The sequence below is a fragment of the Cherax quadricarinatus genome, chromosome 4 (genome assembly GCF_038502225.1).
Source record: "Cherax quadricarinatus isolate ZL_2023a chromosome 4, ASM3850222v1, whole genome shotgun sequence".
In the NCBI taxonomy this organism is placed as follows: domain Eukaryota; kingdom Metazoa; phylum Arthropoda; class Malacostraca; order Decapoda; family Parastacidae; genus Cherax; species Cherax quadricarinatus.
This window is the reverse complement of record NC_091295.1, coordinates 19,591,483-19,868,982: the sequence shown is the minus strand read 5'-3', so window position 1 is coordinate 19,868,982 and position 277,500 is coordinate 19,591,483. Positions and strand designations below refer to the sequence as shown.

The window sequence follows — 277,500 nt, the reverse complement described above, 5'->3', positions numbered from 1 at the left end:
TACGTGTATGTTTGAGGGTCTGAAATGGACTAACCTACTTCACAATATTCCTTATGGGAACAAATTCGGTCAGTACTGGCACCTGAACATACTTCTGGAATGAAAAAATATCGTTAACCGGGGGTCCACTGTACTTATGTGTACCTGTACCTAAGTATGCCTTCACTTAGGGCATCATTTCTTCTAAAAATGCTGTTACATGAGAATGGGAGTGTTTCTCTTTATTTATTCTACTGTATCAACATGGAGACAACTTCTACACAATGTAAAGTGATGAAAACCAGACGCGTTCGTCTGATTTGTTTACAATACATGTGGGCGGGGTAGGGATGGCTTCCCTGGCTGGATTCCATACTTCCCAAACCTGACTTCCTATAAATAAAACTCACCTCTCACCCTATATTAAGACTGCAAATATTTTAAGGTAATTAATGAATGCACTACAGAGGACCCCCGCATACCGTTGGCCTTACATAACGTTAAATCCGCTTACCGATACATTTTATCGCTAAGATTTTGCCTCACATACCGCTAAAAAACCCGCTCAACGCTGTTCGTCCGAGACACGTCTATGTGAGGCCTGAGCCAGCCTCACATGTTCCGCCGGTGGCATTGTTTACAAGCCAGCCTCCGCGGTAACATCCAAGCATACAATCGTAACATTTCTTATTATTACAGTGTTTTTGGTGATTTTATCTGCAAAATAAGTGACCATGGGCCCCAAGAAAGCTTCTCTTGCCAACCCTGTGGTAAAAAGGGTGAGAAATATTATCGAAATACTGTGGTACCATGGTCAACTGCTGCTGCTGCTGCTGTAGCACTGTCAGCTGCTGCTGCTGCTGTAGCACCGTCAGCTGCTGCTGCTGCTGTACCACCGTCAGCTGCTGCTGCTGCTGTACCACCATCAGCTGCTGCTGCTGCTGTACCACCGTCAGCTGCTGCTGCTGCTGTACCACCGTCAGCTGCTGCTGCTGTAGTACCGTCTGCTGCTGCTGTAGCATCGTCTGCTGCTGCTGTAGCATCGTCTGCTGCTGCTGTAGCACTGTCAGCTGCTGCTGCTGCTGCTGCTGCTGCTGCACTGTCAGCTGCTGCTGCTGCTGTAGCACTGTCAGCTGCTGCTGCTGCTGTAGCACCGTCAGTTGCTGCTGCTGCTGTACCACCGTCAGCTGCTGCTGCTGCTGCTGTTGTAGTACCGTCTGCTGCTGCTGTAGCATTGTCTGCTGCTGCTGTAGCACTGTCAGCTGCTGCTGCTGCTGTACCACCGTCAGCTGCTGCTGCTGCTGCTGCTGTAGTACTGTCTGCTGCTGCTGCTGTAGTACCGTCTGCTGCTGCTGTAGCATCGTCTGCTGCTGCTGTAGCACTGTCAGCTGCTGCTGCTGCTGCTGTAGCACTGTCAGCTGCAGCTGCTGCTGCTGTAGCACCGTTGTTGGTGTGGCTTATTGAGAATACCAAGAAACAATTAACCCCAGAGGGTTAGCCACCCAGGATAACCCAAAAAAGTGTGTCATCGAAGACTAACTTATTTCCATTGGGGTCCTTAATCTTGTCTCCCAGGATGCAACCCACACCACTCGACTAACACCCAGGTGAACAGGGAAAAACGCCTGGAACTAGTGCTCATATTGGTGAATTTAAAGCCAGCAAATGTTGGTTTGAGAGATTTAAGAATCGCTGTTGCTGGATCAGTCAGCTGTTGCTGGACCAGTCAGCTGTTGCTGGACCAGTCAGCTGTTGCTGGACCAGTCAGCTGTTGCTGGACCAGTCAGCTGTTGCTGGACCAGTCAGCTGCTGCTGCACCACGGTCAGCTGCTGTTGCACCATCAGCTGTCTCTGAACATGACTCGTCCCGAACCTGTCCCGAACCTGTCCATCCAGCCTGAGCGCCTGCCTTGCCGTCATTGTTTACAAGCCAGGGTGGCCGGTTGCATGCATACATTCGATACATTTTGTATTATTCCATTATTTATAGTGCTTGTAACTGCTAAATAAAAGCTACAGTATAGAGTTTGATACAAAATTACAGATCAGCAATTTTTAAATCTTACTTGTCTTTTAATAACTTCTAATGATTCTTTAGCAATTTGTATTTCTCTTTGTCGATCTTCTTCATTTGTGATACTTTTTGCCGCCTTGAAGCCATCACGAATTCTTCGTAGAGCATACTCTCTGAAAGATCATGGCTTTTATTAATTAAAAGTTTAGAACAGAAATGCAGACAAATACCAGAGCAAGTCATTGTTGTTAAGAGATTTGACAGTTTGAGTTTTACAGATCCTAATACTGGGACTTTTGAGTACAGTGGTACCTCGGGATATGAACTTAATTCATTCCAGAAGGCTGTTCGAGTGCTGATACCAAACGAATTTGTTCCCATAAGGAATAATGTAAATTAGATTAATCCGTTTCAGAACCCCAAAAATACACTTACAAAAGCACTTACATAAATACACTTACATAATTGTTCGAGTTTTGAGCTGTTCATATCCTGAGGTACCACTGTATGTACTATAATCAGCTTGCTAGAACATCAAAGTTTTAACCCCCAAAAAGCCTATTTTTAATGATTATTACACCAAAAAAGTGAAAGCAAAATAGGCACAGAAAGTCTTACTCATTTACTCCATTTAAATTAAGAATGAGTGTAATTCTCACTCTTTGCCCAGCTCTAGTGGGACTGCAAGTGACATTTATTGGATTTAATTAAGAAAACCGTTCACAGTGGATGAATGATTTTTTTTTTTTTCAACAAGTCGGCCGTCTCCCAACGAGGCAGGGTGACCCAAAAAGAAAGAAAATCCCCAAAAAGAAAATACTTTCATCATCGTTCAACACTTTCACCACACTCACACATAATCACTGTTTTTGCAGAGGTGCTCAGAACACAACAGTTTAGAAGCATATATGTATAAAGATACACAACATATCCCTCCAAACTGCTAATATCCCAAAACCCCTCCTTTAGAGTGCAGGCATTGTACTTCCCATTTCCAGGACTCAAGTCCGGCTATATAAAAATAACTGGTTTCCCTGAATCCCTTCACTAAATATTACCCTGCTCACACTCCAACAGATCGTCAAGTCCCAAATACCATTCGTCTCCATTCACTCCAATCGAACACGCTCATGCATGCCTGCTGGAAGTCCAAGCCCCTCGCCCATAAAACCTCCCTTACCCCTTCCTTCCAACCTTTTCAAGGATGACCCCTACCCCGCCTTCCTTCTCCTACAGATTTAAATTCTCTCCATGTCATTCTACTTTGATCCATTCTCTCTAAATGACCAAACCACCTCAACAACCCCTCTTCAGCCCTCTGACTAATACTTTTATTAACTCCACACCTTCTCCTAATTTCTACACTCCGAATTTTCTGCATAATATTTACACCACACATTGCCCTTAGACAGGACATCTCCACTGCCTCCAACCGCCTCCTCGCTACTGCGTTTACAACCCAAGCTTCACACCCATATAAGAGTGTTAGTACTACTATACTTTCATACATTCCCTTCTTTTCCTCCATAGATAACGTTTTTTGACTCCACATATACCTCAATGCACCACCCCCCTTTTTTCCTTCATCAATTCTATGATTAACCTCATCCTTCATAAATCCATCCGCCGACACGTCAACTCCCAAGTATCTGAAAACATTTACTTCTTCCATACTCCTCCCCAATTTGATATCCAATTTTTCTTTATCTACATGAATGAAATATGAAATATGAGGGGCAAAATATTTTAAACAAATAAGTTGTGGGATGCTTTTAACAGCAACACTGACTGGAGTCAGTAAGGCATATCTGACAAGGGGTTAAATAAGAGACATACAGCAAAAGGAAACCTTCATTAGTATGATGTTTTACCTACACAAGGCTTTGTTATGTATGTAAGAGAAACATCAAGGAACTTGCATACCCAACTCCAAGAAGACAGATATGACAAAAGGATGGACAGAATATGGAATGAGTACAGGGCACACAAGTACACTTACAAATCCTTTTATGCACATTGAGTTTTTACACAGGATGAGTCAGACATGTGAAATGTCATAGATTTTTGTGTCTGGTATTATGGCTATGAGTTCTGTTGCAGCTTTCAAGAAAGAGCTTCAGAGAAGGAATGTTATTAGAATTTAGTGTCCTGTACATGCAGTATGCACAGTAGTACAAGTGAATTTTATGTACAGCCTCTCCTCACTTAGCAATGTACAGAGGTACCTTGACTTATGAGTTCCCCAACTTACAAGTTTTCCAAGTTATGAGCCGTTGCTCAGTCGATTTTTTGCTTTGTGTTGTGAGCCAAAACCCGAGTTACGAGTGAGCAGTTATTTTGCCAAAAAACAAATGAAAAAAATATTTACTGAAAATGACATTTGGCAAGAACCCAACCTAAATGGCACAATGAAAGGTGGTTTTGGGACTTGGTAATTATAAAACAATGCTAGTGCAATGTTCTTACTGGAGGTAATCGTGTAATTATCTTTAGTTATTCTACAAAAAAAAAAGTTGCTAAGTTTTGACATTTGCAAAATATCTTGCTCTTTACTCTCAAACAAATCCCAAAATATTTGGAATATTTACATTATTCCACAAGCCAACTGTAGAACAATCATTTTTTTATGATTCCTGTCAATATTATTGCATTTATTTCAATAATAAATGGTGGGCTTCGTGAAATAAGTCAATAACTTACTTCCGAGATATTCACCACGAATGCGGGCCGGCCTCCCGTGATCTAGTGCAGGTATCCACTCAAAAACTCTCATTTTCTCTTACCCAGGACCAAAGAACACGTTATAGGAAGGAGCAGTAATGATTTTATATGCTCAAACTGGTCCTGGACACTCGCCATATTATGGCCTTTATTCATTCATTCTAGAGTATATATGATGTTTCTATGTTACTTTTAGTGTTTATTATATCATATTAGATCAATTCTGATAGATAAATAAGCCGTAGAGTTGATAATAGCATTCTACTGAAGTATTTTCTCCTGCCCATCGAGACTCAGGAATTCCGCCGACGTAAGCAAATGTTTGATCTCCAAGGTAAATACACTTTATAAAACCAGTTTACTTTTTTACATTTTCTTTTATTATGTTTTATGTTTTATTACAATATTTCTTATTTATAAATACATTTTTCTTATATAAAAATCCATAATAAAAAAAAATTGGGGTGGTTTTTTCTGGGGGGGCTGGAATGGATTAATGGCATTTCAATTAATTTCAATGAGGGAAATTTATTTGATATACGAGCAAACTGAGTTACGAGCTCGGTCATGGAACGAATTAAACTCATAAGTCAAGGTACCACTGCACTCATTTTCCGATGACTCAGACTTATGACAGGCTCTCTGACCAGCATCCATTTATTTATTTATTTATTTATTTATTTATTTAATGTCTTTGCAAACAGTACATTGAGATTGTGTATATACAATAGTGGGATGCAATACAAAGAGAGCCTCTATTATGCCTAGGCATTATGGGCCAACTTAACATTATTGGCTTACATTCTACTTAATACTAAGGAGTAGTATTTCATAGTTGCACAGTAGGATATTAACCCTTTGACTGTCGCGGCCGTATATATACGTTTGTGAGGTACCGTGTTTGACGTATATATACTCATAAATTCTAGCGGCTTCAAATCAGGCAGGAGAAAGCTAGTAGGCCCACATGTGAGAGAATGGGTCTGTGTGGTCAGTGTGCACCACATAAAAAAAATCCTGGAGCACGCAGTGCATAATGAGAAAAAAAAAACTCCGACCGTTTTTTTTAATTAAAATGCCGACTTTGTGGTCTATTTTCGTATAGTATTTGTGGTTGTATTCTCGTTTTCATGGTCTCATTTGATAGAATGGAAACTATATTATAGAAATGGAGGTGATTTTGATTAATTTTACTATAAAAAGAACCTGGAAATGGAGCACAAAGTACAGGAAATGTTTGATTTTTGCCGATGTTCAAAAGTAAACAAATGATGTCATTGTCCAATAAATGTCCAAATAGCCATTCTAATACGCAGTCATGAATGGGTTGATGTAATTTTTACAATTATTACAGTATTGCAGTAGTCTGCATAACAGTAAATCTTCTATTTTTTGTTTGAATAAAATTTCAAAATAAAAAGCAAGAGTAATATCACAGGGACCTGGAGACATGACTGATGAACAAAGAAAATCTTATTTTAGAGCCAGGAATGTCTGCATTGTTCATTCTGGACCTTATTTTGAAATTGTCGTATTTTTTAATTTTTGTGAAATTGGCCAAATTGCAAACTTCTGACCATGTTATTGGGTAGTTGAAATCGGTAAATGGGCAGTTTCTTGTGCTCAATCGATAGAAAAAATAGAGTTCTGAAGAAATAGTTATGAGTTTGGTTGACTGGAATAACGGAATTAGCCGAAAATAGGGCTCAAAGTGGGCGAAATTGCCGATTTTTAAATATCGCCGAAGTCGCTAACTTCGCGAGAGCGTAATTCCGTCAGTTTTCCATCAAATTTCGTTTTTTTGGTGTCTTTACAATCGGGAAAAGATTCTCTATCATTTCATAAGAAAAAATAATTTTTTTTTTTTCGAATATTTTGCGACACCAGGAGCAACTTCAGGATTGGGCCCTTCGACAGTCAAAGGGTTAATTATGAATGAATCAAAATTTGTATAATACAAAGATATATTTATATTTTAAAATGCTTTTGTGAAAAACAATGATTCAATTATATTCCTGTCAACAATGGATAAAAGGTTCAATGTGATTGTTTCAGTTATGATGTGGGAGTACAGAGGTGAGTAAATGTGTACTGAGTATTTAGCATTTAGTCTAGGGTGATTAAGTGACTTTTGAGAAGTCTTAAACTGATTTTCAGACAGGGTTACTTTAATATCTTCTGGTAATGAATTCCATATTTTGGGGCCCTTTATGTGCATAGAGTTTTTACACAGTGTGATATGGACACGAGGTATATCAAAAAGAGGTCTGTGTCTTGTGTTGTGGTCATGTGTCCTGTTTAGGTTGGTGAGGAAAAGTTTGAGTGGGGGGGTTTATATTTGCATGTATTGTTCTGTGTATGTAGTAGGCACATGAATAAGTATGGATGTTCTTAATGGTAAGCAGATTCAGACTTTTGAAAATTGGTGGAGTATGCTGGCGGGAATGGGAATTTGTTATCATTCTTACTGCTGCCTTTTGCTGGGTTATTAGGGGTTTTAGGTGATTGGATATTGTTGATCCCCATGCACAAATTCCATATATAAGATAAGGGTATATGAGTGAATGGTACAGTGCCAGGAGAGCTGATTGTGGAACGTAGTACCTTATCTTTGATAGTATGCCTACAGTCTTGGAGATTTTCTTGGTGATTTGTTGTATGTGTGTCCGGAACTTAAGGCTACTGTCAAGGTGGATACCTAGGAATTTTCCCTCTGTGAGTCTTGTGACTGATGATCCATTTAGCGTAATGTTAATTGGATCATTTGCAGCTTTGTTTCCAAACTGAATGAAATAGGTATTATCAGTGTTCAGGGTAAGTTTGTTAGTCATCATCCAGGCAGATATTTTCTGTAATTCAGCATTGACTGTGTTTGCTAGTATGACTGCATTTGGGTGGGAAAATACATATGTAGTGTCATCTGCAAATAATATGGGTTTGAGTAGCTGTGATGCATTCAGTAGATCATTGATGTAGATGAGAAAGAGGAGCGTCCAAGGACGCTTCCTTGTGGGACTCCTACTGTGATTGGTTGGGTGGAGGAGTTTGCATCATTTGCATACACATATTGAGTTCTGTTACTAAGGTATGACTTTAGGTAGTTGAGGGAGTGGCCTCTGATACCATAGTGCATTAATTTGGAGTACAGTAGTTCATGGTCGGCTGTACCTAAAGCTTTACGTAAATCAATGAAAATGCCCAGCGGGACTTCTTTCTTTTCAAGTGAGGTATATATTAGTTCTAGCATGTGTATGATAGCATCATTTGTGCTTTTATTATTCCTGAATCCAAACTGACAAGGGTTTAATATGTTGTGTGAAACGAGGTAGGAATAGATCCGTCTATGAATTAATTTTTCAAAGATTTTAGAGAGCAGTGGTAAGTTAGATATTGGTCTATAGTTATTCAAGTCAGCTTGGTCACCTCCTTTATGGATCAGAGTGACCCTCGCTATTTTGAGGATTGTTGGGAAGGTAGATGATTCAATGGATTTGTTAAAGAGCGTTGCAATAATTGGTGACAATATGAGAATATGAGAAGTTTTTACAAAGTAGAAGTGATGCAAGGAGGGAAGAGTATATGGAGAAAGAGAGACAGGTTAAGAGAGTGGTGAAGCAATGTAAAAAGAGAGCAAATGAGAGAGTGGGTGAGATGTTATCAACAAATTTTGTTGAAAATAAGAAAAAGTTTTGGAGTGAGATTAACAACTTAAGGAAGCCTAGAGAACAAATGAATTTGTCAGTTAAAAATAGGAGACAAGAGTTATTAAATGGAGAGTTAGAGGTAGTGGGAAGATGGAGGGAATATTTTGAGGAATTGTTAAATGTTGATGAAGATAGGGAAGCTGTGATTTCGTGTATAGGGCAAGGAGGAATAACATCTTGTAGGAGTGAGGAAGAGCCAGTTGTGAGTGTGGGGGAAGTTCGTGAGGCAGTACGTAAAATGAAAGGAGGAAAGGCAGCCGGGATTGATGGGATAAAGATAGAAATGTTAAAAGCAGGTGGGGATATAGTTTTGGAGTGGTTGGTGCAATTATTTAATAAATGAATGGAAGAGGGTAAGGTACCTAGGGATTGGCAGAGAGCGTGCAGAGTTCCTTTGTATAAAGGCAAAGGGGACAAAAGAGAGTGCAAAAATTATAGAGGGATAAGTCTGTTGAGTATACCTGGTAAAGTGTATGGTAGAATTATTATTGAAAGAATTAAGAGTAAGACGGAGAATAGGATAGCAGATGAACAAGGAGGCTTTAGGAAAGGTAGGGGGGTGTGTGGACCAGGTGTTTACAGTGAAACATATAAGTGAACAGTATTTAGGTAAGGCTAAAGAGGTCTTTGTGGCATTTATGGATTTGGAAAAGGCATATGACAGGGTGAACAGGGGTGCAATGTGGCAGATGTTGCATGTTGCATGTGTATGGTGAAGGAGATAGGTTACTGAAAGCAGTGAAGAGTTTTTGCGAAGATAGTGAGGCTCAAGTTAGAGTATGTAGGAAAGAGGGAAATTATTTCCCAGTAAAACTAGGCCTTAGACAAGGATGTGTGATGTCACCGTGGTTGTTTAATATATTTATAGATGGGGTTGTAAGAGAAGTAAATGCGAGGGTCTTGGCAAGAGGCGTGGAGTTAAAAGATAAAGAATCACACAAAGTGGGAGTTGTCACAGTTGCTCTTTGCTGATGACACTGTGCTCTTGGGAGATTCTGAAGAGAAGTTGCAGAGATTGGTGGATGAATTTGGTAGGGTGTGCAAAAGAAGAAAATTAAAAGTGAATACAGGAAAGAGTAAGGTTATGAGGATAACAAAAAGATTAGGTGATGAAAGATTGGATATCAGATTGGAGGGAGAGAGTATGGAGGAGGTGAATGTATTCAGATATTTGGGAGTGGAGGTGTCAGCGGATGGGTCTATGAAAGATGAGGTGAATCATAGAATTGATGAGGGGAAAAGGGTGAGTGGTGCACTTAGGAGTCTGTGGAGACAAAGAACTTTGTCCTTGGAGGCAAAGAGAGGAATGTATGAGAGTATAGTTTTACCAACGCTCTTATATGGGTGTGAAGCATGGGCAATGAATGTTGCAGCGAGGAGAAGGCTAGAGGCAGTGGAGATGTCATGTCTGAGGGCAATGTGTGGTGTGAATATAATGCAGAGAATTCGTAGTTTGGAAGTTAGGAGGAGGTGCAGGAATACCAAAACTGTTGTCCAGAGGGCTGAGGAAGGGTTGTTGAGGTGGTTCTGACTTGTAGAGAGAATGGAGCGAAACAGAGTGACTTCAAGAGTGTATCAGTCTGTAGTGGAAGGAAGGCGGAGTAGGGGTCGGCCTAGGAAAGGTTGGAGGGAGGGGGTAAAGGAGGTTTTGTGTGCGAGGGGCTTGGACTTCCAGCAGGCATGCGTGAGCGTGTTTGATAGGAGTGAATGGAGACAAATGGTTTTTAATACTTGATGTGCTGTTGGAGTGTGAGCAAAGTAACATTTATGAAGGGGTTCAGGGAAACCGGCAGGCCGGACTTGAGTCCTGGAGATGTCAAGTACAGTGCCTGCACTCTGAAGGAGGGGTGTTAATGTTGCAGTTTAAAAACTGTAGTGTAAAGCACCCTTCTGGCAAGACAGTGATGGAGTGAATGATGGTGAAGGTTTTTCTTTTTCGGGCCACCCTGCCTTAAGGTGGGAATCGGCCAGTGTGATAATAAAAATAAAAAATAATAAAATTTTAGCTTTTCTTATCCCCTTTTTAACCCTTTGAGGGTCGACAGGCCCTCTCCGAAACTCGTTCTCAGGGTCGGCCAAATTTAAAAAAAAAAAAAATTATTTTCTCTTATGAAAAGATAGAGAATCTTTTCCCGATCATAAAGACACCAAAAGTTTGAAATTTGATAGAAAACTTATGGAATTATGCTCTCGCAAAGTTAGCGGTCTCGGCGATGTTTACGCATCGGCGATTTTGCCCACTTTGAGCCCCATTTTCGGCCAATTTCACTGTACTAGTCGACAAAAAACATGAATATTTCGCTAGAACTCCATTTTGTCTATCGAATGGGTGCAAGAAACCACCCATTTATAAATTCAACTATCCAGTACAGTGGTCAGAATTTAGCAATTTTGCCAATTTCACACAAATTTCAAAAGATGCCAATTTCCGAATAGGGTCCAGAATAAACAAGAAAGACATTCCTGGCACTAAAATGACATTTCCTCTAGTCATTAGTCACGTCTCAAGGGCCCTCTTATATTCTTTTGCTTTCCACTTTGAATTTTTATTCTCACAAAAAATATAAGATTTACTGTTATGCAGACTACTGCATTAGTGTAAAAAATGGTATAAATATTATTGGTGCACTTGTAAAAGAATATTAGACTCACCAGTTGACGTGTATTGCACGCTTGGCACGATTTGTTTACTTTTGAACTTCGGTAAAAATCGAACATTTCTGCTACTTTGAGCTCAATTTCAAGGCACCTTTCATTGTAAAACCAGTCAAAATCATCTCAATTTCTGTAATATGTCTTCCATTCTATAAAATGAGACCAAGAAAACTAGAATACAACAATAAATACCATACAAAAATACACTGCAAAGTCGCTGATTTATTAAAAAAAAATGGTCAAAGTTTTTTTTTTCTCATTATGCACTGTGTGCTGCAGGATTTTTTTTAGACTGTGCACACTGACCACATAGACCCATTCTTTCATATGAAGGCCTACCAGCTTTCTCCCACTAGATTTGAGGCCGCTAGAATTTATGAGTACTAGTACGTCAAAAACCCCTACGCGTAAAACGTACTAGTACGACGAAAACCCTCAAAGGGTTAATGTCCCTCTTAATGTCAATATACTGATTCATAAGGTGACCCTCACCTCTTTTGATACGCCTATAAATTCCTTTCTTATGCCCTAGTAGATATTTGAGCCTATTATTCATCCATTTTGGATCATTTCTATTTGATCTAATTTCTTTATATGGGATTTGGAACCAGGCCCTTGAGCACTTTCTAGGTACATACATGTATATATTATTATGTACAGTGGAACCTTTGTTTTTGTATGCCCTAGTTTGTATGCAAAACTATGGTTATTCTCTATAAAATGTATTTTTTGTTAATAGTTTTGGGTGTCTGGAATGGATTAATTGGATTTACATTATATTTTCATGGGAAATACTGCTTCAGTTTTCATACGATTCAGTTTATCATCAAACTTTTTCGAACGGATTAATCACGAAAACTGAGGTTCCACTGTATCTCATAAGAACATAAGAAAGGAGGATCACTGCAGCAGGCCTGTTGGCCCATACTAGGCAGGTCCTTTACAATCCATCCCACTAACAAAACATTTGCCCAACCCAATTTTCAATGCTACCCAAGAAATAATCTCTGATAACTCTATCCACTCATTTGCAAGTCCCAATCAAATCCAACCCCTCTCACTCATATATTTATCCAACCTAAATTTGAAACTACCCAAAGTCCTAGCCTCAATAACCCAACTAGGCAGACTGTTCCACTCATCAACTACCCTATTTCCAAACCAATACAGTGGACCCCCGGTTAACGAACTTTTTTCATTCCAGTAGTATGTTCAGGTGCCAGTACTGACCGAATTTTTTCCCATAAGGAATATTGTGAAGTAGATTAGTCATTTCAGACCCCCAAACATACATGTACAAACGCACTTACATAAATACACTTACATAATTGGTCGCATTTGGAGGTGTTCGTTAAGCGGGGGTCCACTGTACTTTCCTATGTCCTTTCTAAATCTAAACTTGTCTAATTTAAATCCATTATTGCGGGTTCTCTCTTGGATAGACATCCTCAAGACCTTATTAATATCCCCTTTATTAATACCCAACTTCCACTTATACACTTCGATCATGTCTCCCTTCATTCTTCGTCTAACAAGTGAATGTAATTTAAGACTCTTCAATCTTTCTTCATAGGGAAGATTTCTAATGCTATGTATTAATTTAGTCATTCTACGCTGAATGTTTTCTAACGAATTTATATAAATTCTGTAATATGGAGACCAGAACTGAGCTGCATAATCTAGGTGAGTACATGTTCAAGACTTTAAGGCATTTCCAGTAATTTAAATGTTTTACTGGCTCTATGTGGACCATAACAATCTCTGTATTTGTTCAAGCTCTGATATTTGTCCTGCCTTGACCGGGGCTGTTAACACTGAGCAATATTCCAAATGAGGGAGCACTAGTGATTTGCAAAGTGTCACCAATGGCATTATTTCTCTTATTATGTTCTTTGAAAGAAAGGTCAGCTGACATAATTACAGTGGACCCTCGACTAACGCTATTAATCCGTTCCTGAGAGCTCATCGTTAGTCAGAATAATCGTTAGTCAAGTTAATTTTCCCCATAAGAAATAATGGAAATCAAATTAATCCGTGCAAGACACCCAAAAGTATTGAAAAAAAAAAATTTAACACATGAAATATTAATTTTAATACACACAAACTGAAGAAGACATGTACAGTTACATGACACTTACCTTTATTGAAGATCTGGTGATGATTGATGGGATGGGAAGAGGGGAGTGTGTTGATGGTCTTAGTGTTTAGAAGGGGAATCCCCTTCCATTAGGACTTGAGGTGGCAAGTCCTTTTTCGGGGTTACTTCCCTTCTTCTTTTAATGCCACTAGGACCAGCTTGAGAGTCACTGGACCTCTGTCGCACAACATATTTGCTCATAGAGGCCTGTACCTCCCGTTCCTTTATGACATTCCTAAAGTGTTTCACAACATTGTCAGTGTCACCATTAAACACTTGTTCAGGTTTCAGTCCTTCACTGTCTATGTACTCCTTGAATTCCTGCACATATTTTTCAGCTGCTTTTTGGTCCAAACTGGCAGCCTCACCATGCCTTATCACACTATGTATGCCACTACGATTCTTAAATCTCTCAAACCAACCTTTGCTGGCCTTAAATTCACTCATATCACCACTAGTTGCTGGCATTTTTCTAATTAAATCGTCATGCAACTTCCTAGCCTTTTCACATATGATCGCTTGAGAGATGCTATCTCCTGCTATCTGTTTTTCATTTATCCATACCAATAACAGTCTCTCAACATCTTCTATCACTTGCGATCTCAGTTTCGAAAGCATAGTTGCACCTTTGGCAAGAACAGCTTCCTTGATTGCCGTTTTCTTGGCCACAATAGTAGCGATGGTTGATTGGGGTTTTGTGTACAGCCTGGCCAGCTCGGAGACATGCACTCCACTTTCATACTTAGCAATAATCTCTTTCTTCATATCCATAGTAATTCTCACCCTTTTTGCTGTAGGGTTGGCACTAGAAGCTTTCTTGGGGCCCATGGTGACTTATTTTGCAGGTGCAATCACTGAAAAGGCTGTGATAATATGAAATGTTCCGATTGTATGCTTGGAAGCGACCGCGGTGGCTGGCTGGCTTGTAAACACTGGCCAGAAGTGGACGCGTCTCAGACGGAACGAATAGTGTTGGTCGAGTTTTTTAGCGCTAATCGAGGCAAAATTTTTGCGATAAAATGTATCGCTAGTCAGATTTATCGTTAATCGATGCCATCGCTGGTCGAGGGTCCACTGTATTCCCAAGTCTTTCATGTGTTCCTTTCGTTCTATTTGGTGATCCTCTTGAGTTCTGTATACAGAGTTCCTTTTGAGTTCTTCATTCTTTCCATATCTAAGCAGCTGGAACTAATCACCACTGAACATCATGTTGTTCTTCACTGCCCACTGGAAAACACTACTTGTATCTTCCTGTAATTTTTCAGTGTCTTCTATTGTAGTGACTTTCATGCTTATTTTAGTGTCATCTGCAAGTGATGATACAAAACTGTGATGGGTATTTTTATCTATGTCTGCTATGAGTATAAGAAACAGCAGAGGTGCCAGGACAGTGCCTTGCGGAAGAGAGCTTTTTACCTCGCTGATGCTGGATTTTGCTCTCCTTACTACTACTTCTTGTATTCTGGTTAGGAACCCGAAAATCCATCTGCCTACCTTCCCTGCAATGCCTATGGCCCTCATTTTGTGCGCTATCACTCCATGATCGCATTTGTCAAATGCCTTTGCAAAATCTGTGTGTATCACATCTGTGTTTTGGTCACCTTCCAATGCCTTCATAATTCTGTCATAGTGATTCAGCAGCTGTGACAGGCATGATTGTCCTGCTCTAAAACCATGCTGGCTTGGGTTATGCCAGTTGTGCTGTTCCATGAAATTTGTAATCTGCCATCTCATCACTCTTTGAAAGACTTTTATGATGTGGGAAGTTAGGGCTACTGGTCTGTAATTTTTAGCTAGTGCTCTACTACCTCCCTTATGCAAAGGAGCTATGTCTGCACTCTTTAAGGTCTCCAGTATTTCACCTAGATCTAGGCTCTTTCTCCAAAGAATACGGAGGGCTTGTGCTAGTGATACTTTATAAATAGAGCATTCCATGAATCTGGTCTAGGTGCTGAGTGAGTGAGCACATTATCCATTTCTTTTTCAAAATCTATGGGACTAGTACTAATGTCAGTTAGTTGGTCTGCACAGCCTTCTGCTGGAATGAAAAATGTTTCTGCATTCTCTACCTTACTGTCATTTATTGGGCTGCTGAACAACAACTCATACTGTTCTTTTAGAATTTCACTCATTTCCTGTTCATCGTCAGTATATAAGTCTCCTCTCAATAATGGTTTAATATCCTGTATGGCCTTTTGTTCCCTTTGTACTTCTTCTGTCGGGTATGACAGCCTAAGTTTTTGCTCTAATTCAGTGATCTCTCAGCTAAGACTGTCTTTCCTCCATTGTGACATTTCATGTTTTTAAGCAATTCAGTAACCTGTTTTCTTCTTCTGTACCATCTCATATGCTTTCTTTCTATATCTGATCTGGGTTTCTTCAATGGTGCATGTTTTAATAAGACCTTGTATGCTTCTATATTCAGCTTCTCCAGGCACTGGTGATGATTTAGTGTTCTTATGTCTGATTTCCAGGATATGTCTGATAGTTTTTGGTTCATTTTTCCCAGTCAATTCTATGGTTGTTAAAATTAAACTTACTGAACATCCCTTCTCTTACATTAGTGCTACAGTTCCCTAACCCTGATTTTATACTTATTTGTATTTCTATGATGTTGTGGTCAGAGTATATTATTTTTGTAATTGTTATGTCTCCGATTAGTTCCTCATTGTTTGTGAATATCAAATCCAGTGTATTTTCATTTCTAGTAGGATCAGTTATCTATTGGTTCAATGACTGCTTTTCACAGACTCATTAGTACCCTGGTATGTAGCTGTTGAGCCAGAGTGCTTCCAGTAGATATTTCTGGTATAATGTTAGGTTGAGCCAACTTCCATTTTACATGCAGGACATTAAAATCTCCAAGAAGTATAATACTTGGCATGGGATTTTCTAGCCTAACCAGACTATTTATCTTCCTTAACTAATTTGTGAATTGCTCAACAGTTTCTGCTGATGATTTATATACTAGGATAATTATCAAATTCCTGTTTTCAACTTTAATACCTAGAATTTCTACTGTATCATTCATAGAATTCAGCAATTCTGTGCAACAGAATGTATCTTTCATATATAGTCCTACTCCTCCCTGTGACTTATTAATTCTATCTCATCAATACATGTTATACCTTTCTATCTTTATCCCTCCATCCATAACATTCCTTGTGTGTGTTTCTGTAAATGCTCCAAACATAGCAATTGCTATGTGTCATCTGCAAATAGAACAAGTCTAAGCTGTTGAGATGTATTTGGAAGATCACTGATGCATACAAGGAAAAGCAGAGGGTTGAGTATACTACCTTGGGGCACTCCTATGTCGATAGGTCGTGCTGACAAGATTATGCCTTTGATGGAGATGTATTGGTGTTTGTTGTTAAGGCAAGACTTTATGCAAGTGCATTAACTCTGATACCATAATGTTCAAGTTTAAAATGAAGGATGCTGTGGTCTACTGTATCACATGCTTTCCTAAGGTCTATAGAGGCCTAGTGGACATTCATTTTTCTCAGGCACTGTATAAATGAAATCTAGCACTTTTTATAACTGCATCATCTGTGCCTTATTCTGTCTGAAACCAAACTGGCATGGGGTTGAGTTATGTTGAGTGGCACTAAAAAGAATAATTTCTTAAGGATTAATTTTTCAAAGATTTTGGATAACTATGGCATATTAGATATAGGTCTGTAACTATTTATGTCAGTTAGGTCTCCCCCTTTGTGTATTGGTGTAGCCCTTACTATCTTAAGCATTGTTGGGAATGTGTTGATTTCTGATTTATTGAACAACAGTACACCTACCATCCGACTTACGACCGAGCTTGGTTCCGACCAACCGGTCGTAAGTCAAAATGAACGTAAGTCGAACTTTACTACTGAATATCAACATCACAGTTTTGAAATGACTTTATTTTATTGTTTTATTTTGGTATTCCATTTTTTACATTACTTTTAATGCTGTTAGTACTGTATTTTATACCGTAAGGTTTAGGATAAACACCGTGTACAACACAAACAGTTGTTTATTTCCCAGAAATTTGGCATAAACAACACGGTCGTAAGTCGAGTGGTCATATGTGGAGCAGGTCGTAAGTCGGATGGTAGGTGAATTTCAGTACTGAGTGAAAGCACACGAGCTTCTCTTTTGAACAATAGTTGTAGTACTTGTGTAAGTTTCCCAACTTATTTTTCAGTGAGTTTATCATCAAAGAGACTTCAGTAGGATTAGCTGGAGCCAGAGTTCAGGAAACTTTCAACAAGGTATGGTACTTGGAATTTTGCTAGTAGACAAGAAATCACTTAATGTATTGGGTGTTTCAGTAGGCTGGATATGTTTCACTGTACGTATTTGGTTAGGACATTGACTCTGGTTTTAGTCAATTTCCGAGAACCCAGGATTCGAGTATGCATGTTCCAAATCTTCATATTATATGTACTGCCTATTTCATTTAACCTCCTAGCAAAATACAGCTGTTTAGGCTTACTTATTAGTTTGGTAAGTGCCAAACTAATAAGGAAGTTTCTGGTTTGCTCTTTAGTTATTAAGCCCAATCTGTAATGGTTTTCATAGTTACATTGGAACCTCGGTTGTCGACTGTGTTACTTGTCGAACATATCGGTTTTCAAACGAGGAATTTGAAAAAAAAAAATGTCCTGGTTTTCGTACGTTCTCTTGGTTGTTGACCAATAACATAAATGACTTGGGTCACGTGCTCACAGAATGTGCACTGGACAATGAGTTGACTTGAAATTAAATTTCAAATTTCAAAGTATGCACCAGGGTCCAAGAATTTAAAAAAATATATATTTTTTTTTTCTTATGCAATGGTAGAGAATCTTTTCCTGCAGGTAATAAAACAAAAAGGACGAAATTTGATGGAAAATTGACAAAATTATGCTCTCACGAATTTTGATGTGTCAGCGATATTTACGCATCAGCGATTTTACTGACTTTGACTCCCATTTTAGGCCAATTACATTATTCCAGTCGACCAAATTCTTAGCTATTTCACTAGTATTACTTCTATTCTATTGGCTGAGCACAAGAAATCGCCAAGTCAACTGTTTCAACTACAAAATAGTGATCGGAAATTGGTAATTTGGCCAATTTAACACAAAGTTCAAAATAGTATTCCAATTTTAACCCGTAAACGGTCCAAGCAGATCTACGTTCACATGTGTAGTGCTACGAAAGTAGATCTACGTTTTTTTTACATATTTTCAAATATAACAAAAAAAAAGTAGATCAAAGTTTTTTTACACATTTTCAAATGTAAAAAAACAAAAAGATGATCTACTTTTTTTACATACTTTCAAATGTTGAAAAAATGTATATATACGTTTGGACCGTTTACGGGTTAAAATAGGGTCCAGAATAAACAATGCAGGCATTCCTGGCACTAAACTAACATTTCCTCTGTTCATTAGTTATGTTTTCAGGCTTTACAAATGAATTCCATTTTGATTTTTTATTCACATAATGAATTTCCATTCAAACCAAAAATAGATTTACTGTTATGCAATATTGTAATAACTGTATAAACAATATCACCACATTTGTGAATGTATATTAGACCGACCAGCTGGTGTGTATTAGGCGTGTGAGGTCATTTGTTTACTCTTGAACATAGGCAAAAATTTAATATTTCCACTACTTTGAGCTCAGTTTCAAGCCACTTTCAGTACGAAAAACCAATCAAACTCATCTCTGTTTCTGTAATGTATCTTCCATTCTATCAAAGGAGACCAAGAAATTGCAAACACAACTATAAAAAACACACAAAAAAACACTGTAAAGTTACTGTTTTAACCCTTTAAGAGTCCACAGGCCCTCTCAGAGACTTGTTCTCAGGGTCCCCCAAATTTAAAAAAAAAAAAAAAATTATTTTTTCTTATGAAAAGATAGAGAATCTTTTCCCGATCATAATGACACCAAAAGTATGAAATTTGATTGAAAACTTACTTTGCTCTAGCAAAGTTAGCGGTCTCGACGATGTTTATGCATCGGAGATTTTGCCCACTTTGAGCCCTACTTTTGGCTAATTCCAGTGTACTAGTCGACAAAAATCATACCTATTTAGCTAGAACTCCATTTTTTCTATCGAATGAGTACAAGAAACCACCCATTTACTGATTTCAACTATCCAATACAGTGGTCAGAATTTAGCAATTTTGCCAATTTCACACAAATTTCAAAAGATGTCAATTTCCAAATGGGGTCCAGAATAAACAAGAAAGACATTCCTGGCACTAAAATAACACTTCCTTTGTTCATTAGTCACGTCCCCATGCCCCTCTTACATACTTTTGCTTTCCATTTTGAATTTTTATTCTCACAAAAAATAGAAGATTTACCATTATGCAGACTACTGCATTAGTGTAGAAATGGTATAAATAATATCGGCGAACTTGTGAAAGAATATTAGACTCACCAGCTGACGAGTATTGGACGTTTAGCATGATTTGTTTACTTTTGAACTTTGGTAAAAACTGAACATTTCTGCTACTTTGAGCTCAATTTCAAGGTACTTTTCATTGTAAAACCAGTCAAAATCATCTTAATTTCTGTAATATGTCTCCCATTCTATCAAATGAGACCAGGAAAACTAAAATACAACAATAAATACCATACGAAAATACAGTGCAAAGTCACTGTTTTAATCCACAAACACGGTCAAAGTTTTTTTTTTCTCATTACACACTGTGTGCTACAGGATTTTTTTTATACCACACACACTGACCACACAGACCCATTCTTTCATATGTAGGCCTACCAGCTTTCTCTCGCTAGATTTGAAGGCGCTAAAATTTATGAGTACTAGTACGTCAAGGACCCTGGCATGTAAGCCGTACTAGTACAGCCGAAACCCTGAAAGGGTTAATTGAAAATTACAGTCTCAGTCACCTAGTAATACGTCAGTTGCCTGACATATTACTAGGTGACTCTTCTTCCAAGCAGTAACATACCCCCTCCTCTCCTCCAGTATGTCATTAACTCTCCTCTGACAGGTAAGAGGCAGCTAAATTTTTCACTTACTGTACAGTATTTCAGTTAAAAGTTTCTTTCAGTATTCATTTATAGTTTTATGTAGTAATAAGTACATTTTTAATAAATTATTATATTGTCATTTGGGGTCTGGGGCAGATTAATTCTATTTACATTATTATTTAAGGGTAAAACTGCTTTGGTTGTCATCCATTTTGGTTGTCGAATTGACATCTGGAATAAATTAAATTCGACAACAGAGGCTCCACTGTATATTTTAATCACTGGAGCTGAGGATGCTACTTCTTAGCCATAAGCTGCCTAGTCTCTTTGCTGTGATCTGGTCAGTTTTAACAAGACAATACAGTGGAACCTCGACTTACGAGTTTAATCCATTCCATGACCTAGCTCATAACTCAATTTACTTGTATATCAAATCAATTTTCCTCATTTAAATTAACTGAAATGTCATTAACCCTTTGACTGTTTCGGTTGTATATATACATCTAATGAGCCAGTGTTTCGGACGTATACGTATATACTCAATAATTCTAGCGGCTTCAAATCAAGCAAGAGAAAGCTGGTAGGCCCACATGTGAGAGAATGGGTCTGTGTGGTCAGTGTGCACTGTATAAAAAAAATCCTGCAGCACGCAGTGCATAATGAGAAAAAAAAAACTCCGACCGTGTTTTTGGATTAAAACGCCGACTTTGAGGTCTATTTTCGTAGAAGTATTTATGGTTGTACATATTCTCATTTTCTTGGTCTCATTTGATAGAATGGAAAACATATTACAGAAATAGAGATGATTTTGATTAGTTTAATGAAGAAAACGACCTTGAAATTGAGCTCAAAGTAGAGGAAATGTTCGATTTTTACCAGTGTTCAAGAGTGAGCAAATCACACCACACGTCCAATACACGTCAACTGGGGAGTCTAATATTCTTTCACTAGTGCACTGATATTATTTATACCATTTTTACAATAATGCAGTAGTCTGCATAACAGTAAATTTGGTATTTTTTGTGTGAATAAAAAATCAAAATAGAAAGCAAGAGTAATATAAGAGGGGACCTAGAGATGTGACTAATGAACAGAGGATATGTTATTTTAGTGCCAAGAATGTCTGCATTGTTTATTCTGGACCCTATTTTGAAACTAGCATCTTTTTTAATTTGCATGAAATTGGCCAAATTGCCAATTTCTGACCACTTTATTGGGTAGTTGAAATCAATAAATGGGCGGTTTCTTGTACTCAATTGATAGAAAAAATTGAGTTCTAAAGAAATAGCTATAAGTTTGGTCGACTGGAACAATGGAATTGGCTGAAAATAGGGCTCAAAGTCGGCGAAATCGCCGATGCATATACTACATGTTTATCGCCAAGATCGCTAACTTTGCGGAAGCGTAATTCCATAAGTTTTCGATCAAATTTCGTACTTTTGGTGTCATTACCATCGGGAAAAGATTCGCTCGTGTAATGCTCCGAATGTAGAAATACATTTGATTTTACATGCATTCTTATGTAAAAGGAAAAAAAAAACGTAGATCTACGTTCGGAGCACTATGCGAGCAAATATGTATAGATCTACGTTGGACAGTTCAAGGGTTAATCCGTTTCAGTTTAATTCCTGCTCTCAGGAGGCAGGACAAAATACTTCAATATAAGGCTAATATCAACTCGATGGCTTATTTATCTATCACAATTGATCTAACATGACATAATAAACAATATAAATAAATTAGAAATATGATACATACTCTAGAATGAATAAAATAGGCCAAAATATAGCGAGAGGTGGTGGCACCTCCCACTCCCGCACTGACCATATCTTCCCATTCTTCCCCCTTCTGAAAACAGAGCATTCATCTATGATTTCATGCTTTAATTCCATGGACATCATCCTCTTTTTCTTCTCAGCACTGTCCTTTGCACTTACTGTCTTAGGACCCATGGTTAGAAAAAAGAAATTTGGCAAAATAACTGCACAGAATGTAAGCAAAACACGAGAGAAATGCTCCCATGGTGAGGCAAACAGTGCACTACACCAACTAGTGGCGGCGTTCTGAAGCTCCTCATTATTATTATTATTATTATTATTATTATTGGATTATGCATTGGTAGATAAAAGACTGTTGAGTAGACTTCAGGATGTACATGTTTATAGAGGGGCCACAGATATATCAGATCACTTTCTAGTTGTAGCTACACTGAGAGTAAAAGGTAGATGGGATACAAGGAGAATAGAAGCATCAGGGAAGAGAGGGGTGAAGGTTTATAAACTAAAAGAGGAGGCAGTTAGGGTAAGATATAAACAGATATTGGAGGATAGATGGGCTAATGAGAGCATAGGCAACGGGGTCAAAGAGGTATGGGGTAGGTTTAAAAATGTAGTGTTAGTGTGTTCAGCAGAAGTTTGTGGTTACAGGAAAGTGGGTGCGGGAGGGAAGAGGAGCGATTGGTGGAATGATGATGTAAAGAGAGCAGTAAGGGAGAAAAAGTTAGCATACGAAAAGTTTTTACAAAGTAGAAGTGATGCAAGGAGGGAAGAGTATATGGAGAAAAAGAGAGAGGTTAAGAGAGTGGTGAAGCAATGTAAAAAGAGAGCAAATGAGAGAGTGGATGAAATGTTATCAACAAATTTTGTTGAAAATAAGAAAAAGTTTTGGAGTGAGATTAACAAGTTAAGGAAGCCTAGAGAACAAATGGATTTGTCAGTTAAAAATAGAAGAGGAGAGTTATTAAATGGAGAGTTAGAGGTATTGGGAAGATGGAGGGAATATTTTGAGGAATTGTTAAATGTTGATGAAGATAGGGAAGCTGTGATTTCGTGTATAGGGCAAGTAGGAATAACATCTTGTAGGAGTGAGGAAGAGCCAGTTGTGAGTGTGGGGGGAGTTCGTGAGGCAGTAGGTAAAATGAAAGGGGGTAAGGCAGCCAGGATTGATGGGATAAAGATAGAAATGTTAAAAGCAGGTGGGGATATAGTTTTGGAGTGGTTGGTGCAATTATTTAATAAATGTATGGAAGAGGGATTGGCAGAGAGCATGCATAGTTCCTTTGTATAAAGGCAAAGGGGACAAAAGAGAGTGCAAAAATTATAGGGGGAGAAGTCTGTTGAGTATACCTGGCAAAGTGTATGGAAGAGTTATTATTGAAAGAATTAAGAGTAAGACGGAGAATAGGATAGCAGATGAACAAGGAGGCTTTAGGAAAGGTAGGGGGTGTGTGGACCAGGTGTTTACAGTGAAACATATAAGTGAACAGTATTTAGATAAGGCTAAAGAGGTCTTTGTGGCATTTATGGATTTGGAAAAGGCGTATGACAGGGTGGATAGGGGGGCAATGTGGCAGATGTTGCAGGTGTATGGTGGAAATATAAACACACATGCAGTATAATGTGATCCTTTATTGACTACGTTTCGCCCACACAGTGGGCTTTTTCAAGTCACAAACAGAACTACCTGGGGTGGAAGGAACGCGAGTATTTATAGTCCGGTTCAGAATGCTGAGGTCAGGTGGAGAATGCTGCATCTGATGATGTACCGAGTGGGGTTATAGAGTCTAAAAACTTGGGTAGCTTGGGAAGGAGATTGGATAAGTTTGTGAGCAGACCTTCTACAGTGTTCTTATGTGGGATAGCGATGAAGAAGTTTCTTGGCAAGTGGTTCAGCTATGTTATAGAAGCCACTATTCTGGTTGAAGTTGTCGGATATAGAAATAAGTGATGATTCCAGGATTCTTCGGTATTGAGTGTTGTCTTCTGTGGCGATAAGTCTTGAGTTTCTGTAGTTTATCAAGTGGTTGTGTGAATTACGGTGTTGTACGCAGGCATTCCTTGTGTCGTCAGACCTGCTAGTGTATTGGTGTTCTGAAATACGTGTTTGGGGGTCCCTTGATGTTTCGCCCACGTATAACTTGTTGCAGTCATTACAAGGGATTATGTATACCCCTGCAGAGGGTGGAAGCTTGTCCTGTCTATCACTGGTAATGTCCTTGATGGTCGTGGTTGTGGAGGTAGATACTTGAAATGAGGTATTGGAAAAGATGTTGGAAACGTGTCTGGCAATGGAGTTGGTGGGGAGGACTATGTATCTCTTCTCGGCAGTGTCTTCTCTGGGTGTGTTGAAGATGTTTAATGCCCGTCGTCTGCAGTCTCTGATGAAGTGACGAGGATAGTGGAGTTTAGAAAATACTTGTTCAATCATCGTGCATTCTTCTTCAAGAAACTCATTGCTGCAGATTCTGAGTGCACGCAGGAAGAAGCCTATAACTACACCACGTTTGGTTTTGGTGTCGTGGTGAGAGTAAAAGTGGAGAAGATCATTTTGGTTGGTGGGTTTTCGATAGACTTTAAAACGAAGTTCGTGGTCAGCTTTGCAAAGCAGAACATCAAGGAAAGGAAGAGTGTTGTCGACTTCTTCTTCAAGTGTGAACTGGATTGAAGGCTCGACCTGGTTGAGCTTGTCTTGGAGAGCTTTAACATTGAAGGTGTATGGTGTAGGAGGTAGGTTACTGAAAGCAGTGAAGAGTTTTTACGAGGATAGTGAGGCTCAAGTTAGAGTATGTAGGAAAGAGGGAAATTATTTCCCAGTAAAAGTAGGCCTTAGACAAGGATGTGTGATGTCACCGTGGTTGTTTAATATATTTATAGATGGGGTTGTAAGAGAAGTAAATGCGAGGGTCTTGGCAAGAGGCGTGGAGTTAAAAGATAAAGAATCACACATAAAGTGGGAGTTGTCACAGTTGCTCTTTGCTGATGACACTGTGCTCTTGGGAGATTCTGAAGAGAAGTTGCAGAGATTGGTGGATGAATTTGGTAGGGTGCCCAAAAGAAGAAAATTAAAAGTGAATACAGGAAAGAGTAAGGTTATGAGGATAACAAAAAGATTAGGTGATGAAAGATTGGATATCAGATTGGAGGGAGAGAGTACGGAGGAGGAGAATGTATTCAGATAGTATTTGGGAGTGGACGTGTCAGTGGATGGGTCTATGAAAGATGAGGTGAATCATAGAATTGATGAGGAGAAAAGGGTGAGTGGTGCACTTAGAAGTCTGTGGAGACAAAGAACTTTGTCCTTGGAGGCAAAGAGGGGAATGTATGAGAGTATAGTTTTACCAACGCTCTTATATGGGTGTGAAGCATGGGTGATGAATGTTGCAGCGAGGAGAAGGCTGGAGGCAGTGGAGATGTCATGTCTGAGGGCAATGTGTGGTGTAAATATAATGCAGAGAATTCGTAGTTTGGGAGTTAGGAGGTGCGGGATTACCAAAACTGTTGTCCAGAGGGCTGAGGAAGGGTTGTTGAGGTGGTTCGGACATGTAGAGAGAATGGAGCGAAACAGAGTGACTTCAAGAGTGTATCAGTCTGTAGTGGAAGGAAGGCGGGGTAGGGGTCGGCCTAGGAAAGGTTGGAGGGAGGGGGTAAAGGAGGTTTTGTGTGCGAGGGGCTTGGACTTCCAGCAGGCATGTGTGAGCGTGTTTGATAGGAGTGAATGGAGACAAATGGTTTTTAATACTTGACGTGCTGTTGGAGTGTGAGCAAAGTAACATTTATGAAGGGGTTCAGGGAAACCGGCAGGCCGGACTTGAGTCCTGGAGATGGGAAGTACAGTGCCTGCACTCTGAAAGAGGGGTGTTAATGTTGCAGTTTATAAACTGTAGTGTAAAGCACCCTTCTGGCAAGGCAGTGATGGAGTGAATGATGGTGAAAGTTTTTCTTTTTCGGGCCACCCTGCCTTGGTGGGAATCGGCCAGTGTGATAATAAAAAAATAAATTATTATTATTATTATTATTATTATTATTATTATTAATTTAGGAAACTGAAGCTCACTCATTATTATTATTATTAACCCTTTCAGGGTCCAAGGCCCAAATCTGGAGTCACGCACCAGTGTCCAAGAATTTTCAAAAAAAAAATTTGTTATTTTTTCTTATGAAATCGTAGAGAATCTTTTTGTGAAGGTAATAAAACAAAAAGTACGAAATTTGGTGGAAAATTGACGAAATTATGCTCTTGCGAATTTTGACGTGTCAGTGATATTTACGAATCGGCGATTTTGCCGACTTTGACTCCCATTTTAGGCCAATTACGTTATTCCAATCAACCAAATTCTTAGCTATTTCACTAGTATTACTTCTATTCTATCGATTGAGCACAAGAAATCGCCAAGTCAACTGTTTCAACTACAAAATAAAGTGATCAGAAATTGTTAATTTGGGCAATTTAACACAAAGTTCAAAATATTCCAATTTCAAAATAGGGTCCAGAATGAACAATGTAGGCATTCCTGGCACTAAACTAACATTTCCTCTGTTCATTAGTTATGTTTTGAGGCTTTACAAATAAATTCCATTTTGATTTTTTATTCACATAATGAATTTTTATTCACACCAAAAAATAGAAGATTTACTGTTATGCAATACTGTAATAATTGTATAAATATCATCACCATATTTGTGAATGTATATTAGACCCACCAGCTGACGTGTATTAGACGTGTGAGGTCGTTTGTTTACTCTTGAATATCAGCAAAAATTTAACATTTCCGCTACTTTGAGCTCAGTTTCAAGCCATTTCCAATGCTAAAACCAATCAAAATCATCTCTATTTCTGTAATATGTCTTCCATTCTATCAAATGAGACCAAGAAATCGCAAATACAACTATAAAAAACATACGAAAAAACACTGCAAAGTTGCTGTTTTAATCGAAAAATCATGATTTCATTTTTTTTCTCTCATTATACACAATGTGCTGCAGGATCTGTTTTATGTGGTGCACACATACCACATTGATGTATTCTCTCATATCTAGGCCCAAATGTACCACTCACAGTTTATCAGAGTGAGCTGAGCTCATGGCGTAGATCTACGGTTTGGACCCTGAACATGAAGCCGTAGATCTACGGGACGGACCCTGAAAGGGTTAATTTAGAGAACTGGAGCACAGATCCAATTCCCTAGAGCAAGAGCCCCTCACCAGCATCAAGGAACCTTGATGCTGGTGAGAGGCTCTTGATCTAAGTAATTGAATTTGTGCTCCAGTTCCCTAAATTAATAATAATAATAATAATAATAATAATAATGAGAAGGTTCAGAAAGCCACCACTAGTTGGCACAGTGCACCGTTTACCTTGCCATGGAAGCATTTCTCTCGTGTTCTGCTTGCATTTTGTGCACTTACTTTGCCAAATTTCTTTTTTCTAACCATGGGTCCTAAGAAAGTAAGTGCAAAGGACAATGCTGAGAAGAAAAAGAGGATGATGTCCATGGAATTAAAGCATGAAATCATAGATAAACGCAAGCGAGGTGTGCGGGTTGTGAGTTGAGAGGGAATTTCGCTTGTAACATGGATTTTGGCTCATAACTCAGAGCAAAAAATCAACCAAGCGACAGCTTGTATCTCGAAAAACTCATGTGTTGGGGCACTCGTAAGTTGAGGTTCCACTGTATCTATTGTAAAGGCTTTGTAGTTTTTGCAGAAAAATATTGACCCATTTATCAATGCCCCTGTCATCAGCAGACTCACTGTGTAATGAAGCTATTTAATGTTGTCTCATTATGGAGATGAAATGAGATTATACTAGTTTCAAGTGGTAGCTTACATATGTTGGTTATGAGAAAGGTGCGGTAGTGATCAGTGGTACTGTCTGTGATTATCACTGCTGAGAGGAGCTAATATATCAGTCCAGAAATGGTCAATTGAAGTTGCATTCATCACAGAAATTCTTGTTGATTTAGTTATAGCTGGTATGAGCAAGAAATTACACATGCTGTTAATATAGTCAGTTATCTGAAAGTCCTTGGTTTGAACAAGGAAGTTACCAGCAAATATTAGATATTTATGTTTTTATTAGTTATGTTATTTTAGGCTGTCCCTAAAGATGGGAATATTAGTATGAGGTAGCTTGTAGATTGGTTCAATTGTAATAGGTTTCATTTTTGGTTGCAAAGTTAGCAAATATATATTCACCATAATCATCACTGATACATAGAGTTGCTGCATATTAGTTCATTATAGTAGATGGCAATCCCACCCCACATCTGATCAGGCCTGCAGTTATGAATGGCTGTGTAACCAAGTAAGGTAAAGATGCCTGTTGTGTCATATTTGAGCCAGGTTTCAGTAAGCAAAATAAAGGAGATGTTGATAAATTAGACACATGTGCAACTCTTGGGTGATGTCACATCACCTATGACTGCTGCACCTCTCCTGTCTACGGTTTAAAAGCTCCTTCTCCGCACGTATGCCGTATTCTATTCAAGATTGATGGACTGACCACATCGACTCAAGGTTGAGGGACTGATTACCTCATTCTCCTCCTGTTCTTCAAGATTCTCCTTTGTATGGACTGATGAAGCCACCGTGTGGCGAAACGTTTCCTCAATAAAGATACCCAAGAGTTGCACGTGTCTAATTTATCAACATGTCGGTTCTCTGAACCATTCATCTACAAACCTGTCAGGCACTGCAACTTCTTGGGATCTTAATACTTGGGAATTCTTCACTTGCCTAATTCTTGGGCACGACCTACTTCCACATTGAACAAATGTGACATCACCTATGACTGCTGCACCTCTCCTGTCTACGGTTTATAAGCTCCTTCTCCGCACGTTTGCCGTATTCTATTCAAGATTGATGGACTGACCACATCGACTCAAGGTTGAGGGACTGATTACCTCATTCTCTCCTCCTGTTCAAGATTCTCCTTTGTATGGACTGATGAAGCCACTGTGTGGCGAAACGTTTCCTCAATAAAGATACCCAAGAGTTGCACATGTGTCTAATTTATCAACATGTTGGTTCTCTGAACCATTCATCTACAAAGGAGATGTTACCATTTCAAGAATCTATTAGTGCTAGAGGTCATCGTAGTGCTTACTCAGGGATCGAACGTTGTAGCTGAATATTGATATATTCTTGGTGTTGCTGAGAACAGATTTTGCTTGACTTGCTGTGTAGTACAGACAGTTATTGTCAGAGAAGTACTGATTACCATTTTGATATGAAAGGAGATTTAAATGAGGGCCAGTATCAGCATTCATGAACTATGAAGTGGAATTAAGAAGGTAATGGACGAGGTAGAGGTATCAGTAGTTCAACACTAATGATACACGCAGTAGATTGAGGAAACAACAATGTATTTATTTGGTATGACTATTAATAACATAATAAAATCAGCCCCATTCCATTAAGATGGTATCAATCAATAGCAAAAAATTATAGACCAATAGCTCTAACATCCTACATCATAAAAATCTCTGAGAGTTCTAAGAAGCATGATCACCAACCACTTGAATTCCAAACAACAGCACAATCTAGGTCAACGTGGGTTGCAAGAGGCAGATCACTCCTGCCTCTCGCAACTACTGGACCACTATGAAATGGTCTTGGATGCACAGAGGACAAACAGAATACAAATGAAGTAAACACAGACTCTGCAAATGAAAATGAAAATGTTAATTTCCTTGCAAAGCTTACAATGAGTGGTTTACATATTATAAAATATTAATTACAAAGAAAGCCACTAGCACGCCTAGGCATTTTGGGAACACTAATCCTAATTCTCACGCTATATTGACAAAGGTTATGGAGCAGTACATTTTAATATACATTATTGCATACTGATATAAAAGTTAGGCAACTGAAGTGATATCATTAATTAGACTGATAATAATGAAGTAGTACAAAACATATAACAATATTACAAAAGAACATAAGAAAGGAGGAACACTGCAGCAGGCCTGTTGGCCCATACTAGGCAGGTCCTTCACAATCCATCCCACTAACAAAACATTTGCCCAACCCAATTTTCAATGCCACCCAAGAAATAGGCTCTGATAACTCTATCCACTCATATGCACGTCCCACTCAAATCCACCCCCTCTCACTCATGTATTTATCCAACCTAAATTTGAAACTACCCAAGGTTTTAGCCTCAATAACCCAACTAGGTAGACTGTTCCACTCATCCACTACCCTATTTCCAAACCAATACTTTCTTACATCCTTTCTAAATCTAAACTTTTCCAATTTGAATCCATTACTGTGGGTTCTCTCTTGAAGAGATATCTTCAAGACCTTATTTATATCCCTTTTATTAATACCCATCTTCCACTTATACACTTTGATCATGTCTCCCTTCATTCTTCGTCTAACAAGTGAATGTAACTTAAGGGTCCTCAATCTTTCTTCATAAGGAAGATTTCTAATGCTATGTATTAATTTAGTCATTCTACGCTGAATGTTTTCTAATGAATTTATGTCCATTCTGTAATATGGAGACCAGAACTGAGCTGCATAATCTAGGTGAGGCCTTACTAATGATGTATAAAGCTGTAATATAACTGCTGAACTTCTATTGCTTACACTTCTTGATATAAATCCCAGTAATCTGTTTGCCTTATTACGTACGCTAAGGCATTGCTGTCTTGGTTTAACCCTTTCAGGGTCCGTCCCGTAGATCTACGGCTTTACGTTCAGGGTCCAAACCATAGATCTACGTCATGAGCTCAGCTCACTCTGATAAACTGAGTGGTACATTTGGGCCTAGATATGAGAGAATACATATATGTGGTATGTGTGCACCACATAAAACAAATCCTGCAGCACACTGTGTATAATGAGAGAAAAAAAACTGAAATCATGATTTTTCGATTAAAACAGCAACTTTGCAGTGTTTTTTCGTATGTTTTTTATAGTTGTATTTGCGATTTCTTGGTCTCATTTGATAGAATGGAAGACATATTACAGAAATAGAGATGATTTTGATTGGTTTTAGCACTGGAAATGGCTTGAAACTGAGCTAAAAGTAGCGGAAATGTTAAATTTTTGCCGATATTCAAGAGTAAACAAACGACCTCACACGTCTAATACACGCCAGCTGGTGGGTCTAATATACATTCACAAATATGGTGATGATATTTATACAATTATTACAGTATTGCATAACAGTAAATCTTCTATTTTTTGGTGTGAATAAAAATTCATTATGTGAATAAAAAATCAAAATGGAATTTATTTGTAAAGCCTCAAAACGTAACTAATGAACAGAAAAAGTGTTAGTTTAGTTCCAGGAATACCTACATTGTTTATTCTGGACCCTATTTTGAAATTGGAATATTTTGAGCTTTGTGTTAAATTGGCAAAATTAACAATTTCCGATCACTTTATTTTGTAGTTGAAACAGTTGACTTGGCGATTTCTTGCACTCAATCGATAGAATAGAAGTAATACTAGTGAAATAGCTAAGAATTTGGTTGACTGGAATAATGTAATTGGCCTAAAATGGGAGTCAAAGTCGGCAAAATCGCCGATTCGTAAATATTGCTGACACATCAAAATTCGCGAGAGCATAATTTCGTCAATTTTCCATCAAATTTCGTACTTTTTGTTTTATTACCTTCACAAAAAGAATCTCTACCATTTCATAAGAAAAAATAACAAATTTTTTTTTTGAAAATTCTTGGACACTGGGGCACCACTTCAGATTTGGGCCTTGGACCCTGAAGGGGTTAAGGTTATTGCTTATCATAACCCCCAAGTCCTTTTCGCAATATGTATGGCTAAGTCCTACATTATTTAACTTATAAGTGCTAGTGTTATGGACACTTCCGAGCTTCAGAACCTTGCATTTATCTACACTGAACTGCATCTGCCACTTTTCTGACTAGGTACTGTGTTTGTCTAAATCCTCCTGAAGTTCCCTGATATCTACGTCTGAATCAATTATCCTACCTATCTTTGTGTCATCGGCGAATTTGCTCACTTCACTAGTAATTCATTGATATATATTATAAATAACAACGGGCCCAAGACTGATCCCTGTGGAACCAATTAGTAAATTTAGTAATGGGAATGGTTTTATCTCAGCATGATACACTGTTTCTATAAAAGCTCCTATACTGGCAGAGTATTTCAGGCAAACTTAGGACTAACTTAAGATTTATTAGGCAATAACTATATTAGGAATTTTATGTTTACAGACATCTGGGTGAGTGTAAATGTAAAATAGGGAAAATTACAGATAACGAGACTAAGTCTATTTTGTTTCGGACGTGTTCACGATACAAAAAAAAGAGAATAGGTGGCTTGCAATCATGGTGTAATAGCATGTATGCTAAGGAAGTAACTGGCAAAGTAGGCAGATGGATCTTCAACTTTCTAACCAATCGAACACAGAGTAATGACAAACTGAGTTAAGTCAGAGGTTGCCACAGTGAAAAGCTGTTCCACAAGGCACACTACTCGCCCCCATCCTGTTCCTCATCCTCATATCAGACATACACAGAGATGTAAACCACAGCACCGTGTCTTCCTTTGTAGACGATACTGGAATCTGCACGAGTGTCATCCACTGAGGACATAGTAAATCTCCAAAAAAATATAAACCAAGTTTGTCAATGATCAACAGAAAATAATATGTTTAATGAGGGCATATATCAGTTACTCTGTTATGGAAAACTGAAGGAAATAACAGATAGAATGGAGTATACTACAAACTCTAACCACACAACAGAGTGGAAAAGTAGTATGAAGGACTTGGGAATGTTAATGTCAGAGGACCCCACCTTCAAGGATCACAACAGTGTCACTATCAAATGTGTGAGGAAAATAAGGGGATACCTGGAGAGGGTCTCAGGGGTCAGAGCCCCTGCAGCCCAGTCTATGACAAGGCCTCAAGGTGGATCAGGGCCTGATCAACCAGGCTGTTACTGCTGGCTGCAAGCAAATCAGCGTACAAACCACAGCCCGGCTGGTTACCTGGAGTTTACCTGGAGAGAGTTCCGGAGGTCAACACCCCCGCAGCCCGATCTGTGACCAGGCCCCATGGTGGATCAGGGCCTGATCAACCAGGTGTAGACAGCCTGTACTGTCTGCACAGCCTATGCTGTCTGCCAGCTGAGTTCATATTTCGCGTCATGCTGGTGCTGCCACCTATAGGCTTACCACTTCAGTATGCCCACCCCTGCATCCGCCTCACTCACTCAGCGGCCTAGAAGCAGTCAACAGTCCTACCCCCCTCTCTCCCTCGTGGGCATGGCCCTCCCGGGCCATGGGCACTTAACACACAAGCCTGTGTACCCACCACGACTTTGCAAATAAAGTAAGAAGCCTCCGAAGACATTTATCATTGAACCCCGCTCTGCAAGAGCCACCAAACAAACGGGTTATACAGGCTGTTACTGCTGGCTGCACACAATCCAACGTACGAGCCACAGCCCGGCTGGTCAGGTACCGGCTTTAGGTACCTGTTCAGTGCCTGCTTGAAGACAGCCAGGGGTCTATTGGTAATCCCCCTTATGTATGCTGGGAGGCAGTTGAACAGTCTTGGGCCCCTGACACTTATTGTGTTGTCTCTTAACATGCTAGTGACACCCCTGCTTTTCATTGGGGGGATGTTGCATCATCTGCCGAGTCTTTTGCTTTCATAGCGAGTGATTTTCGTGTGCAAGTTCGGTACTAGTCCCTCTAGAATTTTTCAGGTGTATATAATCATGTATCTCTCCCGCCTGCATTCCAGGGAGTACAGGTTCAGGAACTTCAAGCACTCCCAGTAACTGAGGTGTTTTATCTCCGTTATGTGTGCCGTGAGGGTTCTCTGTACATTTTCTAGGTCAGCAATTTCACCTGCTTTGAAAGGTGCTGTTAGTGTGAAGCAATATTCCATGCCTCTCCAGCACCTTCTTGAAGATAGCCAGGGGACTACTGGTAATTCACCTTATGTATGCTGAGAGGCAGCTGAATAGTCTTGGACCCCTGACACTTATTGTGTGTTTCTTAGTGTACTCGTGGCACCCCTGCTTTTCATCGGGGGGATGTTACATCTCCTGCCAAGTCTTTTGCCTTCATAGGGAGTGATATTCATGTGCAAATTTGGAACTAGTCCCTCTAGGATTTTCCGAGTGTGTATTATCATGCATCTTTCTTGCCTGCATTCCAGGGAATACAAATGAAGGGACTTCAACCATTCCCAGTAATCTAGGTGCTTTATCATACTTATACACGCTGTGAAAGTTCTCTGTACATTCTCCAGGTCTGCAGTTTCACCTGCCTTGAAAAAGGGACATTAGTGTATGGCAATATTCCAGCCTAGAGAGACCATGTGATTTGAAGAGAATCATCATGGGCTTGACATCCCTAATTCTGAAGGTTCTCATTATCCATCCAATCATCTTCCTAGCATATACATAATAAGAACTTTCAAACATGAGATGCTATGTCAATGAAGATCCATTTTAAATCACCTGTTCTCTCTAGGCTGGAATTATTCTATACACTAACTGCTCCATTCAAGAAAGGTGAAATTGCAGATTTAGAAAATGTACAGAGAACCTTCACAGCATATTAAAGTTCAGTCAAGTACCTTAATTACTGGGAATGTTTCAAGTCACTTGACCTGTACTCCCTGGAATGCAGATAAGAGAGATGTATCATAATTTACACCTGGAAAATCCTAGAGGGACTGGTCCCAAATTTGCACACCGAAATCACTCCCTACAAAAACAAAAGACAGATGGTGCAATATACCCTCAATGAAAAGTAGGGTTGCCATGAGTACACTACAAGGAAAGACAGTAAGTATCCAGGTCCCAAGACTGTTCAACAGCCTCCCAGCATACATATGGGGAATTACCAGGCACTATAGGGAATTACCAGGTCCATGGCCTGGTAGGAAACGCTCTCGCTTCACACACTGAGTGTCCATGGCTCAATCCCCAGCACGGGTGGAAACATTGGGTGTGTTTCCTGACACCTGCTGTCCCATTCATCTAACAAGTAAGTAGGTACCTGGGTGTTAGTTGATTGGTGTTGGTCGCATCCTGGGGGACAAGACTGAGGACCCAAATGGAAATCAGACAGACAGTCCCTCGATGATGCACTGACTTTCTTGGATTATCCTGGGTGGCTAACACTCCGGGATTAATAATCCAAACAAAATCTTATTTTATCACTTGGCTGCCTTCAAGAGAGAGCTGGACAGATACCTGAAGTCAGTACCCTATCAGCTGGGCTGTGGTTCATACGTTGGACTACATGCAGCCAGCAGTAACAGCTTGGGTGATCAGGCCCTGATCCACCGCGAGGCCTGGTAATGGACTTGGCCAAGGGGGCGTTGACCCTGGGAACACCCTGCAGGCAGCAGGTAGATAGCTATGAAAATAAGGACAACGTACAGAGTACAAGTTTATCAAAATAAGGTAAAACAGTAAAACAAATTAGTTGAGTAAATATAAACAATCCAAGGTAACAATACATGGTAAATGAGGTAAAAAAAAAAATTACACAATGAACTAGCAAACGGGATATAAAAAGACAAAAGCATTATTTATGTAACTAAAAGCCTTCCTCTACATAATCAGCGATTAACACATTATGTACCGGCGAAACTCCAACTATTTACCTGTAATTATAAGAAGGAAACTTTTGACTCTCCCTCAAGAGAGTTTTATATAACGCGAGCACCTGACGTGCACCACCTTCCATGCTCTTGTTGTTGTTGAAGGTGTTAAGGGCCACTGACGGCTTACGCTCTGTCCCGCTCTATTACTTGATCTTCTTCTTCTTGTAAATTGTGAATTCATTACCTCTGTAACTTGCTCAGCTATCAAAACTTTGAGGCCCAGTCCCTGGACCCATTATGTACCTCTGTAATCTTTTGACTACCGCCCACAGGATGGGTATGGGGTGCATAATAAACATATTAAACTAACTTCTTCTTGGTGTTTTTAGGGCTACTGTGCAATGTGAACAGACTGACTGATGTTGTAGTGGCCAGGCTTAGGCTTGGTTACAAGTACTTCTGGCAGTTTGGGAGACACACAGATGATGATAAAACTAAATGTAAATTATGTGATCAGGCATATGGTCACTCTCTTGAACACTATGTGCTTAATTGTCCACTCATTGAGGAATACAGAGACAGACAGTATAATAACCTATGTGACATGTCAAGATATCTTATTAATGAAAATAAGATACCAGATATACTAAGCAAATATCCTAAATTTGCTTGTAACAGATAAGTGAACTATAGATATGTAGATATAAATCCATATGTATTCCTGTTAACCCTTTGGGGCCTAGTTCCTAGGCCTTTTGTGTATCCATATGCTCTCGCGCTACCGTCCACAGGATGGATATGGGGTGCACAATAAACTAGCCACTTCGGTGGCAAAATCTAAATCTAGGGCTACTGACAGCGTACGCCGTTATCTGTTTCTTGATCTCCAGGAATAATTGTTAAGTTATTGTTGTTGAGATAACACAGCTTTGAGAGCATTTAGCCGGGCTTTGCATTTCTTGTTTAGTTGTGGTATAGTGGATTTGTTAAAGGGTACATCTACACCAAGATATCTGTAAGTTTTAACGTAGCTAATGATTTCACCCTGCAAATAGATGGGTGGGGGACCCTTGGAGTTAATGCAAAATGAAGCTCTCAGGATTATTCTTGGCTGTCCCAGATCTACAAAAGTTCTTAACATGAGGAAGGAGCTTGGTATTTCTAGTATCAGTGATAGGATTGCTGAGATTAACACTGTACTCGGTATTAGAATGTTGAGAAACGAACCAGACACTGTCACAATGAATCTTACCAAGTGTCTAGAGGTAAATACACACAGATCTAAATGGATTGTGAAAACGTGCAATTGCATTAAGTTTTATAACCTGCATGAACTGTATCACTGTAGGCAACAAGAGCATTTCACCCCTCCGTGGAAGATGTGTTCATTGAAATACCAGACGTATACTGTGAATTTCATATAACCTGTAGTTAGTAAGTAAGTAAGTTTATTCAGGTATACACAAATACAGTTACATAGAATTATCATACATAGCAGCATATGTGTAGAGAACCTAGGATAACCCAAAAAAGTCAGACAGAGTGACTTATTTCCATTGGGGTCGAATATACACAACGAGAAGCAATTATTACTACAGAAAAAGCGTCCTTCCTCCAAAATTTCCACCAGTCAACTATAGTGATAATATAGCATTTATTGTGGTGGAGACGAAAAAAAACTAGAAAAGCTAGATACAGCGATTGATAAACAAGGGTACTAACAATGAGTACTAACAAACTTACACTAAACATTGACAAAACCTACTTCATTCAGTTTGGTAACAGAGCTACAGATGTCCCTCTTAACATAATGATAAACGGATCACCTATCACAAAGCTAACAGAGGGAAAATTCTTAGGAATCCACCTTGATAATAGACTCAAATTTCATACACATATACAACAAATTTCTAAGAAAATTTCCAAGACTGTAGGCATACTATCGAAGATACGGTACTATGCTCCACAGTCAGCCCTCCTGGCCCTATATCACTCTCTTATTTACCCCTATCTCACCTATGGAATTTGTGCATGGGGCTCAACAACAAGTAACCATCTCAGACCACTAATTACCCAACAAAAGGCTGCAGTTAGAATGATAACAAATTCTCACTACAGGCAGCACACTCCACCAATATTCAATACACTCAACCTACTCACCATACAAAACATCCATACTTATTACTGCACCTATTACATACATAGAACACTCAACTCTGATATTAACCCTCCCCTCAAACATCTCCTTGCCAACCTCAACAGAACACATGACCATAACACAAGGCACAGATCACTCTTTGATATTCCTCGTGTCCATCTCACGCTATGCAAAAACTCAATGCACATAAAAGGCCCTAAAATCTGGAATTCATTACCTGTTAATATAAAAGAAACACTACCTGTTTATAAATTCAAGTCTCTTCTCAAAGATCACTTACTCACCCAAAACCAAATAAATACTGAATAACTGAACCTTATAAATTGTATATCTTAAATGTTTCTCACAATTATATCACATAAATGTTAAACCTAAAACCCAATCTAACTTTATTATTTTTTAAATTCACTACCTAACAGAATACTCCATTCTACTGAATTTACAACAATGCATGCAACCATATGACCTGTCTTTGTAATACTCACTTGTGCTTTATAGTAATCAGTTTACATTAATGTTTTTCACTGATTTCATCATTGCTTAGTTAATCTTAAGTTAATTTTAAGCCAGCCCGTAATGCTATGCATAGTATAAGTGGCTTTGGCATGCTGCTCTTATCTGTATTTTTTTTTGTACCTCTGTAAGTGTGCTCAAATTATAAATTATAAAATTATAAATAAAAGGGTTGAGGCTCGACCGTTCGTCATTGTAGGAGCTGCCAGAAATCACCGGTTTCTTCAACACGCAAGTTATACTTTTGTATCAATCAAATCACATATTACTCGGGTAGATAATTTCAGGTAGATCCTTCATGTGTTAGCCCAAATCACCGACCAGTATGTTTTAAATAAGTGACCCACTGATCAGATCAGATCGACTGGTCCGAACCCTCAACTGGTCCGAACCCTTGACTGGTCCGATCCCTTGACTGGTCCGAACCCTTGACTGGTTTCAAACGGATTCGTTGGACAATAAAGCAGACTGTAAACGGATGGGGTTGTAGGCTCCCTTATCAAACACAAACAATAAATATAAATCAGGAACGTACACGGTAAGCTGTCCAATATACAAGTACAGTTAGAAATAGAAATACAAATAACTAGAGCTTCATTTAAAGAGGTTATTAATAGAATATTCAAGAGGTTGCTAGTAGAATTACAGTAAATCAACCATTCAAATCATTATGAAGCTCTGTGTAGTCTGCAGTCAATCAAACAAACGGGCTTCCACATGGATAAATTGTCATTTTTGTGGAAATTGGTGTCACGCCCCTTGTGCAGATATCCAAGAACTATCTACAAGCAGTATTAAAACAGGGAAGTGTTTTTGGGTATGCCCAATTGAGATAAATCTGTGGACTAAAATCACAAGGGTATTAAAAGAGGATAACATCAAAGCTGCTTTCATAGACAACCTGGAAGCTTTCTACAACAGATGGGAACATAAAAAGTCTGGGCTGAATGGTACTGCCCTTGATACTGGCCATGTAGTCAGAAACTGTAAGGCTGGAGGTGATGTCCTGGTAGTCAGTAAATGTGGGGCTGATAGTGCTGTCCTGGGAGACAGTAATGGTGAAGCTGGAGGTGCTGTCCTGGGAGACAGTAATGGTGAAGCTGGAGGTGCTGTCCTGGGAGACAGTAATGGTGAAGCTGGAGGTGCTGTCCTGGGAGACAGTAATGGTGAAGCTGGAGGTGCTGTCCTGGGAGACAGTAATGGTGAAGCTGGAGGTGCTGTCCTGGGAGACAGTAATGGTGAAGCTGGAGGTGCTGTCCTGGGAGACAGTAATGGTGAAGCTGGAGGTGCTGTCCTGAGAGACAGTAATGGTGAAGCTGGAGATTTTGTCCAGGTAGTCGGGAATTATACGCAGGAAGGAATACATATAAATGACCTCATAGGGGACAGGGGCCGTAGTAGGGAAACAAGTGTAGTCAAAGATAAGATAAAACCAATATTGCAAACTAGAAATACCACAGGAAATAGCAAACAAGAGGACTCCACTAGCAATAGTGAGGATATATTACCAAAAACAACTGGTGGGAGCTCCATTGTTGGTGCTAGGGAGGATAGGAATAAGACAGGGAAACATGCACCAACAGGGAATACAGTCACAGAAACCCAAGGCAAACGGAAACCAAGCCTGTGCACATACTATGCACTTGGACCATATCTGCAGGCATGGGAAATCTGGAAAAACAGACGGGACGTGCAACTATGACCACCCTAGAAAATGCCATGCCCACATGATAACAGGAAAATGCAAACTCCCTTCCTGTAAGCTTTTTCACCCTGAACTGTGTACCTCTTCAGTACAAGAAAGACTGTGCTATAACTTAAATTGCCAGGCACACCATCTAAAGGGGACAAAAAGATACAAAACATCCAGGCCATGGGAAAACCTGGGTAGCCACAGCCACTCAGGAGGGAGAGGTTTTTTAGTGCCAGGAAGGAAAAAAAACTGGCAGGAAATGGCAGAAATCATACACCAAATCCAGTCATTCCAGGAATGGAACCAGAGTCGATGGCCTCCACTCCAAACCAACAGATACAGATACTAATGCCGGAAAAAAATCCCCCCCAGTACCAACAACACCACCAGTCCGATGACATTCTTTTTTTTGCAAATATACAGGGTCTAAAGCCAGCAACAAACAACAAAATACCTTTCATCCGTGGACTGCTTGCAGAGGCAAAGGCAATGTTCGCGGCTTTCACTGAGACTCACATAAAGGATCACTTGGACAACGAAATATGGATCCCAGGTTACAACCTATACAGATGTGACAGAGTGAACAGGCAAAAGGGTGGGGGGGTTGGCCTGTACATTGCAGAGTCACTTGTTTGCACAGAACTGCTTAATGCCTCAAATGATGTAGTGGAAGTTTTAGCAGTAAAGGTCGAGAACCAAAACCTAGTCATTGTGGTAGTCTACAAGCTTCCGGATGCAACATCCCAGCAATTCCAGGAACAACTGTTAAAAATTGACCACTGTCTGGAAAATCTTCCAGCTCCTGCACCCAACATCTTGCTCCTGGGGGATTTCAACTTAAGGCACCTAAAATGGAGGAATATAGCAAATAATATTGTTGCAGTAATAACACCAGGAGGCAGCTCTGATGAAAACTCACACTCACACGAGCTTTTAAATCTCTGCACAAAATTCAATTTAAACCAGCAAATAATAGATCCTACTAGACTGGAGAATACACTAGACCTCATCTTCATCAACAATGATGATCTGATAAGAAATGTCACCATATCAAAAACAATATACTCAGATCACAACATAATTGAGGTTCAGACATGTATGCGTGGAGCCCCAGACCGACATAATGAGACTAGTCACTAGGGAGCATTCACCAAATTCAACTTCAATAACAAAAACATAAAGTGGGACCAAGTAAACCAAGTCCTAACCGATATAAGCTGGGAAGATCTACTAAGCAACACAGACCCCAACTTATGCCTAGAACAGATTAACTTGGTGGCACTCGATGTATGCACACGGCTTATTCCTCTAAGAAAAAGGAGGAGTAGATGTAAAATAGAAAGAGACAGGCGCTCCCTTTACAGGCGACGGAAAAGAATAACAGAGCGGCTAAAAGTGGTCAATATATCTGAAATGCGTAGGGAGACACTGGTCAGAGAAATAGCAAGCATCGAACTTAAGCTAAAGGAATCTTATAGGAGTCAGGAATCGCGGGAAGAACTAAAAGCCATAAATGAAATCGAAAGAAACCCAAAGTATTTCTTCTCCTATGCCAAATCAAAGTCAAATTCAAATTCAAATTCAAATTCAAAGTTTATTCTCTATAAGGATTACAATGCTGAGTTTACAGAAATTTGGTTATTGTGTGGTTTACATGTAGTAAAATTGTGATTACAGAGTGTACCACTAGAACGCTTAGCATGGCCAGGCATTTCGGGCATACTTAGTTTTATTCTTAATTGTAAAATATTACAAATTATGAGGTAAGTTAGTATTATGGTTAAGTGACTAAATACTAGTTTGTGAGTTTAGCAATGTGAATGCTTTTGTTTTGGCACAGTACATAGTTTCAGTATTGGAGTATCACAGGATTCATTATTTTAAGATTGAGATTAATATTTCTGTTTATGGTCAAATGAGTGAGTGAGTGTAAGTGTGAACCACCAGGTGGTATTCGTGTAGTTAGTTGACGGGGTGTATCAGGGAGATAAGATGTTTTCTAATGGTAGTTTTGAAGGTGATGAATGTGTCTGCAGTTCTAGAGTTCTCAGGTAGGGTATTCCAGATTTTAGGGCCTTTGACATACATTGAATTTTTGTAAAGGTTTAGTCGGACACGGGGAATGTCATAGAGATGTTTGTGTCTGGAGTTATGCCTGTGGGTTCTGTCACAACTATCAAGAAAACGTTTTAGGTCAAGGTTGATATTAGAGTTTAAGGCCCTGTAGATGTAGATTGCACAGTAGTAAGTGTGGATGTACTGAACTGGGAGTAAGTTTAGGATTTCAACTTAAGGCACCTAAAATGGAGGAATATAGCAAATAATATTGTTGCAGTAATAACACCAGGAGGCAGCTCTGATGAAAACTCACACTCACACGAGCTTTTAAATCTCTGCACAAAATTCAATTTAAACCAGCAAATAATAGAGCCTACTAGACTGGAGAATACACTAGACCTCATATTCACTAACAATGATGATCTGATAAGAAATGTCACCATATCAAAAACAATATACTCAGATCACAACATAATTGAGGTTCAGACATGTATGCGAGGAGCCCCAGACCGACAAAATGAGACTAGTCACGAGGGAGCATTCACCAAATTCAACTTCAATAACAAAAACATAAAGTGGGACCAAGTAAACCAAGTCCTAACCGATATAAGCTGGGAAGATATACTAAGCAACACAGACCCAAACTTATGCCTAGAACAGATTAACTCGGTGGCACTCGATGTATGCACAAGGCTTATTCCTCTAAGAAAAAGGAGGAGTAGATGTAAAATAGAAAGAGACAGGCGCTCCCTTTACAGGCGACGGAAAAGAATAACAGAGCGGCTAAAAGAGGTCAATATATCTGAAATGCGCAGGGAGACACTGGTCAGAGAAATAGCAAGCATCGAACTTAAGCTAAAAGAATCCTTTAGGAGTCAGGAATCGCGGGAAGAACTAAAAGCTATAAATGAAATCGAAAGAAACCCAAAGTATTTCTTCTCCTATGCCAAATCAAAATCGAGAACAACGCCCAGTATTGGGCCCCTACTTAAACAAGATGGGTCCTACACAGATGACAGCAAGGAAATGAGTGAGCTACTCAAGTCCCAATATGACTCAGTTTTTAGCAAGCCGCTAACCAGACCGAGAGTCGAAGATCAAAATGAATTTTTTATGAGAGAGCCACAAAATTTGATTAACACAAGCCTATCCGATGTTATCCTGACGCCAAATGACTTCGAACAGGCGATAAATGACATGCCCATGCACTCTGCCCCAGGGCCAGACTCATGGAACTCTGTGTTCATCAAGAACTGCAAGAAGCCCCTATCACGAGCCTTTTCCATCCTATGGAGAGGGAGCATGGACACGGGGGTCGTCCCTCAGTTACTAAAAACAACAGACATAGCCCCACTCCACAAAGGGGGCAGTAAAGCAACAGCAAAGAACTACAGACCAATAGCACTAACATCCCATATCATAAAAATCTTTGAAAGGGTCCTAAGAAGCAAGATCACCACCCATCTAGAAACCCATCAGTTACACAACCCAGGGCAACATGGGTTTAGAACAGGTCGCTCCTGTCTGTCTCAGCTACTGGATCACTACGACAAGGTCCTAAATGCACTAGAAGACAAAAAGAATGCAGATGTAATATATACAGACTTTGCAAAAGCCTTCGACAAGTGTGACCATGGCGTAATAGCGCACAAAATGCGCGCTAAAGGAATAACAGGAAAAGTCGGTCGATGGATCTATAATTTCCTCACTAACAGAACACAGAGAGTAGTCGTCAACAGAGTAAAGTCCGAGGCAGCTACGGTGAAAAGCTCTGTTCCACAAGGCACAGTACTAGCTCCCATCTTGTTCCTCATCCTCATATCCGACATAGACAAGGATGTCAGCCACAGCACCGTGTCTTCCTTTGCAGATGACACCCGAATCTGCATGACAGTGTCTTCCATTGCAGACACTGCAAGGCTCCAGGCGGACATCAACCAAATCTTTCAGTGGGCTGCAGAAAACAATATGAAGTTCAACGATGAGAAATTTCAATTACTCAGATATGGTAAACATGAGGAAATTAAATCTTCATCAGAGTACAAAACAAATTCTGGCCACGAAATAGAGCGAAACACCAACGTCAAAGACCTGGGAGTGATTATGTCGGAGGATCTCACCTTCAAGGACCATAACATTGTATCAATCGCATCTGCTAGAAAAATGACAGGATGGATAATGAGAACCTTCAAAACTAGGGAGGCCAAGCCCATGATGACACTCTTCAGGTCACTTGTTCTATCTAGGCTGGAATATTGCTGCACTCTAACAGCACCTTTCAAGGCAGGTGAAATTGCCGACCTAGAAAATGTACAGAGAACTTTCACGGCGCGCATAACGGAGATAAAACACCTCAATTACTGGGAGCGCTTGAGGTTTCTAAACCTGTATTCCCTGGAACGCAGGAGGGAGAGATACATGATTATATACACCTGGAAAATCCTAGAGGGACTAGTACCGAACTTGCACACGAAAATCACTCACTACGAAAGCAAAAGACTTGGCAGACGATGTACCATCCCCCCAATGAAAAGCAGGGGTGTCACTAGCACGTTAAGAGACCATACAATAAGTGTCAGGGGCCCGAGACTGTTCAACTGCCTCCCAGCACACATAAGGGGGATTACCAACAGACCCCTGGCAGTCTTCAAGCTGGCACTGGACAAGCACCTAAAGTCAGTTCCTGATCAGCCGGGCTGTGGCTCGTACGTTGGTTTGCGTGCAGCCAGCAGCAACAGCCTGGTTGATCAGGCGCTGATCCACCAGGAGGCCTGGTCACAGACCGGGCCGCGGGGGCGTTGACCCCCGAAACTCTCTCCAGGTAAACTCCAGGTATGAAGAGTGGGGGGGTGTGTTGCCAGGGATGGGATTTAGTGATTATTCTTACTGCAGCTTTTTGTTGGGTTATTATTGGCGTTAGGTGTGTTGCTGCAGTTGATCCCCAAGCACAAATAGCATAGGTGAGGTATGGATAAATAAGTGAGTGGTATAGTGTGAGAATGGCATTTTGCGGCACGTAGTATCGTATCTTGGAGAGGATCCCAACCGTTTTGGATACTTTTTTGGTTATATGCTGGATATGGGTGCTGAAATTCAGTTTGTTGTCAAGGTATAAGCCTAGGAATTTGCCCCCATTATTTCTGGTAATTAGAGTGTTGTCAATCTTAATGTTAATTTGTGCATCTCCTGCTCTGCTACCAAACATAATATAGTAGGTTTTGTCAGTGTTAAGCGTAAGTTTATTGGCTGTCATCCAAGTCGATATTTTAATCAGCTCCTCATTCACAATGGTGTTGAGGGTGGCAAGATTAGGGTGAGAGATGACATAAGTCGTGTCATCAGCAAAGAGAATGGGTTTCAGGTGTTGGGATACGTTTGGAAGGTCATTGATGTATATGAGGAAGAGCAGGGGACCAAGGACACTTCCCTGCGGAACTCCAGTATCAAGTGGCCGTGTTGCTGATGCTGTGTCTTTAATAGTAACGTACTGATACCTATTAGTAATGTAAGATTTGAAATAAGCAAGCGCATGGCCTCTTATACCGTAATGATCAAGTTTGTGGAGTAGGATGTCGTGGTCTACTGTGTCAAAAGCTTTTCTTAGGTCAATAAAAATTCCTAGTGGATATTCCTTATTTTCCAATGCTGTGTAAAGCAGATCTAGCATTTTTATGATTGCATCATTAGTGCTTTTATTTTTCCTGAATCCAAATTGGCAGGGGTTGAGTATGTTTTGCGCCGTTATAAATGAATACAGTCTCCTGTGCACGAGTTTCTCAAAGATTTTGGATAGCAATGGTAAGTTAGATATTGGCCTATAGTTGTTTAAGTCTGTAGGGTCACCACCTTTATGTATTGGTGTAACCCTTGCCATCTTGAGTAGTTTCGGGAAGGTGCTAGTCTCTAGTGACTTGTTGAAAAGTAATGAAATAGCATGCGAAAGGACATGGGCCATTCGCTTGTACAGTAATGGTGGGACATGAGACAGATTCCCCGAGTTATTTTTAAGTGACTTTATAATCTCAATGACTTCAGTGGGCTCAGTTGGTGCAAGATAGAAGGAATTAGGGAAATTCCTATCTAGGTAGTCCCCGGCATGGGCATTGGTATGTGGGATTTTACTGGCGAGATTAGAGCCTATGTTTGAGAAGAAGTCGTTTATCTTGTTAGCTGTGTCAGTGGGATGTAGTGGTGTTTCATTAGGTTTAGTTAGGACAATATTCTTGGTTTTTCTCAGTTTGTGGGTCCCTAGAATCTGAGAGAGTGTTTTCCAGGTCTTTTTTATATCTCCTCTAGTGTCTGTGAATCTACTGGAGTAGTATAGTTGTTTGGCTTTCTTTATTACTTTGGTGAGAGCTGATGAATAGTGTTTAAGAGTATCTCTGTGTATTAAGCCCTGTCTATATTGCTTTTCATATTGGTGTTTCTTGTCAATGGATTTCAGAATGGTGCTGGTTAGCCATGGGCAACCAAGCCGTTTGTTTGTGATCTGTTTTGTTTTTATAGGACAATGTTTGTTGTATAGTCTAAGTAATTTGTTAAGAAAAATGTCTGTCCAGTCATCAATACCATTGGCCTTGGAGAATTCTGTAGGCCAATCAACAGTCTCTAGGTCAGCTGTGAACTTCCCTACTGAGGCCTCGTCATGGAGTCTAAATGAGACTTTGTTGTATTCAAGTGGTGGTTTACTAATGTTTGTCAGGAGGAAGGTAGGGTAGTGGTCTGTAGTGCTATCTGTGATTATCCCTGATTTAAGGGGGGCTAGTATATTGGTCCATATGTGGTCTATTATGGTTGCACTTGTCTCAGCGAGCCTGGTTGGTTTAGTTATTGTTGGTATGAGAAGTGTGTTGTTCATATTGTTGATGAAATCAGTTACAGGCTGATCATCTAGTAAGCCAAGGTTGATGCTGAAGTCTCCAGCTAAGAGAAGGTGGTGCTTATTCATTTGTCTGTTTGTTATTAGTGACTTTAATTTCTCACTGAAATTTGGGATGTTTGTGTGAGGTATCCGGTAAATGGCACCGATTGTTATAGGCGTCTTAAGGTTTTTTACAGTAAAATTAGCAAAAATGTATTCCCCATATTCATCACTAAAGCAAGTGGTGCTAAGACAAGATAATTGGTTAGAGTAATAGATTGCAATACCACCCCCAACTTGGTTTGGTCTGCAGTTGTGAATTGCTGTGTATCCTGGTAGGGGGTAGATATCTATTGTGTCCTGCTTAAGCCAGGTCTCAGTAAGAATAATGCAGGAGAAGGGTGTCTTTAGTGATTCAAGGAGTGCTAGGAGGTAATCATAGTGTTTGCTTAAGGACCTGATGTTGTAGTTAAGTACTGATAGACTTTTAGCATTGTTTAGGATAGTGGTGGCTTGTGATGCTGTGTAATAAAGGCAGTTACTTTCCAATAGGTTTTGATTGTGTGTCAGATTATGGAGGTTTAGATCAGGGTCAACGTGATCAATCATCTTCTAGGTTTAAATTATGATTATTTATATCCTGAGTTGTGTGTTGAGTTCTAATACTGATATCTGTAGTGGTAGGAAGTTTGGACAAGTATATAGCTAGAGTATTTTGGTCATGTAGGGTATAGTCACTACTACACATAATGAAGTTGATGTTGTCTATGTGTTGTGCTGGAATGAACTAAAGTACAACTAGGTATAAACTAGTAATATAAAAATACAAATTAAAAATAGAACAAGACTCTCACTTGTAATTGCACTAAGGTCTAATAATGACTTTTGTGGAGTCTATGTTTTGAGCTAGAATGAGCTAAAGTACAATAGGTTTAATCTAATAATATAAAAATACAAATTAAAAATAGCACTAGTCTCTCACTAGTAATTGCACTATGGTCTAATATAGTGAATTTGGTATTGACTATATATTGAGTTAGAATGAGCTATGGTACAACTGAATTTAATCTAATAATATAAAAATACAAATTAAAAATAGCACCAGTCTCTCACTAGTAATTGCACTATGGTCTAATATAGTGAATTTGGTATTGACTATGTCGATAACAACGTCCAGTATTGGGCCCCTACTTAAACAAGATGGGTCCTACACAGATGACAGCAAGGAAATGAGTGAGCTACTCAAGTCCCAATATGACTCAGTTTTTAGCAAGCCGCTAACCAGACCGAGAGTCGAAGATCAAAATGAATTTTTTATGAGAGAGCCACAAAATTTGATTAACACAAGCCTATCCGATGTTATCCTGATGCCAAATGACTTCGAACAGGCGATAAATGACATGTCCATGCACTCTGCCCCAGGGCCAGACTCATGGAACTCCGTGTTCATCAAGAACTGCAAGAAGCCCCTATCACGAGCCTTTTCCATCCTATGGAGAGGAAGCATGGACACGGGGGTCGTCCCACAGTCACTAAAAACAACAGACATAGCCCCACTCCACAAAGGGGGCAGTAAAGCAACAGCAAAGAACTACAGACCAATAGCACTAACATCCAATATCATAAAAATCTTTGAAAGGGTCCTAAGAAGCAAGATCACCACCCATCTAGAAACCCATCAGTTACACAACCCAGGGCAACATGGGTTTAAAACAGGTCGCTCCTGTCTGTCTCAACTATTGGATCACTACGACAAGGTCCTAAATGCACTAGAAGACAAAAAGAATGCAGATGTAATATATACAGACTTTGCAAAAGCCTTCGACAAGTGTGACCATGGCGTAATAGCACACAAAATGTGTGCTAAAGGAATAACAGGAAAAGTCGGTCGATGGATCTATAATTTCCTCACTAACAGAACACAGAGAGTAGTCGTCAACAGAGTAAAGTCCGAGGCAGCTACGGTGAAAAGCTCTGTTCCACAAGGCACAGTACTCGCTCCCATCTTGTTCCTCATCCTCATATCTGACATAGACAAGGATGTCAGCCACAGCACCGTGTCTTCCTTTGCAGATGACACCCGAATCTGCATGACAGTGTCTTCCATTGCAGACACTGCAAGGCTCCAGGCGGACATCAACCAAATCTTTCAGTGGGCTGCAGAAAACAATATGAAGTTCAACGATGAGAAATTTCAATTACTCAGATATGGTAAACACGAGGAAATTAAATCTTCATCAGAGTACAAAACAAATTCTGGCCACAAAATAGAGCGAAACACCAACGTCAAAGACCTGGGAGTGATCATGTCGAAGGATCTCACCTTCAAGGACCATAACATTGTATCAATCGCATCTGCTAGAAAAATGACAGGATGGATAATGAGAACCTACAAAACTAGGGATGCCAAGCCCATGATGACACTCTTCAGGTCACTTGTTCTATCTAGGCTGGAATATTGCTGCACACTAACAGCACCTTTCAAGGCAGGTGAAACTGCTGACCTAGAAAATGTACAGAGAACCTTCACGGCGCACATAACGGAGATAAAACACCTCAATTACTGGGAGCGCTTGAGGTTCCTAAACCTGTATTCCCTGGAACGCAAGCGGGAGAGATACATGATTATATACACCTGGAAAATCCTAGAGGGACTAGTACTGAACTTGCACACGAAAATCACTCACTACGAAAGCAAAAGACTTGGCAGACGATGCAACATCCCCCCAATGAAAAGCAGGGGTGTCACTAGCACGTTGAGACCATACAATAAGTGTCAGGGGCCCGAGACTGTTCAACTGCCTCCCAGCATACATAAGGGGGATTACCAACAGACCCCTGGCAGTCTTCAAGCTGGCACTGGACAAGCACCTAAAGTTGGTTCCTGACCAGCCGGGCTGTGGCTCGTACGTTGGTTTGCGTGCAGCCAGCAGCAACAGCCTGGTTGATCGGCTCTGATCCACCAGGAGGCCTGGTCACAGACCGGGCCGCGGGGGCGTTGACCCCCGGAACTCTCTAGAGGTAAACTCCAGGTAATACCTGCAAGTCCCTCCCAAGAAGCTCATTGCTAGTAATCTCTTCCTTAAATCTCTTGATGAAATTAAGACACATGTGCAACATCTGGGTATCTTTTATCAATACAAATTCCAGGACATAACTTGAAGATAGTAGAACTATGTACAGATGAGGTAATCAGTCCCTCAACCTAAGAGTAGATGCGAAGAGTACCATAGTCGTGGAGATTCTGAAGCAGAAGTAAGGCGCTTGACGCTTATATACCAACGTCAGGTGGAAATGGGACGGGTAGCAGACGAGGGCATAGTCACTGGTAGGTGGGATTTCCCAGTGGAAGTAGGTCCTACCCAAATAGATGGGTTAGTTGTAGTAGTAGTTGTCGTAGTCGTGAAGGTTATGTACATGTCCTCAGAATCAAGATTCCATGATGTTGCAGTGTCTGACAAGTTGTGCAAGAATGGTATACAATACCGACAAGTTAGAGCAACTGCTCAAGAAGAAATTTCTCACCTAGCTGGTAGTAACAAGTTATCACAAGTTATATACACTGATGGATCTAAACAGGAGTCTTCTGGCAGGGCTGCATCTGCTCTTGTTGCCACCTCCCTAGTTAAGAACGATAATAAATTTGTTGAGTTAGGCATAAGAATTAACAACTGGGCGTCTACACTGCAAACTGAATTGTTTGCAATCCTAATGGCGCTAAAGCTAACCTATGACACTGAGCTTGACTCTATCATCATTACTGATTCTATGTCATCATTGAAGGCTCTTGACTCATATAATGACTCCAACAACATGCTCATTGGAAAAGCCAGGTATAGATACTCAAAAATTAGGACAAAGGAATTAATGTACAATTGCTATGGCTCCCATCACACATTGGATTACTCCTTCATGATAAAGTTGATATGTTAGCCAAGAAGAGTACCCAGAAGGAGAATGTAGAATATAACTTTGGTATAACTGTGTCTAGCATTAGGAATAATATTAGGAGAGAAGTAAATAATGAAAATGATTGTTATAGGAATGCAGTTAGAAGCCTGAGTAGATCTATAACCCACTATGATAACATGAACGTAGATAAGTATGTTTATGGAACAACTTGCAATGTGAACAGACTGACTGATGTTGTAGTGGCCAGGCTTAGGCTTGGTTACAAGTACTTCTGGCAGTTTGGGAGACACACAGATGATGATCAAACTAAATGTAAATTATGTGATCAGGCATATGGTCACTCTCTTGAACACTATGTGCTTAATTGTCCACTTATTGAGGAATACAGAGACAGACAGTATAATAACCTATGTGACATGTCAAGATATCTTATTAATGAAAATAAGATACCAGATATACTGAGCAAATTTCCTAAATTTGCTTGTAACAGATAAGTGAACTATAGATATGTAGATATAAATCCATATGTATTCCTGTTAACCCTTTGGGGCCTAGTTCCTAGGCCTTTTGTGTATCCATATGCTCTCGCGCTACCGTCCACAGGATGGATATGGGGTGCACAATAAACTAGCCACTTCGGTGGCAAAATCTAATCTAATCTAAAATGGTATAAAATATCGACAGGTTGCTAGGCAAGACACATATGCAACAGTTAGGTATCTTTATTTCGAAACGTTTCGCCTACACAGTAGGCTTCTTCAGTCGAGTACAGAAAAGTTGATAAAGCAGAAGATACTTGAAGACGATGTAATCAGTCCATCACCCTTGAAGTTATGAGGTGGTCAGTCCCTCAGTCTGGAGAAGAGTATTGTTCAAATAAAGATACCTAACTGTTGCATGTGTCTTACCTAACAACCTGTCGGTATTTTATACCATTTTAATGTTCACTCTCTCTGACGGTCTGGCCATTTCATATTACCACATTCACCCAAGTCATATAGAACAAGAACGCTTCACATACATCTTCCACTGCTGGACCTGCTACTCCTATAACCACACCACCAAGGACTGCCCCATCAAGGATAAGAAGTTTTGTTCAAAATGTCTTAACTGCGAGGGTAATCATCATACCCTTGCAGCTAAGTGCCCACTCAGGAAAGAAATCATAGTGAAGAAAACTAAAGTTCTGAAGAACACCTCCAAGGTATAGGACGGTTATCCCTCAGTGCCAGTCGTGGGAAAGAAGTGAATAGTTAAATAGTCAAGGTTAATATTTTAGTAGCTGACCTATATTGCTGCACTCTAACAGCACCTTTCAAGGCAGGTGAAATTGCCGACCTAGAAAATGTACAGAGAACTTTCACGGCGCGCATAACGGAGATAAAACACCTCAATTACTGGGAGCGCTTGAGGTTTCTAAACCTGTATTCCCTGGAACGCAGGAGGGAGAGATACATGATTATATACACCTGGAAAATCCTAGAGGGACTAGTACCGAACTTGCACACGAAAATCACTCACTACGAAAGCAAAAGACTTGGCAGACGATGCACCATCCCTCCAATGAAAAGCAGGGGTGTCACTAGCACGTTAAGAGACCATACAATAAGTGTCAGGGGCCCGAGACTGTTCAACTGCCTCCCAGCACACATAAGGGGGATTACCAACAGACCCCTGGCTGTCTTCAAGCTGGCACTGGACAAGCACCTAAAGTCAGTTCCTGATCAGCCGGGCTGTGGCTCGTACGTTGGTTTGCGTGCAGCCAGCAGCAACAGCCTGGTTGATCAGGCGCTGATCCACCAGGAGGCCTGGTCACAGACCGGGCCGCGGGGGGGTTGACCCCCGAAACTCTCTCCAGGTAAACTCCAGGTATTCAGCTGACCAGTGTACAGTGAGAGAATCATAGCAGAAAAAGCCAAATATATCTATAAACTCAAGGAAAGTCAGGTGGTGTTACTCCCCTCAGTGTTTTAAAAATGGCTGAGTCAGCAAATCAGGTCAGGAGACAACAACACGACACAACCCCCGATAAATGGAATTGAGGGGGATTTGGAAGGATAAAACCATTGATTAAACCTTTCTGGTCTACCAGAATGGAAAGGAGTTAGAAGTTAATTGGTGAAGCCAGACTGTGAAGTGAGGTGGGTAGGGGAGGGTGAATAAGGGGTTAAATGTAAGGGTGTTGTGAAGTTAAGGGAAAAGTGAGCAGTGAAGAGGGTTTTGAAGAAGTTAACTGTAAGGGTTTTGTGAAGTTAAGGGAAAAGTGAGCAGTGAAGAGGGTTTTGAAGAGGAAATTTTACTAGTAATTCAGTGTAATTAAAGCAGATACTAAGTGTACTAGGGACTGGAAAAGAGAAATAAATATTATTGTATATGAGTAAAAGAGCGAAGAGTGAAAATGGCAGGCATTAGAGGGGTACAGGCTGCCATAATTATATTTATATTTCTTCTTCAATTCCATGAAGAAAGAAATCAGTCATGGGGGTTGGAAAAGGTGAATGGAGTAACAGCGCCCTGGACAGTAAAAGCCCAACAGTTGCCATCCTACCAGGAAAGTAAACCTCACTATCGCCGCAAGGTATGGCAACACCGCATACCCAAACAAAAACAATGGCACACAGCTCTTATTGTAGCGCTCTTAGGTGGTGATATCCAAATTAATCCAGGACCTCAAACTATTGTGCAGAGGCAAAACAGACAGATAAATGACGGCAATAATGACGGTCTAGTAGCTAGGGATGATAACCTTAACTCCATATGTAATGCATACATAGGTCAATGTGAGACAATACAGCCATTATTATCTCAAACACTACCAAACAGATGCATACACTGTACTAAAGTACGCATGAAAAACAGAAAAGGCACCTTATGTAAAATGTGTAAGGGGTGGGTGCATGATGGATGTATGTACAATTATAGCAACGGTGCCAGAATTCATTTTGTGTGTAACAAATGCACTTTGGCACAGTTACCCTTTAGCAGTGATGACATTGATTTACCTAATTTTAATACGAATGACCCATTGCCATATATTGATGATTATGATTGTTTTATGAAAACAGGCCTTCACTTTATTCATGTCAATGCAAGATCACTTCTTCCTAAATTGGCAGAGATTAGGATTCTAGCTAACAAAATTAGGGCGGCAGTTATAACCATCTCTGAATCTTGGTTGGATGATACGGTGACTGACGACGAGGTCAAAATAGAAGGTTACAATATAAAACGCTTAGATAGGAACAGAAAGGGCGGTGGAGTATGTGCCTACATTAGAAATGACTTAGCTTACAACCCAAGACCTGATTTAAATAACAATAAACTGGAGATTCTATGGTTTGAAGTGCTGCTTCCCAAGACCAAACCCATCTTAGTAGGAACTAGTTACCGCCCTCCTACCCAGGACCAGTTCTTAGAAGACTTTTCCAGAGTCTTGTCCGGAGTTGAAAGCAATTGCGAAACAATAATACTGGGCGACTTCAATATCTGTTTTCAGCAACAAAATAACGGGCTATGCAAAAGGTATAAGCAAATTCTAGGATTAAATAGCTACACCCAACTAATTAATAAACCAACCCGGATCACACAGTTCTCAGCCACCCTAATTGACCACATACTTTGCAACCGCGCTGAGAACATTAGTCAGTCAGGCGTCATTACCACAGGTCTTAGTGATCATTTCATCATTTACTGCACCAGGAAAATCACTAGGGATAGGATAGGCCTACACAGGACAATAAAAATGAGGTCAACTAGAAACTACAGTAAAGAAACACTGGTAAATAGGCTACACAATTGTGACTGGACAGAGATAACAAGTTGCACGGACGTAAACGATGCCTGGGAAAAATTCAAAACAATGTTCACTACCATTCTTAATAATATTGCACCAGTTAAAGAGGTTAGGATTAAACGAAGAACTGAACCCTGGATGACTACTGAGATATTAGATAATATGAAATTCAGAGACCAGCTGCTAAAAAGATTTAAAGCAAACAGACAGGATATTGCAGCACTAAATGAATTCCAAAGGATGAGGAACAGAGTACAGAGGCTTATAAAAGGAGCAAAGGCAAAGCACTATTGCTCAAAAATTGAAGAATATAAGCATAACCCCAGAAAGCTCTGGCAACAACTAAAACAGTTGGGGTATAGCCATAAGCCAGTAGATAGGTCTAACATAGTACTCACTATCGATAATGAGGTATGCCACGAAACATCTAAGGTGGCAAATTGCTTTAATTCCTACTACACATCTGTTGCATCAACACTACTAAGTAAACTACCAGCTGCATCAAATACCTTTAACACAGACTCTGATAAGTTTCAAACATACTATACCAATAAAGGGGTAACCCCAAACAGTTGTCAACTAGTAAGTGTATCTCATGACTTCATTCAAAAAGAACTAAGCAGGTTAAACCCAACTAAGAGCACAGGCCATGATAATATCCCGTCTAAGTTCCTAAAAGATGGTGCTTTTGAACTGTCAATCCCTATTGCTCACATAATAAATCTATCAATCACCACTAATACCGTACCGGAGGGGTTCAAGGAGGCCAGAGTTACTCCTATCTTCAAGAAAAATAATAGGTCTGATGTAAGCAACTATAGACCTGTTAGTATACTCAGTATAATATCTAAAATTCTGGAGAGGGCGGTGTATTCTCAAGTAGTTAAGTACCTTAATGACAACAGCATTCTCCATAGCTATCAATCGGGCTTTAGAAGATCCTACTCAACCGATACCTCCCTTATTAATCTGATGGATTACCTGAGAACTGAAATGTCAAAAGGGAACCTCATAGGTATGGTAACCTTAGACCTGCAAAGGGCCTTCGATACTGTCAAACACAATATATTATGTAAGGAACTTCAAGCTATCGGTATAGGTTCTGTAGACTGGTTTAAGTCCTACCTTAGCAACAGGAGACAAATAGTCAAAATCAACAAAACCCAATCAGAACCCCTGCCGATAACATGTGGAGTTCCCCAAGGTAGTATTCTGGGTCCCTTACTATTCTTATGTTATGTCAATGATATGCCTATCAGTGTCAAGTGCAAACTCCTACTGTATGCAGATGACAGTGCTCTGTTAGTGACAGGTAAAGACCCACAAGATATTGCTAATGTTTTAACACTGGAACTGGAGTCCTGCAGCAAATGGTTAGTAGACAACAAACTATCATTACACCTAGGGAAAACTGAAGCCATTCTCTTTGGAACGAAACATAAACTGAGAAGGGTAAATAATTTTAATGTTCAGTGTAATGGGGAGTCCATCACTTTGGTTTCATCAGTTAAATATCTGGGAATCCCCTTTGACCCATGCATGTCAGGAGAATTGATAGGGAACAGTGTAGTAAAGAAAGCGAATGCCAGGCTGAAGTTCCTGTATAGACAAGCACAGTGTCTACCTACTGAGGCTCGCATGACCCTATGTCTAGCCCTTATACAATGCCATATGGATTACGCTTGCTCTTCTTGGTATTCTGCCTTGACAAAAAAACTGAAAGATAGACTGCAAATCACCCAGAACAAAATCGTAAGATTCATCCTGGGGCTGGGACCAAGAGAACATGTAGGCCAGGATGAATTACAGCAGTTGGATATGCTGAATGTTGAAGACAGAGTAAAACAACTGAAGCTAAATCATGTTTATAAAATTGCTCACGAACAGTGTCCAGAATATCTTGCTGTCAATTTTGTCAAGGTTGGGAACCAAAGCAATCATAGTACTAGGGGGAGAGAGCACAACTTTGTAGTACCCACAGTCAGTGGCCAGGCTTCAAACACCTTTTATTGTACAGCAATAAAGGAATGGAACAGACTACCCATAAATGTCAAGGCCAGTCATAGCTTGAACCAGTTCAAGAAGACTGCCAAAAAGTGTCTGATGAATGAAGCAACAGAAAGGGAGGGGAATGATTTTCTATTTTTTAGCTAAAATACGTGTAAATTTTACCTTATCCCTAGTAATGACCCTCGTATTGTAGATAGTCTTAATGACCCTCGTGTAGTAGATAGTCTTTTTAGTATGATAATAAGATGTTATCTTCATTATAGAATAATAAGAAAATATTATAACCTTTATATTATAATAATAAGGTAAAAGGACCCCAATGGAAATAAGTCACTCTGTCTGACTTTTTTGGGTTATCCTAGGTTCTCTACACATATGCTGCTATGTATGATAATTCTATGTAACTGTATTGTGTATACCTGAATAAATTTACTTACTTACTTACCTCCAATTCACCGACATACGCTGCAATGACCAAACCACAAACCGACACCACCAAGACTCTACATGCTAACCTACAGGCACCTTCGACCAGCAACTCCTTCTCTCCACTCCCCGACGGTGCTTCCTCCAAGGTGCTGTACTGCATGGTGTATGCACACCTTGCAAACGCAGCAAACCCCGGCACTCAACACCACTATTAACGAACTATTCCGTCTGAACAACATGCCTGCCTTCAATTTTCCGGACTCCACACCTTCAGCAGACATCCTCAATTTTTTGCAGTGGTGTTAATAATTACAAAAATGATGAATCTGACAGTGGTGTTTACAATCACAGTGAAGATAAGGGCAGTGAAGACCATCATGATAGTCAAATTGATGAGTGTAATGTATTGATAGATACTGAGTGTGGAGATGACCCGGTTGTTGATAATGGTGTATGTATCACTGGTCATAATGATGAGGGAAGTGATACACGTGATGATAGTAATGAGTGTAATAAAAGGGGAGAGGTGAGTGCGAGGGATAGTGTCACTTTCCATACATTCACAGACAAAGAGCGCCGTGCCCTCTGTAAACAAAGACTCCCAAGAGGTCTCCATAATGGAAGTGCACTTAGGAGACTCATGGATAAGGATAATACTGATGATATTGATATTGATTATGTCTTTGTTATTTAGTAAGTTTTTTCATTTTGCTGAGAAATTGAATTCTATCCCTGGACTTTTATAATGGAACTAATTATTATTATAATCAAGGGGGAAGCGCTAAACCCGGAGGATTATACAGCGCCTGGGGGGGGGGGGGATGTGGAAGGCATTCAGGCTTAATTCGGGGAACTGGAGCACAGATCCAATTCCCTAAATCAAGAGCCCCTCACCAACATCAAGGAGCCTTCCTTGAGGGGATAATGGAACTAAACTCGTATAAACTATTCATTTTAAGTTGGAATATTGCGTCACTTAGAAAAAGATTTTCTGACCTGCATCATAAATTAACCACTGAATCCATTGATATTGTGTGTCTACAAGAGTGCAGTCCCTGAAAAATCCCAACCCCCTAAATTGCCATCATTTGTTGCATATAACCTCAAATCTACTAATTCTTGTGTTCTATATATTAAAAAATCACTTCCCCATCAACTTCTTGCACATAAGAAAACAGAGGGGGCTACAGTATCACGGTGTTAGGATTTATATAGGGAACTCTGCTCTCAACATATTTAACTTGTACGCTCCTGCTGATAAGTTTAATTACTTGGAGCTCCCAACTTGTGCTCAGTCTGAACCTACTCTAATTATTGGTGATTATAATGCAAGACACAAAAGCATTGGAAACTCTCAGTTTGGTAATCGTAATGGCAATCAACTGTTGTCACTCTTAAACAGTCATGAAAATGTGCAAATTGTAGGTGACCTTGAACCCACACATATCTATGGAGGTGTCCTTGATCTGTGCCTGGGCTTCAACATTACTTCTGCCAGCTGTGAGTCTTCCATTGTAACATATAGCGTCTGATCATTTCCCAAGGCTAACCTCTCTAGATATTGGTAATACTATCCTCCCTGGTGGGATATTCAAACGGAAACGTCTTAATGTTTCCCCTGATCAACATGATGACTTTGTTGCACATGTTACTGACTGGTATAATTCCTATGAGTGTACCTCTGTCGAGACTTTTAACAATGACCTTGTGAGCAGTATTCAGAACTTCTTAGAGCCGCCCCTCTGAAACCTCCTACTACTCTAAATCCAAATGACTTCCATAATAATCATAAGTCTTATAAAAACCATACCTATTACAATGATTCTAAACTTCGAACACTGAAACGTACTGCTCGCAGACTAGGCCTAGCCTATAGAAACCATCGTACCCCTGAAATGCTGAGCCTCTTCCAAACTGCCCTTGCTGCTGCCAGAGAGCGTATGACAGTGCTGCGGCAAACAGACTGGGAACAATTTGTCAATGGTCTCAATGCTCACACCCCACTTAGCCGGGCATGGAAGGACATAAATAGAATTAAGGGTAACAGAACTGGGCAGATCGCGCACCCTCATCCCTTGCATAGGGCGAATGAGTTAGTCAGTGCTTGGGCTGCTACATCTAGCTATGACAGTCTTCCCAGTACCACACAGGCGAAATTAATGGACAAATATGATGCAAGGGAGAGACTTGTTTGCTTTATGCTCAGCAAGGCAGATGACTGCAACATTCCTTTCACTAATTATGAACTTGATGCAGCACTAAGGGCAACTCCACGTCGCCTGGTGAGGATGGTATTACTTACAACATACTCAGATTGCTGTGTAGAGTACCAGGTAATCCTTTACTTGAATTATATAACATGAGTTATGTCATTGGGGAGCTCCCTAAATCATGGACCAATAGCCTCATTATTCCCATTCCGAAGCCCAATCAACAAAACTCATTTCGCCCAATATCCCTCACTAGCTGCTTGTGTAAAACATTCGAAAGGATGATTCTTAATCGTCTTATGCACAGAATTAAGCAATTCTTGTCTCCCCGGTTGCATGGCTTCATGCATGGAAGGAGTGTGCATCATTGCATTACCACCTTTCTCACTCTGCACACTGACAGCTCATACACTACCTTCCTTGACCTTAAATCCGCTTTTGATGTAGCCAACCGACATGTAATCATTAGTGAACTTGCCAGAATGGATGTTGGATGATGGCTTCTCCGCTGGATTAAAGGTTACCTGTCCAACAGAAAGTCGTCTGTGTTGTTCCAGGGACATAGAAGTATAACTAAAGATTTTGAATTAGGAACCCCACAGGGAGGTGTGCTTAGTCCCACCCTTCTCAACATTTTGATTAATGCCTTACTTAATGCCATGCCTAGCCAGCCCCATCATTATATGGTTAGTTTTGCTGATGACATAATGATTCACACCACCGGATTTTCCAACACCCAAAACATTCTTAATCATGTACTAGCCTCGTGTCAGGACCTGGGGTTAATAATCTCAGGGGTTTAAACAAAGATACTCATTATTATTATTATAATAAAAAAAGAAGCGCTAAGCCACAAGGGCTATACAGCGCTGCAGGGTAGGGAAGGAAGCAAGGGAATTGGATGGCAGAAGGGAGGGGGATGATCAGCAGGTTACAGAAAACAGCGGGGCAGGGGATAGTACGGGGGTAGAGGGTAGCAAGAGATTGAAGTAGAAAGGGCTGAAGGTATCAGAATTTGTGAAGTAAGGCAGTTGTTGTCAAAAAGTCAATGAGAGAGTCCGGATGAAAGGTGGGTCCATCAGCGAGAAGGGAAGGTAAAGAGAGAGCAGCGGAGCGAAGACGGCGACAGAGGTAAATTCTGCGTGCTCGTTGATAAAGTGGGCAGTCCAACAGAATGTGGCTGACTGATAATGGAGCTTGGCAATTCTCACAGAGAGGAGCAAGACGCCTCTCCATGAGATATCCATGAGTAAGACGAGTATGGCCAATGCGAAGACGGGAGAGAGTAGTCTCCCAACCTCGACACTGGTGATAAGAAGACGGCCAGTAACCTATACTCGGTTTAATAGACTGAAGTTTGTTGCCGAGCATAGTAGACCAACGTTGTTGCCAACGGGTGTGAAGGTGGGAAGATATTGCAGCAAAATAGTCCGTAAATGGAATACCTCTATAAGAAACTGGTAGGTCATGTACTGCTGACCGCGCAGCAGTGTCTGCCTGTTCATTGCCCTGTACGTCAACATGACCAGGGACCCAACAAAAAACAATATCTTTATGCTTGGTAAAGATGCGGCATAGCCAAAGTTGGATACGGAGGACTAAGGGGTGAGGTGTATCAAATTTTTGTATAGCCTGTAAAGCACTAAGGGAGTCTGAGACAACCACAAATGATGACACAGGCATAGATGCAATACGGATAAGTGCTGTAAGGATGGCATATAATTCAGCAGTAAAAATACTAGCTGAAGATAGTAAATGCCCTTGTACGACGCTGTCCGGAAACACTGCTGCGAATCCTACGCCGTCAGAAGACTTAGAGCCATCTGTGTACACAGCAATGGCATGAGAATGAGAGTGAAAGTGGTCAAGAAAAAGAGAGCGGGAAGCGACCGTAGACAGTTGGGCTTTCGAGCAAGGGAGGGAGAAAGAACAGACTCGAACAGCTGGAACTTCCCAGGGGGGTAGGGAAAAGTGAGATGCTACATGTACATAGAAAGGTGGTAGTTGAAGAGAAGACAAGAGCGAATGAAGGTGAAGAGAGAAGGGACGGAGTAAACAGGGGCGGCGAACAAATAAAGAATGTCTACTAATATCAGTGACCATTCTATAAATGGAAGGATTGCGGAGATCATGAGAGCGTACATAGTAGCGCAGGCAATGGGCATCACGGCGATCGGATAAGGATGGAACGTTCGCTTCTGCATAGAGGCTCTCGACAGGGGAAGAGCGAAAAGCACCAAGGCATAAACGTAATCCTTGGTGATGAATGGGGTTAAGGCTAGAGAGAGTAGCAGGAGATGCCGCTGAATAGATCTGGTCACCATAATCAAGTTTCGATAAAATAAGGGTGGAATGTAGGCGAAGGAGGGTTCGACGATCAGCTCCCCACGAAAGATGAGCAAGGGTTTTAAGAAGGTTCAGCCGGCTGTGACAAGTTGCCTTCAGAGAGGTAATGTGAGGTTTCCAGGATAACCTACGATCAAAGAGGAGGCCCAGAAACTTGACTGTATCACGTTCAGGGATACGGGAGCCATAGAGGTACAAAGGATGATCGGAGATGACAGAGCGTCTAGTGAAAGTGATTTGGTGGGTTTTAGTGCTGGAAAATTTAAACCCATGTGTGGTGGCCCAATTGGAAACACGGTCGACTGCATGTTGGAGAGAAACTGTAAGGAGGTGACAGTCAGCGCCTGCACAGGCAATAGCGAAGTCATCAACATAGAGTGATGACCAAATATTTGATGGAAGACTAGAGGCCAAATCATTAATAGCAAGGAGAAAAAGTGTTGTGCTCAGAACACATCCCTGGGGGACACCTTCAGCTTGGATAAAGTCCGGGGAGAGCACATTATTAACCCGAACACGGAAATGCCTGTCAGTTAAAAAGTTCTTAAGGAAGGATGGTAGATTGCCTCGAAGGCCTAAGGAGTGGGCTTGGGCTAAAATATTATACCTCCAAGTTGTGTCATATGCCTTCTCAAGGTCAAAAAATATGGCAATAACTGAGTGGTTATTCGCAAAGGCATTACGAACATACGTATCCAAGCGTAGTAAGGGGTCTATGGTAGAACGTCCCTTACGAAAGCCATATTGACGAGTGGAGAGACTGTTGTGTGTCTCTAAATACCACACTAAACGTCTATTTACTAGGCGTTCCATTACTTTGCAAACTGCACTGGTAAGAGCAATGGGACGATAGTGGGAGGTTTCATGTCCCGTAGTGCCTGGTTTGCGGAAAGGGAGAACAATGGCGGATTTCCACAGCTGTGGAAGAACTCCTTGTGACCAAATAAGATTGTAAAGGCGTAATAGGACTGCAAGGGCTGACTGATGTAAATGTTGTAGCATACGAATATGAATGTCGTCGGGCCCAGCTGCCGATGATCGACAAGCTGAGAGTGTTGCCTCCAGTTCTTGAAGTGTAAAAGGCACATTATACTGTTCTTCTCTGAGAGAAGAAAAGTCCAAGGGTGCTAACTCTCTGGCAGACTTTGAGGAAAGAAATGAGGGGCATAGATGGAGTCCCTGAGAAATACGGACCAGATGATTGCCAATTTCATTGGCAACATCTAGTGGGTTTGCTATATCAACACCGGCAACCCGCAGAACAGGAGCCGGGTCAGGAGAATATTTACCACTCAGTTTTCGTACTTTTTTCCAGACTGCACTCATAGAGGAAGCAGAGGTGATGGTGGAGACATAATCTCGCCAGCAAGTGCGTTTAGCATCACGGATGACACGGCGAGCGATCGCACGCTTCTGTTTAAAATCAAGGAGTCGCTCTGTGGTTCTATTGTACCGGTACCTGCCCCATGCAGCGCGTTTCAAACGTACTGCACGAGCACAAGCAGGAGACCACCAAGGCACGCATTTCTGAGAATGCCTGCCCGAAGTTTGGGGTATAGAATGAGAAGCTGCGGTGAAAACGGAGGACGAGAAGAGGTGTAAAAGCTCATCGATGGAGGACGAAGAAGGAACCTCTTTAAAAACAGTTAGGTGTGAGTAAAGGTTCCAATTTGCCCGATTAAATTGCCAGCGTGGGGTGCGAAGAGGTGGCGAATATGAAGGGGAAGTAAGAATGATTGGGAAATGATCACTGTCATGTAAGTCCGGGAGAACAGACCAAGTGAAGTCTAATGCGGCGGAGGAAGAGCAGACTGAGAGATCGATGCAAGAGAGAGTATGAGTCCGAGGATCAAAATGGGTGTGAGTACCTGTATTTAAAACATGGAGGGGGTGGGTGGCAAGAAAAGCCTCTAACTGAATTCCACGGGAATCACAGTGAGACCCCCCCCAGAGGAAATGGTGGGCATTAAAATCACCAAGTAACAGAATCGGTGGCGGTAATGACGAAACAAGGAAGGCAAAATCCAGAATAGATAATGCCCGAGAAGGAGAGAGATATAAAGAACAGAGCGTATACCACCTATGTAAGTGGATACGGGCTGCTGTGTAATGCAGCGAAGTATGAACAAATAGCTGATGGTACGGAATATCAGTGCGTAGAAGAAGGGCACTTTCATTAAAGGTCCCATCAGGAAAAGGATCTGAAGAATACAATAAATTATAGCCTGAGATGTGAGAAATAACAGCAGAGTGTAATTTTGGTTCCTGTAAGCAAACACCAACAGGGGCAAACTGGGAGAGTAACATCTGAAGCTCACCCCGATTACCCCTGAGGCCGCGTATATTCCACTGTAAATAGGCCATGATTGGCAATGATAAAGATACTTGAAATCCGCAGGTAAGGGTTCCTACGGACTAGAAGGGTTAGAAAAGTCCACATGCGGAGGCAGTGGAAAACGTTCAAGCAGCGAAGGAACGGTGCGCTGTGAAGAAAGGAGTTGCGCAGATGGAGCAGAGGAGAGAGAAAGAGCGGAAGGTGGATCAGTGTCCATTGATGGTTTGGTCTCTGCAATATATTCAGAGATTGCTTCAAGTGTTTCGGAATTCAGAGATGTCGTATGGGAGACAATATTGGGAATGGTAGGGGGAGGATGAGTAAAGATTGGAACTGTATTGGACTGTACCAAGGTAGGGGGGGGCGAAAGGGTGGAGGGAACTGGAGAAGCGTGGCAGGGGACAGAAGAGGCAGGAACCTGGGAGGTGGCAGAAGAGGAAGAAACTTGGGAGGGAACAGGGGAGGAAGGTACAGTACGAGGAGGAGGGTGAACCTCTGCACTTGTAACTGAGCCAGTGAGAGGGGAAGAACCAGGGACAGAGACAGGGAGGGTAAAATGAGGAGGTGGAAGATGGGTAGGAGGTGTTAACGGACCTTTTTTTGACTTTTGAGAAGTAGAGGGACGATTGGGAGGAGGTGTCGTACGAGGTCTCGTCGATACTGAGGCTTGTGAGAGAGAACTCGAAGAAGCGAGATTAGACTGAGGCGTTGAAGTAGGGACGTCTGAGCCGAGGACAGCAAAAGGATTAGATACAGGAGTGATTATGGGAGAGGTAACCACAGAGGTGGGTGTAGAAGATGGGATACCAGAAGTGGGGGGACGTTTTGAAACACGGGAATAAGAAACACGTGGGAGTCTCCCTTGGAGGCGGAGATGAGAAACTGCCATGGCATAAGGGAGACCTTCTGTCTCTTTGAGGTAACGGATTTCCCGCTCGTTTAAATAGACCTGACAACGGCGAGAGTACGAAGGGTGAGCCTCATGACAGTTAAGGCAAGAGGGAGATCGATTGCAAGACGTATTAGAATGGTCATCGGCACCACAGACTGGGCATTCGGCGATAGATCTGCAATATTTCGCTGGATGGCCAAATCGCCAGCAATTTCTACACTGTTGTGGTGTAGGGATCACCTTTCGAACTTGTAACCGATGTCCTGCTATATAAACTGAGGATGGGAGTTCTCGGCTGTCAAAAGTTAAACGAGCCACATTGCTAGGGTATCGTCTCCGCCCATGGGCAGGAAGAACGTAAGTGTCTACCTTGAGGATTGGGAGATCTTGGAGTTCCAGCTGTTCTAGAATGTCAGTGCCACATGTCTGGAAATTTTGTTGAACTATGGTATGGGGCAGAATGACGGTACCACTACAAGAATTGAGGGAATGATGTTTTTCAAGAGTGACAGGAACAGTATCGATATGGGAAAGACGAGAGAGCTCATGAGCCTGGGTAGCATTCTGTACGGTAATGATGCGCGTACCGCTCTTAAGAGCATGAAAAGAAATATCTTTACCAACATGGCGTAGGAGTGCCTTGCCAATACTATGGTCAGAAAGATAGGCAGTAGAGGAAGTTGGTCGTAAAGTGAAGAATTTAGTCCACTGTTCAGTCTGAAACTGAGCGTGGAAAGGTAGTGAAGGACGTGTCGATCGTTTCTGAGAAGAACGAGAAGGTGGAGAAGTATCATCAGCAGGTAATTGTCGTTGGCGTTTAGGCGTGGGACCAGAGTTGGTCCGACGTGGAACGGGTCGGCGATTTGAAAATTGCCGCACCGTAGAGGGAGAGGCCGGAAGCATAGTCAGAGGAGAGCGAAGGTCCGATAAATCGAAGGAGTCAGTCGAGGCCTCAGTACCTGAAGCGGGTGAGGAAACAGCACCGGCAATAGGTACAGAGGCATGAGGAATGTCTGAAGAGTGGTCCAAAGACGAGGCGGGGTCAGAACGGGGTGCGGTATCAAGAAGGGGCCCAGGGGTACCAGGTTCATGGACTAGGGCTGCCATGGTTAGGTTACTTCTTTCTTTTTGTTTTTAAGAAAAAAAAAAGAAAGAAGAAAAGAAAATAAAAATAAAAAAAAGAAAAAAAAAGGGGGGACCGGGGAGGGATAGTTCCTAGGAGGAATGAAAGGGCCAGAAATCTCCCTCCGCGCCCAAGAGGACCTCAGCACCGCAAGTAGCGCAGATGCAGCATGGAACCCATGCCATACCCTACCCATCATGCTAGTAAACTAACAATCCGGGATAGCAACCTCACATCTGCCGAGCTACCTCGGTGGACAAAAGAGAGGGCGGCCGGATATCCGCCACAAAGCATACCTCCTTCGGCCACCACCCCCGGAATCCGAAAGGTGGCTTCCAGAGATACACTCGTCGCCCGAAAGACACCCAAAGCTACTCCGGGATACCGGAGAGGGATCGGGACATCCCCAGGCGATCCAGATTCCACGGCAAACTACGCCACCGCTAAGAACCTCAACGGAATGGGATGGACCCCGGTATCCTTTCCCCTACCTAGGAACTAGTGCGCCTGTGGGAGAAATCCCAAAGGACAAAAAGAGGAAGGGCAAAAGGGAGGGGTGGGGAGGAGGAGGAGGAAAGGAAAAAGGGGAGGATGGGGAGGATGGGATAGGGGAGGGGAGATTGGGGGGTAATTAGGTTCGGTCTGAGGAAGAAGACCGATAGGTCTAATTCCTCAGACCAAGAGCCTCTTCACCACGCCAAGGAGCCCCCCTTGAAGAGGACAATTGGACCTGTTGTAACGAGACTTTGTCGCCAATACAAAGAAAGGCTGAGAGCACTTAGAGTTGTGGCAGGTTTTCATCCCAGGTATGGAGCTAATGTTAAAATTGTGAAAATGATGTATCTTGCTTATATTAGATCATTGGTTGATTATGCGGCGCCACTACTTGCACTCGTGTCTGGAAACTTGGAGGGCTGGAAAAACTGCAAAACGAAGCAATGAGGATCATCCTAGGATGCCCTCGTACTGCCAAAATTTTAAATATGTGGAAAGAACTTAATATTCCAAGCATTAGAGATCGTGTTACTGAAAGAAATATCCTCATTGGGGTCAATATGCTTAGGTTAGCCCATTCAATCCCCTGCACAGAAGCCCTCCAAACTTTCCTCAGCACTGGTGAACATCCTTCCAGATGGATCAAAAAACTGGAACCAACCTCCGCATGAACCATCTACATGATCTATGTCAAGTTAGGCAACAGAGACATTTCCCTGCTCCATGGGATATTACCCCATTCCAAACTACCATTCCTCCATTTCCCCCCAGAACTCTTCTTAAATCACAACCAAAGCTTCGTCTTGAAGCCAAACATGATGCCTTAAGCTGTATTGATAACTTAGTCACACAGAACACTCTTTCACAAATTATTTACGTTGATGGCTCTGTTCACCAGTCCACTGGTGCAGCTGGTAGTGCTGCTGTTGTCACACAGAGTGATGGCTCTCATAAAGAAATTGGAGCACGCATCAATAACTGGGCCTCTACCCTTCAAACAGAACTGTTTGCCATACTCCTTGCACTCAAATGCGTCCATGTATCTAAGGTTGACACTTTAATTGTAACTGATTCTCTGTCATCCATAAATGCTATCAACTCATTAAGTATAAATTGTGGCATGCTTGTGTCAGAAGCCAGACATAGGTATGGTAAGACTGTGGACAGTGGAGTCAGAGTGCACATGCTGTGGATTCCATCTCACATTGGTCTTCAGATGCATGATAGAACTGATAAATTGGCTAAGCTGTATGCTTTCAAAGAGGGGGTAGATTACAATCTTGGGTTGTCAGTTAGCAGTTTGAGAATAATAATACGAAAAGAACTTCAAATGAACTTTATTGACTTAAGACTTAGGGAGATTGACACAAGTCAGTCCATCTATCATCATTCCATCATGCAGGAGGAGCCACATGCCTATGGTGCATCCAACAAGATAAGCAGACTCTTGGATGTCACTACTGCCCGGCTCCGGCTGGGTTACAAGTATCTATGGCAGGTTAAATCACCACCACCAGATGTAGACCAAACGAAATGTAAACTTTGCCAGATGGACTGGAGTGTGATCAGATTAATGAATTTAGAAACAACTCAGAAATGTTCAAGAAATGGCAAAGTATTTTATCCACAGTGGTATATTACAGACCATTCTGGAGAAATACCCTGACTTTGCTAGCTGTAAATAATGCATTACCATATATGTGTGTGTGTGTGTGTACTCACCTAGTTGAGGTTGCAGGGGTCGAGTCCAAGCTCCTGGCCCCGCCTCTTCACTGGTCTCTACTAGGTCACTCTCCCTGAACCATGAGCTTTATCGTACCTCTGCTTAAAGCTATGTATGGATCCTGCCTCCACTACATCGCTTCCCAAACTATTCCACTTCCTGACTACTCTGTGGCTTAAGAAATACTTCCTAACATCCCTTTGATTCATCTGTCTCTTCAGCTTCCAACTGTGTCCCCGTGTTGCTGTGTCCAGTCTCTGGAACATCCTGTCTTTGTCCACCTTGTCAATTCCTCTCAGTATTTTGTAAGTCGTTATCATGTCCCCCCTATCTCTCCTGTCCTCCAGTGTCGTCAGGTTGATTTCCCTTAACCTCTCCTCATAGGACATACCTCTTAACTCTGGGACCAGTCTTGTTGCAAACCTTTGCACTTTCTCTAGTTTCTTTACATGCTTGGCTAGGTGTGGGTTCCAAACTGGTGCCGCATACTCCAATATGGACCTAACGTACACGGTGTACAGGGTCCTGAACGATTCCTTATTAAGATGTCGGAATGCTGTTCTGAGGTTTGCCAGGCGCCCATATGCTGCAGCAGTTACTTGGTTGATGTGCGCTTCAGGAGATGTGCCTGGTGTTATACTCACCCCAAGATCTTTTTCCTTGAGTGATGTTTGTAGTCTCTGGCCCCCTAGACTGTACTCCGTCTGCGGTCTTCTTTGCCCTTCCCCAATCCTCATGACTTTGCACTTGGTGGGATTGAACTCCAGGAGCCAGTTGCTGGACCAGGTCTGCAGCCTATCCAGATCCCTTTGTAGTTCTGCCTGGTCTTCGATCGACTGAACTCTTCTCATCAACTTCACGTCATCTGCAAACAGGGACACCTCGGAGTTTATTCCTTCCATCATGTCGTTCACAAATACCAGAAACAGCACTGGTCCTAGGACTGACCCCTGTGGGACCCCGCTGGTCACAGGTGCCCACTCTGACACCTCGCCACGTACCATTACTCGCTGCTGTCTTCCTGACAAGTATTCCCTGATCCTTTGCAGTGCCTTCCCTGTTATCCCTGCTTGGTCCTCCAGTTTTTGCACTAATCTCTTGTGTGGTACTGTGTCAAACGCCTTCTTGCAGTCCAAGAAAATGCAATCCACCCACCCCTCTCTCTCTTGTCTTACTGCTATCACCATGTCATAGAACTTCAGTAGGTTTGTGACACAGGATTTCCCGTCTCTGAAACCATGTTGTCTGCTGGTGATGAGATCATTCCTTTCTAGATGTTCCACCATTCTTCTCCTGACAATCTTTTCCATGATTTTGCATGCTATACATGTCAGTGACACTGGTCTGTAGTTTAGTGCTTCATGTCTGTCTCCTTTTTTAAAGATTGGGACCACATTTGCTGTCTTCCATGCCTCAGGCAATCTCCCTGTTTCGATAGATGTATTGAATATTGTTGTTAGGGGTACACATAGCGCCTCTGCTCCCTCTCTCAGGACCCATGGAGAGATGTTATCTGGCCCCATTGCCTTTGAGGTATCTAGCTCACTCAGAAGCCTCTTCACTTCTTCCTCGGTTGTGTGTACTGTGTCCAGCACATGGTGGTGTACCCCACCTCTCCGTCTTTCTGGAGCTCCTTCTGTCTCCTCTGTGAACACTTCTTTGAATCTCTTGTTGAGTTCTTCACATACTTCACGGTCATTTCTTGTTGTCTCTCCTCCTTCCTTCCTTAGCCTGATTACCTGGTCCTTGACGGTTGTTTTCTTCCTGATGTGGCTGTATAACAGCTTTGGGTCAGATTTGGCTTTTGCTGCTATGTCGTTTTCATATTGACGCTGGGCCTCCCTTCTTATCTGTGCATATTCGTTTCTGGCTCTACGACTGCTCTCCTTATTCTCCTGGGTCCTTTGCCTTCTATATTTCTTCCATTCCTTAGCACACTTGGTTTTTGCCTCCTTGCATCTTTGGGTGAACCATGGGCTCATCCTGGCTTTTTCATTATTCCTGTTACCCTTGGGTATAAACCTCTCCTCAGCCTCCTTGCACATTGTTGCTACATATTCCATCATCTCATTAACTGGCTTCCCTGCCAGTTCTCTGTCCCACTGAACCTCATTCAGGAAGTTCCTCATTCCTGTGTAGTCCCCTTTCCTGTAGTTTGGTTTCATTTGTCCTGGCCTTCCTGCTTCCCCCTCCACTTGTAGTTCTACTGTGTATTCGAAGCTCAAAACCACATGATCGCTGGCCCCAAGGGGTCTTTCATATGTGATGTCCTCAATATCTGCACTACTCAAGGTGAATACTAAGTCCAGTCTTGCTGGTTCATCCTCTCCTCTCTCTCTTGTAGTGTCCCTTACGTGTTGGTACATGAAGTTTTCCAATACCACCTCCATCATCTTAGCCCTCCATGTATCTTGGCCCCCATGTGGCTCCAAGTTCTCCCAGTCGATCTCCTTGTGGTTAAAGTCACCCATGATCAGTAGCTTTGCCCTGCATGCATGAGCTCTTCTGGCCACTGCAACCAGTGTGTCAACCATCGCTCTATTGCTCTTGTCATACTCTTGCCTTGGCCTCCTGCTGTTCTGTGGTGGGTTATACATCACTGCAATTATCACCTTGGGACCACCAGAGTGAAGTGTTCCCGCTATGTAATCACTTTCTTCTCCACTGTCTCCTCTCTCCAGCTCATCAAAATTCCATCGGTGTTTGATCAGCAATGCCACTCCTCCACCCCCCTGTTCCTTCTGTCTTTTCTCAGGATCTGGTATCCCGCTGGAAAGATGGCATCTGTTATCATACCTGTAAGGTTGGTTTCTGTGATCGCTATGATGTCTGGTGATGCCTCTTTGACTCTTTCGTGCCACTCCTCCCACTTGTTTGTTATTCCATCAGCGTTTGTGTACCATACCTTCAGTTTCCTTTCCAACACTGTGGTTTGGGGGGCCTGTGGGGGTGGGAGACCTGGTAGCATACTGTGGGATTCTATGGTTAGGGGTTGGGTGGAAGCTGTGGGTATGGATTGTATTGTGTGTTGGGATGGTGTGATAGGTTGTGGGGTTCTGAGGATAGTTGTGTGCGTGCTTGCCCTTGCTGCTCTGTTCTGCTCTGACTGACCTCTGCTGGTTCCTTGTCTCCTTTCCTAGCTCCTTTCGCTTTTTTGTCCTCTCCCTCAGCTGCTGTCTCTCTGTTCGTGTTCTGTCTCTGTCTAGGAACACCTTCTTGTACTCTTCCGAGCTTTTCAACCATGGTTTCTCTTGGAGGATCCTGTTCCGCACTGCTTCTGTCCTGAGAATCAGCTTGATCGGTCTGTTTCTCCCCTTCAAGTACCCCCCTATTCTCTGAAAATTTACAATCTCATCCATGTCTTCTCCCCCTATTTCCGTGATGATTTTCTCAATCTCCTTTCTTTCTTCCTGCCGTCTTTCGGTGTGTGTCCTTTCCTCTCTCTCCCGAAGCCCATGGATAATCACTGATTTTGCCCTTTCCTCCTCCCATTGCCTCTCCCTCTGTGACTCTGGTTCCTGTCTGTATGTGGTCATTTTCTCCCTTGATTTTTCCATTGGCTCTTGGTAGCATGGTTGTGCCTCAGCATTCAACCTATCTCCCTCTCCATCTGCACCCATCTGCTCTTCCCTTTCACTCCCTGGCCCTTCTTTGCAGGCTGATATGACCTTAGCATAATTCAAATCTCCTTCCTTCCTGTTCAGCCTCTCAGCTTTGTATGGTATGTCTTCTCTGGTTACTACCCCTGAGACTTGCTTCAGCCTGTTTACCTCAAATTCTAGAACCTTTACCCTGGCTACTGCAGTTTCGACTTGTTCCTCCCAATTCTTCGTCTCCTTCTCCAACCTCTTTTCCCATTTCACAGAGAGCTCTTTCTCCATTTTTTCAGAAAGCTCTCCTAATTTTCTCTCCCATTCTTGCTCTATCCTTTTCCACTGTTCCTCCATCCATTCCTCGCTACCAGTACCATTGTCATCTGATCCCTGATTCCTGCGAGTCCCAACCATTTTTTTTTTTAGTGAAAGAGAGAAAGAAAAAAAAAGAAAAAGGGGGAGAGAGTGAGAGAGAGGGAGAGAGAGAAGGGGAGCCTAGAAGGAGGGGAAAAGAAGGGTAAAAAGGGGGAGAAAGTGAGAGAGAGAGAGGGAAAAGGTAAGAGAGAGGGGGGAGTGACAAGGGAGGAGAGAGAGAAAAGAAGAGGAAGAGAGAGAGAGAGAGGAAGAGAAAGTGAGAGGAAGAGAGAGGATGAGAGAAAGGGAGAGATAGATAAAGAGAGAGAGAGAGAGAGAGAGAGAGAGAGAGAGAGAGAGAGAGAGAGAGAGAGAGAGAGAGAGAGAGAGAGAGAGATAGAGGAGGGAGAGAGATGGGGGGGAAAGGAAGGGTTATAGTGTCACTTCACAGGAAGGTGTGAAATCCTGTATATATGTGTGTTTGTGTTTGTGTGTGTGTGTGTGTGTGTGCTACAGCTATTCAATTGCCTAACAGCAGAGTTGTTCTCACCAAGTGTGTGTGGATATGTTTATGTAAATAGTCCTTATTTCCCACGTATGTACTACATATGTATTGTGTATGTACCCAATCTCTTTGGTTCCCACTGTACTCTTATGCGTTTAAAATTACGTTCAAAAATAAATACACTAGGCTTCGCCTACATGCCGCTACCTCTAAATTCTATTATATACCAGTAAATGTTGCTTATTCTAATTCTGATAGCTCGAGGAGAGTGACCCCCAATTCCAGCTAGAGACAGGTACTATTGACCCCATGCAACTCAAACTAGGTGAATATTACTTGCGGCTGGCAGTGCAGTAACGTTGCTGGTCTGTCCTGTCTCCCAGAAGTTGAAGAAGTTTGATGCTTCTCGGTAATTTTTCCACTAACTTCCTGTATGCACTATAGTCTCTACCTCTTCTAATTTTTTCACTCACTCACTGTATTTATTGACACATCTATACATATCTCTTATCTCCCTGGTCTTGAGTCGCACTTATTCTTCAAATACCCCACTGCGTTATTATGGCAACACTATTTGCATGGAGACCACCCTACAGCTTATCAAGGACCACCTTCGCCTTAACATACGTAGTGATGACCTAAAAGATTGCAAACTGATGGGCTACCAAGCAGGTAAAAAAAAAAGTGCTGTTAAAATTCCAAACTAGCCTACAAAGAAACAACCTACTAAAAACATCTATTTCTATGAAAACTGATGTTTACGTCAATGAGTGCCTTACCAAAACAAGACAAAACCTTCTTTATCGGCTAAGAAAATTGCGCTATGCCCAAAAAATCCACCAGTGCTTTGTGAGGGATGGAAAAATAGCAGTTAGGAAACAGCCCACTGGGAAGAGATACTTCATCTCTACAGAACATGACCTTAAAACATTCCTAAGTGAGGCTGGACTAACAGAATCAGAGTAAAGTGCAGATAATACCCATAGTCCACCGTTAGTGTTATATTGTCATAAATTTGTGCCCCCCTAAAATTCTAATACCCCAACTACTTTTGATTGTCATTGTTGTATTCAACGACCATTCTACCTCATAGTCTTAATTGTGTTTAATATCTACAGAATCTATCTCCTTTTTTACAACTTACCACATCACTGTTCCATCTTATTTCATTATAAACTAACCATAACTTGTCTTCAATAATTCTACCTCACTTTAAAAAATACTCAATTGCCCAATTTTATTCTAAATCCCTATTATTGCCCAATTTTACTTTAAACTATATTGATCAAACTTATTGTAAACTTCTTTTATTGACCATTTTTATTCCATACTTTTTTAAACTAGTATTTTCAACTACAACTTTTATATTATCCTGTCTACCATCTTACTAGCATATTATAACCAAGTCATTGCCATTTTTATTTTGATCATTTTTTTTATTATTCTTTTGCTACCTTAATTTGTGTATTTTATCCTGTCAATTTAAATCTAATTATACTCTAATTCTTGTAAACAACTTATATAAGACCTTAGTGCAATTACAATTGAGAGTCTTGTTCCTTTATTATATTATTAGATTAATCACAGTTTTACTCTAGCCCATTCTAGCTCAATACATAGTCAATACCAAATTCACTATACTAGACCATAGTGCAATTACTAGTGAGAGACTGGTGCTATTTGTAATTTGTATTTTTATATTATTAGACTAAACCTAGTTGTACTATAGCTCTTTCTAGCTCAATACATAGTCAATACCAAATTCACTATATTAAACCATAGTGCAATTACTAGTGAGAGACTGGTGCTATTTTTAATCTGTATTTTTATATTATTAGATTAAATTCAGTTGTACCATAGCTCATTCTAACTCAATACATAGACAATATCAAATTCACTATATTAGACCATAGTGCAATTACTAGTGAGAGACTAGTGCTATTTTTAATTTGTATTTTTATATTATTAGATTAAACCTATTGTACTATAGCTCATTCTAGCTCAAAACATAGACTCCACAAAAGTCATTATTAGACCTTAGTGCAATTACAAGTGAGAGTCTTGCTCTATTTTTAATTTGTATTTTTATATTACTAGTTTATACCTAGTTGTACTTTAGTTCATTCCAGCACAACACATAGACAACATCAACTTCATTATGTGTAGTAGTGACTATACCCTACATGACCAAAATACTCTAGCTATATACTTGTCCAAACTTCCTACCACTACAGATATCAGTACTAGAACTCAACACACAACTCAGGATATAAATAACCATAATTTAAACCTAGAAGATGATTGATCACGTTGACCCTGATCTAAACCTCCATAATCTGACACCCAATCAAAACCTATTGGAAAGTAACTGCCTTTATTACACAGCATCACAAGCCACCACTATCCTAAACAATGCTAAAAGTCTATCAGTACTTAACTACAACATCAGGTCCTTAAGCAAACACTATGATGACCTCCTAGCACTCCTTGAATCACTAAAGACACCCTTTTCCTGCATTATTCTTACTGAGACCTGGCTTAAGCAGGACATAATAGATATCTACCCTCTACCAGGATACACAGCAATTCACAACTGCAGACCAAACCAAGTTGGGGGTGGTATTGCAATCTATTACTCTAACCAATTATCTTGTCTTAGCACCACTTGCTTTAGTGATGAATATGGGGAATACATTTTTGCTAATTTTACTGTAAAAAACCTTAAGACGCCTATAACAATCGGTGCCATTTACCGGATACCTCACACAAACATCCCAAATTTCAGTGAGAAATTAAAGTCACTAATAACAAACAGACAAATGAATAAGCACCACCTTCTCTTAGCTGGAGACTTCAACATCAACCTTGGCTTACTAGATGATCAGCCTGTAACTGATTTCATCAACAATATGAACAACACGCTTCTCATACCAACAATAACTAAACCAACCAGGCTCACTGAGACAAGTGCAACCATAATAGACCACATATGGACCAATATACTAGCCCCCCTTAAATCAGGGATAATCACAGATAGCACTACAGACCACTACCCTACCTTCCTCCTGACAAACATTAGTAAACCACCACTTGAATACAACAAAGTCTCATTTAGACTCCATGACGAGGCCTCAGTAAGGAAGTTCACAGCTGACCTAGAGACTGTTGATTGGCCTACAGAATTCTCCAAGGCCAATGGTATTGATGACTGGACAGACATTTTTCTTAACAAATTACTTAGACTATACAACAAACATTGTCCTATAAAAACAAAACAGATCACAAACAAACGGCTTGGTTGCCCATGGCTAACCAGCACCATTCTGAAATCCATTGACAAGAAACACTAATATGAAAAGCAATATAGACAGGGCTTAATACACAAAGATACTCTTAAACACTATTCATCAGCTCTCACCAAAGTAATAAAGAAAGCCAAACAACTATACTACTCCAGTAGATTCACAGACACTAGAGGAGATATAAAAAAGACCTGGAAAACACTCTCTCAGATTCTAGGGACCCACAAACTGAGAAAAACCAAGAATATTATCCTAACTAAACCTAATGAAACACCACTACATCCCACTGACACAGCTAACAAGATAAACGACTTCTTTTCAACCATAGGATCTAATCTCGCCAGTAAAATCCCACATACCAATGCCCATGCCGGGGACTACCTAGATGGGAATTTCCCTAATTCCTTCTATCTTGCACCAACTGAGCCCACGGAAGTCACTGAGATTATAAAGTCACTTAAAAATAACTCGGGGAATCTGTCTCATGTCCCACCACTACTGTACAAGCGAGCGGCCCATGTCCTTTCGCATGCTATTTCATTACTTTTTAACAAGTCACTAGAGACTAGCACCTTCCCGAAACTACTCAAGATGGCAAGGGTTACACCAATACATAAAGGTGGTGACCCTACAGACTTAAACAACTATAGGCCAATATCTAACTTACCATTGCTATCCAAAATCTTTGAGAAACTCGTGCACAGGAGACTGTATTCATTTATGACGGCTCAAAACATACTCAACCCTTGCCAATTTGGATTCAGGAAAAATAAAAGCACTAATGATGCAATCATAAAAATGCTAGATCTGCTTTACACAGCATTGGAAAATAAGGAATATCCACTAGGAATTTTTATTGACCTAAGAAAAGCTTTTGACACAGTAGACCACGACATCCTACTCCACAAACTTGATCATTACGGTATAAGAGGCCATGCGCTTGCTTATTTCAAATCTTACATTACTAATAGGTATCAGTACGTCACCATTAAAGACACAGCATCAGCAACATGGCCACTTGATACTGGAGTTCCGCAGGGAAGTGTCCTTGGTCCCTTGGTCTTCCTCATATACATCAATGACCTTCCAAACGTATCCCAACACCTGAAACCCATTCTCTTTGCTGATGACATGACTTATGTCATCTCTCACCCTAATCTTGCCACCCTCAACACCATTGTGAATAAGGAGCTGATTAAAATATCGACTTGGATGACAGCCAATAAACTTACGCTTAACACTGACAAAACCTACTATATTATGTTGTGTACGAATGGTATATAATACCGACAAGATGAGATTAAGACACATGTCCAACATCTGGGTATCTTTATTGTAGACGTTTCGCCATCCAGTGGCTTTATCAATACAAATTCTAGGACATAACTTGAAGACAGTAGAACTATGTACAGAAGATGAGGTAATCAGTCCCTCAACCTAGGAGTAGGTGCGAAGAGCACCATAGTCGCGGAGCTTCTGAATCTCTGCGACTATGGTGCTCTTCGCACCTACTCCTAGGTTGAGGGACTGATTACCTCATCTTCTGTACATAGTTCTACTGTCTTCAAGTTATGTCCTAGAATTTGTATTCATAAAGCCACTGGATGGCGAAACGTCTACAATAAAGATACCCAGATGTTGCACATGTGTCTTAATCTCTACTATATTATGTTTGGTAGCAGAGCAGGAGATGCACAAATTAACATTAAGATTGACAACACTCTAATTACCAGAAATAATGGGGGCAAATTCCTAGGCTTATACCTTGACAACAACCTGAATTTCAGCACCCATATCCAGCATATAACCAAAAAAGTATCCAAAACGGTTGGGATCCTCTCCAAGATACGATACTACGTGCCGCAAAATGCCCTTCTCACACTATACCACTCACTTATTTATCCATACCTCACCTATGCTATTTGTGCTTGGGGACCAACTGCAGCAACACACCTAAAGCCAATAATAACCCAACAAAAAGCTGCAGTAAGAATAATCACTAAATCCCATCCCTGGCAACACACCCCCCCCACTCTTCATAGACCTAAACTTACTCCCAGTTCAGTACATCCACACTTACTACTGTGCAATCTACATCTACAGGGCCTTAAACTCTAATATCAACCTTGACCTAAAACGCTTTCTTGATAGTTGTGACAGAACCCACAGGCATAACACCAGACACAAACATCTCTACGACATTCCCCGTGTCTGACTAAACCTTTACAAAAATTCAATGTATGTCAAAGGCCCTAAAATCTGGAATACCCTACCTGAGAACTCTAGAACTGCAGACACATTCATCACCTTCAAAACTACCATTAGAAAACATCTTATCTCCCTGATACACCCCGTCAACTAACTACACGAATACCACCTGGTGGTTCACACTTACACTCACTCACTCATTTGACCATAAACAGAAATATTAACCTCAATCTTAAAATAATGAATCCTGTGATACTCCAATACTGAAACTATGTACTGTGCCAAAACAAAAGCATTCACATTGCTAAACTCACAAACTAGTATTTAGTCACTTACCCATAATACCAAATTACCTCATAATTTGTAATATTTTACAATTAAGAATAAAACTAAGTCTGCCCGAAATGCCTAGCCATGCTAAGCGTTCTAGTGGTACACTCTGTAATCACAATTTTACTACATGTAAACCACACAATAACCAAATTTCTGTAAACTCAGCATTGTAATCCTTATAGAGAATAAACTTTGAATTGAATTGAATTGAATTTAGGCCTGACACAACCGTACACCCTTCCAACGGCCCCAATAACACTCAGCCACTAATTTCCTTCGTTTTCTTTTCTGTGATCACTTATATTTCCTTTTTTCGGGGCTTAAGTGATTATATGCACTCTTATGCGTGCACACACCTATATCCCACACTCTATTCCTTACGGCACAGTCAGAAATTACCACCAAAACACGAGCTCAAACCGTGTGACTCCTCCACGAGTGTGTGTGTGTGTGTGTGTGTGTGCTCACCTATTTGCTCACCTATTTGTGGTTGCAGGGGTCGAGTCACAGCTCCTGGCCCCGCCTCTTCGCTGATTGCTACTTGGTCCTCTCTCTCCCTGCCCCATGAGCTCTATCATACCTTGCCTTAAAACTATGTATGGTTCCCGCCTCCACTACGTCACTTTCTAGCCTATTCCACGGCCTGACTACTCTATGACTGAAGAAATACTTCCTAACATCCCTTTGATTCATCTGAGTCTTCAACTTCCAATTGTGACCTCTTGTGTCTGTGTCCTTTCTCTGGAACATCCCGTCTTTGTCCACCTTGTCTATTCCACGCAGTATTTTATATGTCGTTATCATGTCTCCCCTGACCCTCCTGTCCTCCAGTGTCGTCAGGCCGATTTTCCTCAACCTTTCTTCGTAGGACAATCCCCGTACAAACCTTTGCACTTTCTCTAATTTCTTGACGTGGTTGACTAGGTGTGGATTCCAAACTGGTGCTGCATACTCCAGTATGGGCCTGACGTAAATGGTATAGAGTCTTAAACGAATCCTTACTGAGGTATCGGAATGCTATCCGTAGGTTTGCCAGGCGCCCGTATGCTGCAGCAGTTATCTGATTGATGTGCGCCTCAGGAGATATGCTCGGTGTTATACTCACCCCCAGATCTTTTTCCTTGAGTGAGGTTTGCAGTCTTTGGCCATCTAAACTATATTGTGTCTGCGGTCTTCTTTGCCCTTCCCCAATCTTCATGACCTTGCATTTGGCAGGGTTAAATTCAAGGAGCCAGTTGCTGGACCAGGCTTGTAGCCTGTCCAGGTCTCTTTGTAGTCCTGCCTGATCCTCATCCGATTTGATTCTTCTCATTAACTTTGCATCATCTGCAAACAAGGACACTTCTGAGTCTATCCCTTCTGTTATGTCGTTCACATATACCAAGAACAGCACAGGTCCTAGGACTGACCCCTGTGGAACCCCGCTTGTCACAGGCGCCCACTCTGACACCTTGTCGCGTACCATGACTCGTTGTTGCCTCCCTGTCAGGTATTCTCTGATCCATTGCAGTGCCTTTCCTGTTATGTGTGCCTGATCCTCTAGCTTTTCAGTAACCTCTTGTGAGGAACTGTGTTGAAGGCCTTCTTGCAGTCCAAAAATATGCAGTCGATCCACCCCTCTCTCTCTTGCCTTACTTCTGTCACCTTGTCATAAAACTCTAGTAGGTTTGTGACACAGGATTTTCCTTCCCTGAAACCGTGCTGGTTGTCAATTATACACTTGTTTCTTTCCAGGTGCTCCACCACTCTCCTCCTGATGATCTTCTCCATGACCTTGCATACTATACACGTTAGTGATACAGGTCTGTAGTTTAGTGCCTCATGTCTGTCTCCCTTTTTAAAAATTGGGACTACATTTGCCATTTTCCATACCCCAGGGAGTTGCCCAGTTTCAAATGATGTGTTGAAGATCTTTGTTAATGGCTCACACAATATCTCTGCTCCCTCTTTAAGGACCCATGGAGAGATGTTGTCTGGTCCCACTGCCTTTGAGGTGTCAAGTTCGCATAGGAGCTTCTTTACCTCCTCCTTGGTTATATGTACCTCATCCAGCACTTGCTGGTGTGCCCCCCTGTTCCAATTTCCTGGAGTCCTACTGGTTTCCACTGTAAATACCTCTTTAAATCTTGTGTTGAGCTCCTGACATACCTCTTGGTCATTTCTTGTGAATTCCCCATCACCCTTCCTCAGTCTGATTACCTGGTCCTTGACTGTTGTTTTCCTCCTGATGTGGCTGTACAACAGCTTCGGGTCAGTCTTTACTTTTGATGCTATGTCATTTTCATATTGTCTCTGAGCCTCCCTTCTTATCTGTGCATATTCGTTTCTGGCTCATCGGCTAATTTCTTTATTTTCCTAAGTTCTCTGTCTTCTGTACCTTTTCCATTCTCTAGTACACCTAGTTTTTGCCTCCCTACACCTTCGGGTGAACCAAGGACTCGTTCTGTTCTTCCCATTATTTCTGTTTCCCTTGGGAACAAACCTCTCCTCTGCCTCCTTGCATTTTGTTGCCACATAGTCCATCATTTCTTGTACTGGTTTTCCTGTCAGTTCCCTCTCCCACTGAATGTCTTGAAGGAAGTTCCTCATGCCTGAGTAGTTTCCCCTTTTGTAGTTTGGTTTTTCCCAGCCTATTCCTGCTACTCTCTCCACTTGGAGCTCAACTATGTAGTCGAAGCACAGAACCACATGATCACTAGCTCCCAGGGGCCTTTCATACATGATACCCTCGATGTCCAAACTACTCAAGGTGAATACAACGTCCAGTCTTGCTGGTTCATCCTCTCCTCTCTCTCTGGTAGTGTCTCTAACATGTTGATGCATGAGGTTTTCCAGTACCACATCCATCATCTTGGCTCTCCATGTTTTGGGACCCCCATGGGGCTCCAGGTTTTCCCAGTCAATCTCCTTGTGATTGAAATCACCCATAACTAGTAACTTTGCTCCCCCCATGTGTACTCTCCTGGCCACCTCGGCTAGTGTGTCGATCATTGCTCTGTTGCTCTCATCGTATTCTTCTCTTGGCCTCCTGCAGTTCTGTGGTGGGTTGTACATTACTGCAATTATCACCTTATGTCCCTCAGACTGGATTGTTCCTACTAAGTAGTCCCTTTCGCCCGTGCCATCCATGCCTTCCATTTTCTCAAAACCCCACTGGTTTTTAATGAGCAGTGCAACTCCTCCTCCCCCTCTCCTCCCTCTGTCTTTCCCGAGGATTTGATATCCGGACGGAAAGATTGAATCTGTTATTATTCTGGTGAGTTTTGCTTCTGTGAGTGCTATTACGTCTGGGGATGTCTCCTTGATTCTTTCGTGCCACTCCTCATACTTGTTATTCCATCTGCATTTGTATACCACACCTTCAACTTCTTTTCTAAGACTGTGGTCTGGGAGGTATATTGGGGTTGGGGAAGTGGGAGACCTGGTAAGGAAGTATGGGTTGTTGCTGTGGGGGTGGAGTTTGTAATGTAGTAGGTGGGGGCATTGGATGTGGCATGGGCATTTTGATTTAGAGTGTTTCGTTGCACTGGGGTTGACCTGGTTGGGAGGCTTCTATAGGAAGTTGTGAGGGAGGCTGTATTTGATCTTCTTCCTGGGACTGGGATCTCCTGTCTGTCTTCTCCATCCCCTCTCTTTCCTCCTTTCGCCTTTGTACCATCTCTCTCAGTTTCTGCCTTTCTTCTTGTGTTCTGTTGCGGTCAAGATACACCTTCCTGTATGCTGGCATGTCCCTTAATCGTGGTTTCTCCTGCAGAATCCTGTTCCGAGTCGCTTCTGCCTTGAAGGTCACTTTCACTGGCCGGGTTCTTTTTTTTACAAACCCCCCTATTCTCCAAAAATTTTCCAGCTGGGTCATGTCGTCTTCTCCTATTGCTTTCATGATGCTTTCAATTGCTTTTTTTCCCCTTGCTTTCTTGCTTCATATGCTTCCCCTTCAACTTCCTGGAGCCCATGCAAAGACTGACCTCACCCTTTCATTCTCCCACTGCATATCCCTGTGTATCCCCTCATTTAATTTGGTTTCCTCCACTGCAGCTTTCCTTTCTTCAGTTTCACTAGCTAATGTACTTGGGCTCAGTGGCCTGTCATTTTCCCTTCTCGGCTTTCCTTGGGCTCTGTTGTTGTCTGTTAGGGCCTCCACATAAAGCTTAGCTCTTTCATTTACTACAGTCTCCTCTAATAGAGCTTCTCCATGCAGTTGTGTTCCTTCTTTCCCTACTGTCCCCTTATTTGTGGCTGAGGTAGCAGTCTCTGTTGTCAATCCCAAAATGTTCTTTAGTTCTTTAGGCTGTTTCAGATTTTTCAGTTCCTCTTCTAAACTCTGTATCCTAGCCTCTGCTGCTGTAACCTCCCACTTCCTGCTTTCCATATCTATCCTCTCTTCCATTCTCATGCTAAGTTCTTCTAGTTTCTTTTCCCATTCATGATCCCATTTTATGAGCTCTGCTGCCCAATCTTCCTTTGCAGCTTCCTCCTCCTGTCCCTTGGTTTTTCTTGTTGCTCTCTGGCAACCCATTTTTGTTTTATCCTGATTGCCTCAGAGTGGGAAACCTATGTAGTTCTGTATGTTAGGTTAGTAGTGTGTATGTCAGAGTGTGGGGGGGGAGGGGAGGTAGTGGAGGAACTGTGGCATTTCAAGCCACTTTGCACATATTTCCTTAATCTTTGAAGTAGGCAACTTCTTCAATTTCTCTCTCCCCTCCTCCGAAGCAGTTTCCTCAGGTGTGGCCACTTGCTGTTGAAGATGATCTAGCAGCTCATCAGTGGTTAGTTCTTCATTGTCCTCCTCCACCAACTCTTCCACATCCTCCCCACTAACCTCCAACCCCAAGGACTTCCCCAGTGCCACAATGGATTCCTCAACTGGCATAGGCTTCTCAGGGTTAGCCTCAAACCCTTTGAAATCCCTTTTGTTTTTTCCAGGCAGAGTTCAAGGTCCTCTTAGTCACTCCCTCCCAAGCCTTACCTATAAGGTTTGCACAATTGAGGATATTAAAGTGATCCTTCCAAAACTCCTTTAGAGTCAATAGTGTGTCTGTGGTCACTTCAAAGCACCTTTCAAACATAGCTTTTGTGTACAGTTTCTTGAAGTTGGAAATGACCTGCTGGTCCATGGGCTGCAGGAGAGGAGTGGTATTAGGAGGCAAAAACTTGACCTTAATGAAACTCATGTCCCCAGAAAGTCGCTCTGCCAAGTCTGTAGGATGACCAGGGGCATTGTCTAATACCAGGAGGCACTTAAGGTCTAATTTCTTTTCAATTAGGTAATTTTTCACAGTGGGGGCAAATGCATGGTGTAGCCAGTCACAGAAAAAGTCCCTAGTGACCCATGCCTTACTGTTTGCCCTCCACAGCACACACAAATTAGCCTTGAGGACATTCTTTTGATAAATTAGACATAAGTGCAACTCCTGGGTATCTTTATTGAGGAAACGTTTTGCCACACAGTGGCTTCATCAGTCCATACAAAGGAGAATCTTGAAGAACAGGAGGAGAATGAGGTAATCAGTCCCTCAACCTTGAGTCGATGTGGTCAGTCCATCAATCTTGAATAGAATACGGCATACGTGCTGAGAAGCTTATAAACCGTTGGCAGGAGAGGTGCAGCAGTCATGGTTCTCTGAACCATTCATCTACAAACCTGTCAGACACTGCAACTTCTTGGGATCTTAATACTTGGGAATTCTTCGCTTGCCTAATTCTTGGGCACGACCTACTTCAACATTGAACAAATGTTACACTACCTATGACTGCTGCACCTCTCCTGCCAACGGTTTATAAGCTCCTTCTCAGCACGTATGCCGTATTCTATTCAAGATTGATGGACTGACCACATCGACTCAAGGTTGAGGGACTGATTACCTCATTCTCCTCCTGTTCTTCAAGATTCTCCTTTGTATGGACTGATGAAGCCACTGTGTGGCGAAATGTTTCCTCAATAAAGATACCCAAGAGTTGCACTTGTGTCTAATTTATCAACATGTCGGTTCTCTGAACCATTCATCTACAAGACATTCTTTTGCCTGAACGCTCTGGGAGTTTCTGAGTGATACACCAATAAAGGCTTCACTTTGCAATCACCACTAGCATTGGCACACATCAACAGAGTAAGCCTGTCTTTCATAGGCTTATGTCCTGGGAGTGCCTTTTCCTCCTGAGTAATGTAGGTCCTGCTTGGTAATTTCTTCCAAAACAGGCCTGTTTTGTCACAATTAAACACTTGTTCAGGTTTCAATCCTTCAGCCTCTATGTACTCCTTGAATTCATGCACATATTTTTCAGCCTCTTTGTGGTCTGAACTGGCAGCCTTACCATGCCTTATCACACTATGTATGCCACTACGATTCTTAAATCTCTCAAACCAACCTTTGCTGGCCTTAAATTCACTCACATCACCACTAGTTGCAGGAAATTTTTTTACCAAATCGTCATGCAACTGCCTAGCCTTTTCACAAATGATTGCTTGAGAGATGCTATCTCCTGCTATCTGTTTTTCATTTATCCACACCAATAACAGTCTCTCAACATTTTCTAACACTTGCGGTCGCTGTTTCGTAATCACAGTTGTGCCTTTTGCAAGAACAGCTTCCTTGATTGCCGTTTTGTTGGCCACGATAGTAGAGATGGTTGATTGGAGTTTTGTATACAACTTGGCCAGCTCCGACACACACACTCCACTTTCGTACTTTGCAATTATCTCTTTCTTCATTTCAACACTCATTAGCACCCTTGGTCTCGAAGGGTTGGCACTGGGAGCTTTCTTGGGGCCTATGGTGACTTATTTTGCAGAAACAGGCACCAAAAACAGTGATAATATGGAAAATATGGAATGTACCGAATGTATCCTTAGATGCGAGCACACTGGCTGGCTTGTAAACACAGGCACACAAGGGGCAGTTCAGGCCACACGTGGACACGTCTCGTACGCATCGTATCGCATACCGGGTTTTGTATCGGGAAGCGAGGCAAATTTTTTTCAATCAAACGCATCGGCTACCGGATTTATCGGATACCGATAGCATCGGGAACCGGGGGTCCACTGTACGAGAAGTCAATGGGTCGATTTTTTGCTTCCATTCACGAGCAAAATTTCCACAAGCAAGCAGACCTCAAGGCAGGTTCATTGACACTGGTGAGGGGCTCTTGCTCTTGATCTCGGGAATTGTATCTCACTTGTTTGTTGGACTATCTTATTGAAACTTGGGCAATGTATGATGGTAAGATGCTTCTTAATGTACACCAAAAATGAATGAAATCTAAGCATAAATAATGGAGTTCACTTCTCAGCAATTAGCCACCCCTTAGTAGTAATTTCGAATGATTTTTATGGTTGTATTCTCGTTTTTTTTTTTGGTCTCATTTGATAGAATGGAAGATACATTACAAAAATAGATATGATTTTGATTGCTTTCACGATGAAAAGTACCTTGAAATAGAGCTCAACCTAGGAGAAATGGTCCATTGCTTGGCTGTTTCAGAGTAAACAAATGATGTCACTGTCCATTCCAATATGCAGTCGTGAATGGGTTGACATTATTTATACAATTATTGCAATAAGGAATAACAGTAATTATATTTATTGTGTGAATAAAAATTACAAATTATTTATATAAATAATAATAACAATAATAATAATAATAATAATAATAATAATAATAATAATAATTAGGTCAGGGGTTTCAAATAAACATTTAAGCAGTGTAATGTGATCCTCTACTGACAACATTTCGCCCACGCAGTTGGCTTTATCAAGTCATAGATCTGTTTGTGACTCGATAAAGCACACTGCGTGGGCGAAACGTTGTCAATAAAGGATCACATTACACTGCTTAAGTGTTTATATTTCCATTGTGTCGGTATTTTATACCATTTATTTCCATACCACGTAAGTAATGAAATCTATTAACTCTATATGATTAAACAAAATAGTACTACCCTATAGCCACACACAATATAAACAATTAATAGCTTACAATACATTCATTTTGTGTTTACATTAGTCATTACTATACTTTAACCCTTAAACAGTCCAAACATATATATACGTTCTTACGCGTAGCGCCCCAAACGTATACTTATACGTTTTATTTTTCCTGCCTTCAAATTTGGCACGATTGGCCTGAGATGCCTTGTCAGCATATAATGGGTTGTAACACTCAGTGTGCATGGTATTAAAAAAAATCTGGGACCACTTAGTACCTTGTGGGAGTGCCAGTTAAATTGAGTGCCAGCTAGAGCAAACAGTGTGGCAAACACCAAGGATTCACTGATGTAATGTCATATTAACACTTGTCTTTTAAGAGGAAAGTGATGTTAACCCCAAGTTTAGGGTCTGTCTATCTCTGTATCTCTGTCTATCTCTCTATTTCTGTCTACCTCTGTCTATCTGTCTCTGTCTTTGTCTATCTGCAACTGTCTCTGTCTCTATCTGTCTTTGTCTATCTGTCTCTGTATCTCTTTCAATCTGTCTCTCTCTTTCTATCTCTATCTCTGTCTCACAGGTACACATAGTATACAAGTATACATAGTGTAAATTACCTAGGATAACCCAAAAAATCCAGACAAAGTGCTATACTCTGCTTGAAGATGTGAGTAAAGGTGATGACGCAGTCTTGTGGCTCTCTCTGAGACAGAGCTAGATGGATAGACAGATAGACAGGGAGCATGACAGACAGACAAATAGACAGACAGACATGTTTGTGTACCAGCGAAAACAAAGTGAGGGCGATGCTCATCAAATATCACCTCTAATCTTTTCTTATCAGCTGCACCCTCCCCCGCCCTCGTGTATGCTCATTAAACGTCAGCTCTTATCAGATGTTATCTCATCTTATCATGTCACTGTCAGGGGTGGACTTTGTTTTTCATGCTTCAAGGGAACTTATTATTACCTATTATTATTATTATGTATTATTCTTCTTCTCCTTCTCCTCCTCCTCCTCTTCCTCTTCCTCCTCCTCCTCTTCCTCTTCCTCCTCCTCCTCCTCTTCTTCCTCCTCCTCCTCCTCCTTCTCCCCCTCCTCCTCCTTCTCCCCCTCCTCCTTCTCCTTCATCTCCTCCTCCTCCTCCTCCTCCTCCTCCTCCATCTCCTCCTCCTACTCCTTCTCCTCTTCCTCCTTCTCCTCCTCCTCCTCCTTCTCCTCCTTCTCCCTCTCCTCCTCCTCCTCCTCATTGTTATTATATACTTCCACATATCCAAAACATTGCTGGGACATATAAATACTTTTTATATATTCCAAGACAATAGTAAATGGCTAAGGCAGGTGTAAATGTCCACCTGTCAGTGTGTTTGTGACAATTTGAGTACAATTTCAGTACCTAATACTAGTGTCAGAACAAAGATTGGTTATAAAATGACAAGAACTACTACAAATTGTAATTATCAGAACATAAAAATTACATAAAATATGAAAAATAGAAAAAAAGGTATATCGGCAACACTTCTGCAAGCGGTAGGACTCGATGTTGCTGTCACATGAGCATCCAGTGCCAACTTCCCAGCCTCATATCTCGGTAAGTACTGACCCTAATTTTTTTTATTCTACAACATGTTAAAAAAGTGTTCTTTTTTTCTATAAATTTTTTTTTTTTTTTTTCAAAATATTCGGGGCGCCTAGCAAGTGAACATATATATACGTTTGGACCGTTTAAGTGTTAAATATGACTTAAAAAGGAAAAAAAAAGTAGATAAACATAAAATTTTTAATGCATTAAATAATCTAATGATGAATTAGACGTAAGTGCAACATCTGGGTATCTTTACTTATAGATGTTTCACCATCCCATGGTTTTATCAATACAATACATGGACATAACAGAAATATATACAGCAAATACTGGAAGATGAGGTAATTAGTCCTTTAACATTAACCCTTAAACTGTCCAACCAGATCTACATTAACATGCGTAGTGCTCCAAAAGTAGATTTACGTTTTTTTACATATTTTCAAATATAACAAAAAAAAAAAATGTAGATCAAAGTTTTTCTTACACATTTTCAAAAGTAAAAAACAAAAGAAGATCTACGTTTTTTACATACTTTCAAATGTTGAAAAAACGTAGATCTACGTTTGGACAGTTTAATGGTTAAAAAATCCTTCATCGCATTGTGACTCCTAAGTCTGCTGTTGCCTTTTCTTCTATTCTCTTATGGATAATGTTGACCTCTTCTTGTGTGATTACCTTTTCCATATGACGGTAAACTATGCGGTAGCAGCAAGAGGTTGATTTCTTCTTTGGATGAGTGTAAGTATCAATCAGATAAACCTGCAACACAAAGTCAATGTATTACACTTTTCCTTGTAGAGACTTGAAGTAAATTAATATTTTAAGTATATCTCAAGAGTACATTCTTAGAATACCAGTAAAATAAGAACTTGCATTAAATTAGAGAAAAGAAAAGCAAACAAAAAATTTCACCTTTCATTACGGCCGACAGTTCACCAACTGAACACTGCTACATGTTACCATGCTATCACCTACCAGAGTAACTTACCATTTACTCTGTCATTTTCCTTTGGTGCTGCTGGTAAACATTTGTTTGGCTTTTCTGTAGGTAAGATTATTTGAATGGCAGCCAGATGCCCATACAGAAATAGGTACTGAACTGTGCTGCCAGCTGTCGCATTTTATTTTCAATCTGCATATTTGTAATTAAAATATACAGGCATACCTTGTTAATGTGGCAATCTCTTTAGAGCGCTTTGTTATACAGAATGTTTTATGTTCATGTTTATTACTTTCAATGCTTCCCTTGCTTTAACCCTTAAACTGTCCAAATATATATACATACATGTACGTTCACTTGCGCAGCAACCCGAATATTTTGAAAAAAAAAAAAAAAAAAAAAAAAATATATAAAAAAAGAGCACATTTTTTTAAGTGTTTTAGAATACAAAAAAAAAAATTAGGGTCAGTACTTACCGAGATATGAGGCCGCGAAGTTGGCATTTAGTGATCACCTGACGGCAACATGGAGCGCTGCTGCTATCAGAATTTTTTTTTTTTATTACCACACTGGCCGATTCCCACCAAGGCAGGGTGGCCCGAAAAAGAAAAACTTTCACCATCACTCACTCCATCACTGTCTTGCCAGAAGGGTGCATTACACCACAGTTTTTCAACTGCAACATTAACACCCCTCCTTCAGAGTGCAGACACTGTACTTCCCATCTCCAGGACTCAAGTCCGGCCTGCCGGTTTCCCTGAATCCCTTCATAAATGTTACTTTGCTCACACTCCAACAGCACGTCAAGTATTAAAAACCATTCGTCTCCATTCATTCCTATCAAACACACTCATGCATGCCTGCTGGAAGTCCAAGCCCCTCGCACACAAAACCTCCTTTACCCCCTCCCTCCAACCTTTCCTAGGCCGACCCCTACCCCGCCTTCCTTCCACTACAGACTGATACACTCTTGAAGTCATTCTGTTTTGCTCCATTCTCTCTACATGTCCGAACCACCTCAACAACCCTTCCTCAGCCCTCTGGACAACAGTTTTGGCAATCCCGCACCTCCGCCTAACTTCCAAACTACAAATTCTCTGCATTATATTCACACCACACATTGCCCTCAGACATGACATCTCCACTGCCTCCAGCCTTCTCCTTGCTGCAACACTTATCACCCATGCTTCACACCCATATAAGAGTGTTGGTAAAACTATACTCTCATACATTCCCCTCTTTGCCTCCAAGAACAAAGTTTTTTGTCTCCGCAGACTCCTAAGTGCACCGCTCACCCTTTTCCCCTCAAAAATTCTTATTCACCTCATCTTTCATAGATCCATCCACTCACACATCCACTCCCAAATATCTGAATACATTCACCTCCTCCATACTCTCTCCCTCCAATCTGATATCCAATCTTTCATCACCTGATCTTTTTGTTATCCTCATAACCTTACTCTTTCCTTTATTTACTTTTAATTTTCTTCTTTTGCACACCCTACCAAATTCATCCACAAACCACTGCAACTTCTCTTCAGAATCTCCCAAGAGCACAGTGTCATCAGCAAAGAGCAACTGTGACAACTCCCACTTTATGTGTGATTCTTTATCTTTTAACTCCACACCTCTTGCCAAAACCCTCACATTTACTTCTCTTACAACCCCATCTATAAATATATTAAACAACCACAGTGATATCACACATCCTTGTCTAAGGCCTACTTTTACTGGGAAATAATTTCCCTCTTTTCTACGTACTCTAACTTGAGCCTCACTATCCTCGTAAAAACTCTCCACTGCTTTCAGTAACCTACCTCCTATACCATACACTGCAATATCTGCCACATTGCCCCCCTATCCACCCTGTCATATGCCTTTTCCAAATCCATAAATGCCACAGAAACCTCTTTAGCCTTATCTAAGTACTGTTCACTTATATGTTTCACTGTAAACACCTGGTCCACACACCCCCTACCTTTCCTAAAGCCTCCTTGTTCATCTGCTATCCTATTCTCCGTCTTACTCTTAATTCTTTCAATAATAACTCTACCATACACTTTACCAGGTATACTCAACAGACTTATCCCCCTATAATTTTTGCACTCTCTTTTGTCCCCTTTGCCTTTATACAAAGGAACTATGCATGCTCTCTGCCAATCCCTAGGTACCTTACCCTTTTCCATACATTTATTAAATAATAGCACCAACCACTCCAAAACTATATTCCCACCTGCTTTTAACATTTCTATCTTTATCAAAACAATCCCAGCTGCTTTACCCCCTTTCATTTTACCTACTGCCTCACGAACTTCCCCCACACTCACAACTGGCTCTTCCTCACTCCTACAAGATGTTATTCCTCCTTGCCCTATACACGAAATCACAGCTTCCCTATCTTCATCAACATTTAACAATTCCTCAAAATATTCCCTCCATCTTCCCAATACCTATAACTCTCCATTTAATAACTCTCCTCTCCTATTTTTAACTGACAAATCCATTTGTTCTCTAGGCTTCCTTAACTTGTTAATCTCACTCCAAAACTTTTTCTTATTTTCAACAAAATTTGTTGATAACATCTCACCCACTCTCTCATTTGCTCTCTTTTTACATTGCTTCACCACTCTCTTAACCTCTCTCTTTTTCTCCATATACTCTTCCCTCCTTGCATCACTTCTACTTTGTAAAAACTTCTCATATGCTAACTTTTTCTCCCTTACTACTCTCTTTACATCATCATTCCACCAATCGCTCCTCTTCCCTCCCGCACCCACCTTCCTGTAACCACAAACTTCTGCTGAACACTCTAACACTACATTTTTAAACCTACCCTATACCTCTTCGACCCCATTGCCTATGCTCTCATTAGCCCATCTATCCTCCAATAGCTGTTTATATCTTACTCTAACTGCCTCCTCTTTTAGTTTATAAACCTACACCTCTCTCTTCCCTGATGCTTCTATTCTCCTTGTATCCCATCTACCTTTTACTCTCAGTGTAGCTACAACTAAAAAGTGATCTGATATATCTGTGGCCCCTCTATAAACATGTACATCCTGAAGTCTACTCAACAGTCTTCTATCTACGAATACATAATCCAACAAACTACTGTCATTTTGCCCTACATCATATTTTGTATACTTATTTATCCTCTTTTTCTTAACCCTTTGACTGTCGAAGGGCCAAATCCTGAAGTTGCTTCTGGTGTCGCAAAATATTCGAAAAAAAAAAAAATTATTTTTTCTTATGAAATGATAGAGAATCTTTTCCCGATTGTAAAGACACCAAAAAAACGAAATTTGATGGAAAACTGACGGAATTACGCTCTCGCGAAGTTAGCGACTTCGGCGATATTTAAAAATCGGCAATTTCGCCCACTTTGAGCCCTATTTTCGGCTAATTCCGTTATTCCAGTCAACCAAACTCATAACTATTTCTTCAGAACTCTATTTTTTCTATCGATTGAGTACAAGAAACTGTCCATTTACCGATTTCAACTACCCAATAACATGGTCAGAAATTTGCAATTTGGCCAATTTCACGAAAATTAAAAAATACGACAATTTCAAAATAAGGTCCAGAATGAACAATGCAGACATTCCTGGCTCTAAAATAACATTTTCTTTGTTCATCAGTCATGTCTCCAGGCCCCTCTGATATTACTCTTGCTTTTTATTTTGAAATTTTATTCAAACAATAAATAGAAGATTTACTGTTATGCAGACTACTGCAATACTGTAATAATTGTAAAAATTACATCAACCCATTCATGACTGCGTATTAGAATGGCTATTTGGACATTTATTGGACAATGACATCATTTGTTCACTTTTGAACATTGGCAAAAATCAAACATTTCCTGTACTTTGTGCTCCATTTCCAGGTTCTTTTTATAGTAAAATTAATCAAAATCACCTCCATTTCTATAATATAGTTTCCATTCTATCAAATGAGACCAAGAAAACGAGAATACAACCACAAATACTATACGAAAATAGACCACAAAGTCGGCATTTTAATTAAAAAAAACGGTCGGAGTTTTTTTTTTCTCATTATGCACTGCGTGCTCCAGGATTTTTTTTATGTGGTGCACACTAACCACACAGACCCATTCTCTCACATGTGGGCCTACTAGCTTTCTCCTGCCTGATTTGAAGCCGCTAGAATTTATGAGTATATATAGGTCAAACACGGTACCTCGCAAACGTATATATACGGCCGCGACAGTCAAAGGGTTAAAATATGTATTACCTATAACTAAACCCCTTTCTATACAAAGTTCAATCAAAGGGCTCCCATTATCATTTACACCTGGCACCCCAAACTTATCTACCACACCCTCTCTAAAAGTTTCTCCTACTTTAGCATTCAGGTCCCCTACCACAATTACTCTCTCACTTGGTTCAAAGGTTCCTATACATTCACTTAACATCTCCCAAAATCTCTCTCTCTCCTCTACATTCCTCTCTTCTCCAGGTGCATACACGCTATTATTACACACTTTTCGCATCCAACCTTTACTTTAATCCACATAATCCTTGAATTTACACATTCATATTCTCTTTTCTCCTTCCATAACTGATCCTTCAACATTATTGCTACCCCTTCCTTAGCTCTAACTCTCTTAAATACTCCAGATTTAATCCCATTTATTTCTCCCCACAGAAACTCCCCTACCCCTTCAGCTTTGTTTCGCTTAGGGCCAGGACATCCAACTTTTTTTCATTCATAACATCAGCAATCATCTGTTTCTTGTCATCCGCACTACATCCACGCACATTCAAGCATCCCAGTTTTATAAAGTTTTTCTTCTTCTCTTTTTAGTAAATGTTTACAGGAGAAGGGGTTACTAGCCCATTGCTCCCGGCATTTTAGTCGCCTCATACGACACGCATGGTTTACGGAGGAAAGATTCTTTTCCACTTCCCCATGGACAATAAAAGAAATAAAAAAGAACAAGAGCTTTTTAAAAGAAGGAGAAAAACCTAGATGTATGCATATATACAGTGGACCCCCGCATAGCGACCTTAATCCGTGCAAGAGGGCTGGCTGTTATGCGAAATGTTCGGTATGCGAATGAATTTTCCCCATAAGAAATAATGGAAATCAAATTAATCCGTGCAAGACACCCAAAAGTATGAAAAAAAAATTTTACCACATGAAATATACATTTTCCTACACACAAAGAGAAGGATACATGCACAATAGTAGAGTAGTACATGCACACTATATATTGTGCATGTACTACTCTACTAAATGAAGAATAAATGACACTTACCTTTATTGAAGATGCAGCAATGACTGATGAGACACTGTGTCCTGGGAGTGCCTTTTCCTCCTGAGTACTGTAGGTCCTGTTTGGTATTTTCTTCCAGAACAGGCCTTATCACACTGTGTATGCCACTACGATTCTTAAATCTCTCAAACCAACCTTTGCTGGCTCTAAATTCACCAATATGAGCACTAGTTCCAGGCATTTTCCCTGTTCACCTGGGTGTTAGTCGACTGGTGTGGGTTGCATCCTGGGAGACAAGATTAAGGACCCCAATGGAAATAAGTTAGACAGTCTTCGATGACACTGACTTTTTTGGGTTATCCTGGGTGGCAAATCCTCTGGGGTTAATTGTTTCTTGGTATTCTCAATAAGCCACACCAACAACGGTGGTACAGCAGCAGCAGCAGCTGACGGTGGTACAGCAGCAACAGACGATGCTACAGCAGCAACAGACGATGCTACAGCAGCAGCAGACGATGCTACAGCAGCAACTGACGCTGTTACAGCAGCAGCAGACGATGCTACAGCAGCAGCAGCAGCAGCAGACGATGCTACAGCAGCAGCAGCAGCTGACGGTGGTACAGCAGCAACAGACGATGCTACAGCAGCAACAGACGATGCTACAGCAGCAGCAGCAGCTGACGGTGGTACAGCAGCAACAGACGATGCTACAGCAGCAGCAGACGATGCTACAGCAGCAGCAGACGATGCTACAGCAGCAGCAGACGATGCTACAGCAGCAGCAGACGGTACTACAGCAGCGGCAGCAGCTGACGGTGGTACAGCAGCAGCAGCAGCTGTACCACCAATAGTAGCGATGGTTGATTGGGGTTTATTATACAACCTGGCCAGCTCGGAGACACGCACTCCACTTTCATATTTATCAATGATCTTTTTCTTCATCTCCATAGTAATTCTCACCCTTATTGCTGTAGGGTTGGCACTAGAAGCTTTCTTGGGGCCCATGGTCACTTATTTTCCAGAAAAAAATCACCAAAAACACTGTAATAATACGAAATGTTCCGATTGTATGCTTGGATGTTACCGCGGAGGCTGGCTGGTAAACAATGCCACCGGCGGAACATGTGAGCGTGGCTCAGGCCGCACATTGGACGCGTCTCGGACGAAGGGCGGTGAGCGGGTTTTTGGGCGGTATGCGAGGCAAAATTTTTGCGATCAAAGCGTCCGGTATGCGGATTGTACGGTATGCGATGCGTCCGGTATGCGGGGGTCCACTGTATATGCATGTGCGTGTCTGTGAAGTGTGACCAAAGTGTAAGTAGGAGACGCAAGATATCCCTGTTATCTAGCGTGTATATGAGACAGAAAAGGACACCAGCAATCCTACCATCATGTAAAACAGTTACAGGTTTCTGTTTCACAGTCATCTGGCAGGACGGTAGTACTTCCCTGGGTGGTTGCTGTCTACCAACCTACTACATATTCTACATGTTTACCATTTTCTTCCATTTTTTTTCATTTTCTTGATTTTCATGATATGATAATTATGTTTTATAGTAAATCTTTTGATTTCAATGCCAATTGTTGTTTATACACCAATATTATATACAAAATTATTATCATATTGTCATAAACACACATGTATACACTGACAGGTGATTTTGCACACCTGGCTGAATCACATTCTATTATCTACAACTATATACAAGTATTTATATATCCCACTTATGTTTCTAGAATTCCACAATTGTATGATACTCCATGAAGCATGGATTCATACAGAGTGCCACCCCACACTGGTGACAAATGAATCATGTGTCCTTCCACTGTTGGGGTCATTTTTTGGTGGTAGCACACACAACACACTTTTTCTGGGAATTCTTCTTCTTTGGGGTAGGTGGTATTGGTACCAGATAGTGACAGTTAGGAGTGATTCGGTCTGTCACTTCCCCCACTGGCTGTGGTTGTGGGACAAGTCGCTGTTGAGGGGCAGGTACAGGTCTGGTACCATACTTTCTTGCTATCTGCTTGACAATATTCAGAGAGAATTCTGTAAAACGTTGTCGTTTTCCAGTCTTTATTTCGTACATACTGAGAACTGCAATGTCTACAAGGTGAAAAAACAGTTTTATATACCACTTGCGACTCCTACGTATACACTGTCAACAAACCCTATCATCATGTCACACTTGTCAACTAATCGCATATTGTTCGTATAGTCCACGACAGCAGCTGGCTTTGCAATAGGTTGTTTGTTGAACCTGCTTAGTCTGTCTGTTTGTACCATCTCGTTTCTGTGGATGGTCGACAGCAATGTCACGTCCTGTTTGTCATGCCACATCAGTGCCATGATGTCATTAGCATGAAACACTTGCACTGCACCTTCAACACTGCCTCCACTGAACCTTGGCATATGTTTTCTATTCCTTCTCACTGTTCCACATATATCAGTATTGTTCACATGTAGGAAATCTGCGAGCATAGGGCTTGTATACCAGGTGTCTGTGTACAAGGTATGGCCCTTGCCAAGGTATAGTTCCATCATCCTGCGAACAACATCACCGGAAATGCCCAACATCCATCTGTCATCATCAAGTGTGTTTCTCCCGGTGTATACAGTAACACCCAACACCAGACCACTCTCACAGTCACACATAGCAAAAAGTTTTATACCAAAGCAATTACGTTTGCTCGGTATATATTGCTTGAATGACAGGTGTCCCTTGAACAGAATCAAGGACTCATCAACAACAATGTTCTTGAAGGGATAAAAGTATGCACTGAATTTCTGCTTCAAATACATAAACACTTCCCGGATTTTGTATAGAAGGTCATTTCTGTTTGGCATATTTCTGTCTGAGAAGTGCAACATTAGTAGCAGGGAAGGAGGTCACGGAAAACTGGAGAACTGATGAAGTGATCTGTGGACCAGTAATTACGTATATTGTTCTTATAGATACGTGGCATAAGCATGACAGTGGCAAGGAATAAATACATTTCAGCCACTGCTGTGTCTTTCCACCTGTGCAACCGTCATGATTCTCCAACCTCTGCTGTGTTGTCCATGACGTATCGGTAATAAATGTTTGTCTGGGCCACTATCAAGTTCATTATAGGCTCGTCAAAGTACAACTGGCTGGACACCACTTTCACTCGCATCAAAATCACAAGGCTGTGGCACGAATATACTTTATGTCCAGTTCCACTCATGATCACATGGTGCAGGGTGGACCCATGGCATGGGGCGAGGGGGAGCAGGAGGAGGGACAGGAGTGGAGGCAGCACATGGTTGAGGGGATGCCAGGCGGTCCTTTGTCTGTCCACCCACTGCGCCATGTGGTCCAGGCACCGTGCCACCCACCACTATTTTCTCCATCCCTGCATACTCGCCTTCATGATCACTTTCAATATCAGTGGCCGGGGTTTTGGATCGTGCCCTGCCACGACCCTTGGGGACTGCATATGGCACACTGCCTGAATGTAGACGACGACTCCTAAAAGTATGCTTCACTGGTGAATAATGAACTTCACTATCGCTAGACGAAACCTCGAATGGCATAAAATCAATCTCATCGTCACTTACATCGCTTTCATTATCACTAAAACACCGGGAAAATGATAGTTTCCTCTTGTGAAGTTGCCTATGAGTAACACTCACCACTCCAGAGGTGCTTGGCCCAGGGTCTTGTGTGGCCACACTGACCACTCCAGAAGTGCTTGGCCTAGGGTTGGGTGTGGCCATACTGGCTACCCCAGAGGTGCTTGGCCCTAGGACAGGTGTGGCTACCCCAGAGGTGATGGGCTGAGGGTCATCTGGGCTATCATCGACATTTTCATTAATTCCTTGAATATTACTGGCCCCATTGGTGTCAAATCCACTAAACTCGCGATCTATATCACTTTCCTCGAATAGTTGAGTGTTAATATGACAAGGTGTGAGTGAATCACGAGGGTGTGCCATGATGCTGACCCAAGATGGAGCTGAATGTAACTGGACCTACCATGTGATACCCAGGCATCCCCAATTTTTTTCATACAGCGCACACCCATTCTCTCATGTGTAGGTGACTCAGGCCTATCGCACCAATTTTGAATGAATGAAAAATGAAACGTATATATACGTTTGGGGCACTACGCAAGAGAATGTATATATACGTTTGGACTGTTTAAGGGATCACTTTTTAGGTCTAGTGTTATTGCACACTTAATAAATTATAGTGTAAACATATTTTTAGGCTTTTATATATACTGACAAGCGAAAAAAGACTGATTCGCTTTAAGGTGATATCTGCTTTAGGTGAAGGTTTGGAACCTAACCTGCCATATTAGTGGGGTATGTCTGTATTTTTATAGGTTTATGTTACCTAACTTAACTTACAAATTGGTTTCTTCCCCACTGTTGTGTAATAGTCTTTAAACAAATTGTTCATTACACACCTGCTATCCCAATACACACTAAAATTCTTAAAGATATAAAAAATCATGCACTATGATTTTCATCTTACCAATACATGATCTTCTTTCTAAATATTTTGTGGGGGAGTTACAAGTGCAACACAGTATATGCTGGGTTGACAGTACCAATAGAAACACTCACCTAAGTGGAGTGTGCCGATATGTAAGTCCAAAAGAAGATCAAAGCTCATTAAATAAACAGATCTCTGGAGAATGAAGCCAAGTATTCTTCTACCATAGACTTTGGTGCTCCACATAGCACAGTGCTATCAAGAACCTACAGAGTCCACCAGATTACTGTTTTTATAAACAAGATGTGGCCAGAATTTAAGATCGCAGGAAGTATGCCAAAGTGCTATCTATGGGAAATGCAAACAAGAACAAAGCTATCTGATCTTATGGTGGCTCTCCAACAACAAAATTTCAGAGATTGTCTAAGTAATGAAGTAATGTTGAGGCACAAGTTAGGTTATAATACTGCTAATGTGAAAATCATAAAATACATATTCTGCTGTGAGCACACTGCTAACCAGACCGGTTGCACAAACTTACCCTGCTGAGTTTGCTAATGTTCTTGCAGACTACAGTTAAAGCCTTCTCATTCTTATGCTCTTCAATAACCTCACCCAAGAGTCCTATGCATTCTTGTATCTACTACCGAAAACCACTTTTCTTGCCTAGCCCATGGACCAAAGGGTTATCCATGCAATAAAAAGGCAAAGTGTGGTGTGAATATAATGAAGAGAATTCGTAGTTTGGAAATTAAGAGGAGGTGTGGGATTACCAAAACTGTATTATCCAGAGGGCTGAGGAAGGGTTATTAAGGTGGTTCAGACATGTAGAGAGGATGCAACAAAATAAAATGACTTCAAGAGTATATAAATCCATAGTGGAGGGAAGGTGGGGTAGGGGTCAGCCTAGGAAAGGTTGGAGGGAGGGGGTAAAAGAGGTTTAGTGTGCAGGGGGGGGCTTGGACTTCCAGCAAGCATGCATGAGCATGTTAGATAGGAGCGAATGGAGACAAATGGTTTTTAGGACTTGACATGCTGTTGGAGCATGAGCAAGGTAGCATTTATGAAGGGATTCAGGGAAACCGGCAGGCTGGACTTGAGTCCTGGAGATGGGTGTTAATGTTGCAGTTTTATAACTGTAGTGTAAGCGTGCCTCTGGCAAGACAGTGATGGAGTGAATGATGATGAAAGTTTTTCTTGTTCAGGCCACACTACCTTGGTGGGACACGGCCGATGTGATAATAAAAAAAATAAAATAAAACGGCTGAATAAAAGACTTATGATGCAAGTGTTTTTTTTTATTGTGATAGATTCTGATAAAGATGAAGATGGGAATCCAGGAAATGGTAGTCAGGAAAAGAAAGCACTCAAGAACAAAGTTTTTTACAACTGAAGAAGCTAAATATAATTGGACTAAAATGTGGCTTAAGGTTAAGACAAGTACAGCAATTTAATGAGGTTGGTAAAACTGTAACTGCCAAATGAGTGCAAGACAGAAACCTGTATTTATTTTACATGATGATAGGAGTGCTGAGATCTTTTTTTTTTGTGTTTGTATTATAAACACACAAGATAACAGATTTATCTTGCTACTTTTACTTATGATTAGGTCACAATACACATGTACATTATGTACATATTTATGTATGCACACTCATTTGAGTTTTGTTTGGTTTTCATTACTAGTTCTTGTTATTATTTTCCTTTCATATCCATAAGGAAGTGGAATAAGAATTTTTCCTCCACAAACCATGCATGTTGTAAAAGTCAACTAAAATGCTGGGAGCAATGGGCTAGTAACCCCTTCTTCTGTACAGCTTAATAAAAATAAAAATAAAACTTTTAACCCTTAAACTGTCCACATGTAGATATACGTTCACGTGCGGCAGCTCCGAACGTAGATCAACATTTTATTTTTCATTCCTTCAAATTTGGTGCAATAGGCCTGAGTCGCCTAGACATGAAATAATGGGTCTGTGCACTCAGTGTGCACACTATGAAAAAAACTGGGAGCACTTAGTACCTTGTGGGAGTACCAGTTCAACTGAGCGCCAGCTAGAACAAATATCACGGCAAACACCAAGGATTCACTGATGTCATGTCATATTAACACTTACATTTTAAGAGGAAAGTAAAAATAGGTTAGATAAATGCATGAGTGGGTGTGGGTGGGTGTGATTTGGACCTGACTAGCTTGTGCTACTAGGTCAGATGTTGTGCTCCTTCTTTCAGTGGATGTGACCTGACTAGGTGGGTCATTGGTCTAAGCCAGGGGGTGACATGGACCTGCTTTGCATGGGCCAGTAGGCCTGCTGCAGTGTTCTTTCTTTCTTATGTTCTTATGTATTCCGCTGGCTAGCTGGCTGGCTTTGGCTATCTCTGTCTGTATCTGTCTATCTCTGTCTATCTGTCTATATCTCTGTCTTCTATATATCTGTCTATCTGTCTATATCTCTGTCTATATCACTGTCTATTTGTATGTCTCACATGTACTCATAAATACAGTTATTATACATAATGTAAATTACCTAGGATAACCCAAAAATTCCAGGCCAAGTGCTATAGTGTTTGTAGACATAAGACATAAATAAACATGACGCAAATAATAGCAGTGTCACTTGCTCAGCAATCAGGGAGCGGCACATACACCACAAACCAACAGGTTTACGAGCCGCTCCCTGAGACAGAGACAAGCAGATGGAAAGACAGATAAGCAGAGCTAGGCAGACAGACAGATACAGACTGACAGACATACATACAGACATGCTTGTGTGCAAGAGTAAAAACATATACAGTAGGGCCCCGCTTTACGGCGTTCCACTCCCTATACGGCTCCCCCCACCTGACTTTCTAATACGGTCACCGCGCCCCACCCAGTTTGTTTACATTCTCCGTGAGATCTATAAGCACTAAGTCTCTCCATTATGTCTGGAAACTCCAAAATTTCAAGTGTTTTTAAAAGTTATTTCATATTTTATATATACTCTGATAATTATACTTATGTACACCTGTACCTAAATAAACTTACATACTGCGCTGGCGTGCAGGTACATATTAAAATCAGCAAGTGTCTTATGTCTCGAGACGTCATATTAGTAATGATAATAATAATCACAGAGTCTCATTAAATGTCGTATATTACGTTAATATCCATACATACATGTATTTTCATTAATCATCTATTATGTTTTTTCAAAATTATATAATAAACACGATGCACAAAATATAAATTTGATAAACCATACCCCCGGCCGGGATTGAACCCGCGGTCATAGAGTCTCAAAACTCCAGCCCGTCGCGTTAGCCACTAGTGGCTAACGCGACGGGCTGGAGTTTTGAGACTCTATGACCGCAGGTTCAATCCCGGCCGGGGGTATGGTTTGTTTGCAATCGTGTCATTACGATTTCTTGAGTCATAAATTTGATAAATACACCACACAGTAGAATAAATAAACATAAATATGAGATGTAGCCAGATGACTTGCACAAGTGATGCCATATTAGAAATAATAATTGTAATAATAATAATCACCGAGTCTCATTAAATGTTGTATATTACGTTAATGTACACATTTTTATTAATCCATCCATGATATTTTTTTCAAAATTATATAATAAACACGATACATAACATATAAAGATGATAAGTGCACCCCACAATAGAATAAATAAACATAAATATGAGATGTGGGAGCCAGACTTTTATGAGTGACGACAAGAATAACATTTTCTCTACTCCAGCATCAGAAAAAATGTTTTACTGGGGGTAACTGTAGAAAATTATTCCTTTCATATGTATGTAAGTAAGTTTATTCAGGTATACACAAATACAGTTACATAGATTATCATGCGTAACAGCATATATGTAGAGAACCTAGGATAACCCAAAAAAGTCAGTGAGACTTATTTCCACTGCTTTCATTCAGAGCGTCATTTCCTCTAAAAATGGTGTTACATGAGAATGGGAGTGTTCTTCTTTATTTATTCTACCATATCAATGTAGAGACAACTTGTACACAATGTAACTTGTACACAAACCAGATGTGTACACTTTGTTTGTTTACAAAACTTGCATTCACCTGGTTTGTTTACATAACTCTGCGCCTGCCCTCCCTCATGTACTCATTTTCTCTCTCTCTCATTTTATCTCGTTTACTCACTCCTGACCCTACATTAAGACTACAAATATTTTAAGGTAAGTAATGAGTGAACTGTATATGCATTTTATCGCTCTGGGATGCTTAAATATCATAGAAAAGTATGAGTGAGTGGAATGGCCTGGTATGGTAGCCTGGCTGACTACCATACATACCACACTTGATTTCTTACAATAAATACTACTTGTCTCACCCTAGATTAAGACTACAAATATTTTAAGGTAAGTAATGAGTGCACTATGTGTGTATTTTACTTTTTTATTGTTTTTTGATGCCTCGTTCTATTGCTAACTTAATATATGTTAGTGTAAACTTGTTGTCTAGTATTTGTATGCATTTATAAGGAAAAAAAAAAGGGTGTTCCACTTTACAGCGATTTTAGCTTTACGGCAGTAGCCTGGAACCTAATCTGCCGTATAAGTGGGGCACTACTGTAAAGGCAAGGTTCCCCCTCCAGCAGCGCACATTCATCAAATGTCACTGTTATCTGACGCTGTCATAACACAATTATTCAAGGAGCTCATATTACACTCCAGGCACACACAGAAGACAGAAAGACAGATAAGCTGAACTGGACAACTAGGTGGAGATAGATAGATAGGCAGACAGACAGATGTACAGATAGATATACAGATAGACAGACAGATAGATGTACAGACAGACAGACAGATAGATGTACAGAGACAGACAGATAGACATACAAAGACATGTTTGTGTGGAAGAGTAAAAACACATAAAGGCAAGGTTCCTTCCAGCATGGCACATTCATCAAATGTCACTTATCTGACCCTTGTCATAACACCATTCAAGGAGTTTCATACTCCAGCATGTCTAAAACATTGCTGAGACCTATAAATACTTTGTATATATTTCTAGACAATAGTAAATGACCAGGGCAGGTGAAAATGTTCACCAGTCAGTGTGATTGTTACAATTTGAGTACTATTTCAGTACATAATATTAGTGTCAGAACAAAGATTCGCTATGAAATCACAAGAACTATTATAAATTGTAATTATCAGAACATAAAAATTATATAAATTAAAAACGAGAAAAAATGCAAATCGACAACACATCTGCAAGCGGCAGGACTGGATGTTGCTGTCAGGTGAGCATTCAGAGCCAAATTCACAGTCTTATATCTTGGTAAGTACTGGTCCTAAAATTTTTTTTTTTTGGTTTTATACCACTCAGAAAATACCCCTCTTTAATTTAAAAACAAAAAAACGATTTTTTTATTTTTCAAAATATTCGAAATGCCACGCAGGCGAACGTAGATCTACGTTTGGACAGTTTAAGGGTTAAGTTGGGATCTTTGAATGTGTGTATGTAGTGCAGATGACAAGAAAGAGATGATTGTAGATGTTATGAATGAAAAAAAGCTGGATGTCCTGGATGTAAGTGAAACAAAGCTGAAGGGGGTAGGAGTTTCAGTGGGGAGAAATAAAAAACAAGATTAGGTCAGGGGTTTCTAATAAAGTTAAAGCTAAGGAAGGAGTAGTAATAATGTTGAAGGATCAGTTATGGCAGGAAAAGAGGGAATATAAATGTATAAATTCAAGGATTATGTGGAGTAAAATAAGGTTGGGATGTGAAAAAAGGGTTATAGTAAGTGTTTATGCACCTGGAGAAGAGAAAAAGATTTTGGGAGATGTCAAGTGAGTGTGAAGGGAGTTGTGAACCAAGTGAGAGAGTACTTGTGGTGGGGGGATCTAAATGCTAAAGTGGGTAAAACTGTTTGTGGAGGGAGTAGTAGGTAAGTTTGGGGTGCAAGGGGAAAATGAAAATAGGGGACCTTTAATTGAATTATGTATAGAAAGAGGTTAAATAAGTATACAAGATATGATATAGCATGTAATGAAAGTAGTTTGTCAGGTTATGTATTGGTGGATAAAAGGTTGATGGGTAGACTTCAGGATGTGCATGTTTATAGAGGGGCAACAGATACGTATACTGAATCATTATTTAGTTGTAGCTACAGTTAGAGTAAGAGGTACATGGAGCAAAAGGAAAGTGGCAACAGTAAGTAAAAGAGAGGTGAAAGTTTACAAACTTAGGGAGGAGAAAGTCTGGGTAAGATGTAAACAACTATGTATTTGGAGAAAGGTGGGCTAATGAGTGTACTGTATAGGTAGTATGGGGGTTGAAGGGTGGGATTGCTTTATAAAGGCAGTGTTAGAATGCAGAGCAGAAGTTTGTGGTTACAGAAAGATGAGTGCAGGAAGAAGGAGGAGTGATTGGTGGAATGACGAGGTATAGGGTGTGACAAAAAAAAAAAAAGGTCGTGTATGAGAGATTTTTACAGAGCAGAAGTGATATAAGAAGGGTGGAGTACATAGAGAGTAAAAGAGAGGTGAAGAGAGTAGTGAGGGAATGCAAAAGGAGAGCAAATGATAGAGTGAGTGAGGCACTGTCAACAAATTTTGCTGAGAATAAGAAAAAATTTGGAGTGAGATAAATAGGTTAAGAAAGTCTTGAGGATGAATGGATTTGACAGTTAAAAACAGAGCAGGGGAGTTAGTAGATGGGGAGTTGGAGATACAGAGGTACCTCGGTTTTCCTGATTAATTCGTTCCAGAAAGTCTGACAAAAACTGATTCGTATGAAAACTGAAGCAATATTTCCCATAAGATATAATGTAAATCTAATTAATCCGTTCCAAACACTCAAAAATATTAACAAAAAATACATTTTATAGAGAATAACTATTGTTTTACACACAGAAAACAACTAGAAATAAATATAAATGACTAAAGAAATGGATAAATGAACGTTTAACATCACTTTTACCTTTATTGAAGACTATTGTTGGCGTATGGAAGACAGCGAGGAGGAGAGAGGGAGGAGAGGCTATTGTTTGGAAGGGGAATCCCCCTCCATAAGGACTTCAGGTATCAAAGCCCTATCCAGGGTTACTTCCCTTCTTTGTCTTTTACTGGCACTAGGACCAGCTTGACAGTCACTGGACCCCTGTCACACAAGAAATCTGTCCAGAGAGGTCTGTTTCTGGTGTCTCTTTAAGATTTGCCTAAAATGGGACAAGGCATTGTCATTGAACATGTTGCAGATATAGCTTGCAACAGCTTTGTTAGGGTGATATTTCTTCACAAAACTTTGCAACTTTTGTACTTTGCTACAAGTTCTTTCTTGAATTCTATCGTGTTTCTCACCTTCTTTATCAAAGGGCTGGCACTCGGAATTTTCTTTGGCCCCATGGGGGCTTATATAGCAGTCGCACTCAACAAACAAGCACAAAAAACAATGGACTATTATGAAATGTTTCGGATCAACACATGCAATGATGCCCACTCAACGAGAAACAAAGGCAAACTGAGTCACAGAGCATGGGATGCTTTGTGTGGGCGCAGGCAGGCAGACACGTTTGGTATGGCAACTCTATGAAAACCGAGTGGATGTACGAAAACTGGGACAAAATTTCAACGAAAAAAGTCATTGAAAACCAAATCCTATGAAAACCAGGGCATACAAAAACTGAGGTTCCAATGTATTGGGAAGATGGCGGGAATATTTTGAGGAACTGTTAATGTTGATGAAGAGAGAGGCAGTAATTTCATGCATTGGCCAGGGAGATATAACATCTTTTAGGAGCGAAAAAGAGCCAGATGTGACTGTGGGGAAGGTGAGTAAGACACTGGGAAGAATGAAAGGGGGTAGAGCAGCTGGACTGATGGGATCATGATAGAAATGTTAAAAGCAGGGGGGATATGTTGAAGTGGTTGGTACTTTTGTTCAATGTTTGGAAGAGAGGAAGGTACCTAGGGACTGGCAGAGAATGTGTATAATTAACAAAAGGCACAGTACAATGACTGGAACGATACACAAATAACCCGCACATAGAAGAGAGGAGCTTACTACATTGTAAAATGCTCCAAACTTCAGAACACTCGTGACCTAACCTGATTCCTCCTTTTTTTCTTCTTTTCTCTCTTCCCCTTTCCTTTTTCCTTTTTCTCCTTTGGGTTGTCTTTCTTCTTCCCTGTGTATTTGTTCCTTCTTTATTTACTTATTTATTTGTTTTTCCCCCCTCTGTGTTCTTGCTCTTACCCTCTGTGGGCACCAGCTCCCTTACAGTACTCCTCTTTCTTAGTACAGTGGACCCCCGCCGTTCGGCAGCTGCGACTTTCGTGAAATCCGACTTTCGGCAAGTTTTTTCGGCAAAATTTAGCTTCGTGGTTTGTGATTGGACTCGTGATTCGGCGACCTTCTGGTACACATCTGCCTGTCAGCGCGCACACAAAGCCAGTTTCCTGCATTATTCACACTCAGTGTGCCATTGTTTACCAGCATGTGACCATCACCCCACGGGTTCATACAACACATTTCATAATAATTCATTGTTTTTTGTGCTTGCAACTGCTACATAAGCCACCATGGGCCCAAAGAAAGCTCCTAGTGCCAGCCCTTTGGTAAAGATAGTGAGAAACATGATAGAATTCAAGAAAAACCTCATAGCAAAGTACTAAAGTAGAGGAGGAAGAGAGAGGGGAGAATGTGCCTTCTGCAGTGATTCAGTGATTCTACAATATGTATGATACTAAAGCAGCAGGTATTGATAAAGGCTATAGCTCCAGCCAGCGATGAAGTGTAGCATTAACAGTGTAGCAAGTAAGTTAAGCGAGTAAGCGATAGAGAAACAACATGAGAGTAACTCTCCACTGTTGTTGGATGTGTATAGGGCTGCTGAACATACACTGCCCTGCTATCTTCCACCACCCTAAACCTCTGCCAACATCTCCTTCATCAAACTAACTAATTAAACTAAATCTCCTCCAAGGTAAGTGTAAATAAAAAAGTGTAAGCATAAAAGTAAATATAAGTGTAAATATAAAAGGACACCAATGGAAATATGTCACTCTTGAATTTTTTGGGCTATCCTGGGTACTTTACACATACACTGCTATGTATGATAATCTATGTATGTCACTGTATTTGTGTATACCTGAATAAACTTACTTATTTATAAATTAAAATATAAATATTTCTTATTTATAAATTACATACATTGTTTAAGTGTGATGGTGGTGGTGGCCAAAGCCTCCAACGCCACCAACACGGCTTCTCTCAGTGGCAGCCCTTAAACCCAACAACAACACTTACACCATTTACTCCTCTCATACATTATGACATATTTTATTCATTCATGTTTCTATGTTATTGTTTATAATGTCATATTAGATGAATTGTGATAGATAGATAAGCCGTAGAGATGATATTAGTGTCATATTGAAGTATAATAAACTTGCCTTCCTCTTGCCTACCTACCTCCTACACCAACAAGAATCAATAAAGGTTAAGTGTGATGATAAATGTTCATTTATCCATTTATTAGTACTTTATATTTATTTGTCATTGTTTTCTGTATGTAAATCTATATTTAATCTTTAAAAAAATTAAGAACATAAGAACATAAGAAAGGAGGAACACTGCAGGAGGCCTGCTGGCCCATACTAGGCAGGTCCTTTACAATTCATCCCACTAACAAAACATTTGCCCAACCCAATTTTCAATGCCACCCAAGAAATAAGCTCTGATGTGAAAGTCCCACTCAAATCCAACCCCTCCCACTCATGTACTTATCCAACCTAGATTTGAAACTACCCAAAGTCCCAGCCTCAATAACCCAACTAGGTAGACTGTTCCACTCATCAACTACCCTATTTCCAAACCAATACTTTCCTATGTCCTTTCTAAATCTAAACTTATCTAATTTAAATCCATTACTGCGGGTTCTCTCTTGGAGAGACATCCTCAAGACCTTATTAATATCCCCTTAATTAATACCTATCTTCCACTTATACACTTCGATCATGTCTCCCCTCATTCTTCGTCTAACAAGTGAATGTAACTTAAGAGTCTTCAATCTTTCTTCATAAGGAAGATTTCTAATGCTATGTATTAATTTAGTCATCCTACGCTGAATGTTTTCTAACGAATTTATGTCCATTTTGTAATACGGAGACCAGAACTGAGCTGCATAATCTAGGTGAGGCCTTACTAATGATGTATAAAGCTGCAGTATGACCTCTGGACTTCTGTTGCTTACACTTCTTGATATAAATCCCAGTAATCTATTTGCCTTATTACGTAAGCTTAGGCATTGCTGTCTTGGTTTAAGGTTGCTGCTCACCATAACCCCCAAGTCCTTTTCGCAATCTGTATGGCTAAGTTCTACATCATTTAACTTATAAGTACTAGGGTTATGGGCACTCCCAAGCTTCAGAACCTTGCATTTATCTACATTGAACTGCATCTGCCACTTTTCTGACCAAGAATAGAGTTTGTTTAAATTCTCCTGAAGTTCCATAACATCTACGTTTGAATCAATTATCCTACCTATCTTTGTGTCATCGGCAAATTTGCTCATATCACTAGTAATTCCCTCATCAAGATCATTGATATATATTATAAACAACAACGGGCCCAAGACTGATCCCTGTGGAACGCCACTTGTTACAGATCCCCACTCGGATTTAACCCCATTTATGGACACTCTCTGCTTCCTGTCAATGAGCCATGACTCGATCCACGAGAGCACTTTTCCCCCAATGCCATGAGCTGCCACTTTCTTTAACAGTCTATGGTGCGGAACTCTATCAAAAGCCTTACTAAAATCTAAGTAAATAATATAAAATTCTTTATTGTGGTCAACAGCCTCAAAAGCTTTACTGAAGAAAGTTAATAAATTAGTTAGACAAGACCGGCCTCTTGTGAATCCATGCTGAGTATCATTAATCAAGCTATGCTTATCGAGATGGCTTCTTATAATCTCAGCTATAATTGACTCTAGTAATTTGCCTACAATTGAGGTCAGGCTTATTGGGCGGTAATTTGACGGTAACGACTTGTCCCCTGTTTTAAAAATAGGAGTTACATTAGCCATCTTCCACATATCAGACACTACACCTGTTTGAAGAGATAAATTAAAAATATTAGTTAATGGTTCACAGAGTTCCATTTTGCATTCCTTAAGAACCCTTGAAAAAACCTCATCAGGACCCGGCGACTTATTTTGCTTCAGTCTGTCTATCTGCTTCACAACCATCTCACTAGTGACTGTGATGTTACATAATTTATCTTCTTCTAGCCCACTGTAAAAATTAATTACTGGAATATTGTTAGTGTCTTCCTGTGTAAAAACTGAGAGAAAATAATTATTTAAAATCAAGCACATTTCATTCTGTTTGTCAGTAAGGTACCCATAGTTATTTTTAAGGGGACCTATCTTATCTCTAACTTTTGTTCTATAGACCTGGAAAAATCTTTTTGGGTTAGTTTTAGAATCCCTAGCAACTTTAATTTCATAGTCCCTTTTAGCTTTTCTTATCCCCTTTTTAATGTCCCTCTTAATGTCAATATACTGATTCATAAGATGACCCTCACCTCTTTTGATACGCCTATAAATTCCTTTCTTATGCCCTAGTAGATATTTGAGCCTATTATTCATCCATTTTGGGTCATTTCTATTTGATCTAATTTCTTTATATGGGATAAACGCTCTTTGAGCAGCATGTATAGTGTTCAGAAAACTGTCATATTGATAGCTCTCTTCGTTACCCCAGTCAACAGAAGATAAGTGTTCTCTAAGCCCATCGTAATCTGCTAAGCGAAAATCAGGGACTGTTACTGAGTTATCGCTACTATCGTACTTCCATTCAATGCTAAATGTAATTATTTTTTGTTAATACCTTTGGCTGTCTCAAACAGATTAATTGGGTTTCCATTATTTCTTATGGGGAAAATAGATTCGCCAATTGTGAATTTCGCCAGTCAGCAGACTCTCTGGAACGGATTAATCACGAAACTTGGGTGTCCACTGTATTTGAGTTGCCCCTCCCACTCTTACTACCTCCCCACTACTACTTCCATCCACCTCCACTACTACCACTACCACCTCCTGCCTATATATACCCATCTTCCTCTCCTTCTCATTAGTGTGACTTTGCAAATGGTCCAAGTCGAACCAAAACGTCGTCATAATCTCCTCTCTTCTACTTGCGGGTTGTTGAATAAGACACATGTGCAACTCTTGGGTATCTTTATTGAGGAAACGTTTCGCCACACAGTGGCTTCATCAATCCATACAAAGGAGAAACTTGAAGAACAGGAGGAGAATGAGGTAATCAGTCCCTCAGCCTTGAGTCGATGTGGTCAGTCCATCAATCTTGAATAGAATACAGCATATGAGCGGAGAAGCAGCTTATAAACCGTAGACAGGTGAGGGGCAGCAGTCTACCTGTCTACGGTTTATAAGCTGCTTCTCTGCTCATATGCCGTATTCTATTCAAGATTGATGGACTGACCACATCGACTCAAGGCTGAGGGACTGATTACCTCATTCTCCTCCTGTTCTTCAAGTTTCTCCTTTGTATGGACTGATGAAGCCACTGTGTGGTGAAACGTTTCCTCAATAAAGATACCCAAGAGTTGCACATGTGTCTTATTCAACAACATGTCGGTTCTCTGAACCAATCATCTACTTGCGGGTTATTTGTGTAATGTGTATAATTCCTTTATATGAAGGAAAGGGGGTCAAAAGAAATTGTAAAAATTATAGGGATATAAGTTTACTGAGTATACCAGGTAAAGTGTATGGTAGGGTTATTACTGAAAGAATTAGAGGCAAGACAGTGAGCAGGATTGCAGATGAAAAAGGAGGCTTTAGAATGGGTAGGGGATGTGTAGATCAAGTGTTTACAATCAAGCATATAAGTGAACAATATTTAGATAACAGTAGGGATATTTTCATTGCATTTATGGATTAGAAAAAGCATATGATAGGGTGGATAGGGAAGCAATGTGGCAGATACTGCAAGTGTATGGAATAGGTAGTAAGTTACTAAATGCTATAGAGTATTTATGAGGATACTGAGGCTCAGGTTAGGGTGTGCAGGAGAGAGAGAGATTACTTTCCAGTAAAAGTAGGCTTAAGACAAGGTGTGTGTGTAATGTCACCATGGTTGTTTAACATATTTATAGATGGAGTTGTAAAAGAAGCAAATGCTAGGGTGTTGGGGAGAGGGGTGAGATTAAATTATGGGGAATGAAATTCAAAATGGGAGTTGTCACAGTAACTTTTTGATAATGATACTGTGCTTTTGGGAGATGCTAAAGAGAAGTTGCAAAGGTTAGTGGATGAGTTTGGGAGGGTGTGTCAAGAAAGTTGAAAGTTAACATAGATATGAGTAAGATGATGAGGGCATCAAACAAGTTAAGTAAAGAAAAGTTGGATATCACATTGGAGGGAGGGAGTATGCAAGAAGTGAATTTTTTTTTTTTTTTTCAACAAGTCGGCCATCTCCCACCGAGGCAGGGTGACCCAAAAAAGAAAGAAAATCCCCAAAAAGAAAATACTTTCATCATCATTCAACACTTTCACCACACTCACACATTATCTCTGTTTTTGCAGAAGTGCTCAGAATACAACAGTTTAGAAGCATACACATATGTGTTCAGATATTTGGGAGTAGATTTGTCAGCAGATGGGTTTATGAAGGACGAGGTTAACCATAAAACTGATGAAGGAAAAAGGGTGAGTGGTGCATTGAGGTGTCTGTGAAGACAAAAAACCATTATCCATGGAGGCAAAGAAGGGAATGTACAAGAGTATAGTGATACCAACACTCTTATATGGGTGTGAAGCAGGGGTTGTGAATGCTCCAGAGAGGAGGAGGCTGGAGCAGTGGAAATGTCGTGTCTGTGTTTAATGTGTGGTGTAAATATTATACAAAGAATTCATAGTGTGGAAATTAGGAGGTATGGAGTTACAAAAAGTATTATTCAGGGGGCTGAAGAGGGGTTATTGAGGGTGGTTTGGTCATTTAGAGAGGATGGAGCAAGATAGAATGACTTGGAGGGTGTATAAATCTGTAATAGAGGGGAGGAGGGGTAGGGGTCATCATAGGAAAGGCTTGAGGGAGGGGGGTAAAAGAGGAATATATGAGAGTATAGTGGTAAAAACACTTTTATATGGGTGTGAAGCATGAGTTGTAGATGTTGCAGCGAGGAGGAGGCTGGAGGCAATGGAGATGTCAGGTCTAAGGGCAATGTGTGCCATAAATATTTTGCAGAGAATTCATAGTGGTGAAATTAGGAGCAGGGGTGGAGTTCCTAAAAGTATTATTCAGAGGGCTGAAGAGAGGTTATTGCAGTGGTTTGGTCATTTAGAGAGGGTGGAGCAAAATAGGATGACATGAACATGCCTGCTGCATGCCCAGGCCCCTTGCACAGAAAACCTCTTTTATCCCCTCCTTCCATCCTTTCCTAGGATGACCCCTACCCCTCCTCCCCTCCACTACAGATTTATATACCCTCCAAGTCATTCTATTTTGCTCCACCATCTCTAAATGGCCAAACCACCTCAGTAACCCCTCTTCAGCCCTCTGAATAATACTTTTTATAACCCCACACCTCCTGATTTCCACACTATGAATTCTCTGCACAATATTTACACCACACACATTGCCCTTAGACACAACATCTCCATTGCCTCCAGCCTCCTCCTCTCTGCAACATCTACAACTCATGCCACACACCCATATAAAAGTGTTTTCATCACTATACTCTCATACATTCTCTTATTTGCCTCCACGGATAACGTTCTTTGTCTCCACAGATACCTCAATGCACCGCGGCACTACGGTGCTGCCCTCTCTAAGCCTGCCCAGGTCAGTGAGATGCAGAGCCCACCCACTCTCACTTCACAGCCTACCCTCACGGGTTCAACCTTCCCTCCACGGACTGATTATCAGTCATCCCCTCACTTTGCCCGTTGTGTACTCACTTCTTTCAATTAAAGTCAAACTAGCCTACAGCAGCATCTCTGCAAGCAATGCTACCACTTTGGCATTAAACCGCTGTTCAACAGCAAGAACAGTATAAACAGTGGTGACAGCGATGTCAACGGCAGAGTGAGCCTTGTTCTCAGGGTTGAGGGGTCGACACCAGTAAACATCATCTGTCCTCATCCAACGTGCCTGCTGGCCTAAAGAGTCACCTATTACTCCCAGCGTCTCAACGGTGCCTGAGACAGATCTTCGTCCTTGATTTTTCCCACAAAATCTGGACATAGGCAACATGGCGTCATCTCCAGCCTCAGCAGTCATGTGTTCACCTCATTGCCCACTCTACAGCTCCTCAATGCCCTCCAGCAGCCTTCTCCTAGCCTTCTACAGCGTCTCTACACCCTTCAAGTTCCGAGAAGTAGAGGTGAGGTCGTTTTAGTGTGTTGGCTTCGCGTGGTTCCACGCGTGACCACGTGAGTCAACTCTGGGGTTTGATGCTACCCTAGACTACACCAGTATACACCTGCTTCCTCCTACTACCCTCACTGCTATGTCTACGCTCCTGTATCCAGTTTGCCGTCTGTGTGTGTTGTGTTCCTACCAGTTTTCCTCCAAGAAGTCCTACCTGGCTTGACCACATGGGAACCCAGTTGGCTTGGCCCCTAAGCCAGGCCAGTTCAAGCCCTCACATCGTCTACAGCGGTTCATGATTCACCACCGTGTCTACAAGCCATTCAACCATCTGCGTATTCTCCAGCCAGTGCAATTTTTTTTTGTTATTGCCCCAGTCATAATTTTTTTTTCCTGCTGCTCCACTCCCGTTTCATCACCAGTTCTTGATTTTCCCCAGTGAATAAGTTACAGTAAAATGTCCTTGCATCGTTTTTTTGTACGTTTATGTAGTGAAGTAAGTGTTTTATTCTCCTCCGCGTGAAGCTGCAGTAAGTCAGAGCGCCCAGACATGTTTGCCAGTGTAAACAAACCACACTCAGCAGCGGACAGAGAGTCAGACATATTTTATTCACCTTTACCATTTTTGTAGAGTCCTGCGTCCTTCCCAAGTCTTGCCTGATACTTTTCTACGTCAATGAAGCCCCATAGCAGTCTACAAGTGCTACAAGGCATGTAGAGTTTTCACTAGAGTTACCAGCGCACCACTGGAAGCTTCAGCATCTCCAGCGCCTCATACCTGCTGCCTGTGCCTTCGCACCATCTCCTACAGTCAAAGTTAAGTAAACAGTGACTTACCTAGCATTTCCTAATAATTGTGACATTATTTAACTGTCCTGCACCAATACAGTCATCGCTGAAGCCATACTTTCAATGAATTGTTTAGTTTTCAGTTATCAGAATGCACTTTGTGCATTTTCCCATTTATCTGCAGTATTGTTGCAGTTGCACTTTCATTTTTTTGCATTTTTGCATATTTAAATCTAGCATATTATTCTGCATCGTGTACCTCAGTTGCCACTGACTTAAATTGTTTAGTGTTACCCATTTACACAATTTCTTTATATACAGTTTGCAAGTAATTCCTGTGTGCTATTATTTTGATTGTTGCATTTGCAAGCTAGCCACAAGTTGTTGACAACCCTGCACAGTTCTGATTTGTTAGTGAATTTTAAAGTGCCTGGGCAAGCCCTCTCTAGGCCTGCCTAGGTCAGTGAGACGTGGAGCCTATCCACTCTCACTTCACGGCCTACCCTCACGGGTTCAACAACCTCCCCTCCACGGACTGGTCAACGGTCATCCCCTCACTTTGCCTGTTGTGTACTCACTAATTTCAGTTAAAGCCAAACTAGTCTACAGCCGTATCTCTGCAACCTACGCTACCCCTTCAGCACTAAACCATGGTTCAACAGCAAGAACAGTATTAACACTTTTTCCTTCTTCACTTCTATGGTTTACCTCATCCTTCACAAACCCATCCGCTGACAAGTCTGCCCCCAAATATCCGAACACATTCACTTCTTCCATACTCCCTCCTTCCAATCTGATATCCAATTTTTCTTTATCTAAATTATTTGATAAATTCATCACCTTACTCTTATCCATGTACACTTTCAACTTTCTTCCTTTACACACCCTCCCAAACTCATTCACTAACCTTAGCAACTTCTCTTCAGAATCTCCCAAATGCACAGCATCATCAGCAAAAAGTAACTGTGTCAACTCTCACCATAATTTAATTCCACCCCTTTCCCCAACACCCTAGCATTTACTTCTTTTATAACCCTATCTATAAATATGTTAAACAACCATGGTGACATTCCACATCCCCAAGACCTACTTTTACTGGAAAGTAATCTCACTCTCTCCTACACATCCTAACCTGAGCCTCACTTTCTTCTTTCAACAAACCAGATGTATCCCACTGAAGCAGGGTGGCCCAAAAAGAAAAACAAAAGTTTCTCTTCCAAAATTTAGTAATTTATCCAGGAGAAGGAGTTACCAGCCCCTTGCTCCTGGCATTTTAGTCACCTTTTACAACACACATGGCTTATGGAGGAAGAATTCTGTTCCACTTCTCCATGGAGATAAGAGAAAATAAACAAGAACAAGAACTAGAAAGAAAATGGAAGAAAACCCAGAAAGGTGTGTATATATATGCTTATACACGCATGTGTAGTGTGATCAAAGTGTAAGTAGAAGTAGCAAGACATACCTGAAATATTGCATGTTTATGAAACAGAAAAAAGGACACCAGCAATCCTAACATCATGTAAAACAATTACAGGCTTTCATTTTATACTCACTCGGCAGGACGGTAGTACCTCCCTGGGCGGTTGCTGAGTCTCACTATCCTTATAAAAACTCTTTACAACATTTAGTAACTTACTACCTATTCCATACACTTGCAACATTTTCCACATTGCTCCCCTATCCACACTCATGGAAAACAAAAAGGATTTCAATGCAGTGTCTTTGTTTCCAATGTGATTTCTCTTGCTGATACTGTAATTAAAAGCTGGAAGGATATTACTTATAGTTATGGCTGATCAGAGATATTATAGTTTACAATATGGTCAGTAAATGAAGGAAACAAATGATAAAGGATTAATTTGTGGTTAGAATGCCAAGGAGAAAATTTAGTCATGGCTCTCCCTCTGGAAGCTAAGATTAGGTGTTTGGTGTTTTTAAGCTGAATTTAACAGCACATAGATCAGTTTTATGTGTAAAGATATACACATATTTTAGTTATGCATATTAATTGGCCTATGGCTCAGGAAAAAATGAAAACAGACAAGTCCTGGACATTGCCACTCTGACCTGTACCAAGCAAATGTTAGTCACTGGGCTTGGTCCAATATTTCAGAAGACAACCTGACACTACAGCTATGAAAAAAAATCCAGAATTATGAACTTTTATCCATTTGCTTAATACTTCTGTTTGTGAGGCCAATTTTTTTGTCTGAAATTGCTAAAATCCATTAATGAGAGGTTTTAATGTACAGTGGTCCCCCGCTTTTCGTAGTTCCCGGCAATCGTAAAATTCGCCAATCATAGGGGTATTTTCGTATAAACATGGACTCGCTTTTCATAGGTTGACTCGCAAGTCGTAGTTCGTCAGGGACGCGTATGCACAGCGTGAGCCAGGGCGGCAGCCAGTCTGGCATTATTTACCAGTGAGCGAAGGTCCCCTCGCGTGCTCCAGCGAAATATTTCATAATATTCCATTTATTTTAGTGCTTCCAAGTACTAAATAAGCTACCATGGCTTCAAAGAAAGCTCCTAGTGCCAAGCCTGTGGTAAAGAAGGTGAGAAATACGATTGAATTTAAGAAAACCATCATTGAACAATATGAAAGTGGTACAAGTGTGGCCGAACTGTCCAGGATGTATAAGAAACCCTACACAACCTTATGTTCCATAGTGGCCAAGAAAAATGAAATAAAGGATGCTGTTGTTGCAAAGGGAGTAACTATGCTGACAAAAATGAGATCACCAGTACTGGAAGAGGTTGAGAAGTTATTATTGGTGTGGATAAATGAGAAACAATTAGCAGGAGATACTCTTATGACTTCGTTTATTTGTGAAAAGGCTAGGCAGTTGCATGAAGATTTGGTAAAGAAATTGCCTGCAAATAGTGGTGAAGTGAGTGAATTTAAGGCCAGCAAAGGCTGGTTTGAGAGATTTAAGAACCGTACTGGCATACACAGTGTGATAAGGCATGGCGAGGCTGCCAGTTCAGACCACAAGGCGGCTGAAAAATATGTGCATGAATTCCAGGAGTACATAAACAGTGAAGGACTGAAACCTTAACAAGTGTTCAATTGTGACGAAGCAGGCCTCTTTTGGAAGAAAATGCCAAAGACATAAGCCTATGAAGACAGGCTAATGCTAATGTTCTGCGATAATGCTAGTGGGGATTTCAAAGTGAAGCCATTACTAGTGTACCATTCTGAAAATCCCAGAGTGTTCAGGAAAAACAATGTTATGAAGAGTAAATTGTGTGTGTTTTGGAAATCTAATAGTAAGGCATGGGTCACGAGGGAAATTTTCGTCGAGTGGTTCAATGAAGTGTTTGGCCCTAGTGTGAAGGAGTATCTCCTGGAAAAGAAATTGGATCTCAAGTGCGTGCTAGTAATGGACAATGCACATGCTCATCCTCCAAACTTGGATGACCTAATTTTCGAGGAGTTTGGGTTCATCACAGTAAAGTTTTTGCCCCCGAATACCACTCCTCTCCACCAACCCATGGACCAGCAGGTTATTGCAAACTTTAAAAAAATCTACACAAAAGCAATGTTTCACAGGTGCTTGACTGTGACCACAGACACTCACTTGACCCTAAGGGAATTTTGGAGAAAACACTTCAGCATCCTCCACTGCATAACCCTTATAGGTATGGCTTGGGAGGGAGTGACTACCAGGACTTTGAACTCTGCCTGGAGAAAATTGTGGCCAGATTGTGTCGACAAGAGGGATTTTGAAGGATTTGGGACTGACCCTAATGAGCCTATGTCTGTTGTAAAATCAATTGTGGCACTGGGGAGTTCCATGGGGTTGGATGTGAGTTTGGAGGATGTGGAAGAATTGGTGGAAGACCACAATGAAGAGCTCACCACTGAGGAGCTGAAAGAGCTTCAGCAGGAAGAGCAACACATCGCAGCTCAGAATCTTGCTGCAGAGGAGGAGGAAGAGAGATGGAAGAAGGTGCCTTCTTCAGAAATTAAAGAGATTTTTACTATGTGGGGTAAGATGGAAAGCTTTATGGAGAAACATCACCCAGGTTGGCAACATGTACAGTGACAAAGTCTTGGGCCATTTTAGGGAAGTGTTAAAGAGATGCCAGAAACAGAGCTCTCTCCACAGTTATTTTGTGAGACAGGACTCCAGTGACTCTCAAGGTGGTCCTAGTGGCATTAAGAAACAGAGAAGAGAAGCAACTCCAGAAAAGCAAGTGGTACCTGAGGTGTTGATGGAAGGGGATTCCCCTTCCAAACTATAAACAATCCACTCTCTCTCCTCCTCCAGTCTCCCATACACTAAGAAGAATTTCCAATAAAGGTAAGTGTTATGCTGTTAATGTTTCATTCATCATTTCCCATTGTATTGTGTATGTACTACATGTATATTTCATGTTAAAAATTTTTTTGTTTTAATACTTCTGGGTGTCAGGAACGGATTAATTGTATTTACATTATTTCTTATGGGGAAAATTGATTCGTAAATCGTAAATTTCATTTATAGTAACGGCTCCAGGAACGGACTAATTACGAACAACGAGGGACCACTGTATATGACAAAAAAGTAAAAGTTTCAAACAAGCAATTCATTGTCAAATAGAACACCACTGCCTTGCCAATTTTGTGATGAGATGCACTCAGCAGCATGGTATAACAATCAACATGTACAAAAAATAAATGCATGTGCATTTATTTTTTGTACATATTGATTGTATGAATGTGTGGTGAGCTCATATTCAACTGACGGAATATTTAAGAGCAGTAGATTTGATAAGTATGTTTTTTTCAAAGATCAGTTTTAGGAGTAACTTTCTCCACTGATATTTTATCATTGCCATAATATTTTGTAAATTATTTTTATTATTTTATTAACACATCGGCCGTTTCCCACCAAGGCAGGGTGGCCCAAAAAAGAAAAACTTCCATCATCATTCACTCCATCACTGTCTTGCCAGAGGCATGCTTACACTCCAGTTACACTACAGTTATAAAACTGCAACATGAACACCCCTCTTTCAGAGTGCCAGCACTGTACTTCCCATCTCGCAGACTCAAGTCTGGCCTGCCTGTTTCCCCGAATCCCTTTATAAATGTTACCTTGCTCACACTCCAACAGAACAGCAAGTCAAGTCCTAAAAACCATTTGTCTCCATTCGCTTCTATCTAACACACTCACACATGCTTGCTTGAAGTCCAAGCCCCTCGCACACAAAACCTCCTTTGCCCCCTCCCCTCAACCTTTCCTAGGCTGACGCCTACCCCGCCTCCCCTCCACTACAGAATTATACACTCTCAAAGTCATTCTATTTCAATCCTTCCTCTCTACATGTCCAAACCGTCTCAATAAACACCCCTCAGCCCTTTGGATAATAGTTTTGGTAATCCCGCACCTTCTTCTAATCTCCAAACTACGGATTCTCTGCATTATATTCACACCACACATTGCCCTCAGACATGACATCTCCACTGCCTCCTTGTTGCAACATTCATCACCCATGCCTCACACCCTTTTATGCTAGTTTAGTGGGCACATATTTGGTAACAAAAATTGGTGAAGAACAGTGTGAGTGGAGGTAGTCTGTCCAGTCCTGAACATGTCCAGTATGTTGCTGCTGGTTATATGCATAATAGGATTAAATTTATTCAGGGATTGCCCATCACTAAAAATAATGAATAAACAAATTCTGCAAACTAAGAGCCCCACAAATTTTGGCGGCATAAGATGTTCAGGTCACACACTTCATAAAAAACTGTTCTCAATGACATCTCTTTGTTCTGATTATTCTCTTAGCACTTTCTTCACTTACACTCTCTGGTCTTCATTATATTCTTCCTTTAACTTTTACCTCAACAGCTGCCTCCTGCTAAGGCAGGGTGACCAAAAGATTCATACACATTAACTATCACATTCAATTGCCATCTTGCTAATGTTATGATATCACACTTCAAATTACCCCCTGACTGCAACAACCTGAAAGTGGGAAGGGCAGGCACTGCCTTTCCCACTTTCAGGACTCAAGTCCGGCTAACCACCATCCCTGAATCTCTTCACAAATTTTACCTTGCTCACACTTTAAGTCTGTTAGAAGCACTCTCTCCATTCACTCCTAAGATGCTCACACAAGCCAGTTGAATGCTCAAACCTCTAAAACACGAAGCCTTCTTTAACACTTTCCTCCAACCATTCCAGGGACAACCCCCATCCCTCCTACCTTCCACCCTATATTTATACACCCTCTTCATCATCCTATCCCTCTCTCTAAATGCCCAAACCACCTCAGCAACCTCTCATCAACATGCTGAATTATACCCTTGGTGACCCCACACTGTCCTTTAATTTCTATCTCTGAACTCTCTGCAAAATATTCTTACCACACATTGATCTCAAACATGACATCTCCACTGCCTCTCAGGTCCTTATATTTTATATTATTATCTGTATAATATTCCCTCATTCTTCTCATTACTGGCTTTATAATTACCACAGTTAAAAATAACTAATCTGAGTGATCTCACCTGCTCCACAGAGTCGCCTCCAACAGTTCGTACAAGATCAAAGAAATCTTTGGAGTCACAGTGGCCATCTGATGGAAGCCAGAAGCTTATGTCATTGCTGCACTGTGGATACTTGCTGATAGCCTGCAAACAAAAATTAATTAACACATCTGTGGAACAACTCAACTCAAATATGACCAGAGCTGTGGTAAGATGGGGAGGAAGAAGGATGAGGAAGGATGGAAATACTGGAAAAGTCCGGGAGGGTGTAGGAGAGAAGGGTAAGAAAGGTAAGTGGCCCAACCACTTTGGAGCAAGTGGTGCAGAAGTACTGCAGGTGTCGATGGAGATGTGAGAGGGTGGCCAAAATCAGTGGCGATTATCTGCCAGGGTGAGGAAGGTCATGCAGGAGGCAGAAGGTAGCTGTGGTAGGGCAGTGGATCTTCAGCTAGGCAGTGAATAGTCACAAGCTAATTTGCAACTGAGCCATTGGAGAGATTGTTGAACTTCGTTCTTGTGAGATGGCGCACTTTGAATGGTCTGTTTGGATTTGGTCCTGGATTGTGGAGGTTGTAAAGTATTTCACCTAGCTCAATGGGTGGTTCTTCATCACAGGTAAACTTGAAAGTCCCCTCCTGGAGTCGTTGGAATAGAGTTCCTGGACAAACCCTGCTTATTGTGTGGTTTCGTGGTGTAGAATGAGACATCAGGCATGTTGAGGAAGGGTGGCTTGGTTGTAGAGGCAAGTGAGGTTGGTGACTGGTTGGTGGTAGGTGGAGGTGATCTCTCATTGGTGGGAGTCAGTAGAGGCTCGACAAGCAGCGAGGCTTCTGATTGGTTCGTGGCAGTGGTGGTGGCTTGAGGTGGAGGTGGTGGTCTCTCATTGGTAGATTTCGAAGTAGAGCATGTGGCGTCTGCAGATAATATATCTTGCAAGTCATCTGGTGCCTCACAGCTGACAATTCTTGGAATTATGTTCAAAATATCAGCTGAAGGAGGATTAGCTGGGAAGTTAAATGATGGCATATTGTTGAGGGTAAGAATTTCATTCATAGATGTGTTGAAAGAACCTGGGTGTGCTGCATTTTGCATGTGTGCATACATCAAGCAGTAATAAAATTTTGTCGAGATATTGTCTGGTAGAGGAGAGGCAGTGGGTGGTGGAGGCTGCTGAGTGGCTTGCAGAATCTTGGTGGTTGTAGACTGAAGCTTCGCTATTGCAGCATAAGTAGGAAAGGTTCCTGTTGTCTTCTTAAGGTCTTCCTTTAACTTCTTTGAAAGGATCTCCTTACGAACAGGACATTTGGCTGCCAGAGTATGGTGGTCACTCTTACAGTTGATGCAGGTGGGAGCAGCAGTAGAGGTGCAGGAGCGAAAGTTGTGACCTTCAAACCCACAGGTGGAACAGATCTTGTTCTTCACATGGCAGTCAGTAGCTGAATGACTGCAGGAGTAGCATATCCAACAAGGTGTTATTTGGCTGTAGCATTCTGGTTCAATTTGTTGAGGGTTGATGAAGTAGTAGGAGATGGCCAGGCCATCAGATAGTGCTCTGGTTGTCATGGTGATGTCTAGAAACGTGATCTTGAGCATCAAGAAAGCGCTGGGGATCTTCACAAAGGAGTCAATCTTGGCCCAGGTGTTTAGTTCTTCAAGTGATGACTTAATGTCCTCAGTAAACATATTGGTGATGAGCCTATCCAGGCGTTTCATGAACACAGACCGTTCAGCTAGCATGTAAGGTGAGGTGGAGATGGTAAAGCCACGGTCATCTAAGATCTTCATTGCAGTAGGTGTGAGTACCTTGTCAGCTTCTGAATCATCAAGAAAGGTGACGATGAAAGCTTTTTTCAGAGCAGTAATTTTCAAGAACCTGACCTGCAGACTGGTGTTGAGAGAGGACGCAAGCTCAAGCTTCGTGGTGTCATTGATGACAGTAGTCTTGGGTTTAATCCTCACACGATGAGACGTCGTGGAGGTGGTAGAGCTTCCCCTCCCCAATGGGGATCACAAGAATACTGGATGACAAGAGCAGGAGAGTCTGTGACCATACAGGACGAAGTCTACAGAACGAATCTGTGTATCAAGTGTATCTGTGTGAATCTGTATCCTGTGGAACAATCCACAACTAATTTACAAACTCGAGATGAACTGATGATGTTTCAGACCATCCTGCACCATTATCAAGTCAAGAGTTAAAGCAAGCCCAAGATGGACCAAAACACTGTCTACATTTATCTCCAACTGTTGGACTATATATTATTAACAAATTACAGAAACACAGCATGGATACACTCATTTATCTACATACATTCATTTGGTCTTGGAGTCACCTCAAGTGAGCTCAAGTGAGTTCTCTTTGATTGTCAGGGCTCATGATGTATCACAGATTAGTTTTTCTCAGTTTGTTTCAGTTGGCAGGGAGGGCATTCTGAGGTATAACATGGGTTCTAATAAGGAATATTATACATTATCCTATAAATGTTTCAAAGATCTTGCCCACATATAAAAGTGCTCTTCCTTATATAAATATGCTGATCTATCATTTTCAAAGTGGATGTTTTCCACAGACAGTGTAGGGGTTTTTGGTTCACCCACACCTAAAGAAGTCTTACCTGATTTTAGAAAAGCATGTCAAACTATCATCCCTTTATTTTATGTTCCTTTCTAAAGTGACTGACACATTTAGGAAATGTATCACTGTTAATTTTGTTGAACCGCTCTGCTGCATATGATACCAGTGATCATAGTTTACTGATAAGTGATTTTTTTTACAGCTGTGGCCTGCATTGTCACATCTGCAAAGAAGAAGTAGTCAACAATTCCATATCCGAGTCATTTTCTTTGCCTTACGGTATTCCTCAGGGCTCTGTTCTTTATCCATGGGTATTCAACAATAAGGCCTAGCCTTGCTTTTGGATGCCCATGTGGTTGATTATCATTTTTATTACACATGTCGACTTTTTTTTTTTTTTAACACACTGGCCATCTCCCACCAAGGTAGGGTGACAGGAAAAAGAAACACATTCACCATCATTCATACTATCACTGTCTTGCCAGATGCACACAGATATGACAGTTTAAATGTTACACTAAACAGCAAATATCCCAAACCCCTTCTTTAACCCTTTAAGTGTCAAGACCCCTGCTCGCAAACTTCCTCATAGTTTCGAATTTAAAAAAAAAAAAATTCTTACAAAATGATAAAGAATCTTTTTCTAAAGGTAATGAAACCAAACATTCAAAATTTGATGGAAAACTTATGAAATTACACTGTTGCGAATTTAGCGGAGGTGGCGATATTTACACATCAATGATTTTGCCCACTTTGAGCCCTAATTTGGGCTAATTCCTTTGTTCCACTCATCCAAACTCACAGCTATTTCGCTAGAACTGGAACTCCTTTTATTCTATTGATTGGGTACAAGAAACTACCCATTCACCCACTTCAACTACACAAAAAAGTGATCAGATATTACTAATTTGGCCAATTTCACACAAAATTCAAGAAAGGCCAATTTCAAAATAGGAACCAGAATAAACAAGGCACACATTCTTGGCACTAAAATAGCATTTTCTCTGTTCATTAGTGACATCTCCAGGCCCCTCTTATTTTACGCTTGCTTTTCATTTTGAATTTCTATTCACACAAAATATAGATGATTTACTGTTATTCAGACTACGGCATAATTTGTAATAATTGTATACATAATATCAGCACATTCATGAATGCATATTAGATCCACCAGTGACGTGTATTGGACATGTGACATAATTTGTTTACTCTTGAACATTGTCAAAAATCGAACATTTCTGCTACTTTGAGGTCAATTTCAAGCTACTTTTATTTGGTAAACCATTCAAAATCACCTCTATTTCTGTAATATATCTTCCTTTCTATCAAATGAGACCAAGAAAACAAGAATACAATCATAAATACCATACGAAAATACACCACAATGTCGCTGTTTTAAACCAAAAACACAGTTGCTTTGTTTTTCCTCTCATTATGCACTGCTTGCTACAGGATTCCTTTTATACTGGATACACTGACCTTGCAGACCCATTCTCTCATATGAAGGCCTACAAGTTTCCTCCCAGAAGATCTGAAGCCGCTAGAATTTTGGCATAGTATTACGGGACCAACACTGGCTTCAAAGCCATAATATTACGGCACCAACATCAAAAGGGTTAAAGTGTATGCAATGTACTTCCCACCTCCAGGATTCAAGTCTGGCTAACTGGTTTCCCTGAATTCCTTCACATAATATTACCCTGCTCACACTCCAACAGCTCATCAAGTCCCAAAAACCCTTCGTCTCCATTCCTATTTAACACGTTCACACATGGAAGATGCAAAATTCTGCTTCAGTTCTCTTTTGTTGGATATTCAGACTCAGATGATAAATAGAAAGCTGAAACTAAATGAGAATAACACAGATTTTGATTGTCAAACGAAACCTCAAGTGAATGCTGGCTGAAGATTCTGGTAAATTTGATCATAGTACTGTCAGTTTGCAGCCAGTGGGATCAGCAAGGGATTTAGGTTTCTACCTTCATTCTCCATTGTTATTTGTTGGACACATCAAAAAACTGTTCAACCTTGCAATTTTCATATTAATTATCTTCATGCAACCAGAAAATCCATGCATTTGTTTGTTTTTGAACTGATTTTTACAAATGTTAGTGGTTTTTGCCTAACTACTTACTGAAAAGATTTCAGCCTATACTGAATTATGCAGCTAGACTGGTATTTTCACTCCCACATTGGCTACCTATCAACGCAAGAACTGAATTTAAACATTTTATCATTATTTAAAATTATTAAGTTGTATGATGAAGGTAAAAAGGTGGGTGGTGCACTGAGGTATCTGTGAAGGCAAAGAACATAGTTTGTATATATTTTGGTAGAATTACTGACAACATGTAAAGTAAAAGGACACAAGAGCAACTAATGCGGAATTTTATTGTGGCAATGTTTCGCTCTCCAGGAGCTTTGTCAAGCTGTTACAGCTTGACAAAGCTCCTGGAGAGCAAAACATTGCCACAATAAAATGTCACATTAGTTGCACTTGTGTCCTTTTACTTTACAAAGAACATAGTTCATGGAGGCAAAGAAGGGAATGTATAAGAGTATAGTGGTACCAACACTCTTATATGGGTGTGAAGCATGGGTTGTGAATGTTGCAGGGAGGAGGATAGAGGCAGTGATGTCGTGTCTAAGGGCAATTTTTTTTTTTTAACAAGTCGGCCATTTACCACCGAGGCAGGGTAACGCAAAAAGAAAGAAAAACCCAAAAAGAAAGAAAAAACTCATCATCATTCGACACTTTCACCATCACTCATACATAATCACTGTCTTTGAAGAGGCGTTCAGATACGACAGTTTAGATGGCCTTCCAAACTGCCAATATCCTAAACCCCTCCTTAGAGTACAGGCATTGTACTTCCCGTTTCCAGAACACAAGTCCAGCTAACAGGTTTCCCTGAATCCCTTCACAAAATATTACCCTGCTCACACTCCAACAACCTGTCAGGTCCCAAAAACCATTCATCTCCAATCACTCTTATCTAACATGCTCACACACGTTGCTGGAAGTCCAAGCCTCTCGCCCACAATACCTCCTTTATCCCCTCCCTCCAACTTTTTCAAAAATGATGCCTAATCTGCCTTCCATCCCCTACACTAAGTCATTCTACTTTGTTCACTCTCTCTAAATGACCAAACCACTTCAACAACCCCTCTTCAGTCCTCTGACTAATACTTTTAGTAACTCCACACCTCCTCCAAATTTCCACACTACAGATTCTCTGCATAATATTTACACCACACACTGCACTTAGACACGACATCTCCACTGCCTCCAACCTCCTTCTCACTGCAGCATTTACAACTCATGTTTCACACCCATATAAGAGTGTTCGTACCACTATACTCTTGAACATTCCCTTTTTTGCCTCCATGGATAACGTTTTATGTCTCCACATATACCTCAACGCACCACTTACCTTTCTTCCTTCATCAATTCTCTGGTTAACCTCATCCTTCATAAACCCATCTTCTGATATGTCAACTCCCAAATATCTGAAAACATTCACTTCTTCCATACTCCCTCTCTCCAATGTGATATCCAATATTTCTTCATGTAAATCATTTGATACCCCATCACCTTACTCTTATCTATGTTCACTTTCAACTTTCTACCTTTACACACCCTCTGAAACTCGTCCACTAACCTTTGCAACTTTTCTTTAGAATCTCCCATAACCACAGTATCATCAGCAAAAAGTAACTGTGTCAACTCCCATTTTGTATTTAATTCCTCATAATTTAATCCCGCCCCTCTCCCCAACACCCTAGCATTTAGTTCTTTTACAACCCCATCTATAAATATATTAAACAACCATGGTGACACTACACATCCTTGTCTAAGATCCACATTTACTGGGAAGTAATCTCCCTCTCTCCTGCACACCCTAACCTAAGCCTTTTCCATATACTTGCAACATCTGCCACATTGCTCCTTATCCACTCTATCATATGCCTCTTCTAAATCCATAAATGCAATGAAAACTTTCCTACCTTTATCTAAATACTGTTCACATATATGCTTCAATGTAAACACTTAATCTACACATCCCCTACCCACTCTAAAGCCTCCTTGCTCATCTGAAATCCTACTCTCTGTCTTACCTCTAATTCTTTTAATAATAACCCTATTACACACTTTTCCTGTTATACTCAGTAAACTTATTCCCCTATAATTTTTACAATCTCTTTTGTCCCCCTTCCCTTTATATAAAGGAACTAGAGAAGCTCTCTGCCAATCCCTAGGTACCTTCTCCTCTTTCATACATTTATTACAAAAAAAATACCAACCACTGCAACACAATATCCCCCCTACTTTCAACATTTCTGTCATGATCCCATCAGTTCCTGCTGCTTTACCCCCTTTTATTCTATGTAATGCCTCAGGCATCTCCTCCACACTCACATCCTGCTCTTCACTCCTGAAAGATGTTATCTCCCTGACCAGTGCATGAAATTACCACTTCCCTTTCATCATCAACATTTAAAAGTTCCTCAAAATATTCCTGCCATCTATCCAATAGCTCCAGCTCCCCATCTACTCTGTTTTTAACTGACAAATATATTTGTTCCCTAGGCTTTCTTAACTAGTTTATCTCACTCCAAATTTTTTTCTCATTTTCAGCAAAATTTCTTGCCAGTGCCTCTCCCACTCTTTCATCTGCTCTCCTACTGCATCCTCTCACCACTCTCTTCACCTTTCTTTTACTCTCCATATACTCTGCTCTTCTTACACACTATATTCCCCCTTGCTTTTAACATTTCTGTCGTGATCCCATCAGTTCCAGCTGCTTTACCCCCTTTCATTCTATGTAATGCCTCACGTACCTCTCCTACATTCACATCCCGCTCTTCTTCACTCCTAAAAGATGTTATACCTCCCTGATCAGTGCATGAAATTACCGCCTTCCTTTCTTCATCAACATTTAAAAGTTCCTCAAAATATTCCCACCATCTACCCTATACCTCTAGCTCCCCATTTACTAACTCCCCTACTCTGTTTTTAACTAACAAATCCATTCATTCCCTAGGCTTTCTTAACTTGTTTATCTCACTCCAAATTTTTTTCTTATTTACATCAAAATTTCTTGACAGTGCCTCTCCCACTCTATCATCTGCTCTCCTTTTGCACTCTCTCACCACTCTCTTCATCTTTCTTTTACTCTCAATATACTCTGCTCTTCTTATAACACTTCTGCTTTGTAAAAACCTGTCATAAGCTACCTTTTTCTCTTTTATCACACCCTTTACTTCATCATTCCCCCAATCATTCCTCTTTCCTCCTGCACCCACCCTCCCATAGCCACAAACTTCTGCCCCACATTCTAATACTGCATTTTTAAAACTATTCCAACCCTCCTCAACCCCCCCCCCACTACCCCACTTGCACTAATCCACCTTTCTGCCAATAGTTGCTTATATCTCACCATAACTTCCTCCTCCCTTAGTTTATATACTTTCACCTCTCTCTTACTTGTTGTTTCCATTTTCCTTTCGTCCCATCTACCTCTTACTCTAACTGTAGCTACAACTAAATAATGATCCGATATATCCAGTGCCCCTCTATAAACATGCACATCCAGAAACCTACCCATTAACCTTTTATCCACCAATACATAATCTAACAAACTACTTTCATTATGTGCTATATCATATCTTGCATACTTATCCTCCTTTTCATAAAATAAGTATTACTTATTACCAAACCTCTTTCTAGACAGAGTTCAATTAAAGGCTCCCCAGTTTCATTTACCCCTTGCACTCCAGATTTACTTACTACTCCCTCCACAACATTTTTACCCACTTTAGCATTTAGATCCCCAACCATAAGTAATCTCTCACTTGGTTCAAAACTCCCTATGCACTCACTCAACATTTCCCAAAACCTATCTCTCTCCTCTATACTTCTCTCTTCTCCAGGTGCATAAACACTTACTATAACTCACTTTTTGCATTCCACCCTTATTTTACTCCACATATTCCTTGAATTTATACATTTATATTCCCTCTTTTCCTTCCATAACTTATCCTTCAACATTACTGCTATGCCTTCCTTAGCTCTAACTCTATTAGAAACCCCTGACCTAATCTTATTTTTTATTTCTCCCCACTGAAACTCTCCTACCCCCTTCAGCTTTTTTCACTTAGAGCCAGGATATTCAGCTTCTTTTCATTCAAAACATCCATAATCATCTCTTTCTTATAAGAACATAAGAACGAAGGAACACTGCAGCAGGCCTACTGGCCCATGCGAGGCAGGTCCAAGTCTCCTACCGGCTTAAGCCAATGCACCCAACCTAGTCAGGTCAGGTCACATTGACTTAAGGGAGGAACACGGCAACCGATCTGGTAACACAAGCTATCAGGTCCAACTCACACCCACCCACATCCACTCATGTATTTATCCAACCTATTTTTAAAGCAACACAATGTTCTGGCCTCTATCACTGTACTTGGGAGTTTGTTCCACTCATCCACAACTCTATTACCAAACCAGTACTTTCCTATATCCTTCCTGAATCTGAATTTTTCCAACTTAAAACCATTGCTGTGAGTCCTGTCTAGGCTAGATATTTTCAGCACACTATTTACATCCCCTTTATTTATTCCTGTCATCCATTTATACACCTCAATCATATCCCCCCTAATTCTACGTCTTTCTAGAGAGTGCAGATTCAGGGCCCTTAGTCTATCCTCATAGGGAAGGTTTCTGATACATGGGATCAACTTTGTCATCCTCCTTTGTACATTTTCCAGAGCATTTATATCCATTCTGTAATACGGTGACCAAAACTGTGCAGCATAATCTAAATGAGGCCTAACCAAGGATGTATAGAGTTGAAGAACAACCTGAGGACTCCTATTATTTATGCTTCTTGATATGAAGCCAAGGATTCTATTAGCTTTACTGCGAACACTTATGCACTGTTGTCTTGGTCTCAGATTACTGCTAACCAGAACTCCTAAATCTTTTTCGCAATCCGTAATATTAAGATCTACATTATTTAGTTTATATGTGGCATGGTTATTGTCCTGTCCAACATTTAAAACTTTGCATTTGTCTATATTAAACTGCATCTGCCACTTCTCTGACCACTGCATCAGTCTATTCAAATCTTCCTGGAGTGCTCTAATGTTCTCGTCAGAATGAATTCGATGGCCTATTTTGGTGTCATCGGCAAACTTGCTGATGTCGCTCTTTATGCCCTCATCTATGTCGTTTATGTAGATTGTGAACAGCAGGGGGCCCAATACTGACCCCTGTGGAACACCGCTCGTGACGCTTCCCCACTCTGATTTCTCCCCATTTATGCAAACTCTCTGCTGCCTATTTGTCAACCATGCCTCTATCCAGGAAAAAATTTCTCCTCCTATTCCATGTGCCTTAATTTTCCTCAATAGTCTCTGATGTGGGACCCTGTCAAAAGCCTTACTGAAGTCCATATACACAATATCATATTCATTACCATGATCTACCTCCTCAAATACCTTAGTGAAAAAAGTTAATAAATTCGTAAGGCAGGAACGCCCCTTTGTAAAACCATGCTGAGATTCGTTGATTAATTTATGCTTTTCAAGGTGGCTACAAACTGTCTCGGCAATTATTGACTCAATAAATTTTCCCACTATGGAGGTTAGGCTTATTGGTCTATAGTTCGAAGCTAAGGACCTGTCACCTGCTTTGAAAATAGGTATCACATTTGCTATTTTCCACTTATCTGGCACCATGCCAGTTTGTAGTGATATGTTGAAAAGATTAGTCAAAGGTTTGCTAAGCTCCTCTTTACATTCCTTTAGAACCCTTGCATACAGTTCATCAGGGCCTGGGGATTTGTTAGGTTTTAATTTATCTATTTGCCTAAGGACCATATCATTTGTGACCCTAATCGTGCACAGTTTATTATCGTCCTGTTCTACATAATTTATCATTTCTGGAATATCGCTGGTATCCTCCTGTGTAAAAACTGAGAGGAAGTATGTGTTAAAAATTCTACACATTTCCTTATCACTGTCAGTGAGCTGACCCGAGGAACTTTTGAGTGGGCCTATCTTGTCCCTGATCTTACTTCTGTATACCTGAAAGAATCCTTTTGGGTTAGTCTTCGATTCTCTTGCAACTTTAACCATTCACACTACATCTACACACATTCAAACATCACACTGTGGTTTTCTTCTCATTATTTTTAGTAAGCTATATGGGAAAAGGGGTTACTAGCCCATTGCTCCTGGTATTTTAGTTGAATTTTACAACACGTATGGCTTACAGAGAAAAGATTCTTATTCCACTTCCCCATGGGTCTTTATTTCTTTTAATGCACCGGCCGTATCCCTCTGAGGCAGGATGGCTCAAAAGGAAAAATGAAAGTTTCTCCTTTTACATTTAGTAATATATACAGGAGAAGGGGTTACTAGACTCTTGCTCCTGGCATTTTAGTGGCCTCTTATGACACGCATGGCTTACAAAGAAAGAATTCTTTTCCACTTCCCATGGAGATAAGTGGAAATAAACAAGAATAAGAACTAGTAAGAAAAATAGAAGAAAACTCTAAAGGGTGTGTGTATATATATGCTTTTACATGCATGTGTAGTGTGATCTAAGTGTAAGTAGAAATAGCAAGACATACCTGAAATCTTGTACAGTGGACCCTCGTTTTTTGTAATTAATCCGTTCCAGAAAGTGACTATTCTGAAATTGACGATTTTTGAAACCATTTTCCCCATAAGAAATAATGTGAATACAATTAATCCATTCCAGACACCCAGAATTATTAAAACAAAAATTTTTTATACATGAAATACAGATGTAGTACATACACAATACAATGGGACATAATGAATGAAACATTAACAGCATAACACTTACCTTTATTGGCGATTCTTCTTAGTGTATGGAAGACTGGAGGAGGGGAGAGATTGGATTATTTACTGTCTGGAAGGGGAATCCCCTTCCATCAAGACCTCAGGTATCAAGTCCTTTTCTGGGGTTACTTCTCTTCTCTGTTTCTTAATGCCACTAGGACCAACTTGAGAGTTACTGGAGCCCTGTCTCGCAAAAAAAAAGTGTCCTGAGAGCTCTGTTTCTGGTGTCTCTTTAAAACTTCCCTAAAATGGGCCAAGACTTTGTCACTGTACAAGTTGCTGACATGGCTTGCAACAGCCTTGTCAGGGTGATGTTTCTCCATAAATCTTTCCATCCTACCCCACATTTCAAAAATCTCCTTAATTTCTGAAGAAGGCAACTTCTTCCATCTCTCTTCCTCCTCCTCTGCAGCAATATTCTGAGCTGCAGTCTGTTGCTGTTCCAGCTGAAAATCTTGCAGCTCCTCAGTGGTTAGCTCTTCATTGTGGTCCTCCACCAACTCTTCCACATCCTCCAAACTCACATCCACTCCCATGGAATTCCCCAATGCCACAATACATTCCACAACTGCCATAGGCTCGTCAGGGTCAGCACCTAACCCTGCAAAATCCCTCTTGTGGACACAATCTGGCCACAGTTTTCTCCAAGCAGAGTTCAAAGTCATGGTAGTCACTCCCTCCCAAGCCTTACCTATAAGGCTTATGCAATGGAGGATATTGAAGTGATCTTTCCAAAACTCTCTTAGGGTCAAGTGAGTCTGAGGTCACACTAAAGCACCACTGAAACACTGCTTTGGTGTAGTTTTTTAAAGTTTGAAATGATCTGCTGGTCCATGGGCTGGAGGAGAGGAGTGTTATTAGGGGGCAATAACTTTACTGTGATGAACCCAAACTCCTCCAGCATTAGGCCTCCAAATTTGGAGGATGAGCAGGTGCATTGTCCATTAGCAGGAGGCACTTGAAATCCAATTTCTTTTCCAGGAGGTAATTCATCACACTAGGGCCAAACACTTCACTGAACCACTCGACGAAAATTTCCCTCGTGACCCATGCCTTATTATTAGATCTCCAAACACACACAATTTACTCTTCATGACATTGTTTTTCTAGAACGCTCTGGGATTTTCAGAATGGTACACTAGCAACGGCTTCACTTTGAAATCCCCGCTAGCATTACTACAAAACATGAGTGTCAACCTGTCTTTCATAGGCTTGTGTCCTGGCAGTCCCCTTTTCCTCCTGAGTAATGTACGTCCTCTTTGGCATTTTCTTCCAAAAGAGGCCTGTTTCATCACAAATGAACACTTGTTGGGGTTTTAATTGTTCAGTATGTATGTACTCCTTGAATTCACTTACAAATTTTGTAGCTGCAATTTTGTCCGAATTGGCAGCCTCGCAATGCCTTATCACACTGTGTATGCCACTACGGTTCTTAAATCTCTCAAACCAGCCTTTGCTGGCCTTAAATTCACAAATATCAGTACTCGTTGCAAGCAATTTCTTTACGAGATCATCATGCAACTGCTTAGCCTTTTCACAAATAAGCGACTGCATAAGAATATCTCCTGCCAATTGTTTCACTTTGATCCACACCAACAACTTCTCAACATCTTCGAGTATTGGCGATCTCATTTTTGTCAGGATATTTACCCCCTCTGCAACAACAGCTTCCTTGATTTCCTTTTTCTTGGCCATGATGGAAGCTATGGTTGTGTGGGGTTTCTTATACATCCTGGCTAGTTCAGCCACACATACGCCACTTTTATATTGTTCAATGATGTTTTTCTTAAATTCAATCATATTTCTCACCTTCTTTACCAAAGGCATGGCACTAGGAGCTCTCTCTGGAGCCATGGTAGCTTATTTAGCAGTTGCAAGCACTAAAATGAATGGAATATAATGAAATATTTCGTATGAACAAGTGAGGGGACGGTCACTCACTGGTAAACAATGCCACACTGGCTGGGAAGGGAGTGTGAGGTGACTCGGGGCCGTGAGTATGCGTCCGGGACGAATGACTATTTGCGAGTCAAACAATGATTCGCAAGTCAATGTTTTGATGAAAAAAAGTTACGATTTCAGAAAATTACGACTTTCAAGCCTTACGAAATACGAGGGTCCACTGTATGTTTATGAGACAGAAAGAAGACGCCAGCAATCCTAGCATCATGTAAAACAATTATGGGCTTCCAGTTCACACTCATGGTAGTACCTCCCTCGGCAGTTATTGTTAAACAACCTACTACACTAAGGGCAATGTTTTAACATAAATATTGTGCAGAGAAGGTAACGAAAGATTGGATATCAGGTTGGAGGGAAGAGAGTATGGAGGAAGTGGATGTATTCAGATATTTAGGAGTGGACGTGTCAGCAGATGGGTCCATGAAAGATGAGGTGAATCACAGAAATGACGTGGGGAAAAAGGTGAGTGGTGCACTGAGGAGTCTGTGGAGACAAAGAACTTTGTCCATGGAAGCAAAGAGGAGAATGTATGAGAGTATAGTTATACCAATGCTCTTATATGGGTGCAAAGCATAGGTGGTGAATGTTGCAACAAGAAGGCTGGAGGCAGTGGAGATGTCGTGTCTGAGGGCAATGTGTAGTGAAAACATAATGCAGAGAATTTGTAATTTGGAAATTGAGAGGAAGAGGAATGGGATTACCAAAACTATTATCCAGAGGGCTGAGGAGGGGTTGTTGAGGTGGTTCAGACATGTAGAGAGGATGCAACAAAATAGAATGACTTCGAGTGTATAAATCTGTAGTGGAGGGAAGGCAGGGTAGAGGTCGGCCTAGGAAAGGTTGGATGGAGGGGGTAAAAGAGGTTTTGTGTGCAAGGGGCTTGGACTTCCAGCAACCATGCATGAGCATGTTAGTTAGGAGCAAATAGAGACAAATGGTTTTTAGGACTTGACGTGCTGTTGGAGTGTAAGCAGGGTAATATGAAGGGTTTCAGGAAACCGGCAGGCTGGACTTGAGTTCTGGAGGAGGGGTGTTAATGTTGCAGTTTTATAACTGTAGCATAAGCACACCTTTGGAAGACAGTGATGGAGTGAATGATGGTGAAAGTTTTTCTTTTTTGGGCCACCCTACTTTGGTGAGAAACGGTCGCTGTGTTAAAAAAAAAAATTATGCAGAGAATTCATAGTGTGGCGATCAGGTGGTGTGGAGTTATGAAAGTATTATTCAGAGAGCTGAGAAGGGGTTGTTGAGGTGGTTTGGTCATTCGGAGAGGAAAGAGCAATATAGGAAGATTTGTAGTGTGTATAAATCTGTAGCAGAGGGAAGGCAGGGTAGGGGTCTTCCTAGGAATGGATGGTGTAAAGAAGGTTTTGTGTGTGAGGGGCATGGACATACAGCAGTTGTGTGTGTGTTTTAGATAGGAATGAGTGGAGATGAATGGTTTTTGTGACTTAACAAGCTGTTGGAGAATGAGAAGGGTAATATTTTATGAAGGGATCAGGGAAATAAGTTAACCGAACTTGAGTCCTGGAGGTGGAAAGTACGATGCCTACACTTCAAAGGAGGGGTTTGGGATATTTGTTGTTTAGAGTGACATCTAAACTATCATATCTGTGTGCATCTGGCAAGACAGTGAAAGTATGAATGATGATGAAAGTGCCTCTTTTTCCAGTCACCCTACCTCAGTGGGAGATGGCCAGTGTGTTAAAAAAAAAAAAAAAAAAAAAAGTATCTTGCTGATATCCTCATTCCTTTTACATCAGGCTTAGAAATGTTTTTTTGAACAGCAACAAACTGAGCCTCATGATGTTAGGAAAAAATCATTCGCAGATAAAGCATTTTTCTTACATAGCTCCTACATTATTCAGCAGGTTGCCAGTGTCTGTTAGGAGTCAGGAATCTGTTCAAGCTTTCAAGTCTTAGATGAAAGCACATCTCTTTTCTAGAATTTATGATCCTAATGATTATACTGACACTCTTAAATATAAACTTTAGTATTTATTCTTCATTTTTGCTGTAGCATTCATGGCTTGGTGTGTGAGCACTTATGAATTTCTTCAAAGAACAGCACTCAAGATTAACAAAATCCCAAAGTACAGTGGACCCCCGGTTTACGATATTATTTCATTCCAGAAGTATGTTCAGGTACCAGTACTGACCGAATTTGTTCCCATAAGGAATATTGTGAATTAGATTAGTCCATTTCAGACCCCCAAACACAAATACAAACGCACTTACATAAATACACTTACATAATGGGTCGCAGTGGGAGCTGATCGTAAACCGGGGGTCCACTGTATTATTATTATTATTTTTTTTTAATAAACTGGCTGTATCCCACCAAGGCAAGGTGACCCAAAAAGAAAAACAAAAGTTTCTCTTTTTAAATTAAGTAATTTGTACAGGAGAAGGGGTTACTAGCCCCTTGCTCCCGGCATTTTAGTCGCTTCTTACAACACGCATGGCTTACGGAGGAAGAATTCTGTTCCACTTCCCATGGAGAATTATTATTATTATTATTATTATTATTATTATTATTATTATTATTATTATTATTATTATTATTATTATTGTTATTATTATTATTATTATTATTATTATTATTATTATTATTATTATTACAGTATATCTACTTACTGAACACTTTCTCCTGTATACATTACTAAAGTTAAAAGGAGAAACTTTTGTTTTTCTTTTTGGGCCACCCTGCCTCAGTGGGATATGGCCAGTTTGTTGAAAGAAAGAAGAAAGATCTACTTATTGTACCTACAATAAGTAGATCTATAGCCTACAGTAGGGCCCCACTTTATAGCATTCCACTAATACAGTGATTTCAAATTATGACCAAAATTTGCTATACGGCAAGCGGTCTTTCAAATACGGTGCGCCCCACCCGGTTTGTTTACATTCTCCATGAATACATCTATTATGTCTGGAAACTTTCCAAAATTTCAAGTGTTTCAAAGTTACTGTGTATTTTATATATACACTCTGATAATTGTGCTTATGTGTACCTGTGCCTAAATATACTTACACACTGTGCTGGCGTGCAGGTACACATTAAAATCATTAAGAGTTTCTCTACTCACGAAGCCATAATAATGCTACATAATAATAATCTCTCTAGGACACATTAAATGTCTTATTTTACGTTAATATAGATATTTTCATTAATCCATCTATGACATTTTCTTCAAAATTACATAAGAAACATGTTACATAGCATATAAATATTATACACACACCCATAGAATAAAAATTGACATAAAATGAGATTTGTTTACAAAGCAGCATGTAGGTATGTCAGAAGAATTACATTTTCTCGAGTCAAACACTGGGGGATAACTGTAGATAAATATTCCTTTCGTATGCCTTCACTCTATATATAGCAATTCATGACCTTGTGGGTTTAGTCTTCTTTACCACTGTGGAGATAACTTGTACACAATGTAAGGTGTTTGTATGAATGCTCATGAACCATAACCAGATGCATCGTCTGTTTGTTTACATAGTGGGTGGGATGGCTAGGCTGGCTTCCCTACACTACCCTACCTATCACACGACTTTCTACAAATAAATACTTTTCACCTTTCACCCTACATTAAGACTACAAATATTTTAAGGAAAGTAATGAGTGTACTGTATATGCATTTTATCACTCTATGGAGCTTTAACCCTTAAACTGTCCAAACACAGATCTATGTTCACATGTGTAGTGCTCCAAAAGTAGATCTACTTTTTTTACATATTTTCAAATATAAAAAAAAAAACGTATATCAAAGTTTTTTACACGCTTTCAAATGTAAAAAAAACAAAAATCTATGTTTTCAAATGCTGAAAAAGCGTAGATCTATGTTTGGACAGTTTAAGGGTTAAGCATCATTGTAGTATATTATGTGTGGGCGGTGTGGCCAGGAGGGCTACCACATCTAACTTCTTGAAGTAAATACTAATCACCTTTTGTCCTACATTAAGACTACGAATATTTTGAGGTAAATAATGAGTGTACGTATTGTGTGTATTTTACTTTTTTATTGTTTTTAATGCCTAGTTCTATTGCTAACTTAATACATATATGTTAGTGTAAACTTCTTATCTGGCATTTATATGCATTTATAAGTGGAAAAAAATGGTGTTTTGCTTTCCAGCAGTAATTTGGAACCTAACCTGCCATATAAGTGGGGCCCTACTGTATTTGCTTACCTGTACTTACATCAGTTCCAGACATTTGGTCATAAGAATTACTATAGTACAAAGGTTATAAGAAATGACTTACAGTACACAGAAAAAGAGTACTGAGGTACTAAAATGATATTCACTCTATGAAACAGACACTTGCCACTAATCATATTAACTGTCAATTAATTAGTAAAAATTTAAGATACTGGGTATTTGTGAAAATTTTCCTATACAGAGGGCATCAGTTTACATCCAATTATTGGATGTAACTTACTTGGTACTTGAAATTTGTTGCTGGATCATCAAACTGGAACTGAGAGAGAAAACCAGAGTCAGTGGACCAGAAGAGTCTGATGTCTGGAATGCTATACAGCTTCATGGCCCATCGTTCCAGCCCTAAACCAAATGCCCAGCCAATCTTGTCTTGTGCACCAGCTGAAATTCATACAATTAAGTCAGAAACACCATTAGTACCACTGGGAAAAGGTCAACTATACATATACAGAGTTATACATGCATGTCTGGCACAAAGTAAGAAATTTAAATATACTGTACAGTGCAGTTCTAAGATACTATTTGCAGTATGGGCACTTATTTTTTTAACACACCAGTAGTCTCCCACCAAAAGAAAGGCGGCCCAAGAAAAGAAATGCATTCACCCCAGTGGAAATAAGTCATTATGACTTTTTTGGATTATCCTAGGTTCTCTACACACATGCTGCTATTGTATGGTAATCTATGTACAAGTTTTGGCCATAATTCATTCCAGAAGGATGTTCGAGTGCCATTACCGAATGAATCTGTTCCCAAAAGGAATAATGTAAATTAGATTAGTCCGTTTCAGACCCACAAAATTACACTTACAAAAGCACTTACAATAATACACTTACATAATTATTCAAGTTGGGAGCTGTACGAAACTCAGCATACCACTGTAACTGCATTTGTGTATACCAGAATAAACTTACTTACTTACATCCAGTAGTTGACTTGCCAGATGTGCACACATTATTATCATTTTTTTTTTCAACAAACCGGCTGTATCCCACCAAGGCAGGGTGATCTAAAAAGAAAAACGAAAGTTCTCTTTTTAAATTAGTAATTTATACAGGGGTTACTAGCCCATTGCTCCCGGCATTCTAGCCACTTCTTATGACACGCATGGCTTACAGAGGAGGAATCCTTTTCCACCTCCCCATGGAGATTATGATTATTAGTATTATTATTTCTTTTTTTTTTTAACAAGTTGGCTGTCTCCCACTGAGGCAGGGTGACCCAAAAAGAAAGAAAATCCCCAAAAAGAAAATACTTTCATCATCATTCAACACTTTTATCTCACTCACACATAATCACTGTTTTTGCAGAGGTGCTCAGAACACAACAGTTTAGAAGCGTATACGTATAAAGATACACAACATATCCCTCTAAACTGCCAATATCCTGAACCCCTCCTTTAGAGTGCAGGCATTGTACTTCCCATTTCCAGGACTCAAGTCTGGCTATATAAAAATAACTGGTTTCCCTGAATCCCATCACTAAATATTACCCTGCTCACACTCCAACAGATCGTCAGGTCACATATACCAACTGTCTCCATTCACTATCGAACACGCTCACGCACACCTGCTGGAAGTCCAAGTCCTTCACCCACAAAACCTCCCTTACCCCTTCCTTCCAACCTTTTCGAGGATGACCCTTACCCCTCCTTCCTTCCCCTACAGATTTAAACGCTCTCCATGTCATTCTACTTTGATCCATTCTCTCTAAATGACCAAACCACCTCAACAACCCCTCTTCAGCCCTGTGACTAATACTTTTATTAACCCTTTCAGGGTCCGTCCCGTAGATCTACGGCTGGTCGGTGAGTGTCCAAACCGTAGATCTATGCCAAAATTCTAGCGCCGTCAAATTTACCGCGAAAGCGCTCATAGGCCTACATGTGAGAGAATGGGTCTGCGCCATGGGTGTGCGCCATAAACAAAAAATCTAGGCGCCTGCATAGCATTGTGGGAACGCCGGCTCAGTCACCCTTGTTCACCATGCCTCGTCGCAAGTCAGCTCTCACTCCCCGGAAAATTGGGACTCTCCTCTTCCTGTCTGATAGTTCTGACACTGATGGAAGTGGAAATGAAGACGAATTCTACGGCTTTGATAAGTTAGTGACCGAAAATAATGACCACGATATCGATAATGGTGCAGAAAACCCCGACGATCCTCGACCTTCTACCTCTGGTGTGGGCACTCGTGACTCACGGTCGGGTGTTCCTAAACGTAAGAGAAAACTAATATTCTCCCGTGGCCTGGCCTCTGATTTCAGTAATGACGATGATTCTGACGTGGATTGTGATTTTATTGCGCTCGACGATCATTCGAGTAGTGATAGTGAGGAAACATATTCACCAGCGAAGCGTCAGTATGTTCGCCGCCGCATGCGCTCGGGTAGTGTACCCTATGCTGTGCCCAGGGGACGGAGTACATCCCAGAGTACATCCCGGAGTACATCCCGGAGTACATCCCATGGCCCTACACCCGTTTTAGGTAGTGATAGTGAGAATGATGTGGCTACACTTGGCATGGATGGGCCACAGGCATCAGTGGATGGTGTTAGTGGGGCTGGTGGTGGTAGTGGCACTGCCATGCGTGACTCACTGTGCCACGCGGGGACCCACGCTGCTGACTCGTCAGTTCAAGGACAAAGCGGAGCATCACCCACCAGCCCGCCACAACCACCCGTACAACCAGCCTATGATGTCCAGTATCCACCAGCAAACCGTATCTGGGATTGGCAGCAAAATCCCAATTTTGTTCCCAAGCCTCACCACTTTGATGACTCTCAAAGTGGAATTCTACCTACCTGTCCCCTTGGAACCACGGCCAATGAACTGGAATTCTTTGAATTATTCTTTGACCAGCCATTGATGGAAATTATTGTCAGGGAAAGTAATAAGTATTTTCAATACACCATGGCAAATACGATCTTATCACCACAGTCAAGACTACACAGGTGGAAAGAGACGACTGTTGCAGAAATGTATTTGCTTTTTGCAACAATAATGCTTATGCCTCACGTCTATAAGCATAATATAAAAGCGTACTGGTCCACAGATCGGCTAATTTGTACCCCATCCTTCAGTGAAATAATACCAGTGAACAGGTTTATCTTACTGTTACGTATGTTGCACTTCTCTGACAAAACCAGGCCTGACAGAAGTGACAGGTTATACAAGATTAGAAATGTTTTCATGTATCTCAAACAAAAGTTCAGGATATACTTTTATCCATTCAAGAATCTTGTAATTGACGAGTCTTTGATTTTGTTCAAAGGTAGACTGTCATTCAAGCAGTATATACCGAGCAAGAGGAACCGCTTTGGTATAAAATTGTTTGTACTCTGTGATTGTGACAGTGGCCTGGTGTTGGATATTGTTGTATACACGCGTAGTAAAACATTGAAAGATACCAAGATGTTATTGGGTATATCAGGTGACGTAGTGAGAAACATGATGGCACCTTATCTTGGTAAGGGCCATACATTATATACCGATAACTGGTACACAAGCCCATTACTCAGTGATTTCATGCGAGTGAACAAGACAGATGTGTGTGGCACAGTGCGTTCTAATCGTAAACATATGCCCAGGCTCAACGCAGGTGTTCGTGGTGATGACGTGCAGGTGTTTACTGCCAATGACATCATGGCATTATGGTGGCATGACAAACGAGATGTCACATTGTTGACAACCATTCACCGTAATGAAATGCAAGACAGTGGCAAAGTTGATCGAGTGACTAATGAACGTATTCGAAAACCAGTGACAGTGATTGATTATACACAAAACATGCGCTTGGTTGACAAGTGTGACATGCAGATTGGTTTTGTTGACTGTGTTCGTAAGAGTTACAAGTGGTACATGAAACTTTTCTTCCATCTCATGGACATTTCAATGCTGAATGCATATAATATGTACCAAATAAAGACTGGTAACAGACCACCGTATGGTGAATTTTGTTTGTCTGTTGTCAGACAACTCATAATGAAGTACCAGGTAACAACACCTGCAATACAACATGGTCCTCGAATTCATCACAATATACCCAAGCGTTTGAGGAGAGAAGGTGATCATTTCATAATACAGCTTCCTTCAACTCAAAAGAAATTTGCTCAGAAGAGATGCATTGTCTGTGCACAAACAAAACGACGGCAACAAAGACGCAAAGACACTCGGTTTATGTGTGAGGAATGTAAGGTGCCTCTGTGCATGGTGCCTTGTTTCAAGGAGTTCCACAAGCTCCAGCAGTTCTAAAACCATGTCCAGTGATTGTAAATATGTAAATATGTGATAGAACATTAGTATTATACAATATTTGTGCATGTTTATTGTAATAAACAACAGTGGTAAACAATAATATGATAATAACTTTAGTGCGGTTATTGTGTTCAATACAGTGAGTATATATATATCAATTATATACAGTATTGGTCTCTCAGGTCCCAAATGTTAGTAGGAATAGAAAAAAAATGGAAAAGAAAAGAAAAAACAACTAAAACAACAAAATAATATAATACGCGTATGTGGAATTCGTCGATGTTGCCGCCACCACATCATTTTCTACAAACTTCTTGGCACTGTATCTCGGTAAGTACTGATCAGATTCTAATTTTTTTTGTTTTATTACCTTCACAAAAATATGCTCTTTAATTCTGTAAGAAAAAATAATTTTTTTTTTTTTCAAAATTTCTTGGACACTGGTGCGTGACTTCAGATTTTGGCCTTGGACCCTGAAAGGGTTAACTCCACACCTTCTCCTAATTTTCAAACTCTGAATTTTCTGCATAATATTTACACCACACATTGCCCTTAAACAGGACATCTCCACTGCCTCCAACCACCTCCTCGCTGCTGCATTTACCACCCAAGCTTCACACCCATATAAGAGCGTTGGTACTACTATACTTTCATACATTCCCTTCTTTGCCTCAATAGATAATGTTTTTGTCTCCACATATACCTCAATGCACCACTCACATTTTTTCCCTCATCAATTCTATGATTAACCTCATCCTTCATAAATCCATCCACCGACACGTCAACACCCAAGCATCTGAAAACATTCACTTCTTCCATACTCCTCCTCCCCAATTTGATATCCAATTTTTTCTTTATCTAAATCATTTGATACCCTCATCACTTACTCTTTTCTATGTTCACTTTCAACTTTCTACCTTTACTCACACTCCCAAACTCGTCCACTAACCTTTGCAATTTTTCTTTAGAATCTCCCATAAGCACAGTATCATCAGCAAGAAGCAACTGTGTCAATTTCCATTTTGCATTTGATTCCCGTAATTTAATCCCACTCCACTCCAAGCATTTACTTCTTTTACAACCCCATCTATAAATATATTAAACAACCATGGTGACATTACACATCCCTGTCTAAGACCTACTTTTACAGGGAAATAGTCCCCCTCTCTTCTACACACCTTAACCTGAGCCTCACTATCCTCATAAAAACTCTTTACAGCATTTAGTAACTTACCACCTATTCCATATACTTGCAACATCTGCCACATTGCTCCCTTATCCACTCTATCATATGCCTTTTCTAAATCCATAAATGCAATAAAAACTTCCCTACCTTTATCTAAATACTGTTCACATATATGCTTCAATGTAAACACTTGATCGACACATCCCCTACCCACTCTAAAACCTCCCTGCTCATCTGCAATCCTACATTCTGTCTTACCTCCAATTCTTTCAATTATAACCCTACCGTACACTTTTCCTGGTATACTCAGTAAACTAATTCCTCTGTATTTTTACAATCTCTTTTGTCCCCCTTCCCTTTATATAAAGGGACTATACATGCTCTCTGCCAATTCCAAGGTACCTTCCCCTCTTTCATACATTTATTAAACAAAAATACCAACCACTCTAACACTATATCCCCCCCCCCCTGCTTTTAACATTTCTGTCATGATCCCATCAGTTCCAGCTGCTTTACCCCCTTTCATTCAACATAATGCCTCATGCACCTCCCCCACACTCACATCCTGTTCTTCTTCACTCCTAAAAGATGGTATACCTCCCTGGCCAGTGCATGAAATTACCGCCCCCCATTCTTCGTCGACATTTAAAAGTTCCTCAAAATATTCTCGTCATCTACCTAATACCTCCATCTCCCTATCTACTAACTCCCCTACTCTGTTTTTAACTGACAAATCCATTCGTTCCCTAGGCTTTCTTAACTTGTTTAACTCACTCCAAAATTTTTTCTTATTTTCATTAAAATTTCTTGACAGTGCCTCTCCCACTCTATCATCTGCTCACCTTTTGCACTCTCTCACCACTCTCTTCACCTTTCTTTTACTCTCCATATACTCTACTCTTCTTATAACACTTCTGCTTTGTAAAAACCTCTCACAAGCTAACTTTTTCTCCTTTATCACACCCTTTACTTCATCATTCCCCCAATCACTCCTCTTTCCTCCTGATCCCACCCTCCTATAACCACAAACTTCTGCCCCACATTCTAATACTGCATTTTCAAAACTATTCCAACCCTCTTCAATGCCCCCATTATTCATACTTGCACCAGCCCACCTTTCTGTCAATAGTTACTTATATCTCATCCGAACTTCCTCCTCCCTTAGTTTATACACTTTCACCCCCTCTTACTTGTTGCCATTTTCCTCTTTTCCCATCTACCTCTTACTCTAACTGTAGCTACAACTAAATAATGATCCGATATATCAGTTGCCCCTCTATAAACATGTACATCCTGGAGCCTACCCATCAACTTTTTATCCACTGATACATAATCTAACAAGAAGGCCTGAGCTTGCTATCACCTGCAGCTCATAAGACTGCCATACCCACGAGCCCCTTTGGGGCGGGGCAGATGGCAGACCAGAGGCCTAGCTTCTCCCTACGAGCCCCGTGAGGGCGGGGACTGTGGCTAAGCCCGGGGACACTTGGTCCCATAGATGAGGGGGTACTTGTACCTCCTCCCATGGGAGACTTAGGTCTTGAGATACCCCCCAGATAGGGAGCCAAGGCCGGGTCACCACTACTTGGAAAAGACCCGGGCCGGGAGAGTACCGGCGAATAAGAAAAAAAAAATAATAATCTAACAAACTACTTTCATTACGTGCCATATCATTCCTTGTGTATTTATTTATCCTCTTCTTCATAAAATATGTATTACTTATTACCAAACCTCTTTCTACACATAGCTCAATTAAAGGCTCCCCATTTTCATTTACCCCTGGCACCCCAAATTTACCTACTACTCCCTCCACAACATTTCTGCCCACTTTAGCACTGAAATCCCCAACCACCATTGCTCTCACACTTGGTTCAAAACTCCCAACACATTCACTCAACATTTCCCAAAATTCCTCTCTCTCCTCTACACTTCTCTCTTCTCCAGGTGCATATACGCTTACTATAACCCACTTTTCACATCCAACCTTTATTTTACTCCACATAATCCTTGAATTAATACATTTATAGTCCCTCTTTTCCTGCCATAACTTAACCTTCAACATTATTGCTACTCCTTCTTTAGCTCTAACTCTATTTAAAACCCCTGACCTAATCCCATTTATTCCACTCCATTGAAACTCTCCCACCCCCTTCAGCTTTGTTTCACTTAAAGCCAGGACATCCAGCTTCTTCTCATTCATAACATCCACAATCATCTCTTTCTTATCATTTGCACAACATCCACGCACATTCAGACTTCCCACTTTGACAATTTTCTTCTTCTTATTCTTTTTAGTAATCTTTACAGGAAAAGGGGTTACTAGCCCATTGTTCCCGGCATTTTAGTTGACTTTTACAACACGCATGGCTTATGGAGGAAAGATTCTTATTCCACTTCCCCATGGATATAAAAGGAAAAGTAATAAGACCAAGAACTATTAAGATAAAATCAAAGAAAACTCAGATGAGTGTGTATAAATAAACGTGTACATGTATGTGTAGTGTGACCTAAGTGTAAGTAGAAGTAGCAAGACATACCTGTACTTTTTCATATTTATGAGACAGACAAAAAAACACCAGCAATCCTACCATCATGTAAAACAATTACAGGCTTTTGTTTTACACTCACTTGGCAGGACGGTAGTACCTCCCTGGGTGGTTGCTGTATACCAACCTACTGTTCTGGTAATGACAATTTGTAGTAGTTCTTGTGATTTTATCCTTAATCTTTGTTCTGATACTAATATTAGGTACTGAAATAGTGCTCAAATAGTCACAAACACAGTGACAGGTGAACATTTTTACTTACCTTAGTCACATACTATTGTCTAGAAATATATACATGGTATTTATAGGTCCCAGCAATGTTTTGGATAATAAGAAGACAACGACGATGACGAAGGAAGAAGAGGAGGAGGAGGAGGCAGAGGAGGAGGAGGCAGAGGAGGAGGAGGAGAAGGAGGAGGAGGAGGCAGAGGCGGAGGCGGAGGCGGAGGCGGAGGCGGCGGCGGCGGCGGCAGCGGCGGCGGCGGCGGCGGCGGCGGCGGCGGCGGCGGCGGCGGCGGCGGCAGTGACAGCGGCAGCGGCAGCAGCAGCAGCAGCAGCACCCTTGAAGCTTGATGTAAGAGTGTGTCACTTGTCTTATCTTATCTCTTCACTCCACTGCTGACAATGATGAGTGTCGTCTTATCTAATCTTAAATTACAGTTCCAGAATAGCACTTTGTCTGGATTTTATGGATTATCCTAGGTAATTTACACTAAGTATAATTGTATTTATGTATATGTGCCTGTGAGATAGAGACAGAGATAGATACAGACAGACAGATGGAGATAGAGACAGTCAATCAGCCAGCCAGCCAGCCAGCCAGCCACCAGCTAGCCAGCTGGCCAGCTGGCCAGCCAGCCTGCCAAAATTACAGCTCCAGACTTGTTTCTTTTTACTTAGGGCATAGGTTATAGGACATTATGGCAAGATGACACTCCTCTTGAAAGGGAAGTGTTAATATGACATGACATCAGTGAATCTTTGGTGTCTGCCGTGCTGTTTGCTCTAGATGGCACTCAATTAAACTGGTGCTCCCAGAAGGTACTAAATGGTCCCAAATTTTTTTAATACAGCACACACCGAGGGTTAAGACCCATTCTATGCTGGCCAGGCATCTTAGGCCAATTGTGCCAAATTTGGAGGCAGGAAAAGTAAAACGTAGATCTACGTTTGGAGCGCTAGCGGTAAGAACATAGATCTACGTTCGGACAATTAAGGGGTTAATGTATGTCACAACTAATTTAAGGCTTAAAGGAACCAAACTTTTAAAATATATTCAGAGTGTAATATAAATATGTATAATGTTGCAAAGTAGGTCCACAATAATAAAATTTGTGTTACAGTATTGATAATGTATTTACTAGGCATCTGGGTCCAGCATAATGAAATATATATATATAAAGTAGTAGTCAGATATTTGGGAGTGGATTTGTCAGCTGGTAGTTCTATGAAAAAGATGGGGTGAACTACAGAACCAACAAGGGAAAAAAAAAATTGTTGGTATGTTGAGATATCTGTGGAGATAAAGAACATTATCCATGAAGGCATAAGAGAAAGGTACCAGCATACAATGGTACCAACACTGTTATATGGGTGTGAAATATTTGCTGTAAATATTGCAGTGAGGAGGCCGGAGACACAGATATATCATGTTTGAGGACAATGTGAAGCATGAAGATTATTCAGAGAATTAGGATGTGGAGAAGAGATGATGCAGGGCTACCAAAAAGTGTAATTCAGGAGGAGTCATATTTGAGGTAGCTTGAGTATTTAAAGAGGGAGCAGGATAGGATGACTAAGAGAGGTGTATGTATAAATCTGGGGTGAAAGTGATGATGGATATTGGTTATCCCATGAATGATTTTGAGTGTTAGGGGCTTGAGCACCCAGCAGAGTTGTGTGAGCATGTTAGATCAGAGTAGAGACAAGTAGTTTTTAATGAATATCCTGTAAGCAATGTAATATTTACAAAAGAACTCAGGAAAACCAATTAGCTGGATGTGAGTCCTGAATGTGGGAAGTACAGTGCATGCACTCTAAAGGTGGGGCAGGAATGTCACTGTCTGAAGGATCATTTGAACTGTATTGTCAGCTCACTTCTGGCAAGACAGCCATTTAGCAAACTGATAGTGAATGTTTTTCCTTTTTATTTGGGAGGAATCATCCTTAATGAGAGATGGACAATGAGATAAAAAAAAGAAATAGGTTTCAATCTATAATGTAATATCAATATTATTGCACATTAGTTTCTGCTTTGCATGAATTAGTGTGCACACTTTGGAGTACTGTAATTATTATAATTTTTAAATTCCATGTAGAGTACAGTATTTGTATACAATATTACAAATTTTGTGGAATAATTTTTATAGCCTAATGAAAATTAAATAGATGAGTTTTCAAGAATTTTGTGTAATAAGTATTTCTTTATGCTTACTGAAAATTAAAGGACTGGTTACACATGCATTTTCTATTTAATATTTTTGCCAGGACTCAAAATTCTGTAAATAATCATATTATTGAAAAGATACAGGTTCAAGAGCACATAAATTTATTAGAAAAATGTATGAAAAACATACATTTTTGAGAAGTTAGAAGTGACCTTACTGTTGGAAAGAATCTCTTGTTCAATGATGCCACAGCCCAGTAGTTCCACCCAGTCATTATTGATCTTTACCTCCAGTTCCCATGATGGATGTGTGAAGGGGAAGTATGCATCCACCCACCTTGCTTCAACATCTGTCAAAGTGTGATTACTTTATTTATCAAAGCTACACTATTGCAAATTCATGTGATTTTACTTGTGAAACATGGATTTTATAGCTCCACCCCATGAAAGTGACAAACACTGTACAAATGAGGAGAAAACTTTGGTTAAACGGAGATGCTTTAACCCTTTCAGGGTTGGTGCCGTACTAGTACGGTTTGCGCGCCAGGGTTGGTGCCGTACTAGTACGCATAAATTCTAATGCCTCCAAATCTAGCGAGAGAAAGCTGGTAGGCCTAGACATGAAAGAATGGGTCTATGTGGTCAGTGTGTGCAGGATAAAAAAAATCCTGCAACACACAGTGCATAATGAGAAAAAAAAATCCGACTGTGTTTTTTATTTAAAACAGCAACTTTGCAGTGTATTTTCGTATGCTATTTATGGTTGTATTTTAGTTTTCCTGGTCTCATTTTATAAAAAGGAAGAGACATATTATGAAAATTGAGATGATTTTTATTGGTTTCACAATGAAAAGTACCTTGAAATTGAGCTCAAAGTAGCAGAAATGTTTGATTTTTGCCAAAAGTTCAAAAGTAAATAAATCAAGCCATGCATCCAATACACGTCAACTGGTGAGTCTAATATTCTTTCACAAGTGCGCTGATATTATTTATACCATTTCTACACTAATGCAGTAGTCTGCATAACAGTAAATCTTCTAATTTTGTGAGAATAAAAATTCAAAGTGGAAAGCAAAAGAAATGTAACAGAGTGCCAGAAAAGTCTTTCTTGTTTATTCTGGACCCTATTTGGAAATTGGCATCTTTTGAAATTTGTGTGAAATTGGCAAAATTGCCAACTTCGGACCACTTTATTGGATAGTTGAAATCGGTAAATGGGTGGTTTCTTGTACTCATTCGATAGAAAAAATGGAGTTCTAGTGAAATAGTTATGATTTTAGTCGACTGGTACATTGGAATTAGCCGAAAATAGGGCTCAAAGTGGGCGAAATCACTGATGCATAAACATCGTCAAGACCACTAACTTCGCGAGAGCATAATTCCGTAAGTTTTCCATCAAATTTCATACTTTTTGTCATTATGATCGGGAAAAGATTCTTTATCATTTTGTAAAAAAAAATAATTTTTTTTTTTTTCGAAAAATTTCCGATCCTGAGAACAAGTTTAGGAGAGGGCCTGCCGACCCCGAAAGGGTTAAATTATTTACTTACACAACACTTAAAATAATTCATATATTGTATTAGGAATTTTTACTAGTGCATAAGAGAAGAGAAGATTTACTTAAATTTTGTAGTTACATTAGGGACAAGAAAGTCCTAATTCAAAATCTGGTTATGGAGGAATAAGCTATTACATTACAGATGGATGTTATTCATAAAGAGGAGAGATAAACATATGAGGAACTTGTGTTTTGCATTAAAAAATCACACATGTGGCAAATCTTATGGTATATTCTTAAAATATATATAAATTAGCTGTCATTCTACAAAATGTCAGTATTATACCTTGACCAAATAAAGTAGTAGCTAACCCAAGCAAACAGCTTTTTAAATCAGACTCCAGCAGTTGCAGAACTTGAGCAATGTGAACCCCTTGCTTCTGTCTGGTGCGCTCCCCATTCTCAAACATCCGAAAACTATCCATATTTTGATGACTTCCAAATATCTGAAATTTGTGCATACTGGTAATTTTATGAAATTTATAAACACAGAGTGAAGTTAACAGTAATCTTATTACTGTATCTAGGAAAATACAACTTAAATTTATGTTAAAAATATATTATCTAAATACAATGTTATAAAGTATGTTTAGTATAATCTTATAAAAAAGAAATCACCTGCATTTACAAAATTACTGAGAATAGTTACAGATCAAAAGGTGAATATGTATATAAATGATAAAATATGAAAGCAATGGTAGAAATAGAAGAAACTGAGATAAACTCTGGATGTGCACACACGCAGGGTCAGGAGCTGTGACTCAGCCCCTGCAGTCACAAATAGGTGAGTACACACATAAACACACACAGGCAAGGCCAGGAGCTATTTCTAGTCCTGAAACTTGTAAAAATATCTGTATTTCAGTAATATGTCTTCCATTCTATCAAATGATACCAAAAAATAACCAATAAAAGTGTAAAAACCATCCGAGAAAACACCACAAGGTCACCATTTTACACCTTACACACAGTCACAGGGTTAATAATATGTATATATTAACAGAAATAATGCCTTCTTTTCCCAAGGCAACTCTTTGTTTTGACCAATGCAGTACAGTGTCTTTTTCTTACTCTCCTTCACGCTCACACACATTCTCCATTTGATGTAATTTTCGACATATCACTTCAAATAACACCTGCCTCAAACTTCATTTTCTAGTAACTTTCATTCCACGATCATTTGTTTCATTCTTCAAGCTCGTATACTAATAATAATCACTTTCGCTACTCCTTCAGTGAGAACACTCCTGATACTAATAGAAATCAAACATGACACTTACGTCTCTTTTGGTGCACAGTCTGACGCCTTCTACTTGATGGAAAACAGGATAGTGAGAAGCATCAATTTCATCCCGTCTGTACACATCTCCAATAACTAGGAAGTTATCAAAGCCCATGCCAATCAATTCACACTAGAAATTTTAGAAATAAGTTTTTTTCTAATTAATAAAATTAATGATTAAGGAATAGTTTCTATTACCTTCAGATTGGTTCTAAGATCCACATATAAAATAGCTACAAAATATAAAATAGCTACAAATTACATACATGTATATTATGTTTTAACTCATTAACCCGTAAACAGTCTAAACGTATATATACGTTCTCTCCCGTAGTGCCCCAACTTTATTTCTCTGAGAAAAAAAAATCCTTTTTTTTAATAGGAAAAAAGAGCATATGGTACCCATGCATCCCCAATTATTTTAATATGGCACACAGTGAGTGCACACACCCATTCTCTCATGTCTAGGTGACTCAGGCTTATCGTGGCAATGTTGAATGACAAAAAAAAAAGTATATATTACTTTTGGGGCACTAGCGGTAAAAACGTATATATACGTTTGGACTGTTTACGGGTTAAGGAGATTTTTTGTTGTCAACATTAACCAGGTATATATATTGTATTATAAACTAGGTATACATGCAATATTTTGAGTGGTAATCAGTCAAGAAAAGTATCCCCAGCTTACAATAGTCCCTATCACAGCATAACTCATGAGAAAAATAGTTTTATAATTTTTTTTTTTTAACACATCGGCCATCTCCCACAGAGGCAGGGTGACCCAAAAAGAAAGAAACACTTTCACCATCATTCAACACTCACTATCATTCACACATAATTTTATATAATTTTTTTTTAACACAGGCATTTCCCACCAAGGCAGGGTGACCCAAAAAGAAAGAAAAAACTTTCATCATTCAACACTTTCACCATCACTCATACATAATCACTGTCTTTAAATGCAAATATCAAACTCCTACCCCACTCCTCTTTTCCTCTCCCTCTTTACCTATGTCTTCTTCCTCTTCTTCCCCCTAACTACAACCCCTTCCTCTCCATCACTCTCTCCTCCCCTCTCTCCAGTCTTGTTTCAACCCTCATATGGATTGTCACTGAGTAATAGTGGTGATAAGTACTAAGTGAGTATGCCACAGAATCAGTGTTACAGAAGTACAGTATGAAGCTGATGTAGTGGAAAAGGAGTGAGTGTGGTGGTAGAGAGGGTGTGGTGGTGGAGAGGGTGTGATGGTGGAGAGGGTGTGGCAGTGGAGAAGGTGTGGCAGTGGAGAGGGTGTGGTGGTGGAGAGGGTATGGTGGTGGAGAGGGTGTAGTGGTGGAGAGGGTGTGGTGGTGGAGAGGGTGTGGTGGTGGAGAGGGTGTGGTGGTGGAGAGGGTATGGTGGAGAGGGTGTGGTGGTGGAGAGGATGTGGTGGTGGAGAGGATGTGGTGGTGGAGAGGATGTGGTGGTGGAGAGGGTGTGGTGGTGGAGAGGGTGTGGTGGTGGAGAGGGTATGGTGGTGGAGAGGGTGTGGTGGTGGAGAGGGTATGGTGGTGGAGAGGGTATGGTGGTGGAGAGGGTGTGGTGGTGGAGAGGGTGTGGTGGTGGAGAGGGTATGGTGGTGGAGAGGGTGTGGTGGTGGAGAGGGTGTGGTGGTGGAGAGGTTGTAGTGGTGGTGTAGTGTGATGTTTGGTTGAGTGAGTCTGGTGGAGTGTAGTGAAGTGTGTGAGTGAATATTTTGAGGGAAGTGAGTGCAGACTGTAGTAGTGTCATAAGCATGCAAGTGAGTGAATGTACTGGTTGAATATAGTGGAGTTTGTGTTGAGTGAATGTAGTAGTGTGTGCCACAAGTGATAGCAGCATTCATGTGTTTTTGTGCTGATCACAGGTGGTACAAGTTTAAAGTCTGTTCAAAAAGGTATTTTTAAAATAATGTTCAACCTCAAACCATACCCCGGCCGGGATTGAACCCGCGGTCAGAGTCTCAAAACTCCAGACCGTCGCGGGTTCAATCCCGGCCGGGGTATGGTTTGTTTGCAATCGTGTCATTACGATTTCATGAGTCATGTTGACGGTAGTGAGGGGACTTGAGCTAGAGTTCGTCACGGCCACACTAGCTGGAGATTCGTCTGTAAAAACTTGCATTTGTGGTCACAGTGGTGCCTATGCTAACCTTCCTATGGTGTAGAAATATACCTAGTTGGACGAATCTTATTGTGGCTAGCTGGTCTAGTGGCTAACGCGACGGTCTGGAGTTTTGAGACTCTCTGACCACGGGTTCAATCCCGGCCGGGGTATGGTTTGTTTGCAATCGTGTCATTACGATTTCGTGAGTCATGTTGACGGCAGTGAGGGGACTTGAGCTAGAGTTCGTCACGGCCACGCTAGCTGGAGATTCGTCTGTAAAAACTTGCATTTGTGGTCACAGTGGTGCCTATGCTAACCTTCCTATGGTGTAGAAATATACCTAGTTGGACGAATCTTATTGTGGCTAGCTGGTCTAGTGGCTAACACAACGGTCTGGAGTTTTGAGACTCTCTGACCACGGGTTCAATCCCGGCCGGGGTATGGTTTGTTTGCAATCGTGTCATTACAATTTAGTGAGTAATGTTCAACCTCTCTTCAGTCATCTGAATTATACTTTTGGCAACCCATACTTTGCACCCATATAAATGTTGGTGCCACTATACTCTGGTACATTTCCTTTCTACCTCAATGGAAAAAAAAAATTCCACAAAGATGCCTAAGTGCACAACCCAACTCTTTTTTTACCTCCTCTTTAATTCTATGATTTACTTCATCTTTCATAGACCAATATGCCAACAGGTCCACTCCCAAATATTTGAATACATTCACTTCCTACAAACTCCCTCCCACCAATCTGAATACATAAAAACTTTGTTCCCACTTGATACAGTACATACTTTTTACAAAATTGGATGACACTTAATTCAAGTTTATTCTCTATAAGGGTTACAATGTGGGGTTTACAGGTTTTGGGTATTTTGTGGTTTACATGTTATAAAATACTAATTACAGAGGGGGCCACTAGGACACCTAGCATGGCCAGGCATTTCGAGCAGACTTAGATTAATTCTTAACATTAAATCCTTACAGATTATGGTATTAAGGCTAAGTGACTACATCATAATTTGTGAGTTTAGCAATGTGAATACTTTTGTTTTGGCACAATACAAGGTGTCTATATTTGAGTATCATAGGCAAACTTATGACTAGTTTGGATTTATTATTTTAAGATTATTATTATTATCACACTGGCCGATTCCCACCAAGGCAGGGTGGCCCGAAAAAGAAAAACTTTCACCATCATTCACTCCATCACTATCTTGCCAGAAGGGTGCTTTACACTACAGTTTTTAAACTGCAACATTAACACCCCTCCTTCAGAGTGCAGGCACTGTACTTCCCATCTCCAGGACTCAAGTCCGGCCTGCCGGTTTCCCTGAACCCCTTCATAAATGTTACTTTGCTCACACTCCAACAGCACGTCAAGTATTAAAAACCATTTGTCTCTATTCACTCCTATCAAACATGCTCACACATGACTGCTGGAAGTCCAAGCCCCTCGCACACAAAACCTCCTTTACCCCCTCCCTCCAACCTTTCCTAGGCCGACCCCTACCCCGCCTTCCTTTCACTACAGACTGATACACTCTTGAAGTCATTCTGTTTCGCTCCATTCTCTCTACATGTCCGAACCACCCCAACAACCCTTCTTCAGCCCTCTGGACAACAGTTTTGATAATCCCGCACCTCCTCCTAACTTCCAAACTAGTATTTCTGGGTTTATAGTCAGTGGGTGAGTGAGTGTAATTTTGAACCACCAGGTGGTTATCATGTAGTTAGTTGTCGGGATGGATCAGGGAGATAAGATGTTTTCTAACTGTAGTTTTGAAAGTGATGAATGTGTCTGCAGTTCTAGAGTTTTCAGGTAGGGTGTTCCAGATTTTTTTGTAAAGGTTTAGTCGAACACGGGGAATGTCATAGAGATGTTTGTGTCTGGTGTTATGCCTGTGGATCCTGTCACAACTATCAAGAAAGCATTTTAGGTCAAGGTTAATATTGGAATTTAAGGTCCTGTAGATATAGATTGCACAGTAGTAAGTGTGGATCTTCTGAACAGGCAGTAAGTTTAGATCTATGAAGAGTGGGGGGAGGGGGGGTGTTGCCAGGGATGGGATTTAGTGATTATTCTTACTGCGGCTTTTTGTTGGGTTATTATTGGCTTTAGGTGTGTTGCTGCAGTTGAACCCCAAGCACAGATAGCATAGGTGAGGTATGGATATATAAGTGAATGGTATAGTGTGAGAAGGGCAGCTTGCGGTACGTAGTATCGTATCTTGGAGAGGATCCCCACCGTTTTGGATACTTTTTTGGTTATGTGTTGGATATGGGTGCTGAAATTTAGGTTGTTGTTGAGGTATAGGCCAAGGAATTTGCCCTCATTATGTCTGGCAGTTAGAGTTCTGTCGATCTTAATGTTAAGTTGGGCAACACCTGCTCTGCTACCAAACATAATACAGTAGGTTTTGCCAGTGTTAAGTGTAAGTTTATTGGCAGTCATCCAAGTAAATATTTTCAGCAGCTCCTCGTTAACAATGGTGTTGAGGGTGGCAAGATTAGGGTGGGAGATGAAGTAAGTTGTGTCGTCAGCAAAGAGAATGGGTTTCAGGTGTTGGGATATGTTTGGAAGATCATTGATGTAAATGAGGAAGAGCAGGGGTCCAAGGACACTTCCCTGCAGAACTCCAGTATCAAGTGGCCATATTGATGAGGCTGTGTCTTTAACCCTTTGAGGGTCGACAGGCCCTCTCCGAAACTCGTTCTCAGGGTCGGCCAAATTTAAAAAAAAAAAAGAATTATTTTCTCTTATGAAAAAATAGAGAATCTTTTCCCGATCATAAAGACACCAAAAGTTTGAAATTTGATAGAAAACTTACGGAATTATGCTCTCGCAAAGTTAGCGGTCTCGGCGATGTTTACACATCGGCGATTTTGCCCACTTTGAGCCCCATTTTCGGCCAATTTCACTGTACTAGTCGACAAAAACATGAATATTCCGCTAGAACTCCATTTTTTCTATCGAATGGGTGCAAGAAACCACCCATTTATGAAATACAACTATCCAGTACAGTGGTCAGAATTTAGCAATTTTGCCAATTTCACACAAATTTCAAAAGATGCCAATTTCCGAAAAGGGTCCAGAATAAACAAGAAAGACATTCCTGGCACTAAAATGACATTTCCTCTAGTCATTAGTCACATCTCAAGGCCCCTCTTATATTCTTTTGCTTTCCAGTTTGAATTTTTATTTTCACAAAAAATATAAGATTTACTGTTATGCAGACTACTGCATTAGTGTAAAAAATGCTATAAATATTATTGGTGCACTTGTGAAAGAATATTAGACTCACCAGTTGACGTGTATTGCACGCTTGGCACGATTTGTTTACTTTTGAAGTTTGGTAAAAATCGAACATTTCTGCTACTTTGAGCTCAATTTCAAGGCACCTTTCTTTGTAAAACCAGTCAAAATCATCTCAATTTCTGTAATATGTCTTCCATTCTATAAAATGAGACCAAGAAAACTAGAATACAACAATAAATACCATACGAAAATACACTGCAAAGTCGCTGATTTATTTAAAAAAAATGGTCAAAGTTTTTTTTTCTCATTATGCACTGTGTGCTGCAGGATTTTTTTTAGACTGTGCACACTGACCACATAGACCCATTCTTTCATATGAAGGCCTACCAGCTTTCTCCCACTAGATTTGAGGCCGCTAGAATTTATGAGTACTAGTACGTCAAAAACCCCTACGCGTAAGACGTACTAGTACGACGAAAACCCTCAAAGGGTTAATGGTGACATACTGATACCTATTAGAAAGGTAGGATTTAAAATATGCAAGCGCATGGCCTCTTATACCATAGTGGTCAAGTTTGTGGAGTAGGATGCCATGGTCTACTTTGTCAAACGCTTTTCTTAGGTCAATAAAAATTCCTAACGGATATTCCTTATTTTCCAATGTTGTGTAAAGCAGGTCTAGCATTTTTATAATTGCATCATTAGTGCTTTTATTTTTCCTGAATCCAAATTGGCAGGGGTTGAGTATGTTTTGTGATGTTATAAATGAATATAGTCTCTTGTGCACGAGTTTCTCGAAGATTTTGAATATCAATGGTAAGTTTGATATTGGCCTATAGTTGTTTACGTCTGTAGGGTCACCACCTTTATGTATTGGTGTAACCCTTGCTGTCTTGAGTAGTGTCGGGAAAGTGCTAGTTTCTAGTGACTTGTTAAAAAGTAATGTAATAGCATGCGAAAGTACATGGGCTGCTCGCTTGTACAATAATGGTGGGATGTGAGACAGATTCCCTGAGTTATTTTTAAGTGACTTTATGATCGCGATGACTTCCGTGGGCTCAGTTGGTACAAGATAGAAGGAATTTGGGAAATTCCCATCTAGGTAGTCCCCGGCACGGGCATTGGTACGTGGGATTTTACTGGCGAGATTAGATCCTATGTTTGAGAAGAAGTCGTTTATCTTGTTAGCTGTATCAGTGGGATGCAGTGGTGTTTCATGAAGTTTAGTTAGAACAACATTCTTGTTTTTTTTCAGTTTGTGGGTCCCCAGAATCTGGGAAAGTGTTTTCCAGGTCTTTTTTATATCTCCTCTTGTGTCAGTGAATCTGCTAGAGTAGTACAGTTGTTTGGCTTTCTTTATTAATTTGGTGAGAACTGTTGAATATTGTTTAAGAATATCTTTGTGTATTAAGCCCTGTCTATACTGCTTTTCATATTGGTGTTTCTTATCAATGGATTTCAGAATAATGCTGGTTAGCCATGGGCAACCAAGCCGTTTATTCGTGATCTGTTTCGTTTTTATAGGACAATGTTTGCTGTATAGCCTAAGTATTTTGTTAAGAAAAATGTCTGTCCAATTGTCAATACCATTGGCATTGAAGATTGAGACACTTATGCAGCATATGGGAATCTTTATTCTGAATAAAGATTCCCATATGCTGCATAAGTGTCTCAATCTTCAACTTGTCGGTTTTTCAAACCATTCATCACAACCATTGGCATTGGAGAATTCTGTAGGCCAGTCAACAGTCTCTAGGTCTGCTGTGAAATTCCTTATTGAGGCCTCGTCATGGAGTCTAAATAAATCTTTGTTGTAATCGAGTGGTGGCTTACTAATGTTTGTTAAGAGGAAGGTTGGGTAGTGGTCAGTAGTGCTGTCTGTGATTATCCCTGATTTAAGGGGGGCTAGTATTTTGGTCCATATGTGGTCTATTATGGTTGCACTTGTCTCAGTCAGCCTGGTTGGTTTAGTTATTGCTGGTATGAGAAGTGCGTTGTTCATATTGTTGATGAAATCAGTTACAGTCTGATCATCTGGTAGGCCAAGGTTGATATTGAAGTCTCCAGCTAAGAGAAGGTGGTGCTTGTTCATCTGTCTGTTTGTTATAAGTGACTTTAGATTCTCACTGAAGTTTGGGATGTTTGTATGGGGTATCCGGTATATGGCACCGATTGTTATAGACATCTTGAGGTTTTTTACAGTAAAATTAGTAAAAATGTATTCCCCATATTCATCACTAAAGCAATTAGTGCTAATACAAGATAGTTGGTTAGAGTAATAGATTGCAGTACCACCCCCAACTTGGTATGGTCTGCAGTTGTGGATTGCTGTGTATCCTGGTAGTGGATAGTTATCAATTGTGTCCTGCTTAAGCCAGGTCTCAGTAAGAATAATGCAGGAGAAGGGTGTCTTTAGTGACTCAAGGAGTGCCAGGAGGTCATCATAGTGTTTGCTTAAGGACCTGTGAGACCAATATAATGTATATTGTATAAGAGTACACTCATTGTATTCAACACAATAACCGCACCAGTTTGTTTATCATTATATTGCTTACAAAACTTGTTTACAAGTTTATTGTAAACAAAATGAAAATATTAGTGCGGTTACGGTGTTGAATACAACCGTACCATATAGTACAATATGGTACAATGGTGCCATAGGGTGCAATGATACTGTATGGTACAGTGGTACCATATTGTACCATTGTACCATATGGTACAATATGGTACAATGGCACCATATGATACAATGGTACCATATGGTAGAATATGGTACAATGGCACCATTTGGTACAATGGTACCATATTTTCGACTGATTCCATTGTTCCAGTCGACCAAATTCATAGCTATTTCTTTAAAACTCCATTTTTTCTATTGATTGAGTACAAGAAACTGCCCATTTACCGACTTCAGCTACCCAATAACCTGGTCAGAAATTTGTAATTTGGCCAGTTTCATGGAAATTAAAAAATAAGCCAATTTCAAAATAGGGTCCAGAATGAACAATGCAGACATTCCTGGCTCTAAAATAGCATTTTCTTTGTTCATCAGTCACATCTCTAGGCCCCTCTGATATTACTCTTGCTTTCTATTTTTAATTTTTATTTAAAAAAAAAAAATAGAAGATTTACTGTTATGCAGACTACTGCAATATTGTAATAATTATATAAATAATGTCAACCCATTCATGACTGCATATCAGAATGGCTACTTGGATATTTATTGGAAAATGACATCATTTGTTTACTTCTGAACATCAGCAAAAATCAAACATTTCTCCTACTTTGAGCTCCATTTCAAGGTTCTTTTCATAGTAAAACCAATCAAAATCACCTCTATTTCTATAATCAGTTTTCCATTCTATCAAATGAGACCAAGAAAATGAGAATACAACCATAAATACTATACGAAAATAGGCCACAAAGTCGGTATTTTAATTAAAAAAAACGGTCGGAGTTTTTTTCTCATGCACTGCGTGCTGCAGGATTTTTTTATATGGTGCACACTGACCACACAGACCCATTCACTCACATGTGAGCCTATCAGCTTTCTCCTGCTTGATTTGAAGCCGCTAGAATTTATGAGTATAGTACAGGTCTCCCTCAACATTCGCGAGGGTTAGGGGATCAAGAGCCTCGCGAATGTTGAAAAACCATGAATGTTTGGTGCCCCAATATATTGTAGGGAAATATATTACAATACTGCTTCCTTAACTTGTTGAGCCATGAATAATCATAAAACACATGAAAATGTTGTAAATTGTACTAAATATATACATGTTATGCTTTAATAACGTATGTTATTTAATAACATGTATGTTAATAACATGTATGTTATTAAATACCACAGACTCCACCACTGCCTCCACCAATGCCTCCACCACTGCGAGTCCCTACTACCCTCCCACCGACCCCCGCAACTGGCAGCCAGCCCTCCCACCACTCAGTGTGGTGAGTGTTTTGTTTGTTCATTATTTGCTATTAAACTACAGAATAAATAATGTAAACCCATTCATGACTGCATATTGGAATGGCTATTAGGAAAGGTATTAGACGGTGACATCATGTGTTTACTCTTGAACACAGCAAAGAATCGAACATTTCTGCTATTGCTAATAATAACAATAATAATAATAATAATAATAATAATAATAATAATAATAATAATAATAATAATAAATACGATATAATTGAAGAAGGAAATTGTACAAAAATACGAGGGAGTGGTTGACACATCGTCAGTGTGACTTTGTTTATGCTGGAGTGAACATTAGTCTCCCTGCTCTTCCAAACATTTCACAATAATTCAGCAGTTGAGGCAGTGGTATTTAATAACATATACAGTGGACCCCCGGTTAACGATTTTAATCCGTGCAAGAGGGCTCATCGTTATGCGAAATAATCGTTATGCGAATGAATTTTCCCCATAAGAAATAATGGAAATAAAATTAATCCGTGCAAGACGCCCAAAAGTATGAAAAAAATTTTTTTTTACCACATGAAATGTTAATTTTAATACACACAAACTGAAAAAGGCATGCACAATTAAATGACACTTACTTTTATTGAAGATCTGGTGATGATTGATGGGATGGGAGGAGGGGAGAGCATTATCTTCTTACTGTTTAGAAGGGGAATCCCCTTCCATTAGGACTTGAGGTAGCAAGTCCTTTTCTGGGGTTACTTCCCTTCTTCTTTTAATGCCACTAGGACCAGCTTGAGAGTCACTGGACCTCTGTCGCACAACAAATCTGTCCATAGAGCTCTGTACCTCCCGTTCCTTCAAGACTTTCCTAAAATGGGCCATAACATTGTCATTGAAATAGTCACCAGCACGGCTTGCAACAGCTGTGTCAGGGTGATTTTCATCTATAAAGGTTTGCAGTTCAACCCACTGTGCACACATTTCCTTAATCTTTGAAGTAGGCACAATGGATTCCACAACTGGCATAGGCTTCTCAGGGTTAGCCCCAAACCCTTCAAAATCTTTCTTAATTTCCATACTAATTCTCACCCTTTTTACCACAGGGTTGGCACTAGAAGCTTTCTTGGGGCCCATGGTCACTTATTTTCCAGAAACAGCACCGAAAACACTGTAATAATACGAAATATTCCGAGTGTATGCTTGGATGTTACCGCGGAGGCTGGCTGGTAAACAATGGGACGGCCGGCACATGTGAGGGCACATTGGACGCGTCTCGGACGAAAATCGGTAAGCGGGTTTTTAATCGGTATGCGCGGCAAAAATTTTGCGATAAAAGTAATCGGTATGCGGAAAAATCGCTATGTGATGCCATCGTTATGCGGGGGTCCACTGTATGTTATAAATAATAATAGTACATGTTATTATTAATAACATGTATTATTATTAACATGTATGTATTTAATAACATTCTTTCTTTCTTTCAACACACCGGCTGTATCCCACCGAGGCGGGGTGGCCCAAAAGGAAAACAAAAGTTTCTCCTTTTACATTTAGTAATATATACAGGAAAAGAGGTTACTAGCCCCTTGCTCCCGGCATTTTAGTCGCCTCCTACAACACGCATGGCTTACGGAGGAAGAATTCTGTTCCACTTCCCCATGGAGATAAGGGGAAATAAACAAGAATAAGAACTAGAAAGAAAATAGAAGAAAACCCAGAGGGGTGTGTATATATATGCTTGTACATGTATGTGTAGTGTGACCTAAGTGTAAGTAGAAGTAGCAAGACGTACCTGAAATCTTGCATGTTCATGAGACAGAAAAAAGGACACCAGGAATCCTACCATCATGTAAAACAATTACAGGCTTTCGTTTTACACTCACTTGGCAGGACGGTAGTACCTCCCTGGGCGGTTGCTGTCTACCAACCTACTACCTAGGATTTAATAACATATATGTTATAAATAATAATAGTACATATTATTAATAACATGTATTATTATTAACATGTATGTTATTAAATACCATTGCCTCAATCACTGCCTCTACCACTCCAGTCACACTCAATCTACAAGCACCAAACACAATGAATTACTGTGAAATGTTTGGAAGAGCAGGGAGACTAAGGTTCACTCCAGCATAAACAAAGTCACACTGACGATGTGTCAACCACTCCCTCGTATTTTTGTACAATTTTCTTCTTCAATTATATCATATTTATTATTATTATTATTATTATTATTATTATTATTATTACTATTGTTATTATTAGCTATAGCAGAAATGTTTAATTCTTTGCAGTGTTCAAGAGTAAACACATGATGTCACCGTCTAATACCTGTCCGAATAGCCATTCCAATATGCAGTCATGAATGGGTTTACATTATTTATACAGTGGACCCCCGGTTAACGATTTTAATCCGTGCAAGAGGGGTAATTGTTATGCGAAATAATCGTTATGTGAATGAATTTTCCTCATAAGAAATAATGGAAATAAAATTAATCCGTGCAAGACACCCAAAAGTATGAAAAAAATTTTTTTTTACCACATGAAATGTTAATTTTAATACACACAAACTGAAAAAGGCATGCACACTTACATGACACTTACTTTTATTGAAGATCTGGTGATGATTGATGGGATGGGAGGAGGGGAGAGCATTATCTTCTTACTGTTTAGAAGGGGAATCCCCTTCCATTAGGACTTGAGGTAGCAAGTCCTTTTCTGGGGTTACTTCCCTTCTTCTTTTAATGCCACTAGGGCCAGCTTCAGAGTCACTGGACTTCTTTCGCACAAGATATCTGTCCATAGTGGCCTGTACCTCTCGTTCCTTTTTGACTTGCCTAAAGTGTTTCACAACATTGTCAGTGTAATAATCACCAGCACGGCTTGCAATAGCTGTGTGAGGGTGATTTTCATCCATGAAGGTTTGCACTTCAAGCCACTTTGCACAGATTTCCTTAATCTTTGTAGTAGGCAACTTCTTCAATTTCTCTCTCCCCTCCTCTGAACCAGTTTCCCCAGGTCTGGCCTCTTGCTCTTGAAGTTGATCTATCAGCTCATCAGTGGTTAGTTCTTCATTGTCCTCCTCCACCAACTCTTCCACATCCTCCCCACTAACCTCCAACCCCAAGGACTTTCCCAATGCCACAATGGATTCCTCAACTGGCATAATCATCTCAGGGTTAGCCTCAAACCCTTCAAAATCCCTTTTGTCTACACATTCTGGCCACAGTTTCTTCCAAGCAGAGTTCAAGGTCCTCTTAGTCACTTCCTCCCAAGCCTTACCTATAAGGTTTACACAATTGAGGATATTAAAGTGATCTCTCCAAAACTCTCTTAGAGTCAGTTGAGTTTCTGAGGTCATTACAAAGCACCTTTCAAACAGAGCTTTTGTGTACAGTTTCTTGAAGTTGGAAATAACCTGCTGGTCCATGGGCTGCAGGAGAGGAGTGGTATTAGGAGGCAAAAACTTCACCTTAATGAAGCTCATGTCCCCATAAAGTCGCTCTGCCACGTCTGTAGGATGACCAGGGGCATTGTCTAACACCAGGAGGCACTTAAGTTCTAATTTCTTTTCAGTTAGGTAATCTTTCACATTGGGGGCAAATGCATGGTGTAACCAGTTATAGAAAAATTCCCTAGTGACCCATGCCTTACTGTTTGCCCTCCACAGCACACACAAATTATCCTTGAGGACATTCTTTTGCCTGAACGCTCTGGGAGTTTCAGAGTGATACACTAATAAAGGCTTCACTTTGCAATCACCAGTAGCATTAGCACACATGAGAAGAGTAAGCCTGTCTTTCATAGGCTTATGTCCTGGGAGTGCCTTTTCCTCCTGAGTAATGTAGGTCCTGCTTGGCATTTTCTTCCAGAACAGGCCTGTTTCATCACAATTAAACACTTGTTCAGGTTTCATTCCTTCAGTTTCTATGTACTCCTTGAATTCCTGCACATATTTTTCAGCCGCTTTGTGGTCCGAACTGGCAGCCTCACCATGCCTTATCACACTATGGATGCCACTACGCTTCTTAAATCTCTCAAACCAACCTTTGCTGGCCTTAAATTCACTCACATCATCACTAGTTGCAGGCATTTTTTTAATTAAATCGTCATGCAACTTCCTAGCCTTTTCACATATGATCGCTTGAGAGACGCTATCTCCTGCTATCTGTTTTTCATTTATCCACACCAATAAGAGTCTCTCAACATCTTCCATCACTTGCGATCTTTGTTTCGAAAACACAGTTAAACCTTTGGCAAGAACAGCTTCCTTGATTGTCTTTCTGGTGCCCACAATAGTAGCGATGGTTGATTGGGGTTTCTTGTACAGCTTGACTAGGTCGGCTATACGCACTCCACTTTCATACTTATCAATGATCTCTTTCTTCATTTCTATAGTAATTCTCACCCTTATTGGTGTAGGGTTGGCACTAGAAGCTTTCTTGGGGCCCATGGTCACTTATTTTCCAGAAACAGCACCGAAAACACTGTAATAATACGAAATATTCCGAGTGTATGCTTGGATGTTACCGCGGAGGCTGGCTGGTAAACAATGGCACGGGCGGCACATGTGAGGCTGGCTGAGGGCGCACATTGGACGCGTCTCGGACGAAAATCGGTGAGTGGGTTTTTAATCGGTATGCGTGGCAAAAATTTTGCGATTAAAGTAAGCGGTATGCGAAATAATCGCTATGTGATGCCATCGTTATGCGGGGGTCCACTGTACTGTAGTTTAATAGCAAATAATGAACAAACAAAACACTCACCACACTGAGTGGTGGGAGGGCTGGCTGCCAGTTGCGGGGGTAGGAGGGAGGGTAGTAGGGACTCGCAGGTGGCGGGAAACTTAAATATGATTTGGCGGCTGGGAATTTGGTGGCTGGGAATTTGGCGGTTGGGAATTCGCGAATGTGTGAAGCCCGTGAAAGTTGAAAACGTGAATGCTGAGGGAGACCTGTCTGATGACAGACAAATAAAATTCACCATACGGTGGTTTGTTTCTGGTCTTCAACTTATACATATTATAAGCATTGAGCATGGAAATGTCCACAAGATAGAAAAAAAGTTTTATGTACCACTTATAACTCTTGCGAACACAATCAGCAAACCCAATCTGCATGTCACATTTGTCCACTGAATGCATATTGAGGGTGCAGTCCAATACAACTGCAGGTTTTAGAATAGGTTCATTGGTCTCTCTATTCTGCCTGCCACTGTCTGTCATTTCGTTTCAGTGAACTGATGTCAACAATCTCAGAGGAAACAGCACCAAGGCCAGCAAGAAAACACCGAAAAATCAACTATTCAACAAGTGTAGCCAGGAGGATGCCGGCCCAGCTACCACCCCTCTCACCACCGCTCAAAGCCACACCACAACAATAACAACAAACATGGCTGCCACCAGCCCATCCACCCCTCTCTTCCCCGGATTCAACCTACCAAGTAGTCTCTCAGGTATGACCAACGATACAGATACCCTAAAGTCATGCATCTCCACCTTAGTTATTGAAAATATGAATCTTCGAGAGACGCTAACAAAACAAGACACCAGGATGACACAACTCGAGAACAAAATCCTCAGTCTTGAACAAAAGTTATCAACACCAGGAATGACTAACTATGGCAAAACCATCCAAACAGTCATAGATAGCCATACAGAACAAATAAAATCTCTTAATACAAAGGTTGAAGAAGCAGTAAAAGAATGGAAGAACAACTTAGATAACCAGTTCAGTGACTACTTTGCTCTCCAAGAAGATAAAACTGAGCAAGATAAACTATCGGACGCAGTAATAGTTAACAGTCCACTTTTTCCCAGTGATATGAGCCGAACGAACAGTAAAGAAATTACACTCCAGATCATAAAGGACCAAACAAGTGTTATTGTACCTGAGTCTGAAATAAAAGAAGCCAGGTTACTAGGATCCCACCGTAGAAAAAGTGTTATGCTTAGATTCCACTCACATGACAGGAAAAAAGACTTAATAATTGCATCTATCAAAGTAAAGAAAGAGGTATACATAAACGAGTGTCTTACCAAAAAACGCCAGAACCTCCTGTATAGAGTCAGAAAACTTAAGCGGGAGAATAATGACACAATACACCAATGCTTCACATGGGATGGGAAAATTCTAGTTAGGAAAACAAATGTAGGTCAACTGTACACACTCACGAACGAGAATGATCTATCACGATTTCTCAGGGATACTAATCTTACAGAGAATAACTAAACAATGTCCAACCTAAAAGCCTACATAGTGTAGTGTATGTTTTGTTCCATTATTGTTCAAATTTCATAGAACAATCTCTTAGTAATTAAATAATCAACTATCTCATTTTGTGATTTTACTAGTAAGCATAAGTCACCTTATCTAATTTTCTTATTTACTATTGTTTGCTTAAATATTAGCTGAATTGATACTTTCTCTGTCCATATTACTACCTCATATTTTTTTAAATACTATTAACTGATATTACTTACTAAAATTAATAATTAATTACCATTTTTACTATCAGTACAATTTACTCTTAACATTTTTGACATCTTTTAATTACCATTACTTGTCTAATTACCATAACCTGTTTTAATACCACATTTACTATCTTAGAGTACTCTTAAATACCTTGTACTGCCAAATAACCTCTAGTATAACTACCAGTGCAATATTGAATCCAAATAACTGTTCTTAAAATTTAATACTTGAAATAAACATTACTTTTTCACTTTTTTTTTTTGCTAATTAATCTTTTTTTGTAATCATTATTACTTACTAAAATTTTATTGAACACCATATTTACTACCAGTCAATTTTACTTTTGTACATTAATCATTATTTTATACTTTTCATAACATTTTGTTTCCAAATTTTCAAGTTTGTATATTCAACTCCAACCTTTATATTATCCTTTGTACCTGTCTACCATCTTACTATCATATTATAACCAAGTCATTGCAGTTATTTTTTAATTATTATTCTTTTGGTACTTTAATTTGTGAATTTTATTTTGTCAATTTAAATCTAGTTATACTCTTGATCTTGTTAACAACCTATGTCAGACCCTAGAGCAATTGCAAGTACCATTTTAATTTGTATTTTTATATTATAAGTTTATGTTTATATTATAAGTCCTACTCTAAGATTATTTTCATATCTTAGTGACTATATTGTGTGTGCAATTAGTGTATATTTCAATTATATCATTGTTCAAGGCCCTTAACTATCTTTTGCTAACTAGTACCAACTACCTCATATTATTTTTTTTACTTTTTATTGTACAATATATTGCTCAACTTATTATATATAACAAATCAGATCTTACTCCCAAATCAATATTATATCATAGTGACTATCTGTCATTTTAACTTTGTTTACCATTACATAATTTAGTCCCATATATATTTTTTCTCTTTTATTTTAGCTTTATATAACAACCTGTCTAAGGGCAATGTGTGGTGTAAATATTATGCAGAAAATTCAGAGTGTGGAAATTAGGAAAAGGTGTGGAGTTAATAAAAGTATTAGTCAGAGGGCAGAAGAGGGGTTGTTGAGGTGGTTTGGTCATTTAGAGAGATTGGATCAAAGTAGAATAACATGGAAAGCATATAAATCTATAGGGGAAGGAAGGCGAGGTAGGGGTTGTCCTCGAAAGGGTTGGAGAGAGGGGGTAAAGGAGGTTTTGTGGACGAGGGGCTTGGACTTCCAGCAAGCGTGCGTGAGCGTGTTGGATAGGAGTGAATGGAGACGAATGGTACTTGGGACCTGACGATCTGTTGGAGTGTGAGCGGGGTAATATTTAGTGAAGGGATTCAGGGAAACCAGTTATTTTCATATAGTCGGACTTGAGTCCTGGAAATGGGAAGTACAATGCCTGCAATTTAAAGGAGGGGTTTGGGATATTGGCAGTTTGGAGGGATAAGTTGTGTATCCTTATACGTATATGCTTCTAAACTGTTGTATTCTGAGCACCTCTGCAAAAACAGTGATTATGTGTGAGTGTGGTGAGAGTGTTGAATGATGATGAAAGCATTTTCTTTTTGGGGATTTTCTTTCTTTTTTGGGTCACCCTGCCTCAGTGGGAGACGGCCGACTTGTTGAAAAAAAAAAAAATAACAACCTTAGTTCATATATTCACAATTGTTAAAATAATCAAGGTGCTATTCTCAGGTGCTAAAGTGTAATAAGCTCATTATTTTGCCATTATATTCATTCATTTGATTACCACTTTTTTGTTCACCACAAATTATTTTAGTCCCTTTTATATTGCCTCATTTATTTTAGCTTTAAAGAGCTACCTTAGCTCATATTTTTTACATTTGTTAAAATAATTCAGGTGCTATTTTATAGCTTTAGAATATTTACTTTGTCTTATACTTAATTCTAACTATAGATTCACTATAAATCTTATGATAACAAGCATTGATCCTGATACCAACCTCTTATCTAATGACTTAAATGAATCAAACAGTTACTGTAATTACTACACAGCAGAACAATCAAAGGCACTTCTCAGAGCCAACAACAACATAACTGTCTTTAACTACAATATCAGATCTCACAGCATTACTAAATTCCTTGCATGCCAATATGTCCATCATTACACTAACTGAAACCTGGCTAAAGCCTGATACTACAGATGTCTATGCCATTCCTGGTTACACAGCCATACACAACTGTAGGCCAGACCAACAAGGGGGTGGCACAGCCATATACTACTCAGACCAACTAGAATGTATCACTAATACTTGCACAAGGGATGAACATGGGGAATATAAAATAGCTAAATTCAAATCCAAATACCTACAAAAACCTCTCACAGTGATAAACATCTAGAGAGTTCCACAATCAAACATTAGCCAATTTAGTCAAAACCTAGGAAGTATGATAACTGATGCACGCATGAACAAAGATCACTTACTACTCTCAGGTGACTTCAATATAAATCTCCTGCAAGACCAAGACCCACATTTTACTGAATTCACAAACACTATGAGTAACTGCATGTTGCTACCAACAGTAACAAAACCTACAATAGTTACTGAGACTAGTGTTTCCCTACTAGACCACATCTGGACCAACACCATATCCCCCTTAAGATCAGGCATAATCACAGATAATACCACAGACCATTACCCTACCTTCCTCATAACAAACCTTGGCAAATTACCCCTAGACACTACTAAAGTCACTTTCAGACTTCACAATGAGGCAGCTATCAATAACTTCACAGCAGCAGTGACAAACATTGACTGGCACACTGAGCTAGAAATCTATACAGATATTGACGAATGTATTAATAATTTTCTAAAAAAGACCCAATACCTCTATAACAAGCACTGCCCTAAAAAAACTAAACAGATGACTGCAAAGAGACTGAACAGTCCCTGGCTAACACCCAGTATCCTCAAATCCATAAATACAAAGCACCTATACGAAAAACAGTACAGAATGGGCCACATAACCAGAGACCAAACAAAACGTTACTCGTCAATCCTAACCAGCCTAATAAGAAAGGCTAAAAAATTGTATTATGAGAACAGATTATCCAACTTACGAGGTGACATAAAAAAGACCTGGAAAACCCTATCAGAAATACTAGGAACAAAAAAGATAACACGAAATAGCGAAATTGAATTAACAAAACCAGATGAACCCCAATTCCCACCTACTGAAACAGCAAACAGACTCAATGATTTCTTCTCCACTATAGGAAAAAAACTTGCCAATAAAATCCCAAGCTCAGATACCCCCACCCAATGACTACCTCACTGGCAACTACCCGAACACACTGTTCCTAGCTCCGACTAACCCAACTGAAGTCTCCCTTATTATCAACAAACTAAAAAACAAGACAGGAGGCTTCTAGCAGTGAGGTGCAGTCTGTCTCTCGCTGTGAGGAGGCTGTAGCTGGGGAGGTAGCAACGGCTACCAGCAGTGAGGTGCAGTCCAGCACCTGCTACAAGTGGCGAGTGGTTCACAGTAATGGAAGGCGCATCAGAGTAAGGAAAGTTAAGAGTGGAAGTAAATGGTATAAAGAGTGAAGATCTGAAGGTAGGAAATCGCTTCTCTGTTCTTCAGGATGAATGTACTTCAGTGGCCAGTGAAGGTAAGGGTACTACTGCCCCTGCTAATGGAGGTAAGCGCATTCTTGTGGTTGGTGACTCTCAGGTAAGATATATTGACCGTGCTTTTTGTAATAGGAATAAGAAGATGAGAGACAGAGTGTGCTTCCCTGGAGCTGGTGTTGGGGACATTGTCAACAGGCTGGATAATATCACGTCAGGTAATGGGAACAAGCCCATTATCTGTCTCAGTGCTGGTGGAAATGATATTGGGAAGGGTAGGAGAGAAGAGCTGCTAGATAAGTACAGGTCAGCTATAGATTTCATTAAGTCTAAGGGAGGGATCCCAATCATATGTAGCATCTTGCCTAGAAGGGGAGTAGGAAATGAATGGTTGTCTAGGGCAATTGGTGTAAATTGCTGGCTAGACAGATACTGCAAGGAACTTGCAATCCCATTCATTGACAACTGGAACAACTTTATGGCAAACATGATATGTATGCAAGGGATGGGGTACATCTCTCTGGGGCTGGGGTGGTAGCACTTGCAGACTCGATTGAGAAGGCCATTGGTGAAATGCCTATGATTTTAAACTGATGGAAGATAGAGGTATGGGTGTGTGTGGGAAACAAGCAGGTTGCAACACTTGGGTTGGAAACAGTAAATGTATAAAAGGCATTCAGCATGAAGTTATAAATAAAGACAATAGATCAGGTCAGCAAACAAAGGGGGACAGCAGAGGGCAGCAAGGGACTAGCTCTCTTAAGGTTTACTATACTAATAGCAGGAGTGTAAGAAATAAGATAGATGAGCTAAGATTAATTGCAAGTGCAGGAAACATAGATATTATTGCTATAACAGAGACCTGGCTTAATCTGAAAGATAGAGAGATGCCCTCTGAATGTCACATACAAGGCTATAAATTATTCCACACTGACAGGGTCAACAGGAAAGGTGGTGGAGTAGCGATGTATGTCAGAGACAATTTAAATTGTTGTGTTAGACAAGATATTAAATTAGAAGCGTCAGCCACTGAATCTGTTTGGTTACAGCTTCTCGAGGGCCGAGAAAAACTAATTTTGGGTGTGATTTACAGGGCCCCAAATCTTGATAGGGAGTGCAGTAAACTTCTATGGGACGAAATTCGTAAGGCATCTACATACGAAAATGTTGTGCTAATGGGAGATTTCAACTATAGACAGATTGACTGGAGCAATTTGACAGGAAATTTAGAGTCAGGTGACTTTCTTGATACGATCCAGGATTGTTTTTTAAAACAGTTTGTGACAGAGCCAACTAGGGGAAATAACCTCCTTGACTTGGTTCTTGCCAGTAGGGAAACACTAATTAATAATCTTGAGGTTAATGATGAGCTTGGGGAAAGTGATCACAAATCACTCAGTTTTAATATATCATGGAATTCCCCTAATAATGGCAATCAAGTCTCCGTCCCTGACTTTCGCTTGGCTGATTTCATAGGACTGAAAAATTACTTAGGTGGGCTGAACTGGAATGACCTGACTAAGGGTCAGGTAGGTGGTGATGGTTGCCGATATGATGCTTTCCAGGGCATAGTTCTAGCTGCTCAGTCAAATTATGTTCCAAATAGGGAAATCAGATCAAACAAAAATGATCCTAAATGGATGAACAATAGATTAAAATATCTGACTGGTCAAAAGAGAGGCATATATAGGCAAATCAAAAGAGGAGAGGGGCAATTGAGAAATCGATATATTCAGTTAAAGAGAGAAATAAAAAAGGGAATTAGAAAAGCAAAAAGAGATTATGAGGTTAAAGTTGCAAGAGAATCGAAGACTAACCCAAAAGGATTCTTTCAGGTATACAGAAGTAAGATCAGGGACAAGATAGGCCCACTCAAAAGTTCCTCGGGTCAGCTCACTGACAGTGATAAGGAAATGTGTAGAATTTTTAACACATACTTCCTCTCAGTTTTTACACAGGAGGATACCAGCGATATTCCAGTAATGATAAATTATGTAGAACAGGACGATAATAAACTGTGCACTATTAGGGTCACAAGTGACATGGTCCTTAGGCAAATAGATAAATTAAAACCTAACAAATCCCCAGGCCCTGATGAACTGTATGCAAGGGTTCTAAAGGAATGTAAAGAGGAGCTTAGCACACCTTTGGCTAATCTTTTCAACATATCACTACAAACTGGCATGGTGCCAGATAAGTGGAAAATGGCAAATGTGATACCTATTTTCAAAACAGGTGACAGGTCCTTAGCTTCGAACTATAGACCAATAAGCCTAACCTCCATAGTGGGAAAATTTATGGAATCAATAATTGCCGAGGCAGTTCGTAGCCACCTTGAAAAGCATAAATTAATCAACGAATCTCAGCATGGTTTTACAAAGGGGCGTTCCTGCCTTACGAATTTATTAACTTTTTTCACTAAGGTATTTGAGGAGGTAGATCATGGTAATGAATATGATATTGTGTATATGGACTTCAGTAAGGCTTTTGACAGGGTCCCACATCAGAGACTATTGAGGAAAATTAAAGCACATGGAATAGGAGGAGAAATTTTTTCCTGGATAGAGGCATGGTTGACAAATAGGCAGCAGAGAGTTTGCATAAATGGGGAGAAATCAGAGTGGGGAAGCGTCACGAGCGGTGTTCCACAGGGGTCAGTGTTGGGCCCCCTGCTGTTCACAATCTACATAAACGACATAGATGAGGGCATAAAGAGCGACATCGGCAAGTTTGCCGATGACACCAAAATAGGCCGTCGAATTCATTCTGACGAGGACATTCAAGCACTCCAGGAAGATTTGAATAGACTGATGCAGTGGTCGGAGAAGTGGCAGATGCAGTTTAATATAGACAAATGCAAAGTTCTAAATGTTGGACAGGACAATAACCATGCCACATATAAACTAAATAATGTAGATCTTAATATTACGGATTGCGAAAAAGATTTAGGAGTTCTGGTTAGCAGTAATCTGAAACCAAGACAACAGTGCATAAGTGTTCGCAATAAAGCTAATAGAATCCTTGGCTTCATATCAAGAAGCATAAATAATAGGAGTCCTCAGGTTGTTCTTCAACTCTATACATCCTTGGTTAGGCCTCATTTAGATTATGCTGCACAGTTTTGGTCACCGTATTACAGAATGGATATAAATTCTCTGGAAAATGTACAAAGGAGGATGACAAAGTTGATCCCATGTATCAGAAACCTTCCCTATGAGGATAGACTAAGGGCCCTGAAACTGCACTCTCTAGAAAGACGTAGAATTAGGGGGGATATGATTGAGGTGTATAAATGGAAGACAGGAATAAATAAAGGGGATGTAAATAGTGTGCTGAAAATATCTAGCCTAGACAGGACTCGCAGCAATGGTTTTAAGTTGGAAAAATTCAGATTCAGGAAGGATATAGGAAAGTACTGGTTTGGTAATAGAGTTGTGGATGAGTGGAACAAACTCCCAAATACCGTTATAGAGGCCAGAACGTTGTGTAGCTTTAAAAATAGGTTGGATAAATACATGAGTAGATGTGGGTGGGTGTGAGTTAGACCTGATAGCTTGTGCTACCAGGTCGGTTGCCGTGTTCCTCCCTTAAGTCAATGTGACCTGACCTGACTAGGTTGGGTGCATTGGCTTAAGCCGGTAGGAGACTTGGACCTGCCTTGCATGGGCCAGTAGGCCTTCTGCAGTGTTCCTTCGTTCTTATGTTCTTATGTTCTAGGTGCTATCACCAATCATTGCAACACTCTAACAAATCCACTGAATCCTCTACCTTTCCTACAGTTCTCAAAATAGCAAGGGTCACCCCGATCCATAAAGGAGGAGACCAAACAGACTTGAATAACTATAGGCCAAAATCCAACTTACACCCTCTCTCTAAAATCTTTGAAAAATTAATCCATAAGCATATCTATTCCTACCTCATCTCCCACAACATACTCAACCCCTGTCAATTTGGGTTCAGGCCTAATAAAAATACTAATGATGCTATTATCCACATGCTAAAACATATTTATACAGCAATAAAGAAAAAAGAAGTCCCACTGGGGATCTTCATTGATTTACGTAAAGCTTTCGATACAGTTGACCACGGCTTGCTCCACATAAAATTGTTGCACTATGGCATAAGAGAGCACTCCCTCAACTACCTAAAGTCATACCTCAGCAATAGAAGCCAATATGTGTACACAAATGGGGCAAACTCTTCCGCACAGCCAATTACAGTTGGTGTCCCACAGGGAAGTGTCCTAGGCCCTCTTCTCTTTCTCATATACATAAATGACCTACCAAATGCATCGCAACTACTCAAACCCACACTATTTGCAGATGACACTACATACGTCTACTCTCACCCGAGCCCAGTCATGCTAGCCAATACTGTAAATACCGAATTACAGAAAATATCTACCTGGATGAGGACCAACAAACTTACTTTAAACATTGACAAAACCTACTAAATTCAGTTTGGAAACAGAGCTGCAGATGTGTCTCTTAACATAATGATAAATGGATCACCTATCACAAAACTCACAGAGGGAAAATTCCTAGGAATCCACCTTGATAATAGACTCAAATTTCAAACACATATACAACAAATTTCTAAAAAAATTTCCAAGACCATAGGCATACTATCGAAGATACGGTACTATGTTCCACAGTCAGCCCTCCTGGCCCTCTATCACTCACTTATTTACCCCTATCTCACCTATGGAATTTGTGCATGGGGCTCAACAACAATAAACCATCTCAGACCACTAATTGCCCAACAAAAGGTTGCAGTCAGAATGATAACAAATTCCCACTACAGACAGCACACTCCACCAATATTCAAAACTCTAAACCTACTCACAATACAAAACATCCATACTTATTACTGCACCTACTACATACATAGAACACTTAGCTCTGACATAAACCCTCCCCTCAAACATCTCCTTACCAACCTCAACAGAACACATGACCATAACACAAGGCACAGATCACTCTTTGATGTTCCTCGTGTCCATAGCATGCTATGCAAAAACTCAATGCACATAAAAGGCCCTAAAATCTGGAATTCATTACCTGTGAATATAAAAGAAACACTGTCTGTTTATAAATTCAAGTCTCTTCTCAAAAATTCACTCACCCACAACTAAATAAATACTGAATAATTGTATCTCATAAATTGTATCTCATACATGTATCTCATTATTGTATCTCATAAATATCAACCTGTGACCCAATCAAACTTTGTTACTATTTAACTTCATTACCTAACAGAATACTCCATTGTACTGATTACACAGCAACACAGTAAATGACCATATGACCTGTCTTTGTAATACTCATTTGTACTAAATTGTTATCTGTTTTACAATAATTTTTGTACCACTGAATATATCATTGCTTAGTTAATCTTGAGTTAATTTTAAGCCTGCCCATAATGCTCTGCATACAAGGGGCTTTGACATGCTGCACTTTAAAAATTGTATTCCTTGTACTTCTCTGTATCATGTTCAAATTAATAAATAAATAAATAAATAAATAAATAAATAAACAGTGTGACATCTCGTTTGTCATGCCACTGAAATGCCATGATGCCAATGGCAGCAAACACTTGCACCTCACCTCTACAAGTGCTGCATCGAACCTAGGCATATGCTTATGATTTGCATGCACTGTGCCACACACATCTGTCATGCTCACTTGCAAGAAATCACTGAGTAAGGGGCTTGTGTAGCAGTTGTCAGTGTATAATATATGCCTCTTACCAAGATATGGTTCCATCATTGTTCTAACCACATCACCAGAGATACCCAATAACTTCCTGGTATTTTGCAATGTATTACTTCCAGTGTACACAATAATATCCAATACAAGACCACTGTAGCAATCACAAAGTACAAACAACTCTATACCAAAGTGTTCCCTCTTACTTGGTATATACTGCTTGAACACAGTCTACCTTTGACCAAAATCAAAGATTCATCAATAACAAGTTTCCTGAAGGGCTACAAATACATACTGAATTTCTGTTTCAGAAATATAAGCACATTCCTAATCTTATATAACCTGTCTTTTCTGTCAGGCATACGTAATAGTAGTATAAATCGATTCACTGGTATTAAACCACTGAAAGCTAGGGTTGAAATCAGGCAGTCTGTCAACCAGCATGATTTAACACTGTGGTTATACATATGTGGCATAAGCATTATTTTTATTTTATTATTTTTTTATTATCACACTGGCCGTTTCCCACCAAGGCAGGGTGGCCCGAAAAAGAAAAACTTTCACCATCATTCACTCCATCACTGTCTTGCCAGAAGGGTGCTTTATGCTACAGTTTTTAAACTGCAACATTAACACCCCTCCTTCAGAGTGCAGGCACTGTACTTCCCATCTCCAGGACTCAAGTCCGGCCTGCCGGTTTCCCTGAATCCCTTCATAAATGTTACTTTGCTCACACTCCAACAGCACGTCAAGTATTAAAAGCCATTTGTCTCCATTCACTCCTATCAAACACGCTCACGCATGCCTGCTGGAAGTCCAAGCCCCTCACACACAAAACCTCCTTTACCTCCTCCCTCCAACCTTCCCTAGGCCGACCCCTACCCCACATTCCTTCCACTACAGACTGATACACTCTTGAAGTCATTCTGTTTCGCTCCATTCTCTCTACATGTCCGAACCACCTCAACAACCCTTCCTCAGCCCTCTGGACAACAGTTTTGGTAATCCCGCACCTCCTCCTAACTTCCAAACTACGAATTCTCTGCATTATATTCACACCACACATTGCCCTAAGACATGACATCTCCACTGCCTCCAGCCTTCTCCTCACTGCAACATTCATCACCCATGCTTCACACCCATATAAGAGCGTTGGTAAAACTATACTCTCATACATTTCCCTCTTTGCCTCCAAGGACAAAGTTCTTTGTCTCCACAGACTCCTAAGTGCACCACTCACCCTTTTCCCCTCATCAATTCTATGATTCACCTCATCTTTCATAGACCCATCCGCTGACACGTCCACTCCCAAATATCTGAATACATTCACCTCCTCCATACTCTCTCCCTCCAATCTGATATCCAATCTTTCATCACCTAATCTTTTTGTTATCCTCATAACCTTACTCTTTCCTGTATTCACTTTTAATTTTCTTCTTTTGCACACCCTACCAAATTCATCCACCAATCTCTGCAACTTCTCTTCAGAATCTCCCAAGAGCACAGTGTCATCAGCAAAGAGCAACTGTGACAACTCCCACTTTATGTGTGCTTCTTTATCTTTTAACTCCACGCCTCTTGCCAAGACCCTCGCACTTACTTCTTTTACAACCCCATCTATAAATATATTAAACAACCACGGTGACATCACACATCCTTGTCTAAGGCCTACTTTTACTGGGAAATAATCTCCCTCTTTCCTACATATTCTAACTTGAGCCTCACTATCCTCGTAAAAACTCTTCACTGCTTTCAGTAACCTACCTCCTACACCATACACCTGCAACATCTGCCACATTGCCCTCCTATCCACCCTGTCATATGCCTTTTCAAAATCCATAAATGCCACAAAGACCTCTTTAGCCTTATCTAAATACTGTTCACTTATATGTTTCACTGTAAACACCTGGTCCACACACCCCCTCCCTTTCCTAAAGCCTCCTTGTTCATCTGCTATCCTATTCTCCGTCTTACTCTTAATTCTTTCAATAATAACTCTACCATACACTTTACCAGGTATACTCAACAGACTTATCCCCCTATAATTTTTGCACTCTCTTTTGTCCCCTTTGCCTTTATACAAAGGAACTATGCATGCTCTCCGCCAATCCCTAGGTACCTTACCCTCTTCCATGCATTTATTAAATAATAGCACCAACCACTCCAAAACTATATCCCCACCTGCTTTTAACATTTATCCCATCAATCCTGGCTGCCTTACCCCCTTTCATTTTACCTACTGCCTCACGAACTTCCCCCACACTCACAACTGGCTCTTCCTCACTCCTACAAGATGTTATTCCTCCTTGCCCTATACACGAAATCACAGCTTCCCTATCTTCATCAACATTTAACAATTCCTCAAAATATTCCCTCCATCTTCCCAATACCTCTAACTCTCCATTTAATAACTCTCCTCTCCTATTTTTAACTGACAAATCCATTTGTTGTCTAGGCTTCCTTAACTTGTTAATCTCACTCCAAAACTTTTTCTTATTTTCAACAAAATTTGTTGATAACATCTCACCCACTCTCTCATTTGCTCTCTTTTTACATTGCTTCACCACTCTCTTAACCTCTCTCTTTTTCTCCATATACTCTTCCCTCCTTGCATCACTTCTACTTTGTAAAAACTTCTCATATGCTAACTTTTTCTCCCTTACTACTCTCTTTACATCATCATTCCACCAATCGCTCCTCTTCCCTCCTGCACCCACTTTCCTGTTACCACAAACTTCCACTGAACACTCTAACATTACATTTTTAAACCTACCCCATACCTCTTCGACCCCATTGCCTATGCTCTCATTAGCCCATCTATCCTCCAATAGCTGTTTATATCTTACCCTAACTGCCTCCTCTTTTAGTTTATAAACCTTCACCTCTCTCTTCCCTGATGCTTCTATTCTCCTTGTATCCCATCTACCTTTTACTCTCAGTGTAGCTACAACTAGAAAGTGATCTGATATATCCGTGGCCCCTCTATAAACATGTACATCCTGAAGTCTTCTCAACAGTCTTTTATCTACAAATACATAATCCAACAAACTACTGTCATTTTGCCCTACATCATATCTTGTATACTTATTTATCCTCTTTTTCTTATAATATGTATTACCTATAACTAAACCCCTTTCTATACAAAGTTCAATCAAAGGGCTCCCATTATCATTTACACCTGGCACCCCAAACTTACCTACCACACCCTCTCTAAAAGTTTCTCCTACTTTAGCATTCAGGTCCCCTACCACAATTACTCTCTCACTTGGTTCAATGGCTCCTATACATTCACTTAACATCTCCCAAAATCTCTCTCTCCTCTGCATTCCTCTCTTCTCCAGGTGCATACACGCTTATTATGACCCACTTCTCGCATCCAATCTTTACTTTAATCCACATAATTCTTGAATTTACACGTTCATATTCTCTTTTCTCCTTCCATAACTGATCATTCAACATTACTGCTACCCCTTCCTTTGCTCTAACTCTCTCAGATACTCCAGATTTAATCCCATTTATTTCCCCCACCGAAACTCCCCTACCCCCTTCAGCTTTGTTTCGCTTAGGGCCAGGACATCCAACTTCTTTTCATTCATAACATCAGCAATCATCTGTTTCTTGTCATCCGCACTACATCCACGCACATTCAAGCATCCCAGTTTTATAAAGTTTTTCTTCTTCTCTTTTTTAGTAAATGTCTACAGGAGAAGGGGTTACTAGCCCATTGCTCCCAGCATTTTAGTCGCCTCATACGACACGCATTATTGTGGCAAAGAAAAGATACATCTCAGCCACAGTTGTCTCCTTCCATTGGTGTAGGCATGATCTTGGCGAAAGAATTGTGTTTGCCGTGGTGTAATTGAAGTAAGTGCTGCTTTCCCTGACAACAATTTCCATCAGGGGTTCATCAAAGAATAACACAAAACATTCCAGTACAGAATAAGAAGAAGAAAATTGTCAAAGTGGGAAGTCTGAATGTGCGTGGATGTTGTGCAAATGATAAGAAAGAGATGATTGTGGATGTTATGAATGAGAAGAAACTGGATGTCCTGGCTTTAAGTGAAACAAAGCTGAAGGGGGTGGGAGAGTTTCAATGGAGAGGAATAAATGGGATTAGGTCAGGGGTTTCAAATAGAGTTAGAGCTAAAGAAGGAGTAGCAATAATGTTGAAGGATAAGCTATGGCAGGAAAAGAGGGACTACAAATGTATAAATTCAAGGATTATGTGGAGTAAAATAAAGATTGGATGTGAAAAGTGGGTTATAGTAAGCGTGTATGCACCTGGAGAAGAGAGAAGTGTAGAGGAGAGAGAGAGATTCTGGGAAATGTTGAGTGAATGCGTGGGGAGTTTTGAATCAAGTGTGAGAGTAATGGTGGTTGGGGATTTCAATGCTAAAGTGGGTAAAAATGTTATGGAGGGAGTAGTAGGTAATTTTGGGGTGCCAGGGGTAAATGTAAATAGGGAGCCTTTAATTGAGCTATGTGTAGAAAGAAATTTGGTAATAAGTAATACATATTTTATGAAAAAGAGGATAAATAAATATACAAGGTATGATGTAGCACGTAATGAAAGTAGTTTGTTAGATTATGTATTGGTGGATAAAAGGTTGATGGGTAGGCTCCAGGATGTACATGTTTATAGAGGGGCAACTGATATATCGGATCATTATTTAGTTGTAGCTACAGTTAGAGTAAGAGGTAGATGGGAAAAGAGGAAGGTGGCAACAACAAGTAAGAGGGAGGTGAAAGTGTATAAACTAAGGGAGGAGGAAGTTCGGGCGAGATATAAGCGACTATTGGCAGAAAGGTGGGCTAGTGCAAAGATGAGTAGTGGGGGGGTTGAAGAGGGTTGGAATAGTTTTAAAAATGCAGTATTAGAATGTGGGGCAGAAGTTTGTGGTTATAGGAGGGTGGGGGCAGGAGGAAAGAGGAGTGATTGGTGGAATGATGAAGTAAAGGGTGTGATAAAAGAGAAAAAGGTAGCTTACGAGAGGTTTTTACAAAGCAGAAGTGTTATAAGAAGAGCAGAGTATATGGAGAGTAAAAGAAAGGTGAAGAGAGTGGTGAGAGAGTGCAAAAGGAGAGCAGATGAAAGAGTGGGAGAGGCACTGTCAAGAAATTTTAATGAAAATAAGAAAAAATTTTGGAGTGAGTTAAACAAGTTAAGAAAGCCTAGGGAAAGTATGGATTTGTCAGTTAAAAACAGAGTAGGGGAGTTAGTAGATGGGGAGAGGGAGGTATTAGGTAGATGGCGAGAATATTTTGAGGAACTTTTAAATGTTAAGGAAGAAAGGGAGGCGGTAATTTCATGCACTGGCCAGGGAGGTATACCATCTTTTAGGAGTGAAGAAGAGCAGAATGTAAGTGTGGTGGAGGTACGTGAGGCATTACGTAGAATGAAAGGGGGTAAAGCAGCTGGAACTGATGGGATCATGACAGAAATGTTAAAAGCAGGGGGGGATATAGTGTTGGAGTGGTTGGTACTTTTGTTTAATAAATGTATGAAAGAGGGGAAGGTACCTAGGGATTGGCGGAGAGCATGTATAGTCCCTTTATATAAAGGGAAAGGGGACAAAAGAGATTGTAAAAATTATAGAGGAATAAGTTTACTGAGTATACCAGGAAAAGTATACGGTAGGGTTATAATTGAAAGAATTAGAGGTAAGACAGAATGTAGAATTGCGGACGAGCAAGGAGGCTTCAGAGTGGGTAGGGGATGTGTAGATCAAGTGTTTACATTGAAACATATATGTGAACAGTATTTAGATAAAGGTAGGGAAGTTTTTATTGCATTTATGGATTTAGAAAAGGCATATGATAGAGTGGATAGAGGAGCAATGTGGCAGATGTTGCAAGTATATGGAATAGGTGGTAAGTTACTAAATGCTGTAAAGAGCTTTTATGAGGATAGTGAGGCTCAGGTTAGGGTGTGTAGAAGAGAGGGAGAATACTTCCCAGTAAAAGTAGGTCTTAGACAGGGATGTGTAATGTCACCATGGTTGTTTAATATATTTATAGATGGGGTTGTAAAAGAAGTAAATGCTAGGGTGTTCGGGAGAGGGGTGGGATTAAATTATGGGAAATCAAATTCAAAATGGGAATTGACACAGTTACTTTTTGCTGATGATACTGTGCTTATGGGAGATTCTAAAGAAAAATTACAAAGGTTAGTGGATGATTTTGAGAATGTGTGTAAAGGTAGAAAGTTGAAAGTGAACATAGAAAAGAGTAAGGTGATGAGGGTATCAAATGATTTAGATAAAGAAAAATTGGATATCAAATTGGGGAGGAGGAGTATGGAAGAAGTGAATGTTTTCAGATACTTGGGAGTTGACGTGTCGGCGGATGGATTTATGAAGGATGAGGTTAATCATAGAATTGATGAGGGAAAAAAGGTGAGTGGTGCGTTGAGGTATATGTGGAGTCAAAAAACGTTATCTATGGAGGCAAAGAAGGGAATGTATGAAAGTATAGTAGTACCAACACTCTTATATGGATGTGAAGCTTGGGTGGTAAATGCAGCAGCGAGGAGACGGTTGGAGGCAGTGGAGATGTCCTGTCTAAGGGCAATGTGTGGTGTAAATATTATGCAGAAAATTCGGAGTGTGGAAATTAGGAGAAGGTGTGGAGTTAATAAAAGCATTAGTCAGAGGGCAGAAGAGGGGTTGTTGAGGTGGTTTGGTCATTTAGAGAGAATGGATCAAAGTAGAATGACATGGAAAGCATATAAATCTATAGGGGAAGGAAAGAGGGGTAGGGGTCGTCCTCGAAAGGGTTGGAAAGAGGGGGTAAAGGAGGTTTTGTGGGTGAGGGGCTTGGACTTCCAGCAAGCGTGCATGAGCGTGTTAGATAGGAGTAAATGGAGACGAATGATACTTGGGAACTGACGATCTGTTGGAGTGTGAGCAGGGTAATATTTAGTGAAGGGATTCAGGGAAACCGGTTATTTTCATATAGTCGGACTTGAGTCCTGGAAATGGGAAGTACAATGCCTGCACTTTAAAGGAGGGGTTTGGGATATTGGCAGTTTGGAGGGATATGTTGTGTATCTCTATACGTATATGCTTCTAAACTGTTGTATTTCTGAGCACCTCTGCAAAAGCAGTGATAATGTGTGAGTGTGGTGAAAGTGTTGAATGATGATGAAAGTATTTTCTTTTTGGGGATTTTCTTTCTTTTTTTTTTGGGTCACCCTGCCTCGGTGGGAGACGGCCGACTTGTTGAAAAAAAAAAAAAAAAAAAAAAATTCCAGTACAGTGGTACTGTTCCCAAGTATACAAGATGGCTGTATTCCACTTTGACTTTCAACAAAGTGATGGGGATTGGGAACAAAATTGGCACCTTGCTGGGAATCCCAGATGCGATCTGCTGGTAGGTACTGGATATTGACAGGTGGTTGTGGTTGTGGAGATTGTGGTTGTGGAAGTTGTGGTTGTGCAGGCTGGTGTGGTGGGTGGGTGGGTGAGGGTTGGCTTTGTTGTAGCTGAGCTGAGTCAGTGGTGTGGGTACCAGCATGGGCCGCTGCTGATGCCTCATGGCGCATGGCACCACCACCACCATCTGATGACACATGCACATTATTCATCCCAATTGAAACAATATCATCTTCATTTTCACTATCTGTTCCTGTTGTACGGCCATGAGATGTACTCCAAGATGTACTCCTTCTCCTTGGAATAGCATATGGCACACTACCAGAGTGCAAGTAGCGTCGTATATACCCACGCTTCACTGGAGAATATTTCACTTCACTCTCACTACTGGAACTGTTTTCAAGAGCTTGGATATCATATTCACTATTTTTATCACCACTGCTCACATCTGAGTCCTGGACACGGGAAAATACGAGTATCCTCTTTCATTCTGGTACAACTGAATGAGAATAAGATGGCGCAGCACCGGAGGTTGAGGATGAGGGTCGTCTGGGTTTTCATCACTATTACCAGTATTATGTTCATTACTTTCAGTAACAAACTCCTCAAAACCATGAAATTCATCTTCACTGACACTTCCATCTGTGTCTGAACTATCACTTGGGAAGAGTCCCAATTCGCCAGGGAGTGAGGTGTTTCTTACTGCGAAGCATGGTAAACAAGGCGTACTGAAGTGGCGTTCCCACAATGCAATGCGGGTGCCCAGATTTTTTTCCTACTGTACACACTCACCACGCTGACCCATTCTCTCACATGTAAGACTACCAACTTTCTCCCGCTCAATTTGAAGGCGCTAGAATTTTGGCGTATAAGTATGGGACCAACCCTGGCTCTCAAGCCATACATGTACAGGACCAACCCTGAAAGGGTTAAAACACTCAGAAAAAAATTCTTAAGATTTTGGTAAGACAAAATAATTTTTCTTTTTTTAATATTTTTTGACACTGAGAGCAAGTTTGTGATCAGGGCTCTCGACGGTGAAAGGGTTAAGCACCCATTGCCTGATTTTGCTTGGTTTTGAATTGAATAAGAATGGAGAAACTTTCAGTTTATCTTCTAAGTTATCGATATCCAATCTTTCATTGCCTAGATCTTTTGGTACTCTAAATCACTTTTGCTTTTTTTTATTTATGTTCACTTTTAACTGCTATCTGTAACATACCTTCCCAAATTCTTTCAACAACCTTTACAATTTCTTTTCAAATCTCCCAAAAGAATCACATCATTGGCAAAGAGCAATTGTGAAAGGTCCAACTTTGCACCTAATGCATCATCTTTGAATCCCACACCACTCTCCAACACCCTAGCATTATTTGAAACCCCATCTATAAATATGTTACACCATGGTGGCATCATACATCCCTGTCTAATGACTACCTTTTACTGGAAGTAATTCCTCTCCTATTTACCCTAACCTGAACCTCATCATCCACATAAACTCTTTACTGCTTCTAATAACCTACTATTTATTCCATATATTTGTAACATTTGTCACAATGCTCTCCTATCCACCTTTATATTTTTAATGGTTAATATATTTTAATACAAACAGAATAAGAATAATAACAAACATGCATTAACTGGTGCTTGCACACCATAATGAATTTAATATATGTACAGACCATGAATAAAAATCTCAAGGTGCCACACTTATTTCATTTGAAAACTTAGCTCATCATATCCTGAAAGTCATAATTTTATTGATATAACTTTTGTGCTTCATGACTGCTCTGTTTAGATAAAATGCCCAAGAGCAAGTGTGCAGTGAATCATATAATGCCTTCAATTTACATCGTGTAGACTTTGTTGACAATTCCAAGAAAACGCATTCACATACAGTGTATTGTATTACTGGTGGGCCACCAACAGCAACAACCTGGTTATTACAACCTAGGATTTCAAATGGCCTGTTATCCCAGGTGTAATGGGAGCAAATAAACACAGTAGAAAAAGTTTAGACTTATATTATCCTTCACCAATTATAACAGCAATATGTACACTATGTACAGTGATAAATATAGTGCACTCCACGGTAAGCAAGGCAGAAATAGAAGCCACAAGATAGCAGACCGTGCTTCAACCAGCTCTAGAGTGGGAATGACAAGGGCAGACAGGAGAGCGGTATCCACATAACCTCTGCGATTGTCAATCCCACCTTCTTATTGGCTAGAACCTGGTCACTAGTTGAACGATGGGGCCCCATCATCAACTCTTAGCAACCTGGTTCGCTGGTTGGGGGAGATAGCCTGTAAATGAGGGTGTGTCCATGCGCCGAATAAAGGTTACGTACTCTTTGCATGCCACACCCCCACCCCCGAGAAGGCTCAGGATTAGGCTGCCACCTCCCAGTGGTAACCGTGCCGCCATGGCACAAAATAATGGGACCGCCTATCCTCTCCACCATCCAACTCTTAGATAGAGCTCAGCTTTCCTAGTGCCTGAAAGCCAAACCCTAAACTCAGAGTGAGACAGCAGTCAGATAAGCCAACATAGGTCCAAGATACAAGCGGACGGTAGCCCGTATCCCCTCACTAAAAAAAACCCCCATATCAGGGAATAAAAAAAAGAGCTTGAAAGGGGGGTTACCACAAATACATCCTAACCTAAATAAAATATTAAACTAGACTCTTGACAAAGAGTCTGCCAACACATTTTCTTTGCCGGCAATATATTTAATAAAAATATTGTAGGGCTGCAGCCTGAGAGTCCAACGCATAAGCCTTGTGTTGTGATTCTTCATGGCTTGGAGATAGACTAACGGGTTGTGATCACTGTAGACTGTGACCACCTGCGATGTTTGGCCCACATAAACATCGAAATGCTCCAAAGCCATTACCAGCGCGAGGGCTTCTTTTTCAATGGTAGAGTAAGCTCTCTGATGTGGCTGGAACTTGGCTGAAAAGTATGCGATTGGCTGCAGCTCCTTGTTCCCGATTTGTAATAGTACCGCCCCAACCCCAGACTCACAAGCATCAACCTGTAATGAAAAAGGTTTGGAGAAGTCTGGAGACAAGAGAATGGGTGCAGAGCACAATAATCTTTTTGCTTTATTAAAAGCAGTGTTACAATCTGACGTCCAATTAAAGGGAACTTTATGACTGGTAAGAGAGGTAAGAGGGGCTACAATATCTGAGAAATTCTTACAGAATCTTCTGTAAAATCCTATCATGCCTAGGAAACGTTGAAGAGATTTCCTATCATGAGGAACTGGATATTCTTTAATCGAAAGAACTTTAGCAAGTTTAGGTGCAACTTTACCACTACCTACTTCATGGCCTAGAAAAGTGACAGTGGCCTGGCCAAAGGAAGATTTAGACAAATTAACTGTTAATTGGGAATTCTTAAAGGTCTCAAACAGAGCTTTAAGTCTAAGTAGGTGTTGATCCCAAGTATCAGACACCACAACAATATCATCTAGGTATGCTGCCGTGCCTTCAAGTCCTTTAATAGCCTGATGGACGAGTTTCTGGAATGAAGAGGGGGAATTTTTCATTCCGAAGGGGGTAACTGTATACTGATAATGACCTCCTGGAATCACGAAGGCAGAGATTTCCTTCGCCTTATCTGTCAAAGGTACCTGATAGTAACCTTTAAGGAGATCTAATTTGGACACAAAAGTAGCCTTACCCACAAAGTCAATTACGTCATCCAGACGAGGAAGAGGGTAAGCATCTGTAATTGTGACCTCGTTCACTTTACGGTAGTCTGTGCACATACGAAACCCTCCATCAGCCTTTTTTACTAGGATGCACGGTGAAGCCCATGGACTAGACGACTCCTCCACTAAACCATGTTCTAACAAGAAGTCTACTTCCTGCTGAAGTAACCTTTGCTTTTCAGGATTAGCTCTGTAGGGGGAGAGTTTAATTGGTTTAGATTTTCCCACATCTACATCATGGTAACCTAACGTACATTTTTTCGGCACATCCGAAAAAATATTAGGATATGACTGTAGAAGCTCAGTTAAATTGGTTGCTTGTATTTCAGATAATCCATCCATTAACGGGCTAGGATCCTTGAGGAGGACAGAATTTGAAAGTTTAGTATTAATTTCAGAGATAGAGTGCAAAGAGTCAGAGTCGTCCTCAGAGGTAGAGGACAGAGTCATTACTGGGACTTTATCTGGTGTATGAAAGGCCTTGATTTGATTTATGTGGTAAGTTTTTGTTTTTGAGGTCTTATCAATGGGAGCTACCACATAATTTAAATCAGATAATCTACTTACTATCTGCATAGGTCCCGTAAATCTAGCTTTCAAGGTGTGGCCAGGTATAGGTTCCTGCACCAACACCTTGTCTCCTGGATGGAAGGAGCGGAATTGTGCACTTCTGTCATACCTCTGTTTCATCTTACTTTGAGCTGTCTTTAGCTTAGCCGTGGCTAACTCACGTGCCACCTGCAACCTTGAAGACGGGTTGTAGAGTGCTGAGCTTACGTCTTCTCCCATCCATCCTTCTTTGAGCACCCGAAGAGGACCTCGTACATTGTGCCCAAAGATCAGCTCAAACGGACTATACCCTGTAGACTCTTGCACCGTCTCTCGTACTGAGAACAGCAACAATGGTAGAGATTCATCCCAATCTGTCGGAAAGTGCATGCAAAAACTTCTCATCATTGTTTTTAATGTTTGGTGGAATCTTTCCAAGGCGCCTTGGGACTGAGGGTGATAGGCAGTGGATAAGTTGTGAATTATCCCTAACTTAGTTAATACTTCCCTAAATGCTTTGGCAGTGAAGTTAGTACCTTGATCACTTTGTATAGTTTTAGGAATGCCAAAACAAGAAATGAATTTTGTTAAAGCTTTGAGAATAGCTTTAGTATTGATACTACGCATTGGGATCGCTTCAGGATATCTGGTTACTTTATCCATAATTGTAAATAAATACTGATTTCCAGACTTTGACTTAGGTAGTGGACCTACACAATCTATAATTAAATCTGCAAAAGGTTCTCCATCAGCAGGTATGGGTTGGAGAGGTGCAGGTTTAATAGAATGTCCAGGTTTTCCAACTTGCTGACATTCTCGGCAACACCTAATATGATTCTTCACATCTTTCTTTAATGTTGGCCAATAAAATTCTTTTGTGATTCTATACAAGGTTTTTGTAATTCCTAAGTGACCTCCTGATGACGTATTATGAGCTATATTTAATATCTGAGGTCTATACTTGGTTGGAACCACTAACCTGTCGTATAATTGCCGGCCCTCTGTCTCCTTACCAGTCTCAGTGCATACCAAATAATCATTTTTAACTTCATACTTGACTGGATGACCCAAAGAGGATTTACCCATGGCTGCCTCAAAAGCGAATTTTAACGAAGGGTCCTTACGTTGTTCCTCCCGGAAGGACAGTCCCTCGGGCATGGAAACAGAGACATCTGGCAATCCTGCAACCTGGGAATAGGAAGGCTTGATCGGGGTCTGTTCACTTGATTTACGAGACTCCGGCCGGTGTGTCTCATAAAACAACGTGGCTATTCCGAGATCGGAGTCGTCCAAGGATAGGTCAACATTCTCCCCAGACAGCCCTTGGGATGTTGCCCGAGTTATGGCCAACACTGGAGAAGCATTAATCATTATAGGTTCAGGACACGAAGTAACAGTAGTAATGTTATTACCCAGTAATAACATGGCATTTTTCATGGGAAATCCTTTTGAGATACCTACAGTCAAGTACCCAGTGTAATATTTGCACTGTACATAAATTTTATGCAAAGGAACAGAATATATAGTTCCTCCATAGGCTTCCAATAAAACTGATGAATTCAAGGAAGTATTCTCTGAAAGGGGTAATATTCCTTCTCTGACAAGTGAGCAATATGCTCCAGTATCTCTAAAGGTATTTACTTTAGTTGGTTCTGAGTTTTCCTGAAGGGAAATAAGACTTTCGCAATAATAAGGGGCCATACCTTTTTCTACTTCTCTAGGGGACATGTTACTAGGGATATTAGAGATTTTCCCGATGGGTTGAGGTTTTTGGGGGCAGTTGGAACTGATATGACCTACTTTATTACACCTGAAGCAGACGACAGGCTTGCCCTTTACTCCCTGATGACGTTGCAAGTGGTGTCGTTCTGGCTGGTGCATCTCTGGATATTGTTGTCGAGATGCTCCATAAGTAGTTTGCCTCTCCGCAGGGGGACCATATGTTGAGAAGCGTGGCTCACCAGGTGACTTGGTTGGATGTCGTAGACGCTCTCCCTCCGGCTGGCACTTCATTCTCCAATGTTGTCGATCTCTGCTCACGCCAGACTGTTGAAAAGAGAGACGGGACCGCTCGGACAAGGAGCGGTTCGTTTCGAAGGTATCAGCCAACCTGGCCGCCTCCAATGCAGTGGTTAAGTCACGATCCTGCAGAAAGACACGAACCTCTGGTCCCACAGACTCCAGCAGGTTATCAATCAGAATAAGCTGCACCAGCTCCTCAAAGTTAGAGACACCACTCGCTTTATACCAGCTGGTAAAAGCTTTGGTTTGCTGTCTCACAAAGTCCACCAGGGATTGACCAAGCTGCCGCCTGTTCAATTTGAAGGTCTTACGATATTTAGCTGGGATACATGTATATGCTCCCAACACTGTGGTCTTCACTACTTGATAATCAGAGAATTCAGCGTCAGTTAATACCGACGTAAATTCCTGTGCCTTACCCAATAATGCTGTATGAACCAACGCTGCCCAGTGCTGTTCCGGCCACCTCAAGGCTCGAGCCTGATTTTCGAAGCTTTCGAAAAATTGCTCTGGTTCGGCCTCATTGAAGCGGGGAACAAGCTGTACTGCTTTTTGTAAACTGAAATCGTTTACAGAATGCGAAAACTGCCTCCTTTCTCTTTCCCTATCAAATTCTTCCCTTGCGAATGCTCTCTGTTCCCTAGTTTGCTCAAGATTGATTTTTGCCAGCTGAAGTGCCAACGACGCTGATTCACCCTGAGACAACCCAGCTGCACTATACTGACCATTTTGCTCCGTAGGTGTATCATCTTCCTCCTGCGAGAACATAGTAGTTTTTTCCCTAGCTCCCGTAAAGGGAGGAGTTTGATGTGCCATCTCTTCTTCAATAAGTATGTCAGCAATAAGTGAACGCAGTTGCGCAGCTGTGAGAGTGCGTTTATAGGGAATGCCAATGGAACGAGCAATTTGCCAACAACGCTGTAGGGACAATTTAGGTAGGTTATGCAAAGTATATGCCGACACCAGGCGTCTGACTCGTCTAGGTGGCATAAGTTATTCGCTATGCACAGTACGAATACCCCAACGTAACACGTTAATTTGCAGAACACGCTTAGCTATGCACAGTACGATTGCAGAATACGCATACAAGCAAAGCCGACTGCACACAAGATTGACCGTAGCGAAGCGAGCACACTGAACAAGCTAGTAGCGAGCTGTTGAACGATCACACAATAGCAAGGCTGATCATAAGCAACTGACACGCAAAATTTGTAAAGCGAAGCGAAACAGCAAGCTACACAATGTTCCTGCTACAAGCTTCACCCTAAGCTCAACCGTTTCTCTAAGTCCAGCTCTCGGACAGGCTACCCATATTACAACCTAGGATTTCAAATGGCCTGTTATCCCAGGTGTAATGGGAGCAAATAAACACAGTAGAAAAAGTTTAGACTTATATTATCCTTCACCAATTATAACAGCAATATGTACACTATGTACAGTGATAAATATAGTGCACTCCACGGTAAGCAAGGCAGAAATAGAAGCCACAAGATAGCAGACCGTGCTTCAACCAGCTCTAGAGTGGGAATGACAAGGGCAGACAGGAGAGCGGTATCCACATAACCTCTGCGATTGTCAATCCCACCTTCTTATTGGCTAGAACCTGGTCACTAGTTGAACGATGGGGCCCCATCATCAACTCTTAGCAACCTGGTTCGCTGGTTGGGGGAGATAGCCTGTAAATGAGGGTGTGTCCATGCGCCGAATAAAGGTTACGTACTCTTTGCATGCCACACTGGTTAACCAGGCAGGCACTGGACTAGCTGGGCCCAAGGCCAGGCTCTGGAGTAGAAAAACTCTCAAAACTTCTCAAAGGCATATCAAAGGTAAAGGTATACAGGCAATCCATAGTGTGGTGAAATAGTTTTCATATAAATATATAAATTCCAAATGTAACCAATGTCTGATAAGAAGGCTTTTTATTGATTTATATTAATGATTTTGCCCCCCAAAAATCTGTAAAATGTGTTTGCATATTTTACATGTATCGGGAACAAATGATCATTTTTTTTTTTTCAACAAGTCGGCCGTCTCCCACCGAGGCAGGGTGACCCAAAAAAGAAAGAAAATCCCCAAAAAGAAAATACTTTCATCATCATTCAGCACTTTCACCACACTCACACATAATCACTGTTTTTGCAGAGGTGCTCAGAATACAACAGTTTAGAAGCATACACATATAAAGATACACAACATATCCCTCCAAACTGCCAATATCCCAAAACCCCTCCTTTAAAGTGCAGGCATTGTACTTCCCATTTCCAGGACTCAAGTCCGACTATATGAACATAACCGGTTTCCCTGAATCCCTTCACTAAATATTACCCTGCTCACACTCCAACAGATCGTCAGGTCCCAAGTACCATTCGTCTCCATTCACTCCTATCTAACACGCTCACACACGCTTGCTGGAAGTCCAAGCCCCTTGCCCACAAAACCTCCTTTACCCCCTCTCTCCAACCCTTTCGAGGACGACCCCTACCCCGCCTTCCTTCCCCTATAGAATTATATGCTTTCCATGTCACTCTACTTTGATCCAATCTCTCTAAATGACCAAACCACCTCAACAACCCCTCTTCTGCCCTCTGACTAATACTTTTATTAACTCCACACCTTTTCCTAATTTCCACACTCCGAATTTTCTGCATAATACTTACACCACACATTGCCCTTAACCCTTTGACTGTCGCGGCCGTATATATACGTCTTACGAGGTACCGTGTTTGACGTATATATACAGTGGACCCCCGCATAATGATCACCTCCGAATGCGACCAATTATGTAAGTGTATTTATGTAAGTGCGTTTGTACGTGTATGTTTGGGGGTCTGAAATGGACTAATCTACTTCACAATATTCCTTATGGGAACAAATTCGGTCAGTACTGGCACCTGAACATACTTCTGGAGTGAAAAAATATCGTTAACCGGGGGTCCACTGTACTCATAAATTCTAGCGGCTTCAAATCAAGCAGGAGAAAGCTGGTAGGCCCACATGTGAGAGAATGGGTCTGTGTGGTCAGTGTGCACCATATAAAAAAAATCCTGGAGCACACAGTGCATAATGAGAAAAAAAAAACTCCGACCGTTTTTTTTAATTAAAATTCCGACGTTGTGGTCTATTTTCGTATAGTATTTATGGGTGTATTCTCGTTTTCTTGGTCTCAATTGATAGAATGGAAAACATATTATAGAAATAGAGGTGATTTTGATTGATTTTACTATAAAAAGAACCTAGAAATGGAGCTCAAAGTAAGGGAAATGTTTGATTTTTGCCAATGTTCAAAAGTAAACAAATGATGCCATTGTCCAATAAATGTCCAACTAGCCATTCTAATATGCAGTCATGAATGGATTGATGTTATTTATACAATTATTACAGTATTGGAGTAGTCTGCGTAATAGTAAGTCTTCTATTTTTTGTTTGAATAAAAATTCAAAATATAAAGCAAGAGTAACATCAGAGGGGCCTGGAGACATGACTGATGAGCAAAGAAAATGTTATTTTAGAGCCAGGAATGTCTGCATTGTTCATTCTGGACCTTATTTTGAAATTGTCATATTTTTTAGTTTTCGTGAAATTGGCCAAATTGCAAATTTCTGACCACATTATTAGGTAGTTGAAATCGGTAAATGGGCAGTTTCTTGTACTCAATCGATAGAAAAAATGGAGTTCTAAAGAAATAGCTATGAGTTTGGGCAACTGGAACAATGGAATTAGGCGAAAATAGGACTCAAAGTGCGCGAAATCGCCGATTTGTAAACAGCGCCGAGGTCGCTAACTTTGTGAGAGCATAATTCCGTCAGTTTTCAATCAAATTTCGTTTTTTTGGTGTCATTACAATCGGGAAAAGATTCTCTATCATTTCATAAGAAAAAATAATTTTTTTTTTTTTAAATTTTGCGACACCAGGAGACACCTCAGGATTGGGGGTTGCAACAGTCATAGGGTTAAACAGGACATCTCCACTGCCTCCAACCGTCTCCTCGCTGCTGCATTTACCACCCAAGCTTCACACCCATATAAGAGTGTTGGTACTACTATACTTTCATACATTCCCTTCTTTGCCTCCAGAGATAACGTTTTTTGACTCCACATATACCTCAACGCACCACTCACCTTTTTTCCCTCATCAGTTCTATGATTAACCTCATCCTTCATAAATCCATCCGCCGACACATCAACACCCAAGTATCTGAAAACATTCACTTCTTCCATACTCCTCCTCCCCAATTTGATATCCAATTTTTCTTTATCTAAATCATTTGATACCCTCATCACCTTACTCTTTTCTATGTTCACTTTCAACTTTCTACCTTTACACACATTCCTAAACTCATCCACTAACCTTTGCAATTTTTCTTTAGAATCTCCCATAAGCAGTGTCACACCATGAAACACATTTGTCAAGTGCTACAACTTTTTTATTGCATCTCATATTTGTGAAATTTTTTTAAAAGTAAAATACAGTGGACCCCCGCATAACGATGGCATCACATAGCGATTAATCCGCATACCGCTTGCTTTAATCGCAAAAATTTTGCCGCGCATACCGCTTAAAAACCCGCTCACCGATTTTCGTCCGAGACGCGTCCAATGTGCGCCCTCAGCCAGCCTCACATGTGCCGCCCGTGCCATTGTTTACCAGCCAGCCTCCGCGGTAACATCCAAGCATACAATCGGAATATTTCGTATTATTACAGTGTTTTCGGTGCTGTTTCTGGAAAATAAGTGACCATGGGCCCCAAGAAAGCTTCTAGTGCCAACCGTACACCAATAAGGGTGAGAATTCCAATAGAAATGAAGAAAGAGATCATTGATAAGTATGAAAGTGGAGTGCGTATCGCCGACCTGGTCAGGTTGTACAAGAAACCCCAATCAACCATCGCTACTATTGTGGGCACCAGAAAGGCAATCAAGGAAGCTGTTCTTGCCAAAGGTTTAACTGTGTTTTCGAAACAAAGATTGCAAGTGATGGAAGATGTTGAGAGACTCTTATTGGTGTGGATAAATGAAAAACAGCTAGCAGGAGATAGCGTCTCTCAAGCGATCATATGTGAAAAGGCTAGGAAGTTGCATGAGGATTTAATTAAAAAAATGCCTGCAACTAGTGATGATGTGAGTGAATTTAAGGCCAGCAAAGGTTGGTTTGAGAGATTTAAGAAGCGTAGTGGCATACATAGTGTGATAAGGCATGGTGAGGCTGCCAGTTCGGACCACAAAGCGGCTGAAAAATATGTGCATGAATTCAAGGAGTACATAGACAGTGAAGGACTGAAACCTGAACAAGTTTTTAATTGTGATGAAACAGGCCTGTTTTGGAAGAAAATGCCAAGCAGGACCTACATTACTCAGGAGGAAAAGGCACTCCCAGGACATAAGCCTATGAAAGACAGGCTTACTTTGTTGATGTGTGCCAATGCTAGTGGTGATTGCAAAGTTAAGCCTTTATTAGTATATCACTCTGAAACTCCCAGAGCGTTCAGGCAAAAGAATGTCCTCAAGGATAATTTGTGTGTGCTGTGGAGGGCAAACAGTAAGGCATGGGTCACTAGGGACTTTTTCTATAACTGGTTACACCATGCATTTGCCCCCAATGTGAAAGATTACCTAACTGAAAAGAAATTAGAACTTAAGTGCCTCCTGGTGTTAGACAATGCCCCTGGTCATCCTACAGACGTGGCAGAGCGACTTTATGGGGACATGAGCTTCATTAAGGTGAAGTTTTTGCCTCCTAATACCACTCCTCTCCTGCAGCCCATGGACCAGCAGGTTATTGCAAACTTCAAAAAACTGTACACAAAAGCTCTGTTTGAAAGGTGCTTTGTAGTGACCTCAGAAACTCAACTGACTCTAAGAGAGTTTTGGAGAGAGCACTTTAATATCCTCAATTGTGTAAACCTTATAGGTAAGGCTTGGGAGGGAGTGACTAAGAAGACCTTGAACTCTGCTTGGAAGAAACTGTGGCCAGAATGTGTAGACAAAAGGGATTTTGAAGGGTTTGAGGCTAACCCTGAGAGGATTATGCCACTTGAGGAATCCATTGTGGCATTGGGAAAGTCCTTGGGGTTGGAGGTTAGTGGGGAGGATGTGGAAGAGTTGGTGGAGGAGGACAATGAAGAACTAACCACTGATGAGCTGATAGATCAACTTCAAGAGCAAGAGGCCAGACCTGAGGAAACTGGTTCAGAGGAGGGGAGAGAGAAATTGAAGAAGTTGCCTACTACAAAGATTAAAGAAATCTGTGCAAAGTGGCTTGAAGTGCAAACCTTCATGGATGAAAATCACCCTCACACAGCTATTGCAAGCCGTGTTGGCATCCTGTACACTGACAATGTTGTGAAACACTTTAGGGAAGTCATAAAGGAACGAGAGGTACAGGCCACTATGGACAGATATGTTGTGCGAAAGAAGTCCAGTGACTCTGAAGCTGGTCCTAGTGGCATTAAAAGAAGAAGGGAAGTAACCCCAGAAAAGGACTCGACACCTCAAGTCTTAATGGAAGGGGATTCCCCTTCTAAACACTAACACTCTCTCTTCTCTCCTCCCATCCCATCAATCATCACCAGATCTTCAATAAAAGTAAGTGTCATGTAAGTGTGCATGCCTTTTTCAGTTTGTGTGTATTAAAATTAACATTTCATGTGGTAAAAAAAAATTTTTTTCATACTTTTGGGTGTCTTGCACGGATTAATTTTATTTCCATTATTTCTTATGGGGAAAATTCATTCACATACCGATTATTTCGCATAACAATTACCCCTCTTGCACGGATTAAAATCGTTATGCGGGGGTCCACTGTACAAGATATCTGGAAGTTTCTACTGAGCAAGAAAACATGCATCATACCCACACAACCCCAGAGTCAACCATATTAATGAACTCCACAACTTATGTCATCCGAATTTTTTTATACAGAAATGAAAAAGAAGTGCTGCAGCAAACTCATGTTACTTTAAAAGAAAAAAAAAGGCTGAACATAAAACTCATCTGTCTTCTTTTTTTAATTGTACTTTTCAGTTACTACATAATTTACCTCTATACAAAAACTTTTGAAGAAAAAAAATACTATCCAAACACTTACCTGGTGAGCACTTGTGTGAGCTCGCAGTAAGTTCTCTTTATTAACATAATAGTTGTCAGATTTCTGTCTACTAACATGGTCTTTGGGAATAAGCAAAGAATCAAAATTTTGCCAAGTTGTCACAACTGGGTGAATTTGGTTGTGGACAGAGAAGAGGGGGTTTCCACGTGATGAAACATATTTCTGATACATATACTGGACTATCCGTTGAGAGATGTGATTCAGTGGATGGTATTTTTGCAAGTGGAGATTTCTTCCAACATGTGAGAGGAGGTGTGAGGTAACATTGGTCATTTGGTCTGTTAGATACTCTCTTCCTGCTATGGTCACCTGGTTGAACATGAATGAAAAGTTGGGTTAGAGTTGACTGAAATAAAAGGAAGAGTATACATAGTACAGTAGTGCATTTAATTATTTTGGTGAATTACACTGTACATCCATTTTATATTATATTTTAATAAACTAATTATTAACCTTCATTCAAGTGTGATTCAAATAAATGGATCAATTTAAATCAAATTAACCAGACTGACACTAAACAATAAAATGTTATAATAATATGGGAAAGAATTACAGTATTAAGATTTAGACACCACACATGGTAGTTTCACCTCAGCTTCACTGAGAAACATAAAAACCATATGATCATAACATATAAAAGAAGAAAACCGTCAAAGTGGGATGTTTGAATGTGCGTGGATGTTGTGCGAATGATAAGAAAGAGATGATTGTGGATGTTATGAATGAGAAGAAGCTGGATGTCCTGGCTTTAAGTGAAACAAAGCTGAAGGGGGTGGGAGAGTTTCACTTGGGAGAAATAAATGGGATTAGGTCAGGGATTTCAAATAGAGTTAGAGCTGAATGAAATTAAGACACAAGTGCAACATCTGGGTATCTTTATTGTAGATGTTTCACCATCCAGTGGCTTTATCAATACAAATTCCAGGACATAACTTGATGACAGTAGGACTATATACAGAAGATGAGGTAATCAGTCCCTCAACCTAGGAGTAGGTGCAAAGAGCACCGTAGTCGTGGAGATTCTGAAGCAGAAGGAGCCTGGCGCTTATATACTAACGTCAGGTGTAGCAGACGAGGGCATAGTCACTGGTAGGCGGGATTCCCCAGTGGAAGTAGGTCCTTCCCAAAGAGATGGGTTAGTTGTAGTAGTAGTTGTCGTAGTCGTGAAGGTTATGTACATGTCCTTAGAATCAAGATTCCATGATGTTGCAGTGTCTGACAAGTTGTTCAAGAATGGTATATAATACCGACAAGATGAAATTAAGACACAAGTGCAACATCTGGGCATCTTTATTGTAGACGTTTAGCCATCCAGTGGCTTTATCAGTCCCTCAACCTAGGAGTAGGTGCAAAGAGCACCATAGTCGTGGAGATTCTGATCAGAATCTCCACGACTACGGTGCTCTTTGCACCTACACCTAGGTTGAGGGACTGATTACCTCATCTTCTGTATATAGTCATACTGTCATCAAGTTATGTCCTGGAATTTGTATTGATAAAGCCACTGGATGGCGAAACATCTACAATAAAGATACCCAGATGTTGCACTTGTGTCTTAATTTCATCTTGTTGGTATTATATACCATTCTTGAACAACTTGTCAGACACTGCAACATAATGGAATCTTGATTCTAAGGACATGTACATAACCTTCACGACTACGACAACTACTACTACAACTAACCCATCTCTTTGGGAAGGACCTACTTCCACTGGGGAATCCCGTCTACCAGTGACTATGCCCTCGTCTGCTACACCTGACGTTAGTATATAAGCGCCAGGCTCCTTACTTCTGCTTCAGAATCTCAACCACTACGGTGCTCTTTGCACCTACTCCTAGGTTGAGGGACTGATTACCTCATCTTCTGTATATAGTCCTACTGTCATCAAGTTATGTCCTGGAATTTGTATTGATAAAGCCACTGGATGGCGAAACGTCTACAATAAAGATACCCAGATGTTGCACTTGTGTCTTAATTTCATCTTGTCGGTATTATATACCATTCTTGAACAACTAGAGTTAGAGCTAAACGAGGAATAGCAATAATGTTGAAGGATAAGTTATGGCAGGAAAAGAGGGAATATAAATGTATAAATTCAAGGATTACGTGGTGTAAAATAAGGGTTGGATGTGAAAAGTGAGTTATAGTAAGTGTTTATGCACCTGGAGAAGAGAGAAGTGTAGAAGAGAGAGAGAGATTTTGGGAAATGTTGAGCAAGTGCATGGGGAGTTTTGAACTAAGTGAGAGAGTACTTGTGGTTGTGGATCTCAATGCTAAAGTGGGGAAAAATGCTGTGGAGGAAGTATTAGGTAATTTGGGGTGCCAGGGGTAAATGAAAATGGGGAGTCTTTAATTGAGCTATGTGTAGAAAGAGGATTGGTAATAAGTAATACATATTTTATGAAAAAGAGGATAAATAAGTATACAAGGTATGATATAGCACATAATGAAAGTAGTTTGTTAGATTATGTATTAGTGGATAAAAGGTTGATGGGTAGGCTTCAGGATGTACATGTTTATAGAGGGGCAATGGATATATCGGATCATTATTTAGTTGTAGCTACAGTTAAAGTAAGAGGTAGATGGGACAAAAGGAAAACGGCAACAGCAAGTAAGAGAGAGGTGTATAAACTAAGGGAGGAGGAAGTTAGGGTGAGATATATGCAACTATTGGCAGAAAGGTGGGTTAATGCAAGTATGAGTAGTGGGGAGGTTGAAGAGGGTTGGGATAGTTTTAAAAATGCAGTATTAGAATGTGAGGCAGAAGTTTGTGGCTATAGGAGGGTGGGTGCAGGAGCTAAGAGGAGTGACTAGTGGAATTATGAAGCAAAGAGTGTGATAAAAGAGAAAAAGGTAGCTTATGAGAGGTTTTTACAAAGCAGAAGTGTTGTAAGAAGAGCAGAGTATATGGAGAGTAAAAGAAAGGTGAAGAGAGTGGTGAGAGGATGCAATAGGAGAGCAGATGAAAGAGTGGGAGAGGCACTGGCAAGAAATTTTGCTCAAAATAAGAAAAAAAATTTGGAGTTAGATAAACTAGTTAAGAAAGCCTAGGGAACAAATGAATTTGTCAGTTAAAAACAGAGTAGATGGGGAGCTGGAGCTATTGGACAGATGGCAGGAATATTTTGAGGAACTTTTAAATGTTGATGATGAAAAGGAAGTGGTAATTTCATGCACTGGTCAGGGAGATAACATCTTTCAGGAGTGAAGAGCAGGATGTGAGTGTGGAGGAGATGCCTGAGGCATTACGTAGAATAAAAGGGGGTAAAGCAGCAAGAACTGATGGGATCATGACAGAAATGTTAAAAGTAGGGGGGATATTGTGTTGCAGTGGTTGGTAGGAGTAAGGAGGAGTGAGTTATGAGTGTGGGGGGAGTTTGTGAGGCGGTGGGCAGAATGAAAGGGGGAAAGGCATCTGGGGTTCATGGGATAAAGATAAGGGGTGACATAGTTCTGGAGTGCTTGGTGCTTGTATTTAATAAATGTATGGAAGAGGGTAAGGTACCTAGGGAGTGGCAGAGCATATGCATAGTTCCTTTGTATAAAGGCAAAGGAGACAAAAGAGAGTGCAAAAATTATAGGGGTATAAGACTGTTGAGTATACCTGGTAAAGTGCATCGTAGAGTTATTATTGAAATGATTAAAAGTAAGACAGAGAGCAGGATAGCAGATAAACAAGGAGGCTTTAGGAAGGGTAGGGGTGTGTAGACCAAGTGTTTACAGTGAAACATATACGTGAACAGTATTTACATAAGGGTAAAGAAGCTTTTGTGGCATTTATGGATTTGGGAAAGGAGTATGACAGGGTGGATGGGGGGGCAATGTGGCAGATGTTGCAAATGTATGGAATAGGAGGTAGGTTATTGAAAGCAGTGAAAAGTTTTTACGAGGATAGTGAGGCTCAGGTTAGAGTATGTTGGAGAGAGGGAGATTATTTCCAAGTAAAAGCAGGCCTTAGACAAGGATGTGTGATGTCACCATGGTTGTTCAACATATTTATAAATGGGGGTTGTAAGAGAAGTGAATGTTCGGGTATTGGCAAGAGGTGTGGGGTTAAAAGATAAAGAATCTAACACAAAGTGGGAGTTATCACAGTTGCTCTTTGCTGATGACACTGTGCTTTTGGGACATTCTGAAGAGAAGTTGCAGAGGTTGGTAGATGAGTTTGGAAGGGTGTGTAAAAGAAGAAAATTGAAAGTGAAGATAGGAAAGAGTAAGGTGATGAATGAGGATAAAAAAATTAGGTAATGAAAGACTGGATATCAGATTGGAAGGAGAGAGTATGGATGAGGTAAATGTATTCAGATATTTAAGAATGGATGTGTCAGCAGATGTGTCTATGAAAGATGAGGTGAATCATAGAATTGATGAGGGGGAAAAAGGTGAGTGGCGCACTGAGGAGTCTGTGGAGACAAAGAACTTCGTCCATGGAAGCAAAGAGGAGAATGTATGAAAGTATAGTTATACCAACACTCTTATATGGGTGCAAAGCATGGGTGGTGAATGTTGCAACAAGGAGAAGGCTGGAGGCAGTGGAGATGTCATGTCTGAGGGCAATGTGTGGTGTAAATATAATGCAGAGAATTCATAGTCTGGAAATTAAGAGGAGGTATGGGATTACCAAAACCATTATCCAGAGGGCAGAGGAGGGGTTGTTGAGGTGGTTCAGACATGTAGAGAGGATGGAACAAAATAGAATGACTTTGAGAGTGTATAAATTTGTACTGGAGGGAAGGCGGTGGAAGGCGGAGTAGAGGTCGGCCTAGGAAAGGTTGGAGGGAGGGGGTAAAGGAGGATCTGTGTGCAAGGGGCTTGGACTTCCAGCAAGCATGCCTGAGCATGTTAGGAGCAAATGGAAACAAATGGTTTTTAGGACTTGACGTGCTGTTGGAGTGTGAGCGGGGTAATATTTATGAAGGGATTTAGGAAACTGGTAGGCTGGTACTTAGCTCAGTGGTGACGTGTACTTAGCTCAGTGGTGACATGTACTTAGCTCAGTGGTGACATGTACTTAGCCCAGTGGTGACATGTACTTAGCTCTGTGAAGACTTGTTCATGTGCTCTCTGTGAATCTGAACCAGGATGCCCTCTCTTGTGCAACTCAACCAGCAGCTAAAAGAGGAGCTTAGGGTTGCTAAGCTGGAGATATGGCGATTAACGGAGAACAAGAGGATTCGTAGTAATCCTGTTGTGAGTCCTCAGGTTAAGAGAGGAACCTGGTCAGCAGCTGCACAACATGGAACCAAGCTGAGGATCAAGAAGACTGTTGGAGCAACGAAGAACTAGAAGACTACTGTGGAAACTTCCAACCCATTTTCGGTGCTACCTGACAAATGTGGGTTGTCTACTGGGAACGTCACAACAAGCACCAAGGAAGCATTGGCGGACGTGAGTGAAACATCCCCAGAAACCCCAACGAAGACCATCGAGAACGTCATGACGAATTCCACAAGTGAAGGTAAGAACATCGTTTTAGTTGGAGACAGTCAGGTTAAGTTTATAGACAGGGCGTTTTGTCTTAGAGACAGGGAGAGGAGGCAGAGGGTATGTTTTCCTGGGGCTGGGATGGGAGATATTGTTAGCCATCTGGACGACAACATGAAAGGTAATGGGAGCAATCCTATTATCTGCCTCAGTGCGGGAGGCAACGATGTTGGCAGATGTAGGAGTGAGGACCTGATTAGTAGGTATAGGTCAGCAATAGAAATAATTAGGAGGAAGGGTAGGAACCCTGTCATATGTGGTATTTTGCCAAGGAGAGGAGCTGGAAACGAATGGTTGTCCAGGGCAATTGGTGTCCATTGCTGGCTGGACAAATACTGTAAGGAAAATACGGTAACATTCATTGACACTGGGACCTCTTCTATGGCAGAAATGACATGTATGCCAGGGACTGGGTACATTTGTCTAGGTCTGGGGTGGGGGCACTGGCAACTGCAGTGGAGGGAGCTGTTAGGGCTTTAAACTAGGAATAGTTAGTGGTATGGGTTTTGGTGGGAAAACAGTGAAGTCCCAGTGTAGTAATAAAATGAGTTCTAGGGGAACTAGTAATAGGCAGAACGAGGTGGATATTGGAAAGCCAGTGGCACTAGCTGACAAGGACAGTAATAGGTTTAGTAGAAAAACAGAAATGAGCAGGAAGGGTAAAGAGAAAGGAAGGTCTTTCAATGTATATTATGCTAATAGCCATAGTGTTAGGAATAAGATGGATGAGTTGAGATTAGTTGCTAGTGCAGGTAACATTGACGTATTTGCCATAACTGAGACGTGGTTTAATTCAAAAAGTCGGGACATGGCTGCAGAATATCACATTCAGGGTTTTAAATTGTTCCAAGTAGATAGAAGTATTGGGAAGGGGGGTGGGGTGGCATTGTACGTCCGAGATCGCTTGAACTGTTGCATAAAAACGGGTATTAAGTCTGAAGTAACACATACAGTCTGTTTGGATAGAATTTTCAGAGGGGCATGAAAAACTGATTTTAGGAGTGATATACCATCCCCCAAACTTAGATAGGGACCAAGAGAGACTACTATGGGAGGAAATTGTTAAGGCCACAAGGCACGATAACGTAGCAATTCTAGGAGACTTTAGTCATATTGATTGGAATTTCTTGACTGGGAATTTAGAATCTAATGACTTCTTAGAAGTAGTTCAGAGTTGTTTTTTGAGGCAGTTTGTGACAGAGCCTACAAAGGGAAATAACCCGCTTGACTTGGTTATGGCAAACAAGGAAACCCTTGTTAACAATTTAGAAATTACAGAGGAACTTGGCACAAGCGATCACAAATCAATTACCTTTAGCATTGAATGGAAGTGTAACAGTAGGGATAATTCAGTAATGATCCCAGATTTTCGCTTAGCAGATTACAATGGGCTTAGAGAACACTTATCATCTGTGGACTGGGGTAATGAAGAGAGCCATCAGTAAGACAGCTTTCTTAACACAATACATGCTGCCCAAAGAACATTTATCCCATATAAGGAAATTAGATCGAATAGAAATTACCCAAAATGGATGAATAATAGGCTCAAACATCTTTTATGGCAGAAGAAAGGAATTTTTAGACGTATCAAAAGAGGTGAGGGTCATCTTATGAATCAGTACATTGACATTAAGAGGGACGTTAAAAAGGGGATAAGAAAAGCTAAACGGGAGTGTGAAATTGAAGTTGCAAGGGATTCGATAACTAACCCACAAAGTTTTTTCCAGGTGTATAGAACAAAAGTTAGGGATAAGATAGGGCTCCTTAAAAATAATTTGGGGCATCTTACTGACAAAGAGAATGAAATGTGCTCGATTTTAAATAATTATTTTCTCTCGGTTTTTACGCAGGAAGACACTAACAATATCCCAGTAATTAACTTTCATAGTGGACCGAAGAAGATAAATTATGTGACATCACAGTCACTAGTGAAATGGTTATGAAACAAAAAGACCGTCTGAAACAAAATAAATCACCGGGTCCTGATGAGCTTTTTCCAAGGGTTCTTAACCCTTAAACTGTCCAAACATAGATCTACGTTTTTCAACATTTGAAATTATGTAAAAAAAGTAGATCTTTTGTTTTTTTACATTTGAAAAAGTGTAAAAAAACTTTGATCTTTTTTTTTTTGTTATATTTGAAAATATATAAAAAAAACATAGATCTACTTTTGGAGCACTACACATGTGAACATAGATCTGCTTGGACAGTTTAAAAGTTAAGGAATGCAAAATGGAACTTTATGAACAGTTAACTAATATTTTTAATTTATCTCTTCGAACAGGTGTAGTGTCTGATATGTGGAAGATGGCTAATGTAATTCCTATTTTTAAAGCAGGGGACAAGTCATTACCTTCAAATTACTGCCCAATAAGCCTAACCTCAATTGTAGGCAAATTACTAGAGTCAATTATGGCTGAGATTATGAGAAGCCATCTGGATAAGCATAATCTGATTAATGATACTCAGCATGGATTCATGAGAGGTCATTCTTGTCTAACTAATTTATTAACTTTCTTCAGTAAAGCTTTTGAGGCTGTTGATCACAACAAAGAATTTGATATTGTTTATTTAGATTTTAGTAAGGCTTTTGATAGAGTACCGCACCAAAGACTGTTAAAGAAAGTGGCAGCTCATGGCACTGGGGTAAAGTGCTGTCATGGATAGAGTCATGGTTCACAGACAGGAAGCAGAATGTGTCCATAAATGGGGTTAAATCCGAGTGGGGATCCATAACAAGTGGCGTTCCACAGGGATCAGTCTTAGGCCCGTTGTTGTTTATAATATATATCAATGATCTTGATGAGGGAATTACTAGTGTAATGAGCAAATTCGCCGATGACACAAAGTTAGGTAGGATAATTGATTCAAATGTAGATATCAGGGAACTTCAGGAGGATTTAGACAAACTCAATACCTGGTCAGCAAAGTGGCAGATGCAGTTCAATGTAGATAAATGCAAGGTTCTGAAGCTCGGGGGTGTCCATAACCCTAGCACTTATAAGTTAAATAATGTAGAACTTAGCCATACAGATTGTGAAAAGGACTTGGGGGTTATGGTAAACAGTAACCTTAAACCAAGACAGCAATGCCTAAGCGTACGTAATAAAGAAAACAGATTACTGGGATTTATATCAAGAAGTGTAAGCAACAGAAGTTCAGCGGTTATATTACAGTTTTATACATCATTAGTAAGGCCTCACCTAGATTATGCAGCCCAGTTCTGGTCTCCATATTACAGAATAGACATAAATTCGTTAGAAAACTTTCAGCATAGAATGACTAAATTAATACATAGCATTAGAAATCTTCCTTATGAAGAAAGATTGAAGACCCTTAAATTACATTCACTTGTTAGACGAAGAATGAGGGGAGACATGATCAAAGTGTACAAGTGGAAGATGGGTATTAATAAAGGTGATATAGATAAGGTCTTGAGGATATCTCTCCAAGAGAGAACCCGCAGTAATGGATTCAAATTAGACAAGTTTAGATTTAGAAAGGATATAGGAAAGTATTGGTTTGGAAATAGGGTAGTTGATGAGTGGAACAGTCTACCTAGTTGGGTTATTGAGGCTAAAACCTTGGGTAGTTTCAAATTTAGGTTGGATAAATGCATGAGTGAGAGGGGTTGGATTTGAGTGGGACATGCATATGATTGGATAGGGTTAACAGAGCTTATTTCTTGGGTGGCATTGAAAATTGGTTAGGTAAATATTTTGTTAGTGCGATGGATTGTAAAGGACCTGCCTAGTATGGGCCAACAGGCCTGCTGCAATTATAGGCCTATATCAAACCTGCCCCTACTATCTGAAATCTTCGAAAAATTAATACACAAACAGGTCTACTCCTACGTCGTATCCCACAACATACTCAACCCTTGTCAGTTTGGGTTCAAACCAAAAAAAACAGTACTAATGATGCTATTATACATACGCTTGCACTAATATACTCTGCACTCGAGAAAAATGAATTTCCCTTGGGACTGTTCATAGACTTATGAAAAGCTTTTGATACAGTTGACCATGACCTTTTGCACCAAAAACTTGAACATTACAGGGTCAGAGGACACTCTCTCAATTACTTAAACTCTTAACAATAGAACCAAGTATGTATATACAAATGGAGCCTGTTCCACTACACAACCAGCTCTTGTTGGAGTCCCACAGAGGAGCGTTCTTGGCCCACTTCTCTTTCTCATTTACATCAATGATCTACCAAACTCATCTAATCTCCTTAAACCCATTTTATTTGCAGATGACACAACTTGTCTTTTCTCACCCAAACTCAACCATACTAACAGACAGTAAATGCTGAACTGCTAAAAATATCTACTAGCATGATTACCAACAAACTTACTCTCAATATTGACAAAACCTACTTCATGCTTTTTGGAAACAGAGCTTCAAATGTACAGCTAAACATATTGATAAATGGTTCACCTATTTCGAGACAGGCAGAGGGCAAATTTCTAGGTCTCCACCTTGACTGCAGTCTCAAATTTCAGACACACATACAGCAAATTTCCAAGAAAGTCTCCAAAACAGTAGGCATCCTTTCAAAGATACTGTACCATGTACCCCAATCAGCTCTTCTAGCTTTGTACCACTCTCTCATTTACCCTTACCTCACCTATGGTATTTGTGTATGGGGCTCAACCACAGAAAAACACCTTAAGCCTTTAATAACCCAGCAAAAAGCTGCAATGCAATTGATTACTAACTCCTGTATTAGACAACACACTCCACCACTTTTCAAGAGTCTTAACCTACTTAATATACAAAACATCCACACACATTACTGTGCCTACTACATACACAGAACACTATACTCTAATGTAAACCCTCCTCTCAAACTCCTCCTTGATAACTATAACAGAACACACAACCATAATACCAGACACGAATCACTCTTCGATATTCCCCGTGTTCATCTCTCCCTATGTAAAAATGCTATGCACGTAAAAGGCCCGAAGATATGGAATTCACTGCTAGAACTAAAGGATCCCTGTCTTCAAATCACCTCATCACCCAAAGAAGAAATCACTTCATCACCCAAAATTAACCAGACAAACCATACCTAACCACTACCAGTTTCTCAAAAACTACTCATATTGTGCTGATGAATGCTCAACCACTTACTACTTTGAAATTAGGATATCTGTTCTTTTCACCATTTTCAATAGTAGTAGATTGTAATACAGACCATCATAATGTAAATTGTTTCATTGTAATACCAAATTTCATTGTTTTACATAGCACTAAACTGTAATACATCACATTGTCAATTGTTTTAAATTGTTACATTGTCATACTGTAATCTTTATTAACTAATTTAATAGTGTAAAAAGTCTCTACTAGACTTATCAAAACCATGTAGCATCACCTGATATAATACTAAATTTTCCTGTACTTTAACTCATCTAATGACCATATGAACTATGTATTATAGCCTTACTATTCTTTATTTTTTTTTTTTATTATCACACTGGCCGATTCCCACCAAGGCAGGGTGGCCCGAAAAAGAAAAACTTTCACCATCATTCACTCCATCACTGTCTTGCCAGAAGGGTGCTTTACACTACAGTTTTTAAACTGCAACATTAACCCTTTGAGGGTTTTGGTCGTACTAGTACGTTTTACGCGTAGGGGTTTTTGACGTACTAGTACTCATAAATTCTAGCGGCCTCAAATCTAGTGGGAGAAAGCTGGTAGGCCTTCATGTGAAAGAATGGGTCTATGTGGTCAGTGTGCACAGTCTAAAAAAAATCCTGCAGCACACAGTGCATAATGAGAAAAAAAAAAACTTTGACCATTTTTTTTTAATAAATCAGCGACTTTGCAGTGTATTTTCGTATGGTATTTATTGTTGTATTCTAGTTTTCTTGGTCTCATTTTATAGAATGGAAGACATATTACAGAAATTGAGATGATTTTGACTGGTTTTACAATGAAAGGTGCCTTGAAATTGAGCTCAAAGTAGCAGAAATGTTCGATTTTTACCAAACTTCAAAAGTAAACAAATCGTGCCAAGCGTGCAATACACGTCAACTGGTGAGTCTAATATTCTTTTACAAGTGCACCAATAATATTTATACCATTTTTTACACTAATGCAGTAGTCTGCATAACAGTAAATCTTATATTTTTTGTGAGAATAAAAATTCAAAGTGGAAAGCAAAAGGATATAAGAGGGCCCTTGAGACGTGACTAATGACTAGAGGAAATGTCATTTTAGTGCCAGGAATGTCTTTCTTGTTTATTCTGGACCCTATTCGGAAATTGGCATCTTTTGAAATTTGTGTGAAATTGGCAAAATTGCTAAATTCTGACCACTGTACTGGATAGTTGAATTTATAAATGGGTGGTTTCTTGCACCCATTCGATAGAAAAAATGGAGTTCTAGCGAAATATTCATGTTTTTTGTCGACTAGTACAGTGAAATTGGCCGAAAATGGGGCTCAAAGTGGGCAAAATCGCCGATGCATAAATATCGCCGAGACCGCTAACTTTGCGAGAGCATAATTCCGTAAGTTTTCTATCAAATTTCAAACTTTTGGTGTCTTTATGATCGGGAAAAGATTCTCTATCTTTTCACAAGAGAAAATAATTTTTTTTTTTTTTTTTAAATTTGGCCGACCCTGAGAACGAGTTTCGGAGAGGGCCTGTCGACCCTCAAAGGGTTAACACCCCTCCTTCAGAGTGCAGGCACTGTACTTCCCATCTCCAGGACTCAAGTCCGGCCTGCCGGTTTCCCTGAACCCCTTCATAAATGTTACTTTGCTCACACTCCAACAGCACGTCAAGTATTAAAAACCATTCGTCTCCATTCACTCCTATCAAACACGCTCACGCACGCCTGCTGGAAGTCCAAGCCCCTCGCACACAAAACCTCCTTTACCCCCTCCCTCCAACCTTTCCTAGGCCGACCCCTACCCTGCCTTCCTTCCACTACAGACTGATACACTCTTGAAGTCATTCTGTTTCGCTCCATTCTCTCTACATGTCCGAACCACCTCAACAACCCTTCCTCAGCCCTCTGGACAACAGTTTTGGTAATCCCGCACCTCCTCCTAACTTCCAAACTACGAATTCTCTGCATTATATTCACACCACACACTGCCCTCAGACATGACATCTCCACTGCCTCCAGCCTTCTCCTCGCTGCAACATTCATCACCCATGCTTCACACCCATATAAGAGTGTTGGTAAAACTATACTCTCATACATTCCCCTCTTTGCCTCCAAGGACAAAGTTCTTTGTCTCCACAGACTCCTAAGTGCACCACTCACCCTTTTCCCCTCATCAATTCTATGATTCACCTCATCCTTCATAGACCCATCCGCTGACACGTCCACTCCCAAATATCTGAACACATTCACCTCCTCCATACTCTCTCCCTCCAATCTGATATCCAATCTTTCATCACCTAATATTTTTGTTATCCCCATAACCTTACTCTTTCCTGTATTCACTTTTAATTTTCTTCTTTTGCACACCCTACCAAATTCATCCACCAATCTCTGCAACTTCTCTTCAGAATCTCCCAAGAGCACAGTGTCATCAGCAAAGAGCAACTGTGACAACTCCCACTTTATGTGTGATTCCTTATCTTTTAACTCCACGCCTCTTGTCAAGACCCTCGCATTTACTTCTCTTACAACCCCATCTATAAATATATTAAACAAACACTGTGACATCACACATCCCTGTCTAAGGCCTACTTTTACTGGGAAATAATTTCCCTCTTTCCTATGTACTCTAACTTGAGCCTCACTATCCTCGTAAAAACTCTTCACTGCTTTCAGTAACCTACCTCCTACACCATATACCTGCAACATCTGCCACATTGCCCCCCTATCCACCCTGTCATACGCCTTTTCCAAATCCATAAATGCCACAAAGACCTCTTTAGCCTTATCTAAATACTGTTCACTTATATGTTTCACTGTAAACACCTGGTCCACACACCCCCTACCTTTCCTAAAGCCTCCTTGTTCATCTGCTATCCTATTCTCAGTCTTACTTTTAATTCTTTCAATAATAACTCTACCATACACTTTACCAGGAATACTCAACAGACTTATCCCCCTATAATTTTTGCACTCTCTTTTGTCCCCTTTGCCTTTATACAAAGGAACTATGCATGCTCTCTGCCAATCCCTAGGTACCTTACTCTCAGTAGTAGTAACCAGTTACCAGTAACCACTGTGCCAGTTGACTCACGACCAACCGTCTCTGCCTGAGTCACTGTCTATTCATATTGTGCTGACCTGGCACTATTCAAAGACCCCCTCACATATGGGTACTGTGGGCGGCCAGTCAGTCAGTTGTACGAGAGAGAGCAGAGAGACTAGGTAACGGCTGTAAGGGCGCTACCCACATTATCTGTAATTATACGTACTACCAGCCTACGTGAGTATTTCTTTACCTAATCCACGTGTCGAACTCCCACATGATAAATGGTGACAGCGGTGTGGAGCGTGGATTAAGTTTTAAGGGTAATTCAAGACGTTAGAAGACTGTTTGTGAGTAGCCGGCGGGCAAAGGTGAACCTCCAGCCAGCCGCTTACCCTCACTCACCACCTCCAACCTGCAAGCCTGTTGTAGCCGTTTCAAGCTTCCTGGCTTAGTTCATGTGCTAATTGCTTCAATCTCCGAGGGGTTGACCCGGATTTTGCAATTAAGTCAGTCAGTTGTACGAGAGAGAGCAGAGAGACTTATTGCCTTGAGTGCACAACCTATCCCTGCAATGACTGCTAGTTCGAGTAGTAGTTTCTCCACAGGGGATGCCTTGTCAGAAAACGATTACTTGAAACTAGTAATGCCATCTCTTGTTGATGTCACATGCCGTCTGCAGAAAGACGTCTCTGTTGCGGCTAGTGCTCTCACTAGAGTGTCTGTAGTTGTTCCTAGTGTTCCAGATGGTGATAACGTCCTAGTTGACAGTGATTCCTGCAAAGTAAAAGGTCTATTTGTTGAACCATCCTTACATGTTGTAAGAGATAGTAAGATCCATTTCTTCCTGGCCAACACTTCTGGTCACAGTGTTCGCCTCAGAGCAAATACCAATCTTGTTGACCCTGTTCACTATCCTTACCCTGTTCAGGTAGAGGATGAGTTGTCACCTGACCAGTGGGTCGGTGCTATTTCTACCGGGGAGACCTCATCCACTTCACTGGATCAATCTGTTCCACCAGTTGAGGAGAAAGACTTAGCTCCCACTGACTTCCCAGATGAAGTCAAGCGTTTGTTGACTCTGTTGAACAAACGTCGTAAAGCCATTGCTTTACCAGGTGAGAAGATGGGTATAACGAACTTATTGTCCCATCGTATTCCACTTGAACCTGGTACTAGACCTATCTACATACCTGCATACAGAATGCCTCATTCACAAGTTGCTGTCGCAGAAGAATTGATCAATCAAATGCTTGATGATGGAGTTATTGCACCTAGCAATTCCCCTTGGAATGCACCCTTGATACTAGTACCTAAGAAGGATGGTACTTGGCGCCCAGTGATTGACTTTAGGAAGTTAAACGCGAAAACCATTCCAGATCGCTTTCCACTCCCTGTACTGGGTGATCTTTTACGTAATATCGGAGATAACAAAGTCTTTTCAACCCTAGATTTGTTACAAGGGTTTTGGCAAGTCCCTCTTCACGAGGACAGCCAAGAGCTAACTGCATTCTCCACTCCTACAGGTCATTATCACTTCCTCCGTATGGCGTTTGGATTACGATCTTCCCCTATCACGTTCTCAAGGCTCATGACTAATATCTTTAGAGGTCTCATAGGTAATGCACTTATGGTGTACTTAGATGACGTAATCGTCATGTCTAAAGACGTGGATACACACTTGAAAAGACTTGATGTAGTACTTGGTAAGCTTGAAGAAGCCAATTTAAAGATCAAACTGTCTAAATGTCAATTTTTCAGATCAGAAATTAAGTTTCTTGGTCACGTAGTCACTCCTAGAGGGGTTACGACTGACCAAAGTAAAGTAACTGCAGTACTAAATTTTCCAACTCCCAAAACTGCTGATGCCGTAAGATCCTTTGTGGGCTTAGCAGGTTTTTATAGATCCTTCATTGCCAATTTTTCTTCCATAGCTGCTCCTCTAACTGAGTTGCTTAAGAAAGATGCTCCTTTTGTTTGGACCTTCCGTCAAGAAAGAGCATTCCGAACTCTAAAAGAAAAGCTAACATCTGCTCCAATTTTGAAATTTCCAGATTTTTCTAAGCCCTTCTATCTGACAACTGATGCTAGTTCAATTGGCATAGGTGCCGTACTAGCTCAGAAGACCGATGGCAAGTACAACGCAGTTGCATTTGCTAGCCGAGTCCTTACGAAGGCTGAACGTAATTATACAGTAACTGAGCAAGAAGCTTTAGCAATAGTATGGTCTTTAAAGCACTTCCGAGACATTATTTATCAGTACTCTGTTCATGTCTTGACAGACCATGCTCCACTGATACCCTTATTCCAGAACAAACAACCTACTGGAAGGTTAGCCAGATGGACCTTGACTATCCAAGAGTTCAATCCAACCTTTGAGCATTTACCTGGCAAGTCAAATGTAGTCGCAGATGCCTTATCGCGACATGTTAGTATAGTAACTGCAGACCCTCCATTTAGTGCTGAAGATGTAAAGAATGCCCAACGAACAGATCCCATGTGGTCTGGTGTGATTCGATTCCTGCTCCAGGAAGATCTTATTCTGACTGTGAAGCCACCAGCACCCATCAGTGACTTTGTCATGAACCAAGAATTACTGTATCGAACAGCCGAGTTGGGTACTCCTAGCAGAAGAGCATACCAGTTAGTAATTCCACAGTCACTAGTGAATGTAGCCTTACAGCTAGTTCACGATGTACCAGGTGTTGCACACCCTGGTATGGATCGTTCAGTAAAACAAGCCAGATTGAAATACTTTTGGCCTCGTATGGCAACTGATATTTCTGAGTATGTTAAGAAATGTAGTGTCTGCATGCAACATAAAGGCAATGCTAATGGTCCTAATCCAATCCAAGTATATCCAACTACTAGCGAACCGTGGGAAAGAGTTGCGCTAGATTTGTTAACTAATTTCCAATGTTCCCTCCAAGGTAACAAACATCTGTGTGTTATGGTAGACCATTTCACCAGATATTGTGAGTTAGTTCCTATTGCAGATAAGACTGCCGAGACAGTAGCTAAAGCGTTTAAAGAACGCATTATCTGCAGGCATACCACCCCTAAGTCCCTAGTAACAGATAATGGAGGTGAATTCTGTAATGAGATTCTTGAAAATTTGTGTACCTTGTACAAGATCTCTAAATCCACCATTGTTCCTCATCATCCTGCCAGCAATGGGTTAGCGGAACGAACCAATAAGAAAGTACTTGATGTCTTGAGAGCCACTATCAATCCCAACAGTGAAACTTGGGATGAAGTTATACCTGATGTGCAGTGTGCTATAAATTCTGCTTACAATGTTTCTATAGGTGACACTCCACATTATGCATTGTATGGTGTAGATAAACGTTTGCCTTATGAGTTGTTATATTCTAATCCGAAACCAAATTACAACCCTGATGATTTCATAGCAACTCGTACCAGCTTAGCTCAAAGTGTTTTTAGAAGAATCCGTGAAATACTTCATAAATCAACAGCAGAATTTACAAGAGTCGCAAACACTCGAGCAAAGCCATCCAAAATCAAAGTAGGTTCGAGAGTTATGCTGATTAACTTTAACAAAATGTCTGCAATGCCAAAGCTTGATCAAAAGTTTGTTGGTCCTTATCGAGTAGTTGAACATATCACTGGTAATAAGTATAAGGTTAGAGAGATTAGTACTGGTCAGTATAAAGAATCGCATTTAGATCATGTGAAGTTAGTATGTGATGATAATGATGTTCCAACCCAGACTAATGTGACAGACTCTGACAATCCTCCTGATCCTGTACTCTCTTCCTCTGATACTCAGTCAGACGATCAACCTGAATGTCGTTATTCCCTACGTACACGACAGGCATTGAGAAATCCTCAAGTATCATTTGTAACATCCAATTCAGATTTGCCTCAAATACAGCATGAGTTAGCCAATGCTACAGAGTTTGATCATCCCAGAGATGACACCCATTCTGCATATGTCAATCTTACCCTAGCAGAGTTGGGGTTAAATGTAAATAACCTGTATAGATGAATAATTACAGTATCAACTTATCAGTATTCAAGAATTTTTTTTTTGTGTTCATGTTCTCTCCGCATTCTGAGAGTTAACAGTCTAGATTTGAGTGCACCGAATCTGCCTTTCTGTTAAACACTCTTTCTTTGTATATATTCCTCCCTCAGAATCCGTAGATCACATGAATACAGATCGATCGCTCAAATTTTTTTTATCACTTCTACTGTGTAATCTCAACGTTGAGTTTTAAGTTGTGCTATATTATACCTTGTATTGCATTACAGTTTCAGTTACGTACGCTTCCATTCCAATGTTTTACTTATGTATGTTATAATGTTTAATTGTTGTGTACTTTGACATTGTATAGAATCAGCCCAAGCCGTATACCTGCCCTAGTTTGTATTAGTTGTATGTCGGGACGACATACGTTAGCATCGCCGAGCTCTCAGTAGTAGTAACCAGTTACCAGTAACCACTGTGCCAGTTGACTCACGACCAACCGTCTCTGCCTGAGTCACTGTCTATTCATATTGTGCTGACCTGGCACTATTCAAAGACCCCCTCACATATGGGTACTGTGGGCGGCCAGTCAGTCAGTTGTACGAGAGAGAGCAGAGAGACTAGGTAACGGCTGTAAGGGCGCTACCCACATTATCTGTAATTATACGTACTACCAGCCTACGTGAGTATTTCTTTACCTAATCCACGTGTCGAACTCCCACATGATATTACCCTCTTCCATACATTTATTAAGTAATTGCACCAACCACTCCAAAACTATATCCCCACCTGCTTTTAACATTTCTATCTTTATCCCATCAATCCCGGCTGCCTTACCCCCTTTCATTTTACCTACTGCCTCACGAACTTCCCCCACACTCACAACTGGCTCTTCCTCACTCCTACAAGATGTTATTCCTCCTTGCCCTATACACGAAATCACAGCTTCCCTATCTTCATCAACATTTAACAATTCCTCAAAATATTCCCTCCATCTTCCCAATACCTCTAACTCTCCATTTAATAACTCTCCTCTCCTATTTTTAACTGACAAATCCATTTGTTCTCTAGGCTTCCTTAACTTGTTAATCTCACTCCAAAACTTTTTCTTATTTTCAACAAAATTTGTTGATAACATCTCACCCACTCTCTCATTTGCTCTCTTTTTACATTGCTTCACCACTCTCTTAACCTCTCTCTTTTTCTCCATATACTCTTCCCTCCTTGCATCACTTCTACTTTGTAAAAACTTCTCATATGCTAACTTTTTTCTCCCTTACTACTCTCTTTACATCATCATTCCACCAATCGCTCCTCTTCCCTCCCGCACCCACTTTCCTGTAACCACAAACTTCTGCTGAACACTCTAACACTACATTTTTAAACCTACCCCATACCTCTTCGACCCCATTGCCTATGCTCTCATTAGCCCATCTATCCTTCAATAGCTGTTTATATCTTTCCCTAACTGCCTCCTCTTTTAGTTTATAAACCTTCACCTCTCTCTTCCCTGATGCTTCTATTCTCCTTGTATCCCATCTACCTTTTACTCTCAGTGTAGCTACAACTAGAAAGTGATCTGATATATCTGTGGCCCCTCTATAAACATGTACATCCTGAAGTCTACTCAACAGTCTTTTATCTACCATTACATAATCCAACAAACTACTGTCATTTCGCCCTACATCATATCTTGTATACTTATTTATCCTCTTTTTCTTAAAATATGTATTACCTATAACTAAACCCCTTTCTATACAAAGTTCAATCAAAGGGCTCCCATTATCATTTACACCTGGCACCCCAAACTTACCTACCACACCCTCTCTAAAAGTTTCTCCTACTTTAGCATTCAGGTCCCCTACCACAATTACTCTCTCACTTGGTTCAAAGGCTCCTATACATTCACTTAATATCTCCCAAAATCTCTCTCTCGCCTCTGCATTCCTCTCTTCTCCAGGTGCATACACGCTTATTATGACCCACTTCTCGCATCCAACCTTTACTTTAATCCACATAATTCTTGCATTTACACATTCATATTCTCTTTTCTCCTTCCATAACTGATCATTCAACATTACTGCTACCCCTTCCTTTGCTCTAACTCTCTCAGATACTCCAGATTTAATCCCATTTATTTCCCCCCACCTAAACTCCCCTATCCCCTTCAGCTTTGTTTCGCTTAGGGCCAGGACATCCAACTTCTTTTCATTCATAACATCAGCAATCATCTGTTTCTTGTCATCTGCACTACATCCACGCACATTCAAGCATCCTAGTTTTATAAAGTTTTTCTTCTTCTCTTTTTTAGTAAATGTCTACAGGAGAAGGGGTTACTAGCCCATTGCTCCCGGCATTTTAGTCGCCTCATACGGCACGCATGGCTTACGGAGGAAAGATTCTTTTCCACTTCCCCATGGACAATAGAAGAAATAAAGAAGAACAAGAGCTATGTAGAAAAAGGAGAAAAACCTAGATGTATGTATATATATATGCATGTGCATGTCTGTGAAGTGTGACCAAAGTGTAAGTTGGAGTAGCAAGATATCCCTGTTATCTAGCGTGTTTATGAGACAGAAAAAGACACCAGCAATCCTACCATCATGCAAAACAGTTACAGGTTTCTGTTTCACAGTCATCTGGCAGGACGATAGTACTTCCCTGGGTGGTTGCTGTCTACCAACCTACTACCTATTCTTAACCTATTCTTAGGTTAATCTTTAAGTTTGCCCAAAATGCTCAGCATACAGAGGGGCTTTTGGCATGTACACCTATTATATTCCTCTGTACAACCATGTAATTTGTCAAAATAAAAAATCTAATCTAATCTAAGCTACTACAGGTCCTCCATCACAAATCCTGCATCATTGGCACCTGTAGTGTGCCGGATTACTGAGTTTGCCGGATTACAGAGTGGTTAGGTTACAATACACTTAATAAAATTAACCAACTTGACTTACACAGTTCATTGAACATCGGCAAAAATCAAACATTTCCGCTACTTTGAGCTCAATTTCAATGTACTTTTTGTCATGAAAGCAATCAAAATCATGTCTATTTTTGTAATATATATTCCATTCTATCAAATGAGTCCAAAAAAATGAGAATACAACCATAAAAACCATACGAAAATATACTGCAAAGAGGTGGCTAATGGCTGAGAAGTTAACTCCCTTATTTATCGTCCATCTTTTTTATTTTTTGTTGTACGTTAAGAAGCATCTTTCCATCATACATTGCCCAAGTTTCAATGAGATAGCCCAACAAACAACAGAGAAAAAAAAAATATTTACAAAAAATCATATATGGCAAGCCATAGCCAGGTACTGGAAATAAGTCACTTTGTCTGACTTTTCTGGGTTATCCTAGGTTCTCTATACATACACTGCTATGTATGATAATCTATGTAACTGTATTTGTGTATACCTGAATAAACTTATTTACTTCTAGTCTGTCAACTGAGTACAAGAAACTGCCCATTCACTTATTTCAACTACCCAATAAAGTGGTCAGAAATTGGCAATTTGGCTGATTTCACACAAATTTCAACAGATGCCAATTTCAAAATAGGATCCAGAATAAACAATGCAGACATTCCTGGCACTAAAATAACATTTTCTCTGTTCATTAGTCACAGCTACATGCCCCTCTTATAGTACTCTTGCTTTTCATTTGGAATTTTTATTCACAAAAAAATAGAAGATTTACTGTTATGCAGACTGCTGCATTATTGTAATAATTGTATAAATAATGTCAAGCCATTCTTGACTCCGTCCATAATAGAATTTAAACTGGCAGGCGGACAGATATTGGACGGTGACGTCATTTGTTTACTCTTGAGCTTCGCTAAAGAATAGAACATTTTCGCTACTGTGAGAGCAATTTCAAGGTACTTTTCATCATGAAAGTAATCAAAATCATATTTATTTCTGTAATATATCTTTCATTCTATCAAATGAGACCGAAAAAATGAGAATATAACCATAACAACCATACAAAAATATACTGCTAAGCGACCGCTAATGGCTGAGAAGTGAACTCCGCTATTTATGGTCTGATTTCTTTCATTTTTGGTGTATGTGAAGAAGTATCTTTCCATCATACATTGCCCAAGTTTGAATAAGATAACCCAACAAACAACTGAGAAAATAATATAATAATAATAATAATAATAATAATAATAATAATAATAATAATAATAATAATAATAATAATAATATCTTTATTTACTACACGTACATGTACAAGGTATACAGGCCTAGCTGACATCAGTGACATACTACTGTATAGAAAGCCGCTTGTTACGCAGAATATTTCAAGAAAATTATGTCAGTGTCCCAGGATAACACCCACACTAGTCGGCTAACACCCAGGTACCCATTTAGTGATCGGTAAACATAGACAACAGGTGTAAAGAAACACGCCTAATGTTTCTACCCTGGCTGGGAATCGAATATTTACCAAAAATCATATATGGCTAACCCAAGCCAGGTACTAAAAATAAGCCACGTTGACTTTTTTTGGGTTATCCTTGGTTCTCTACACATACGCTGCTATGTGTGATAATCTATAGAGAGAAAATAACTTTTTTGTTTCAGGTTTATGGTGCAGTACGAGTGTATATCACAGTTAGCCCTGTGCTACACTCTGTTTTCTCTAATATAAGCCCCCAAGACAGGGATAGGAGAACCTGGACCAATTATGTACCTCTGTAATCTTTTGACTACCGCCCACAGGATGGGTATGGAGTGCATATTAAAATACTTCATACCTCTGTCGAACTCCTCCCTGTTATGCCAAATATTATTCATTCTGGAGTATTTAACATGTTTTATGTTATTTATATTGTTTCTTATGTCATATTAGATCAATTGTGATAGGCAAATAAGCTGTAGTGTTGATATTAGCATAATAATAAAGCATATTCTCCTGCTTCATGAGACTGAGCTCATGGCAACCGACAGTGGCTTCAAAGCCACCTTATCTTTAATGGATAATGTACTGTGTAGGTGCTTTACATAATGAGAAGCATTTCTTTTATTCATTGGAACCATGGCTAGGGCTAAAAGTAAGCAGGTTAAAACAATAAATGGAGAAAAAGAAATTGGAATGACTTATGCAGCAAGTAGCGCCACCAAACAGTACCAGCAAGTTGGTGTGGCGACCCTGGAAATTTTAAATTATGCTAGACAAAATTAGTGCCGAATAACTGATTGCCGGATTTGTGATGGCGGACCTGTACTACAGTATATCTAGAAAAATGCTAAACTACTGTGGGTTATATTCAGCACCACTCAGCAAGGGTGAGAAAAATGGCAGAGGGAGAGGAGTGGAGGTATTGAGTGATGGCCATCAGTAGGAAAGAGGGAAATGACACAGTGTATGTTACAAATTGGTTTAAGTTATGAAATCATACAAGTAGAATTTGCATTAAACCAAATACAGACTAGCACAATATCCCCACAAAATGCAGGCTTAGTTACTAACAGGACAACTGAATACAGTGGTACCTTGACTTATGAGTGCCCCGACTTATGAGTTTTCTGAGTTATGAGCCATCGCTCAGTCGATTTTTTGCTTTGAATTGCAAGCCAAAATCCGAGTTATAAGTGGGCTTCAAATGTGCCACCACTAGTTGGCACAGCAAACGTCATAACAGTGCACATGGTTATCCTGCCATGGAAGCATCTCTCTTGTGTTGTGTTTGCTTCATGGTCCTCAGCATAAATATGATTTGGCGGTTGGGAATTCGCGAATGTGTGAAGCCCGTGAAAGTTGAAAATGCAAATGTTGAGGAAGACCTGTATTTTGTGCCTTCTCTGCAAGAAGGCACGAGGCATTTACGCTGATTTACTTCTGAGATATTTACCCAAAACGTAGGACGATCTCCTGACTCAGGAAAAAATAAGTTCCGAGAAAATCGGTTTTGTTTCAGTGTTTTCCTTATGAAACTTGGGATCTAATGCAGCTAACCTCACAAACACTCAGTTTTCTCTTATAAGACCTCAGAAGAGCAAGAATGGGAAGATATGGTCAGAGCGATAATTATTTATACCTCGGGAGTGGCCGCCACCACTCGTCACATAATATTTTATTCATTCTAGAGTAGTTTCCAGTTTAATGTGTTTATTACGTACCCCATACCTATCCTGTGGGCGGTAGTCAAAAGATTACAGAGGTACATAATGCATCCAGGGACTGGGCTCCAAAGTTTTGATAGATGAGCAAGTTACAAAGGTAATGAACTCCAGGTAGATATGGTCACAATCATGACAAGTTACAAAGGTATTTACAGATTAGAGAGGTACATAATGGGTCCAGGGACTGGGCCCCAAAGATTTGATAGCTGAACAAGGTTCTAGAGTATATGTTTCTATGTGATTTATATTGTTTATTATGTCATATTAGATCAATTGTGATAGATAAATAAACTGTAGAGTTGATATTAGCATTATTTTCTTCTGCCTCCCAAGAGCCAGGAATTCCGCTGGAACGGATTAATGGCACTACAATGGATCAGGGAATACTTGTCAGGAAGACAGCAGCGAGTCATGGTACGTGGTGAGGTGTCAGAGTGGGCGCCTGTGACCAGCGGGGTCCCACAGGGGTCAGTCCTAGGACCAGTGCTGTTTCCGACATTTGTGAACGACATGACGGAAGGAATAGACTCAAAAGTGTCCCTGTTTGCAGATGACATGAAGTTGACGAGAAGAATTCATTCGATTGAAGACCAGGCAGAACTACAAAGGGATCTGGACAGGCTGCAGACCTGGTCCAGCAATTGGCTCCTGGAGTTCAACCCCACCAAGTGCAAAGTCATGAAGATTGGGGAAGGGCAAAGAAGACTGCAGATGGAGTACAGTCTAGGGGGGCAGAGACTACAAACCTCACTCAAGGAAAAAGATCTCCTGAAGCGCACATCAACCAAATAACTGCTGCAGCATATGGACGCCTAGCAAACCTCAGAACAGCATTCCGACATCTTAATAAGGAATCGTTCAGGACCCTGTACACCGTGTACGTAAGGCCCATATTGGAGTGTGTGGCACCAGTTTGGAACCCACACCTAGCCAAGCATGTAAAGAAACTAGAGAAAGTGCAAAAGTGCAAAATAAGCAACCATGGCTCCAAAGAAAGTTCCAAGTAAAGTTCCTGTGGTAAAAAAAAGTGAGAAACACATGGCATTTAAGCGTGAAGTGGTTGATAAATATGAGAGGGGTATGCAGGTGCTGGAACTTGCCAGGATGTATGGGAAAAACAAATCTACCATTACATCCATCCTGGCAAAGAAAGAACAAATCAAGGACACTAATGTTGTGAAAGGAGTAAGTTATATAACGAAACAAAGGTCACTAATAATGGACAAGATGGAGAAGGTGTTGGTATTGTGGATTAAGGAAAACAATTAGTGGGAGATAGTGTTGTGGAATCAATTATTTGTGAGAAGGCAAAGGAGTTATATGAGGATCTTCTACAGAAAACTCCTGGAACAAGTGCTGCTGGTAGTGAATTTAGGGCCAGCAAAGGGTGCTTTGAGAGATTTAACCCCTTCAGGGTCCAAGGCCCAAATCTGAAGTGGTGCCCCAGTGTCCAAGAATTTTCAAAAAAAAAAAATTTTATTTTTTCTTATGAAATGGTAGAGAATCTTTTTGTGAAGGTAATAAAACAAAAAGTACGAAATTTGATGGAAAATTGACAAAATTATGCTCTCGCGAATTTTGATGTGTCAGCGATATTTACGAATCGGCGATTTTGCAGACTTTGACTCCCATTTTAGGCCAATTACATTACTCCAGTCGACCAAATTCTTAGCTATTTCACTAGTATTACTTCTATTCTATCGATTGAGCACAAGAAATCGCCAAGTCAACTGTTTCAACTACAAATTAAAGTGATCGGAAATTGTTAATTTGGCCAATTTAACACACAGTTCAAAATATTCCAATTTCAAAATAGGGTCCAGAATAAACAATGTAGGTATTCCTGGAACTAAACTAACATTTCCTCTGTTCATTAGTTACGTTTTGAGGCTTTACAAATAAATTCCATTTTTATTTTTTATTCACATAATGAATTTTTATTCACACCAAAAAATAGAAGATTTACTGTTATGCAATACTGTAATAATTGTATAAATATCATCACCATATTTGTGAATGCATATTAGACCCACCAGCTGGCGTGTATTAGACGTGTGAGGTCGTTTGTTTACTCTTGAATATCGGCAAAAATTTAACATTTCTGCTACTTTGAGCTCAGTTTCAAGCCATTTCCAGTGCGAAAACCAATCAAAATCATCTCTATTTCTGTAATATGTCTTCCATTCTATCAAATGAGACCAACAAATCGCAAATACAACTATAAAAAACATACGAAAAAACACTGCAAAGTCGCTGTTTTAATCGAAAAATAATGATTTCAGTTTTTTTTCTCTCACTATACACAGCATGCTGCAGGATCTGTTTTATGTGGCGCACACATACCACATAGATGTATTCTCTCATATCTAGGCCCAAATGTACCACTCACAGTTTATCAGAGTGAGCTGAGCTCATGACGTAGATCTACGGTTTGGACCCTGAACGTAAAGCCGTAGATCTACGGGACGGACCCTCAAAGGGTTAAGAAGCATAGTGGCATACACAGTGTTGTAAGGCATAGAGAGGCTGCAAGTTCTGACAAAAAAGCGGCTGAAAAGTACGTACAGGAGTTCAGGGATTATGTAAAGGCTGAACAATTAACCCTTTCAGGGTCGAGACACCCTCTCCTAAACTCGTTCTCAGGGTCAAAAATTTTTCGGAAAAAAAAATTATTTTTTCTTGTGAAATGATAGAGAATCTTTTCCCCATCATAATGACACCAAAAGTATGAAATTTGATGGAAAACTTACGGAACTATGCTCTCGCAAAGTTAGCGGTCTCGATGATGTTTACGCATCGGCGATTTTGCCCAATTTGAGCCCTATTTTTGGCCAATTCCAGTGTACTAGCCACCAAAAATCATATCTATTTCGCTAGAACTCCATTTTGTCTATGAAATGAGTACAAGAAATTACCCATTTACCGGTTTCAGCTATCCAATAAAGTGGTCAGAAATTGGCTATTTTTGCCAATTTCACATAAATTTCAGAAGATGCCAATTTCCAAATATGGTCCAGAATAAACAAGACAGACATTCTTTGCACTAAAATAACATTTTCTCTGTTCATTAGTCACATCCCCAGGCCCCTCTTACATCTCTTTTGCTTTCCACTTTGAATTTTTATTCTCACAAAAAACAGTAGATTTACTGTTATGCAGACTACTGCATTAGTGTATAAATGGTGTAGAAATGGTAAAAATAATATCAGCGCACTTGTGAAAGAATATTAGACTCACCAGTTGATGTGGATTGGACGCCTGGCATGATTTGTTTACTTTTGAACTTTGGTAAAAATCGAACATTTCTGCTACCCTGAGCTCAATTTCAATGCACTTTTCATTATGAAACCAAACAAAATCATCTCAATTTCTGTAATATGTCTTCCATTCTATAAAATGAGACCAGGAAAACTAAAATACAACCATAAATACCATATGAAAATACACTGCAAAGTCGCTGTTTTAAACCAAAAACACGATCGGAGTTTTTTTTTTTCTTAATATGCACTGTGTGCTGCAGGATTTTTTTATACTGTGCACACTGACCACATAGACCCATTCTTTCATATTTAGGCCTACCGGCTTTCTCTCACTAGATTTGAAGGCGCTAGAATTTAGGCATTCTAGTACGTCAATAACCCTGGTGCATAAGCCGTACTAGTACGTCGGAAACCCTGAAAGGGTTAAAACCCCAACAAGTGTTCAATTGTGACGAAACAGGCCTGTTTTGGAAGAAAATGCCAAACAGGACCTACGTCACGCAGGAGGAAAAGGCACTGCCAGGACACAAGCCTATGAAAGACAGCTTACTCTTTTGTTGTGTGTTAATGCTAGTGTGGATTTTAAAGTGAAGCCTTTATTGCTGTATCACTCAGAAAATCCCAGAGTGTTCAAGAAAAGCAATGTCATCAAGAATAGACTGCATGTCATGTGGAAAGCTATTCAAAAGGCATGGCTCACAAGGCAAATTTTCAGAGAGTGGGTTAATGATGTGTTTAGCCCAAGTGTGAAAAAAATACCTCCTGGAAAAGAAATTGCCACTCAAGTGCCTCCTGGTACTGGACAATGCTCCTGCATATCCTTCTGACTTGGAAGACCAAGTGTTTAGGGACTTCAATTTCATCACAGTGAAGTTCTTGCCTCCTAACACTACTCCTCTCCTCCAGCCCATGGACCAGCAGGTCATTTCTAACTTCAAAAAACTCTACACAAAAGCAATGTTTGAAAAGTGCTTTGAAGTGACCTCTGACACTCAGTTGACCCTAAGAGAGTTCTGGAAAGATCACTTCACTATACTCAATTGCATAAGCTTTATAGGTAAGGCTTGGGAGGGAGTGACTTCCAGGACTTTTGAACTCTGCTTGGAGAAAATTGTGGCCAGGTTGTGTCCAAGAGAGGGATTTTGAAGGGTTTGAGGCTGAGCCTGACCCTGTGGACTCTATTGTGGCACTGGGGAAGTCCCTGGGATTGGAAGCGAGTGGCAAGGATGTGGAAGAGTTGGTGGAGGATCACAGGGAAGAGCTAACCACTGAAGAGCTGACAGAGCTTCCACTCGAACAGCAACAGACTGCAGCTGAGGAACTTGCTTCAGAGGAGGAGGAAGAGGGAGTGAAGGAGGTGCCTTCTTCAGAGATTAAAGAGGTGTGTGCAATGTGGACTAGGGTGAAAGCTTTTGTAGAGAAACACCACCATGACCAACCTGAAACAAGCCATATCTGCAACATGTTCAAGTGACAAAACCCTGTCCCACTTCAGGAAAATCTTAAAGACGCCAGAAACAGACTTCTATGGACAGATTTGTTGTGCGACAGGGGTCCAGTGACTCTAAAGCTGGTCCTAGTGGCATTAAAAGACAAAGAAGGCAAGTAACCTCAGAGAAGGCTTTGATACCTAAAGTCTTTATGGAGGGGGATTCCCCTTCCAAACACTAACTCCTCCCTCTTTCCTCCTCCCTATCTTCCAGAAGCCAGCATTAGCCTTCAATAAAGGTATGAAATACTTATACTGTATAATTGTTAAAAAAATTATTTTTTTTTATGTGAATATTTTTGTCTGGAACAGATTAATTGTATTTCCATTAATTCTTATGGGAAATATTACAGTGGACCCCCGCATAACGATGGCATCGCATAGCGATTTTTCCGCATAACGATTACTTTTATCGCAAAATTTTTGCCCCGCATACCGATTAAAAACCCGCATACCGATTTTCGTCCGAGACGCGTCCAATGTGCCCTCACATGTGCCGGCCGTCCCATTGTTTACCAGCCAGCCTCCGCGGTAACATCCAAGCATACACTCGGAATATTTCGTATTATTACAGTGTTTTCGGTGCTGTTTGTGGAAAATAAGTGACCATGGGCCCCAAGAAAGCTTCTAGTGCCAACCCTGTGGTAAAAAGGGTGGGAATTAGTATGGAAATTAAGAAAGATTTTGAAGGGTTTGGGGCTAACCCTGAGAAGCCTATGCCAGTTGTGGAATCCATTGTGCCTACTTCAAAGATTAAGGAAATGTGTGCAGAGTGGGTTGAACTGCAAACCTTTATAGATGAAAATCACCCTGACACAGCTGTTGCAAGCCGTGCTTGTGACTATTTCAATGACAATGTTATGGCCCATTTTAGGAAAGTCTTGAAGGAACGGGAGGTACAGAGCTCTATGGACAGATTTGTTGTGCGACAGAGGTCCAGTGACTCTCAAGCTGGTCCTAGTGGCATTAAAAGAAGAAGGGAAGTAACCCCAGAAAAGGACTTGCTACCTCAAGTCCTAATGGAAGGGGATTCCCCTTCTAAACAGTAAGAAGATAATGCTCTCCCCTCCTCCCATCCCATCAATCATCACCAGATCTTCAATAAAAGTAAGTGTCATGTAATTGTGCATGCCTTTTTCAGTTTGTGTGTATTAAAATTAACATTTCATGTGGTAAAAAAAAAATTTTTTTCATACTTTTGGGCGTCTTGCACGGATTAATTTTATTTCCATTATTTCTTATGGGGAAAATTCATTCGCATAACGATTATTTCGCATAACGATGAGCCCTCTTGCACGGATTAAAATCGTTAACCGGGGGTCCACTGTATTTCAGTTTTCGGCCATTTCAGTCTTAGGCCGAGCTTCTGGAACGGATTACAGCCTATAACCAAGGGTCCACTGTAATACAAAATGTATTGTATGAGCGCGTGGGACCGTCCTCACTGGCTGATAAACAATGGTACATTAGCTGTAAATGGTGTGTCGGGCTGCTTGGGCCGCATGAACACTTTCGCGATGAATGACTATTACCAAGTTCAATGACGATCACTGAGCCAAAATTTCGACAAAAAAAATTACTAATTCCGAATATTACAAAATCCGACGACTACGAAATCCGGGGGTCCACTGTACCATATATTATTCCATGTGAGTACATAGAGGCTGAACAATTCAAACCCCAACAAGTGTTCAATTGTGATGAAACAGGCCTCTTTTGGAAGAAAATGCCAAGGAGGACCTACATCACGCAGGAGGAAAAGGCACTACCAGGACACAAGCCTATGAAAGACAGGCTAACTCTCATGTTCTGTAGTAATGCTAGTGGGGATTTCAAAGTGAAGCCTTTACTGGTGTATCACTCTGAAATCCCAGAGTGTTCAAGAAAAACAGTGTCGCCAAGAGTAAATTGTGTGTGATGTGGAAGGTAAACAGTAAGGCATGGGTCACAAGGGACATTTTCCTTCATTGGTTCAATGAAGATTTGGCTCCAGTGTGAAGAAATACCTCCTGGAAAATAAACTGGAACTCAAGTGCCTCCTGGTAATGGACAATGCTCCTCCTCATTCTCCAGACTTGGAAGAGCAAATGGTGAAGGAGTTTCATTTCATCACAGTGAAGTTCTTGCCCCCTAATACCACTCCTCTCCTCCAGCCCATGGACCAGCAGGTCATTTCAAACTTCAAAACACTGTACACCAAAGCAGTGTTTCAAAAGTGCTTTGAAGTGACCTCAGACACTGAAATAACTCTAAGAGAGTTCTGGAAAATCACTTCAATATCCTCCATTGCATTAACCTTATAGGTAAGGCTTGGGAGGGAATGACTTCCAAGACTTTGAACTCTGCTTGGAGAAAATTGTGGCCAGAATGTGTCCAAGAGGAGGAATTTGAAGGGTTTAGGGCTGACCCTGATGAGCCTATGCCAGTTGTGGAAAGTAAGAACATAAGAAGGAACATTGCAACAGGCCTACTGACCCATGCGGAGCAGGTCCATGTCCTCCCCCCCTGATTAGCCCAATGACCTACCCAGTCTGGTCACCTCCACTCAAGGATGGAGCATGGCACCAGACCCAGCAGCACAAGCTAGTCAGGTCCAACTCACACCCACCCACACCCACTCATGTATTTATCTAACCTATTTTTAAAACTACACAACGTTTTAGCCTCAATAGCTGTACTCGGGAGTTTGTTCCACTGATCCATGACTCTATTACCAAACCAGTGCTTTCCTATATCCTTCCTGAATCTGAATTTTTCTAACTTGAAACCATCGTTGCGAGTCCTGTCTTGGCTGGAAATTTTCAGCACACTATTTACATCCCCTTTATTTATTCTTGTTTTCCATTTATGCACCTCGATCATATCCACCCTAATTCTATGCCTTTTGAGTGAGTGCAGATTCAGGGCCCTCAGTCTATCCTCATAGGGAAGATTTCTGATACATGGGATCATCTTTGTCATCCTCCTCTGTACGTTTTCCAGAGCATTTATATCCATTCTGTAATACGGTGACCAGAACTGAGCAGCATAGTCTAAATGAGGCCTAACCAAGGATATACAGAGTTGAAGAACAACCTGAGGACTTCTATTATTTATGCTTCTAGATATGAAGCCAAGAATTCTGTTAGCTTTATTGCGAACACTAATACACTGTTGTCCTGGTTTTAGATTACTGCTAACCAGAACTCCTAAATCCTTTTTGCAATCAGTAGTATTAAGATCTACATTATTTAGTTTATATGTGGCATGGTTATTTAACTGTCCAACATTTAGAACTTGGCATTTGTCAATATTAAACTGCATCTGCCACTTTTCGACCATTGCATCAGTCTATTCAAATCATCCTGGAGTGCTCTAGTGTCCTCATTAGAATGAACTGGACGGCCTATTTTGGTGTCATCAGCAAATTTGCTTATGTCGCTATTTATTCCCTCATCTATGTCGTTTATGTAAATTGTGAACAACAATGGGCCCAACACTGACCCCTGAGGAATACCGCTTGTGACGTGTCCCCATTCTGATTTCTCCCCATTTATGCACTCTCTCTGCTGTCTATTTGTCAGCCATGCCTCTACCCAGGAAAAAATTTCTCCTCCTATTCCATGTGCCTTAAGTTTCCTCAATAGCCTCTGGTGTGGAGCTCTATCGAAAGCCTTACTGAAGTCCATATACACAATATCATATTCATTACCATGATCTACCTCCTCAAACACTTTAGTGAAAAAAGTTAGTAAATTAGTAAGACAGGAACGCCCCTTTGTAAAACTGTGTTGAGATTCATTAATCAGTCTGTGCCTGTCAAGATGGCTACGAATTGCTTGGGCAATTATTGATTCCATAAATTTTTCCCACTATGTAGGTCAGGCTTACTGGCTATAGTTTGAAGCCAAGGACCTGTCACCTGCCTTGTAAATAGGTATTACATTTGCCATTTTCCACTTATCAGGCACAATGCCAGTTTGTAGTGATATGTTAAAAAGATTAGCCAAAGGTATGCTAAGTTCCTCTTTACATTCCTTTAACACCCTTGCAAACAGTTCATCAGGGCCTGGGGATTTGTTAGGTTTTAGTTTCTCTACTTGTCTGAGGACCATGTCACTAGTTACCGCAATCATACATAGTTTATTATCATCTTGTTCTACATAATCTATTATTTCAGGAATATCGCTAGTATTTACCTGGGTAAAAACTGAGAGGAAGTAGGTATTGAGAATTTCACACATGTCCTTATCAATGTCAGTGATCTGACCAGAGTTACTCTTAAGTGGGCCAATCTTGTCCCTAATCTTACTTATGTATACCTGAACCCTTTTGGGTTAATCTTTGAATCCTTTGCGAGATTAGCCTCATAATCCCTTTTTGCTTTTCTTATTCCTTTCTTTATTTCTCTCTTTAACTGAATATACTGATTTCTTAACTGCCCATCCCCTCTTTTGATATGCCTATATATGCCTCTCTTTTGACCAATAAGTTGTTTTAATCTATTGTTCATCCATTTGGGATCATTTCTGTTAGATCTAATTTCCCTACTAGGAACAAAAGTTGTCTGGGCAGCTAGAATTATGCTCTGAAAAATGTCATATTGGCAACCAAGATCACCTACCTGACCCATAGTCAGGACATCCCAATTTAGCCCACCCAGGTAATTTTTCAGTCCCATGAAGTCGGCCAAGCGAAAATCGGGGACAGAGATTTGATTGCAGTTATCTGGGTAATTCCATGATACTATATTGAAACTAAGTGATTTGTGATCACTTTCCCCAAGCTCATCATTAACCTCAAGATTATCAATTAGTGAATCTTTGTTGGCAAGAACCAAGTCAAGCAGATTGTTTCCTCTAGTTGGTTCTGTCACAACCTGTTCTAAAAAGCAATCCTGATTCGTATCAGGAAAGTCACTAGACTCAAGATTTCCTGTCATATTGTTCCAATCAATTTGTCTAAAGTTAAAATCTCCCATTATCACAACATTTTCATATCTAGATGCCTTATGAATTTCGTCCCATAACAGCTTACTGCACTCCCTATCAGGGTTTGGGGCCTATAAATCACACCCAAAATTAATTTGTCACGTCCCTCGAGAAACTGTAGCCAAACAGATTCTGTGTTCTATGTTTCTAATCTTATATCATGTCTAAGACAACAATTTAAATTTTCTCTGACATACATCGCCACTCCACCACCCTTCCTGGTGACCCTATCAGTGTGGAATAGTTTATAACCCTATATGTTGCATTCAGAAGGCATTTCACTATCTTTCAGGTTGAACCAGGTCTCTGTTATACCAATAATATCTATATTACCTACACTTGCAAGTAATCTTAGCTCATCTATCTTATTTCTTAGACTCCTACTATTTGTATAGTAAACCTTAAGGGAGCTAGTCACTCGTTGCCCTCTGCTATCTCTCTTTGTCTGTTGATCAATTGATTTGCCATTACTAGCAACTTTATTTTGAATATTGTCTTTTAAACATATCCCTGAGGTATCCCGGTAATAACTGCTGTTTTTAACCCTAATACTGCAGCCTGATTGTTTCCCAGAAACACCCATACCTCTATAATCTATCAGTTTAAATTCCTAGACAAGTCATCAATTACCCTCTCAATTGAATTGGCTAATGCAATCACTCCATCCCCAGAGAGATGAACCCCATCCCTTGCATACATATCATGTTTGCCAAAGAATAGGTCCCAGTTATCAATGAAAGGGATTGCAAGTTCCTTGCACTACCTGTCTAGCCAGCAATTTATACCAATTGCCCTAGACATCCATTCATTGCCCACTCCCTTTCTAGGCAAGATGCTACATATGACTGGGATCCCTCCCTTAGACCCAACTACTTCTATGGCTAACCTGTACTTATCCAGCAGCTCCTCTCTCCTGCCCTTCCCACTGTCATTACCCCCAGCACTAAGACAGATAATGGGCTTGTTCCCATTACCTGCAATAATATTATCCAACCTGCTGACTATGTCACCAACACCAGCTCCAGGAAGGCACACTCTCTGTCTGACCTTTCTGTCTATTACAAAATGCATGGTCCATATATATCTTATCAGAGAAGCCTGTAGCTGGAATGAAGCATCATTTTGTACACAAAAAGAATGAGATAAATATGACTGACTGACTTACTGACTGACTTGACTGACTGAATGACTTGACTGACTGAATGATTTGACTGACTGAATGACTTGACTGACTGAATGACTTACTGACTGACTTGACTGAATGACTTGACTGACTGAATGACTTGATTGACTTACTGAATGACTTCATTACCAGTATCTCTACCATCCACCTCAGCCCAGTAGGACCACAGCATAACTCTCCACTCTCTTCACAATCATCCACAAACACCAGCACCCACAATTTAAGCTAAGAAATACTATTATTTCTGTTGCATTTGTAACCTTATGCAGTAAAAACAACATAATACATCACGACAATGAACTACAATTACATATTCACTTTTATTTTTGTAAGATCTGTTGGTCTAAAAAAAAGTTGTTCGGCTTTTTGGGGGCTCGCAGGAATGTAACCCTATTTTTCCCATAAGTTCTTTAGTTTGTCTAGCACAGTTTTGTGTAACACGGCATTTTCAGGAACGTAACTTGTGTTAAACGACGGTCTACTGAATATAAATAAGAAAACGAGTTTTAGGGATCTGAGCATACAGCAGACTTGCATAACTGTGTTGACAGAAGTAAATGGAGGCAAGTGACTTTTAATGGAATGCTGTTGGAGTGTTAGCAAGGTAACTTTTATGAAGGGATTCAGGGAAACCGGTTAGCTGGAGTTGTGGAAGTAGGAAGGATAGTGCCTGCACTATGAAGGAGGGGTGGAAATGTTGCAGATGGATTGTTATGTCAGCACACTTCTGGTAAGCCAGTAATTGAATGAAAGATGGTTTCTTTGGATCACCCTGCCTTGGTGGGAAACAGCCACTGAGGTAAAAACACTGGAACACTACCTGTTCTCCTTGTTTGATAGTTGCTTTTGCAGAATAATTTCTAGATACTACACAAGTTAAGCTCGCTGTCTGTAGATGCTTCAAAAGGGGTGGTCGTAGGATCTGTAGCACCATCTTCCCACCTCTCTGGCGACCAGACAAGCTGTTTGTAAAAAAAACAGTAATTTAGGAAAGAGATAAAATTATTACTCTTTAATTCAATTATTATTTAACAGGTACTAAAACTGATTTGTCTGAGGATTTAAATGTATTAAAATCATGCCAAATCTTTGTAACCTGAACCTAGGTTGGTCTCAAGAGAAAGATCACAGGCATTCAATTTTGTATACATGGCACCAAGATTTGTAGTACAAACTATGAAGGCAGTTCATAACCAAATAATAAAAATTAAATAAAATTTTGACAATAAAACTTATACAAAAAGTTCACAAAGAATTAGTTTGTTAGGGTATTTTGTGCTGTTTTAGAATTTGCTAGAAACAGTAACCGACTATACTCTCATTAATAGCATTTTGTTGAACAAATCTTGACATTGATCTTAGCCCTTTGAGGGTTTCGGCCGTACTAGTATGACTTACGACCAAGGGTTTTTGACGTACTAGTACGCCTAAATTCTAGCGCCCTCAAATCTAGTGGGAGAAAGCTGGTAGGCCTACATATGAAAGAATGGGTCTATATGGTCAGTGTGCGCAGTATAAAAAAAATCTTGCAGCACACAATGCATAATGAGAAAAAAAAAACTTTGACCATGTTTTTTGGAATAAAACAGCGACTTTGCACTGTATTTTTGAATGATATTTATTGTTGTATTCTAGTTTTCTTGGTTTCATTTTATAGAATGGAAGACATATTACAAAAATTGAGATGATTTTGACTGGTTTTACAATGAAAAGTACCTTGAAATTGAGCTCAAATTAGCAGAAATGTTCGATTTTTACCAAAGTTCAAAAGTAAACAAATCATGCCAAGCGTCCAATACACATCAACTGGTGAGTCTAATATTCTTTCACAAGTGTGCTGATATTATTTATACCGTTTCTACACTAATTCAGCAGTCTGCATAACAGTAAATCTTCTATTTTTTGTAAGAATAAAAATTGAAAGTGGAAAGCCAAAGAAATAAAAGAGGGGCCTGGGGATGTGACTAACAAACAGAGGAAATGTTATTTTAGTGCCAGGAATGTCTTTCTTGTTTATTCTGGACCCTATTTGGAAATTGGCATCTTTTGAAATTTGTGTGAAATTGGAAAAATTGCTAAATTCTGACCACTGTATTGGATAGTTGAAATCAGTAAATGGGTGGTTTCTTGTACTCATTCAATAGAAAAAATGGAGTTCTAGAGAAATAGTTATGATTTTTGTCTACTAGTACACTGGAATTGGCCGAAAATAGGGCTCAAAGTGGGCAAAATTGCCGATGCGTAAACATCGTCGACACCGCTAACTTTGCGAAAGCATAATTCCATAAGTTTTCCATCAAATTTCATACTTTTGGTGTCATTATGATCGGGAAAAGATTCTCTATCTTTTCATAAGAAAAAATAATTTTTTTTTTTTAATTTGGCCAACCCTGAGAGCAAGTCTCGGAGAGGGCCTGTCAACCCTCAAAGGGTTAATATTAACCTTTTAACTGTGTCCAATATACACCTACCATCCGACTTACGACCTGCTCGACTTATGACCACTTCACTTACGACCGTGTTTTTTGTGCCAAATTTCTCGGAAATAAACAACTATTTGTGTTGTACACAGTGTTTATCCTAAACCTTACAGTATAAAATACAGTACTAACAGCATACAAAGTAAAGTAAAACATGAAATACCAAAATAAAACAATAAAATAAAGTCATTACAAAAATGTTTTGTTGATATTCAGTAGTAAAGTTCGACTTACGACCATTTCGACTTACGACCGGTTTCTCGGAACCGAACTCGGTCGTAAGTTGGATGGTAGGTGTACTAGTACACAGGTGATGACTGTGTCTCCAACATACTATTATGCTCAAATTTTTGTGACTGCAAGTGCAAACTTGCCAATATTTCTTTACCTCAGCTCAACTGTTTGGGTCTTCTACAACCTCATCATCCCTCTGAAAAAAAAATTTAAGACCAGACAGGTCCACACAGTGCATCAAGGGGGTAACACTGTCAAATTAGCATAAGTCAACAATGAAACCAGGAGCTGCTGTTCCACCACCAGCTTCCCTACCAGCAAACAGGGTGTGGAGCTGCAGAAAGATGCCTTATTCATTCCAGATTTATTACAATTTCATGATACAGGTCCTCCATCACAAATCCGGCATCATTGGGACCTGTAGTGTGCCGGATTACTGAATTTGCCGAAGTACAGAGTGGTTAGGTTAGAATACACTTAATAAAATTAACCAACTTGACTTACACAGTTCACTGAACATCGGCAAAAATTGAACATTTCCGCTACTTTGAGCTCAATTTCAATGTACAGTGGACCCCCGCTTAACGATCACCTCCAAATGCGACCAATTATGTAAGTGTATTTATGTAAGTGCGTTTGTACGTGTATGTTTGGGGGTCTGAAATGGACTAATCTACTTCACAATATTCCTTATGGGAAAAAATTCGGTCAGTACTGGCACCTGAACATACTACTGGAATGAAAAAAGTTCGTTAACCGGGGGTCCACTGTACTTTTCATTATGAAAGCAATCAAAATCATGTCAATTTCTGTAATATATCTTCCATTCTATCAAATGAGTCCAAAAAAATGAGAATACAACCATAAAAACCATACGAAAATATACTGCAAAGAGGTGGCTAATGGCTGAGAAGTTAACTCCCTTATTTATCGTCCATCTTTTTTATTTTTGTTGTACGTTAAGAAGCATCTTTCCATCATACATTGCCCAAGTTTCAATGAGATAGCCCAACAAACAACAGAGAAAAAAAAATATTTACCAAAAATTATATATGGCAAGCCCAAGCCAGGTACTGGAAATAAGTCACTTTGTCTGACTTTTCTGGGTTATCCTAGGTTCTCTATATGTACATACACTGCTATGTATGATAATCTATGTAACTGTATTTGTGTATACCTGAATAAACTTATTTACTTCTAGTCTGTCAACTGAGTACAAGAAACCGCCCATTCACTTATTTCAACTACCCAATAAAGTGGTCAGAAATTGGCAATTTGGCCGATTTCACACAAATTTCAACAGATGCCAATTTCAAAATAGGATACAGAATAAACAATGCAGACATTCCTGGCACTAAAATAACATTTTCTCTGTTCATTAGTCACGGCTACATGCCCCTCTTATATTACTCTTGCTTTTCATTTGGAATTTTTATTCACAAAAAAAAATAGAAGATTTACTGTTATGCAGACTGCTGCATTATTGTAATAATTGTATAAATAATGTCAAGCCATTCTTGACTCCGTACTGGAATTTAAACTGGCAGGCGGACAGGTATTGGACAGGTATTGTTTACTCTTGAGCTTCGCTAAAGAATAGAACAATTTCGCTACTGTGAGCGCAATTTCAAGGTACTTTTCGTCATGAAAGCAATCAAAATCATATCTATTTCTGTAATATATCTTTCATTCTATCAAATGAGACTGAAAAAATGAGAATATAACCATAACAACCATACAAAAATATACCGCTAAGCGGCCGCTAATGGCTGAGAAGTGAACTCCGCTATTTATGGTCTGATTTCTTTCATTTTTGGTGTGTGTGAAGAAGTATCTTTCCATCATACATTGCCCAAGTTTGAATAAGATAACCCAACAAACAACTGAGAAAATAATAATATAATAATAATAATAATAATAATAATAATAATATCTTTATTTATTACACGTACATGTACAAGGTATACAGGCGTAGCTGACATCAGTGACATACTACTGTATAGAAAGCCGCTTGTTATGCTGAGTGAGGGCCTGGGTTCGATTCCCAGCCAGAGTAGAAACATTGGACGTGTTTCTTTCCACCTGTTGTCTATGTTCCCCATCAGTAAAATGGGTACCTGGGTGTTAGTCGACTGGTGTGGGTCGCATCCTGGGACACTGACTTAAGGAGGCCTGGTCACAGACCAGGCCGCGGGGGCGTTGACCCCCGGAACTCTCTCCAGATAAACTCCAGATAAACACTAGTCAGCTAACACCCAGGTACCCATTTACTGATGGGTAAACATAGACAACAGGTGTAAAGAAACACACCTAATGTTTCTACCCTGGCTGGGAATCGAATATTTACCAAAAATCATATATGGCTAACCCAAGCCAGGTACTAAAAATAAGCCACGTTGACTTTTTTGGGTTATCCTAGGTTCTCTACACGTATGCTGTTGTGTGTGATAATCTATAGAGAGAAAATAACTTTTTTGTTTCATGTTTATGGCACAGTACGAGTGTACATCAAGTTAGCCCTGTGTTATACTCCGTTTTCTCTAATATAAGCCACCAAGACAGAGATAGGAGAATTTATTTATTTATTTATTTAGTAATTTTAGCATACATACAGAGGTACAAAAAAATACAGGTAAGAGCAGCATGCCAAAGCCACTTATATGCATAGCATTACGGGCTGGCTTAAAATTAACTTAAGATTAACTAAGCAATGATGAAATCAGCGATAAAACATTATTGTAAACAGATAACTATAAAGCACAAATGAGTATTACAAAGACAGGTCATATGGTTGCATGCATTGCTGTACATTCAGTCGAATGGAGTATTCTGTTAGGTAGTGTATTTAAAAAAATAACAAAGTTAGATTGGGTCCTAGGTTTAACATTTGTGTGATATAATTGTGAGTAACATATAGGATATACAATTTATAAGGTTCAGTTATTCAGTATTTATTTGGTTTTGAGTGAGTAAGTGATCTTTGAGAAGAGACTTGAATTTATAAACAGGTAGTGTTTCTTTTATATTTACAGGTACTGAATTCCAGATTTTAGGGCCTTTTATGTGCATTGAGTTTTTGCATAGCGTGAGATGGACACGAGGAACATCAAAGAGTGATCTGTGCCTTGTGTTATGGTCATGTGTTCTGTTGAGGTTGGCAAGGAGATGTTTGAGGGGAGGGTTAATATCAGAGTTAAGTGTTCTATGTATGTAATAGGTGCAGTAATAAGTATGGATGTTTTGTATGGTGAGTAGGTTGAGTGTTTTGAATATTGGTGGAGTGTGCTGCCTGTAGTGAGAATTTGTTATCATTCTAACTGCAGCCTTTTGTTGGGTAATTAGTGGTCTGAGATGGTTAATTGTTGTTGATCCCCATGCACAAATTCCATAGGTGAGATAGGGGTAAATGAGAGTGATAAAGGGCCAGGAGGGCTGACTGTGGAACATAGTACCGTATCTTCGATAGTATGCCTACAGTCTTGGAAATTTTCTTAGAAATTTGTCGTATATGTGTATGAAATTTGAGTCTATTATCAAGGTGGATTCCTAAGAATTTTCCCTCTGTTAGCTTTGTGATAGGTGATCCGTTTATCATTATGTTAAGAGGGACATCTGTAGCTCTGTTACCAAACTGAATGAAGTAGGTTTTGTCAATGTTTAGTGTAAGTTTGTTAGTCCTCATCCAGGTAGATATTTTCTGTAATTCAGTATTTACAGTATTGGCTAGCATGACTGGGCTCGGGTGAGAGAAGACGTATGTAGTGTCATCTGCAAAAAGTGTGGGTTTGAGTAATTGCGAAGCATTTGGTAGGTCATTTATGTATAGGTGAAAGAGAAGAGGGCCAAGGACACTTCCCTGTGGGACACCAACTGTAATTGGTTGAGCGGAAGAGCTTGCCCCATTTGCGTACACATATTGGCTTCTGTTGCTGAGGTATGACTTGAGGTAGTTGAGGGAGTGCCATATATCATATCCTCCTCATACCTCCATCGAACTGCTCGGTGTTATGCCAAATATTATTAATTCTGGAGTATTTAACATGTTTTATGTTATTTATATTGTTTATTACGTCATATTAGATCAATTGTGATAGGCAAATAAGCTGTAGTGTTGATATTAGCGTAATAATAAAGCATATTCTCCTGCATCATGAGACTGAGCTCATGGCAACCGACAGTGGCTTCAAAGCCACCTTGTCTTTAATGGATAATGTAATGCGTAGGTGCTTTACATAATGAGAAGCATTTCTGTTATTCATTGGAACCATGGCTAGGGCTAAAAATAAGCAGGTTAAAACAATAAATGGAGAAAAAAAAATTGGAATGACTTATGCAGCAAGTAGCGCCACCAAACAGTACCAGCAGGTTGGTGTGGCGACCCTGGAAATTTGAAATTATGCTAGCCAAAATTAGTGCCGAATAACTGAAGGAACCGAATAACTGATTGCCGGATTTGTGATGGCGGACCTGTACAATACTGTATTAACAGAGGAATTCAGCCAATAAGCACACTGCAGATTTAACCTAGGATAACTCAATACATATTTCTAATTACATTTTCTATTGAATTGCTAAATACTTCCAATATCTTAACCCCTTGACTGTCGCAACCCCACATCCTGAGGCATCTCCTGGTGTCGCAAAAATTAAAAATAAAAAAAAAATTATTTTTTCTAATGAAATGATAGAGAATCTCTTCACTATGGTAATGACACCAAAAATACGAAACTTGATGGAAAACTTATGGAATTACACTCTCGTGAAGTTAGCGACCTCAGTGATATTAACCCTTAAACGGTTCAAACAGATCGATGTTCAAATCCGTAGTGCTCCAAAAGTAGATCTACGTTTTTTTTTATATATTTTCAAATATAACAAAAAATAAAATGTAGATATAAGTTTTTTACACATTTTCAAATGTAAAAAACAAAAGAAGATCTAATTTTTTTTACATACTTTCAAATGTTGAAAAAATGTATATATACGTTTGGACCGTTTAAGGGTTAATGAATCGGCGATTTCCCCCACTTTGAGCCCTGTTTTCGGCTAATTCCATTGTTCCAGTCGACCAAACTCATAACTATTTCTTTAGAACTCCATTTTTTCTATCGACTGAGTACAAGAAACTGCCCATTTACCAATTTCAACTACTGAATAAAGTGGTCAGAAATTGGCAATTTGGCCAATTTCATGCAAATTAAAAAAATGCCAATTTCAAAATAGGGTCCAGAATGAACAATGCAGACATTCTATAAATAACATTTTCTTTGTTCATCAGTCACATCTCCAGGCCCCTCTGATATTACTCTTGCTCTCTATTTTGAATTTTTATTCAAACAAAAAATAGAAGATTTACTGTTATGCAGACTGCTGCAATATTGTAATACAGTGGACCCTCGCCTAACGAACGCATCGCATAACGTTAAATCCGCCTAGCGATACATTTTAACGCAAAAATTTTGCCTCGGCTAGTACTAAAAAATTCGCTCAACGCGATTCGTTCAAGACGTATCCACATGCGGCCTGAGTCCACCTCACTTGTTCCGTGGGTGCCAGTGTTTACAAGCCAGCCACCGTGGTCGCTTCCAAGCATACAGTCAGAACATTTCATATTATCACAGCCTTTTTAGTGATTGCACCTGCAAAATAAGTCACCATGGGCCCCAAGAAAGCTTCTAGTGCCAACCCTACAACAAAAAGGGTGAGAATTACTAAGGATATGAAGAAAGAGATCATTGCTAAGTATGAAAGTGGAGTGCGTGTCTCCGAGCTGGCCAGGTTGTACACAAAACCCCTATGAACCATCACTACTATTGTGGCCAAGAAAACGGCAATCAAGGAAGCTGTTCTTGCCAAAGGTGCAACTTTGTTTTCGAAACAGAGATTACAAGTGATAGAAGATGTTGAGAGACTGTTATTGGTGTGGATAAACGAAAAACAGATAGCAGGAGATAGCATCTCTCAAGCGATCATATGTGAAAAGGCTAGGAAGTTGCATGACGATTTAATTAGAAAAATGCCTGCAACTAGTGGTGATGTGAGTGAATTTAAGGCCAGCAAAGGTTGGTTTGAGAGATTTAAGAATCGTAGTGGCATACATAGCGTGATAAGGCATGGTGAGGCTGCCAGTTCGGACCACAAAGCGGCTGAAAAATATGTGCAGGAATTCAAGGAGTACATCGACAGTGAAGGACTGAAACCTGAACAAGTGTTTAATTGTGACGAAACAGGCCTGTTTTGGAAGAAAATGCCAAGCAGGACCTACATTACTCAGGAGGAAAAGGCACTCCCAGGACATAAGCCTATGAAAGACAGGCTTACTCTGTTGATGTGTGCCAATGCTAGTGGTGATTGCAAAGTGAAGCCTTTATTGGTGTATCACTCTGAAACTCCCAGAGTGTTCAGGAAAATCAATGTCGTCAAGGCTAATTTGTGTGTGATGTGGAGGGCATACAGTAAGGCATGGGTCACTAGGGACTTTTTCTATGACTGGTTACACCATGCATTTGCCCCCCCTGTGAAAAATTACCTAACTGAAAAGAAATTAGACCTTAAGTGCCTCCTGGTATTAGACAATGCTCCTGGTCATCCTTCAGATGTGGCAGAGCGAATTTCTGTGGAAATGAGCTTCATTAAGGTCAAGTTTTTGCCTCCTAATACTACTACTCTCCTGCAGCCCATGGACCAGCAGGTCATTTCCAACTTCAAGAAACTGTACACAAAAGCTATGTTTGAAAGGTGTTTTGTAGTGACCTCAAAAACTCAATTGACTCTAAGAGAGTTTTGGAGAGATCACTTTAGCATCCTCAATTGTGTAAACATTATAGGTAAGGCTTGGGAGGAAGTGACTAAGAGGACCTTGAACTCTGCCTGGAAGAAACTGTGGCCAGAATGTGTAGACAAAAGGGATTTTGAATGGTTTGAGGCTAACCCTGGGAATCCTATGCCAGTTGAGGAATCCATTGTGGCATTGGGGAAGTCCTTGGGGTTGGAGGTTAGTGGGGAGGATGTGGAAGAGTTGGTGGAGGAGGACAATGAAGAACTAACCACTGATGAGCTGCTAGATCATCTTCAACAGCAAGAGGCCACACCTGAGGAAACTGCTTCGGAGGAGGGGATAGAGAAATTGAAGAAGTTGACTACTTCAAAGATTAAGGAAATGTGTGCAATGTGGCTTAAAGTGCAAACCTTTTTTGATGAAAATCACCCTCACACAGCTATTGCAAGTCATGCTGGTGACTATTACACTGACAATGTTGTGAAACACTTTAGGAATGTCATAAAGGAATGGGAGGTACAGGCCTCTGTGGATAGATATGTTGTACGACAGAGGTCCAGTGACTCTCAAGCTGGTCCTAGTGGCATTAAAAGAAAAAGGGAAGTAACTCCGGAAAAGGACTTGCCACCTCAAGTCCTAATGGAAGGGGATTCCCCTTCTAAGCATTAACACCATCCACAGTCTCCCCTCCTCCCATCCCATCAATCATCACCAGATCTTCAATAAAGGTAAGTGTCATGTAACTGTGCATGTCTTCTTCAGTTTGTGTGTATTAAAATTAATATTTCATGTGGTAAAAATTTTTTTTTGTTTATACTTTGGGGTGTCAGGAACGGATTAATTTTATTTCCATTATTTATGGGGAAAATTAATTCGCCTAACGATAATTTCGCCTAACGTTGAGCTCTCAGGAATGGATTAATAGCGTTAGGCGAGGGTCCACTGTAATTGTTAATTGAATGGCTAGTTGGACATTTATTGGATAATGACATCATATGTTTACTTTTTAACATTGGCAAAAATCAAACATTTCCCCTACTTTGAGCTACATTTCAAGGTTCTTTCATAGTAAAACCAATCAAAATCATCTCTATTTTTATGTTTTCCATTCTAACAAATGAGACCAAGAAAACGAGAATACATGTACAACCATAAATACTATACGAAAATAGACCACAAAGTCGGCATTTTAATTAAAAAAAAACAGTAAGAGTTTTTTTTTTCTCATTATGCACTGCGTGCTGCAGGATTTTTTTTTATATGGTGCACACTGACCATACAGACCCATTCTCTCACATGTGGGCCTACCAGCTTTCTCCTGCCTGATTTGAAGCTGCTAGAATTTATGAGTAGTATGTACAGTGGACCCCCGGTTTGCAATGCTATCGGTATCCGATAAATCCGGTAACCGATGCATTATATCGCAGAAAATTTGCCTCGCTTCCCGATACAAAACCCGGTATGCGATGTGGTTCGTACGAGACGTGTCCATGTGTGGCCTGAACTGCCCGGTGTGTGCCAGTGTTTACAAGCCAGCCAGTGTGCGCGCATCTAAGGATACATTCGGTACATTCCATATTATCATTGTTTTTGGTGCTTGTTTCTGCAAAATAAGTCACCAAGGGCCCCAAGAAAGCTCCCAGTGCCAACCCTTCGAGACCAAGGGTGCTAATGACTGTTGAAATGAAGAAAGAGATAACTGCAAAGTACGAAAGTGGAGTGCATGTGTCGGAGCTGGTCAGGTTGTATAGTAAACCCCAGTCAACCATCTCTACTATAGTGAGCAAGAAAACGGCAATCTAGGAAGCCGTTCTTGCAAAAGGTGCAACTGTGATTACGAAACAGCGACCGCAAGTGTTAGAAAATGTTGAGAGACTGTTATTGGTGTGGATAAATGAAAAACAGATAGCAGGAGATAGCATCTCTCAAGCATGACGATTTGGTAAAAAAACTGCCTGCAACTAGTGGTGATGTGAGTGAATTTAAGGCCAGCAAAGGTTTGAAAGATTTAAGAATTGTAGTGGTATACATAGTGTGATTAGGCATGGTGAGGCTGCCAGTTATGTTGTGCGACAGAAGTCCAGTGACTCTCAACCTGGTCCTAGTGGCATTAAAAGAAGAAGGGAAGTAACCCCAGAAAAGGACTTGCTACCTCAAGTCTTAATGGAGGGGGATTCCCCTTCTAAATGCTAACACCATCCACACTCTCCCCTCCTCCCATCCCATCAATCATCACCAGATCTTCATTAAAGGTAAGTGTCAATTATTCTTTCGTTATTTATTGTTATTTATTGTTATTGTTGTTATTGTAATTACTATTCTATTGCATTAAACTTAATATTTCACGTGGTAAAAGTTTTTTTTTCATACTTTTGGGTGTCTTGCACGGATTAATTTGATTTCCATTATTTCTTATGGGGAAAATTGATTCGCTTTCCGATATTTTTGGTTTATGATGAGCTCTCAGGAACGGATTAGTATCGTGAACCGGGGGTCCACTGTATACGTCAAACACAGTGGCTCGTAAGACGTATATATACGACCGAAACAGTCAAAGGGTTAAAAACTATACTTTGCATATCAAGGATCTTTCTATAAAGTAGTAATATATGTCACTCACCCTAATTGTATAATATACTGTATTCCACTTTATAGAAATAAAGTTTGTGTGTTTGTTACAAATTTTATCTTGTTCTGTTATGGATGTCAAATAAAAGAGGACATGAGCAACTAGTCCTATTTTTGAAGATTGTTTTGCATCTTCCTTCTGCCCCGCTGTTGAAAATTACTGTAAGAGTAAACATGTTAGTGGTACTGGGGTTGTTGAAAGCCCCTATAGCACAAGCCGTATTGAGCTCTACCTCCCAGCTCCCAGCCATTAAAAAGTTCTCAATCATGAGAGGACAGTAGTGGTACAATACACAAATAACCCATACATAGAAGAGAGGAGCTTACGACGATGTTTCGGTCTGAATTGGACCATTTACAAAGTCACACTAATGAAAAGGAGAGCAGGATGGGTATACATAGGCAGGAGGTGGTAGTAGTAGTAGTAGTAGTAGTGGGTGTGGTAGCCCCTTTAGGAGATGGAACAGGAATCCAGAGGATCCTAGTCAAAGATGCTGTGGGCAAGAAGTTGAAGGCACTACTAAATTTAGTTCAATGACTTGTCCCAAAGCCTTGAGGAAAGCATAGGTGAGGAACAAAATTGCATGATGGACAGGAAAATCATAGGCAGCCCTATCCAGGAAAAAAGGTAATAATAGGTGACTCTCACCCAACCAGTGAAGTAACTCTCAAGAGATTTGTGCAAGCAGAATGGAACCAGGGACAAGGAAAAAGGGAATTTTCAACTATATATCTGGCTGGTTGAGACAGCACTAACAGGCAAGGGAAGACAACTATCTGGAGACAACAAAAATTTGCCCCAAGTCTGGAGTTACCCACACAAAGGCACGTTAGGGGCTACATTTAGTGCACGAGAGGGAGTATCTGTTGATCACAAAGCTCTGCTACTCATAAATAATATATTACTCTACACATCAGAAAAATTTTTTACCAAAAATTACACGAGCTATACATCAACTAATGGATCAGGGAGTCCCAGCATTATAGTAATCACTCTATGCATTATACTCTCTTAATATTTATATTATTCTGTACAGTGTATTTGTTCAGAGAGAGACTAAGAGACAGAGAGAGAGAGAGAGAGAGAGAGAGAGAGAGAGAGAGAGAGAGAATGCTTATGCTCAAAGTTGTCTAGATTTTTACTATATTTGAAAATAAGCACCAAACCTATATGGGTCATACAGCACAGAGGTGGTTTACATTGTAAAGATATGGGGTTTGTAAAGCTTAGGGTTAATGATGGTGCAAAATTAAAATAGTAGTTGGTACAATAGGTTAGAGTCAGCTAAAAAAAGAGGTCATAGGAGTCTGCAAGAAGGGCAGTTAGTGTATCAGGCACTGAAGATGTCAAGACTGAATTGTGTGTGATCACAGATAGGACAGTTTGTTATTATTATATATAGTTAACTGTTAAAGCCACCTGGCAGTCCTAGCAGAGAAATGCCAAGCATCTTTACAAATTATTTTGTTTACATATCCCCTCAAGGAAGGTTCCTTGATGTTGGTGAGGGGCTCTTGATTTAGGGAATTGGATCTGTGCTCCAGTTCCCCGAATTAAGCCTGAATGCCTTCCACATCCCCCCCCCCAGGCGCTGTATAATCCTCCGGGTTTAGCGCTTCCCCCTTGATTATAATAATAATAATAATAATTTGTTTACATATTGTTTGTGTCTGATTTATAATTAATGAGTAAGTGTGGTTTTCCATTTCAGCAATGAGAATATAATATAACAATAATGATAATAATATCTTTATTTTTAAAGGTACATGTAGAAGGTATACAGGCCTTAGGCCTGGTGCCTAAGAACTGTTTTCCATCAATTTATAACAACTTGTTGTTTTCTAACTTATGCCAAGACTGTTACCAGTGTAACAGAAAATAAGCTGAAAAGGAGACCCATGGGAGATTGTCAGATCATAAACATGGCACTGAGTGGCAGTCTGCAAGTTCATTACCCTCAACATCAGTATGTCCAAGGACACACAAATGAAAATGACTACTTCATTGTGCTTACTCGAAATTTGATATAACTACTATTATATAAAAAAAACACTACGAAGGTAAGTCATATTTCTGGATGGTTTGTAATGCACTTTTAAAAAGTCTGCAACATAAACAAATGAAAAGGTGAGCATGGCTGCAGTGATTTATTTATTTATTTATTTATTTATTTATTTATTTATTAACAATTTGAGCACACATACAGAGGTACAAAAAAATACAGATAAGAGCAGCATGCCAAAGCCACTTATACTATGCATAGCATTACGGGCTGGCTTAATAATAATGATAATGATAGCAAGGAGTATGGTATATAACTATGCTGCAGTTAGAATGATAACAAATTCTCACTATAGGCAGCACACTCCACCAATATTCAATACACTAAACCTACTCACCATACAAAACATCCATACTTATTACTGCACCTATTACATACATAGAACACTTAACTCTGATATTAACCCTCCCCTCAAACATCTCCTTGCCAACCTCAACAGAACACATGACCATAACACAAGGCACAGATCACTCTTTGATGTTCCTCGTGTCCATCTCACACTATGCAAAAACTCAATGCACATAAAAGGCCCTAAAATCTGGAATTCATTACCTGTAAATATAAAAGAAACACTACCTGTTTATAAATTCAAGTCTCTTCTCAAAGATTACTTACTCACCCAAAACCAAATAAATACTGAATAACTGAACCTTATAAATTGTATATCTTAAATGTTTCTCACAATTATATCACATAAATGTTAAACCTAAAACCCAATCTAACTTTATTATTTTTTAAATACACTACCTAACAGAATCTACAACAATGCAAGCAACCATATGACCTGTCTTTGTAATACTCACTTGTGCTTTATAGTTATCTGTTTACATTAAAGTTTTATCACTGATTTCATCATTGCTTAGTTAATCTTAAGTTAATTTTAAGCCAGCCCGTAATGCTATGCATAGTATAAGTGGCTTTGGCATGCTGCTCTTATCTGTATTTTTTGTACCTCTGTATGTGTGCTCAAATTTTAAATAAATAAATAAATAAATAAAAATAAATGCTGTGAAAATTAGTAGTAGTAAAACAAGAGCAAGACCATAGGTCACAGTGGGTCTTTACCAGACTCCAGTGGGCTTAGTTAATCTTTATGAATATTTGTCATATATATTACAATATATATTACATATATATTACAATACCTGCACATTATTATTATAATCAGAAAAGAAGCGCTAAGCCACAAGGACTATACAGCTCAATACCTGCACAGCACAATACGCTCTAAGAATAAAAAGGCACAATACCTTGCATGAATACACAAATAACCTGCATGTAGGTGACTGAAGCTTATGGCGACGTTTCGGTCTTTCTTGACAGAAACGGCGTCACAAGTTTCATTCTCCTATGTACGGGTTATTTATCTATGATCAAAGGAAAACTCAAGTTTGTTACCAAATTAATGTACTGTTATTGATGTTGGGGTTGTTAACGGCTACCAAAGTTTGCGTCTTATGAAACCTTATTTCCCAGGTGTCCGAGTAAAAAAATACGTTGCCCGAATCAGGGCTGGTATTATGAAAAAAAAATTTAATGCGTACAAGAAAAACATAAACAAAATGTTCTCATTTAGGTCAGGTGAACCTCTTTGCCTAAACTTCGGCAGAGTTAGACTCAGGGCCAGGAGCTGCGGCTCGACCCCTGCAACCACGTATAGGTTCCAGTTTGATTACAGTTTGCTTTATTAGTCTGAAGTTAGGCTTACGTTTGCCCGAAATGCTCTGCATATAAAGGGGCTTTCGGCATGTACACCCAAATGTCATTCTCCTTTGTACAAACACTGTATCATGCTAAAAGAAATTTATCTTTATCAATATCACTTGGGTGTCCCGTAGTTCGATCACTACTGCACTCGGCTCATACGCTGAGGTCCGGAGCCAAACACAGGTATCCACAGGTATCCACCTTGACAGTAGCCTTAAAACCCTTGCTCATCTTTCATGGGGAGCTGATCGTCGAACTCTCCTTCGCCTACATTCAGCCCTCATTTTGTCGAAACTCGATTATGGTGACCAGATCTATTCAGCGGCCTCTCCTGCTACTCTCTCTAGCCTTAACCCCATCCATCACCAAGGATTACGTTTATGCCTTGGTGCTTTTTCCTCTTCCTCTGTTGAGAGCCTCTATGCAGAAGCGAATGTTCCATCCTTGTCTGATAGCCGTGATGCCCATTGCCTTCGCTACTATGTACGCTCTCATGATATCTGCAATCCTTCCATATACAGAATAGTCACCGATGTTATTAGACATTCTTTATTTGTTCGTCGCCCCTGTTTGCTCCATCCCTTTTCTCTTCGCCTACATACGCTAGTCTTCCCTTCAGTTATCACCTTTATGTTCATGTAGCATCTCACTTTTCCCTGCATCCCTGGGAAGTTCCAGCTGTTTGAGCAATGTACAATTGCTATGGATCCCATCACACATTGGATTACTCCTTCATGATAAAGTTGATATGTTAGCCAAGAAGAGTACCCAGAAGGAGAATGTAGAATATAACTTTGGTATAACTGTGTCTAGCATTAGGAATAATATTAGGAGAGAAGTAAATAATGAAAATGATTGTTATAGGAATGCAGTTAGAAGCCTGAGTAGATCTATAACCCACTATGATAACATGAACGTAGATAAGTATGTTTATATAATTTATTAAGGAGCAACTTGCAATGTGAACAGACTGACTGATGTTGTAGTGGCCAGGCTTAGGCTTGGTTACAAGTACTTCTGGCAGTTTGGGAGACACACAGATGATGATCAAACTAAATGTAAATTATGTGATCAGGCATATGGTCACTCTCTTGAACACTATGTGCTTAATTGTCCACTCATTGAGGAATACAGAGACAGACAGTATAATAACCTATGTGACATGTCAAGATATCTTATTAATGAAAATAAGATACTAGATATACTAAGCAAATTTCCTAAATTTGCTTGTAACAGATAAGTGAACTATAGATATGTAGATATAAATCCATATGTATTCCTGTTAACCCTTTGGGGCCTAGTTCCTAGGCCTTTTGTGTATCCATATGCTCTCGCGCTACCGTCCACAGGATGGATATGGGGTGCACAATAAACTAGCCACTTCGGTGGCAAAATCTAAATCTAAATCTGAGTCTGTTCTTTCTCACTCCCTTGCTCGAAAGCCCAACTGCCTACGGTAGCTTCCCGCTCTCTTTTTCTCAACCACTTCCGCTCTTATTCTCATGCCATCGCAGTGTACACAAATGGCTCTAAGTCTTCTGACGGCGTCAGATTTGCAGCAGTGTTTCCGGACAGTGTCGTGCGAGGGCATTTACTATCCTCGGCTAGCATTTTTACTGTTGAATTGTATGCCATTCTTGCAGCACTTATCCGTATTGCATCTCTGCCTGTGTCATCATTTGTGGTTGTTTCAGACTCCTTTAGTGCTTTACAGGCTATACGAAAATCTGATACACTTTACCCCCTAGTTCTCCGTAACCAACTTTGGTTACGCCGTATCTCTACCAAGCATAAAGATTGTTAGGTAAGACACATATGCAACAGTTAGGTATCTTTATTCTCGAAATAAAGATACCTAACTGTTGCATATGTGTCTTACCTAACAATCTGTCGGTATTTTATACCATTTTAATGTTCAATCTGTCAGACACTGCAACACAAGGGTATCTTGGTACAGACCTGTCGAAATAAAGATACCTAACTGTTGCATATGTGTCTTACCTAACAATCTGTCGGTATTTTATACCATTTTAATGTTCAAGCATAAATATATTGTTTGTTGAGTCCCTGGTCATGATGATGTACAGAGCAATGAACAGGCAGACACTACTTTGCGGTCAGCAGTACATGATCTTCCAATTTCATATAGAGGTGTTCCATTTACAGACTATTTTGCTGTAATTAGCTACCCACCTTCACACCCGTTGGCAACAACGTTGGTCTGACCTGCTCGATAACAAACTTCATTCTATTAAACCGAATATAGGTTACTGGCCGTCGTCTTGTCATCAGTGTCGAGTTGGGAGACTACTCTCTCCTGCCTTCGCATTGGCCACACTCGTCTTACTAATGGGTATCTCATGGAGAGGCACCCTGTTCCTCTGTGCGAATTGTCAGGTTCCAGTATCGGCTAGCCACATTCTGTTAGACTGCCCACTCTATCAACGAGTGTGTTAGGTGAGACACATGTGCAACAGTTAGGTATCTTTATTTCGAAACGTTTCGCCTACACAGTAGGCTTCTTCAGTCGAGTACAGAAAAGTTGATAGAAGCAGAAGGGACTTGAAGACGATGTAATCAGTCCATCACCCTTGAAGTTTTGAGGTGGTCAGTCCCTCAGTCTGGAAAAAGAGTATTGTTATAAGTAAGTAAGTAAGTTTATTCAGGTATACACAAATACAGTTACATAGAATTATCATACATAGCAGCATATGTGTAGAGAACCTAGGATAACCCAAAAAAGTCAGACAGAGTGACTTATTTCCATTGGGGTCCTTTTACATTATTATTATAATATAAAGGTTATAATATTTTCTTATTATTCTACAATGAAGATAACATCTTATTATCATACTAAAGAGACTATCTACTACACGAAGGTCATTAAGACTATCTACAATACGAGGGTCATTACTAGGAATACGGTAAAATTTACACGTATGTTAGCTAAAAAATAGAAAATCATTCCCCTCCCTTTCTGTAGCTACATTCATCAGACACTTTTTGGCACTCTTCTTGAACTGGTTCATGCTATGACTGGCTTTGACATGTGCAGGCAGTCTGTTCCATTCCTTTATTGCTATACAATAAAAGGTGTTTGAAGCCTGGCCACTGACTGTGGGTACTATAAAGTTGTGCTCTCTCCCCCTAGTACTATGATTGCTGCGGTTCCCAACCTTGACAAAATTGACAGCAAGATATTCTGGACATTGTTTTTGAGCAATGTTATAAACATGATTTAGCTTCAGTTGTTTTACTCTGTCTTCAACATTCAGCATATCCAACTGCTGTAATTCATCCTGGCCTACATGTTCTCTTGGTCCCAGCCCCAGGATGAATCTTACGATTTTGTTCTGGGTGATTTGCAGTCTATCTTTCAGTTTTTTTGTCAAGGCAGAGTACCAAGAAGAGCAAGCGTAATCCATATGGCATTGTATAAGGGCTAGACATAGGGTCATGCGAGCCTCAGTAGGTAGACACTGTGCTTGTCTATACAGGAACTTCAGTCTGGCATTCGCTTTCTTTACTACACTGTTCCCTATCAATTCTCCTGACATGCATGGGTCAAAGGGGATTCCCAAATATTTTACTGATGAAACCAAAGTGATGGGCTCCCCATTACATTGAACATTAAAATTATTTACCCTTCTCAGTTTATGTTTCGTGCCAAAGAGAATGGCTTCAGTTTTCCCTAGGTGTAATGATAGTTTGTTGTCTACTAACCATTTGCTGCAGGACGCCAGTTCCAGTGTTAAAATATTAGCAATATCTTGTGGGTCTTTACCTGACACTAACAGAGCACTGTCATCTGCATACAGTAGGAGTTTGCACTTGACACTGATAGGCATATCATTGACATAACATAAGAATAATAAGGGACCCAGAATACTACCTTGGGGAACTCCACATGTTATCGGCAGGGGTTCTGATTCTGTTTTGTTGATTTTGACTATTTGTCTCCTGTTGCTAAGGTAGGACTTAAACCAGTCTACAGAACCTATACCGATAGCTTGAAGTTTATTACATAATATATTGTGGTTGACAGTATCGAAGGCCTTTTGCAGGTCTAAGGTTACCATACCTATGAGGTTCCCCTTTGACATTTCAGTTCTCAGGTAATCCATCAGATTAATAAGGGAGGTGTCGGTTGCGTAGGATCTTCTAAAGCCCGATTGATAGCTATGGAGAATGTTGTTGTCATTAAGGTACTTAACTACTTGAGAATACACCGCCCTCTCTAGAATTTTAGATATTATACTGAGTATACTAACAGGCCTATAGTTGCTTACATCAGACCTACTATTTTTCTTGAAGATAGGAGTAACTCTGGCCTCCTTGAACCCCTCCGGTACGGTATTAGTGGTGATTGATAGATTTATTATGTGAGCAATAGGGATTGACAGTTCAGTCAAACCCTGCCATCACATAGTCTCTCCTGTTATACTACACAAAGCACAGAGAGTGAACACTGAAACAAGCTGCCTCATTCCAGTTTATATTTGTCCAACCTATTTTTATGTTACCCAAGTAATAGCTTTTATATCCTTTTACTCATGTACGAATTAATTGCTTTACCATATTGTATTACTTTTGTCACTACCACTACTACTACTACTACTACTACCACTAGTGAACATCGAAATGGTACCTCACTAGTATTCACCTCACTCTGAGCCTTTATATACCCTCTGTGTCCATGTATTGTTTGTAATGGCTTGATAAAGCTCCTGGAGAGCGAAACGTTGCCACAATAAATGTCACATTAGTTGCACTTGTGTCCTTTTACTTTACAATCCCCCTTATGTATGCTGGGAGGCAGTTGAACAGTCTCGGGCCCCTGACACTTATTGTATGGTCTCTTAACGTGCTAGTGACACCCCTGCTTTTCATTGGGGGGATGTTGCATCGTCTGCCAAGTCTTTTGCTTTCGTAGTGAGTGATTTTCGTTTGGAAGTTCGGTACTAGTCCCTCTAGGATTTTCCAGGTGTATATAATCATGTATCTCTCCTGCCTGCATTCCAAGGAATACAGGTTTAGGAACCTCAAGCGCTCCCAGTAATTGAGGTGATTTATCTCTGTTATGCGCGCTGTGAAGGTTCTCTGTACATTTTCTAGGTCAGCAATTTCACCTGCCTTGAAAGGTGTTGTTAGTGTGCAGCAATATTCCAGCCTAGATAGAACAAGTGACCTGAAGAGTGTCATCATGGGCTTGGCCTCCCTAGTTTTGAAGGTTCTCATTATCCATCCTGTCATTTTTCTAGCAGATGCGATTGATACAATGTTATGGTCCTTGAAGGTGAGATCCTCCGACATGATCACTCCCAGGTCTTTGACGTTGGTGTTTCGCTCTATTTTGTGGCCAGAATTTGTTTTGTACTCTGATGAAGATTTAATTTCCTCGTGTTTACCATATCTGAGTAATTGAAATTTCTCATCGTTGAACTTCATATTGTTTTCTGCAGCCCACTGAAAGATTTGGTTGATGTCTGCCTGGAGCCTTGCAGTGTCTGCAATGGAAGACACTGTCATGCAGATTCGGGTGTCATCTGCAAAGGAAGACACGGTGCTGTGGCTGACATCCTTGTCTATGTCGGATATGAGGATGAGGAACAAGATGGGAGCGAGTACTGTGCCTTGTGGAACAGAGCTTTTCACCGTAGCTGCCTCGGACTTTACTCTGTTGACGACTACTCTCTGTGTTCTGTTAGTGAGGAAATTATAGATCCATCGACCGACTTTTCCTGTTATTCCTTTAGCACGCATTTTGTGCGCTATTACGCCATGGTCACACTTGTCGAAGGCTTTTGCAAAGTCTGTATATATTACATCTGCATTCTTTTTGTCTTCTAGTGCATCTAGGACCAACGGGCTACTATTGTGGAAAATTAAATTTACCTGGATGTAACTCATAAGATACATACCAGTAAATGGTAACAAAGATAATTAATTTTTATCAAGGTTACAGAGACAAGTAGGAAATTTAGGACACCTAGGTCACAAAAAATGTCCCCCTTCGATACCTACTACTGTCATATCCACAAGTGTCACTCTTGACCTATATTAATTTCAAATGAAATATACATTACCAGGAATTATGGTATACATTAATATATATATATATATATATATATATATATATATATATATATATATATATATATATATATATATATATATATATATATATGCCGAATAGGCAGAATTTGTCATCTTGGCTTAAATAGCAACGTTCATCTTGCCATATGGGACAAGTGAAAATTTGTGTATGCAATAATTTCGCCAAAATCATTCAGAACCTAACGGAAAAAATATATTTGATTGTGTTTGTTTAGTACTAAATTATTGTAAACGTATTTAAAATATATTTAGTTGGGTTAGGTTAAAATAAATTGTTCTTGCTATAATAAGGTTAGGTAAGTTTTCTAAGATTCTTTTGGTGCAAAATTAAAAATTTTTACATTAACATTAATGAAAAAAATATATCTTTAAACGTATAAGAGAAAATTTCAGAAAGGACTTAATTTTAAATGAGTTCTTGCTAATTGACCAGTTTTACATATTCGGCACGACATATATATATATATATATATATATATATACATATATATATATATATATATATATATATATATATATATATATATATATATATATATATAAACACTGATCTCTGGCTGAAGGAGACTCGAACCTACGAACCTTAGGACAAGGTACAAGTGTTTGTGTATATTTCGCATGCTCTCGCGAATTCCTTGCATTGTTCAAATCTCTAGTAAGGCTGATGCATGCAGGGGGTGAGATGAAAAGCTGTAAGCCTTCTCCCTGAAAGCTGGCTGCCTTGGATCAAACGTGTAGCTCATGCTACACGCCAAGGTATTCCAGTGTGGGTAGATTGGTAAAGCACTGCGTACCTTGTCCTAAGGTTCGTAGGTTCGAGTCTTCTTCAGCCAGAGATCAGTGTTTGTGTATATTTCGCATGCTCTCGCGAATTCCTTGCATTGTTCAAATCTCTAGTAAGGCTGATGCATGCAGGGGATGAGATGAAAAGCTGTAAGCCTTCTCCCTGAAAGCTGGCTGCCTTGGATCAAACGTGTAGCTCATGCTACACGCCAAGGTATTCCAGTGTGGGTAGATTGGTAAAGCACTGCGTACCTTGTCCTAAGGTTCGTAGGTTCGAGTCTCCTTCAGCCAGAGATCAGTGTTTGTGTATATTTCGCATGCTCTCGCGAATTCCTTGCATTGTTCAAATCTCTAGTAAGGCTGATGCATGCAGGGGATGAGATGAAAAGCTGTAAGCCTTCTCCCTGAAAGCTGGCTGCCTTGGATCAAACGTGTAGCTCATGCTACACGCCAAGGTATTCCAGTGTGGGTAGATTGGTAAAGCACTGCGTACCTTGTCCTAAGGTTCGTAGGTTCGAGTCTCCTTCAGCCAGAGATCAGTGTTTGTGTATATTTCGCATGCTCTCGCTGGCGCTAAAGCTAACCTATGACACTGAGCTTGACTCTATCATCATTACTGATTCTATGTCATCATTGAAGGCTCTTGGCTCATATAATGACTCCAACAACATGCTCATTGGGGAAGCCAGGTATAGATACTCAAAAATTAGGGACAAAGGAATTAATGTACAATTGCTATGGATCCCATCACACATTGGATTACTCTTTCATGATAAAGTTGATATGTTAGCCAAGAAGAGTATCGAGAAGGAGAATGTAGAATATAACTTTGGCATAACTGTGTCTAGCATTAGGAATAATATTAGGAGAGAAGTAAATAATGAAAATGATTGTTATAGGAATGCAGTTAGAAGCCTGAGTAGATCTATAACCCACTATGATAACATGAACGTAGATAAGTATGTTTATGGAGCAACTTGCAATGTGAACAGACTGACTGATGTTGTAGTGGCCAGGCTTAGGCTTGGTTACAAGTACTTCTGGCAGTTTGGGAGACACACAGATGATGATCAAACTAAATGTAAATTATGTGATCAGGCATATGGTCACTCTCTTGAACACTTTGTGCTTAATTGTCCACTTATTGAGGAATACAGAGACAGACAGTATAATAACCTATGTGACATGTCAAGATATCTTATTAATGAAAATAAGATACCAGATATACTAAGCAAATTTCCTAAATTTGCTTGTAACAGATAAGTGAACTATAGATATGTAGATATAAATCCATATGTATTCCTGTTAACCCTTTGGGGCCTAGTTCCTAGGCCTTTTGTGTATCCATATGCTCTCGCGCTACCGTCCACAGGATGGATATGGGGTGCACAATAAACTAGCCACTTCTGTGGCAAAATCTAATCTAATCTCGCGAATTCCTTGCATTGTTCAAATCTCTAGTAAGGCTGATGCATGCAGGGGATGAGATGAAAAGCTGTAAGCCTTCTCCCTGAAAGCTGGCTGCCTTGGATCAAACGTGTAGCTCATGCTACACGCCAAGGTATTCCAGTGTGGGTAGATTGGTAAAGCACTGCGTACCTTGTACTAAGGTTCGTAGGTTCGAGTCTCCTTCAGCCAGAGATCAGTGTTTGTGTATATTTCGCATGCTCTCGCGAATTCCTTGCATTGTTCAAATCTCTAGTAAGGCTGATGCATGCAGGGGATGAGATGAAAAGCTGTAAGCCTTCTCCCTGAAAGCTGGCTGCCTTGGATCAAACGTGTAGCTCATGCTACACGCCAAGGTATTCCAGTGTGGGTAGATTGGTAAAGCACTGCGTACCTTGTCCTAAGGTTCGTAGGTTCGAGTCTCCTTCAGCCAGAGATCAGTGTTTGTGTATATTTCGCATGCTCTCGCGAATTCCTTGCATTGTTCAAATCTCTAGTAAGGCTGATGCATGCAGGGGATGAGATGAAAAGCTGTAAGCCTTCTCCCTGAAAGCTGGCTGCTTTGGATCAAACGTGTAGCTCATGCTACACGCCAAGGTATTCCAGTGTGGGTAGATTGGTAAAGCACTGCGTACCTTGTCCTAAGGTTCGTAGGTTCGAGTCTCCTTCAGCCAGAGATCAGTGTTTGTGTATATTTCGCATGCTCTCGCGAATTCCTTGCATATATATATATATATATATATATATATATATATATATATATATATATATATATATATATATATATATGTGTGGACTGTATGTTAAAATTAATAAAAAATTACATGTACACATTTATGTAACAGAAGGAGAATTTATATTTATTAGACTCACCAATTAGTCTGGAGATTACGGTGTGTCATAACCCCCCTGCCTAAATTTATGAAGAAAATACTGGCCAGAATTTCAACACAAATAGACAACTTAGCTGGGGTTATATCCTGTTTCCATCTAATTGCGGAGTCCTGTCTAGTCGCCTGATTTCTCACATTATGCAGGACTGCAATTCCAACAATTTCGGCTCCTATTTGAGAGGTTTTAAGCCCAATATAACCCCTAGAGCGACAAAAATTATGCACATTACACTAACGTGCTTGTATCACATTCAAAAACAATGGCATCTCCCCCCTGCTCTTCAGAGCAGTTGCAGAGCTTTCCTGTCGATTCTCATCTTTAAAATACACTTTAGAGCAATAGTAATGTATTAATCAGGTATATTTACATTATAAAAATATACAGCATAATTTTGGGAAATTATTTTCCACAAGGGGTTACTAACCCTTTGCTCCCGACATTTTAGTCTCCTTTTACTACATGCATGGCTTAGGGAGGAAGAATCAAATTTCTCCCTGACTATATATATAAATAGTTGCAGGTTTAGTGAGAATCGAAATTCAAAACATCTTTCCAGAAAGTGGGAAAATATTTGGCAGCACCTTTCAAAGTCGCTACACACACATTGTCAACACTGACTCGGGAAATAAGAAAATTGTATGCTTTCTCTAATCTCAAGCAAAGTGCCAAGATGGCACTGCTCTTGGCACCTTGGTCCTGCTGACGTTTCCCCGCTCAGGCTAGCAAATTATTACCACAGTAGCAATACCATCGAAATTCACGACCTAGCTGCCAGGGAGTTGGACGTGCCTTGCACCTCTCAACTGACAGTCTAGCAAGCTATCCAATGACGTCATGGCATTTAGCATGAGGAGGTGGGTGAGTACCGTTGGTATAGAGCTTATTCGGGGGGCGATTACGCCTGAGACTGCACAGGTATTGCTACCCAAGATTATCCATGACACTTATGGTATTGAGGACAAGGATTTGTACGGTGTGGCTTTAAATGGCGCCTACCGGATGTTTGTGAAACTACTCAAGGGGCCAGTGTATGAGGAGCTGGTGAGCAATTTCAAGATATCTACATAGATGTGTTCCCTGCAGTGCGTGTGCGTATGGTGGATGTCTCACGACAATATACGTGGGTGAAACTGCGCAACGTGCCCTTCGAGGCTGATTCAATGGATCTCAGCAGTGCTTTCAGAAGATACAGAGTGGTACATATGGCAAAACAAGGCAAGTGGGTGGCTGGGGCGTATGCTGGTCTACCTGAAGGGACGTTTACCCTTAATATGTCTCTACGCCAGGCCATACCGTCATATGTGTACCTTGATGACTTCCGCACGCAGGTCATGGTGTTGCATGCTGGACAACGACGGACGTGCCACCTCTGCGGCGACTATGATCATATGGCGGCAGCATGTGGGCAGCAAGGGCAGGCCAGGAGGCCGGCCGGTGGAACAACAAATGACGATGGGCAGGAGGCTCCCATACATAGATGTCAAGGAGATGATGGGCGTGGTCGCCTTTGGAGTGAGGAGACCGAGGAGCTAGTGGTGGAGTCGAAATTGGAGATGACGTCTCCCGAGTTGCCTACATCACCAGTGGTACAGCAGGCTTTTGGGGAGGACCAGGTGACGACAGAAGTGGAGGACTTGGATGTGACATTAGCATTGGTTTTGCATACCATGTTCCCGTCTACGAATGTGGTCTCCCCGGCTGTGCCATTGGCCAGTCCGGAGCTCGTGTCCATGGCGGTTGAGCAGCAGGAGGCGGTTGTTGGTGCTGGTGAGGCTGGTGGGGACGTGATGATCCCTGGTCAGAAGGCATCGACGAGGGTGGTGGTAGAGGTTCATCGTGTGAACAGCCCGGTCACAAACATGGAGGAGGACGCTGGGACGAGGGAGAGGGCGGCAGCAATGTCGGACTTTGAAGACGTCCTGACGCCGGCTCAACGTACAGGGAAGTTAGTTTAGTTTAACATGTTTATTATGCACCCCATATCCATCCTGTGGGCGGTAGTCAAAAGATTACAGAGGTACATAATTGGTCCAGGGACTGGACTCCAAAGTTTTGATAGCTGAGCAAGTTACAGAGGTAATGAACTCACAATTTACAAGGTAATGAACTCACAATTTACAAAGGTAATGAACTCCAGGTAGGTCTGGTCACAATCATGACAAGTTACAAAGGTATTTACAGATTACAGAGGTACGTAATGGGTCCAGGGACTGGGCCCCCAAAGTTTTGATAGCTGAACTAGGTACAAAGGTAATGAACTCACAAGTTACAAAGGTAATTAATTCTGTAAGAATGGTTACTTACGTTTATACATGGCTACAATCATGAACAAATTATAGAGTAATGAGCAATTCACACTTCCACACACGGTCACAACTGTAATGAGTTATTGGTGCAAATATTGATTGTTGAGTCACACACACACACACTCACACACACATACACACACACACACACACACACACACACACACACACACACACACACACACACACACACACACACACACACACACACACACACACACAAAGTTTGCGACAAGGTTAGTTCCAGAGCTAAGGGGAATGTCCTATGAAGAAAGATTAAGGGAAATCGGACTGACGACACTGGAGGACAGGAGGGTCAGGGGAGACATGATAACGACATATAAAATACTGCATGGAATAGACAAGGTGGACAAAGACAGGATGTTCCAGGGAGGGGACACAGAAACAAGAGGCCACAATTGGAAGTTGAAGACACAGATGAGTCAGAGAGATATTAGGAAGTATTTCTTCAGTCATAGAGTTGTAAAGCAGTGGAATAGCCTAGAAAATGACGTAGTGGAGGCAGGAACCATACACAGTTTTAAGACGAGGTTTGATAAAGCTCATGGAGCGGGGAGAGAGAGGGCCCAGTAGCAACCGGTGAAGAGGCGGGGCCAGGAGCTAAGACTCGACCCCTGCAACCACAAATAGGTGAGTACAAATAGGTGAGTACACACACACACACACACACACACACAAACACTGACACTGACACTCACACACACACACACACACCTCCCCCATAACCATCCATTCCCTCTCCTAACCATCTATTCCCCTCCCCCTAACCACCCGTCCCCTTTTCTGTGGAGCAATGGGGGAACCTAGAACCAGGATGACGACAAGGGGCTCCAAGGACGAATCTGGGAGGGAGGAATGGGAGGCAGAGCTCAAAAAAAGGGAGGAAGATTGGGGAAGGAGACTAGATGAGCTGGAAAGGAAGATGGAAGAGAGGTTAGCAGCAGAATGCAGAAGGTGGAAGCAACAGGCCACAGCAGCAGAAATCAAGATAGAGAGATTAGAAGAAGAGCTGAGACATCTGAAACAGCATAGAGACAAAGATATTACAGAAGTAGCATCGGCAATGGCTACATCAGACACAGACAACAGGTCTGAAGGGAGCATGGAAACTAAACTGTGTGCAGAGGTCCTGTCAAACCCACATGGGGCCAAAACAAAGACAGGGAGCACACTAGGACAGAATGAGAGGTTGGAAGACATTGAAGGAACTAGGACATGTGCAGGGACCATACCAGGTACCTGTGGGGGCCAGGAACAGGTGAGCAGGAAGGACAAACCAAGAAGCATACCTGGAGTTTACCTGGAGAGAGTTCCGGGGGTCAACGCCCCCGCGGCCCGGTCTGAGACCAGGCCTCCTGGTGGATCAGAGCCTGATCAACCAGGCTGTTGCTGCTGGCTGCACGCAAACCAACATACGAGCCACAGCCCGGCTGATCCGGAACTGACTTTAGGTGCTTGTCCAGTGCCAACTTCTAGGACCCTTATCTTGGCTACTGTAGTTTCGACTTGTGCCTCCCAATTCTTTTTCTCCTTCTCCAACCTCTTTTCCAATTTCACAGAGAGCTCTTTCTCCATTTTTTCAGAAAGCTCTCCTACTTTTCTCCCACACTCTTGTTCCATCCTTTTCCACTGCTCCTTCATCCACTCCTCCCTACCAGAACCATTCTCATCTGATCCTTGGTTCCTGCGAGTCCCCACCATTTTTTTTTTTTTTTGTGAGAGAAGAGAGAAGGGAAAGGTAGAAGGAGAGAGAGGGGGGAAGAGTGAGAAGGGAAAGGGGGAGAGTGTGAGAGGGGGAAAGAGAGAGAAGGGAAGGAAAGGAGGGGGGGAGAGTGAGAAGGGAAAAATGGGGAAGAGATGGAGAGAGAGAGAGAGAGAGAGAGAGAGAGAGAGAGAAGGGAAGGTAGAAAGAGAGAGGGGGATAGTGAGAAGGAAAAAGGGGAAGAGAGAGTGAGAGTGAGAGAGAGAGGGGGAGAGAGAGTGAAGGGAAGGGTAGGAGAGAGGGAGATTGAGAAGGGAAAATGGGGAAGAGAGAGAGCAAGAGAGAGAGAGAGATAGAAGGCAAAGAGAGGGGGAGAGAGAGGGGGAGAGGGGAAAGAGATGGAAGAGCGAGAGGGGAGAGAGAAGGCAAAGCGAGGGGGAGAGAGGGGGAGAGAGGGGGAAAGAGGGGGGAGATGGAAGAGTGAGAGGGGAGAGAGAGGCTAGGGGGAGAGAGAGGCTAGCAGGAGAGAGAGCGGAGGAGGGGAGAGAGATGGGAAAAGGGAGAGGGGAGAGATAATGGGAGGGGAGAGATGTTAGAGGGGGAGAGATATTAGAGGGGGGGAGGTGTTAGAGGGAAGAGATGTTAGAGGGGAGAGACGGGAGAGGGAAGAGAGAGAGATAGGTAGAGAGAGAGATATAGGTAGAGAGTGAGATAGGTAGAGAGAGAGGTTAGGATAGGAAGAGAGGGAGAGAGAGAGGAGCGAGGTTCAGATGGTCAGTTCACAGGACGGTGTGAAATCCTGTGTATGTGTGTGTTTGTGTGTTTACTACAGCTTACAAGTGTTTGTTCCTCTGTGTGTGTGTGTGTGTGTACTCACCTATTTGTACTCACCTATTTGTGGTTGCAGGGGTCGAGTCTTAGCTCCTGGCCCCGCCTCTTCACCGGTTGCTACTGGGCCCTCTCTCTCCCCGCTCCATGAGCTTTATCAAACCTTGTCTTAAAACTGTGTATGGTTCCTGCCTCCACTACATCATTTTCTAGGCTATTCCACTGCCTTACAACTCTATGACTGAAGAAATACTTTCTAATATCTCTCTGACTCATTTGTGTCTTCAACTTCCAATTGTGGCCTCTTGTTTCTGTGTCCCCTCCCTGGAACATCCTGTCTTTGTCCACCTTGTCTATTCCACGCAGTATTTTATATGTCGTTATCATGTCTCCCCTGACCCTCCTGTCCTCCAGTGTTGTCAGGCCGATTTCCCTTAATCTTTCTTCATAGGACATTCCCCTTAGCTCTGGAACTAACCTTGTCGCAAACCTTTGTACTTTCTCTAGTTTCTTGACGTGCTTTATCAAGTGCGGGATCCAAACAGGTGCTGCATACTCCAGTATGGGCCTGACATACACGGTGTACAGTGTCTTGAACGATTCCTTACTAAGGTATCAGAATGCTGTTCTCAGGTTTGCCAGGCACCCATATGCTGCAGCAGTTATCTGGTTGATGTGTGCTTCCGGAGACATGCTCGGTGTTATACTCACCCCAAGATCTTTCTCCTTGAGTGAGGTTTGCAGTCTTTGGCCACCTAGCCTATACTCGGTCTGTGGTCTTCTGTGCCCTTCCCCTATCTTCATGACTTTGCATTTGGCAGGATTAAATTCGAGAAGCCATTTGCTGGACCAGGTGTCCAGTCTGTCCAGGTCTCTTTGAAGTCCTGCCTGGTCCTCATCAGATTTAATTCTCCTCATTAACTTCATATCATCTGCAAACAGGGACACTTCTGAGTCTAACCCTTCCATCATGTCGTTCACATATACCAAAAATAGCACTGGTCCTAGGACCGACCCCTGTGGGACCCCGCTCGTCACAGGTGCCCACTGTGATACATCATTACGTACCATGACTCGTTGTTGCCTCCCTGTCAGGTATTCTCTGATCCATTGCAGTGCCCTTCCTGTTATATGCGCCTGATGCTCTAGCTTCTGCACTAATCTCTTGTGAGGAACTGTGTCAAAGGCCTTCTTGCAGTCCAAGAAGATGCAATCTACCCACCCCTCTCTCTCGTGTCTTACTTCTGCTATTTTATCATAAAACTCCAGAAGGTTTGTGACACAGGATTTGCCTTCCGTGAATCCGTGCTGGTTGGCATTTATACTCTTGTTCAGTTCCAGGTGCTCCACCACTCTCCTCCTGATAATCTTCTCCATAATTTTGCATACTATACACGTCAATGACACAGGTCTATAGTTTAGTGCCTCTTTTCTGTCTCTTTTTTTAAAAATGGGAACTACATTTGCCGTCTTCCATACCTCAGGTAGTTGCCCAGTTTCCAGGGACGTGTTGAAGATTGTGGTAAGTGGCACGCACAACATATCTGCTCCCTCTCTAAGGACCCACGGGGAGATGTTGTCCGGTCCCATTGCCTTTGAGGTATCGATGTCCCTTAGCAGTTTCTTCACCTCCTCCTCATCTGTATGTATGTCGTCCAACACTTGTTGGTGTATTCCTTGCTGGTGTCCCCATCTGGTCTGTCCCCCCAGAGTCCTTCCTGTCTCTACTGTAAATACTTCCTTAAATCTCGTGTTGAGCTCCTCACATACCTCTTGATCGTTTCTTGTGAGTTCTCCACCTTCTTTCCTCAGCCTTATCACCTGGTCCTTGACTGTTGTCTTCCTCCTAATGTGGCTATACAGCAGTTTCGGGTCAGATTTGACTTTCGATGCTATGTCGTTTTCATACTGTCGCTGGGCCTCCCTCCTTATCTGTGCATACTCGTTTCTGGCTCTTCTACTAATCTCCTTGTTTTCCTGGGTCCTATGCCTCCTGTACCTTTTCCATTCTCTGTTGCACTTAGTTTTTGCCTCCCTACACCTTCGGGTAAACCAAGGACTCGTTTTGGTCTTCCTATTATTTCTGTTTCCCTTGGGAACAAAACTTTCCTCTGCCTCCTTGCACTTTGTTGCCACATATTCCATCATCTCGTTTACTGATTTTCCTACCATTTCTCTGTCCCACTGAACCTCCTGCAGGAAGTTTCTCATACCTGTGTAGTCCCCCCTTTTATAGTTTGGCCTGTCCCCTTCAGTTCCTGTTACCTTCTCCACTTGTAACTCTACTATATAATCAAAACTCAGAACCACGTGATCGCTAGCTCCAAGGGCCCTCTCGTAAGTGATGTCTTCAATGTCTGAACTGCTCAGGGTGAACACAAGATTCAGTCTTGCTGGCTCATCCTCCCCTCTCTCTCTGGTTGTGTCCCTGACATGTTGAGGTTTTCAAGTACCACATCCATCATCTTGGCTCTCCATGTTTCGGGACCCCCATGTGGCTCCAGGTTTTCCCAGTCGATCTCCCTGTGGTTGAAATCGCCCATTACCAGTAACTTTGCTCTGCTCAAGTGAGCTCTTCTTGCCACCTCAGCCAGTGTGTCCACCATCACCCTGTTGTTTTCTTCGTACTCCTCTCTTGGCCTCCTGCAGTTCTGTGGTGGGTTATACATCACTCCAATGACTACTTTATGTTCTCCGGACTGAATTGTACCTACAATGTAGTCTCTTTCTCCAATCATGTCCATGCCTTCCATTTCCTCAAATCCCCATCGGTGTTTTATGAGCAGTGCAACCCCTCCTCCCCCTCTACTCCTTCTATCTTTCCTCAGGATCTGATATCCCGTTGGGAAGATTGTGTCTGTTATTGTCTCAGCGAGTTTTGTTTTTGTGACTGCTATGATGTCTGGGGATTTTTCACTGATTCTTTCGTTCCACTCCTCATGTTTATTCATTATTCCATCCGCGTCTGTGTACCAAACTTTCAGTTTCTTTTCTATCATTGTGGTCATGCAAGAATATTGGGGTTGGGGGAGCAAGAGCCTTGGTGGGGGCCTATATGGGGCTGTGGTGTTGGTGGGGTTTGTGATGATGGGGGTGGGGTCAGAATGCCCATAAGGGACAGCTGTTGGGGTGAGGTTTTTGATATGGGGGTTGGTGGCAGAGGGAACAGCGAGTGGGTTGTAGTATAGGTTGCTCAGTTGCGTTGGGAATGTCGCGGTTGGAGTCTTTTGGTGGGAGATTCTGTGGGGTGTGTTTTCCCTTCCTCCTGTGTCTGGGTCCTGCTCATTTTCGTCATTGCCTCTCGTTCCTCCTTGTGTCTCTGTACCCTCTCTTTCAGTGTAGTCCTTTCTTCTTGTGTTCTGTCGTGGTCGAGGTATACTCTCTGGTACCCCTGTTTGTCCCTCAGTCTTGCTTTCTCTTGCAGAATCCTGGTTCGAACTGATTCTTCCTTGAAAGTTACTCTGACAGGCCGCATCCTTCCACTCGCAAACCACCCAATTCTCTGAAAATTTGTCACCTGGGTCATATCGCCCTCACCTATTGTTTTCATGATGCCTTCAATCATTTTTTTCTCCTCCTGTTTTATTTCTTCAAAGTTGTCCCCCTTGGCTTCTTGGAGCCCGTACACAAAAACTGACCTCGCCCTTTCCTCCTCCCACTGAGTCTCCATCTGCTTCCTCTGAGGCATTTTATTTCCTTCCATTGACATGTTCTTGCCTTCAGTCCCTGTCATATCTGAAACTTCTATTCTCAGTGAACTGTCTTTCATGACCAGCTGTCCCTTGCTACTGCAGTTGGCTGTTAGAATCTCTGCATATACCATACCTTCATTGTCTTCGGACCTGTCATTTGATCTTAGTGTGCTCCTCGTCTTTTCCCTGGCCCCACATGGGTCTGATAGGGCCTTCGTGTATGTCATGTCTCCGTTGTTGCTTACCGTCCCCTTATCTGTGCCTGACATTGAATTTCCTGATGTCACATCTGAATTGTCATTTGTCTCTCTAATCTGTTTCAGGCTTTGCAGTTTCTCTTCTAAGCACTGTATCCTAGCTTCTGCTGCTAAGACCTGTACTTCCCACTTCCTGCACTCTTCAGCTATCTGCTCCTCCATTTTCTTACCAAGCTCTGTGTGTGTGTGTGTGTGTGTGTGTGTGTGTGTGTGTGTGTGTGTGTGTGTGTGTGTGTGTGTGTGTGTGTGTGTGTATGTGTGTGTGTGTGTATGTGTGTGTGTATGTGTGTGTGTGTGTGTGTGTGTGTGTATGTGTGTGTGTATATGTGTGTGTGTGTGTGTGTGTGTGTGTGTGTGTGTGTGTGTGTGTGTGTGTGTGTGTGTGTGTGTGTGTGTGCCCCCACTTCTAAGTATTCATACTGCTAATAAATACCGGTAGATACCAGTAATTCTAAGCTTACCAATACTTGTAACACTTATCGATTCTACTTCTAAAATTCAGAAAGTAGCTAGGTTGTAAAATTTAGCTTGTCTCAGCTTAAGTGTCTGACGTTATCCCTCACTACCGCTTTACTCCTTGCACCCTCGTCTATGCTATTTCTACTCTAATTCTGGTAATGGCTTGCAGGAGTGAGTGACCAGTATCTAACAGTGATGCAGGACCAGAACTCAATCTTGCAAAATGCAACCTCAACAGGTGAAATACTTGCGCTGACAGCGGTGTGATGACAAGTTGCCAGATGCTGATGACGTAGTCGTTGTACATAGGCCTTCTATCACTATTTTATAACTCCTTCACCCGTGATGTTTATAACCATATATGCTCATGCATCCCGCATTCCTCAAGTGATTTCACTTTTCACTTATTACAGAATACACTTCACATTCGGTGTTACACTTTATATGTATAATGGCATACAAACTGTTGTGACGTCACTGCTTCAGTAGGCCTACTGCCACCTTCCCTTGTTGTATATTTTATTTTTTCTTTCTCCTTTTGCTTATTAACTTTTTCACTCTCACATTACGGTGCCCCACATTTCACTTGTTACCCAAACGCTGGTAATTCTTGATCACCCGTTTCCACACTCACTTTGATCCTTTTATGTTTGTATCTGTGTGGCAACAGTGCCTAGCAGATCCACAACGGTTTGGCACTTTTAAGAGAAAACACTGAATTCAAGGTGGACAAAGACAGGATGTTCCAGAGATTGGACACAGTAACAAGGGGACACAGTTGGAAGTTGAAGACACAGATGAATCACAGGGATGTTAGGAAGTATTTCTTCAGCCACAGAGTAGTCAGTAAGTGGAATAGTTTGGGAAGCGATGTAGTGGAGGCAGGATCCATACATAGCTTTAAGCAGAGGTATGATAAAGCTCACGGTTCAGAGAGAGTGACCTGGTAGTGATCAGTGAAGAGGCGGGGCCAGGAGCTTGGAATCGACCCCCGCAACCTCAACTAGGTGAGTACAACTAGGTGAGTACACACACACACACACGCAACCACAAATAGGTGAGTACACACACAGACACACACACAGACACACAGACACACAGACAGACACACACACACACACACACACACACACACACACACACACACACACACACACACACACACACACACACACGCACACACACACACACACACACAGAGTTTAGTTTAATATCTTTATTATGCATCCCATACCCATCCTGTGGGTGGTAGCCAAAAGATTACAAAGGTACATAATGGGTCCAGGGACTGGACCCCAAAGTTATGATAGCTGAACTAGTTACAAAGGTAATGAACTCCAGGTAGATCTGGTCACAATCATGGCAAGTTACAGAGGTAATGAATCAGCCTCACTCCTATACATGGTTACAGTCATGAACAAATTACAAAGTAATGAACCACTGATACGTCCACACCTGGTCACAATTGTAATGAGTTATAAATACAAATATTAAGTGGGTCATACACCCACACTAGCGCGCGCGCACACACATACACACACGAGGGCGCATGCACAGACATGTGCACACGAGTGTACAAATATATGCATACTCACAAGGACGCACACCCACACACACACACACACCCACACACACACCCACACACCCACACACACACCCACACACACACCCTCACACACACCCACACACACACCCACACACACACACGCACACACACACACACACACACACACACACACACACACACACACACACACACACACACACACACACACACACACACCCACACACACACCCACACACACACACGCACACACACACACACACACACACACACACACACACACACACACACACACACACACACACACACACACCACACACACACACACACACACACACACACACACATGGTAATGCATTATTTACAGCTAGCAAAGTCAGGGTATTTTTCCAGAATGGTCTGTAATATACCACTGTGGATAAAATACTTTGCCATTTCTTGAACATTTCTGAATGAGTAGTTTCTAAATTCATTAATTTGATCACACTCCAGTACATAATGATGCAAGGTGTGACAATAGTCCATCTGGCAAAGTTTACATTTCGTTTGGTCTACATCTGGTATCTGCCATAGATACTTGTAACCCAGCCGGAGCCGGGCAGTAGTGACATCCAAGAGTCTGCTTATCTTGTTGGATGCACCATAGACACGTGGCTCCTCCTGCATGATGGAATGATGATAGATGGACTGACTTGTGTCAATCTCCCTGAGCCTTAAGTCAATAAAGTTCATTTGAAGTTCTTTTCGTATTATTGTTCTCAAACTGCTAGCTGACAACCCAAGATTGTAATCTACCCCCTCTTTGAAAGCATACAGCTTAGCCAATTTATCAGTTCTATCATGCATCTGAAGACCAATGTGAGATGGAATCCACAGCATGTGCACTCTGACTCCACTGTCCACAGTCTTACCATACCTATGTCTGGCTTCTGACACAAGCATGCCACAATTTATACTTAATGAGTTGAGAGCATTTATGGATGACAGAGAATCAGTTACAATTAAAGTATCAACCTTAGATACATGGACACATTTGAGTGCAAGGAGTATGGCAAACAGTTCTGTTTGAGGGTAGAGGCCCAGTTATTGATGCGTGCTCCAATTTCTTTATGAGAGCCATCACTCTGTGTGACAACAGCAGCACTACCAGCTGCACCAGTGGACTGGTGAACAGAACCATCAACGTAAATAATTTGTGAAAGAGTGTTCTGTGTGACTAAGTTATCAATACAGCTTAAGGCATCATGTTTGGCTTCAAGACGAAGCTTTGGTTGTGATTTAAGCAGGGAAGAAGGCATCGGTAGACGGGGGGCGGTGTGCTAGTGGAGATGAGCAGCGACAGCAGGTGGTGCCTGGTGGGACGGGTGTCGTGCGTGGAGAGCATGGCAAACGTGGTCCCCAGGGCCTAGGTGGGCATGCAAAAGTAGTAGTGGGGCAGCGAGCGAGGAAACCTTAGCTAGGTGAGAGCGGGGTTTAGGTAGGGGCGGGACACGTCGTGGCAGGTGTGGTGAGGTCTGCTGCATGATGGCAGTGACAGTTAATGGAGTGCGTGTCTTGTAGTGCCAGTTAGCGTGCGCCTTGTGGGTGGGACATGTGCCCAGTGTTAGGACGAAAGTGGCTTGATATGTGCTGTTCAGATGTGTCTGCAAATTGTGGAGCACGAGGTGTGTTAGGTCCTGTTAGAGGTGTTGATGCCTCTGCCTGTGTGCGCCAAAGGTACACTGGTGTGGTTGAGGTGGCGTATGCTGCTGGTGTATGAATTGTGGACTATTATGTTATGTTGTATAATATTATGGGGTGGGGTCTATGTGGATTGAGTGTGGGAGGTGTTAGTTGTGGTAGTTGTGTGTTGTATGTGGTAGGGTTGCTTGGTGGAGGTTTAAGGACCGTCTTTATGTTCTATAGAATATTGTCAAGTATTGGGTATGAATATTATACATGTGTATTCACACTGTATAAAAACAATGATAGTGTTAGTTGTGAGGGGCCTGCTGTTATGTGGCCTCTTGTATACACATGTACAGAACCTTTGTAATAAGAGGGTGTCCCAACGTTCATTTTAGTATCCTTGTTATTACTTGAGGATGCTGCGAAATGGGCTATTGTATATACATGTACTGTATAAATGTGATAAGATGTTGTATTCATTTTCTTTATTATATTATTTGTATGTTAGGTTGAGAATAGGTTTGGGTGCGAAACGCAAGAGGGGGGAGGGGTGAGGCTTCTCACAAGGTTGTGCTGGGAAGAATTTTAGGAATAGGTGTCATTACCTACAGTGAATTCCTGATGTGTGGTAAATGTATTTCATGTTGTGGTAATATATTGATTGTTGTGATATATACCTAAACCAAGACTGTTGTTAGTACATTGTTCACGCAGTCTTGTGGTCGTGTAATATACATTGTTCAAGCAGTCTTGTGGTCGTGTAATACACTTTGTGGACTAGCATGACAACTGTAATATTTATGTTATATGTCAACATGTCTAAGATTAATACAGGTTGCTGTGGTAACCCTGTTTGATTTAGATTAGGAGGGGGATAAGGGGGGGTGTTGGAAGCCAACACGGGGTTGTGTGTGTGGTGAATTATTAGGCAATGGATGGTTATTACATCTGTTGCCGGATAGGTCCTGTATTATATTTATGTTTTATTTATGTAATGTTTTAAATAAAATATAAAAAAAGTAATACCATCCTGTGAGAGGGAGCGTGATGACACGCTCAGGAAAACCATCCTGAGTGATGGAGTATGTCAGGAAAACCACCCTGAGTGATGGAGTATGACAGAAAAACCATCCTGAGTGATGGAAGACAACAGAAAAACCATCCTGAGGGATGAGGTATGTCAGGAAAACCATCCTGAGTGACGGAGTATGATAGAAAAACCATCCTGAGTGATGGAGTATGACAGAAAAACCATCCTGAGTGATGGAGTATGACAGAAAAACCATCCTGAGTGATGGAGTATGACAAAAAAACCATCCTGAGTGATGGAGTATAATAGAAAAACCATCCTGAGAGATGGAGTATGTCAGGAAAACCATCCCGAGTGATAGAGTATGTCAGGAAAACCATCCTGAGGGATGAAGCATTTCAGGAAAACCATCCTAAGTGATGGAGTGTAACAAAAACCATCCTGAGTGATGGAGTATGACAGAAAAACCATCCTGAGTGATGGAGTATGATAGAAAAACTATCCTGAGTGATGGAGTATGGCAGAAAAACCATCCTGAGTGATGGAGTATGACAGAAAAACCATCCTGAGTGATGGAGTATGACAGAAAAGCCATCCTGAGTGATGGAGTATGACAGAAAAATCATCCTGAGTGATGGAGTATAACAGAAAAACCATCCTGAGGGATGGAGTATGTCAGGAAAACCATCCCGAGTGATGGAGTATGTCAGGAAAACCATCCTGAGGGATGAAGTATGTCAGGAAAACCATCTTGAGTGATGGAGTATGACAGAAAAACCATCCTGAGTGATGGAGTATGACAGAAAAACCATCCTGAGTGATGGAGTATTACAGAAAAACCATCCTGTGCTATACTGTATGACACAATCTGGTTTTCATACTTTTTAAAAATTTTATGTTAAGGAAAATATAGTAAAAGTGATGAAGATGACATTGAGTATGACAATGCAGGAACTATGATCGCTGCTGTGGGGTGGCAGATATGATATTATCATCTGAATATAAGAAATTAACTGCGCGTTAAGTAAAACATTGATCTTATCAAGTGAAGATAGTAGTCAGCTGACACACCCACCAACGTCACTCAGGTTCCTGCTCCTGATTGGCTGACACACCCACTAACGTCACTCAGATGCAGAGTTCTTACCAGCTGAGAAGCCGTGTTTATTAACCGGCTGCCAGCGTCTGTAACAATTTGTAAATATTACACGCTTTCAAGACGTTGATTTCAATGTCATTTAGAAGAACAATGGAGGAATTGTTGCGTATTCAACCAGCATTAGTTTTATGAAGTTAAATATAAGAGCTGTTATGTTATATAAATGAATATAATATTGCGGTGGGTGTCATGGCGCCATGTGGAAGTGTCAGCAAGTTAGTGCGTGAGAGACCAGGGTGGAGGGAGGGTGTGTCACACCTCGCTGCTGTGTACAACTCCATTAATATGAAGTGTACAGATTCAGAAGACACCATGAGTGCAGGACCCAACAACATACAGTTATATCAAGGTGAGAATGCAACATGTTGCAGCACTTGCATCTTCTCCAGTGCAACATGGTCATCTTCAATATCTGATAATAAATGATGTACTTGATTAAGTTACTGAAGGTTAGCAACTTTAAGTACAAAACTTAAAGCGGTAACTACTACTATCTGTAGTTACCTCTTTAAGTGCTGTTAATACGAAATTACTCGACATTAAGTGAAGTGTTGCACATCATTGTAGATGAGGTCAGGAAGTCGGGTTTGGTATAGGTAATAAATATATCAAGTATATTAATGTGTATTGAAGAGCACACGTGGACACTTGTATAATAAATTGGGTATTCAACACAACATTGTATGACCTGTGGGTTTAGTGCTCACTTTTGATTGCAATAATGTAGATTTAACCCAGGATAACCTAATAAATTCAAACAATAACTCTTCATTCAGGTCCGTGAAAGATTTTGTAAATTACTGATCACTCATTGAAGGTTCCTTGTCGCCAGGGAGGGGCTCTAGATCCAAGGAATTTGACCTCCCCTTCCAGGCTCTTTATGACCCCTGAGGCTGTAGCGCTTCCCATCCGAACGAATGTAATATGGATTATATAAAATGAAATGTTCTCGACACTTAGTTTGTCCTTCAGATATAAGTTAAGGTTTATTAAAATGTTAATATTTTTGAAAATGTGATTTCGTAACAAATGGAGATAGTCTTTGTTGTTTTAAATGTCTTCTTAAGCATAACGAAATATAATCTTCAGTTTACCGTAGCTAATTTATCAGATCATAAACAAACCTATTTAAGATAATTTAATATTAAATTTTAATGTTATTTGTTAAATAGCTTGGAAATATAAACACACATGCAGTATAATGTGATCCTTCATTTACAACGTTTCGCCCACACAGTGGACTTTATTACAGACAGGAAGACCTGTCTGTGACTTGATAGACATTCCATAACAATGGCCCAAGCACACTTCCTTGTGGAACACTTGCTCCAATAGGATGTCTTGCAGATTCTGTTTCTCTCTGGTCACTCTCTTGAACACTATGTGCTTAATTGTCCACTTATTGAGGAATACAGAGACAGACAGTACAATAACCTGTGACATGTCAAGATATCTTATTAATGAAAATAAGATACCAGATATACTAAGCAAATTTCCTAAATTTGCTTGTAACAGATAAGTGAACTATAGATATGTAGATATAAATCCATATGTATTCCTGTTAACCCTTTGGGGGCCTAGTTCCTAGGCCTTTTGTGTATCCACATGCTCTCGCGCTACCGTCCACAGGATGGATATGGGGTGCACAATAAACTAGCCACTTCGGTGGCAAAATCTAATCTAATTCATTCTCTCTCTCTCTCTCTCTCTCTCTCTCTCTCTCTCTCTCTCTCTCTCCTCTCTCTCTCCTCTCTCTCTCTCTCTCACCTCTCTCTCTCCTCTCTCTCTCTCTCTCTCTCTCTCTCTCTCTCTCTCTCTCTCTCTCTCTCTCTCCTCTCTCTCTCTCCTCTCTCTCTCCTCTCTCTCTCTCTCCTCTCTCTCTCTCTCTCCTCTCTCTCTCTCTCCTCTCTCTCTCTCTCCTCTCTCTCTCTCTCTCTCTCTCTCCTCTCTCTCTCTCTCTCTCTCTCTCTCTCTCTCTCTCTCTCTCTCTCCTCTCTCTCTCTCTCTCTCTCTCTCTCTCTCTCTCTCTCTCTCTCTCTCTCTCTCTCTCTCTCTCTCTCTCTCTCTCTCTCTCTCTCTCTCTCTCTCAGCGATCTCTCTCTCTCTCTCCTCTCTCTCTCTCTCCTCTCTCTCTCTCTCTCTCTCTCTCTCTCTCTCTCTCTCTCTCTCTCTCTCTCTCTCTCTCTCTCTCTCTCTCTCTCTCTCTCTCTCTCTCTCTCTCTCACACACACACACACACACACACACACACACACACACACACACACACACACACACACACACACACACACACACACACACACACACACACACACACACAGGGTTTGACAAGGTTAATAAGGATCCCTAGCTTTATTGACAAGCTATTTACAGGTTAAGGATTCCTAACTTTGGCAAGCTAAGAGCTGTTACCTACATCAGCTCATTTGAAAGCATTTTTATTGTTATGAAACATACAAGTAGGGAACAGGATGAAGCTCAATTCAAATTCAAACTTTATTCTCTATAAGTATTACAATGCTGAGTTTACAGAATTTGGTTATTGTGTGGTTGACATGTAGTAAAATAATAATTACAGAGTGTACCACTAGAACGCCTAGCATGGCTAGGCATTTCGGGCAGACTTATATTAAATCTTAGGTTTAAAATGTTACAGAATTATGAGATAAGTTGGTATTATGGCTAAGTGACTAAATACTAGTTGTGAGTTTAGCAATGTGAATGCTTTTGTTTTGGCACTATACATAGTTTCAGTATTGGAGTATCACAGGCCAACTTTTGACTAGTTAAGATTCATTATTTTGAGATTGAGATTGATATTTCTGTTTATGGTCAAATGGGTGAGTGAAAGTGTTAACCACCAGGTGGTATTCGTGTAATTAGTTGACAGGGTGTATCAGGGAGATAAGATGTTTTCTGATGGTAGTTTTGAAGGTGATGAATGTGTCTGCAGTTTTGGAATTTTCAGGTAGGGTGTTCCAGATTTTAGGGCATTTGACATACATTGAATTTTTGTAAAGGTTTAGTCGGACACGGGGAATGTCATAGAGATGTTTGTGTCTGGTGTTGTGCCTGTGGGTTCTGTCACAACTATCAAGAAAGCGTTTTAGGTCAAGGTTAATATTGGAATTTAAGGTCCTGTAGGTGTAGATTGCACAGTAGTAAGTGTGGATGTACTGAACAGGGAGTAAGTTTAGATCTATGAAGAGTGGGGGGGATTTAGTGATTATTCTTACTGCGGCTTTTTGTTGGGTTATTATTGGCTTTAGGTGTGTTGCTGCAGTTGAACCCCAAGCACAGATAGCATAGGTGAGGTATGGATATATAAGTGAATGGTATAGTGTGACAAGGGCAGTTTGCGGCACGTAGTATCGTATCTTGGAGAGGATCCCAACCGTTTTGGATACTTTTTTGGTTATGTGTTGGATATGGGTGCTGAAGTTAAGGTTGTCGAGGTATAGGCCTAGGAATTTGCCCTCATTATGCCTGGTAATTAGAGTGTTGTCGATCTTAATGTTAATTTGAGCATCTCCTGCTCTGCTACCAAACATAATGTAGTAGGTTTTGTCAACGTTAAGCGTAAGTTTATTGGCTGTCATCCAAGTCGATATTTTGATCAGCTCCTCATTAACAATGGTGTTGAGGGTTGCAAGATTAGGGTGAGAGATGACATAAGTCGTGTCGTCAGCAAAGAGAATGGGGTTCAGGTGGGCCAGCATTTTCATGTGATCAACTGACTTTATCTCGTTGACATCATTATGCTGTACGAATGTGTTCCATACTCGAGTCATCCTGGGTATATATGATCTCAGATGGAGTGATGTTCTGGAGAAGGGTACAGCCAAAGTGAAGTTGCTGCTTTCTGCCCGTCTTGTGGCATAAAAGCTTCTTTCACGCTGTCCTCGAAGTGGATCCAAGTGTGGTACTTTGGCAATATTGGCCTTGTACATAACAGTAAGGCCACCCACATCCCTCATCCCTATGTTGAAGGCACTGCTGAAATGACAGATCTATCCAGGATGGGTCCAGGCGAGAGATGAGACGTCTTGCTCTGTTCTCTACTCTGTGAAGCAGTCGCAGATGAGAGGGGGGGGGGGCAGGCAAACCAAGAAAGTGGAGCATACTCAAGGTGTGAGCGTACTTGTGCCTCATACAGAATCTTGCAACCCCTGCTGTCAAGAAGATGCGAGATACGGCGAAGTGCTGTAAGCTTCCTGGCTGCCTTGTTTGCAAGATTTACAACATGGTTCTTCATGGTTAGTTTGGAGTCGAATTTCACCCCAAGGATATCAACTTCTCCAGGTGCCAACGCCCTCCCATTCATCCTTACTACTGCACCAGCATTTCCATCATGGTGCCTCCCAGCATACATAAGGGGGATTGCCAACAGACCCCTGGCAGTTTTCAAGCTGGCACTGGACAAGCACATAAAGTCGGTACCTGACCAGCCGGGCTGTGGCTGGTACGTTGGTTTGCGTGCAGCCAGCAGTAACAGCCTGGTTGATCAAGCTCTGACCCACCAGGAGGCCACAGGGGCGTTGACCCCCAGAACTCTCTCCAGGTAAACTCCAGGTAGAGACGATCATTTGCGTTTTCTCAGGTGCAAATGTTACTTGCCATCTGTTTCCCCAAGCTGATATAGCACTCAGCTGGTGATTGATGTAGTTTAGAGCAGCTGGCATTTCTTCTCTTGCATAAGTGATTGTCAGTGTACAGTCGTCTGCATATGCATGTGATTCTGGGATGAGATGAAGGTCGTTGAAGTAGACATTCCATAACAATGGTCCCAGTACGCTTCCTTGTGGAACACTTGCCCCAATAGGATGTCTTGCTGATTCCGTTCCTTTGAGAACTACACTTAGAGATCTACCATGAAGGTAATCACTGAGGAGACATAACGTAGAGCCTGCAATTCCCAGTGCTTGAAGTTTTGCTAAGAGGCCCTGGTGCCTCACCCGGTCGAAAGCGCCAGCAATGTCCAGTGCTACCACACAGCTGACTTTGGATTCATCCAGTGACTGGTGCCACTTAGTGGAGAGGTTTAACAACAGATCAGCAGCAGAGTAACCTTTCCTGAAGCCATATTGACGATCACA

General features: G+C 40.6%; 4 protein-coding genes across 12 annotated transcripts in view; 2 read left to right on the top strand and 2 right to left on the bottom strand.

Annotated features, from left to right (window-relative positions):
- The window catches only part of bcn92 (LYR motif-containing protein bcn92), a 165,966-nt gene extending 130,235 nt beyond the window's left edge, over window positions 1-35,731 (bottom strand). For all 3 annotated transcript variants that reach the window (XM_053770304.2, XM_070095094.1, XM_053770306.2), the window contains exons 1-2: window positions 35,600-35,731; window positions 2,046-2,166 (exon numbers count right to left, since the gene is read on the bottom strand). In XM_053770304.2, coding sequence (XP_053626279.1) covers window positions 2,046-2,166; window positions 35,600-35,682 — 204 coding nt within the window. In that variant the 5' untranslated portion in view covers window positions 35,683-35,731. The remainder of the gene's footprint in view (window positions 1-2,045; window positions 2,167-35,599) is intronic.
- A 52,344-nt stretch (window positions 35,732-88,075) lies between these two features.
- On the bottom strand, window positions 88,076-248,298 carry PheRS-m (Phenylalanyl-tRNA synthetase, mitochondrial). Of its 6 annotated transcripts, none has more exons than XM_070095063.1 (9): window positions 248,170-248,298; window positions 233,409-233,550; window positions 197,871-198,200; window positions 152,034-152,165; window positions 151,040-151,199; window positions 149,414-149,545; window positions 139,045-139,205; window positions 121,202-121,324; window positions 88,076-88,651 (listed from the first exon to the last, which is right to left on the bottom strand). In XM_070095063.1, the coding sequence occupies exons 2-9, from the start codon at window positions 233,520-233,522 to the stop codon at window positions 88,484-88,486; spliced, it is 1,320 nt and encodes a 439-aa protein (XP_069951164.1). In that variant the 5' UTR covers window positions 233,523-233,550; window positions 248,170-248,298; the 3' UTR covers window positions 88,076-88,483. The 6 variants fall into 6 exon arrangements, 5 of the variants coding, with proteins under 5 accessions (XP_069951164.1, XP_069951166.1, XP_069951158.1 ...); XM_070095065.1 differs by lacking the exon at window positions 248,170-248,298 and adding an exon at window positions 248,022-248,159; XM_070095057.1 differs by lacking the exon at window positions 248,170-248,298 and adding an exon at window positions 247,917-247,975.
- LOC138854100 (uncharacterized) lies at window positions 147,078-166,716 on the top strand. Its single transcript, XM_070095099.1, has 2 exons — window positions 147,078-147,511; window positions 166,588-166,716. Exon 1 carries the CDS (start codon window positions 147,105-147,107, stop codon window positions 147,429-147,431), a length of 327 nt encoding a protein of 108 aa, XP_069951200.1. The 5' UTR covers window positions 147,078-147,104; the 3' UTR covers window positions 147,432-147,511; window positions 166,588-166,716.
- A 24,093-nt stretch (window positions 248,299-272,391) lies between the features above and the next one.
- The window catches only part of LOC128684391 (uncharacterized), a 107,716-nt gene continuing 102,607 nt past the window's right edge, over window positions 272,392-277,500 (top strand). The window contains exon 1 of one of the 2 annotated variants that reach the window (XM_070095025.1): window positions 272,392-272,753. In XM_070095025.1, the coding sequence (XP_069951126.1) occupies window positions 272,594-272,753 (160 nt within the window). In that variant the 5' untranslated portion in view covers window positions 272,392-272,593. The remainder of the gene's footprint in view (window positions 272,754-277,500) is intronic. The other variant, XM_070095023.1, reaches the window with a different exon arrangement.

Coding starts and splice junctions, on each gene's coding strand:
- LOC138854100 (XM_070095099.1), top strand. CDS start 147,105: ATGGTATTTATAGGTCCCAGCAATGTTTTGGATAATAAGAAGACAACG.
- PheRS-m (XM_070095057.1), bottom strand. Junction 139,206..149,413: donor ACAAGAGATTCTTTCCAACA/GTAAGGTCACTT, acceptor TATGAATTTCAG/CTGGTGCACAAGACAAGATT. Junction 88,652..121,201: donor GAGGCGACTCTGTGGAGCAG/GTGAGATCACTC, acceptor TTTGTGTTGCAG/GTTTATCTGATTGATACTTA.